Source organism: Aquarana catesbeiana, linkage group LG01 (assembly GCF_042186555.1).
Source record: "Aquarana catesbeiana isolate 2022-GZ linkage group LG01, ASM4218655v1, whole genome shotgun sequence".
NCBI classification, from domain to species: Eukaryota; Metazoa; Chordata; class Amphibia; order Anura; family Ranidae; genus Aquarana; species Aquarana catesbeiana.
Genome location: NC_133324.1, coordinates 805,553,989 through 805,842,346, shown reverse-complemented (window position 1 = coordinate 805,842,346; position 288,358 = coordinate 805,553,989). Strand labels below are relative to the sequence as shown.

The window sequence follows — 288,358 nt, the reverse complement described above, 5'->3', positions numbered from 1 at the left end:
GTTTCCGTATAAATTGGAAGAAATCCTCTCTATTCCCTATTGATAAAGAAGTGGTTGTTCCCTCAGATTGTCCTATCCCATTATCCACCTCTTTCAGGTACTTGGGGGTTGAGGTCCAGCTTCCCATCTCTAAGTATCTGGAGAATAACCTGTCGCCCATTGTGGGAAATTTTCGAGAAAAGGTACAGAGATGGAGGAACCTGCCGCTTAGTTTGTTGGGCAGGATAAATCTATTTAAAATGATTTTCCTGCCCAAGTTTCTTTACATTCTCTCAAACTCCCCTGTTTTTGTGCCGTTACGAATCTTTAAACATGTTGACTCAATTGTTGTGGGGTTACTCTGGGGGGCCAAGGCTCCTAGAGTGTTCCTGGCAATACTAAAACTGCCGGTTACAATGGGAGGGTTGGCACTTCCAGATCTGCGCTCATATTTTATGGCTTCCCAATTAGTTTTCTTGCACTGGCGACTATTCCCACAGGAACCCAATGCCACTACTTTGTTTGAGGCGGCATTGGCTACCTCTCAGGAAACCCTCCAGAATATACTGTATAGAAAGGGGATTCCGGGGAAGAAGATGGGGTCGGTCCTGGCACTTCCTGGGAAAGTATTTCACCTATGTTCCCAATGGCAAAAAGATACGCCATTGGCACTGTCCCCGAATAGTCCGCTATGGTACAATGGGTCCCTGGGGGAATTTTTGAAATTACCAGATGGGCAAAAGACCTGGGCGCAATATGGTATCAAGTACCTACATCAGATTTGTCAGAATGATCGACTGGCCACCTTTGATCAATTGCGGGCCCAGTTTAATGTACCCAAGACATGGGCGTATCGGTATATGCAGAGAGAGTGCAGTTTGGAGGGGACACAATTTTGGTCCAGAATACAGATTTGGAGAAGGCTTTGATAGATCCCGAACCATCTGGGCGAATTTCTAGATATTACGGGGCGGTGGGACCAGGAATAAAGATAATAACAGCTAGAGCTAAGCAGCGATGGGTAGAGGCTGTCCCGGAGTTGTCGGAGGAGCAGTGGCAGGAGGTACTGGATACGTATGTGGTGACTGTTATCTCATCCACAGACGAAATGATTCAGTTTAGGTACCTCCATCAACAATACTATACTCCTGTTAGACTATACAACATGCAAAGAAAAGAAACAGCTCTCTGTCATAAATGCAGGGAGACAGAGGGCACTTTCATACATATGGTCTGGGAGTGCAGGAAGGTGAGGCCACTGTGGTTGCAGGTAACTGAATTTATTTGTGATAAATTCGCCTTACCTAACATTTGCTCACCTTTACGTTGTCTCCTGGGGGTCTTTGACCAGGAAGAGATGAATACATATACTAAGCTATTTCTTAGGATCTTATACTTTGGGGTGCGGAAACTTATTGCCAGACGCTGGATTTATGAAGAACAGCTGACATTAGGAATGTGGATAAAAATAGTTAATGCGGATGTCCTGATGTACAAAATGACATAAGAAGCCAGGGGAGCTCCCAAAAAATTTAGGAAGGTTTGGTTTAGATGGGTGGATTTGAAAAACACATTGGATGAGGGAGAGTCATTGGATGGGGGACAGTAAGAGCTGTTGTTTTTTATGTTTTCAATTCCATAATGGAGGGGGGAGGGGGGAGTGGGTTTCCTTTCTCTCTTGCGGAGTTTAGAGCATGAGATTTTTCCTGACTAGTGCTGGAGACACCGAGTGCGGACATCTCAGGGGGGAAATGGGTTCTGTTTCACTGTTATGGGAGGTTCTCCTCTTTTTTTTTTCTCTTAGAGGGGGGGTTCTCCCCCTTCTTTGGTGTTTTTTTTTTTGTTAAAAAAATGCACAGCTATATTGCAGAAGTAAAGTGGAAAGGGGAATCTATGAAAAAAAAAAAAAACGGATAGATACATCTGTGATAATACTGTGATGGATATGTAATTTTTATTTATGTCTTGTTGGATATTGTAATCCCAACCACTGTAATGTCTGTTTATTTTGATATGTGCGCAATAAAAACTCTTTCCAAAAAAAAAAAAAGAGATGTATATGCAGACAGGTGCACAATAGGACAAATGCTCAATATCCCAAAAACGTATATTAAGCGCCTTCCCACTGACCTCAAAGCATACACATCAAATCTGCAGTAATGTTATGAACATGCAATAGTACAATACGATATATATATCCTGTGTTCAAGGGCTCCCCCTAGATTGTAATGCAATGTTCCAAATGCAAAGTGAACTGTGATGCTTTGTGGAAGATGAATAAAAGTCCCTTGTCTTTTTGGTCTTCAGCTAGCTTATGGTATTAGACTACAGTATTTGTAAATTCAAACAGGAAAACAAATAGAAAGCAAATTATAGGATAAATGATGTGCTGGTAATTGTGTACTTGCACATATAAGGCACTTATAATACTTTCTCCTTAGCAGTGGATGTGATTCAGTATGAACTTTATAGCACAGAGAAACAAATCCTAAAGTGCAACTGTATGCAGCCTGTGGATAGGTGAGGTCACTTCTGTGGGACTACAAGTCTCACCAGCAGTCTGTAGATGGCACATCTAGTTAATCAAGTACTCTACTGAAATAGGCATGTGCCCTTCTCACCACATAGACCCAGAGGCTGTGAGGCTCCGTCCAGACTCTCCTCCTGGTATCTCAGTCTGATGAAAGATGGCTCCGCCACACTGTACCACTCCTCCTGATAGCTGGGTTGCAGGAACTTTCAGATGTCCTGGACTGCACACCGATCCGCAGCTAAGTTGGCAGGGCTGTACTCTGGGATCCCTCAGAGGCTGGAGATCCCGCTCCGCGCCGTGCAGGCCACAATCTTTTGGTCCCACAACACAGACCTCTAAATGGCGACAAAATGCCTTCCCAAGAGAGCGAAATATGGCTGCACTGCCCCTTTTATCTGCTTACCCAGCAGGCTGTTCTGTGACTTGGCATTGTGGGTAGGTAAACTTGGCATTGTGGGTCAGTAGTTCCCAGGCTGAGTTAAGCACATGAGTAATTTGCTCATTAAACTACTAATCCCATAATGCATAACTGTTAGCCTCTAAATAAATAAAAGGTCATGCCCAAGGTTTAGCGGCCACTAGAGGGAGCCAAACCTTTACTTAAAGTGGGAGTCCAGCGACCAATCTTTTTTTTTTTTAGGTCATTGAGACACTTTGCTAACCCCAAAATAATACTCACAGTTTGGGTGTAATATTTCCGCCTCTGTCTGTTTTCGTACTGAAGAATAACTTAAAAAATGTGATGCTGGCTCTTTCCATCTTACTTGTGGGCATGTGAAGCCCACAAGCATTGATTTCCTGGATACGGTGAATGCTGTTCATTCACAAGCTTGTTCACACTGAATCTTGGGAAGCCTGACACTAAGCTCCCAGGAGACAGTGCGACGCCGGGGAAAGGCAATAAACACGCCTACTCCCATGGGAGGAGAGACAGGAAGTGCCACTATAAAGTACAATATAAAGGTAATTACAGCGATAAAAAAAATTTTCGTGCGGCATTTGAACATCTATGCAATTAACTGAAGGGGGTAAGATTAAGTTAAAAATTTGAGTGGAACCCCGCTTTAAGAAACAACACATTGTTTAGCATGTTAACCTATAGACATGTGCGCCATCAATAAATTTGTTTCATTTTGTTCCGCTCCCTTTCGTATTAGCCGTTAGTTCGTATTTCGTAATTCATGTCCGAAATTCATTTTTGATTCAAATGAAATACGAATTTTCGTTAACTTTTTGTAACAATTAGGAACATTCGTTATGATGAATTTAAAGGCAAAAATATACCTTTCTCAATGTGCTGACTTCCTCTTGGGGCTGTACCCCTGCTGTGCTCATTATGAGGGGTTCCCACCACCCCTGTGCTGTGCTGACTTGACTTCCTGGGTTTTTAACTTTATCATAACATATAATCATAATTATTATGACAATGATATTAATGAACATTCTTATTTTGTCCGATTCTGAATCTCCCATCGACTACCAGTACTCACTCCCACTCCCATATTAAAAAAGGTAATTTTCCCAACCCATCACCGTGCAAACAGAAACCACTTCAAAGTATCTTATAGAATTTTTTTTTATTTTCCCAATTTTTTGAGAAAATAAAAATAGCCAACAAAAATAGCCACCTCGTCTTTAGAGCAAAAACTGTAAAAAAGACTATTAATTATCCTTCTCATTCCTTTCAGGTATTTAGCCACCGGCAATTCATTTGCCAATTTACAGTAAGAATTCAAGCTGGGCAAATCAACCATGAGTTCTATTGTGCATGAAACCTGTGCAGCTATCTGGCAAGCTTTGAAAGATAAGGTAATGAAGAAGCTGGCTAGTGAAGACTGGATTAAATTTGCCAAATTTTTTTGGGGGAGGTGCAATTTTCCAAATTGTGTGGGTGCAGTAGATGGAAAGCACATAAGAATAATCTGCCCAATTGGTAGTGGCTCAAAATACTTTAACTACAAAAAATATTTCTCATTAATTTTTATGGCAGTGACTGATGCCAATTATTCATTTACCTATGTGGATATAGGATCATATGGAAGTAGCTCTGACTCCAGCATCTTCTCTCATTCTTCTTTTGGCAAGATGCTACTTGAAAACTCACTGAAACTTCCTGATAATCACCCACTTCCTGGAACAAATCAACCTCTGGAGCCTTATGTCTTTGTTGGGGATGAGGCATTCCCTATCTCTGAGAGCCTTCTACGCCCATATGCAAACAGAAGACTTACAATTGAAAAGGGGGTATTTAATTACTGACTATCAAGGGCAAGACGTGTAGTGGAGTGTGCTTTTGGCATACTTGCCAATAAATGGCGTTTCCTACACTCACCTATCTGCCTGAGTATGGAGCATGCCCTTGGTGCAGTGTAAGCAGCATGTGCATTACACAATTTTGTTCGCGCTTGAGATGGGGACATATTTGAGGACTCTTTGATGCATGACCTCGAACAGCCAACATGGATCAGGACCCGTGGCAACTACAGTGGGGAAAATGTTCGCCAGGATTTTACAGAGTACTTTATGTCAGAAAATGGGCAGCTATCGTGGCAGCTAAATGCAATTGAGGCTTAGGTCAAAACACTGTACTCTGCTGAACCTACTGCATGGTGTCAATTTTCATTGATTAAAATAAAGAATTATTTGATACTGTTGACGTGAGTGTAATATTGTCATTATTTTATAAGGTGTGCGTGTGTTTGTGTACATATAGATCTTCCTATACCATATCACAGATAACCCTAACCAAGCTAACCCTAACAAAGGAAGGAAAAAGGGGAGTAGGATGAAGAGAAGGAGAATATGGTCATGGTATATGAGATGGATTATTTGCACCATATTAAGAAATAGTAAGCAGTACAAGCAATGCAAACAAATATCACACCCAAGTTGTCTTCCAAAAAAGTATTTATTAATTCTTTTTACAATCAAACTTCGTAAAAATAAAAAGAAACACACAACGTGGAGACAACACTCTCCGTCTCCTTTTATCCTTCCCTTTCTCTCACCCTTCATACCCTTTCACCCCCTCATCCTCCCACTCCATCTCTTCCTTCATCTTCACTTCCAACTTCCTCTGACCCTCCAACTTCCTCTGACCCTCTGACTTCCTCTAACCCTCCAACTTCCTCTAACCCTCCAACTTCCTCTGACACTCTAACTTCCTCTGACCCTACAACTTCCTCTGACACTCTAACTTCCTCTGACCATCTAACTTCCTCTGACCCTACAACTTCCTCTGACCGTACAACTTCCACTGACCATCTAACTTCATCTGACCTTCTAACTTCCTTTGACATCTCCCCTCTCACCCTAATCTTTTTTCTCTCCCTCTCTCCTTCCCTAGCTGAGACATCAAAAATAGGAACAATTATAAAAATATAACATTCACATTTAGAAAACATAATGTAAAAATATATATATATAAATTACCATGAAAGTGGCAGTGCCGTTAACAGGTAGGCATCTATAAATTCAAATAAGTAGTTGAACTCTGTTCGTCTGGTTTTGATATTGATACTGAGAGATATTACCTCGATGACACAGGCAGGGATATCACTGTATCTGGTGGTTCACTTGGGGGCCCATATTGTGGATTTGTTGGAGGCATGATTAGGGTAACTTCAAGTGATTGATTTTTATATGGATATTGACTTGGTTTGTGCTGTTCCATAAGTCTTGATGCAGGTGGATATTGCTTTGGCATGGTTGGTATTTGCTCATAGAGCTGTGGTGGTCTGTTTTGTTGTAGGAAATGGTACAAATTTGAGTCAAGTGGTCTCATATCCATTGTTCATGTCATATCCGGGGCTCTCGTTGGTGGAAATATTACTGAGGCAATTGGTGAAGGAATGGGATATGGGATTCGTGAACTGGGAGTCTCATACATGCTAGAGTGGTCAGCAAAACTAGAGGGATAAGGGTTTGGTGCAGGGTTTGAGGCAGAAGCAATGGGAGTAATAATTTGAGTACTAGTACTCTCGTGCCTTGGCACTGAAACATGGCGTGGCATACTGAAGGAATGTATGCAATGTTGCATTGCAATCCTCATGTCAAAGTAAAGGTCTGGCAAAACCTCTTTGAGAAGAGGCACCAAACTAATGGCATAGTATGAGGGCATCGCTGGACATCGATTTGTTCAGTGATCCCTGATACTATGTGGAGTAATTTATTTGTGTGGTCTGAGTCTTCAATCTGTTCTGCTGCCCTGCTGCTTCGCTTTCTGTGTGAGGTAGATGTTTGACTTTGCCCTCTGCTGGAAGGTCTAGAAATGTCAGTATCCTTATTATCTTACTCCTGAGTAGGTGACAAGGCCTGTACCTCAATCGCCTCACCCTGTACCTCCATTGTTGAATCCTCTCGATTTGTGCAAGCAAATGATATTCCTTCTTCAACTTCAACAGTAGCAGCATCAACAGTAGCAGCATGCTCCTCCTCCTCCCAACTAGCTTCTGTGCTGAAATACAAATCTATGAAATTATGAAATACAAAGTATGAAGATGGTAGGTGTTGTGGAAAATGTTATGATTTATGTATTGTCATAAGAGTCTCCCAGCGTCTGTTCTCTCGCAGCCCGCTCTAAAGAGCTGACTGGGGCAGACTGACACTGGTTGAGACCTGTTAGGTAGTGGAAAACTTCCTGTTGTTTGGAGAGAGGTGTTTGAGGAGAGTGGAAATGTCCGCCAGCAAAGGGCCCCTATGCAATGCACAGAACGATCGTCTGGTGGTAGAGTGTTTGCTCTGCAAAGACATTATCGGTTTAGCGGTTGTTTGCCCTTGTCACCCCGGTATGCCTGATCAACATAGTTGGGGTGTCATGACGTACACCTGCAGATAATCTCCCATCCACGAGGAACTCTAATCGTCATTTGGTTGTATGTATTTTGTTGTGTTGTTAAGTCCTTATATGGTCATTCACATCCTGTGTTCATTTCCTGTGAGGTCACAAGCTTTGTAAGAGGTGTTTGGCTATTGGAAGCCCAACCCTCGAGTTTTGGGACTTCCTGTTATGCTAATAAAGAGCCAGGACACTGCTAGGAAAGGGGGGTCTTGCTGGGAGTGTGATGCTGGAGCTGAGAACGTAAGGATGTGTTGTGTCTGTTTGTGGGGAAGGGGCACACACCAGAGGAGGGCTACACCAGAGGATGGCATACGATCAGAAGGTGAGATGCATTTATATCATTAGACGAAATTGTTATTATTATTAGAAACAGTAGATTGGGCTGTGTGCTCTGTGTGCAGCCAAATTTCCAATTCATAGGGTGAGAAGAGAAGGTTAGGGGGATGACAGCTTATTTAGAGAGAGAGAGAGAGAGAGATGATAGAGCAAACTATTCTTGTCTGATAACTTACTCCCTTGTATCTGGCGAAGGCTAGTGATGAGCTTTGTGTGTTCAACCGTTCACCAAATTGCGAACGTTATGGGCCGTTAGCGACAAATTCGAGTGGCGCGGCACAGCCCATAATTCACTGCGGCATCGCAGTGCATTGCTGGCTGATGATTGACCAAGCATGCACTATGACCCACATGCTTGGCCAATCACAGCGCCGTCTGCACAGAGAACCATAATTGGCCAAAGCCAGGGTGGCTTTGGCCAATTATGGCTCAGGGGGTTTAGTACACGCCCCATGCCTGTGTGGCGGCCTTGTGTAGTGTGTTGCGGCGGCGGAGAGAATTAGAGAGAGAGAGAAACAGTGTAATTTGATTTAAGTTAGATAGAGTAGGCAGGCGAGTCAGTTAGCTGCACTTACAGTGTATTATGTGTATATATATGCACCCCAGGTGTATATATATATATATATATATATATATATATATATATATATATATATTCTGTATTCAGTTTAGCTGGATCCGTTCCTGTTATTCTCTTTCTAATATACTGACAGGCTGGTAGGTGTTTTTACAGTATTTACAGTTAGTGTACTGTGTACCCTGCACAGTTGCTCCCTGAACACAAGTGCTGCTGTTCTTCTTCTGATCCTATTAATACCACAGGCAGGCCGCTTGAAGTATTTACAGTGAGTGTACTGTGTACCCCTGCATAATTGCACCTATTGCTACCTGTAGACAAGTGCTGTTCTTCTTCTGATCCTATTAATACCACAGGCAGGCAGCTTGAAATATTTACAGTTAGTGTACTGTGTACCCTGCACAATTGCACCTATAGCTACCTGAAGACAAGTGCTGTTGTTCTTCATCTGATCCTATTAATACCACAGGCAGGCAGCTTGAAGTATTTACAATTAGTGTACTGTGTACCCCTGCACAGTTGCACCTATAGGTACCTGAAGACAAGTACTGATGTTCTTCTTCTGTTCCTATTAATACCACAGGCAGGCAGCTTGAAGTATTTACAGTTAGTGTACTGTGTACCCTGCACAGTTGCACCTATAGCTACCTGAAGACAAGTGCTGTTCTGTTTCTGATCCTATTAATACCACAGGCAGGCAGCTTGAAGTATTTACAGTTGGTGTACTGCGTACCCCTGCACAGTTGCACCTATAGCTACCTGAAGACAAGTGCTGGTGTTCTTCTTCTGATCCTATTAATACCAAAGGCAGGCTGCTTGAAGTATTTACAGTTAGTGTACTGTGTACCCCTGCGCAGTTGCACCTATAGCTAGCTACCTGTAGACAAGTGCTGTTCTTCTTCTGATCCTATTAATATCACAGGCAGGCAGCTTGAAGTATTTACAGTTAAGGTACTGTGTACCCTGCCCAGTTGCACCTATAGCTACCTGAAGACAAGTGCTGTTGTTCTTCATTTGACCCTTTTAATACCACAAGCAGGCAGCTTGAAGTATTTACTGTTAGTGTACTGTGTACTCCTGCACAGTTGCACCTATTGCTACCTGAAGACAAGTGCTGATGTTCTTCTTCTGATCCTATTAATACTACAGGCTGCCAGCTTGAAGTATTTACAGTTAGTGTACTGTGTACCCTGCGCAGTTGAACCTATAGCTACCTGAAGACAAGTGCTGTTCTTCTTCTGATCCTATTAATACCACAGGCACGCAGCTTGAAGTATTTACAGTTAGTGTACTGTGTACCCTGCACAGTTGCACCTATAGCTACCTGAAGACAAGTGCTGTTGTTCTTCTTCTGACCCTATTAATACCACAGGCAGGCTGCGTGAAGTATTTACCATTGGTGTACTGTGTACCCCTGCACAGTTGCACCTATAGCTACCTGTAGACAAGTGCTGTGCTTCTTCTGATCCTATTAATACCACAGGCAGGCAGCATGAAGTATTTACAGTTAGTGTACTGTGTACCCTGCACAGTTGGACCTATAGCTACCTGAAGACAAGTGCTGTTCTGTTTCTGATCCTATTAATACCACAGGCAGGCAGCTTGAAGTATTTACAGTTGGTGTACTGCGTACCCCTGCACAGTTGCACCTATAGCTACCTGAAGACAAGTGCTGGTGTTCTTCTTCTGATCCTATTAATACCACAGGCAGGCTGCTTGAAGTATTTACAGTTAGTGTACTGTGTACCCCTGCGCAGTTGCACCTATAGCTAGCTACCTGTAGACAAGTGCTGTTCTTCTTCTGATCCTATTAATATCACAGGCAGGCAGCTTGAAGTATTTACAGTTAAGGTACTGTGTACCCTGCCCAGTTGCACCTATAGCTACCTGAAGACAAGTGCTGTTGTTCTTCATTTGACCCTTTTAATACCACAAGCAGGCAGCTTGAAGTATTTACAGTTAGTGTACTGTGTACTCCTGCACATTTGCACCTATTGCTACCTGAAGACAAGTGCTGATGTTCTTCTTCTGATCCTATTAATACTACAGGCTGCCAGCTTGAAGTATTTACAGTTAGTGTACTGTGTACCCTGCGCAGTTGAACCTATAGCTACCTGAAGACAAGTGCTGTTCTTCTTCTGATCCTATTAATACCACAGGCACGCAGCTTGAAGTATTTACAGTTAGTGTACTGTGTACCCTGCACAGTTGCACCTATAGCTACCTGAAGACAAGTGCTGTTGTTCTTCTTCTGACCCTATTAATACCACAGGCAGGCTGCGTGAAGTATTTACCATTGGTGTACTGTGTACCCCTGCACAGTTGCACCTATAGCTACCTGTAGACAAGTGCTGTGCTTCTTCTGATCCTATTAATACCACAGGCAGGCAGCATGAAGTATTTACAGTTAGTGTACTGTGTACCCTGCACAGTTGGACCTATAGCTACCTGAAGACAAGTGCTGTTCTGTTTCTGATCCTATTAATACCACAGGCAGGCAGCTTGAAGTATTTACAGTTGGTGTACTGCGTACCCCTGCACAGTTGCACCTATAGCTACCTGAAGACAAGTGCTGGTGTTCTTCTTCTGATCCTATTAATACCACAGGCAGGCTGCTTGAAGTATTTACAGTTAGTGTACTGTGTACCCCTGCGCAGTTGCACCTATAGCTAGCTACCTGTAGACAAGTGCTGTTCTTCTTCTGATCCTATTAATATCACAGGCAGGCAGCTTGAAGTATTTACAGTTAAGGTACTGTGTACCCTGCCCAGTTGCACCTATAGCTACCTGAAGACAAGTGCTGTTGTTCTTCATTTGACCCTTTTAATACCACAAGCAGGCAGCTTGAAGTATTTACAGTTAGTGTACTGTGTACTCCTGCACAGTTGCACCTATTGCTACCTGAAGACAAGTGCTGATGTTCTTCTTCTGATCCTATTAATACTACAGGCTGCCAGCTTGAAGTATTTACAGTTAGTGTACTGTGTACCCTGCGCAGTTGAACCTATAGCTACCTGAAGACAAGTGCTGTTCTTCTTCTGATCCTATTAATACCACAGGCACGCAGCTTGAAGTATTTACAGTTAGTGTACTGTGTACCCTGCACAGTTGCACCTATAGCTACCTGAAGACAAGTGCTGTTGTTCTTCTTCTGACCCTATTAATACCACAGGCAGGCTGCGTGAAGTATTTACCATTGGTGTACTGTGTACCCCTGCACAGTTGCACCTATAGCTACCTGTAGACAAGTGCTGTGCTTCTTCTGATCCTATTAATACCACAGGCAGGCAGCATGAAGTATTTACAGTTAGTGTACTGTGTACCCTGCACAGTTGGACCTATAGCTACCTGAAGACAAGTGCTGTTGTTTTTCATCTGATCCTATTAATACCACAAGCAGGCAGCTTGAAGTTTTTACAGTTAGTGTACTGTTTACCCTTGCACAGTTGCACCTATAGCTACCTGAAGACAAGTGCTGATGTTCTCTTTCTGATCCTATTAATACCACAGGCAGGCAGTTTGAAGTATTTACAGTTAGTGTACTGTGTACCCTGCACAGTTGCACCTATAGCTACCTGAAGACAAGTGCTGTTCTTTTTCTGATCCTATTAATACCACAGGCAGGCAGCTTGAAGTATTTACAGTTAGTGTACTGTGTACCCTGCACAGTTGCACCTAAAGCTACCTGAAGACAAGTGCTGTTCTTCTGATCCTATTAATACCACAGGCACGCAGCTTGAAGTATTTACAGTTAGTGTACTGTGTTCCCTGCACAGTTGCACCTATAGCTACCTGAAGACATGTGCTGTTCTTCTTCTGATCCTGTTAATACCACAGGTAGGCAGCTTGAAATATTTACAGTTAGTGTACTGTATACCCTGCACAGTTACACCTATAGCTACCTGAAGACAAGTGCTGGTGTTCTTCTTCTGATCCTATTAATACCACAGGCAGGCAGGTTGAAGTATTTACAGTTAGTGTACTGTGTACTCTGCACAGTTGCACCTATAGCTTCCTGAAGACAAGTGCTGTTGTTCTTTTTCTGATCCTATTAATACCACAGGCAGGCAGGTTGAAGTATTTACAGTTAGTGTACTGTGTACCCCTGCACAGTTGCACCTATAGCTACCTAAAGGCAAATGCTGGTGTTCTTCTGATCCTATTAATACCACAGGCAGGCATTCTGCTAGCTGCAGTATATATATAAATCCCAGTTTTGTGCAGCTACATCTCACTGCAGGCCATTATTATGTCTGGAAGGCCAACAAGGAGAGGCAGACAGTCACAAGCCAATAACAGAGGGCAAGCAGGCTCTGTGTCTAGAGGCAACAGTGCTGGTCATGGACATGGTGCATCCCCATCAGCATGTGGCCGTGGGACATGCTTGTCCTTTTTTTTGGCAGCTGACCGTGTTGAGCCGAAACATGCGGATGACTTGGTAGAGTGGATGACCAAGCCGTCCTCATCCTCCTCATCCTTTCTCACCCAGGCTCAGGGCAAAGCAGCTGCCAACGTGGCCTCTTCCCTCGGCTCAATGGCATTAGTCACTCCTTCCCTAGCCCCACCATGTCCTCCTGAGGAGTTCCCCGAACTGTTTGACCACAGTTTTGGGTACATGCTCCAGGAGGATGCCCAGTGTTTTGAAGGCTTAGATGATGGTACTCAGATAAAGTAAGGTAGTAACGTGAGCCCAGACAGAGGGGGTGCCCAAGAAGGACAGCAATCTGGCAGTCATGTTCAGCCCAGCTGCAGCATACTGCCAGGATTGCTCCAGTGATGAGGAGGGAGGAGATGATGAGGTCACTGACTCCACATGGGTGCCTGATAGGAGAGAGGAGGAGGAGGCACATCACCAACGAGGCAGGATGCCCTACAGGGACCAGCTTATGGGCAGCACACCGACTGCATCACACTGCAGAGCTCCACATGTGCAGGGCGCTGCTTTCTCTGCACATTGTTCCAAAAGTTCTTTGGTGTGGGCCTTTTTTGAGATGAGTGCATCAGATCCCACCACTGCTATTTGCAACATATGTCTCAAGCGTATCTCGCGTGGCCAAAACATCACCCGCTTGGGCACCACATGCTTGACCAGACATATGTTGACCTGCCAAGCAGTTCGTTGGCAAGCGTACCTAAAAGACCCACACCAAAGAACAAAGAGGACCTCTCCTTGCTCATCATCAGCTGGGATCTCCAACCCCACTATACCTTCAGTCCTCTCTGAGACCTGCACTGAGAGGAATGAAGGAGTAGAATTAGGTGGGTCACAGCCAAGTACTTTCTGGCAATCTGCTATTGGTACACCGACGTCAGATTGTACCAGGCAAATTTCCCTGCCCCAGCTGCTGCACTGCCGAAAGAAATTCTCTCCCAGCCATCCACATGCCCAGTGGTTGAATGCTAGCTTAACTAAATTGCTAGCACTTCAACTGCTACCTTTTCAGTTGGTGGACTCTGCCCCCTTCTGTGAGTTTGTGGAATTTGTGGTTCCTCAGTGGCAGGTTCCGAAACGCCACTTTTTCCAGCTCTCAGGTGATTCCAGCTCTCTACTGGCATGTGGAAGGCAATGTCTTGGCCTCGCTGGACAGGGTGGTCAGCGGTAACTTGCATATTACCGCTGACTCATGGTCCAGCATGCATGGACAGGGACGTTACTTATATTTCACAGAGCATTGGGTGACTCTGCTGGCAGTAGTGTTGGAGGTTGTTCCACCACCACACCTCCAAAATGCTACTACTGGCGATTCTGACACATCTCTCTCCTCTACCCCCTCCTCTTCTTCTTCCTCCATGGCCTCTTCCTGTGCTTTGTCCTCGGGACCAGCGGTGCTCCGTGCGCGTTCAAGGGGCTATGCAAGTACACAGGCCAAAAGATGCCATGCGGTGCTTGAGGTGGTGTGCTTGGGGAACAGGAGCCACACTGGGGCAGAGATTCTGTCAGCTCTGCAGGGGCAGGCTCAGAGGTGGTTGACGCCACCCCAGCTTAAGGCAGGAATGGTGGTTTGCAACAATGGCACCAACCTCCTCTCCGCCCTCCGACAGGGACAACTGACCCATGTGCCCTGTTTGGCTCACGTCCTTAACTTGGTGGTGCAGCGGTCCTTGGGCAGGTACCCGGGCTTACAGGATGTCCTGAGGCAGGCCAGGAAAGTCTGTGTGCATTTCCGCCGGTCATATACACAGCAGAGGGCCATCAACGAGTACCTGTGCAACTATGGCATCAGGACAGGGTCAGGGGAGCTTGTTTTTTTTCCCCATGCCAGTGGGCCATGATCAGGGATGCATGCACTGTCCTGTCACCATTTGAGGAGGCCACGAGGATGGCGAACAGTGACAGTGCATGCATCAGTGACACTGTCCCCCTTGTCCACCTGTTGGAGCACACGCTGCATGGAATAATGGACAGGGCACTTGAGGCACAACAGAGGCAGGAAGAAGAGGACTTCCTTAGCTCTCAAGGCCCCCTTTATCCAGACAGTGTTCCTGCATGCTGACCGATCACACAGGAAGAGGAGGAGGAGGAAGAGAAGGGGGAAGAGGAGAAGGATTGTGTCAGCATGGAGGTGGAGCCAGGCACTCAGCATTAGCAGCAGTCTTTAAGGGATCATTTACAGTCCCAAGAAACCCATGGACTTGTACTTAGTGACCCAGAAGACTCCGGACCGAATGCCTCAGCAAACCTATGCTGCATGGCCTCCCTGATCGTGCAAAGCCTGCGGAAGGATCCTCGTATTCGTGGTTTCAAGGAGAGGGATCAATACTGGCTGGCAACCCTCCTTGATTCACGTTACAAGGGTAAGGTTGCAGACCTTATCTTGCTGTCGCAGAGGGAGCAGAGGATGAAACATCTTCGGGAGGCCTTGCAGAAAAGTCTGTGCAATGCGTTCCCAGAAACTGGGAGGTTACAAACTCCTGTTGCTGGACAATGTGTTGCTAAGGCTTCGGTCAGTCAAAGAAGGAGCGGTGGAGAAGGTGGCCATCTGACAGATGCGTTCAGACAATTTTTTAGTCTGCAGCCCCAAGGTATGATCGGTTCCAGCAACCATCGCCAGCGTCTGTTTTACATGGTGCAGGAATACTTAGGGGCAAGATCTGACTTGGACACCTTTCCCACCGAAAATCCTCTGGGTTACTGGGTCTTGAGGATGGATCACTGGCCAGAGCTTGCACAGTATGCAATTGAGCTACTGGCCTGTCCTGCATCCAGCGTTCCTTTGGAACGCACATTCAGTGCTGCTGGAGGCAACCGATCACAGGGTAACCGATCACAGGGTGCGCCTGTCCACTGACTCGGTCGATCGACTGACCTTCATAAAAATGAATCAGTTTTGGATCACCACCAGCTACCAAGCACCTGATGCTGATGTAACCGAATAATTTTTTTTTGAAATGTCAGATCCCTTCAAGACTACCTATGCTGATGCTGAGTGACTATCCTGTTATGCTGAGTGACTATCCTCTTCCTCCTCAATGATCATGCTGATAGCTTGTATGAATATTTTTGGTTCTGGGCGCTGCCACCAGTGGCTAAGGCCCAATTTTATAGCCCCTGTTTAACAGGGGCGTGTAATTACATGCAATATTTTGATACAATATTTTGCAAGGAGGGTTTGTTGCTGCGCTCAACTAGAGTATTTGTGCTCAACTAGAGTATTTGTGAGGGGTTGCAGTGTTGTGGCACCAGCACCAGTGCCTAAAGCCCAATTTTTTAGCCTCTGTTTAACAGGGGCGTGTAATTACAATTTTTGATGCAATATTTTGCAGGAGGTCTCATTCCTGCGCTCCAACTATAGTATCTGTGAGGGGTTGCAGTGTTGTGGCACCAGTGCCTAAGGCCCAATTTTTCTGCCCCTTTTTAACAGGGACATGTAATTACAATTCTTGATCTAATATTTCACAGCAGGGCCCGTTTCTGCGCCCACCAAGAGTAACTGTGAGGACTTACAGTGTTGTAGCACCAGCACCACCACCACCACCATCACCACCAAATGCCCATTTTTTCTGCCCCTGTTCAACAAGTGCATGTAATTACAATTCTTGATCTAATATTTCACAGCTGGGCCCGTTCCAGCGCCCACCAAGAGTAACTGGGAGGACTTACAGTGTTGTGGCAACACCACCACCACCAAAGGCCCAAATTTTCTGCCCCTGTTCAACAGGTGCATGTAATTACAATTCTTGATCTAATATTTCACAGCAGGGCCCGTTTCTGTGCCCACCAAGAGTAACTGTGAGGACTTACAGTGTTGTGGTACCAGCACCACCACCACCAAAGGCCCAATTTTTCTGACCCTGTTCAACAGGGGCATGTAATTACAATTCTTGATCTAATATTTCACAGCAGGGCCCATTCCTGCGCCCAACCAGAGTAACTGTGAGGGCTTACAGTGTTGTGGCAACACCAACACCTAAGGCCCCAATTTCTGCAGAGTATATAGGGCAGGCCCCTACTTTCAAACATCCAACTTACAAACGACTCCTACTTGCAAATGGAAGGAGACAACAGGAAGTGAGATGAAATCTACCCCTAGGAAGGAAATTCTCTCCTGTAAGAGTTAATATGGGAAAAACGTGTCTCCTCTCCACTGATGCTTTATCAACAATCCTTGTTTCACTAAAAACCCCAAATTGTCAAAAAACATTTGGCATTGGGACAGAAAGTGAGGTGAAATCTTCTGAAGAGGTACACAGACAGCAAAACAAATATCACAGGGGTGATAACCCTTCCCTATGTTTTCCAAAAAGCATAAAATAGATTTTTTGGCTGGAGCTACACTTTAAAAATGTACCAGTTCAAAATTACAAACAGATTCTACTTAACAACAAACCTACAGTCCCTGTCTTGTTTGCACTGCCTTTATACTGCTGTTCAGAGTATATAGGGCCTGGGGGCCCCACGCCTTTCCTTCTTTTAATTTGGGTGCGGGGTTCCCCTTAATATCCATACAAGACCCAAAGGGCCTGGTAATGGACTGGGTGGGGGGGTGCCCATGCCGTTTGTCTCACTGATTTTCATCCATATTGCCGGGACCTGACATTACATTAAAGCCGCAAGCAGTTTTAAATTACTTTTATTCCTTTAAAAATTTCATTTTGTGCAGGGACTGTTCTAAGCACGGGAAACACGCACCACTTTACAGGCATACTATAGACACCCCCCAGGTATGATATTTAAAGGAATATTTCAGGTTTTTTTTTCACTTTAAGCATCATTAAAATCACTGCTCCCGAAAAAATGGACGTTTTTAAAACTTTTTTTTGCATTGATACATGTCCCCTGGGCAGGACCCGGGTCCCCAAACCCTTTTTAGGACAATACCATGCAAATTAGCCTTTAAAATTAGCACTTTTGAGTCAGAACGTTCGAGTCCCATAGACTTCAATGGGGTTCTAAAGTTCACGTGAATTTTCAGTCCGTTCGCAGGTTCTGGTGTGAACCGAACCGGGGGGTGTTCGGCACATCCCTAGCGAAGGCATAGGGATGCTTTGGGGGGGCACCAGACCCACTTCTTGATTCACGCTCCAGTCTCTGGTGTCTTTGAAGTGTGTCCTCGAGGCTCCGCCACCTAGTACGTATGAGTTCTTCTGTAATAACATAAAACATAATAATTCTTTATATATTTTTCTTCCAGGTACATAGCAACTGGAAATGCATGTTGCAGTATAAATGTATTATTGTTTAGCAGTGCTTCCAATTATTTTTTGCTCTTTCTGTGTCAACATACATTATCAAGGAAAGAATGTGCCTTGTGGGATGCATGTTGCTTTGTGGCATGCATGCCCTTACATTGGTGGTCAGTGGGAAGAATGTGCCTTGTGGGATCCATGCCCTTACATAGGTGGTCAGTGGGATTGGTGGTCAGTGGGAAGAATGTGTCTTGTGGGATGCATGCCCTTACATTGGTGGTCAGTGGGATTGGTGGTCAGTGGGATGCATGCTGCCTTGTGGGATGCATACCCTTACATTGGTGGTCAGTGGGATGCATGCTGCATTGTGGGACGCATACCCTTACATAGGTGGTCAGTGGGATTGGTGGTCAGTGGGATGCATGCTGCCTTGTTGGATGCATGCCCTTACAATGGTGGTCAGTGGGATTGGTGGTCAGTGGGATGCATGCTGCCTTGTGGGATGCATACTCTTACATTGGTGGTCAGTGGGATTGGTGGTCAGTGGGAAGAATGTGCCTTGTGGGATGCATGCTACCCTGTGGGATGCATGCCCTTACATTGGTGGTCTGTCGGATTGGTGGTCAGTGGGATGCATGCTGCCTTGTGGGATGCATACCCTTACATTGGTGGTCAGTGGGATTGGTGGTCAGTGGGAAGAATGTTCCTTGTAGGATGCTTGCTGCTTTGTGGGATGCATGCCCTTACATTGGTGGTCAGTAGGATTGGTGGTCAGTGGTATTAATACATAGAAATATACTTACGTTTATGTTTGCGAACTTGAGATGTGAAGGCTTCCCAGTCTGCATACAAACTTTTACAAATCTCATCCTAGCCTCTGCTCTTCCGGGCATTATTTTTATATTCGGGTATACAGCTGTCTCATATATATGGCCTGGCATGGACTAATCTGATGAGCTCCTCATTGTCGATGCTGTTCTGACGCCTGGGGGCCATGATGGTCTTATCTGTTTGCAGATGGACACAAGACAGGAAACAGGAAGTGAGGGGGGCAGAACTGGGAGGAGGAGCAGGAGGTGAGTAATTTGCAGCATAGCTCAACCAACAATGCGATTCCTGAACAATTTGCATTGATGTCTATGGAGACTATATTAGCAATGCAAAGCTGTAAACTCGCACAAGACCCTTTTTATTATCGCATCACATTCGTAGAGGATTTGCAATGCATAGATGTGAACGAACACACACAACAAACCAAGTTTAATGCTGTCCCCACTATACCTATTCCAATAGTAAACAGTCTGTATGTATATTCCTCACTTAAGGTGTTGCAGCTCTCCCAAAAGTCCACTGGGTGGTAGACATGATTCTGAAAATATATAAAGACAAGAGAGAGCGCACGCCAGCCCTAGTGTGTTATTGTTTAATTGATAAGATAAGTGGATAAAAAACAAGGGTTGCACTAGCAAACATCCAGCGTTAAATGGCATAAAGAGCTCCATAATAGCCTCCTCTCCTGGTCTGTAGGGATCAGTTAGCTCACAGCAACTAGCAGCGTGGTAAAGTATTTCAGTAAGCACAGACCGCCTGCTTCCTTGTAACACACACCGCCCAAAGCACTCGCACGGACCAGCCGGCGCTGCCTGACATCACTCGTGGCCAGGGAGGGGATGCACAGTGAGGCAGCTGACTCCTCTTGTAAGCTTCATGCAATTGCTAGGACAACATGTTTCAGAGGCGTGGCCTCCTTCTTCAGGTCTGAAGAAGGAGGTCTTCAGGTCTGAAGTTACTACAGTGTTATGGTCCAGATCTCAACCTGCAACCTCTGTGGTGTTTAGCTGTAGCTCTTCTCACTGTCTGCCTGAGATGCCGGACAGCTCCTTGTCAGATCCCTTGGACAATCTTGCCTTGCCTCTTGTTTCTTGTGAACCTTGAATTCTTTGCTCCTCCCATGAGCCCTCATCAGCCACCAGGGTGACCTGCTTGTGTACTTATCATGCTGGTCGGTGGGAGCCTCTCTATTGCTAAAGATAAGGGTCTCTGAACCTGGCCCCTGATTGTGTGCTGAGAAAGAGGAAGGTCCCTCAAAATGCATTCTGTGACCCTGGACTCCAGGTGGATTTTACTGTCCATCAGCCATTGATAGGGATGGGCTGAACACCCCCCGGTTCGGTTTGCACCAAAATATGTGAACAGTCAAAAATTTTGAGAAAACATGAGAACCCTATTAAAGTCTATGGGACACGAACATGAAGAATCAAAAGTGCTCATTTCAAAGGTTTATATGCAAGTTATTGCCATAAAAAGTGTATGGGGACCCATATACTGCCCTAGGGGACATGCATCAATGCAAAAAAAAAGTTTTTAAAACAACCATTTTTTCAGGAGCAGGGATTTTAATAATGCTTAAAGGGAAACTCCCTCCAGTCCATACCAGGCCCTTAGGGTGTGGTATGGATTTTAAGGTGAACTCCACCCCAAAATTAGAAAAAAATATTGGCGTGGCCCCCCAAAATCCATACTCAGACTCTTATCCAAGCATGCAGCCTTAAAGACAGGATGGGGGCGCGAGCGAACACCTCCCCTCCTCCTAAACCATACCAAGCAACATGCCCTCAATATGTGGCTTGCTATGGTTTAAAAAAATATATAGTGTCTCGCAATGTCCATCCATCTTCAATCACGGTGCCGAAAAATAGAAAAAACAAAAAAAAAAACTCTGCCTCCATGGGAGGCCTCCTGGCGACTGTTGTCTTTTGGCTTTGACCAGATTACCCAGCTCCCTCTGATGTCACATGATGTGACGTCTGAAGGGGCAGGGTCACTCGGTTACATCACCAGGTGCCCCCACCCTTGCCTATATAACAGCTGTCACAGCCAAGAGACAGCAGTCAGTATGTCAAAATACATACATATGGATATCACCACATATTGAATTTATATTTTAAATAAATAAATACATTGCAAAAGATCCCAAGAGGTTTAAGAGTTTGCTTGACTCCAACCTTCTTTTCCCAAAATGTGGATTTTAAAACAAAATTTGCACAGATATTAAACAAATGTTAACTGGACATTATGACTTTAACGGTTCAGTTTCTCCAACAAGAATGTATTACGATTAAACAACAAATCATGGAGATAGAAAAACAACTGGAGGACTTTTCCATTGAAGATCTGACTGAATAAAAAAAAAACAATGATGAAAAGCTTACAACATTTAGAAAAAAATGTTGAATTACAGAAACGCACTAAATTAGAACGTGATCATGAAGACTACAATAATGACCAGGTATACAATTGGTCTGATGCTAACTACTACCACACAAAGTCATTTAGAAGGGGCCAGCGGAAAAAACAATTTTCTAATTCATCTTCATCTATTGCCTCCACCGGATCATCAGTCAATGCAGCAACTACCTCTTTTTTACCTCCGGGTACATCGGATTCTGTACAAAGAGGGAAGGCAGGAGGTATAAGAAAAGGAACATCAAGAAGAATGACGAGACTCCAGAATCGCCGCAGATGTTAAATGATAATGTGGTACATAACAATTCCTCTACTTTATCTGAGACTGAAATGCGGGTATAGAATAAGAGTTTGGGTTTTTGTCCAAAAGAAAAAATGAATGCATTTATTTTGAAACAGGATTTATACCGCTTTTATAGACAGCTAAGATTTAAAGCATATTATGCATCCAAACCCAGTGTTCCAAATAGGGAATGTGTGTCTTTATCAGTGAAAATTTTTAATTTTAAAACTAAGAGTTCTATGGTACCTCCAACTTCTTGCTATGCTATTGAGGTGTTCATTGACAAGGTTAATGATGATTACATTTCTTTTAGAACTATTGAACATTGTCTCTGAAGAAAATTCCTATGTCTAAATTATGTCGCACCTCCTTATGCAAGCTAGTTCATGAATATGGTATTAGTCCACCTGTATGTAATTTAATCTTGGTATAAATACAGCTGTTCTGTGAAGTCCTCAGAGGTTTTTTAGAGAACCTTAGTGAACAAACAGCAACATTAAGGCCAAGGAACTCACCAGAGAGGTCAGGGATAAAGTTGTGGAGAAGTTTAAAGCAGGGATAGGTTTTAAAAAATATCCCAAGCTTTGAACATCTCACGGAGCACTGTTCAATCCATCTTCCGAAAATGTAAAGAGTATGGCACAACTGTAAACCTACCAAGACATGGCTGTCCACCTAAACTGACAGGCCAGGCAAGGAGAGCATTAATCACAGAAGCAGCCAAGAGGCCCATGGTAACTCTGGAGAAGCTGCAGAAATCCACAGCTCAGGTGGGAGAATCTGTCCACAGGACAACTATTAGCTGTGCACTCCACAAATCTGGCATTTGTGGAAGAGTGGCAAGAAGAAAGCTATTGTTGAAAGAAAGACATAAAAATTCCCATTTGCAGTTTGCAAGAAGCCATGTGGGGAACAAAGAAAACACGTGGAAGAAGATGCTCTGGTCAGATGAGACCAAAATTTAACTTTTTGGCCTAAAAGCAAAACGCTATGTGTGGCGGAAAACTAACACTGCACATCACCCTTTACACACCATCCCCACCGTGAAACATGATGGTGGCAACATCATTAGGGATGAGCCCGATGTTCGAGTCGAACGTAAGTTTGACTCGAACATCGGGTGTTCACCTGTTCGCCAATTAGCAAACAATTTGGGGTGTTTGCGGCAAATTCGAAAGCTGCGGAACACCCTTTAAAAGTCTATGGGAGCAATCAAAAGTGCTAATTTTAAAGGCTTATATGCTTGGTATTGTCATAAAAAGTGTTTGGGGACCTGGGCCCTGCCCCAGGGGACATGTATCAATGCAAAAAAAAATCTTAAAAACGGCCATTTTTTTCGGGAGCAGTGTTTTTAATAATGCTTAAAGTGAAACAATAAAAGTGAAATATTCCTTTAAATTTCGTACCTGGGGGTATCTATAGTATGCCTGTAAAGTGGCGACTGTTTCCTTTGTTTAGAACAGTCCCTGCACAAAATGACATTTCTAAAGGAAAAAAAGTCATTTAAAAGTACTCGCGGCTATAATGAATTGTCGGGTCCGGCAATACAGATAAAAGAAGTTGTTGAGTAAAACGGCATGGGATCCCCCCAGTCCATTACCAGGCCCTTTGGGACTGGTATGAATATTAAGGGGAACCCCAAACCAGAATAAAAAAAAATGTGTGGGGGTCCCCCCAAATTCCATACCAGGCCCTTAAGGGCTTATCGGAATCTGGAAACCCCCTTTAACAAGGGGACCCCCAAATCCCGGCCTCCCCCCTGTGTGAAATGGTAATGGGGTACAAATGGATGCTTTTCATCAGCAGGGGCAGGGAAGCTGGTCAGAGTTGATGGGAAGATGGGTGGAGCCAAATACAGGGCAATCTTAGAAGAAAACCTGTTTGAGTCTGCAAAAGACTTGAGACTGGGGCAGAGTTTCACCCATTAGGACAATGACACTAAACATACAGCTAGAGCTACAATGGAATGCTTTAGATCAAAGCATATTCATGTGTTAGAATGGCCCAGTCAAAGTCCAGACTTAAATCCAGTTATGAACCTGTGGCAAGACTTGAAAACTGCTGTTCACAGATGCTCTCCATCCAATCTTACAGAGCTTGAGCTATTTTACAAAGAAGAATGTTCAAAAATTTCACTCTCTAGATGTGGTAGAGATATACCCCAAAAGACTTGCAGCTGTAATTGCAGCAAATGGTAGTTCTACAAAGAATTGACTCACGGGGGCTGAATACAAATGCACGCCACACTTTTCACATATTTATTTGTAAAACATTTTGAAAACCATTTATCATTTTCCTTCCAGTTCACAATTATGTGCCACTTTGTGTTGGTCTATCACATAAAATACATTTACGTTTTTGGTTGTAATAGGACAAAATGTGGAAAATGTCAAGGGGTGTGAATACTTTTTCAAGGCACTGTATACACTGGGGAGAACAAGTATTTGATACACTGTCGATTTTGCAGGTTTTCCTACTTACAAAGCATGTAGAGGTCTGTATTTTTTATCATAGGTACTCTTCAACTGTGAGAGACGGAATCTAAAACAAAAATCCAGAAAATCACATTGTATGCTTTTTAAGTAATTAATTTGCATTTTATTGCATGACATAAGTATTTGATACATCAGAAAAGCAGAACTTAATATTTGGTACAGAAACCTTTGTTTGCAATTACAGAGATCATATGTTTCCTGTAGTTCTTGACCAGGTTTGCACACACTGCAGCAGGGATTTTGGCCCACTTCTCCATACAGACCTTCTCCAGATCCTTCAGGTTTCAGAGCTGTCGCTGAGCAATATAGACTTTCAGCTCCCTCCAAAGATTTTCTATTGTGTTCAGGTCTGGAGACTGGCTAGGCCACTCCAGGACCTTGAGATGCTTCTTACAGAGACACTCTTTAGTTTGCCCTGACTGTGTGTTTCGGGTCATTGTCATGCTGGAAGACCCAGCCACGTCCCATCTTCAATGCTCTTACTGAGGGAAGGAGGTTGTTGGCCAAGATCTTGTGATACATGGCCCCATTCATCCTCCCCTCAATACGGTGCAGTCGTCCTTTCCCCTTTTCATAAAAGCAGCCCCAAAGAATGAGGTTTCTACCTCCATGCTTCACGGTTGGGATGGTGTTCTTGGGGTTGTACTCATCCTTCTTCTTCCTCCAAACACAGCGAGTGGATTTTAGACCAAAAAGCTCTAATTTTGTCTCATCAGACCACATGACCTTCTCCCATTCCTCCTCTGGATCATCCAGATGGTCATTGGTAAACTTCAGACGGGCCTGGACATGCGCTGGCTTGAGCAGGGGACCTTGTGTCTGCAGGATTTTAATCCATGACGGCGTAGTGTGTTACTAATGGTTTTCTTTGAGACTGTGGTCCCAGCTCTCTTCAGGCCATTGACCAGGTCCTGCAGATCCCTCACCTTCCTCATGATCATTGATGCTCCACGAGGTAAGATCTTGCATGGACCGAGGGAGATTGACCGTCATCTTGAACTTCTTCCACTTTCTAATAATTGCACCAGCAGTTGTTGCCTTATCACCAAGCTGCTTGCATATTGTCCTGTAGCCCATCCCAGCCTTGTGCAGGTCTACAATTTTATCCCTGATGTCCTTACACAGCTCTCTGGTCTTGGCCATTGTGGAAAGGTTGGAGTCTGTTTGGATAAGTGTGGGGACAGGTGTCTTTTATACAGGTAACAAGTTCAAACAGGTGCAGTTAATACAGGTGTGAGAACAGGAGGGCTTCTTAAAGAAAAAATAACAGGTCTGTGAGAGCCGTAATTCTTACTGGTTGGTAGGTGATCAAATACTTATGCCATGCAATAAAATGCTAATTATTTTTAAAAAAATCATACAATGTGATTTTCTGGATTTTTGTTATAGATTCCATCTCTCACAGTTGAAGAGTACCTATAATCAAAATTATATACCTCTTCATCAGTGGTTCTCAACTCCAGTCCTCAGGACCCACCAACAGGCCAGGTTTGCAAGATAGTTGAAATACATCACAGGTGATATCACTTGCTGCTCAGTGATTGCAGTATTCTAGTCTGCATCTCCCCAAGGTAATACTTAAAATCTGGCCTGTTGGTGGGTCCCGAGGACTGGAGTTGAGAACCACTGCTTTACATGCTTTGTAAGTAGGAAAACCTGCAAAATTGTCAGTATATCAAATATTTGTTCTCCCCACTGTATGTGTGGTTTTATACTTTTGTGAGTATTCATTTTTAACTTTTCTCTGTAATTAAACTTTGTTGGAACTTACTACACCAGAGCGGTCACGCTGTCTCCCCTCTTTGTTTTACAGAAATTTAAATAACTTTTTTCTTCCTAAATTTTATTTTTGATTAATTACTTCTTACACATTATACAGACTCACCCCATGTAAAGATAGGTTAAAGGCACCCCCCAGGCATGTTATTTAAATTGTTATTATTCTGCTTTAACCAATTGACCACTGGGCACTTAAACCCCCTTCCTAACCAAACCAATTTTCAGCTTTCGGTGCTCTCACATTTTGAATGACAATTACTCAGTCATGCAACACTGTACCTATATGAAGTTTTTGTCCTTTTTTTCACACAAATAGAGCTTTCTTTTGGTGGTATTTAATCACCGCTGGGTTTTTTATTTTTTGCGCTATAAAAGAAAAAAGATCGAAAATTCTGTAAAAAAATTAAGTTTTCTTTGTTTCTGTTATAAAATTTTGCAAATTAGTAATTTTTCTTCATAAATTTTGGCCAAAATGTATACTACTACATATCTTTGGTAAAAATAACCCAAATTGGTGTAAATTATTTGTTTTTTGTGAAAGTTATAGCATCCACAAGCTATGGTGCCAATCTCTGAAAATTGTTAACACCTGATGTACTGACGGCCTATCTCATTTCTTGAGACCCTAACAAGCCAGGAAAGTACAAATACCCCCCAAATGACCCCTTTTTGGAAAGTAGACATTCCAAGGTATTTAGCAAAAGGCATGGTGAGTTTTTGAAGTTGTAATTTTTTCCCACAATTCTTTGCAAAATCAAGATTTTTTTCTTTTTCTTTTTTTTCACACAATTGTTATATTAGCAGGTTATTTCTCACACACAGCATATGAATAGCACAAATTACACCCCAAAACACATTCTACTATTCCTCCTGAGTATGGCGATACCACATATGTGAGACTTTTATAGAGCGTGGACACATACAGAGGCCCAACATACAGGGAGCACCATCAGGCGTTCTTGGAGCATAAATTACACATATAATTTCTTGACTACCTCTTACACTTTTGAAAGCCCTGGAGCACTAGGACAATGGAAACACCCCAAAAATGACCCCATTTTGGAAAGAAAACAACCCAATGTATAATCTATAAGGCATAATGAGTCTTTTGAACATGTCATTTTTTTCTACAAGTTTTTGGAAAATGTGTAAAGAAAATGAAAACGCATTTTTTTCACAAAGTTGTCCATTTATACAATATTTCTAACACATAGCATGTACATACCAAAAATGACACCCAAAAATAGATTTTCCTACTCCTCCTGAGTACGGCGATACAACATGTGGGAGAATTTTACACAGCCTGGCCACATAGAGAGGCTCAACATGCAGGGAGCACCATCAGGTGTTCTAGGGGCATAAGTTTCAAATCTAATTTGACTACCTATTACACATTTGTGAGACACTGTAGTGGCATGGATGTGGCATGGATGAGAACTGATGTGGCATGGGTGAGGATGAATGGGGATGGATGAGCCGTGGATGGGGATGGCTGAGTATGGATGGGATGACTGAGCATGAATGAGTATGACTAAGTACGGCTGGGTACGAGTATGGCTGGGTACGGCTGAGTATGGCTGAGTATGGATGGGGTGGCTGGGTACGGCTGAGTATAGCTGGGTATGGATGGGATGGATGGGTACTGCTGAGTACGGTTGGGTATGAATGAGTATTGCTGGGTATGGCTGAGTATGGCTGAGTATGGATGGGAGGGCTGGGTAAGGCTGAGTATGGCTGGGTATGGATGGGATGGATGGGTACTGCTGAATACGGTTGGGTATGACTGAGTATTGCTGGGTATGGCTGAGTATGTCTGGGTATGACTGAGTATGGTTGAGTATGGCTGAGTATGGCTGAGTATGACTGGGTACAACTGAGTATTGCTGAGTATGGCTGGGTATGATTGAGTATTGCTGGGTATGACTGAGTATGGCTGAGTACGGTTGGGTACGGCTGGGTACGGCTGGGTACGACTGAGTACGGCTGGGTATGGATGGGGGTGGATGGGATTGCTGAGTATGGATGGATGGATGGATGAGTATTGCTGAGTATGGCTGGGTACAACTGAGTATTGCTGAGTATGGCTGGGTATGACTGAGTATTGCTGGGTATGGCTGAGTATGGTTAGGTGTGGCTGAGTACGGCTGGGTACAACTGAGTATTGCTGAGTATGGCTGGGTATGACTGAGTATTGCTGGGTATGGCTGAGTATGGCTGAGTACGGCTGGGTACAACTGAGTACGGCTGAGTATGGCTGGGTACGACTGAGTACAGCTGGGTATGGATGGGGGTGGATGGGATTGCTGAGCATGGATGGATGAATGAGTATTGCTGAGTATGGATGGATGGATGAACATGGATGAGTATTGCTGATTAGGAATGGCTGGCTGAGTATGGATGGCTGAGTATAGATGGTATGGATGGCTGAGTATGGATGGTATGGATGGCTCATTATGGGTGGTATGGATGGCTGGGTATGGATGGCTGAGTATGGATGATATGGATGGCTGAGTATGGATGATATGGATGGCTGAGTATAGATGGTATGGATGGCTGAGTATGAATGGTATGGATGGCTGGGTATGGATGGCTGAGTATGGATGATATGGATGGCTGAGTATGGATGGTATGGATGGCTGGGTATGGATGGCTGAGTATGGATGGTATGGATGGCTGAGTTTGGATGGCTAAGTATGGATGGTATGGATGGCTGGGTATAAATGGATGAGTGCTGGAGTGGGGACATATCAGAGCTGTGGGCACTATGCATCCAGACCACAGCGCTGCAGCACTTGATCTCTCCCCTTTCCCCTCACACTGTACTGATCTATACAGAGGGGGAGAGAGGAACCGGACGTAACGCCGGTTTGTTTACATGTGATCGCTCCGTCATTGACCCGGCGCATCACGGATGTTCCCGGGTGCGCGCCCCAGGGGCACGTGGGCACAAGATCCATGGACGCCCTCCCAGAATAAGCTGATCGCGCTGTAGCCGTCTTTCGGCTATGGCCCGGTCGGCAAGTGGTTAAACAAGTGGTTAAGCATTACTTCTCCCTGTTGAATGGTATGTGACTTTTTTTGCATTGGTCCATGTCTCCCAGGTTGGTGCCCAGCTATCCATGCCCTTTTTGACAATCCCTTGCCTATTAGCCTTGAAAATGGTCCAAACTGATTATAAAGATTTGGCTTTCATTGACTTTAATAGAGTTCAGATTCAGCATCCGAACTTCAGCTTTGTTCAGTGAACCTCCTGGGATGTTGGGCTTATCACTACTTATTATGGTGTATATCACAACATAATACACATTATTTAGGACACCTTAAAGTGCTAATCCCCTTATGCTTTTCAATGACAAAATTAATATACAGGGCGCAGAAATACCTGTAGCTCCATTACTGGTGAGTGAGATTCTGCAGTGTTTCCATCACCAAGGGAGAGACTTCTTGCTCATCTTTTCCAGTGGGAAACATGTGAGTATTATCACTACTTTGCCAAAGTGTCATAGACCTAATGCCGTGTACACACGGCCGGACTTTTCGACCAAACTTGTCTGACGGAACAAATCCGTCAGACAATTCGACTGTGTGTGGGCCTCATTGGACCTTTTCAAAAATGTGACGGACTTTAGATTTAGAAAATGTTTCAAATCTTTATGACGGACTTGTGTCCGGATGAAAAATCAGTTTGTCTGTATGTTAGTCCGACGGTTGAAAACCTACGCTAGGACAGCTATTGTCTACTGGCTATGAACTTCCTTATTCTAGTCCAGTCATACGTCATCACAGTCGAATCCGTTGGACTTTGGTGTGATTGTGTGTAGACAAGTCCGATTCGAAGGAAGTCCGTCGGAAAGTCAGTCGGAAGTCCGTTGAAAAGTCCGACGTGATTCAGTCCATCGAAAGTCCGGTCGTGGGTACACAGCATTAGAGTACCTATGTGTAATGGCTGTTGTAAGCTCTTAATTATCCCCCTCTCATATCACAGTGATCTTGCAAACCCTAGATAGAAGCTCTGTGTAATAATCCACAAACTCTGTGAAATAATCCACTTTTCCTTCAAAAGTTTAACTTGTCTATTTTCGTAGATAAAATAGCACCATCCGCTTTTCTCAATAGGCTTTTTTTCTATTGGCAGGGATTGACACAAGTAGTGTAGACATAATTTAAAATATTAACCGCATGCTGACCGGCTCACGCCGATATATGTTAGCAGAAGGGCAAGTACAGGCATATTAACGTACCTGTACGTTGCCCTTTAAGAAGCGGCTTGTGGACGCTTGCACACGCCGCAAGCTCTGTGAGTGTGATCGTGGGTCCCACAGACTCGATGTCCGCGGGGATACCCGTGATCGTCTCATGGAGAGGAGGAATGAGGAAATGCTGATGTAAACAAGCATTTCCCTGTTCTGCCTAGTGACACTGACACTGATCACTGCTCTCTGTAATCGGGAGCAGTGATCAGTGTCGTGTCACACATAGCCCCTCCCCCCACAGTTAGAATCACTCCCTAGGACACACTTAACCCTTGCAGCGCTCCCTCCTGGTTAACCCCTTCACTGTCAGTCACATTTACACAGTAATCAATGCATTTTTAATCACACTGATCGCTGTGTAAAATGTAAATGGTTCCAAAATAGCGTCAAAAGTGTCCAATCTGTCCGCCATAATGTCGCAGTCATGATAAAAATCGCTGATCACCGTCATTACTAGTAAAAAAAAAATATTAATAAAAATGCCATAAAACTATCCCCTATTTTGTAGACGCTATAACTTTTGCGCAAACATCAATAAATGCTTATTGCGATTTTTTTTACCAAGAATATGTAGAAGAATATGTATTGGCCTAAACTGAGGAAAAAAATATTTTTTTTATATATTTTTGGGGGATATTTATTATAGCAAAAAGTAAAAAATAATGCGTTTATTTCAAAATTGTCACTATTTTTTGTTTATAGCGCAAAAAATAAAAACTGCAGAGGTGATAAAATACCACCCAAAGAAAGCTCTATTTGTGGGAAAAAAAGTACGTCAATTTTGTTTGGGATCCACGTCGCACGACTGTGCAATTGTCAGTTAAAGCGACGCAGTGCCGAATCGCAAAAAGTTCTCTGGTCTTTTGCCAACTAAATGATCGGGTGCTGAAGTCGTTAATAAACAGTACATTAGTTCTGATATCCTATTGGTAGTCCTGCCCCTTAAACAACACAACTCTTCTCTAGTTTGCTCCTTAAGTGAGCATCATCACACTGCTGATTAACAGGAAACTGAAACTGAGATGTAAAATAATAGTATATATAAACAATTCAAGTAAACATACACTACAAACAGCGCTATTGTTGGGCAAAAACGGCTGCTGTCTCTTAGATCACTTAGTGTAGAAACTGAGTGTTTTTACCTCCCCCATTCTCTAGTTCTGCTCTCTTAATTTTGGACATTGACTTATCCTTCTGGCGCTGAGTGGTGTGCTGCAGGCCCGAGCAAACCTCTTCTTTCCTGAAACTGAGATGTGTTGCTCATGGACTAGTGAACTTTTTCAATATAATATTTCTTTTTTTCCCAGCGAAAACAAATGAAACCTGATTGGCTACAATTGACAACTACTTCAGTTTTCTTACTGATTTATTTTCCCCAATTTTTATACTAGCCCCTGTGAATAAACAAAAGAGCACATCAACCTAATTATTTGGGACACGCACACTGCAGCTCATGGAAACCCAAGAAAGAAGCCTTGCTTGCTGTCTTTATTTAAGTGTATGTGTATTAACATTACACACCATGGCTTCTTAAGCTTTTAAATTATGCACTTGCTATCTTATTATAAATATTATTCTTGTCACAAGATATGCAAACCCATTATATATTTAGTATTATTTCTGTTTATTTCTCAAGTATGTTTCTAAAAGCTACATCTATGGCGGTAATATTTAACCACTGAACCTTTTAATTACTTACACTGCTGACAAGTACTACACATTCAAACACTGGGAGAATTGCATTCAACGAACAGTGTAAATTAAACTGGTGAGTGGCTGAGCAGTTTACTGTCAGATATGTGGCCAGAATATTTATTTTATTGCAGAATTTTAAGTATCAAAGGTCCCTGTTTACTGTTACTGAAAATGTCCAATTTACATTTGCTAATGAATAATTCATCAAAAGGACAAGAAGGCTGAAACTGCACTTTGTGGAAAGATATAAAAATCTCTATGAAAATGTATGAAAGGGGAAAACCTGGATGAAAAATATTATGAGTTATTCTGTTTTTTTTTTTTTTTTTTAATGAGGCTTTTCTCTTAAAGTACAAAATAAGCCCAATATTAAACACTTAAACATGAATAAAATAATGTATGTTTAATTAATGAATTAATAGAAAACAAAATAAATAAACAACAACATACACTTTTTATATACATTTCATTTTTATATGATTTTTTCCACGTTAAAAAGGTATTAAAAACCTGCCATGTGATTATGACTTTAAAGGTTAATATAGCAGTGAAGTCTCATTTAACCCTTTTGCTGCAGGTCACTGTCTTCCATTTTAGCACCTCAGATGACCAGACCATTTCTGCTGTTTTTCAGTTTTTAACTTTCAGATTCCTGCTTTAAAAGTTTATAAAATGGCCCACCAAACCATATATTTTTCAAAAAGCAGCAATCCAAGAAAACAAAGTCCAGGTCATTCACTCACTCTTCTTTATTTAGTTATAAATTTGAAATGATAAAGCTAAAACAAATAAAACACATCCAGCCAACAAAGGTTTCTTCTGCTTAATGCATGCTTTCTTCACACACTTGGATCCAGACCTATTTTTCCTGCATTGAAGTATATTGCAGCCCATTGCTTTTGAATGGACTGTTCAGGGCATAATGTTGTACTGCACCTAATTTGTGAACTTGAATAGGCCATATGTAAACTTGTGTGTTTTAATACATTAATTACTGTCATCAGGGTCCCCACTTCCTACTGGAGAAAATAATTGAGAAAACACTCTTTCTTCACTGTCAGCCAGCACAGGAATCATGCTGAACCAGCAAGTCCTCATGAAAGAACACTTCTGCCCTGTACACATGGTCGGATTTTCCAATGGAAAATGTATGATCGGAGCTTGTTATCGGAAATTCCGACCGTGTGTGGGCTCCATTGGACTTTTTCCATCAGATTTTCTGACAGACAAAGTTTGTGAGGAGGCTATCAAATTTTCTGACAACAAAATCCGATCGCATCAATTCCGACCATGTGTGGACAATTCCGACGCACAAAGTGCCACGCATGCTCAGAATAAATTTCGAGACGGAACTGCTCGGTCTGGTAAAATTAGCGTTCGGAATCGATATTGCCATTTCGTCATGCTGCAATGTTTTAAAATGTTTAATGCAGCGCACTCTCTTCTTCTTTATAATGCTAGAAGAATGACGTTGTTTTGCTGCTCATATTCACACAGAGTTCTCACAAACTTCTTTCTTGATTATTTATCATGATTTCATCAATATAATATTTTTATTTGTCACATCTATCGAAAAAATATTATTTTTTGGATGTTTTTGTATTAAATATTTTTTTTCGATTATTTTAAAGCCTGATCTTGTGTTTTATTCTTCATTTTTTTTTTTTTTCACATTGAAATGTACCTGCTTCCTCACAAACTGTCCTTTTTGAAGTAAAACACACATAGGCGAGTATAATAAAATAAACCAAAAATGTATTAAGGGGTCATAACCAAAGAAAGAGGGAGGCAACGCTGGAGAAATTGGCAAAGCCTTTGGCCCCCAGGGCACGCATTAACTATTTTACTGCAAAATTGGTGGCCTGAGGAGTCCATATCTAAGGGAGTACAATCTGGTCCAGAAGTCCAATAGATCATGAACAGCAGCAGATGACATGTATGTCCCCAGGCTGTGGTCATACAAGAGCCTACATCTTTTGTCAGACCAGACTGAACCCAGGTCATCACTCTCTGGTCTTCCTTCCACGCTTCCTTCCACGCTCACGCTCTGTCTGTGGTGGTGGAGTTGTGGCAGGAGGAGCAGGATGATGCAACTCACTCAGATGGGTATTGGGCGTGATTTCTCCCCTCGACCCCTTATTTAATGTTTGATAAATGATTTCCTCACACATGAGGCATTGGCCCTCCTGCAAGTCCTGCAGTTTGGTGGCAGCCACTTACCCCTGCCTCCTCCTGGCTGCCACTAACCCCCGCCTCCTCCTGGCTGCCACTAACCCCCGCCTCCTGGCTGCCACATTCCACAGCCTCCTCCTGTGTGCCACATTCCACGGCCTCCTTCTGGCTGAGGTCTTCCTGTGTATGAAAAAGGGACATAGTTTTAGTTTTTTCTTCATTAATCACACACAATTTTAATCTCATGACTGTTGCAAATTGAATGTTAACAAATATAACAGACTATCATTCTGAGCCCAGCATTTTTCATTCTTGTCCCAATTATTTTTGACCACTACTGTCTATTGATATGTAAAACACTTTATTAAATCAGCAATTAGGGATCAATAATAACATCTAGTAAACATCATTTATTTATTGACCAGAAATGTGTAGAACAATGCTATACCTGGCTCCAGCTGGGATCCTCCACTTTTTCCCAGCTGGAAGTCCCAGGTTGGACATCAGAAGCCTCAGCTGGGGTGGAAGATAGGGTGGAAGGAAAAGTGGAAGGAAGGGTTGAGAGGGATTCCCTGACTTCAGTCTGGTCTGACAGAAATCACAGTCTCTCATAGTACCACCGCCTGGGGACATAAACGTCATCTGCTGCAGCTCCGGATCTCTGGGAATACTGGACCTTCTAGCGCTCCCTAAGATATGTGCTCCTCAAGCCACCAATTTTTGGCTTTTAAATATGGGATGGTTGCTGTGGGGACCACCGGCTTCACCAACTCCAGCAGTTTCTCCATCGCTGCCTGCCTCTTTTGTTTATGATTATTATGTGGATATTTCACCTGCCACAGACAGGGCAGTTCCCTGTACTTGTCTATGAACAGGGGGAGGATATTGTGGTCATTGAAGCCATCCATTTTCTCTGCAAGACACAACACAAGACAAACCATAATGTCAGGCTAAACTCTCCTAATCTTGTCCCAATATAGACCTCAATCTATAAGCAGTATAGGCCCAAGTTTAAATGTTACCTTCGTTATCACAATCGGCGCTTCCGATACTCCTTCCTCCACTCACAGATCGTACGTACTACACATGTGTGTTACGCTTTATATGCACCGCGCATGTGTGAAACTCAGCCCGCCCCTGACGTTGTTTCTCGTCTATTCCCCACCCCTTCTCTTTTGGTGCAGTGGGGAAGAGCACATGGTGGAGACAGAGCAGGTGCATGCTAATTACAGCAACAACGAGAAGGAGGAGGAAAGCCTGGAGCCAGAAACATCACGATCCCAGAGGAGACGATTTAAGGCATCAAATATGGCCTTTGTGGAGATGGTGGAGATGGTCGACATACTGAAGAGGGCCAACTATGACGGGAAGTATGGACCTTACCCCAACCCCAATGTCAGAAAAGCCAAGATCATGACTAAAGTTGTGAAGAGTCTGCACCGAAATTTTGGGGTATGGCGATCCAAGGATCAACTGAGGAAGTGGTGGTCAGACCTCAAATTAAGGGAGCACGATCAGTATAGAAAGATCAGGAGAGTGCTTCAAAAAAAGTAAGTAGTTGTGCTGTGTTCCTATTCGTTATTTTTCTAACGTTCGTGCTGCTCCATGTGCTTTTCTTTACTGTTGTACAGTTTAAAATGGCAACTTTCATGTTCATGGACACGTATTTCGTTCGTAGGAAACATTGTTCGTTCCGCCAATAAAACACCATGTTTTGTCCAGATGCATTTCAATACATTTTTCCTGGCCTACTTCTCTTAAACTCATTTTGGTATCTAGATGGGTTTGTAACTATAATGAACTCCAAACTAGATTCTGTGTAAGGAGAGGACACTCAGCAGCTGTTTACACATCTGGACGCTGGAGCACTAGTGTGGGACACAAAAACACCCTTTTTATTAGGGGGCCCACACAGGTGCTCCAGTGTATACTATAGGGGTGTCTCCATCTGTGAAGCTTGTACAAAACAGGTAAGTATTCAAGCTTGACAAAGGAAAACAATATTTCTTCATCTTGGAACTCTGCCAAAACAGACAATTGTACCCCACTTCCAAGCAATGTTTCATATTCCTATTTCTGTCATCAAATATCTGTGTGCTAAGTATACCTATTTTTTTACATAGGGGAGAAAAGACTTGGAGGACACCACTCATCAGAGGAGACAACAGACCCCCCACCTCAGGAAGAAGGAGAAATCCCCCAAACCCACACAGAGGAGGATGAGGGAGATGTTATCGAAATTGTCACCACAACAGGTGAGTGTCTGCGACCACAGGCTCAGGTAAGAGATGGATGCCTTCATATTTATAATGCATGGTGTGGTTTTTTTTCTATATTTTTAGGTGATCGTGATGTTGTGGATGAAGGTCATTTCACCAGTGAAAGTGCCCAGATTCTGATTGGGGAGATCATGGGTGTAATAGGGACTTGGAAAACATCAAGCAAAACATCAATGATGTTCAAAACAAAATGAAGAACATCATTGACGTTTTAGGGAGAGTTTAAAACTCCTCGAACTTTTATTTGTGCTTAGTTTTTTTGTTTTTCTGATAGAAAAGCCAAGTTTTGAAGATGCACACACTGTGTCAACATGTGCTATCTGCCATCATGGGAGATCAATGTATGCATTTTGGGGGTGCAACCCCCTTCCTCAATAAAAAAGTAGCTGAGAGGAAGGGGTTGCACCCCCAAAACACGTCCATTGATCCCCCATGATGGCAGCTAGCACATGTTGACATTAGGCAATTTGTGTGCATCTTCAAAATTTGGCTTTTCCAGGGGTGACTTCACCCCACCGAACGCAATATCAAACACAGTTTATAAATACTCATGTCTGATATTGCCTTCAATTTCTAAAAAATTGAACTTTGTAAGTTCCAGAGTTGTGTATTTCTTGTTGGTTTTAAACATGCCTGTTTTACCTTAAAAGGACATTTCTACTTTTAATGTGACCTAAAAAATTATGAATGAAGGACAACAAAAATAACATAAAAATCCAGCATGCATGAGGATAAAGGGGAAATTCATAGCATATTACAATCATGGTAATTAGGGAACGAGGAAAGAAATACAATACATTAGCAAACATTCTATACAATAAAATGTGATATTAAAGGATAAAAATCTTACCTTAATGTATTCCTTCTGCAGGACCTGGATGATGGCAGAACAGGTCTCCGGGATAATGATCCCCAGAGCCTGGGGGGAGATGCCTGTCGAGAACTTGAGGTCCTGCAGGCTTCTGCCCATCGCAGTACTGCAGGGTGGCGATGAGCCTCTTCTCCGGAGTGATGGCTTGCCTCATGCAGGTATCCTGCCTGCTGATATAGGGATCAGCAAAGCCAACAAATGGTGAAATACGGGGTCTGTTATCCAGAGAAAGTTCCTGAAATCATCAGGATTATCCTCACAGATCTCACGGAGCAAAGGCATGTGACAGAACTGGTCACGCTGGAGCAACCAATTCTTGGTCCATGAATTCCTCCTCGCCCTGTTCATGGACTGGGCTTGTGTCAAAGTAAGGACCCCAACACCATGCCACCGAACAGCACGAACTCTACGATGAGCTCGTAGAAGCAACATGGCTATAAAACGGTCGGCTGCTCAGAACGGAGTAACAGAACGCACTGAAGAACAGCAAGGCCTGTGAAGAGTGACCTGAAAATCAGTAACGAACGAAAAAGCACACAATGACAAGTCAATGGTAACTCGCTGCAGGCACTGAAGAACAGATACAAACCCACAAGCACAAACTAAACACCAGAAAAACGAACTGAAAACCACGAGTCTGAAAAAGCGCGAATCGTCTCTCACCAAACTTTTACTAACACGAGATTAGCAAAATGAGTCCAAAGGGTGCCGCGCTTGGTTCTGAACTGCCCTTTTATAGTCTCGTCGTACATGGTGTAGGTAACCGCATTTTTGGCATTCAGAAATTACGACAACTTTGTGCGATCGTGTGTATGCAAAACAAGTTTGAGCCAACATCCGTCGGAAAAAATCCATGGATTTTGCTGTTGGAATGTCCGATCAATGTCCGACCATGTGTATAGGGCATTCCAGTTACATTTAAAAAAGATCAGTGATATGAACATCATGTTCACCAGTCTCACTGCCCTAACCAATAACCAGAAAAAGGTTTAAAGTGAATTTTAACTTTTTTTTAATAGATTAGTGAAGAGTGAAATCCTCCGTTACATTTTTTTTTCTGTCTGTGTCTACACTGTAGAATTGCCCCTTACTTCCTAAACGGTCACCGAACCTGGAAGTGAAAGTAAATGAGGGACCCAGAAAGCAATGAAAATCTTTCAGACAATCAAAAATGTTATCAATCTGTGACAGAGTGTGGGACGTTCCGTGACACAATCTATCCAATGTACACACAGTTGTGCTCAAAAGTTTGCATACCCTAGCAGAAATTGTGAAATTTTGGCATTAATATTGAAAATATGACTGATCATGCCAAAAACACTCTTTTATTTAAGGATAGCAATCACATGAGGCCATTTATTATCACATTTTTTAAAATGCTTTTCAAATCATAATGATAACAGAAATCACCCAAATGGCCCTGATAAAAAGTTTACATACCCTGGAATGTTTGGCCTTGGTACAGACACAGAAGGTGGCACACACATGGTTAACCAGTTCAGCCCTGGAAGAATTTACCCCCTTCCTGACCAGAGCACTTTTTGCATTACGGCACTGTGTCACTTTGACTGACAATTGCATGGTCGTGTGACGTTGCACCCAAACAAAATCGATGTCCTTTTTTTCAAACAAATAGAGCTTTCTTTTGGTTTTATTTGATCACCTCTGTGGTTTTTATTTTTTGCGCTATAAACAAAAAAAGAGCAACAATTTTGAAAAAAATGCAATATTTTTTACTTTTTGCTATAATAAATATCCCCAAAAAATATATAAAAAACTATTTCTTTCTCAGTTTAGGCCAATATGTATTCTTCTACATATTTTTGGTAAAAAAATTGCAATAAGCATATATTGATTGGTTTGCGCAAAAGTTATAGCGACTACAAAATAGAGGGGATAGATTTATAGCATTTTTATTATTTTTTTTTTATTAGTAATGGCGGCGATCTGTGATTTTTGATGTGACTAACATTTTTTTTGGTAGCGTTTTGGTGAACTGGCAAGCACCAGCCCCAAGCAGCGTCAGGTTAGTGCCAGTAGCGCTAACACCCACGCACACACCATACACCTCCCTTAGTGATATAGTATCTGAACGGATCAAAATCTGATCCGATCAGATCTATACTAGCTTCCCCAGCAGTTTAGGGTTCCCAAAAACGCAGTGTTAGCGGGATCAGCCCAGATACCTGCTAGCACCTGCGTTTTGCCCCTCCGCCCAGCCCAGCCCAGCCCACCCAAGTGCAGTATCGATCGATCACTGTCACTTACAAAACACTAAACGCATAACTGCAGTGTTCACAGAGTCAGGCTTGATCCCTGCAATCACTAACAGTTTTTTTGGTAGCGTTTTGGTGAACTGGCAAGCATCAGTGGCCTAGTACACCCCGGTCCTAGTCAAACCAGCACTGCAGTAACACGTGGTGACATGGCGAGTCCCATAAGTGCAGTTCAAGCTGGTGAGTAGGGATGAGCCGAACACCCCCTGGTTCGGTTCGCACCAGAACCTGTGAACAGATCGAAAATTTGCACAAACGTTAGAACCCAATTGACGTCTATGGGACTCGAATGTTCGAAAAGTGCTCATTTTAAAGGCTAATTTGCTTGGTATTGCCCTAAAAAGGGTTTGGGGACCCGGGTCCTGCCCCAGGGGACATGTATCAATGCAAAAAAACTTTTAAAAATGTCAGTTTTTTCGGGAGCAGTGATTTTAATGATGCTTAAAGTAAAAAAAAAAAAAGTGGGGGGCGTGGCTTGCCGGCTTGTGTGGATGGCTGCTTAGATTAACAGCTCCATAGTTTATCCAGTTAAAGCAACTTAATCAGCGGCTCCTGTGAAGGGGAAACATATCCATCAGCTGCCCAAAAACTCCAGCGCAGCGGACGGACATGCTGAAGAGGAGAAAATCATCTACACTCCCCAGGAAACTGACAGACTATTATGCCTTGTCAGGCCTGACGAGCGGCCAGGATGGAGCCGGCAGTGGCCGAGACATGACAGAGCGGCTCTCCTCACCATATCTCAATCAGAGCCTCATACTAACTCCGGAGCTACACCGATCCTCAGGCATACAGGGTGAGTGCTCTCCTCCCAACTCACCTACAACTTCCAGCCCTGCCAAAACTCGGCTCAGAATGGATGAGCCACAGCAGACACAGCCTGTCACAGCTCCCTGCCTGTTCACTCTCCCTCCTCCACAAAAATCATCAGTGCTAGATACATTCCCTGCCTCAGATCAGCCACTATCTGAGAACACCATGAAGAACATGCTGCTCTCACTAAGACAAACACTCTATACTGATCCGTCAACAGCTGTCTCTTCACACTAACTGTTAATCAGCATGATCAAGCCATAACACAAATGGATGCCAAGATGGGAGATTTATTCTCTGCTCACCATGAGCTAGTGGATGGCTTTGCAGATCATGAAGATGAACTTCAAATAATTAATCTGAAGCTTGCAGACCTGGAAGACTGCTCCAGACAAAATAATATTAAATTCCGTAATATTCCAGAGTCGATCCAACAATTGGATCTGGTACAATTTCTGCAATCCCTAATGCGTGCCTTTTCTCCTGACCTATCTGCTTGTGACTTGGAAATTGACAGGGCACATGAACTACCGAAGCCATCTCACCTTCCTGCTTCCACACCCAGGGATGTTTTAGCCCGCATCCACTTTTTCACTGTTAAAGAAAAAGTCATGCACGCAGCTAAATGAACAACGAGACTCCCTGACCCTTTCGCCAACATCGCTCTGTATGCTGATTTATCCAAAGCAACAATGGAAAATCATAGACAGCTGTCGACTATAACCAAAGCACTTTAGAATCATAAGATAACCTACAAATGGGGCTTCCCTACTAAACTACTCATTACTCATCAAAACAAGACGCATGTAGTTCGTACCCTCTCTATGGGTCTTACACTCCTGAGAAACTGGCACAGCATCCCGGAGGAACGACCGTGCCCTTCTGATCACCCTCCAATTCACATGGAGACCGGAGGCGACCATCCAAATCCCTGACATCTACAACCCGTACCCTTCTACATACCCACTAAATAGCTGGGAAACTGTAACGCCTCTATCCAGTACTTGCCTTCCTGTTCAGAGATCCCTGTCCCACGTTGTGGACAAAAGTTCTCTCCCCCCTGCTGATTGTTTGCAGTAGTTTCTGCACATTGAGCCCAGGTCCCTCTTGTTACTGGGCTCTTCTTTTTTAATCACAGACCCTCTACCCACACCACGTACCAATCAATCTCTACCCACCTTTTTACCAAGCTATACCCGGGTCGCTACCCCATTAAACAACAGACAACTCATCTCGTTCACAGCACATCAAGTGAGCCTAGAGACTCGAACTACGCCAACCAAGCACCACCCAGACCTGGGGACAATTCACCCTGTCTTTACTATCCTAGAATGGCTTTTAAAATTGTCTCTATTAATGCCAGGGGCCTAAACTCCCCACAGAAGAGATCCACACTCCTCAGAGACACCAGCACCCAAAAAGCTGATATACTCTTCATACAAGAGACTCATTTTGCCCTTGCCAAAACTCCCAGATTTACTCTAAAAAATTTAGATCAGGTTTTTTTGGCCTCAGATCAGAAGAAGAAAGGTGGAGTCCTCACCGCCATACGGAACACACTAGAATTTAAACTGCATCAATCAATCGCGGACCCCCGCGGCCGCTTTCTGATCCTCATATGTGATGTAAACCAAATCACCTATATATTGGTCAACATTTATGGACCGAACAACTGACAACTGAGATTCCACAACCAAATATACAAGAAAATAACGCGACTTCATAAATGGAGACTTCTTATAGGAGGCGACTTCAACATAATTGGAGATCCCAGCTTGGACACTACATCCACGACTAGAAACCATCGATCTGCTCTGAACCCCTTTCTTCAAGCAAACGACCTTTATGATCCATGGAGATGCCAACACAGTAACGAATGAGACTTTTCCTACTTCTCCTCTGCTCAACTTTCATACTCCCGCATTGACTTCTTCCTTGTTGATAAACTCACCCTTCAAGACGTGACAAGTCCGACAATGGATCCATCACATGGTCGGACCATGCACCCATCTCCCTTACTGTGGGAAACTGTAGACGAAGGACCACCAGAATATGGATACTTGACTCTTCCCTCATCTCTGATCTAAATATTGTTCAAAAACTCACTACTGAACACTGCTCCTACTTTGAAACGAACAACCAACCGGATATTGATAGGTTTGTACTTTGGTCAGCATATAAAGCCTACATGCGTGGCGTTTTAATTAAGCTTCATAGCAATGTTAAAAACCAGAGGTTTAAGCAGATTGATGAGGTCCTTTCCCAAATCACCCGGTTATAAAACCAAAATAAACTTTCTCCATCTCAACAACTAGCCAGTGACCTTTTAGAGCAGCAGCAAAAACTCCGCTCACTTTTACTCTTTAGATTTGAAAACAATCTCAAATTCACTAAGGCCAAATACTATGCTTTAGGAAATAAAGCTGAAGCCTTACTAGCCCGACAGGTCAAGGCTCAACGCATTAAAAATAAAATAGCTTCCCTTCACCATCCCACCACCAAACAACTATTAACAAATCCACAGGATATAGCTAACGCCTTTAGCGACTATTATTCATTGCTCTACAACCTTGCAAGTGACACAGCTACCCCTCAACCTACAGACCAAAGCATACAAAATTTCCTAGTATTGATCTCCCGACTATATCCCCTACTCAGTCTGAGGAGCTCTCCCGACCCTTCTCAGAGGAAGAAGTCCTGAAGGCCATCAACACTCTACCTCTCCACAAGTCACCCAGAGAGGATGGCTTCACCAACGAATTCTACAAAACATTTGCAAAACTCATTGCCCCCCACCTAACTGACCTCTTCAACTCTGCTGCCACCTCTGGTTCTCTACCACTTGACATGTTACGTTCAATTATCACTACTATTCCCAAACCAGAAAAAGACCCCACCTCCACATCCAATTACAGACCTATCTCACTTCTTAACACGGACATCAAAATATTTGCGAAAGTCATGGCATACAGATTAATGACCTGTCTTCCTTCTCTGGTGCACTCGGATCAAGTAGGCTTTATGCCGGACAGACAGGCCCCAGATGCAACAAGAAGGGTCATCAATTTAATTGATCGGGTCACCCAATCACGGATGCCTTCTCTGCTACTATCGTTGGATGCAGAGAAGGCATTCAATAGGGTGCACTGGGGATTTCTAAGAGCAGTACTATCCAAATTTGGAATCACCGGCTGGTTTCAAACTGCCATACTCTCACTTTATTCAAATCCCTCAGCCAGAGTGCTAACAGACGGAACCCTGTCTACACCATTCACGGTTACTAACGGCACCTGCCAGGGTTGCCCACTCTCCCCTCTCCTCTTTGCTCTACTTATGTAACCTCTAGCAGCAAGGATTAGAGGGGATGAGTGTATTTCAGGCATCATACACAGCAACAATGAACACAAAATAAGCCTCTTTGCCGATGATGTCATACTATTGATCACAAACCCAGCCCAATCTATGCCAGCAATCCAAGACATCATTGCTCAATTTAGCTCTGCCTTCTTCTATAAAATTAACTCCTCTAAGTCCCTAATCCTCCCACTTAATCCACACGCAGTCAAAAATCCCTCCTGGAGAGGACTCTCCCCTATTCTTGGATGAAACAATCCATCCCATATTTAGGGATAAACTTAGCCCCCTCACTTCCTCAACTCTATGACCTAAACTGCCGTGCTTTTAAAAAACTACTTCCACAACTTTTAAACCAAATACACACAACAGGCCTTTCTAAACTAGGAAGGATTGCCTCCTTTAAAATGCTTATCCTCCCTAAGCTGCTTTACCTATTTCGCACAGCGATTCTATCTATACCCCACTCCTTCTTCACATCCATACAAAAACAACTCTAGAGATATATATGGGAAACCAAACCACCCAGATGAGCTCACTACATCCTAACCAGACATCATAAAAAGGAGGGGTAGGCCTTCCCCACATACAAACTTATTACTACGCTTCCATCCTGGACCAGCTCTACTACTGGTGACACCCAAACCCCAATAAGTCCTGGTGGATCATGGAATCATCTTCCTTCAAACCAAACACCCTATGTGAGGTACTCCTTCTCACGTCAGTGGGCTCTCTACCAACCACAAGGATGGATCCCCCGTCAATCGCGGCCTCGTTGACAGTATGGAAGAAATTCACCCAGACGACCTCTACAGGTCACCCGTCGCACACAGTACCAATCCCTCTCAGATCATTAATGTTGCTGTTACCTAACCTAAGCATTAAACTTGGTTAGGTAATGGTAATGGTTAGGTAAACCATTGTTGTGATAACTAGAGTATTATGTTTCAAATATGCGATTTTAAATGTTAATGATGATTGAATAAAACTGATTTTATTTAATGACAAATCCAATGACTATACTGTTGACTATGGTAACCCCTTTCTAAACCCATTTCTATTGGGCTTACCCCCCTCCCCCAACCCCCATTTTCTTTTGCATTTCTGTTACCTAACCTAAACCTACAAAACTGGCAGAAACACAAGATCAATACTATCTCAGACCTCTACCACACAAACAGTTCCCTAAAAACTCTCACAAATCTCCAAACCGAATACAACCTCCCCCACACAGAAGCCTTTACATTCCTAAGGATCTCCCACTTTCTTCAATCATCTAAACTTCCCAATATGACCAAAATACCTGAACCGATACACAACTTCTATACACACACAACTTACCCAAAACATGGTATCTCCACAATGTACTCTGCACTGAATGATGATCGGCCCTACTCCCAAATACCATCTCTCTCAAAATGGTCAGAAGAACTAAACATTACTATTACCCCCAATATGTGGTCACACGCCTTTAAACACACCTTCTCAGCTTCCTACTGCTCTAATCACTGGGAAACATATCAAAAAAGGATACACAGATGGTATCTTACACCCTACCGTCTCTCCAAATTCTTCCCAGGACATCCCTCTACATGCTGGAGAACATGTGGAAGCACTGGTACACTAACACACATCCTATGGTTTTGCAGATCTATAAGCTCATTCTGGAAACAAATATTTACCATAATTTCCAACATATCTCAGGTAACAATGCCTCCTAGCCCCTCGTTAGCATTATTACATCTGGGCATTGAAAAATTTTCCACCAGGTCACGAGTAGTAATAGTGCATCTTCTACTCGCAGCAAAACTAAACATCGCCAAACTCTGGAAATCTACAGATTCTCCTTCCATTGCCAATACAATTACTGATCTGAACCTTCAGTGTGAAATGGAGAAACTAGTAGCTAGGAAGAATCTAACTATGGAAAAAATTTTGTTTAACTGGTCTGCCTGGCTTACACATCCAAAATGCTCTGTATCATTATAATGTACTCACTATTTCCCAACTTCCCCTTAGCTCATTTTGTCTTCTTTATTCTCTTATCCACACTCATACTATGATATAATAACTCTGGTTGGTGCTCCTCCCCACCCTTCACCCCCCCTCCCCACCCCTCCCATCTGGAGCCACTCTGTTTCTTTGTTTGCATTAATAAGCATGATCCACCACTGTTTAGTCTCATTTGTAAAATGACCTATGCTATACTTACAACTTCTTTCTCCGTTATGGACTCATTTACTCCAGTCGGAACATCCGACATGCTGTAACAACTGCATTTTCCTCTTTGTTAATCTTACTGAAAATTTTAATAAGGAATTATTGAAATGAAAAAAAAGTGAAATATTCCTTTAAATATCGTACCTGGGGGTGTCTATAGTATGCCTGTAAAGTGGCACGTGTTTCCCGTGCTTAGAACAGTCCCTGGTTTTAAAGGAAAAAAAGTCATTTAAAACTGCTTTAATGTAATGTCGGGTCCTGGCAATATGGATGAAAATCAGTGAAACAAACGGCATGGGTACCCCCCAGTCCATTACCAGGCCCTTTGGGTCTTGTATGGATATTAAGGGGAACCCCGCACCCAAATTAAAAAAGGAAACAGCAGTATACAGGCTCTGTACTCTGAACAGCAGTATACAGGCAGTGCAAACAAGACAGGGACTGTAAGTTTGTTGTTAAGTAGAATCTGTTTGTAATTTTGAACTGGTACATTTTTAACGTGTTTAGCTCCAGCCAAAAAATCTATTTTAAGCTTTTTGGAAAACATATGGAAGGGTTATCACCCCTGTGACATTTGTTTTGCTGTCTGTGCTCCTCTTCAGAAGATTTCACCTCACTTTTTGTCCCAATGACAAATGTTTTTTGAAAATTTGGGTTTTTTTGTGAAACAAGGATTGGTGATAAAGCATCAGTGGAAAGGAGAAATGTTTTTCCCATATTAACTCTTACAGAAGAGAATTTCCCTTCCTAGGGGTAGATTTCATATCACTTCCTGTTGTCTCCTTCCGTTTGCAAGTAGGAGTCGTTTGTAAGTTAGATGTTTGAAAGTAGGGGCCTGCCCTATATACTCAGCAGAAATTTGGGCCTTAGGTGTTGTTGTGGCCACAACACTGTAAGCCCTCACAGGGCCCTGCTGTGAAATATTAGATCAAGAATTGTAATTACATGCCCCTGTTGAACAGGGGAAGAAAAATTGGGCCTTTGGTGGTGGTGGTGGTGCTGGTGCCACAACACTGTAAGTCCTCACTCGCTCTTGGTGGGTGCAGAAACGGGTCCTGCTGGGAATTTTTTTTTTTGTTTCATAAATTTTTATTGATGAAAGATGAAATGTACAAAACAGGTAATGGTATTTCTCCAAGGTTTACAGAGACACTTTGGCAAGTTACAGATTTCGTACAGTTAACAAGCGAATATAGTGGTACATGTAACTACGTTGAATGTAAAAGAACACTTGGGTATGAAAGCGTCAACTTGCAAACAATTAAAACGTTTATAAGTAAGTATATGAGGTGCCCAGTCACCTTAAACAGATGTTAGTTAATCTAGAAACATTGAAGCCAGCAAACGAAATCTATAATATCCTGTGTTGGTGTTGTGGGGGGGAAGTCAGAAGTGGAGCATGGAATATGGACCTTTACCAGACCTCTCCCAATCCCAGTACCCCAACGGGAACACACTGTACTGGGGGGGAGGGTCAGAAGAACCAAATGTATGGAGGTAGTGAGAAAGGTCCTTAACGTGGAACAGTGTTTCTTAGAGGTCTTATAGTGTATGCGGTGTATATGATTTCGAAAGGTGTGGGGAGTATATAGGATGGGGGGAAAGATGTTGAACTAAATATGCTATACTTTGTATTTATATAGTATGATGGGGTAGAAACCAACATGGGTGGGTATATGGGTATGTGAGTACAAGGGTGGGGGTGGCGGACACTCCTTTTACAGTCCCTGACGAGTACCTGTTATGTGGATCACTGTGGAACCAAGGATGTTCCGGTTTGTGGGTCAATAAGTAGTGTCTGAAACTCAACTGAATCGTGAAAGTGTGTCCAACAAGCCCAAGTATGACTGTATTTTGTTGGGTTATCTTTTGCTTGATGTATTAAATCTTCAGTTACTGCTATTTTTTTCCACACGTTTTAGCCAATCTGATAAGGTGGGAGGGTTAGTGTCCCTCCATCGTAATGGAACACATTGCTTGGCCGCATTTATGAGGTGAAGCATTAAAGATTTCCTATAAGTGGATTGATGTAGTGAGGTGTGGTGTAGTAAATATTGGGCAGGTGTAAAGTCCAAAGTATAAGTAGTGATATGAGTGATCATGTTGGGTACCTTTTCCCAGAATGGCTTTATGAGGGTACAATCCCACCAAAAATGGCAGAAATTAGTGATGTATCCGCACAACGGAAATAAGTGGATAGAGCTGAAGTGTTGGACTGCTGCCTCCACAAACATAATCACCACCGGAGTGGAGAAAACGGAAGGTAAATAAAGGGTTAATATATGGGTGTGGCGCTGTCCTAAAATGGGTGTGCTAATTCCATAAAGCTATCATGTGAAAACCATATATAGAAAAACACATATGAAACTATATAAAAAAAACATATAAAGAGTGATCCACTTTAGGTGGGGGGGGAGGGGGGGGAGAAGGAAGGGGGAAAAATTGCAGCTAGTAAAACTAAAGTGACTTGTGCTCTATACAATCAATAAAATGTCAAACACATATAATACGTGACTTGTGCACAGTGCGGCTGAAGTGATGTTTATACAATCCTTATAGATTGCTTGACATTGAAAGTTATGTTGTTATCAAACATTTTATAGTGAGCTTTATGAATAAACCGTGGCTTGTGCTCAGTGCAACATAGGTGATAATAAACAATCCTTATAAATTTCTTGGCGTTTCTTTAAAATTAAGCAGGTATATCCCACACGCATCTGTTGCTTGTATTTATTTATGATGACCGGGTGCTTGTGTCTCATATTGTGATCATGCAGACACTCACCAGCTTCAACCCCTGCGGGGGTAACACACAGTCACAGTGTATGCCACTGTGCGGCAGTCCTTAGCACTTTCAGGATCAAGATGAGGTTTAAAAATAAAGGAAAGAGGAGATTCCCATAGCGTAAAACCATAAACACTTTTTATTTAAAGTAGATGACAGAGTGGTACTCACATCTTAGTAGTTTAAAACAGGCAACCAAATGTCATCAAGAAAAAGCGTCAGGTTCAAAAAGCTGTATTCACTGGGAGATGATGCAAAGCGTCAGATTTAGGCCACGCCCTACGCGTTTCATCAGAGGACGTCTACGGGAGCGTGACCATTGCCTCACCTTCCCACCCTTTTATACTGTGCGGTGTTTGCTTTGCGCTTGCGTTCCAAAAAGCTTTGGCGGCCATTTTGTCTAAGATTTTTGCAGACCGAAGCCAGCGGCCATTTTTCCTGTGATTTTTGTGGACCGACCCCGCGTGGAAACAAACTATGAAGTGACCATTTGTCTACAATTTTGCAGACCGAAGCCCGCGCCCATTTTTCTTGTGATTTATACGGACCAAAGCCATGTAGTTTTAGACTATGGAGTGACACCATACAAACAAATGTGCCACTGATATTTGTGTCACCAATTTGCTGATGAAATAAGTGTGTTAATTTTATTGAAAATAAACATTATTGATTCACCACACATTATAACCAGATGCTTAATGTTACCTGACATTACACAACAAATGTACATAAAATAACAATTGCAAAAATATAAAATATAATAAAACCATATGCATTTATAGGTAAATAAAAACTGAAAATACCCTAAAGGGATGGAACGAGAACGACTTTATTCAGGGAATGGATGAATTATTTGGGAGATATTTGGAAAACTTAGGGCATTGCATTCTGTATTTATACAGTCAGCTATGTATGTATAGTAAAGTGTTTATCATACGGGGAGTAGAATAACAATCTTCACCTCTATGGATTTATGTTAAATATGAAAATATAAAAATGAAAATGAAAAATAAAAAATAAACATGAAAAATAAGAAAAATAAATAATAAAAACAAGGTATGGAAAAAAGGGGGAAAAAAACTTTGTTTTTTACATGAGGAAAGAAGAGAGTGTGTATCCCAATATTAAAATCTAGTGATTCTAAAAACAAATAATGTTTTTGAAGTAGACCAGTGTTTATATTCTAGTAGTTGGTAAGAAAACAGTTAAGGTCGACATCTATGTTCATTCCTGCTGGTTGGAGTGTATCCAGCTGGAAGATCCATCTGGTTTCGTTTTGCGATACTTTCACTTTTTTGTTGTCACCCCTCCAATGTCCCTTAATTTTGTCAATGGCATAAAAGGTCATGCCTGTGGGGTTTTTGTTATGGTGGTCTCTAAAGTGTCTGGAAACACTATGTTTTTTGAAACCATTTTTTATGTTGGTGATATGTTCTCTGATTCTTATGTGTAATTTTCTAGTTGTGCGTCCCACGTATTGTTTACGGCACAGACATTCTAGTACATAAGTGACATGCGTATTGTTGCACGTTATCAGATCCCTGATGGTGTATTCATTTCCATTGGATGTCGATCTGAACTTAGTTGTCCTTTTATTTGTTTTTTTGGTCATTCTACACGGTAAACATTTGCCACATATGTAAAAGCCTTTTAAGTTATTACCTATTTTAATTTGTTTTGGGGGTTAAGGGCGTTGTGCACTAGTTTGTTCTTGAGGGTTGGGGCCTTCCTATAGATAAAGATAGGTTTTTTTGGTAATACAGAATTTAAAACTTTATCTGATTGCAGGATAGGCCAGTACTTCTTAATAATAGATTCCATAGTCTTGTATTGCCTATTGTATCCTGTCAGAAAGGCAAAACCCAGATTATTATTTCTTTCTTCTTTGTGGGGGTTCTGTATTCCTTCTATTAACCTATTTCTATCCATTTTTTTCACTTTTTCTTTCAGTAGCATTAAGTCCCTCCTTTTATATCCCTTATCCACGAACCGGTTAATTAGAACATCCGCTTGTTCTTCAAAGTAGTTAGTACTGCTGCAGTTTCTGCATATTCACATTAGTTGTCCCTTTGGGATGTTCCCAATCCACTTTGGATGGTGGCAGCTACTAGTTGGTATGTAGCCATTCCTGTCTGTGTTCTTGAAGAACGTTTTTGTATTAAGGTATCCATTTTCCTTATATATCTGGAGATCCAGATAATTTATATTTTGTTTATTCCAGTTACTGGAGAAAGTTAGGCCATAGATGTTATGGTTTATTTCGTCGAAGAATACCTGTAGCTCCTCTTCAGTGCCCCCCCATACTATGACAATATTGTATATATATATATATATATATATATATATATATATATATATATAGTATCGCAAAACGAAACCAGATGGATCTTCCAGCTGGATACACTCCAACCAGCAGGAATGAACATAGATGTCGACCTTAACTGTTTTCTTACCAACTACTAGAATATAAACACTGGTCTACTTCAAAAACATTACTTGTTTTTAGAATCACTAGATTTTAATATTGGGATACACACTCTCTTCTTTCCTCATGTAAAAAACAAAGTTTTTTTCCCCCTTTTTTCCATACCTTGTTTTTATTATTTATTTTTCTTATTTTTCATGTTTTATTTTTATTTTTCATTTTCATTTTTATATTTTCATATTTAACATAAATCCATAGAGGTGAAGATTATTATTCTACTCCCCGTATGATAAACACTTTACTATACATACATAGCTGACTGTATAAATACAGAATGCAATGCCCTAAGTTTTCCAAATATCTCCCAAATAATTCATCCATTCCCTGAATAAAGTCGTTCTCGTTCCATCCCTTTAGGGTATTTTCAGTTTTTATTTACCTATAAATGCATATGGTTTTATTATATTTTATATTTTTATATTTTTGCAATTGTTATTTTATGTATATTTGTTGTGCAACGTCAGATAAAATTAAGCATCCGGTTATAATGTGCGGTGAATCAATAATGTTTATTTTCAATAAAATTAACACACTTATTTCATCAGCAAATTGGTGACACAAATATCAGCGGCACATTTGTTTGTATGGTGTCACTCCATAGTCTAACACTACGCAGCTTTGGTCCATATAAATCACAAGAAAAATGGGCGCGGGCTTCGGTCTGCAAAATTGTAGACAAATGGTCACTTCATAGTTTGTTTCCACGCGGGGTCGGTCCGCAATAATCACAGGAAAAATGGCCGCTGGCTTTGGTCTGCAAAAATCTTAGACAAAATGGCCGCCGAAGCTTTTTGGAACGCAAGCGCAAAGCAAACACCACACAGTATAAAAGGGTGGGGTGGTGAGGCAATGGTCACGCTCCCGTAGACGTCCTCTGATGAAACGCGTAGGACGTGGACTAAATCTGACGCCTTACATCATCTCCCAGTGAATACAGCTTTTTGAACCTGACGCTTTTTCTTGATGACATTTGATTGCCTGTTTTAAACTAAAAGATGTGAGTACTACTCTGTCATCTACTTTAAATAAAAAGTGTTTATGGTTTTACGCTATGGGAATCTCCTCTTTCCTTTATGTTTAAACGTCATCTTGATCCTGAAAGTGCTAAGGACTGCCGCACAGTGGCATACACTGTGACTGCGTGTTACCCCCGCAGGGGTTAAGGAAGCTGGTGAGTGTCTGCATGATCACAATACGAGACACAAGCACCCGGTCACCATAAATAAATACAAGCAACAGATGCGTGAGGGATATACCTGCTTAATTTTAAAGAAACGCCAAGAAATTTATAAGGATTGTTTATTATCACCTATGTTGCACTGAGCACAAGCCACGGTTTATTCATACAGCTCACTATAAAATGTTTGATAACAACATAACTTTCAATGTCAAGCAATCTATAAGGATTGTATAAACATCACTTCAGCCGCACTGTGCACAAGTCACGTATTATATGTGTTTGACATTTTATTGATTGTATGGAGCACAAGTCACTTTAGTTTTACTAGCTGCAATTTTTCCCCCTTCCTCCCCCCCTCCTCCCCCCCACCTAAAGTGGATCACTCTTTATATGGTTTTTTTATATGGTTTCATATGTGTTTTTCTATATATGGTTTTCACATGGTAGCTTTATAGAATTAGCTCACCCATTTTAGGACAGCGCCACACCCATATATTAACCCTTTATTTACAATCCCACCATATATGGAGAAGAGAGCCCACTCCAGAGTTACATTTCCAGCACAAAGGGGAGACAGTTGGATGAAACATATGAATGCGATCAGAGGTGCGGTACCATCTAGTGTACAATTTGCAAATGGTTCCTTTGCTGAGACATTAATAGAGCCTTTATGGATATTAGAATAGATATTTTCCCAGTCTTCCAAAGATAGGTCCAGGTTGAGCTCTCTTTCCCATTTCTCGTTAACTGTAGTAGATGTGAGGTTAGTTTCACCGAAAAGCAAGGAGTACACAGTTGAGATTAAGTGGTTTTGAGGATTTGTTTCAGAGCATAGTGTTTCAAAAGGAGTCATGTCTCTACACCATTGAGAGATGGGATTGGAACTATTGAGAAAGTGTCTGATTTGTAAGTATGAGAAGAAGGAGATGTTTCCATTTGGGAGTTTAGTGGGCAGGTCGGTGTACGGGATTATTGAACCATTATGGAAAAAGTGATGTGCTCTCAATGTAGGTATTGTGGTGGCAAATCGTGTGTTGTTTTCTGGAAGGCCAGGGGGAAATCGGGGTTGCCAGTTAGGGGGGTCAATGACCGTGGGGATGGAGTCATTTTAAGAGAATAACAAGTGTTTCTGAAGCAGTTCAGTGTAGGTCCCGTTAGTGGTTGCGCCAAGTGTTCTTCAGGGGTAGCCTTGGTGTCAATCCATGGCGAGTGGGAGAGGGGTGTCTGGGCACAGGAATCTTCTATTGCAGTGGTTCTCAACTCCAGTCCTCAGGCCCCCCAACAGGCCAGGTTTGCAAGATAGCTGAAATACATCACAGGTGATATCACTTGCTGCTCAGTGATTGCAGTATTCTAGTCTGCAACTCCCCAAGGTAATACTTAAAATCTGGCCTGTTGGTGGGTCCTGAGGACTGGAGTTGAGAACCACTGTTCTATTGTGATCCAATCTTTAGAGTGGGTATGTATGTGCCAGTCTATTAGTCTGGTGATGTGGCAGGAATTATAGTATTTATGAATATGGGGTAAGCCTAGTCCACCTTTAAGCTTGGGGAGTACCATCCTGATCCAACTGAGTCTTGGAGGTTTATGGGCCCATATAAAGTTCCTGCATATTCTTTTATAACCCTTTCATGACTAAGCCTATTTTTGAAATTTGGTGTTTACAAGTTAAAATCCGTATTTTTTGCTAGAAAATTACTTAGAGTTCCCAAACATTATATATATTTTTTTTAGCAGAGAATCTAGAGAATAAAATGGAGATTGTTGCAATAGTTTATATCACATGGTATTTGTGCAGCGGTGTTTTAAACGCAATATTTTGGAAAAGGGACACTTTCATGAATTTTAAAAAATCCAAACAGTAAAGTTACCCCAATTTTTTGTATATTGTGAAAGATGATGTTACGCCGAGTAAACAGATACCAAACATGTCACCCTTTATAATTGCACGCACTTGTGGAATGGCGACAAACTACGGTACCTATGAATTTCCATAGGCGATGCTTTCAATTTTTTTTTACGGTTACCAGGCTTGAGTTAGAGGAGGTCTAGGGCTAGAATTATTGCTCTTGCTCTGACGATCGCGGCGATACCTCACACCGTTTACATATGCGGGCGCGACTTCCGTATGCGTTTTCTTCGCTGCGCGAGCTCGCGGGGACGGGGGCACTTTAACAAATTTTTTTTTTATTTATTTTATTTATTTTTATACTTTATAAATTGTGTTTAAATTTTTTTTTTTTTTTTTACTTTTATTGCTGTCACAAGGAATGTAAACATCCCTTGTGACTGTAATAGGTGCTGACAGGTACTCTTTATGGAGGGATCGGGGGTCTAAAAGACCCCCGATCCCTCCTCTGCACTTCAAAGTATTCAGATCGCTGAAAACGGCGATTCTGAATACTGTATTTTTTTTTAAAACCGGCGCCATTGGCAGCCGAGTAAACGGGAAGTGACGTCATGACGTCGCTTCCGCGTTTACATTGAAAAGGCTGGAACGAAGCCACCCACAGCTTCGTTCCAGCCCGCCCACAGCCGCTGGAGGCAGCCGATTGGACACCGGGCCTCCCGTGTGATCAGGAGGCCCGGTAAGAGCGCCGGGAGGCGGCGGGAGGGGGGTTGTTCACTCCCACTCCTCCGGTATAATAGCCGAGCTGCTTTTAGCTGCATCGGTTGTTATACTCGGGTAGCTGATCGCCCGCTGTAAACAACGGTACCGGGATGATGCCTGCAGCTGCGGGCATCATCCTGGTATAACCCTGGAAAGCCAAGTACGCATATCTGCGTATGGTCTGCGGGAAGGGGATAACTTGTAAAAAATTTTGAAGGGAGTTTGATCGGTATTGTTTCTTATGCCGCGTACACACGGTCGGACTTTTCAGCTACAAAAGTCCGACAGCCTGTCCGACAGACTTTCGACGGACTTTCGACGGACTTGCGGCGGACTTGCGGCGGACTTTCTAACGAACAGACTTGCCTACACACGATCACACAAAAGTCCGTCGAATTCTTACGTGATGACGTACACCGGACTAAAATAAGGAAGTTGATAGCCAGTAGCCAATAGCTGCCCTAGCGTGGGTTTTTGTCCGTCAGACTAGCATACAGACGAGCGGATTTTTCGACCGGACTCGAGTCCGTCGGAAAGATTCGAAGCATGTTTCAAATCTAAAGTCCGTCGGATTTGAGGCTGAAAAAGTCAGTTGAAAGTCCGGAGAAGCCCACACACGATCGGATTACCAGCCAGCTTTAGTCCGTCAGCGTCCGTTGGACTTTTGTAGACGAAAAGTCCGACCGTGTGTACGCGGCATAAGACATAAAGTATACAGGGTAGGATGTTCATTTTTAAGATGGAAATTCTCCCAAACTAGGAAAATTGTGCTGAGGACCATTTCGTAAGATCCTTCTGTATAGTTTGAAGAATGGGAGAGTAGTTTCTTTCGTATAGTTCAGTAAGTTTAGATGGTATTTAAATGCCAAGATACATAAGGGTTCCCATTTGAATGGGAAATTAGTTTGGCATTGAGAAACTATCTGTGACGGGAGGGAGATGTTTAGAGCTTTGGATTTCGTAAAGTTTATTTTCAAGTTGGATAGTTTGCGGAAGAAGGTGAAATCTTGTAGTAGGTTGGGAATGGTGATTAATGGGTTGGAGAGGAAAAGAAGTGTGTCGTCGGCGTATGCTGCTAGTTTGTAGTGTTTTTGTCTAATATCTATGCCCATGATATCCGGGTTGACTCTAAGTTTGTGTAGTAAAGGTTCTAATGAAAGAACAAAAAGGAGAGGGGATAAGGGGCAACCTTGCCAGGTTCCATTTGACACCGGGAAGGCATTCAACAGGTGGCCATTAACACTTATTCTGGCTGTGGGGATGCATATAAAGCCAAGATTAATTGGGTGAATTGTGCTGGGAATCCCATTGCCTGCAGCACTGCTATCATGTAGTACCATGCCACTCTGTCGAATGCCTTCTCCACGTCAAGGGACAGAAAAAAACCCTGTTTGGAGAGCCAATGGTGGATGTTGATTGCTTTTACGGTATTATCCCTTGCCTCCCTCCCAGGGATAAAGCCAACTTGATCCAGTGAGGTCAGTTTGGGGAGTAAAGGGAGCATTCGGTTGCAAAGGATTTTGGCATAGATTTTCATGTCGACATTGATAAGGGAAATGGGTCTATAATTAGACACTAAAGTATCATCTTTACCTGGTTTGGGAATGAGCGTAATGTGGGCTTCCAATAGGTCCTTATTTACTGATGAGGAAGAGGAGAGGTCATTGAAATCTTAGCTAGTTGAGGGGTAAGTATATCCTGGAAAGTTTTATAGTAACTCACGGTCAGACCATCTGGGCCAGGGCTTTTACCTGTTTTAAGTTGTTTCAACACTGTTATAATTTTGTCTGTAGTAATGGGAGTAGAAAGGTTTGCTGCATCTTCAGGCGAAATAGAAGATGGGCAAAAGTTATTCAGAAAGTCTGAGATTGTCGCTTGTCTTTCTGGAGTATTGCCTAGTTCGGTGGAGGAGGGTAAGTTGTAAAGAGCAGAAAAATATTAAACAAATTGGTCAGCAATAGCTTCCAAAGAGACAAGAGAAGTGCCAGACGAGTCTTTAATAGGGTGTATGGTATTCATCGCTTTTCGAGATTGTAATGCTCTGGCGAGCAATTTTCCGGATTTGTTGCCGAATTCATAGAACAGTTTTTGTGTTAAGACATATTTGCGTTTTAAGGATTTACCGAGTTCTTCTAGGAGTTCTTCTCTAGCTTTGATCAGTTCAACAAGGGATTTTGTGGCTAGTGAAAGCTTGTGTGCTTGTTCCAGTATGTGGATTTTTTCAGATATCGTTGGCAGTGTGATCGCATTTGAGGTTACGTCAGTTTGCAGTCAGAGATATGATTTCTCCATGTATTACACATTTGTGCGCTGCCCATATGCTGGATTGTTTTGAATCCTTTGAGGTGTTTTCCGTAAAATATTGTTTGAGTCGTGTGTTAAGTTTGTGGGTGATGTCTATGTCTGTTAAGATGGAATTATCTAGACGCCAAATAATTTTGTGGAATCTAGTTGTCGGTATATCTAGAGTGGTGGCTATGGGGCTATGGTCTGATAACACCATAGGATTAATGGAGGCCTTCGAAATGAAAGATAAGTCTGACTGGGATATGAAAAAGTGGTCAATTCTTGTGTATTTATTGTGAGGTGCTGAGTAAAACGTGAAGTCTCTCTCATTCGGGTGTAGCGTTCGCCAGGCGTCGTGAAGGGTCAGATCTCTAAGGTGTTTTTTAATGGCCCGAAGAGCTCTGTAAGGCATAGAGAACGCTCCTGTGGATGTATCTTGCGATAAGAGAGAGTGCTACGTTAAAGTCCCCACCCACAATAAGAATGCCGGAATAAAATTCCGTCAGTAATTGTAGGGTCTCGCAAAAGAATAGAACTTGCTTCGTATTAGGAGCGTATAGGTTTGCTAACATTATGGGTTCGTTGTGAAGAGTCCCTTTGATAAATAGAAATCTACCTTTAATGTCTCGTTTAACTTCTGACACTTGTAGAGGACAGTTGTTTGCTATCAGAATTGCCACACCTTTTGATTTAGAGTCTTCATTAGTGGCATGATATACCGTAGGTAGTGTATATTGTGCAGTTTCTGAATGTTGTCTGAGCGAAAATGCGTTTCTTGTATGAATGCGATCTGTGTTTTGTTTTGTCTTAAGGTGTGTAGCAGTTGTGATCTTTTTTCAGGTACGTTAAGCCCACGCATGTTTTTTGGAGCATAGTTTCACCTGTGAAATGGGTGTTGTTCCAGTACCATTCTTTGTGTCGCATGTAGGATTGTCCGTCACCCTCGGAGCTGAAAAGGTACTCATTTGTACCTGGTAAAGTAAAGGAGGGTATAGAAAATGTGTATAAAGTTGGAGTCTGCTTGGGATGTGAAAGCATGGGGAAGCAAGGGTCAGGTGTATTTAAGTATCTTCCTCTGTTAGGAGAGGAAGATAGGGTAAGGCGTGTCATCAGGGGAACCAGCCTGGAGTTAAGATCCAGACCATTCCACTGCACCGTGTGGGGGTCGGGTAGAACCTAGCAAAGAGGATAGAATCACAAGTGAGCTAGCCCACCGTTACCAGTCTTAGGGGCACAGGAGTGGAGGTTGGCAAATATGAAGTATAGGAGGAGACTGGGCAGTGTGTGGTTTAGACATGAGAAGGATTAGCAGGAGATTAAATGATAAGCACAGAATTCACCAAGATATGGGAAAGGATAGTGGTGTGTGAAGAAGAGACTGAGTTCAAGCACGTCAACTATTGCACATGGGAGCGGAGAGTGCCATGTATTCAGTGGGTGTGTCAGTAGTAGTGTGTGTAAGATAGATCTGGTATGTGAATATGTTTATGGGTATAATATAATTTGAACCAGGCTTCTTGAGTAAGGGAGTGAAGGTATAGTATAGTTCTGGAAAACGAAAAAAAGCAAAAGCAAAACAACATATAACACAATTCAAAACTTAAATCATACATTCCCTCTAGTTGATGTAGTAGGAATTGTTTGTCACAAAGATTCTGTAGCTCTCAAAGAATCCAGAAAGGAGTTGTGCACGGTATGGTGCGTAATCAATGCAACACATCTACCCCCTCGCCCTCCCCCTCCCATTCCACAAGCCTATGTGATGTATGTCCAAGTGATATATGTGGTATATGTGGTATAGAAGAGTTGAGTATAGTCAGTTGTTTTTAGCAACTAACCTACGTGTGGGGACAAGTGATGAAGGAGTCCCCATCATCCATTTAAGGAAGTAGTTTTAAACCCACTAATGTCTAATGGTGGGAGGGGAAGGAAAGAATTCCCAGCTGGCCTGAGAATTTAAGCGTTAAGTGAGGCAACTTCTCCATCGTAGATATACCGCCTCCTTATTTATGCGGAATAGATATAGCCCGCATATTGTGCTCATGGGAATGAACTGCTGTCACATGTGTTAAGTAATACAAAAGTGCACCCTGTTAAATTCTAAACAGGGGAAGAGAGGTTGTAAAACTGGCATCTATATCAGCCAAGTCCCTCGTCAATGTTTCAACTTAGATAGGTTCCCTCGAGATGCTGTGTTAGGGTGGTCTATATAATAAAGTAAGATGTCAGGTTTGGGCAGTGTGAGTGATTAGTGGAAAGTGAGTGAATGCTAATTAAAGTGACTCACCAAGTTTAGTGGGAGAAAGGTCCACTGGGTATTAGGAAGAGTGGAAGAAAAATCAGTTGAGGTGTCCCTGGAGTAGCAAGATGGCTACCGTATTCCACAGGTAGGCCAGAGCCTCAGACTTTCCTAGGCTGTGACCTGAGGAGTAGGTGGCAGGTGCCCGAGATCAGTAGGTGCCCGAGATCAGCTTTTCCCTGATCTTCTTCCGGCCCTCAGGGTCTCCACATCATGCGCCTATCTTCCGGAGGTGTCTGCAATAGGAAGGGCCGGGATAGCTATCGCTCGTACCGCCGATTGCGGAACTCGAGCCCGGGGACGCTGGAGGCTTCACAGGCCTCAAGATGGTGGCAGGCCGCGAGTGTTCAGAGCTAATTTCCACAGTGTTTGCAGGCTTTTACTGTGTCCGCAAACCATCCGATCCTTCCCCGGGATATTATCAATAGATGTTGGCAATTCGGCTTCTCTTAATTCGGCCAACCACGGCACTCGAGCCTGGGGATGTTGAAGGCCTGTGGGCCGCAAGATGGCGGCGAGTCTCTGTTATGAGGAGCCGGCCGCGGCCTAATAACAACTCGATCGGCCAGCCAGACTCTGGAATTTCCCCAGGGGTTGATTTATCAGGTGCCCAGTGACTTTTGGGTGAAGTTTTGAGGCTCACCAAGTTTTGGAACTCGTAGGATGGCGTTGGATTGCAGAAGGCTCAGCGGAGCTATTTAGCAACACGTCTTGTCTTTTCAGTGTCCGGACACGCACCCTCCTGCTGTGAAATATTAGATCAAGAATTGTAATTACATGCCCCTGTTGAACAGGGGCTGTAAAATTGGGCCTTAGGCACTGGTGCTGGTGCCACAACACTGCAACCCATCACAGATACTCTAGTTGGAACGCAGGAACGAGCCCTGCTGCAAAGTGTTGCATCAAAAATTGTAATTACACGCCCCTGTTAAACAGGGGCAGAAAAATTGGGCCTTAGGCACTGGTGCTGGTGCACAACACTGCAACCCCTCACAGATACTCTAGTTGGAACACAGGAACGAGCCCTGCTGCAAAGTATTGCATCAAAAATTGTAATTACACGCCCCTGTTAAACAGGGGCAGAAAAATTGGGCCTTAGGCACCGGTGCTGGTGCCACAACACTGCAACCCCTCACAGATACTCTAGTTGGAACGCAGGAACGAGCCCTGCTGCAAAGTATTGCATCAAAAATTGTAATTACATGCCCCTGTTAAACAGGGGCTGAAAAATTGGGCCTTAGGCACTGGTGCTGGTGCCACAACACTGCAACCCCTCACAGATACTCTAGTTGGAACGCAGGAACGAGCCCTGCTACAAAGTATTGCATCAAAAATTGTAATTACATGCCCCTGTTAAAAAGAGCCTGAAAAATTGGGCCTTCGGCACTGGTGGTAGCGCCCAGAACCAAAAATGTTCTTACAAGCTATCAGCGTGATCATTGAGGAGGAAGAGGATAATTACTCAGGATAGTCACTCAGCATCAGCATAGGCAGTCTTTGAAGGGATTTGAAAAGGGATTTGAGATTTCAAAAAAAATTATTCGGTTACATAAGCATCAGGTGCTTGGTAGCTGGTGGTGATCCAAGACTGATTCATTTTTATGAAGGTCAGTCGATTGACCGAGTCGGTGGACAGACGCACCCTGTGATCGGTTACAAAGCCTCCAGCAGCACTGAATGTGTGTTCCAAAAGAACGCTGGATGCAGGACAGGCCAGTAGCTCAATTGCATACTGTGCAAGCTCTGGTCAGTGATCCATCCTCAAGACCCAGAAACCCAGAGGATTTTCGGTGGGAAAGGTGTCCAAGTCAGATCTTGCCCCTAGGTATTCCTGCACCATGTAAAACAGACGCTGGTGATGGTTGCTGGAACTGATCATACTTTGGGGCTGCAGACTAAAAAATTGTCTGAACGCATTAGTCAGACAGCCACCTTCTCCACCGCTCCTTCTTTGACTGACCGAAGCCTCAGCAACATGTTGTCCAGAAACAGGAGTTTGTAACCTCCCAGTCTCTGGGAACGAGATGCACAGACCTTTCTGCAAGGCCTCCAGAAGATGTTTCATCCTCTGCTCCCTCTGCGATGGCAAGATAAGGTCCACAACCTTACCCTTGTAATGTGGATCAAGGAAGGTTGCCAGCCAGTATTGGTCCTTCTCCTTGATACCATAAATATGAGGATCCTTACGCAGGCTTTGCAGGATCAGGAAGGCCATGCAGCGTAGGTTTGCTGAGGCATTCGATCCGGAGTCCTCTGGGTCACTAAGGACGACATGGTCCGCAGCCACCTCCTCCCAGCCACGTACAAGTCCATGTGTTTCTTGGGACTGATCCCTTAAAGACTGCTGCTGATGCTGAGTGCCAGGCTCCACCTCCATACTGACACAATCCTCCTCCTCCTCGTCCTCGTCCTCTTCCTGTGTGATCGGCGGGCACGCAGGAACACTGTCAGGATTGAGAGCAAAGGAAGTCCTCCTCTTGCTGCCTCTGTTCTGCCTCAAGTGCCCTGTCCATTATTCCACGCAGTGTGTGCTCCAACAGGTGGACAAGGGGAACAGTGTCACTGATGCATGCACTGTCACTGCTCACCATCTTCGTGGCCTCCTCAAACGGTGACAGGACAGTGCATGCATCCCTGATCATGTCCCACTGGCGTGGGGAAAAAAAACAAGCTCCCCCTGACCCTGTCCTGGTGCCATAGTCACACAGGTACTCATTGATGGCCCTCTTCTGTGTGTGCAGCCGCTGCAGCATGGCCAACGTTGAGTTCCACCTGGTGGGCATGTCACAGATTAGGTGGTTCTTGGGCAGGTTAAACTCCTTTTGGAGGTCTGCCAGCCGAGCACTGGCATTATATGACCGGCGGAAATGCACACAGACTTTCCTGGCCTGCCTCAGGACATCCTGTAAGCCCAGGTACCTGCCCAAGAACCGCTGCACCACCAAGTTAAGGACATGAGCCAAACAGGGCACATGGGTCATTTGTCCCTGTCAGAGGGCAGAGAGGAGGTTGGTGCCATTGTCGCAAACCACCATTTCTGCCTTCAGTTGGCGTGGCATCAATCACCTCTGAACCTGCCCCTGCAGAGCTGACAGAACCTCTGCCCCAGTGTGGCTCCTGTCCCCCAAGCACACCAGCTCAAGCACCGCATGGCATCTTTTGGCCTGCATACTTGCGTAGCCCCTTGAACAGCTATGGAGCACCGCTGGTTCCGAGGACAAAGCACAGGAAGAGGCCATGGAGGAAGAAGAAGAGAAGGGGGTGGAGGAGAGAGGTGTGTCACAATCATTAGTAGTGGAATTTTGGAGGCGTGGTGGCGGAAAAACCTCCAACGCTATTGCACTTTGTCCTGCATCCTTCCCAGCTGCCAGCAGAGTCACCCAATGCGCCGTGAAACTTAGGTAACATCCCTGTCCATGCCTGCTGGACCATGAGTCAGCGGTAATATGCACTTTACCGCTGACCGCCCTGTCCAGCGAGGCCAAGACATTGCCTTCCACATGCCGATAGAGAGCCAGAACCGCCTTCCGTGAGAAAAAGTGGTGTTTGGTTACCTGCCACTGAAGAACCATACATTCCACAAACTCACGTAAGGGGGCAGAGTCTACCAACTGAAGAGGCAGCAGTTGAAGTTCTAGCAATTTTGCCAAGCTAGCATTCAACCGCTGGGCATGTGGATGGCTGGGAGAGAATTTCTTTCGGTGGTGCAGCAGCTGGGGCAGGGAAATTTGCCTGGTACAATCTGACATCGGTGTACCGAAAGCAGATTGCCCACAAGTACTTGGCTGTGACACACCTAATTCTACACCTTCATTCCTCTCAGTGCAGGTCTCAGAGAGGACTGAAGGTATAGTGGGGTTGGAGATCTCAGCTTATGGGGAGCAAGGAGAGGTCCTCTTTGTTCTTTGGTGTGGGTCTTTTAGATACGCTTGCCAACGAACTGCATGGTTGGTCAACATATGTCTGGTCAAGCATGTGGTGCCCAAGCGGGAGATGTTTTGGCCACGCGAGATGCGCTCGAAACATATGTTGCAAATAGCAGTGGTGCAATCTGATGTGACTCCTCCTCCTCCCTCCTATCAGGCACCCAGGTTGAGTCAGTGACCTCATCATCCCCTCCCTCCTCATCACTGGAGCAAACCTGGCAGTATGCTGCAGCAGGGGGAGCATGACTGCCAGATTGCTGTCCTTCTTGGCACCCCCTCTGTCCGTGCTCACGTTTCTGCCTTCATCTAGCTCAGTATCATCATCAGAGCCTTCTAAACGCTGGGCATCCTCCTGGAGCATGTACCCAACACTGTGGTCAAACAGTTCGAGGGACTCCTCAGGAGGACATGGTGGGGCTAGGAAAGGAGTCACTGATGCCATTGAGCCAAGGGAAGAGGCCGCGTTGGCAGCTGCTTTGCCAAAGTACCCTGAGCATGGGTGAGAGAGGAGGAGGAGGATGAGGACGGCTTGGTCATCCACTTGACCAAGTCTTCCACATGTTAAGGCTCAACACGGCCAGCTGCAGAAAAAAAGGCCAAGCATGTCCCACGGCCATGTGCTGATGAGGATGCACTGTCTCCAAGACCAGCACTGTTGCCTTTAGACACAGAGCCTGCTTGCCCTCTTTTATTGGCTTGTGACTGTCTGCCTCTCCTTGTTGGCCTTCCAGACATACTAATGGCCTGTAGCTGCACTAAGCTGGGATATATATATATATATATATATATATATATATATATATATATATATATATATATATATATATATATATATATATATATATATATATATATATATACTGCAGCTAGTATGAGAACACCACCAACCTTCTACAGGTAGCTTTAGCTGAACACTGTGCAGAGCTCGCAAAAAAATAACTTGTTACTTATTTAGCTGCCTGCGGTAGTGATAGGATCAGAAAAACACCACCAACCTTCTACAGGTAGCTTTAGGTGAACACTATGCAGAGCTTGCAAAAAACAAACTTGTAGCTTATTTAGCTGCCTGCGGTAGTGATAGGATCAGGAAAACACCACCAACCTTCTACAGGTAGCTTTAGCTGAACACTGTGCAGAGCTCGCACTACACTAACTTGTAGTATTAGCTGAACACTGTGCAGAGCTCGCAAAAAACTAACTTGTAGCTTATTTAGCTGACTGCGGTAGTGATAGGATCAGGAAAACACCACCAACCTTTTACAGGTAGCTTTAGGTGAACACTGTGCAGAGCTCGCAAAAAATAACTTGTAGCTTATTTAGCTGCCTGCGGTAGTGATAGGATCAGGAAAACACCACCAACCTTCTACAGGTAGCTTTAGCTGAACACTGTGCAGAGCTCGCACTACACTAACTTGTAGTTTTAGCTGAACACTGTGAAGAGGACGCACTACACTAACTTGTAGCTTTAGCTGAACACTGTGCAGAGGTCACACTAAACTAACTTGTGGCTTTAGCTGAACACTGTGAGGAGGACGCACTACACTAACGTGTAGCTTTAGCTGAACACTGTGCAAAGGTCGCACTACACTAACTTGTAGTTTTAGCTGAACACTGTGAGGAGGACGCACTACACTAACTTGTAGCTTTAGCTGAACACAGTGCAGAGGTCACACTACACTAACTTGTAGTTTTAGCTGAACACTGTTCAGAGGACGCACTACACTAACTTGTAGCTTTAGCTGAACACTGTGAGGAGGATGCACTACACTAACTTGTAGCTTTAGCTGAACACTTTGAGGAGGGCGCACCACACTAACTTGTAGCTTTAGCTGAACACTGTGAGGAGGACGCACTACACTAACTTGTAGCTTTAGCTGAACACTATGCAGAGGTCGCACTACACTAACTTGTAGCTTTAGCTGAACACTGTGAGGAGGATGCACTACACTAACTTGTAGTTTTAGCTGAACACTGTGCAGAGGTCACGCTAAACTAACTTTTAGCTTTAACTGAACACTGTGAGGAGGATGCACTACACTAACTGTAAATAGTCTAGCTGCCTGACTGTGGTACTAATAGGATCAAAAGAACGCCAGCAATTTTCTTCAGGTAGCTGTAAATACTGTAACAAGACAAGCCTACCTGTCAGTAGGAAGGTAACAGGAACAGATCTAGCTAAACTGAATACAGTGTATATATATATATATATATATACAACACCTGGCATTCATATATATACACAATACACTGTAAGTGCAGCTAACTCACTGACTGTTCTGCCTAATCTAGCTAACTCAAATTAAATGACACTGTTTCTCTCTCTCTCTAAGCACGCCGGAACACACTACACAGGGCCGCCGTGCAGGTGGCCTTATATAGTGTGGGGTGTGTTTTAACCCCCCTGAGCCATAATTGGCCAAAGCCACCCTTACCATTACAGCTCTCTCTACTGACGGCGCTGTGATTGGCCAAGCATGCGGGTCATAGTGCATGCTTGGCCATTCATCAGCCAGCAATGCACTGCGATGCCGCAGTGAATTATGGGCCGTGACGCGCCACACAAATTTGTCACAAACGGGCCCATATCATTCGCAATTCGGCGAACGATCGAACAGCCGATGTTTGAGTCGAACATGGGTTTGACTCGAACGCGAAGCTCATACCTACTAGTGAGGTGGCAAGCACAAGTAGTGTCCCGCTGCCACCAAGAAGAAGACAAACACAGGCCCGTCGTGCCCATAGTGCCCTTCCTGCTGCATTTGCCAATCCTAATTGGGAACCCACCACTTCTGCAGCACCTATACTTCCCCCATTCACATCCCCATCCAAATGCAGTCGGCTGCATGAGAGGCATTTTCTTTATGTACTCCCGAGTACCCCTACCCAACGAACCCCCCCAAAAAAGATGTTGTGTCTGCAGCAAGAGTGGATATAGGCGTGACACCCACTATTATTGTCCCTCCTGTCCTGACAATCCTGGTCTTTGCATTGGTGAATGTTTTGAACGCTACCATACACTAGTTGAGTTGCATAGGGTACAGCATTGCACAGACTAGGCACACTTTCACAGGGTCTCCCAAGATGTCATCGCATTTTGAGAGACCCGAACCTGGAACCGGTTACAGTTACAAAAGTTACAGGTGATATATGCCAAAGCATGGGGGCAGCAGGGGCGGAGGAGCGATTTGCTCCTACCTTTTGCGGGAGGATGCCCCCTTGCTTCGGCATATATAAATGGTGCATGTATGCCCATCATTAGAAGTGTGTGGATGAAGGGAGGTATTCTAATGGTGGGCATACCCACCGATCAATCTCTTTTTTTCGTTCAGCCCACAGGCTGCATGAAAAAAAAAAGATTACAATATATGCCCAAAAAGGACCAGCAACGTACTGGTATGTTTCTGGACTTTGAGTGGTTATACCAGAATGATGCCTGCAGGTTTAGGTATCATCTTGGTATCATTCTTTTCAGCCAGCAGTTGGCTTTCATGTAAAAGCAATCCTAGTGGCTAATTAGCCTCTAGACTGCTTTTACAAGCAGTTGGAGGGAATGCCCCCCACCGTCTTCCATGTTTTTCTCTGGCTCTCCTGTCCCAACAGGGAACCTGAGAATGCAGCCGGTGATTCAGCCAGCTGACCATAGAGCTGATCAGAGACCAGAGTAGCTCCAAACATCTCTATGGCCTAAGAAACTGGAAGCTACGAGCATTTCATGTAAACAGCGCCATTGGGATATTGGGAAGGCATTTTATCACACCGATCTTGGTGTGGTCAGATGCTTTGAGGGCAGAGGAGAGATCTAGGTTCTAATAGACCCCAATTTTTTCAAAAAAGAGTACCTGTCACTACCTATTGCTATCATAGGGGATATTTACATTCCCTGAGATAACAATAAAAATGATTAAAAAAATGAAAGGAACAGTTTAAAAATAAGATAAAAAAGCAAAAAAATAATAAAGAAAAAAAAAAAAAGCACTCCTGTCCCCCCCTGCTCTCGCGCAAAGGCAAATGCAAGCGTCGGTCTGGCGGCAAATGTAAACAGCAATTGCATCATGCATGTGAGGTATCACAATGAAGGTCAGATGGAGGGCAGTAATTTTAGCAGTAGACCTCCTCTTTAAATCTAAAGTGGTAACCTGTAAAGGCTTTTAAAGGCTTTTAAAAATGTATTCAGTTTGTCGCTACTGCACGTTTGTGCGCAATTTTAAAGCATATCATGTTTGGTATCCATGTACTCGGCCTAAGATCATCTTTTTTATTTCATCAAACATTTTAGCAATATAGTGTGTTTTAGTGCATTAAAATTTAAAAAAGTGTGTTTTTTCCCCAAAAAATGCGTTTGAAAAATCGCTGCACAAATACTGTGTGAAAAAAAAATGAAACACCCACCATTTTAATCTGTAGGGCATTTGCTTTAAAAAAGTATATAATGTTTGGGGGTTCAAAGTAATTTTCTTACAAAAAAAAATATTTTTTCATGTAAACAAAAAGTTTTAGAAAGGGCTTCAAGTGGTTAGAAGAGTGGGTGATGTGTGGCATAAGCTTTTAAATGTTGTGCATAAAATGCCAGGACAGTTCAAAACCCCCCCAAATGACCCCATTTTGGAAAGTAGATACCCCAAGCTATTTGCTGAGAGGCATGTCGAGTCCATGGAATATTTTATATTGTGACACAAGTTGCGGGAAAAAGCCATTTTTTTTTTTTGCACAAAGTTGTCACTAAATGATATATTGCTCAAACATGCCATGAAAATATGTGAAATTACACCCCAAAATACATTCTGTTGCTTCTCCTGAGTATGGGGATACCACATGTGTGAGACTTTTTGGGAGCCTAGCCGCGTACAGGACCCTGAAAACCATGCACCGCCTTCAGGCTTTCTAAGGGTGTAAATTTTTTATTTCACTGCCTATCATAGTTTCGGAGGCCATAGAATGCCCAGGTGGCACAACCCCCCCCCCCCCAAATGCCCCATTTTGGAAAGTAGACACCCAAAGCTATTTGCTGAGAGGTATAGTGAGTATTTTGCAGACCTCACTTTTTGTCACAAATTTTGAAAATTGAAAAAAGAAAAAAAAAAATTTTTTCTTGTCTTTCTTCATTTTCATAAACAAATGAGAGCTGCAAAATAATCACCATGCCTCTCAGTAAATAGCTTGGGGTGTCTACTTTCCAAAATGGGGTCATTTGGGGGGGGTCGTGCCACCTGGGCATTCCATGGCCTCCGAAACTGTGATAGGCAGTGAAGAGTGAAATAAAAAATGTACGCCCTTAGAAAGCCTGAAGGTGGTTTTCGGAGCCCCGTACGCAGCTATGCTCTCAAAAAGTCCCACACATGTGGTGTTCCCATACTCATGAGAAGCAGCTAAATGTATTTTGGGGTGCAATTACACATATGCCCATGGCCTGTGTGAGCAATATATAATTTAGTGACAACTTTGTGCAAAAAAAAAATACAAAATTTGTCACTTTCCCGCAACTTGTGTCAAAATATAAAATATTCCATGGACTCAACATGCCCCTCAGCAAATAGCTTGGGGTGTCTACTTTCCAAAATGGGGTAATTTGGGGGGGTTTTGTGCCATCTGCGCATTTTATGGCCTTCAAAACTGTGATAGGTAGTGAGGAGTGAAATAAAAAATTTACGCCCTTAGAAATCCTGAAGGCGGTGATTGTTTTTCGGGGCCCCGTACGCGGCTAGGCTCCCAAAAAGTCCCACATATGTGGTATCCCTGTACTCAGGAGAAGCAGCTGAATGTATTTTGGGGTGCAATTCCACATATGCCCATGCCCTGTGTGAGTAATATATAATTTAGTGACAACTGTTTGTATTTTTTTTTGTCATTATTCAATCACTTGGGACAAAAAAAATTAATATTCAATGGGCTCAACATGCCTCTCAGCAATTTCCTTGGGGTGTCTACTTTCCAAAATGGGGTCATTTGGGGGGCGGGTTTGTACTGCCCTGCCATTTTAGCACCTCAAGAAATGACATAGGCAATCATAAATTAAAGGTTGTGTAAATTCCAGAAAATGTACTCTAGTTTGTAGGCGCTATAACTTTTGCACAAACCAATAAATATACACTTATTGACTTTTTTTTTTACCAAAGACATGTGGCTGAATACGTTTTGGCCTAAATGTATGACTAAAATTGAGTTTATTGGATTTTTTTATAACAAAAAGTAGAAAATATCATTTTATTTTCAAAATGTTCAGTCTTTTTCTGTTTATAGAGCAAAAAATAAAAATGGCAGAGGTGATCATGTACCATCAAAAGAAAGCTCTATTTGTGGGAAGAAAAGGACGCAAATTTCATTTGGGTACAGCATTGCATGACCGCGCAATTAGCAGTTAAAGCAATGCAGTGCCAAATTGTAAAAAGTGCTCTGGTCAGGAAGGGGGTAAATCCTTCTGGGGCTGAAGTGGTTAAGGAGCACAATATGATGATACTTGAACAAAAGAGCTGCATGGTTAAGTTGCCAGAAAGAAGCCTTTACTGTTCAAGTTCCACAAAAAAGCCTGGTTACAATATGCCCAACAACATCTTGACATGCCTCATTGGCTTCTTTGTGGCATTGGCCCGGTAAAGGCTTCCTTCTGGCACCTCAACCATGCAGCTCTTGGTATGTTCAAGTATCGTTGAATTGTGCTCCTTTAAAAACAACCACACCGTCTTTTTGGAGAGCAGCCTGTATTTCTCATGCGGTTACCTGTAGATTTTTCTTTGTATCCTGAGCAAATTTTCCACCAGTTGTGGCTGCAATCTTTCTTGGTTTACCTGACCTTGGCTTGGTATCAAAAGAGACCCTAATTTTCCACCTCTTAATAAGTGATTAAATAGTGCTGACTGGCATATTCAAGGCTTTAAATATCTTTTTAAATCCTTTTCCAGCTTTGTAAAGTTTAATTACCTTGTTACGCAGGTCTTTTGACTGTTCTTTTCTACCTCCTCATAGCTCAGTGTCTAGCCTGCTTAGTGCATCCATTTTAGAGCGAACAAACTCATTGACTATTTATACACAGACACTAATTGTGATTTTAAAAGCCACAAATTTGGGAAATTAACCTTTAATTGTCATTTTAACCCGTGTGTGCCACCTTCTGTGTCTGTACCAAGGCCAAACATTCCAGGGTGTGTAAACTTTTTATCAGGTCCATTTGGGTAATTTCTGTTATCATTATGATTTGAAAAGTATACAAAAAACTATGTGATAATAAATGGCTTCATGTGATTGCTATCCATAAATAAAAGACAGTTTTTTGGAATGATCAGTCATATTTTCAATATTAATGGCAAAATGTCACAATTTATGCCAGGGTATGCAAACTTTTAAACATGACAGTATATAATATATATATATATATATATATATATATATATATATATATATATAACATATACACACATATATATATATATATATATATATATATATATATATATATATATATATATATATACCATATTTATCGGCGTATAACACGCACAGGCGTATAGGAAGTTTCAGGAAAAAAACTTAAATTTTAAATAAGGAACTTTGAAGCAAAATAAGGGTCAGTGCCCATCTGCAGCCTCACTATTGCCATCAATGCAGCCTGATCAATGCTCATCTGCAGCCTCACAAGTGCCATCAATGCAGCCTCATTAGTCCACATCAATGCAGCCTCACCATTGCCATCAATGCAGCAGCCTCGCCATTGCCATCAGTGCAGCCTGATCGATGCCCATCTGCAGCCTAGAGGGGACAGGGAGGGGGTCGGGACAAGCGCTGACAGATTACATACAGATACAGTGAGAATCTCCTATGATAGACAGAACAGTGGTCCAATGGTGGCCCAGGAGATGGGACTTCTGACGACTCTCGTCACGCCCCCCTCCCTGTCCCCTCCGAGGCAGCTAAAATTGAAGTATTGGCGTATAACACGCACACGCTATTTGCACCCGATTTTCATGGTGAAAAAGTGAGTGTTATACGCCAATAAATACAGTATATATACATATATATATATATATATATATATATATATATATGCATATACAGTATATACATATATATATACATATATTTATATACATATATATATATATATATATATATATATATATATATATATATATATATATATATATATATAATATATATATATATATATATATATATATATATATATATATATATATATATATATATATATATATATATATATATATTACTAATACATCATTTTAGAATTCCAAACAACGATTCACTTGTTCTCAGGACTGGGAGTCTGATGTTGGTGGTTTTCTATGCAAGGCACCTAGCAGTGAGAACAAATAAAAAGTTCTGTAAACTTCCTTCTTTACCTTAACACCTAACCTAAACCATTAAATAAGTATTTAACACTTACATTTTAAATGTTTAAAGCCTACCTCCAGGGGTTGTTTTACTTTAACCACTTAGAGAATGCCCACCGCATATATACTGCTGCAGGGCGGCTCTATTAAATGTGTGTGAGTCACCAGCGCAAAAAAAACATATTATTCAAACAAAAAAAATAAATAAAAAACATAAAAAACATGTACAACTGGTTGCTGCAGTCAAGAAACAAATTCCTCCAATAGGTGAAATAAATTTTAAAAAATATAGTGTTGGCTGCGTTACCCCCAAAATCATAACATAAAATACACCACTTTTCCCAAAATAGATCACATAAGTGACATAAATAAAAACAAAATGTGAATATAGCCAAAAAATATATGATCACTATTACATATCCACACTTATTAATAACAACCTTAAAAAAATCTAAAAATTATGCTACAAAATAACACCACTTGAACTTCCAATATCTGTATATTAAATTCTATTACATATAGTCCAATTTTGCTGGTGCTTGCAATGTGCCAATAGAAACGTGAATCCCTTTGTGGGCTGTACACTTGGAATGTGCTATTTCTGCGCTCTTAATTCCTCATCCGTGATTATTGTGACTATTCCACCACTCCAGTGACAACACCACCACCACATGGATTGGCCACTCACCAGATAATGGTATACATATGCCTTTGGTTCATTAAGAGATAATCATTCCACTTGTGCTGCTTGTCTATGCTCGCCCCAATACAATTGTGAACAGGTATATCCATCCCCATAAGAAACAACAAACAGCGATCATTGCACAATAAACTAACACTGTTTATTTAAAACCATAAAAAAGAGACTGTAAACTCACATGTTTCTGGTGCCCATGGGCTGGCACCAAGCTTATCCAGCAGTTTGAATGAAGATGTCGCCGTATGTTTCCTATGCCGGCGTGCAGTGCAAGCCTCGTTCCCACTCGGCTTGCAATTCAAACCTTGCTTTCGCTTGACCGGAAATGACGTAGTGATGTAATGTGTATTTCCCAGCAGCCTCTACGCATTTTGCAATAGTAATTGCATCATCAGGAAGCTGCTTATTGTTAGTGTGTCACTATATTTATACCCTAGACATGTTATTTTAGACCAATCATTTGTCTCCCTATACCAGAAGTAATTTGCCACCATTTTGGCTATTGTTGTATGCCCACACCCGGTTTATATATTTTTACATACTTATACATTGGCCCCCCCACTTGATTACTATTTGGTACTGTTGCTGAATTTCATAAACCTTATAAAGGTGTGTTTATGGGTGATCTAGTCAGTCCCTTCTCCTCGCCGAGGTCACCCATATAAATGGCTGGAAAAGCTTTTACAATCTTAATACTCCTAAAATTACACAAATTATAATACATTCAAATCTGTTTTTAAAAAAAACCTTAGCAACCAGTTGTACATGTTTTATATGTTTTTTTATTTTTATTTTTTGTTTGAATAATAAGGGTATTTTTGCGCCGGTGACTAACACACATTTAATATTTTTATGTTCCACTGGTAAAACACTGCACTGGCAGCACAAATGGAAGTTTTCTCATTTCTCGCCAATCGGAGGTTAGACTTGGGAGAACTTTTCGAAAATTATGACAACACCACAGCAGTAAATTTAGAACAAGGTTTTAAACATCTTAAAAATGCAATGGATAAGCAGGTAAGGGTCTGGTGGGATATCAGTACCCTAGAGAGGTATAGAGATGCCAAAATAACACCTAGAAGATTGAGATGGGACATAGGCCCTAATGATGGAATAGTAGATGAAGACCTATCAAGGGCATGGTCTGGTTTCTTCAATGGTTGTGAAAACAACCTACTTGATACCATCATTGAGAGAAGAGGAATCAAATTAATGAGAATAGAGGCTAACATTAACAACATAAGGGAAAATATGCTACCCCATTTAGAAACCATTGATTACAAAACTAGGGCAACTAAGTTACAAGAATTTTTAACTAAATTAGATAATGAAGTGAAAAATAAAATAGTTAAAAAAATACCAAAGAGACAAGAAAGACGACATGGAAGGAAGGGTATACAAATGGCAGGGAGAAGAACTAATAACAAATTCAAATAACACATCCCTGAATGAAGAAATGGAAACAAGGGTTTCTGAGATAGAGGGAGCAAGCAATAGGGCAGTTAGTACCCCTGCCTTAAGCAATCAGTAAAAGCAAAAAAATACCAGAACCCACCCCGAGTACTAGCACCCAACAGAAGATAGTTACAAACAGACCAGAAAAAGGTGGAAATACAAACAACACACCAGCTTACCAACCACCAATGGGCCAATATCCTAGACCTTGGAGAGGAGGTTGTAGAGGTAGAAGCAGGGAACATTATAATTATAATCCATACTATGGCCCCCCACCTTGGCAGGGGGAATGGCGGGATTGGAGAGAACCCTACAAACCCCCTATGCCAGTGTTCCAGACCAGCAGGGGAGGCTGAAACAGGAACCCACAAGAAGGTGGTTGGAACAGAAACCCACAAGAAGGAGAGGTTGTAGAGGGGTAGCTAAAAAGAAAAAGAAAAAATTGGGGGAGGGGGTTTTTAATCTAAATGACTTAGTGTTTACGCAGGAGGAGCTATTAATATTAGACAAGGGAATCAAATATGCACCCAGCAAACCGTTCAACCAGATTGAAGCATTTATTGACCAACAAAAGTTCGTTGGAAAGCTTAATTTGAAAAAACATTTTTTAGAGAAGGGAGAAAACAACACAAAGCAGAGTAATACAGTATATACACATAGCCAACTTAGGAACAAGTCCACATTTAATCCCAAATCCAGTACAAACCAACACATTAACGTATTTAAAAGAATAGTGGGAAAATTATTTTTCCATTTTTTTATAAATTAAAAATATAAAATTGGGGGGGGGGCAGGAGGCGGAGCCTAGCAGAGCAGACATGCATTGTTAGAGCTCCACACCGCTGAGGAGAGAAGAGAAGGACAAAGCGGAGCCTGCAGGCTCAAAAGGTATCCATTTGAACCTTTTTGCCCCAGGGAACAAACAGTGAAAGTTTGGGCAGGAAATATGGTACTGGGAGGAAACCGTGGCAGAAATAAAAATCACCTCACAAAGAGCTCACAGGCACTCACTGCAGCTGAAGCAGCTCCAGTCACCTCACAAGATACAGCATCAGGGCGCTCTCACAGACAGAAAATGTCACAGCAAGACTGTCCGTTTGAGTCAGATACAGAACAAATCCTCTCACAAACTTCTCCACAAGACTCCTCAGCATCCCCAGTAATATTATTACAATTTGAAAAGATGCTTCATAAGGCTTTAAAACAAACCTCAGACCAAATAACAAAAAGCCTAACCAAAGAAATAAGAGAGCTGGGAAACCGCACCGCAGCCTTAGAAATAAAAATGGATGAAATTGAAATTACAACCCAAGAAAATATAACAGAATTGGAACAATTAAAAAAAGAGAATTTAATACTTCAAACTAAGCTCGAAGATTACGAAAATAGAGCCAGACGTTCAAACTTGCGCATAAGGGGAATACCTGAAACTGTGACAGACCTGCAATCTACTATTACTGCTCTATTACAAGAACTAAAGCCAGATATCCCTATTGAACGTTTAGAACTGGACAGAGTACACAGAGCCCTCACAGCCAAAAAGAAAGATGGACCCCCACGTGATATAATCACAAAATTTCATTATTACAGAACGAAAGAACAAATACTAATTGCTGCAAGAGAAAAAAGGAACTTAATTTTCAAGGACACAATTATCAAATTTTTGCTGACCTATCCCAACTTACTATTACTAAAAGACGATCCATGAAACCCCAACTAATGGAACTGCAACGCCACAACATTATGTATCAATGGGGCTTCCCCTTTTCAGTCAGATTTAACTACCAAGGTACAATTTACAGAAGCAGATCAGCAGATGAACTACAACAAACCCTTTTAAAATTAAATCTGACAGAACCCACAAGCAGCAACACTCCCACATGCAGAAGAATGGCATCATCTTCACCTTCAGGCAGCACCCAGAAAATTTCAGAACAAAATGGGAATCATCATTCTCACAAAAGAGGCCGTTATGCCACATCATCCATGGACCAAGAAGATTCAATGGACTGACATCCTAATTCCTGATATCTCTTCATTTATTATACTAAGAGATGGTTCTCTATAAAAAAACTGTATTTGTAACTGAATGTAACTGCATTCTGATAGTCACACACTGTGTGGGATCATGTTACATTCCAGTTATATTTCTTATTACTTCTGATTCATATAGCCTTAGAATATATAAGTGAGATAAGCAAATTCTTGTTCAGTTATATATTATCAGGTAATAACAATAGATTTATTACTTTTTAGGACAAATATGTTCAATAACCCAGAAGTAATGGAAGCTTTTTCTTTCTTTTCTTAAAACAAATATATTATTACCTAACTAGTTCCTAGAATTATGTTTTTGTTTATTCTAATCTGAAGCAATACAACCTCAATTTTATGAGTTAACATATCTAAACAGTTACATATGAATAAAATATGTAATTGTTTACTCTAAAAGGGTTAAAATCCCAAAATAATTCAAACTATCTTCATCAATACCAAAGTTATTAACAGTACCTTTCTAACTGAATTATTTAGCTTAGGGCAAGACTAACCATATACAACCACACTGGAATAAATAATTTCAACAAAAACTATATTCTGCACTCCAATTAATGAAACATCATTTTGATGTCTTTTGACATAGCACTTCTCTCCTGTAAGCGGAAGATCCGTGTACCCCCATTAGCCCTCCTCATTCTCCCAACCATATTATGTGGGAGTGTGACGAAGGCACTTATTCCCCTGAGAGAGATATTTATTCTCTTTCATGGGTAAATTGTGATTACTTGCAAAAAATAATTTATACAATGTATCATCTAATCTCATGTTTTTTGTTTACTCTTTACTCCAGAATTCACTGGTTTCTTTTCTATCTATTCATCTCTTCAGTCCACACAGGTTGATCTGCGCAGTCAGCTCTGCATAACAAAAAAGTAAGTCAAAACTATTTGATCTATTGCCATGGCACCACTGAATATACTTTCCCTGAATGTTCAGGGAATAAATGTCCCTCAAAAAAGGACCAAAGCCTTCCGTACTTTCCATAACAAGAAGGCTCACATAGTATGCCTCCAAGAAACACACTTCACCAATGATTCTACTCCAAAATATATTTCTCCTTTTTATCAACAAATTTACACGGCTTCTGCCTGTACCAAGCAAAGGGGAACTCTAACTGCATTTCACCGATCCACACCATTCACCTTATCATCAGAAATTAAAGACCCAGAAGGTAGATACCTGATACTCATGGGTTATATAATGGATACAGCAATCACGGTGATTTCCTACTACGCTCCTAACAAACAACCTACACCATTCCTCTCACATATATTACAAGTGATTAATACACACAAAATAGGAACAGTGATAATGTGTGGGGATTCGAACCAGGTCCTCCTCCCATTTCTAGATAAATCACCTTTTACACCATCCAAAATAACCTCTAGATTACCTTTTTCTCAACTTCTTTCCAAATACAATCTGGTAGATTCGTGGAGAGAAAGTAACCCAATGAAAAAGAAATTCACTTATTTCTCGCACCCTCATCAAACCTTCACCAGAATAGATCATATTTTTCTAACAATAGGAATGATACCAGAAATTATTGCATCAGATATAATTCTGATTCTGTGGTCTGACCATAATGCAGTATACACTACTATAGCCTCAGCCATACCAAAAGCGCATGACCCAACGTTGTACTTACCGGACATAATGCTCAAACACCCACTACATCAGATGGCCATTGAACAAGCTTTAAAGGAATACATATCAATTAATAATACAACAGACATCTCCCCAATAACACTGTGGGAAGCTCATAAGCCTGTCTTGCGTGGTACAATACAAAGACAAATGGCACTATTTAAACGGGAACGCAAAAATCTAGCAAAAAAACTAGAACTCAATTTTAATGCAGCCTACATATCATTTCAAGATAATCCATCTCAGAGTACAAAATCTCATCTGGAAAAATCTAGATTGGAATACGATCTATTTCTCACTGAGTCAGTTGATAAATCCCTCAAACGCTCCAAACTAGACATGTGCATTCGTTTTCGTCCGAATGCATTTTCGTCCGAATTTCAGGTATTTTCGTTATCGTTTTAACAAACGATAACGAAAGCGCAGATTCCGAAAAACGAAAGATCCGACATAAACAAATGCTTTATTTTCGTTTTCGTTGCGACAACAGTTCGATATAGATAGGAGATTCGACATGACGCTAACAATAACAATTTGTGTCTATCGAACCTGTGGTCGAATGTGCCTAACCTTAACTCTATAGTCTATCCACCATAGTAGTCCAAGATTATTCGAAAAGATTCGACATAGAGAGAAGATTCGACATAGAGAGAGAAGATTTGACGCAGAGAGAAAAATTAAGTAAAATAAAAATAATGATGATGATGGTTATTATTGGTCAATTGTAACCAAAGAGGAGGGGCAGTAACATAGCTAGAACCGCATGTACAGCCAACTTAGTTTCACTTACGATTTGCTAGCAGAGAGAGACAGACACTCTGATTCATTTCAGAACAGTCAATCTTAGCTGGTCCGTTTGAATTCATTGTCACTTTATCAGAGATCCTGAACTATTTCATTTGAGCATAAGCTAAGCACAGCAGCAGAATAGTAGTGAAGCAAGCTACATCTGTGTTGTGAACTTGATAAATAGACTAGTGATACTAGTGTTGCTGCTAGTGTTGTGATAGCCTCAGAGGCTGCCCGTGTTGTGGTGGGGGGTGATTTATAGATTGAGATTCTATATACCCTATCTCCACTCCAGTCCATTTTCTGACTTGCAGTTGCTGTAAAGTTCAGAAATGTACCGTTCTAATGTAAAAGTGAAGGCTGGTAGAGGTAGTGGTCGTGGTCATGGTCGCGGTGGACGCCTTGGTAAAAAAAGTGGCAAGGTCTCTGCTACTTGTGCCTCTGACACTTCTGCCGCCACCAACATGCCGTCCACAGCAGTGGGTGTCACTGCCAATGCCACCAGCAAAGCTAGTTCCACCACCCCCAGTTCTTCTAATATTACTTTTCCTGCCAGACCACCAACATCTGCTGCCACTTCCACTGCCAGTGCAGCGCCTCCTTCCACTTCTACAGGTGTCATGGCTGCATATTTTTATGGAATAGGCAAGAAACCTAGTAAAGTGGAGTTGCCTTTACAGTCACCACCACCAATCACACTACCAGTGCCACTGCCCAGCTCCCCAAAGGAGCAATTGAGGGAGACAGCAGCAGAGACAGAGTGTGAGACTTTTTCTTCATTGGCCCAAGAAGATGATTTAGAATGTGATGCTCCTCTTTCCCCAAACACTGCGGATGTTTTATACAATCTTAGCCCACAGGACTTACAGCTTGACATGGAGAAAGTGCAAGAGGGATATTCTGTGAGGAGTAGGACAGGTAGCAGTCCACTTTTTTCATCTGCTGCTAACTCCCCTTCTCCCTCTGTTATTATGGAAGAATCCTGTGATGATATCACCGACCTCCCAGTCCCCAGCACCCCTGCCATTAGCAGCACTAGTTCTAGTTCACCAAGTGTAACTGTAGTGGCAACAGCTTCCACCACTGGTGTGCTACCTGCTGCAGCTATATCAGCCCTAAATAGATATCCACAGGGTCAAGGGGCTGCATCCCGCCGCAGCAACGTTTGGAAATACTTTCAAACATTGGAAGGCGGGTTCTTTGCCAAGTGTAAATTGTGTGGGAAGCAAGTAAGTAGGGGTAAAAAGTTAGGTCATTTAACCAATGCTGGTATGAACCTACACCTTAAAAATTACCACCACTCTACTTTACTGCGGGCAGAGGCAGAAAAAGAAGATGGTAGCGCAGGAAGCAGCATAACGGACTCTGACTGTACTGGTGGTACCTCCTCAAGCACACCACTTACTCAGAGCACAGGAGGCAATAGAGAGGGTTCAGTTAATACAACCCGCCCACGTGCAGTAGTTCCACTGCAGACCCAATCAGGCTCCTCATCCTCCCAAGGACATCATCAGCCTACCCTCGATAGTTTTGTTGGCTTTAGTTCCAAGGGCATGTCAAAACAGCAGGCCAACAAGATCACCCGCCTCATTGGCCAATTCATTGCTGTTGGAGGAGCCTCTTTTCGCATGATTGAAGGGGAGCCGTTTAAACAGCTCATGCATGCCCTTGCTCCACGATACGTTGTTCCTGCACGAACAACTTTCAGCAGAAAGATTATTCCAGCACTATACCACTCATGCGTTGGATTATTGAAGGAAAAAATGGCCAAAGCCGAGGGCCAGACAATTCATTTGACAACTGATTTGTGGACAGCTCCCAGCGGTCAACACGCTTTCCTGTCTTTGACTGCACACTGGTGGCAGGCCACTGTGCCTGTTGGTGGTGGAGCTGGTGTAAGAGTTCAAACTCCATCAGGAAGCAGGTCTGCAGCGCAAGACCGGCAGGGTTATCAAGCTTTCCTGCTCCACACAGAAGTCCGTGATGACCAACACAGCTCTGCCAACATATTGCGGGCAATTAGATCAATGTTGGCCAATTGGTTTGGAGAGCAGGCAGTCACCAATGTCTCTGTTGGGTTCATTGTGACAGACAGAGGTTCAAACATGGTTAAAGCTCTCCAAGATGGATCTTTTGTCGGTGTGTGCTGTTCTGCACACATACTGCATTTAGTGGTCAAGGGTGCAATCCCAGTGGAGAAAACCAACAAGATTGCTCAAATCTTGGACCTTTGTAGAAAGATTGCAGGGCATTTCCACCGCAGTGTTGGGGCTAGTCAACTGTTGAGGGAGGAGCAAGAACAATCAGGGCTCCCCATACATCGCCTGAAACAAGATGTCAGCACCCGGTGGAACTATACCCTGGAAATGCTGGAAAGCATTTTGGAGCAAAAGACAGCCATCCACAATCTATCATCCCGCCACAGCATCGGGATTGATTCCACACTGGGACGTGATGACTGGTGTATAATTGGGCAGCTCGTTTATGTCTTAAAACCCTTTCGGAATGTGATGGAAAACTTGAGTCAGAGCAATGCCAGCCTAGGACAGGTCATACCCTTGTTTACCTATCTCATAGATAAGATGGGATTGTACCTAGAAAACAGTGAGCCTGTTTGTGGCAGCCCACTTCATGCCGATGTAGCGTCTTTCATCAGAAAGCTACAAGCTAACTTAAAAGATCGGCTAAATGACCGTGTCCGCAAAAGCCCTGAACTCATGCTGGCTTCCCTGTGTGATCCCAGGATCAAAGGTAAACTGGCACTCAGAGACAACAGCCTCTCCTACTGGAAACAAAAATTGATTGAAAGGGTCCGGAATTTGCAGCAACAGAGATGTACGACGGTTGAGGCTGGTTTGGAAGATTCACCTGCCATGTCTGCTATTCCAAGGCCTGGCAGCATCACTCAAAAACAACAGAGTGGAGCATGTGCATGTTGGGTAGAGGCACTTGACAATCTGGTGGATGCAGGTCAAGCAGCAGGTAATCGAGAGGAGAGCAGTGCCTCTGAAATGGTCAGGGCCTACCTATATGAAGCACCTTTGCTTCCTACAGAGGACCCTTTGACCTATTGGGATGGTAAGAAAAGTTTGTGGCCTGGTCTTTGCCTGGTTGCCCAGCAACTACTATCCTGTCCTCCAACCACTGTGCAAAGTGAGAGAGTTTTCTCTATTACTGGAAATATCCTTAATCCACACCGTTCACAACTAACACCCCATTTGATGGAACAAATAACTTTCCTCAAATTTAACCTCCCCAAGCTGGGTTACCCTACCCTTAATTTGTGAGACCTGAATCATTGTTACCATGTGAAGATAGATGGGACAAGAGTGACTTGATTGTGCGTGATTGCATGAATGAATGTTGTGTGAATGGACAGTGAAGATAGATGGGACTCAGAGGAACCATCCAAATGTTGAGGAAAATCATTTTTTTTATTTTCTTACCACTTGACACAATAGCAGTTGTCTACTTGACTTTGGTGTGACCCCAAGATTTAAATAGAATTATATTGTTTTAAGCAATCCAATTTTTTCCCTTTATTCCTTCCATCACCCTTTTTTGTAATGAATGTTGTGTAGAGTGACTAGAGTGTGCTTGATTGCATGAATGAATGTTGTGTGAATGGACAGTAGCAAGGGTTGAAGCCTTGACGTGGCGCTACTGCTCACGTGTTGCTGTCTTTGTAAATACAAATAGCAGCATGTGCTAATTTAACCATTTTTGTTTGGTGGTCTGGAAATAAGAGACAATGATTAAAGATGACCTCAACAGCATGACAGTTCCTCTTGATGGAGAGACTGTCAACTCAAGGATCAGAATATGCTACCAACACAACATAGCACAAAGAAGCATACAGTTGGAAACGTGATTCTATGCAAGATATATTAGTTGGTCACTGCTGAGCTGCATCCAGATGCCCAGGACCCCTCCCATTTACCATCTCTGACCCTGGGGACACCAGGGCCCTCTCTGATCCTCCGCCTGTTTCATGACCATCTGCAATTGTCCATAGTCACTAGTGTGAGTGAGTAATCTACCCTGCTGCCATGTTACTCAAGCCCTGGAAATGATGACTGCCTGTCAGGTCACCTTGAGGCTAGGTGACAGATGCACTCTGTAGGAATCGGAAGTGCACTGCTAGGTAGTGGATCCTAGGACTGACTGCTGTGGATTGAAACCTGGGAGGTTCAGGAAGCAGGTCTACTGGATCACTAACACAGATCCCACTGGGAGCTAGAGCATAGATTCTCCAGGGCGCGGAGTCTAAGAGCCAGTAGGTGTTCACCAGAGCCTCTAGTGGTGAGGATGGACTGCGCTGCAGTCTGGCTCCAGGTCGCAGCCCCCAGGGTCTCACATCTCATGCTCACGGTAGACTACAGGAGAAGAGGAAAGAGGCAGCAGGCTGGAACAACAAGGAAGTAAGGGACAAGCCAAGGTCGAGGCCACAAGCAGACAAGGACAACAGAGTACACGCCAAGGTTCAGGGTCACAGGCAAACAGGGATGGTCAGGGACACGCCAAAGGTCAGGGTCACGAGCAGACAGGAATAGTAGAGAACAGGCCAAAGTCGGTTAACTGGAATCAGACGTAGGAAACACAGCCAGTACACACGAAAGCTAACACACAATGGTTGATCAGCACTGCTGGCTTGCAGTGCACAGGTTAATATAGGGTTCCCTGATAGGAGCTGGGGTGGAGCCATGCTAGAGGAGAGCTTACAAAAGCAGTCAGGTGAGGGTCAGCTGGTCTCTAGAGATGAACACATGGAGACAGGTATGCTGACAGACAAACTCTATTGCATAACCATGACACTGCCCTTTGAACTGTTGCCCCTTGTAATTGCGTTAGCCTGTGAACCTCTGTCCGGTTAACTGTTGCCCTCATGATTGCAAGCCTGCAACCTATGTCCTGTGAACTGTTGAGGACTGTATAGAGTAACCCCTGCTCTAACTATCTGCTGTGTATTCTGGTGGAGGGAAAGCTGAACGGCGTGACTGGACACAATACATTGGATTACCCTTTGCACATTGAAATAGTGTAGAGAGAAATCTCATCAATTTTCTAAGTTCAGCCTGATGGTTAAATGTAGAAAAACTACAATTATAAGGCCTCTAGTAAGTTAGTAACAATATATGGACTAGTTCATTTAGATAAACATCACACAAATCTAACAAGTAAAGCAAAACTCAAGAAAACAATTATTTCTGAACAAAATTTTTTTATTTAACAGTTAACATAAACAAAACAAAAAAAAAAAAAAAAATAGAGTACATTCTCCCCCAACCTGGTGACCAGTCGCTGTAGGGACATATTAATCCCAGCCAACTGGTCACCAAGGTACCGCGTAGCCTCCAGGTGTCTCCTGAGGCTACGCTGGTACCTCTGCAGAGCCACAGAGTGACGGAGCTGCCGGCGATTGTGGAGGGCCAAAGATCGACGCAGCCTCCGGGTAACTGCAAAATGTCTCTTTTGGACCTCCACAATGCGCCGCAGATAATCCGTCACATGTGGCTCTGGAGGGTGGGGGATGTGTGCCTGTTCTGGAGCGGGTGAAGGATGCACTGGGGAGGCCAGGTGGGGGGATGTTGAAGGGTGGAGGACTGTAGAAACCACTGGGGACTCAGAAGGACAGCCAGTCCAACCAGACGCGGGCAGGTCCAGGTCTTCGTCCACAGGCTGCAGTTGCAGGATGAAGACTTCACCTGTGAAGAAAAGAAAATACATTAGATAGATAGATAATACAATACACATACACATGGCTTCTTCACCCTAACATTATATAAAGGCAATGATCTCCCAGCCCTTGTAGACAATCCTGTAACATCTTGAGATGTTTTCACTTCCATCCATACCAGTTTTTGATATTTAGTGAGATGCACCTAATCAATTTGTGTGTAGGAGATAGTGGTGTCTGTGTCAATTCGCTGCATCATACCAAGTTTGCAGAGCTGTGCAGGAAGGTGTAGTACTACTTTACTGTACTCTGACCGGGGTGGAGCTGAGTGTCCTCCCCGGCCAGAGTACAAAGGGATTCCCCTCTACACATCGAGCAGTGTAAAGGGGAATCTCCCAAAGATTTTATCCGCTTGGTCGCACGGGCGGCTGGAGAAAATCTTAAGGTGTAATGGACGCCTAAGTGCTACTGCTAACTAATCTACCTCATCCAGACTGACTGACTTTGGCAAATATGGAGGATCAGTTGCACTTGCAGAAAAACATATCAGCTATACCAGCTTTTAACATTACACTCACCAAAGAGAAGCCATTCAAGCCATTGCATTTGGGATGACCTAATAAAAAGTTGTTTAATAAAATATAGCAGGCTATTTTTTAAAGTTGATAATTTTGTAAGGCCACTGATTGTTGAATAAATTAAGCCCCACTTCTGTTCTAGGCTAGGTAGGTTACTCACTCCTGGTCTAGGCTAGGAGGTATAACAGGTATAACATCATGAGAAAAGTGTTAATGCATGCATTAGGGGCATGCCAGAGATTGAACATGTCCAGGGACTGCCAGCCAATAGCTGGAGATTCTTTTCTGACACCCCCCCCCAGCCTGCTGTGTTATTCATAATGATTAACAGTGATTGGCTCAGACTGGGAATCTAAACTGCAGCAAGAAGGTGGCATGATCAGGGACATTGGGGAAATATTAACAAGCACAGGTCACGCTAACAGGAAGACTGGAATCATCTGCAGAGGGGAACTAATATAATTAATAGTTCCAGCTAAACCGAAGCCTTGCAGAATAAATCACAAGCTATTCTAGACAAGGTATGCCATCAGCATTTCATATTTAAAATACTATATTTGCCTGTAAAATACAAAAAAAGTTATGCTTACTCCCTGGATCTGCCGCATCTGGCTGTTCCTCCGCATCCCCAGCAGCCTCTACAGGGCAGGTCTCCTCCACCTCCTGCTCAGCAGCTGTTGAGTAATGATAGAAAAGAACATTACAATCTGCAGTGTACAACAATCTCACACATTAGTACAAGAACATTGAAACATGTATGATCACTCAGCAGATACCAGCAAGATTATACTAACTTACATGTGGGCGTTGCTGCCTCAGCCTCCTCCTCAGTCTCCCCCTCTGACTGGATGACACCTATTTATAAAGGAGAAATGATGAACGTTAATAAACGTAAATAAATATACTGTAGTGTAAATAGATAAAATTAATTATCCATTAGCATGGCAATACAGGGCAGGTCACTAACGTTTATCTACAAGGCAGGGACATGCATTCACCATTTAGAAAAAATCATTTAAAAAAAAACCAAATACGAGGCACTTACCTGTCCTGGTTCCAGCAGCGCCGGCGAGTGCTAGGTGCACTGCCACTGATCAGGCACCTCAGTTCAGAGCGGCCACGTTCTGTCAAATTACGTAAGTTACGCAATCGCTTGCGTTACCTGACAGAGCGTCGCAGAGGCTCTACCTGTCACTACATGAGCGAGAAACAATGACGCTGGAATCAACAATGGAAGGCTGGACAAATGGAAAAGGAACCACTGTATTAGTGTCACTACTACAGTACTTACTGCATGATGACGTGGAGGACTCCTGCTCCTCTGCCCTCTGCCTCCGGTGGCGCTGGGCCTGGAGACGATCTTTAAATAAAATCAAACACATCATGGTAAATGACTATGTCGCGTCGCATGGTTGACAAAAAAAATTTCCTACACACAATGCAATGCTGACACCAACCCTGATGAGCAAGCAGTTTTTTTATCTCATCCTCCCCTACAGCTGCTAAGAGCTCCTTCTCATGGGGGAGGAGAGATACCTGCTTTCCTCTGCACCCCGACTGCCTGCGTTTACGCGCTATGGAACTGCAAAACAAAAAGAGAAGAGAAACGGGTTCCACAATTAAACTACAATTGTAATCTGAAAATGACATCAACACATGAAACACATGTAGAATGAACCCGTAGAATGAAACAATGCAAATGGAATTTTTGGATTAGGCACATTTTTTCATGTAGCACAAGGTTTGCACATTTATTTATTAACCAAATTTATTGTAAGAAAAACCTATGCTTTTTTGGTGCACAATAAATAATAAAAGGCAGGATAGGGATTGTGCCGAGTAAATGTCCATTGTGTCCACTCCAGTCCACCTTTCTATTACGCGCTTGTGTGAACTGTGTATAGTGTAAAATTTCCTTCCTTGTTTCTTTTGCAAAGCATTAACCCACTTGCAGATGTGGACCCCCCCCATAGTAACTAAAAATATGGCGGGTCCGCAAGCTGGTTAAGTCCAGCCACCGTAACACTTTTTTTATATATACATATATATATATATATAACTTTTTTATTTTTCAATAACAAAAAATGTAAAACCCAGCGGTGATCTAATGCCACCAATAAAAGCTCTATATATGGCGGGAGAAGAGCATACATTTTTCACAGGAGCGTGCAGTTTAAAGCTGCAATGCGCTAAATAGCAAAATATGGCCTGGTCAGAAAGGGGGCGCAACCTACAGGTGGTCAGGTCAAGTGGAACTTAAAAGCACTTACTGCTCAGTTTAGTGATAACTAACTAAGAACAAATAATGGCATGGAAATATTCCTCTTAAAATGATTGTGGCGATAATATATAACATGTGAAAACTGCAAACTATGTGTAGGCTAGGCACACCTATGCGCAAATTTGGTTTTTCACAGGAGGGAGGATAAATTGAAAATTATTTATTCCTTTTTAAAAAAAAAATTCACCTAACTTTACTGACATCAAATTGTGATAGCAATAACATATGTTTATATGTGTGTGTGTAAAATCAGTGCATTTTTTGGAGCTTTTATCATTGTATAAATGACAATGGTCCCGAAATGGCATCAAAAGTGTCCGATGTGTCCACCATAATGTCGCAGTCACAATAAAAATCGCTGATCGCCGCCATTACTAGTAAAAAAAATTGTTAATAAAAATGCCATAAAACTATCCCTATTTTGTAGACGCTATAACTTTTGCACAAACCAATCAATAAACGCCTATTGAAATTTTTGTTACCAAAAATATGTAGAAGAATACATATCGGCCTAAACTGAGGAAAAAATTTGTTTTTTATATATTTGTTGGGGATACTTATATAGCAAAAAGCAAATAAAAACCGCAGAGGTGATCAAATACCACCAAAAGAAAGCTCTATTTGTGGGAAAAAAAGGACATCAATTTTGTTTGGGAGCAACGTCACACGAACGCGCAATTGTCAGTTAAAGCGTCGCAGTGCCGAATCGCACAAAGTGGCATGGTCATTTGGCAGCCATACCTCCGGGGCTGAAGTGGTTAAAATGTAAAAAAAAAAAATAATCAGACACGTTACTTACCGTTTTATGTCGCTGAATTTTTTGCGACAGGCAGTCAGGTCACGCCGATGGCGATATGTCTCCTCCACCTTCCTGGAAATCTCCTCCCACTTTTCTCGCTTCCACTCCGTAGTGCATCCAGCAAGGAAGCGTTTCCCTTACCAGGACCTGGGACTCAATATGAGTCCACATTAGGTTACACTTCCTGCTGGATGCAGCTTGTGTCCCCCTCCTGCGCCCATTTTTGGATGCTGCCTTAGAAGGCCCAGGAACAGCCTCCTCCATGCTGCTAGTGCTGGAATGGGTTGCTGCTGGTGCTGCCATTGCCATTATCTCTCTAAGCCACATAGCGTCGGATTTTGCGACCGCACTTCCGCACTTCCGATTGAGAAACGAATGTGAAAGTTTGGTTGGCTGACTGCTGGGGCAGAGTAGACCAATGCAATGAGCATGAACGATGAAGATTCGACACAGAAACGAAAACATGCAAACGTAAATGTGGCTTATGGTGTCTGTCAAAAGTTAGAAGATTCGACAGAGCAGCTAAACAAACTGTACGATGCTGCTATCGAACATTTCCGGTCAAATGCATCCCAGAAAATTTGACCGGAATGTACGATTGCGACGTTGTACAGTTTAGCTGCTCCGTCGAATCTACTTTGAACATTCGACAGACACCATAAGCCTTTAATGACCGATTCGACCTTAATTCATTTCGATTTTCGGACGAATGCAAGTTTTTAACGAAAAACGAAATAAAGAAAAACGAATTTCGGGAGTAACTAAATAAATTTATATTTCGGACGAAAACGAAATTCCAAAACGAAATATTTCAGTGTGCACATGTCTACTCCAAACACGATTTCTACATGAATACAAACAAACCAGGTACATATTTGGCTCGGGCATTAAATTCAACTAACAAATCTTTCAAACCAATACGTTTGAAATTATCAAAAAATGTTTACACTTGTAATCCAGTTAAAATAGTCCATAAATTTCACTCACATCTCGCAACTTTATACAAGACAAACAATGAATTTAATCCTACAGAGGCTGAATCCTTCTTCTCAAAAATAACCTTACCTGAGTTATCTCAGAATCAAAAAAACAGTTTGGATGAGCCTATAACTATAGACGAAGTTGCTAACGCCATAAAAGACCTAAAACTTAACAAAAGACCAGGCCCAGACGGCTACTCGGCTTTATACTATAAAACACTCTCAGAAATACTCTCTCCCATTCTCACTGAAACTTTTAACAAACTTCTAGATGGACATTCTTTTCGGCAAGAAACACTAATGGCAATTGTTTGTATGATCCCAAAACCCCTTTCTGATGATACTTCCTGTGTGAATTATCGGCCTATCTCTCTGTTAAACCTCGATATTAAATTATTAGCAAAAATTATAGCAAAACGCCTCAATAGCATTATAGGAAAATTAATACATAGAGATCAAGTAGGCTTCATGCCAAATAGACAGGCAGGAGATAATATACGCAGGGCAGTGTTATTGGCACATATTGCTAAAAAACGGAAAATCCCTTTATGTTTTCTATCTCTCGATATTAAGAGGGCATTTTACACAGTATCCTGGCAATATATGCAATATTCATTACAAAAATGGGGTTTTGGACCCCACTTTTTAACATGGATCAAAGCATTATATAATAAACCCAAAGCCTATATAAAATATGCTGGATACAAATCTGAAGCCTTTAATATCGAAAGAGTTACCCGACAGGGTTGCCCATTATCTCCCTTATTATTTGCCCTTATACTCGAACCCATGGCCCAATACATCAGAACAAACCAAACTATAACTTACATTGAAGTAGGAGGTATTACACACAAATTATGTATATTTGCAGACGATATATTACTTTTTCTATCATCACCACAGGTCTCTGGTCCTAACTTAATACCAGCTCTTGATGGATTTGCAGCCCTATCCGGCCTTATGATTAATCCTAAGAAATGCCTAGTGCTTAATATTTCACTCACAAACATGGAATTGATCCCGGCTAGGGCTGCACTCCCATTCACATGGGCAGAAAAATCAATCCCATATCTTGGAATTCATTTAACAGCATCTCATTCTGACTTATTCTCAACCAATTATCCTCCTGTATTAAGACAGATCACAAATCTAATAAAACAATGGTCGCAACTTCCTTTATCCTGGATAGGGAAGATTAATGCAATCAAAATGACTATTCTACCCAAATTGCTTTATCTATTCAGAGTCCTCCCTATTCCAATTCCTTCCTATTTTTTGAGAATAGTACAAGAAAGAGCAACTTTGTTTATATGGGGCTCTTCTAAACCACGTATACCTATACACACACTACATCTTCCCAAAAATAAAGGAGGCCTGGGATACCCTAATTTTACTAACTACTACAGAGCAGCACATTTGGCCAGTCTGTCCAAATACCATGCAAAACAGGAAATTCCATTATGGGTATTTATAGAGGCTTCAGAAAATGACCCTCTATTAATGTCAAATTTATTATGGCTTGATCCTAAAGACCGCTTTAAAATTCATAATCCCATAACTAAACACTTCTTATCTCTCTGGGATAAACTAAAAACCAAATATCAGTTACAATCTCCACACAATCCTCTCCTTTCTTTTATCAGAAATCCGGCCTTTTATCCGGCATGGATCTACCCAAATTCTTTTAAAGCTTGGACAACATCAGGCATTCAGACACTAAATGACTTCATAGCATCTAAATCATTCCTTTCATTCCCATCGCTTAGAGAAAAATATGATCTACCAAACTCTGAGATATTTAGATATCTCCAAATCAAAAATTTCTATACACCATTCCTAAAGGGGGATACACCATTATCCCAATTATCCATTTTTGAATCAATCTGTACAAAAGATCCATTTGCTAAAGGTACAATTTCATCACTTTATAATCAATTATATGGAGTAGCAAATCTTAATAGACCCTCTTACGTTCAGAGGTGGGAGGAGGACCTGGGACGAACTTTAGAAGACACGGACTGGTCTAACATATGGCTCACATCTAAGTTATCTTCACCCAACATCTTAGCACTGGAGACAAATTATAAAGTCCTAACTCGCTGGTACCTTGTACCCGCTAGAGTGGCAAAATATTCATCTAATACCTCAGCTCTTTGTTTTCGAGGATGCCCAGAAATAGGCACATATTTACACATATGGTGGACGTGCCCAGTAATCCAAACCTTCTGGAAGGAAGTCTTCGTGATTGCATCTAAAATATTAAAAAAAATAATACAACCAGATCCATATTTAACTTTACTTAATCTAAAACCGGAATGGTTAACACTCTCTCAATTCAAACTTATGATCCAACTAATAACGGCTGCAAAACAAACAGTGGCCAAGGCATGGAAATCTCCTACATTGGTACTAGCAGAAACAATTCACAGAATGAATAATACAATGTCCCATGCTAAGATGGTAGCCATCGATCAAAATCAAATTCCAAAATTTGAAAAACTTTGGCATCCTTGGATAAAACAACAGTTCCTGTCAAACTTCAATGACTCTGTCCTGTTGCCATGGTAACAGATTAAATGACTTACAGAGACACCCATTCTAAGGCTTCAAAGAGAACTAAAAAGAATAATAAACTGACGAGCGGGACAACCTTGTGGACCATACCTCTACCTTTCAACCCTTTTTCTTCTTTCTCTTTCCTTTTCTCCACCTTACGATTAAAGCTCATTATCAGAATTTATTTGACCTATATACACTCTACTTGTAAACAATATGTATAGTAGGTATAAATCATTTAAATACCTACAAAAGTAACTAAGGAAATGATATATATCTTTAATTTAGGTTTACGTGAACCCAATGTTTAATATTTGAAATTTCATGATATTTACCTATATAAACCCTACTGTAAAACAATGAGCTTACTTTATAGATCCTTGTAAACTTACTTTATGTATCTTTATAACATTGTATACTCAATAAACTTCTTTTGACAAGGAAAAAAAAAAAAAATATATAAAATCGGAAAATCCTAAAAATTATAGAATATGGCAAGGTATAAAAAAATGAGAAAAACTAAAGAACATAGTGGTAAGACCTGCTGACAAGGAGGGGGGGGCTTGGTGATCCTGACCAAAAAGGACTATAATTCAGAATTGGAAAGATTGGTTGCAGCAACTACCACATACCAACTACTAAAAAAGAACCCAAATAAAGAACTCAAATCTAAATTGAAGGAATTTTTGAATATGGGAATTGCAGATAGAATAAACAAAAAGGAGGGAAGATATCTATTGCCTGAAGCACCAAAAGTCCCGGTAATATACCAAGTACCCAAAATCCACAAGAGTAAAACAAAACCACCAGGAAGGCCCATAATTAGTGGGATTGGATCAGTACATTCCAGGTTAGGTGAGTACCTGGATGTATTTCTCCAACCAATGGCGGGGAAGGGAAAAGCCTTCATTAAGGACAGCAAAAACGCGATCAACATCCTGAGACAGATTGATGTAGATGACTTCATGTTATTAGTGACATTGGACGTGGAGTCATTGTACACTAGCATCAAGCAGATAGATGCACTGGGAGCAGTGGCATAGGCAATGAAAAATCTATCTGAACTAAGGCTAAAGCAAAGGAGGTTTATATTGGAAGGACTTGGCCATGGGTAATAACTTCCTTTGGCACAACCACAGATACTATAGACAGATTAAGGGGGTAGGAATGGGTAATAAATATGCACCGAGTGTGGCCAACATCTTCCTCAATAAATGGGAGGAGGAGGAGATTTTGGGAGATGCTGGCCACACTTGCTGGTATATAAAAGGTTCATAGATGACATCCTGATTGTCTGGAAAGGCAGTCGGGATGAACTAGATCAGTTTGTTGAACATATGGGTGCAAACCAATATGGAATAAAGTTCACTGCAAATGTAGATCGGGATACTATAATTTTTTTAGATTTGGAAATTTTTGAGAATGGAAACAAACTAAGTACCAGAATGCACTTTAAGGACACCGATCGAAATGGTTACATACCAATGAGAAGTTGCCACCACCCCCAGTGGAAGAAGGCCATACCCAAAGGCCAATTCATCAGGATTTGGCGCATCTGCGACCTAATGGAAGATTTCTTTACACAAACCGACATTTTGATCGAAAGATTTATGGATAAGGGTTATAACAGACAGGAGTTAGAACTCACCTGTGAGAAAATCGTAAATATGGATATCGAAACAATATTACAAGATAGAAATAGGGAACAAAACAAAAAAGATAAAGTACCGTTCATAACGGGATTTAATAAGCAATATAAGGTGCTCGAAGGAATTATTAAGAAAAATTGGCCCATAATTAGCAATGACCCACAGTTGAGTAAAATTTTGCTATCAAAACCGACATTCATTTACAGAAGAGCAAAAAGGATTAGGGATCAGATTGTAAAGAATGTACCTGACCCCCCCAAAGAAAATGTCTAATTTTTTTGATCACAAGGGTTTTTATGGATGCAGTAAGTGCAAACCCTGCAAACTTACCAATGGGGAAAAGAGAAAAATAACAGGGTTCCAATCCAATCCAATTAAACTAAACAAAATACAAGATCAATAAGTTAATCATGCGCTGCAGTACCCATGTAACTTATGTGTTGGAATGTAGTTGTGAGCTGCAGTACATGGGTAGAACCACAAGGATGCTCCCAGTAAGAATAGGGGAGCACGTTAGGAATATTAAGAAAGGGTACAAATACCACAGTGTGTTGAAACATTTCAGGGACACACATAGGAGAGATCCTAAACATTTGAAGTTTTATGCGATAGACAAAATAGAACAAAACTGGAGAAACCTGAATATGCGTAGGGAAGTGTCTATGAATGAAACTTACTGGATATTCATATTAAATACAATGAGACCGTTGGGGTTGAATATGGAACTAGATGTGAACTGTTTTATAGAGGATTACTAGGTTCTTTTTCTTTTCTTTTTCTTATTGAATTATTTATTTTTATTTTATTTTTATTTTCATGTCATTTATTATCTTTTCATTTCTTTTATTTATTTATTTTTATTTTTATTTTTATCTTTATTTATTTTTATTTTTATTTTTACTTTAATATTATTTTTATTTATTTTAATTTTTTTTTACTTTTATTATTTTATTTTTTTCCATTTTTTTCCATTTTTTCTTGCTTTTTTTCTTTTTCTTTTTACTTTTATTCCAAATATCTTGTAAATTGATATGAATAATTTTTTAGTTGATTTTATAATAGTCTCCCTATATTTCATAAAGCACTTTAGATTTTAAATTTTAAATTGTCACGTTGTTGTTTGTATGTAGGTCTAATAAAGATTTAAGTAGAAAGGTTTTTTAAAAAAATCACCCGTAAACACACCTTTGTAAGGTTTCTGAAATTCAGCAACAGTACCAAATAGTAATCAAGCGGGGGGCCAATGTATAACTATGCAAAAATATATAAACCGGGTGTGGGCATACAACAATAGTCAAAATGGTGGCAAATGACTTCCGGTATAGGGAGACAAATGATTGGTCTAAAATAACATGTCTAGGGTATAAATATAGTGACACACTAACAATAAGCAGCTTCCTGATGACACAAATACTATTGCAAAACGCGTAGAGGCTGCTGGGAGATACACACTATGTCACTACATCATTTCAGGTTGGGCAAAAGCGAGGTTTGAATTGCAAGCCGAGTAGGAATGAGGCTTGCACAGCACGCTGGCGTAGGAAACATACGGCGACATCTTTATCCATTCAAACTGCTGGATAATCATGTGAGTTTACAGTGTCTTTTTTATGGTTTTAAATAAACAGTGTTAGATTATTGCGCAATGGTCGCTGTTTGTTGTTTCTTATGAGGACAGATATACTTGCTCATAATTGTATTGGGGCGAGCATAGACAAGCAACACAAGTGGAATGGTTATCTCTTAATGAACCAAAGGCATATGTATACCATTATCTGGTGAGTGGCCGAACCATGTGGTGGTGGTGGTGTTGTCACTGGAGTGGTGGAATAGTCACAATAATCATGGATGAGGAATTAAGAGCACAGAAATAGCACATTCACAGTGGACAGCCCACACAGGGATTCACGTTTCTATTGGCACATTGCAAGTACCAGCAAAATTGGACTATATGTAATAGAATTTAATATACAGATATTGGAAGTTCACGTGGTGTTATTTTGTAGCATTTTTTTTTATTTTTTCAAGGTTGTGATTAATAAGTGTGGATATGTAATAGTGATCATATATTTTTGGGCTATATTCACATTTTGTTTATATTTATGTCACTTATATGATCTATTTTAGGAAAAGTTGTGTATTTTATGTTAGGGAGGCTCTATTGCATGAAACAACATACCTGTACGTTGTTTTGTGCATGAGATACTGTGGGCACGTGCATGCCCACTGCACGCCCGCTGCACGACGGGGGAGCGCACGCGTGGGTCCAGTGGACTCGATGTCCGCCGGCCACCCGTGATCACTCCACAGAGGCAGAATGGGGATCTGCCTATGTAAACAAGGCAGATCCCCGATCTGACTGGGGGCAACACTGAGAGATCTAGTGAGCCCATCCCCCACACAGTTAGAACACATGCTGAGGTAACACAGTTAACCCTTTTATCGCCCCTAGTGTTAACCCCTTCCCCGCCAGTGTCATTTATACAGTGATCAATGCATTTTTTACACTGATCACTGTATTGGTGTCACTGGTCCCCAAAAAGTGTCACTTAGGGTCAGATTTGTCCGCCGCAATGTCACAGTCCCACTAAAAGATCGCCGCCATTACCAGTAAAAACAATAAAAAAAAATGAAAAGTTCCTAAATCCATCCCTTATTTTGTAGACGCTATAACTTTTGCACAAACCAATCAAAATTATGCTTATTGGGATTTTTTTTATCAAAAATATGTAGCAGAATACATATTGGCCTAAACCAATGAATACATTTGTTTTTTTTTATTTTTTATTTTCTGAATCTGTATTATAGCAGAAAGTAAAAAATATTGTTTTTTCAAAATGTTTGCTCCTTTTTTTGTTTATAGTGCAAAAAATAAAAACCGTAGAGGTGATCAAATACCACCAAAAGAAAGCTCTATTTGTGGGATAAAAAAGGACAATTTTATTTGGGTACAGCATCACACGACCGCGCAATTGTCAGTTAAAGTAATGTAGTGCCGTATCGCAAAAAATGGCCTGGTCATTAAGGGGGTAAATCCTTCTGGGGCTGAAGTGGTTAAATAGTTAATTTGGGCTCAGCCTGACTATTATAATATGGGAATGAGATGGGAAGTCCTCGTACGGTTGCCAGAACACAGTACAGCACATACTTTATGTGGCTGATGTTACATACAGTTTATACAGTAAAAACAGCCATATTTCTTAGTAATTATTAACACAAAAGCTGAAGTTAGGCTTTAGCTCTTATTCTGTTCTTGCATGCCAAACTCCTCTTAAACACTTAAAGTAGAACCCCAGTATGCAGCAAGTTATATTTTGCAGACACCATGCCTATATTTGCTAATGTATGCAACTTTACCCAAATGACAGTGAAGGAGATACTGTATACTGTATGTTATGTATACATTTGCAATCCAGATCACTGCACTATCCTTACTGTACCCCTTACTGTTCCCTCTGGATAATACTGCACACATTACAGTATAACACCAAATACAAAATAAATACAGGAAGTCAATTAATTGTACTTACTTAGAAACAACATTGAATTAACATATAGAGGACAATATAACAACATATACAGTCAGCTGCATAGGAATTTCTGAGTCTGGTATCTTAGGTGCTATGATCGACACCAGCATGAGTCCAGGCATGTCTATCATTGGGTCTGGTGGGAGGCTGGGTATGACAGAGACAGGATGTCACACAGACAGGAAGCCTGTTTGCTGCAATGCTCCCCAAATAAAACTCATAGACATTAAGTGGGGAAGAGAGGAGAAAAATAAAAGAGCACCAGTTCTTGACCAAATGACTTGTGGATAGGTGCAGCGATAGTAATTCATGCACAGTCCAGATTCAATCAATACAACTTGTATTGTAACAGGCAGAACTTGAATTGTAGTCAAGGCAAACAGTTCACAGAACTTGAATTGTAGTCAAGGCAAACAGTTCACAACAAACACGATGGGAGAGGACCCACCTGGGAGCACTCACCAATACCAACAGTGTGTAGTGGAGCAGGTATCAGCTGAACTGACAGCGTCTGTCTTGAGGAGCAGAATGCGGATTGGCCGTCTTGTACCTAAGCAGGAAGATGTCCTAGGCAATTGCCAACCCTAAGCTTTCCCTTCTCTTGAACCTCTCCCTGCCACTAATACTGTCCCTGAGAAATGGGGAATCTGTCCCTAAACTACCCACAGGTTAATGCACACCAAAACCTGGGGAGCAGGAACTTAAAAAGACTCTCCTGACTCAAAATGGCCACCAAGGGTCACCTGGATGCAGATCAGCTAACCGGAAAGCTGCCACCAGGAAAATCACAAAGAAACTGAGTTTCCCCTGACTTTCTATCCAGGCTGTGATGCCGCTCCAGCCATAAGCCACCTACAGTGGTGGACACAGACTGCATCTGCCTACATATATATCACTGGACATAGCCTGGCATTCAGCATGAAAGGATGCTTATCAACACTGCTCCATTCCCCAGTTTCATCCACTCAGCTATCCTGCAGTGCAAAGCCTCCCTAGAAATCATTTACCCTCTCCTGACTCCCAGTGCATTACCAAAGCTGCAACAGGATGATGGAAATTGGGCATCAAAAGCCAAAAATCTCTTTTGAAAAGCTCCCAGTGGCCTGTCTTTCAGCACAGGCAAGATGATACCTGTGGACATGCAGTTTTATCTTTAACATCTCCCAGTTGCCTGTCTTAGAGCACCAGTGCAGAGCTGACTCTTTAGTGCCAACTCCAAAGAATGGTAAAAGTTCCGTCTCTGCTGCCAGTCCTCCTGCCACTGCAGGGACCATTTAATCTCTGGCTCCAGCCCAGACTGCTGAGCCTGCAGGCATCAGAGAGAGCAGATAGCAGCAGAAGCTGAGGACTCTTTAGAACCTATCCTGGTACCGGGGCGGACTGACAACTCATGGGGCCCCCCGGGCAATAGGAGATTATGGGCCCCCGGGCAATAGGAGAAGATTAGGGATAAGCCGAACACCCCCCGGTTCGGTTCGCAACAGAACCTGCGTACGGACCGAAAATTTGCGCGAACGTTAGAACCCCATTGACGTCTATGGGACTCGAACGTTCGAAATCAAAAGTGCTCATTTTAAAGGCTAATTTGCATGGTATTGTCCTAAAAAGGGTTTGGGGACCCGGGTCCTACCTCAGGGGACTTGTATCGATGCAAAAAAACTTTTAAAAACGGACGTTTTTTCGGGAGCAGTGATTTTAATGATGCTTAAAGTAAAAAAAAAAAGTGAAATATTCCTTTAAATATCGTACCTGGGGTGTGTCTATAGTATGCCTGTAAAGTGGCGCGTGTTTCCCGTGTTTAGAACAGTCCCTGCACAAAATGTCATTTTTAAAGGAAAAAAACTTGTTTAAAACTGCTTGCGTGTTTAATGTAATGTCGGGTCCCGGCAATATGGATGAAAATCAGTGAGACAAATGGCATGGGTACCCCCCAGACCATTACCAGGCCCTTTGGGTCTTGTATGGATATTAAGGGGAACCCCACACCCAAATTAAAATAAGGAAAGGTGTGGGGCCACCAGGCCCTATATACTCTGAACAGCAGTATACAGGCGGTGCAAACAAGACAGGGACTGTAGGTTTGTTGTTAAGTAGAATCTGTTTGTAATTTTTAACGGGTACATTTTTAACGTGTTTAGCTCCAGCCAAAAAATCTTTTTTAAGCTTTTTGGAAAACATAGGGAAGGATTATCACCCCTGTGACATTTGTTTTGCTGTCTTTCCTCCTCTTCAGAAGATTTCACCTCACTTTTTGTCCCAATGACAAATGTTTTTTGAAAATTTGGGGTTTTTTGTGGAACAAGGATTGGAAAGCATCAGTGGAAAGGAGAAATGTTTTTCCCATATTAACTCTTACAGGAGAGAATTTCCCTTCCTAGGGGCAGATTTCATCTCACTTCCTGTTGTCTCCTTCCGTTTGCAAATAGGAGTCGTTTGTAAGTTAGATGTTTGAAAGTAGGGGCCTGCCCTATATACTCAGCAGAAATTTGGGCCTTAGGTGTTGTTGTGGCCACAACACTGTAAGCCCTCACAGGGCCCTGCTGTGAAATATTAGATCAAGAATTGTAATTACATGCCCCTGTTGAACAAGGGCAGAAAAATTGGGCCTTTGGTGGTGGTGGTGCCACAACACTGTAAGTCCTCACTTGCTCTTGGTGGGTGCAGAAATGGGTCCTGCTGTGAAATATTAGATCAAGAATTGTAATTACATGCCCCTGTTGAACAGAGGCTGAAAAATTAGGCCTTAGGCACTGGTGCTGGTGCCACAACACTGCAACCCCTCACAGATACTCTAGTTGGAACGCAGAAATGAGCCCTGCTGCAAAGTATTGCATCAAAAATTGTAATAACATGCCCCTGTTAAACAGGGGCTGAAAAATTGGGCCTTAGGCACTGGTGCTGGTGCCACAACACTGCAACCCCTCACAGATACTCTAGTTGGAACGCAGAAATGAGCCCTGCTGCAAAGTATTGCATCAAAAATTGTAATTACACGCCCCTGTTAAACAGGGGCTGAAAAATTGGGCCTTAGGCACTGGTGGTGGCACCCAGAACCAAAAATGTTCTTACAAGCTATCAGCGTGATGATTGAGGAGGAAGAGGATAATTACTCAGGGATAGTCACTCAGCATCAGCATAGGCAGTCTTTGAAGGGATCTGAGATTTCAAAAAAAATTATTCGGTTACATCAGCATCAGGTGCTTGGTAGCTGGTGGTGATCCAAGACTGATTCATTTTTATGAAGGTCAGTCGATCGACCAAGTCGGTGGACAGACGCACCCTGTGATCGGTTACAAAGCCTCCAGCAGCACTGACTGTGCATTCCGAAAGAACGCTGGATGCAGGACAGGCCAGTAGCTCAATTGCATAATGTGCAAGCTCTGTCCAGTGATCCATCCTCAAGACCCAGTAACCCAGAGGATTTTCAGTGGGAAAGGTGTCCAAGTCAGATCTTGCCCCTAGGTATTCCTGCACCATGTAAAACAGACGCTGGCGATGGTTGCTGGAACCAATCATACCTTGGGGCTGCGGACCAAAAAATTGTCTGAACGCATTGGTCAGATGGCCACCTTCTCCACCGCTCCTTCTTTGACTGACCGAAGCCTCAGCAACACGTTGTCCAGAAACAGGAGTTTGTAACCTCCCAGTCTCTGGGAACGCATTGCACAGACCTTTCTGCAAGGCCTTCCGAAGATGTTTCATCCTCTGCTCCCTCTGCAATGGCAAGATAAGGTCCGCAACCTTACCCTTGTAACATGGATCAAGGAGGGTTGCCAGCCAGTATTGGTCCTTCTCCTTGATACCACGAATACGAGGATCCTTACGCAGGCTTTGCAGGATCAGGGAGGCCATGCAGCGTAGGTTTGCTGAGGCATTCCGGATTCCTCTGGGTCACTAAGGACGACATGGTCCGCAGCCACCTCCTCCCAGCCACGTACAAGTCCATGTGTTTCTTGGGACTGATCCCTTAAAGACTGCTGCTGATGCTGAGTGCCAGGCTCCATCTCCATACTGACACAATCTTCCTCCTCCTCCTCCTCCTCTTACTGTGTGATTGGCGGGCACGCAGGAACACTGTCTGGATAAAGTGGGCCTTGAGAGCTAAGGAAGTCCTCCTCTTCCTGCTTCTGTTCTGCCTCAAGTGCCCTGTCCATTATTCCACGCAGTGTGTGCTCCAACAGGTGGACAAGGGGGACAGTGTCACTGATGCATGCACTGTCACTGCTCACCATCCTCGTGGCCTCCTCAAATGGTGACAGGACAGTGCATGCATCCCTGATCATGGCCCACTGGTGTGGGGAAAAAAACAAGCTCCCCTGACCCTGTCCTGGTGCCATAGTCGCACAGGTACTCATTGATGGCCCTCTGCTGCATGTGCAGCCGCTGCAGCATGGCCAACGTTGAGTTCCACCTGGTGGGCATGTCACAGATTAGGCGGTTCTTGGGCAGGTTAAACTCTTTTTGGAGGTCCGTCAGCCAAGCACTGGCATTATATGACCGGCGGAAATGCACACAGACTTTCCTGGCCTGCCTCAGGACATCCTGTAAGCCTGGGTACCTGCCCAAGAACCGCTGCACCACCAAGTTAAGGACGTGAGCCAAACAGGGCACATGGGTCATTTGTCCCTGTCGGAGGGCAGAGAGGAGGTTGGTGCCATTGTCACAAACCACCATTCCTGCCTTAAGTTTGTGTGGGGTCAACCACCTCTGAACCTGCCCCTGCAGAGCTGACAGAACCTCTGCCCCAGTGTGGCTCCTGTACCCCAAGCACACCAGCTCAAGCACCGCATGGCATCTTTTGGCCTGCGTACTTGCGTAGCCCTTTGAATGGCTACAGAGCACCGCTGGTTCCGAGGACAAAGCACAGGAAGAGGCCATGGAGGAAGAAGAAGAGGAGGGGGTGGAGGAGAGAGGTGTATCACAATCATTAGCATTTTGGAGGCGTGGTGGCGGAACAACCTCCAACACTACTGCACCTTGTCCTGCATCCTTCCCAGCTGCCAGCAGAGTCACCCAATGCGCCGTGAAACTTAGGTAACGTCCCCGTCCATGCCTGCTGGACCATGAGTCAGCGGTAATATGCACCTTACCGCTGACCGCCCTGTCCAGCGAGGCATGGACATTGCCTTCCACATGCCAGCAGAGAGCCGAAATTGCCTTCCGTGAGAAAAAGTGGCGTTTGGGTACCTGCCACTGAGGAACCGCACATTCCACAAACTCACGGAAGGGGGCAGAGTCTACCAACTGAAAAGGCAGCAGTTGAAGTGCTAGCAATTTTGCCAAGCTAGCACTCAACCGCTGGGCATGTGGATGGCTGGGAGCAAACTTCTTTCGGCAGTGCAGCAGCTGGGGCAGGGAAATTTGCCTGGTACAATCTGATGTCGGTGTACCAAAAGCAGATTGCCCACAAGTACTTGGCTGTGACACACCTAATTCTACACCTTCATTCCTCTCAGTGCAGGTCTCAGAGAGGACTGAAGGTATAGTGGGGTTGGAGATCTCAGCTGATGAGGAGCAAGGAGAGGTCCTCTTTGTTCTTTGGTGTGGGTCTTTTAGATACGCTTGCCAACGAACTGCATGGCAGCTCAACATATGTCTGGTCAAGCATGTGGTACCCAAGTGGGAGATGTTTTGGCCACGCGAGATACGCTTGAGACATATGTTGCAAATAGCAGCGGTGAGATCTGATGCACTCGTCTCAAAAAAGGCCCACACCAAAGAACTTTTTGAATAACGCGCAGAGACTGCAGCGCCCTGCACATGTGGAGCTTTGGGGTGTGATGCAGTCAAGGTGCTGCCCTTAGGCTGGCCCCTGGAGGGAATCCTGCCTCTTTGGTGATGTGCCGCCTCCTCCTCCTCCTCTCTCCTATCAGGCACCCACGTTGAGTCAGTGACCTCATCATCCCCTCCCTCCTCATCACTGGAGCAAACCTGGCAGTATGCTGCAGCAGGGGGAGCATGACTGCCAGATTGCTGACCTTCTTGGGCACCCCCTCTGTCCATGCTCACGTTACTGCCTTCATCGAGCTCAGTTTCATCATGAGAGCCTTCCAAACGCTGGGCATCCTCCTGGAGCATGTACCCAACACTGTGGTCAAACAGTTCGAGGGACTCCTCAGGAGGACATGGTGGGGCTAGGGAAGGAGTCACTGATGACATTGAGCCAAGGGAAGAGGCCGCTGCTTTGCCAGACAAAGTACCCTGGGCATGGGTGAGAGAGGATGAGGAGGATGAGGACGGCTTGGTCATCCACTTGACCAAGTCTTCCGCATGTTGCGGATCAACATGGCCAGCTGCCGAAAAAAAGGCCAAGCGTGTCCCACGGCCACGTGCTGATTAGGATGCACAGTCTCCACAACCAGCACTAGACACAGAGCCTGCTTGCCCTCTCTTATTGGCTTGTGACTGTCTGCCTCTCCTTCTTGGCCTTCCAGACATACTGATGGCCTGTAGCTGCACTAAGCTGGGATATATATATATATATATATATATATATATATATATATATGTACTGATACTGCAGCTAGCAAAATCAACTGCCTGCCTGTAGTATGAGAACACCACCAACCTTCTACAGGTAGCTTTAGCTGAACACTGTGCAGAGCTCGCAAAAAAATAACTTGTAGCTTTTTTAGCTGCCTGCGGTAGTGATAGGATCAGGGAAACACCACCAACCTTCTACAGGTAGCTTTAGCTGAACACTGTGCAGAGCTCGCAAAAAAATAACTTGTAGGTTTAGCTGGACACTGTGAGGAGGACACACCACACTAACTTGTAGTTTTAGCTGAACACTGTGAGGTGGACGCACCGCACTAACTTGTAGTTTTAGCTGAACACTGTGAGGTGGACGCACCACACTAACTTGTAGTTTTAGTTGAACACTGTGAGCAGGACGCACAGCACTAACTTGTAGTTTTAGCTGTACACTGTGAGCAGGATGCACCGCACTAACTTGTAGGTTTAGCTGAACACTGTGAGGTGCATGCACCACACTAACTTGAAGTTTTAGCTGAAGACTGTGAGCAGGACGCACTGTACTAACTGTAAATAGTCTAGCTGCCTGACTGTGGTACTAATAGGATCAAAAGAAAACCAGCTATTTTCTTCAGGTAGCTGTAAATAGTGTAACAAGACAAGCCTGCCTGTCAGTAAGAAGATAACAGGAACGGATCTAGCTGAACACTGTGAGCAGGACGCACTGCACTAACTTGTAGCTTTAGATGAACACTGTGCAGAGGTCTCACTACACTAACTTGTAGTTTTAGCTGAACACTGTGAGCAGGACGCACCACACCAACTTGTAGGTTTAGCTGAACACTGTGAGGTGGACGCACCACACTATCTTGTAGGTTTAGCTGAACACTGTGAGCAGGACGCACCGCACTAACATGTAGGTTTAGCTGAACACTGTGAGGTGGACGCACCACACTAACTTGTAGTTTTAGCTGAACACTGTGAGCAGGACGCACTGCACTAACTGTAAATAGTCTAGCTGCCTGACTGTGGTACTAATAGGATCAAAAGAACACCAGCAATTTTCTTCAGGTAGCTGTAAATACTGTAACAAGACAAGCCTGCCTGTCAGTAAAAAGATAAAAGGAACGGATCTAGCTGAACACTGTGAGCAGGACGCACCGCACTAACTTGTTGGTTTAGCTGAACACTGTGAGGTGGACGCACCACACTAACTTGTAGTTTTAGCTGAACACTGTGAGCAGGACGCACTGCACTAACTGTAAATAGTCTAGCTGCCTGACTGTGGTACTAATAGGATCAAAAGAACACCAGCAATTTTCTTCAGGTAGCTGTAAATACTGTAACAAGACAAGCCTGCCTGTCAGTAAGAAGATAACAGGAACGGATCTAGCTGAACACTGTGAGCAGGACGCACTGCACTAACTTGTAGCTTTAGATGAACACTGTGCAGAGGTCTCACTACACTAACTTGTAGGTTTAGCTAAACACTGTGAGCAGGATGCACAGCACTAACTTGTAGGTTTAGCTGAACACTGTGAGCAGGACGCACCGCACTAACTTCTCGGTTTAGCTGAACACTGTGAGGTGGACGCACCGCACTAACTTGTAGTTTTAGCTGAACACTGTGAGCAGGATGCACCGCACTAACTTGTAGGTTTAGCTGAACACTGTGAGGTGGACGCACCACACTAACTTGTAGGTTTAGCTGAACACTGTGAGCAGGACGCACCGCAATAACATGTAGGTTTAGCTGAACACTGTGAGGTGGCCGCACCACACTAACTTGTAGTTTTAGCTTAACACTGTGAGCAGGACGCACTGCACTAACTGTAAATAGTCTAGCTGCCTGACTGTGGTACTAATAGGATCAAGAGAACACCAGCAATTTTCTTCAGGTAGCTGTAAATACTGTAACAAGACAAGCCTGCCTGTCAGTAAGAAGATAACAGGAATGGATCTAGCTGAACACTGTGAGCAGGACGCACCGCACTAACTTGTAGGTTTAGCTGAACACTGTGAGGTGGACGCACCACACTAACTTGTAGGTTTAGCTGAACACTGTGAGCAGGACGCACAGCACTAACTTGTAGGTTTAGCTGAACACTGTGAGCAGGACGCACCACACTAACTTCTAGGTTTAGCTGAACACTGTGAGGTGGATGCACCGCACTAACTTGTAGTTTTAGCTGAACACTGTGAGCAGGACGCACCGCACTAACTTATAGGTTTAGCTGAACACTGTGAGGTGGACGCACCACACTAACTTGTAGGTTTAGCTGAACACTGTGAGCAGGACGCACCGCACTAACTTCTAGGTTTAGCTGAACATTGTGAGCAGGACGCACGGCACTAACTTGTAGGTTTAGCTGAACACTGTGGGGTGGACGCACCACACTAACCTGTAGTTTTACCTGAACACTGTGAGCAGGACGCACTGCACTAACTGTAAATAGTCTAGCTGCCTGACTGTGGTACTAATAGGATCAAAAGAACACCAGCAATTTTCTTCAGGTAGCTGTAAATACTGTAACAAGACAAGCCTGCCTGTCAGTAAGAAGATAACAGGAACGGATCTAGCTGAACACTGTGAGCAGGACGCACCGCACTAACTTGTAGGTTTAGCTGAACACTGTGAGGTGGACACACCACACTAACTTGTAGTTTTAGCTGAACACTGTGAGCAGGACGCACTGCACTTACTGTATATAGTCTAGCTGCCTGACTGTGGTACTAATAGGATCAAAAGAACACCAGCAATTTTCTTCAGGTAGCTGTAAATAGTGTAACAAGACAAGCCTGCCTGTCAGTAAGAAGATAACTGGAACAGATCTAGTTGAACACTGTGAGCAGGACGCACCGCACTAACTTGTAGGTTTAGCTGAACAATGTGAGGTGGACGCACCACACTAACTTGTAGGTTTAGCTGAACACTGTGAGGTGGACGCACCACACTAACTTGTAGTTTTAGCTGAACACTGTGAGCAGGATGCACTGCACTAACTGTAAATAGTCTAGCTGCCTGACTGTGATACTAATAGGATCAAAAGAACACCAGCAATTTTCTCCAGGTAGCTGTAAATACTGTAACAAGACAAGCCTGCCTGTCAGTAAGAAGATAACAGGAACGGATCTAGCTGAACACTGTGAGCAGGACGCACCGCACTAACTTGTAGGTTTAGCTGAACACTGTGAGGTGGACGCACCACACTAACTTGTAGGTTTAGCTGAACACTGTGAGCAGGACGCACAGCACTAACTTGTAGGTTTAGCTGAACACTGTGAGCAGGACGCACCACACTAACTTCTAGGTTTAGCTGAACACTGTGAGGTGGATGCACCGCACTAACTTGTAGTTTTAGCTGAACACTGTGAGCAGGACGCACCGCACTAACTTATTGGTTTAGCTGAACACTGTGAGGTGGACGCACCACACTAACTTGTAGGTTTAGCTGAACACTGTGAGCAGGACGCACCGCACTAACTTCTAGGTTTAGCTGAACATTGTGAGCAGGACGCACCGCACTAACTTGTAGGTTTAGCTGAACACTGTGGGGTGGACGCACCACACTAACCTGTAGTTTTACCTGAACACTGTGAGCAGGACGCACTGCACTAACTGTAAATAGTCTAGCTGCCTGACTGTGATACTAATAGGATCAAAAGAACACCAGCAATTTTCTCCAGGTAGCTGTAAATACTGTAACAAGACAAGCCTGCCTGTCAGTAAGAAGATAACAGGAACGGATCTAGCTGAACACTGTGAGCAGGACGCACCGCACTAACTTGTAGGTTTAGCTGAACACTGTGAGGTGGACGCACCACACTAACTTGTAGGTTTAGCTGAACACTGTGAGCAGGACGCACAGCACTAACTTGTAGGTTTAGCTGAACACTGTGAGCAGGACGCACCACACTAACTTCTAGGTTTAGCTGAACACTGTGAGGTGGATGCACCGCACTAACTTGTAGTTTTAGCTGAACACTGTGAGCAGGACGCACCGCACTAACTTATAGGTTTAGCTGAACACTGTGAGGTGGACGCACCACACTAACTTGTAGGTTTAGCTGAACACTGTGAGCAGGACGCACCGCACTAACTTCTAGGTTTAGCTGAACATTGTGAGCAGGACGCACCGCACTAACTTGTAGGTTTAGCTGAACACTGTGGGGTGGACGCACCACACTAACCTGTAGTTTTACCTGAACACTGTGAGCAGGACGCACTGCACTAACTGTAAATAGTCTAGCTGCCTGACTGTGGTACTAATAGGATCAAAAGAACACCAGCAATTTTCTTCAGGTAGCTGTAAATACTGTAACAAGACAAGCCTGCCTGTCAGTAAGAAGATAACAGGAACGGATCTAGCTGAACACTGTGAGCAGGACGCACCGCACTAACTTGTAGGTTTAGCTGAACACTGTGAGGTGGACACACCACACTAACTTGTAGTTTTAGCTGAACACTGTGAGCAGGACGCACTGCACTTACTGTATATAGTCTAGCTGCCTGACTGTGGTACTAATAGGATCAAAAGAACACCAGCAATTTTCTTCAGGTAGCTGTAAATAGTGTAACAAGACAAGCCTGCCTGTCAGTAAGAAGATAACTGGAACAGATCTAGTTGAACACTGTGAGCAGGACGCACCGCACTAACTTGTAGGTTTAGCTGAACAATGTGAGGTGGTCGCACCACACTAACTTGTAGGTTTAGCTGAACACTGTGAGGTGGACGCACCACACTAACTTGTAGTTTTAGCTGAACACTGTGAGCAGCATGCACTGCACTAACTGTAAATAGTCTAGCTGCCTGACTGTGATACTAATAGGATCAAAAGAACACCAGCAATTTTCTCCAGGTAGCTGTAAATACTGTAACAAGACAAGCCTGCCTGTCAGTAAGAAGATAACAGGAACGGATCTAGCTGAACACTGTGAGCAGGACGCACCGCACTAACTTGTAGGTTTAGCTGAACACTGTGAGGTGGACGCACCACACTAACTTGTAGTTTTAGCTGAACACTGTGAGCAGGATGCACTGCACTAACTGTAAATAGTCTAGCTGTCTGACTGTGGTACTAAAAGGATCAAAGGAACACCAGCAATTTTCTTCAGGTAGCTGTAAATACTGTAACAAGACAAGCCTGCCTGTCAGTAAGAAGATAACAGGAACAGATCTAGCTGAACACTGTGAGCAGGACGCACTGCACTAACTTGTAGGTTTAGCTGAACACTGAGGTGGACGCACCACACTAACTTGTAGTTTTAGCTGAACACTGTGAGCAGGACGCACTGCACTAACTGTAAATAGTCTAGCTGCCTGACTGTGGTACTAATAGGATCAAAAGAACACCAGCAATTTTCTTCAGGTAGCTGTAAATACTGTAACAAGACAAGCCTGCCTGTCAGTAAGAAGATAACAGGAACGGATCTAGCTGAACACTGTGAGCAGGATGCACTGCACTAACTTGTAGCTTTAGATGAACACTGTGCAGAGGTCTCACTACACTAACTTGTAGGTTTAGCTGAACACTGTGAGCAGGACACACAGCACTAACTTGTAGTTTTAGCTGAACACTGTGAGCAGGACGCACTGCACTAACTGTAAATAGTCTAGCTGCCGGACTGTGGTACTAATAGGATCAAAAGAACACCAGCAATTTTCTTCAGGTAGCTGTAAATACTGTAAAAAGACAAGCCTGCCTGTCAGTAAGAAGATAACAGGAACGGATCTAGCTGAACACTGTGAGCAGGACGCACCACACTAACTTGTAGGTTTAGCTGAACACTGCGAGCAGGATGCACCGCACTAACTTCTAGGTTTAGCTGAACACTGTGAGGTGGACGCAGCGCACTAACTTGTAGTTTTAGCTGAACACTGTGAGCAGGACGCTCCGCACTAACTTATAGGTTTAGCTGAACACTGTGAGGTGGACGCACCACACTAACTTGTAGGTTTAGCTGAACACTGTGAGCAGGACGCACCCCACTAACTTGTAGATTTAGATGAACACTGTGAGCAGGATGCACCCCACTAACTTGTAGTTTTAGCTGAACACTGTGAGCAGGAGGCACTGCACTAATTGTAAATAGTCTAGCCGCCTGACTGTGGTACTAATAGGATCAAAAGAACACCAACAATTTTCTTCAGGTAGCTGTAAATACTGTAACAAGACAAGCCTGCCTGTCAGTAAGAAGATAACAGGAACGGATCTAGCTAAACTGAATACAGTGTATATATATATATGCAACACCTGGGATGCATATATATACACAATACACTGTAAGTGCAGCTAACTGACTGACTGTTCTGCCTAATCTATCTAACTCAAATCAAACGACACTGTCTGTCTCTCTCTCTCTCTATCTATAAACGCCGGAACACAGACTACACTGGGCCGCCGTGTTGGCGGCCTTACATAGTGTGGGGCGTGTGCTAAATCCCCTGAGCCATAATTGGCCAAATCCTCCTTGGCTTTGGCCAATTACGGCTCTCTGTTCAGATGGCGCTGTGATTGGCCAAGCATGCGGGTCATAGTGCATGCTTGGCCAATCATCAGCCAGCAATACACTGCGATGCCGCAGTGAATTATGGGCGGTGACGCGCCACACGAATTTGGCGCGAACGGCCCATATCGTTCGCAATTTGGTGAACGGGCGAACAGACGATGTTCGAGTCAAACATGGGTTCGACTCGAACACAAAGCTCATCCCTAGAGAAGATTATGGGGCCCCCAGGCAATAGGAGATTATGGGGCCCCCAGGCAATAGATTATGTGGCCACACAGTATACACACACACACACATACAGTATACACACACACACAATATACACACACAGTATACACACACAGAATACACATACACACACTGAAAAGGTACTGGAGAGGCGGGGCAGCTATAATCTTGGGATTTAAAAAAAAAACACACATTTTACATACTGTCCCTGGTTTTATTGAGGCTGGCAACCCTGATGGGGCCCCTTAGTGGCATGGGGCCCTCGGGCAGTGCCAGAGTGCCCAAATGGTCAGTCCGCCCCTGCCTGGTACACATCTTGGAGGCCAATAAAGATTATGTTCTCACTTGCTATTCAATTAAAGAGCTTGCATATCGACTTCTCTTTATTTAAACAGGATTTGATAATCTGAGGGAGAGGATTACTGATGCAAAGGGGTGAATCAACACACCAAAGGACACCAATAAATCACTTCTCAGGATAACCACTATCTAAAAAGTTAATACTCTGTGGACAAAAAGAGTGTTTGAACTAGAGTTATGCCATGTACACATGATCAGACATTCCGACAAAATACATGGATTTTTTCCGACGGATGTTGGCTCAAACTTGTCTTGCATACACATGGTCACACAAATCTTGTCAGAAATTCTGAACGTCCAGAACGCGGTGACGTACAGCATGTACGGTGGCACTAGAAAAGGGAAGTTCAAAAGCCAGTGCGCCACCCTTTGGGCTCCTTCTGCTAATCTCGTGTTAGTAGAAGTTTGGTGAGAGACGATTTGCGCTTTTCAGACTTGTGCTTTTCCGATCGTTACTGCTCTTCAGTTTGTGCTTGTGGGTTCATATCTGGTTTTCAGTGTGTGTAGTCAGTTCGCATTTTTTTTTTAGTGCGTATTTTATAGTATGTATTTGATTTTGCACTGCGTTCATGTCTGCTCATTTCTGATTTTCAGCTCGCTCTTCACAGGCCTTTCTGTTTTTCAATGCTTTCTGTTAGTTTGTTCTGACCAGCCGACCATTTTGAAGCCATGAGGACCCTCACCCCAGAGCAGAGGGTTTTTAACTACCGGCTGGCTAGAGACAGAAGAGTGGTGGAGAACGCTTTTGGGAAAATGGCCAGTGGTTCCGCCTATTCCTTATGGCAATCAACATGGCGGAATATAAACTTAACCATGTTGCCTCAGTTGGGCCTGAGGCCAAACTTCAAGAAGAAACCCTGACGGCGCTTGAAATTGGCCGTTCTGGCTTTCCCCCCAAAGCGCCCGCGAAGCAAGACAGAAGTATGTTGAGTACTTTGCGGGTAGGGGGCTATTCATATGCCAGAAAATATTTAAGAAAGATTTTCAAAATAAATTTATAAGTTAAACTGAAATAAGATTTACTTAGATTTACTGCTTGTGTTTCTTTTAGCTATCTCCTAGGTTCTCCAATGGGCTTTTCATTTTGGCCATTTTCTTCAATAGTGCAAATGTAATTTGATACATGAGGTGACAATCTCTTCTTCAGCGAACTATTATTATGTTGTGGATCTGCTACACACACCTTGTTTTTGTTGTTAATGTATGTAATGCATATACTAATGCAATATACATCATTTTCAGCACCATGAATGAATTTTGATGAGTCACGAAAATGGCATGATTGTGGCAAATTATAAAGCACTGTGGGAGTTATTTACTAAAGGAAAATCCACTTTGCACTCCAATTGCACTGCAAAAGTGCACTTGAAACTGCACTTTAAACTGCACTGAAAGTGCAATTGTAGTGCAAAGTGGATTTGCCTTTAGTAAATAACCCCCATTTCAGTGTAAACACCAACTTAGTCCAAAAAATTATGTTGAGCCTTGAAAGAAGAAGCCACATGTTGTTGAGTAGAAAACCTTTTATGCCCCGTACATACGGTCGGGTTTTCCGATGGAAAGAGCGTGTTGTCGGAAATTCCGACCGTGTGTGGGCTCCATCGGACATTTTCCATCGGATTTTCCGACACACAAAGTTGGAGAGCAGGAAATAAAATTTTCCGACAACAAAATCCGATCGCGTCAATTCCGACCGTGTGTGGCCTGTTCCAACGCACAAAGTGCCAGGCATGCTCAGAAGAGATTCCGACAGGGAACAGCTTGTTCTGGTAAACTTAGCGTTCGCAATGGATACAGCACTTTCGTCACGCTGCATTGTCAAAAATGGTTTAATACAGCGCCCTCTCTTCTTCTTTATAATGTGAGAAGAATTAAGTAGTTTTGCTGCTCATATTCACACACACTTCTCACAAACTTTTTTTTTGTTTTTTTTATTGGGATTCCCTAAATATATTGTTATTTGTCACATCTGACATAATGTTTTTTTTTTTTTTTTTTTTTTTAAGCCATTTTTGTTTTAGATTTGATGTTTGTATTTTTTCCAAGGCTGATCTTTGTTCAATGTTATTTTTATTTTTACTCCAGACTATTTTTGTGTGTGTTTTGTGTGTCAAGTTACCACAACACCATTGACCATCTTTTATTATTTAATCTCAAGGAGATTGTTTGGTGTTGGTGTCCCTTGTTCATTTCACATTGTATATTTGAAATGTACCTGAATCCTCACAAACCAACTGTCTTTTTTGAAGTAAAACACACATAGGCAAGTATAATTCAAAACAAAATTCCTTTATTAAGGGCTCAGAACCAAACAAAGAGGGAGGCAACACTGGGGAAACATGAGAAATTAGCGAAGCCTGGGACCCCCACGGCAGACATCAGTTCTTGAACATCAAAATTGGTGGCCTGAGGAGTCCATATGTAAGGGAGGGCAGTCTGGTCCAGAATTTGCAGAGATCTGGAAAGCAGCAGATGACATCTGTGTCCCCAGGCTGTGGTACTACAAGAGGCTGCATCTTTTGGCCGACCAGACTGAACCCAGGGTCCTCACTTTCTGGTCTTCCTTCCACGCTTCCTTCCGGGCTGTGGCTGTGCTGTTGGAGATGTGGCAGGAGGAGGAGTAGGACCTGGAGGAGAAGGAGGAGGAGGAGGAGGACCTGCAGGAGGAGGAGGAGGACCATCTGTGAGTTCACAAAGGTGTGTCCCAGATGTAATTTGGCCCCTCATACCTTTGTTAAGAGCCTCCAATATGAGCGACTCACACATGAGTTGTTGTCCCTCCTCCATCTTCTGCATTTTTGAGGCAATGAGGGCAGCAATGTCCTCCTCCACAGTGTGTGGTGCTTCCAAGGCCTCTGTAGCCCTCCAAAAGAGTCCTCTGGTAGCCTCCTCTAAGGAACTCCTCCTCCTGCCACTTTCTCTTTCCAGGTGTTGGGGCGGGACCGGCATATCAGGCAGGCGGCTCAGCCCAGCCACCTCCTGGCTGAGACTTCCCTGTGTATGAAAAAGGGACATGGTTTTATTTTTTGCTTCATCAATCACAATCCTAAATTAGTACTCCAAACTAACATCTAGTTAACATCATTGATTGGACAAGCAGAAATATTTCGAGGAATGCTATACCTGGCTCAAGCTGGGCTCCTCCACATGTTGCCTGGAAGGCCCAGGTTGGGCGTCAGAAGCCTCAGCCGGGGGGGAAGGAAGCGTGGAAGGAAGACTGGGGAGGGATGACCTCGGTTCAGTCTGGCCTGCCAGAAAATGCAGCCTGTCATTAGAGCACATCCTGGGAACATAGATGTCATCTGCTGCTCCGGATCTCTGCGAATCCTGTACTTTCTGGCGCTCCCTTACATATGTGCTCCTCAGGCCACCAATTAAGATCTTCAAAAATGTAATGTCTGCCATAGGGATCACCGGCTTCACAATTTTACACAATTGCTCCAGCGCTGCCTTCCTCTTTGTTTGGTTCCTATAATGTGGGTTGTTGATCTCCCACAGACATGGCAGCTCCCTTAACATATCAATGAATAGTGACATGAAGTCATTGTCTTTCAATAGCATATCCATGTTCACTGCAAGACACAACATAAGACAAAGCCTAATGTCAGACAAAACTCTCCTAATCTTGTTACAATATAGGCCTCAATGTAGAAGCAGTATAGGCACAAGTTTGTCTCTTTAGGATATAAAGTTTGGGTGCAATGGCGCTACCTTTATGTTTAAAATGGGATAGCCTTAATTATAACGAGCTCCTACTTGTGGTTATAAAAGGTATGGGACATGTAAGGAAAATACCCCCTTGTATTATAAATCATACTATAGCTGACAGATGTGTGTAACAGAATTTCTGCTTCAGATATATAATAAACACTCAAATGTCGCACAAAAATAAAATAGTCCTACAGCGTCTGGTAGTAGAGCCAGACGCTATATTCCATAGTGTGCATTTATTAAAGCCAAATACGATTTGCTGTAGACTAATTTCTGTATGTAATTCTGTAACCATATCAAACTCTTTTTTTTTTTTAACAAATTTTATTGAAAGTGAAAATACAGTACACGTTATGCAAAACGTACAATATAGGAAATTTTTCAGCTTACAATATTTGGTAATGCATTTTACATATCTTATTACAGAATTTAAGAGTATATGGTTAAATGTTGACTAGTTTCAGTAAATAGATAGTCATTGTACACGTGGTAGATTTAAGAATGTATTTTCATCTGAAGGTGTCAGAATGGTGAAGAGAAGTATCCGAATTCAAAAGACGGGATAAAATTGCTTTGTAACCATACCCTCGGTGAATGTAAATCCCAAAAGGTTCTGTGTACTTGACTTATTTATATATGTTAGTGACAAGGGGTTTGGGTAGAGTCAGTAGGAGTAGAGGTATATGTGGTTGGGGGGTCTCCTGTTTCTCTCTCTCTCTGCCACAGCCCCCTCCTCTCTTTCAGGGTATACTCGTTTTGTATTCATCTGTTGTAAGGAAATGTAGCCAGCATGCCCAATGTGTGGTTGAATTTGGTTGGTGTGTCTTTTGTTTGATGTATGAGTTCTTCCATTTCTGCAATCTTTTGTATACGTTTGTACCAGTCTGTTACAGTTGGTGGGTCAGGGGATCGCCATTTGCATGGAACACACATCTTTGCTGCATTTACCATGTGCATAGCAAGAGAGCGAAAGTATGAGCGTGTTAGAGTTGTGGAGTGGTGCAGGAGGAATTGCTCTGGGGTGTAGTCAAGTATGTAGGTAGTTACTTGTTTGATAACTCTGTGAACCTCTTTCCAGAACGGTTGGATTTTGGGGCATGTCCACCATATATGTATGAGGGATCCAATCTCTGTATGATATCTCCAGCAGTGTTGGGGAAGAGTGGTGTTAAAGTGGTGTAGTGTAAGTGGGGTTCTGTACCACCTGGATAGTATTTTGAATGCATTCTCCTGTATTTGAACATTAATGGTTCCCTTATGTATGTGCGTGTATATGTTTTCCCAATCTTTTGTGAGGATGATAGCCAGTTCTTGTTCCCATTTTTTGTTGTGCTTTAGTAAATATGAGTTCTGGTTCGAGAATAACATGGTATAAGTAAGAGAGATTAAGTGTTTTTGAGGTTCCTCTGTCAAGCATAGGGACTCGAAAGCAGTGTTATGTCTTGCCCATTCTGTTTGGGGTTTGGGTCTATTAAAAAAATGTCTAATTTGTACATATGTCCAGAAGGGGAATGAGGTAGCATTCATTTTGGTGGGTAATTCTTCTTGGGTCAAAAGGCGACCATCAGTAAAAAAGTGTTCTGCTCGAATGTTTGGATGAGGCCAGCCTTCAGTTAGAAAGGAAGGATATGTTCCTGGTGTGAACTCTGGGTTGTGTGCTAATGGAGTCATTGGACATAGGATGGAAGAAATACCATGTTTGTTGCATGCTTCCCGAAAGGAGATCAGTGTTGGATTTATGAGTGGGTGAGATTTACATTCTGTGGGGACGTGTTGCGGTGTGGTCCAGGGGAGTTGAGCTAAAGGGAGGGGTGACATTGATTGTTCCAGTCGGATCCAGTCTTTATACTTAGTGTGTACATTCCAATCTATGATCCTTGTGAGGTGACATGCTTGTTGGTATTTTTTTATGTCGGGTAACCCTATTCCTCCCTTAAGTTTGGGATATGTGAGTCTGATGTAGTTAAGTCTTGGTTTTATTTTACCCCACACGAATTTTATGCACGCTGTGCGATACGTTGAAAAGAAAGCAGGTGGGAGTTTGATTGGGATTGTTTGCAAAAGGTATAATAGTCTGGGTAAAATGTTCATTTTAATGATTGCGTTTCTCCCAAACCAGGAAAATAACCCGGAAGCCCAGTTTGTTAGATCTTTAATTATGTTTTGTAGCAGTGGTAGGTGGTTTAGGGAGTATAGGTCAGATAGGGATTTTGGGAGTTGTATGCCCAGGTAGGTGATTGCACGGTCGTTCCAGGTGAATGGGAATATTGTTTGGCAATGTTGGTATGTTGCGGGTGGTAAGGTGACATTTAAGGCGTTAGATTTTGTGAAATTAATTTGGAGGTTCGTTAGAGTCTTAAAGGTATCAAAGTCTTTGAGTAGGTTTGGGATAGTGGTGAGCGGGTCAGTAAGAAAAAGCAGTATGTCGTCCGCAAAGGCTGCTAATTTATACGTGCGGTTTTTAATCTCTATGCCTTTCACATCTGGGTTCTCCCTTAGTCTTCTCAGAAGTGGTTCAAGTGTGAGGATAAATATTATAGGGGAAAGGGGGCATCCTTGGCGTGTTCTGTTCGATATGGAGAAGGCGTCCGACAGGCGGCCATTAACGCGGACTCTTGCGGTTGGGTTAGCATATAGCGCCATTATGAAGCTTAGCAGTTTTGCTGGGAGGCCTATAGCCCGTAAAGCTTCCATCATGTAGTCCCAGGCCACTCTGTCGAACGCCTTCTCCGCATCGAGGGAAAGCATGAATCCTTGGTGTTTGGTGGAGGTCAGCCAATGGTGGACATTTAGGGCTTTGAGCGTGTTATCTCTCGCTTCTCTTCCCGGGACAAATCCAACTTGGTCGAGGTGTATAAGCTGGGGGAGGAGGGGTAGAAGTCTGTTTGCTAATGTTTTGGCGTACCATTTGAGGTCTACGTTAAGTAATGAGATGGGTCTGTAGTTGGAGACTATATTTGGGTCTTTATTTGGCTTAGGGATTAAAGTAATGTGGGCGCTTAAGAGGTCTCTAGGGGGTTCCGACGAGGACGCGAACGAGTTGAAGGCAGATAGAAAAAATGGGATAAGTGTATCTGCGTATGTTTTGTAGTATCCTACAGTCAGACCGTCTGGTCCGGGGCTTTTGCCTGTTTTTAGTTGTTTCAATGCTTGGGCAACTTCTTCTACGGTCAAAGTGTTGTCAAGATGTTGTGCCATGGATTCAGGAATAGGGGATGGACTGTATTTTCGCAAAAAGTCAGTTATTAATTGTTTTCTTGTCCCTTCAGTTGCTATTGGGGTCATGGGGGAGATGTTGTATAATTTAGTGTAGTATTTAACGAAATGATTTGCTATGTCCGGTGTCGAGTTAATTTTTTTCCCAAAGGTATCCGTGATTGAGTGTATTGTCGTTGAAGCTTTTTTGTGCTGTAAGGATCTCACAAGCATTTTACTGGCTTTATTGCCATATTCATAAAATGTTTTCTGCGATAGGATATATCTACGACGTATTTGTTTTCCTAGAAGGTCCAACAGTTCCTGTCGGATTTGAATAAGTTCAGTTAGGGTAGTTAAAGCTTGTGTGTGCTTGTGTGCTTTTTCTAGATTTTGAATCTTTTCCGTGAGTGTTTTATATTGTCGTTGTCGTTCACGGTTGCGTTTCGCTGCTGCTGCTGCGATAAAAAGGCCACGGACCACACATTTGTGGGCTTCCCAATTAGTAAGTGGGCAGGTGTCGGGGGGTTTATTGTCTTGGAAGTACTGTTTAAGGCGGTTTTCGACTTCAACTGCGATGGTGGGGTCTGTGAGTAGGGAGGGATCCAGTCGCCATATCTGTGAGCGAGGAATGGTAGTAGGGAAGGTCAACGTCATGGAGATAGGGTGGTGATCAGAGAGAAACATAGCGTCTATGGATGCGTGTTTGAGCATGGGCAGATCTTTTTGTGATATGAAAATGTAATCTATTCTGGAGTAACGACGATGCGGCGGTGAGTAGAAGGTGAAATCTTTGCCCTTGGGGTATAATGTTCTCCAAGCGTCGTGAAGTAGCAGGGTTTGAAGAAGTTATTTTATTTTTCGAAGGGCGGTATAGGGAAGAGATGATGTTCCCGTTGAGGTGTCTTGTGTTGGGTTGAGTGGTATATTAAGGTCTCCGCCGAGAAGGAGGATACCTTCCTGGAAGGTGGTTAACAAGTCAGTGATGTTGCGAAAGAAGGATACCTGGTTGCTGTTAGGTGCATATATGTTAGCTAGTGTGATTTTCTGGTTCAGGTATGATCCTTTCAGAAATAGGTATCTGCCATCTTTATCAAGCAATGTGTCGGTTAGTTGAAAAGGGCAATTTTTCCCTATGAGAATTGATACCCCTTTAGATTTGGAGAGTGGGTTGGTTGCATGGTATACTGTCGGATACTGATGGTTGTGTAATTTTGGTGTGGAGTCGGACCGGAAATGGGTTTCTTGTATAAAGATAATGTCAGCTTTGTTTCTGTGCATTGTTAAAAGAAGTTGAGAGCGTTTTTCTGGTATGTTGAGGCCTTTAGCGTTAAGTGAGATAATTTTAAGAGTGGGTATGACTGCAGGATCTAACGGGGAGCACATCTTGCCAACTTATCAGTGAGACTGCTGGTGGAAGCGTGTAGTATGTTGGAGGGGCTGTGGCAGAGAGACAGGCAGAGAGATCGGGAAGCTGGAAACTTTAAGTGTGGGTGTGAGTAGTAAATGTAATTAAGTTTGTGGTGGTCTGGGAGCAGTTGAGATGTGTGTGCTGGTTTCTGTTTTGGGGGGGGGAAAGGGCGGGTGGAGAAGGAAAGGTGGGAAGAGGGTGGGGGTGTTCCGGAGACAGGTGGCAGATGGTTCACCTGTCCGGGTGGGTGGGATCCACAAGTGTGGATAATCCGGAAAGTGTCAGTGGCGTGTGTTATTTGATTTGGAGTATGAGGAGGTAAGCTCGTATTATGCCACTGTGTGGAGGTTGGTCTGTCCAAAGAGGGATGTAAAATAAGTTTTATAGTCTGAGCCATCGGACTCATAGCCCATTCAGGCGCATGTTTTAATAATTGGGGTATAAGTGTCTGAGGTGGACACGTGGTATGGTGGGATAGTGATTATGCCTCGGGGTGTGAGTATTTGGGACATAGAAAAAGTGTATATTGGAGGCGTTTTCTACTGCGCAGCAGTGATGGAACCCTTTGGGGAGGATGTAGTGTCATGTGCTTACGGTGCATAGATGAAGTCTTGTGTTGCGTGTACTGTAGAACTTTGAGATAAGTGATAAACCTGTGAACAATAAACTCATAGAATCTAAGTTTAACAACTCTGTAATTGCTTAGTTACTTTATCCCTCTCTGGGACTGTATTATTATCGAGAGTGGATGGTATAACAGGGATAAAGGTAATAGAGGAGGGGGGGGGTTCTGCTGTCCCTGTTTCGTAAACTTCCCTTTCCTCTTCGTTGCATACCTTATGTGATGGTATAGACTTTACCCCTCTTTCTCATCTGCTTTATGCAATGCCTGTGTTGTTATGTATGAACAGAGCGGCTAGTTGCAGAAGTCAGAAGTGGCAGTCATATACATATGGTTCACAGAACGCCTAGATGGGTAGAGCTCAGAGGTGGTTGTGAAGTGTGAGGCGGTATCTAGATGTTTTGGAACCCGGTTGTGTATTATTTATGAAATTGGTAGAGGTGTGGGAAAGCGCATTTGTGGGATAAACCGGGCATTGTTGTTGAATTGGGGGAGAGAGAAGTTGTGTGCGGTTCTTCTCTGTATCATAGGGATTATTCAGTTAGGGCATTTGGGTCTGCACAGGATCGGGGCAGCTATGTTGTTAGTGCGAGGGAACATGGGAGGAGAGGTTAGAATGATCTGTAACTAGACCACCTCTGAGCTCTTGCTGTCGCTAGATACATAAAACAAGTATCGAGGAAACCCTTCAGGAAAACTTTGCACTGCAAGATTAACTAGTAAACTGAACTGATCTGAAAACAAAAAACATGTATGAAGATATAGCAGATAGTATATTACCCCAGTTAATGTCTGGTGAAGAAGAGAAGTCAATCCAAGGATAAGTGCTGTCAACCAGACTTCGTGTAGAGGGTAGATTAATTTCATGTTTGTCCTGTGGTCGCGATGATCAGTGAAGGGAGGTTGCTTGAAATCTGCTCTCCAGGGTACGCTAGATCGTTTACAGGGCAGCCGACCTGCAGTTGTACAGTTAGTCTGTGAGAGATGCTTTTGTCCCATTGTTACCAAGATCATCTGGTGTAATTTAGGCATTGTGGGTTGGAAGTCCGGCTTCGGTAGGAGGGTAGCGTCTGGAAGAGTCGCGTTGTGAGCTGTGACTGTTGCGCGTTCCTCGTAGTCGGCAATGTCCGCCGGTGTGGGGAATATTGTGATCCCTGCAAAGTGTGGGGTGTAGATGGGGGACTGTATTGGGGTTCGTAGCTCCTGTGAACGGTAGGGAAGGGGCCGCGTCAGTATAGAGCCTCTCCTTGGATTACGTTGGTGAGGTGGCGTGCAGGAGGATAGGGGGTAGGAGCCGAGCAGAGTGGACTGGTAGAAAAATTTTAAAGTAAAAATAACGGCAAAGAAGGAAGCTAAAAAAAAAAAAAAAAAACTCTTGCAGGGATTCCCGTACTGCGTAGGGAGGGTGGTGGTGTGGGACATTTCAGTAGTCATGACGGGCTTTGCGAGGCAGTGGAGCAGACATTGGACTTGCCGGTTGTCGTTGCGGTGTAGCGTTGGAGCCGGATCTGTGAGCCGATGGGGATCTTTGCCTCCTGAAGGTCGAGTTTTGGGCTTCCATTGGTTCTTCTCGGAACAAGCTTTCCGGGTTAGAGAAGGTAAAGTCCGCATACCAATTTGGCACATCGACATAGGGTATGTTTAGGACTTGGCAGAAATTCTCCAGTTCTTCAGGAACTCTCAGTAGGGCAGAGTTGCCTTGGTGTGTGGCTTGCAGGCCGAATGGGAACTTCCAGCGGTATCGGATTCCCTTGTTCCTGAGGACATCCAGTAGGGGCCGCAGGTCTTTACGGTGGCGGAGTGTGATCGCCGAAAGATCCTGATAAATGTGGATTGGGCGGCCTTTGAAGGTTAGTTGTTGTTTATCACGGGCTTTTTTTAAGATATCTTCTTTAAGGGCGAAATCGTTGATGTGGCAAACGATATCTCTTGGCGGGTCGGATTCTCTGCCTCGAGGTCTGAGGGCCCTGTGTATGCGTTCCATGGCAATAGGCGTGTGGCGCGGCTGTTCAAGGAGGCGGTTGAATAGGTCTGACACTGCAGAGAGAATCTGGTCATTATCAACCGATTCGGGGAGGCCTCTCACCCTCAAATTGTGTCTTCTCCCTCTGTTGTCGAGGTCTTCAACGTGACGCTGAAGATCTCGTAATTGTAAAGTATGTGTGTCCAACTTATGATGTATTTTCCGGATAGCGGTGGTATGTTGGGCCGTTGTGTTTTCTATGCGCTGTACTCTTCCCGCTATGGCCTGCATTTCGTGACGGAGGTCCGTTATGGCCGCAAACAACGTGTCCTTTATATCAGCAGACACTGCTCTTAAATCGTTCAGGCTTGGTTGCTGGTTCAGGGCTGGGTTGTTGTCAGTTGGAGCGGGGGGTTGTTCCGTAGGGGTCAGTGTTATCCCCTCAGGGCTTCGAGCAGTGGATGAGGTGGGAGCTGAAGCCGCCATGTTGGTTCTCTGGGTCCTGAAAATCTCCGGTATGTTCTGGCTGATACGGCCGCTGAATTCCCTCGGTGAGCGGGATCTTGTTGCTGGGGGTCCACGGGAGGAAGTCCCCATGCTGGGTGACTGTTTGTCGGGTGTGTTCCCCTGTTGTGTGCTTAGTATGAGCTATGGTCCGACGGAGCTCGAGGATTAAGCAGCCATCTTCTCCATAGGCAAACCACGCCCCCCCCATATCAAACTCTTGAATGCATCATGGAGGTGGCCTTACTCCATACACCCATGCACTGCGGTGCACCTAGAATATGCCACCTTAAATAAATATCATAAGTATAGTCAAGCAAGGGCTAAAATTACATGTATATAAAAGAGAGACTATTAACACAGAAATTACAGCAGTAAGATCTCAGGCATAGTTTAACAGTCCCGTATGTTGGTACTTTGTTAGCTTAATCTAATTCCCAATGGTGACTTTGGTGCTGCAACAATTGTCTGGTGACTCTCGTGCTCCCCCTTTTGGTTGTCTACTCACCAGCTCCCAGAACCCCAACAGGGGTATTACGCCTGTGGTGTAGTATGCTAGGTTACTTCATTTGTTGCTCTTCTGATAGATGCTTGTAATATGATCAGCTCCCCAAGCCCCACATCGGGATAATGCGACTGTACTGGAAGCTGGATCGCTTTGCTGCTGTATTTAATGCTGGGTGTCTCCTGCGCTTCTCAATCCGTGGAAATGTTGCTTCCCCTCATATATTAAGGAAAAAAGAGCTTCCATGGCGTGATAAAGTATGCTACTTTATTTAAAAGCATATGTACCCACAATCCAGGGTTTTTACACAGACAAAAATAAGTCCAAATAAACAAAAAATACTAAACAACAGTAAAAATAAAAAAAATAAAAATAAAAAATAAAAAATAAAAAATAAAATCGAATTAAAAGTCCAGGCACTATTATGTAGAGATCTGTCCAGATGGACTAGGACAGAAATAGTTGCCAGATGGTATATAAGTTTAAATTGTCCCTCCTAAGAAGCATAAAACGGAGGTGGGGGGTGCGTGTTCCCCAGCCGCTGCACAGCGTACTCCTCTCTCGTATGCCCTGGAGCTGACTGACAGAGCGTGATGCCGTTGTGCGCGCTTCGTCACATGATGTCCTCAGCAACTTATTTTTACTGTTGTTTAGTATTTTTTGTTTATTTGGACTTATTTTTGTCTGTGTAAAAACCCTGGATTGTGGGTACATATGCTTTTAAATAAAGTATCATACTTTATCACGCCATGGAAGCTCTTTTTTCTTAATATATGAGGGGAAGCAACATTTCCACGGATTGAGAAGCGCAGGAGACACCCAGCATTAAATACAGCAGCAAAGCGATCCAGCTTCCAGTACAGTCGCATTATCCCGATGTGGGGCTTGGGGAGCTGATCATATTACAAGCATCTATCAGAAGAGCAACAAATGAAGTAACCTAGCATACTACACCACAGTCGTAATACCCCTGTTGGGGTTCTGGGAGCTGGTGAGTAGACAACCAAAAGGGGGAGCACGAGAGTCACCAGACAATTGTTGCAGCACCAAACTCACCATTGGGAATTTGATTAAGCTAACACAGTACCAACATACGGGACTGTTAAACTATGCCTGAGATCTTACTGCCGTAATTTCTGTGTTAATAGTCTCTCTTTTATATACATGTAATTTTAGCCCTTGCTTGACTATACTTATGATATTTATTTAAGGTGGCATATTCTAGGTGCACCGCAGTGCATGGGTGTATGGAGTAAGGCCACCTCCATGATGCATTCAAGAGTTTGATATGGTTACAGAATTACATACAGAAATTAGTCTACAGCAAATCGTATTTGGCTTTAATAAATGCACACTATGGAATATAGCGTCTGGCTCTACTACCAGACGCTGTAGGACTATTTTATTTTTGTGCGACATTTGAGTGTTTATTATATATCTGAAGCAGAAATTCTGTTACACACATCTGTCAGCTATAGTATAATTTATAATACAAGGGGGTATTTTCCTTATATGTCCCATACCTTTTATAACCACAAGTAGGAGCTCGTTATAATTAAGGCTATCCCATTTTAAACATAAAGGTAGCCCCATTGCACCCAAACTTTATATCCTAAATACATTGTGCAAAGCACCCCTTTGGGACTTTGCGTGAGGGAGGCAGCAACCTGTGGTTTCTGACCCTATAGACTTGTCCTAAGCGCAGTTTCTTTTTGATTAACAAGTTTGTCTCTTACCTTCGTTCTTACGATCGGCGCGTCCAATGCTCCTTACTCCGCTCACAGATTGTACGTAATACGCACGTGTGTTAAGCTTTAAATACACTGAGCATGCGTGTAACTCCGCCCGCCCCTGACGTTCTTTCTATTCTATTCCCCGCCCCTTTTCGTTCGGCGCAGTGGGGGAAGAGCACATGGCGGAGTCACAGCAGGTGCATGCTAATTACAGGAACGAGGAGGAGGAAGAGGAAAGCCCGGATCCGGACACGTCCCGATCCAGAAGGAGACGATTTAAGGCCACAAATATGTCCTTTGGGGAGATGTTGGAGATGGTCGACATCCTGAAGAAGGCCGGCTATGACGGAAAGTATGGGCCTTACCCCAACCCCAATATCAGAAAGGCCAAGATCATTGCCAAAGTGGTCAAAAGTCTTCACAGGAATTTTGGGGTATGACGATCGAAAGATCAGCTCAGGAAGCAGTGATCGGACCTAAAATTAAGAGAGCCCGAGCAGTACCGAAAGATCCGGAGAGTGCTGCAAAAAAGTAAGTAGTTGTGCTGTGTTCCTATTCTTTTTGTCTTTCTTACGTTCGTGCTGCTCCATATGCTTTTCTTAATTGTTGTACAGTTTAAAATGTCAATTTTAATGTTCATGGGCCCATTATTCATTCGTATCAAACATTTTTTAGGGCCTACTTGGATGCAAAATATTTGGTGGTGTAGATGGGTTTGTTACTAGAATGAAATGCAAACTAGATTCTGTGTAAGGAGAGGACACTGAGCAGATTTTTTTTTTGACATCTGGACACTGGAGCACTAGTGTGGGACACAAGAACACCATTTTTATTAGGGGGGGCACACAGGTGCTCCAGTGTATACTATAGGGGGGTCTCCATCTGTGAAGCTTGTACTAAACAGGTAAAGTATTGCAGGTTGACAAAGGCCAATAAAAAAGCGACATCTTGGAACTCTGCTAAAATAGACAATTGTACCCCACTTCCAAGCAATGTTTCCTATTTCTAGTTCTGCCATCAAATATCTGTGTACTAATTATACCATTTTTGTTTTACATAGGGGAGCAAAGACTCGGAGGACACCCCTCATCCGAGGAGACCACAGACCCCCCCACCTATGGAAGAAGGTGAAATACCCCCAACCCAAGCAGAGCAGGAGGAGGAAGAAGATGTGGTGGAGATTGGCACCACAACAGGTGAGTGTCTGCGACCACAGACTCAGGTAAGAGATGGATGGTGGCAGATTTTTGATACCTGTTTTTGTTTGGTTTCTCTCTTTTTAGGTGATCGTGATGTTAGGGATCGAGATCCTTTCACATCTGAAAGTGCCCAGATCCTGATCGGGGAGATAATGGGGTGTAATGTAGAATTGCAAAACATCCAGAAAAAAATAAATGATGTTATTCAAAAAATAATAACATAATTGATGTTTTGGGGCAAATTTAAAACCCCACAAATTCACTTTTTTTAGTGTGGTCCAATGTTTTAAATATTTTAGCAATGTTTAGAAAAGCCGAATTTGGAGGATGCACACAGTGTGCCAACATGTGCTATCTGCCATCATGGGAGATCAATGTATGCGTTTTGGGGGTGCAACCCCTTCCTCAATTATAAAGTAGCGGTGAGGAAGGGCTTGCTCCCCCAAAACACATCCCTTGATCCCCCGTGATGGCAGATAGCACATGTTGACATTCGTAAATTGGTGTGCATCTTCCAAATTTGGCTTTTCCTGGGGTGATTTGACCCCATCTGAACGCAATATCAAACACAGTTCCTAAATACTCGTGTCTGATATTGCCTTCAGGTTTTACCATATGTGAACTTTGTAAGTTCAAGTTTTTTGTCTTTCTTGTTGGTTTTACACAGGCCTGTTTTATCTTAAATGGACATTTATATTTTTGATAATGCCACCCCAAAAATTGTGATACAACAAACATGTTGGTTTGTTTTAAAAACCTTTGATAAATGCACATGTGATTGTGCAGGTATAAAAAAGTTTGTTAATCAAGAATGTGTGGATTATTGTCTCAACACTACAACACTTTTGGGGTGATGTAATTGCTGTTTTCATCGAAAATGGGGGTTATTTCCTAAGGGCAAATCCTCTTTGCACTACAAGAGCATTTTCATTGCAGTTTCAAGAGCACTTGTAGTATAAAAAGTGTATACGCCTTTAGTAAATAACAGACAACAGTGCTTTGTATAAGGTTACACAGTCACGCCATTTTCAGGACTCCCCACATTTCTGTCAGGGTCAGCTAAAACAAACACAAGCAGTAAATGTCCACAAAGATTTTAATTTTTTTGCTTTTTTATTGGAAAAAGGCTTCACAAATTTGAAGGCATATTGATAGCCCCCCTACCCGCAAAGAACTCCAGGTATCGTAACCGGACATCACGGGCACTCAGGGAGGGCAAGCCAGGACGGCCGCTTTCAAGTGCCGTCAGTGTTTCAGGTATCACTCCGGCTTCAGGCCCAACTGAGCCAGCATAGTTGGCTGAATGTTTCCTTAAAAAGTTATGGAGAATACAGCACACTAGTATAATATGGTTCAGTTTATACTCCGCCATATGGATAGGTGTCAGAAATAGGCGGAACCGGCTGGCCAGGATTCCAAATGTGTTCTCCACCACTCTTCGGGCTCTGGCCAGCCGGTAATTAAAAACCCTCTGTTCCGGGGTGAGGGTCCTCATCGGGAATGGCCGCATCAGGTGGTCCCCCAGCGCAAACGCTTCATCAGCAACGAACACGAATGGGAGTCCTTCCACATTGTCCTCTGGAGCTGGCAAGTCCAAGCTGCCATTCTGGAGATGCCTGCAGAACTCCGTCTGGGCGATGACTCCACCATCGGACATCCGGCCATTCTTCCCCACGTCCACATAGTCGTAATTAGCCGACACCACCGCCAACATCACAATACTATTGAACCCCTTATAGTTGAAATAGTACGACCCCGAGTTGGGTGGTGGGATGATGTGGACGTGTTTCCCATCAATTGCCCCTCCGCAGTTAGGAAAGTCCCACCGCTGGGCAAAGTGGGAGGCCACAGTCTGCCATTCCTGTGGGGTGGAAGGAAACTGTTGAGGGAAAAAAAAATAATTACTATTTTTGCTCAGAAACATGGCAAGCAGATTAGGCACAAACATTATGGGGCAACCTCCAGATAGCATTTATTAAGGGGAATTTCACAACGCCAAAGTATAAGGTACACCTATCATATTCCCCCTCCCCCCCTCTCATGGGCAATTTCTAACATTATGGGGTGTGTGGAAATCTTGGACAGGTAACCCTCTTCACTTCATTGAGAGATGAATGCCTAAATACAGGGTATTACTTGGAACAGCCCCTACTTAGTTACACTATTGGCAGCCCACTGGACAGGTAAGAAGCTTCATAATACAAAGATATAAATACACACTGTACACATTTGAGGACATTTGGACATTCTGCTATTACCTATCAAGATAATAATAGGATACAAAAACTTTAAACAATACCATTTGAAAGTATACAGGCAGGCCCTTGCACTACATGCTTTGGGTAATTCATCCATACATCAGAGCACAAAACAGATGGGTATAGTGTGTATGGGTTTGGCAAAGTCAGCAGATAGATGATTGAGTATAGATAGAGAATTGGGATCAGCTGACTTAGCAGTTGGGGGGAGGGAGGGTTACTAAAAATAATTTGGGGACACCACAAAAAATAAGCCTCTGCCACTCTGCCAGAATTTAAAGCTAAAATCACATCTCTAAACATTTTAGGGGGTGTTTGGGGTAAAGCACTACTATGGAGCTGATAAAATACATTGTTAAGTGACTACATGAGGTGAATATAGGGCCAGGAGAGAACATGCTGGGGAGGTTATTGAAGGCCAATCTGTATGAAGGACCTTAAAAAATAATTACATAAAAATCCTGCATGCATGAGAACAAAGGGGACATTCACAGCATATTCCAATCATGGTCATTAGGGAATGAGGAAAGAAATACAATATATTATCAAACATTAAATACAAAAAAATGTGATATTAAAGGATACAAATCTTACCTTCATATACTCCTTCTGCAGGACCTGTATGATGACAGAACAGGTCTCTGGGATGATGATACCCAGAGCCTGGGGGGAGATGGCTGTCGAGAACTTCAAGTCCTGCAGACTTCTCCCTGTCGCCAAGTACCGCAGGGTAGTGACCAGCCTCTGCTCCGGAGTGATGGCTTGCCTCATGCAGGTATCCTGCCTGCTAATATAAGGGGTCAGCGAAGCCAACAGACGGTGAAACACGGGGTCCGTCATCCTGAGAAAGTTCCTGAAATCATCAGGATTATTCTCACGGATCTCACGGAGCAAAGGCATATGAGAGAACTGGTCACGCTGAAGCAACCAATTCTTGGTCCATGAACTCCTCCCCACTAGGGATGAGCTTCGAGTTCGAGTCGAACTCATGTTCTACTCGAACATTGGCTGTTCGCAAGTTCGCCGAACAGCGAACAATTTGGGGTGTTCGCGGCAAATTCGAATGCCGCGGAACACCCTTTAAAAGTCTATGGGAGAAATCAAAAGTGCTAATTTTAAAGGCTTATATGCAAGTTATTGTCATAAAAAGTGTTTGGGGACCTGGGTCCTGCCCCAGGGGACATGGATCAATGCAAAAAAAAGTTTTAAAAACGGACGTTTTTTCAGGAGCAGTGATTTTATTAATGCTTAAAGTCAAACAATAAAAGTGTAATATCCCTTTAAATTTCGTACCTGGGGGGTGTCTATAGTATGCCTGTAAAGGGGCGCATGTTTCCCGTGTTTAGAACAGTCTGACAGCAAAATGACATTTTGAAGGAAAAAACTCATTTAAAACTACCGCGGCTATTGCATTGCCGACAATACACATAGAAGTTCATTGATAAAAACGGCATGGGAATTCCCCACAGGGCAACCCCGAACCAAAATTAAAAAAAAAAAATGATGTGGGGGTCCCCCTAAATTCCATACCAGGCCCTTCGGGTCTGGTATGGATATTAAGGGGAACCCCAGCCAAAATTTTAAAAAAAAATTGACATGGGGTTCCCCCTAAATTCCATACCAGACCCTTCAGGTCTGGTATGGATTTTAAGGGGAACCCCGCGCCAAAAAAAAAAAAAAAAAACGGCGTGGGGTCCCCCTAAAAATCCATACCAGACCCTTATCCGAGCACGCAACCTGGCAGGCCGCAGGAAAAGAGGGGGGGACGAGAGTGCGGCCCCCCCCCCTCCTGAACCGTACCAGGCCACATGCCCTCAACATTGGGAGGGTGCTTTGGGGTAGCCCCCCAAAGCACCTTGTCCCCATGTTGATGAAGACAAGGGCCTCATCCCCACAACCGTGGCCGGTGGTTGTGGGGGTCTGCGGGCGGGGGGCTTATCGGAATCTGGAAGCCCCCTTTACCAAGGGGACCCCCAGATCCCGGCCCCCCCCCTGTGTGAAATGGTAAGGGGTTACTTACCCCTACCATTTCACTAAAAAACTGTCAAAAATGTTAAAAATGACAAGAGACAGTTTTTGACAATTCCTTTATTTAAATGCTTCTTCTTTCTTCCTTCATCTTCTTCTTCTTCTGGTTCTTCTGGCTCTTCTGGTTCTTCCTCCGGCGTTCTCGTCCAGCATCTCCTCCGCGGCGTCTTCTATCTTCTTCTCCTCGGGCCGCTCCGCACCCATGGCATGGGGGGGAGGCTCCCGCTCTTCTCTTCATCTTCTTCTTCATCTTCATCTTCTTCTTCATCTTCTTCTTCTTCTTCTCTTCTTCATCTCTTCTTCCTTCTTCATTTCTTCTGCGGGCCGCTCCGCATCCATGCATGGAGGGAGGCTCCCGCTGTGTGACGGCGTCTCTTCGTCTGACGGTTCTTAAATAACGGGGGGCGGGGCCATCCGGTGACCCCGCCCCCCCCTCTGACGCACGGTGAATTGACGGGACTTCCCTGTGACGTCACGGGGAATGCCACAGGGAAGTCCCGTCATGTCCCGTGCGTCAGAGGGGGGCGGGGTCACCGGGTGGCCCCGCCCCCCGTTATTTAAGAACCGTCAGACGAAGAGACGCCGTCACACAGCGGGAGCCTCCCTCCATGCATGGATGCGGAGCGGCCCGCAGAAGAAATGAAGAAGGAAGAAGAGATGAAGAAGAGAAGAAGAAGAAGAAGATGAAGAAGAAGATGAAGATGAAGAAGAAGATGAAGAGAAGAGCGGGAGCCTCCCCTCATGCCATGGGTGCGGAGCGGCCCGAGGAGAAGAAGATAGAAGACGCCGCGGAGGAGATGCTGGACGAGAACGCCGGAGGAAGAACCAGAAGAGCCAGAAGAACCAGAAGAAGAAGAAGATGAAGGAAGAAAGAAGAAGCATTTAAATAAAGGAATTGTCAAAAACTGTCTCTTGTCATTTTTAACATTTTTGACAGTTTTTTAGTGAAATGGTAGGGGTAAGTAACCCCTTACCATTTCACACAGGGGGGGGGCCGGGATCTGGGGGTCCCCTTGGTAAAGGGGGCTTCCAGATTCTGATAAGCCCCCCGCCCGCAGACCCCCACAACCACCGGCCACGGTTGTGAGGATGAGGCCCTTGTCTTCATCAACATGGGGACAAGGTGCTTTGGGGGGCTACCCCAAAGCACCCTCCCAATGTTGAGGGCATGTGGCCTGGTACGGTTCAGGAGGGGGGGGGGGCCGCACTCTCGTCCCCCCCTCTTTTCCTGCGGCCTGCCAGGTTGCGTGCTCGGATAAGGGTCTGGTATGGATTTTTAGGGGGACCCCACGCCGTTTTTTTTTTTTTTTTTTGGCGCGGGGTTCCCCTTAAAATCCATACCAGACCTGAAGGGTCTGGTATGGAATTTAGGGGGAACCCCACGTCAATTTTTTTTTTAAATTTTGGCTGGGGTTCCCCTTAATATCCATACCAGACCTGAAGGGCCTTGTATGGAATTTAGGGGGACCCCCACATCATTTTTTTTTTTAATTTTGGTTCGGGGTTGCCCTGTGGGGAATTCCCATGCCGTTTTTATCAATGAACTTCTATGTGTATTGTCGGCAATGCAATAGCCGCGGTAGTTTTAAATGAGTTTTTTCCTTCAAAATGTCATTTTGCTGTCAGACTGTTCTAAACACGGGAAACATGCGCCCCTTTACAGGCATACTATAGACACCCCCCAGGTATGAAATTTAAAGGGATATTACACTTTTATTGTTTGACTTTAAGCATTTTTAAAATCACTGCTCCTGAAAAAACGGCCGTTTTTAAAACTTTTTTTTGCATTGATCCATGTCCCCTGGGGCAGGACCCAGGTCCCCAAACACTTTTATTGACAATAACTTGCATATTAGCCTTTAAAATTAGCACTTTTGATTATTCATGTTCGTGTCCCATAGACTTTAACGGTGTTCGCGTGTTCGAACGAATTTTTTTCCTGTTCGCATGTTCTGGTGCGAACCGAACAGGGGGGTGTTCGGCTCATCCCTACTCCCCACCCTGTTCATGGACTGGACTTGTGTCAAGGTCAGGACCCCAACACCAAGCCCCCGCACAGCACGAACTCTACAAGGAGTACGCATACGCAACATGGCTAGAAAATGGTCGGCTGCTCAGAACGAAGTAACAGAACACACTGAAGAACAGCAAGGCCTGTAAAGAGCGACCTGAAAAACAGTAACGAATGAACAAGAATACAATGACTACTTAAAGTCACGCGGAACTTGCTTGCACGCACTGAAGAGCAGATACAAACCCACAAGCACAAACTGAATGGCAGAAAACGATTTGAAAGCCACGAGTCTGAAAAAGCGCAAATCGTCTCTCACCAAACTTTTACTAACACAAGATTAGCAAAAGGAGCCCAAAGGCTGCCGCGCTTGGTTCTGAACTGGCCTTTTCTAGTCTCGTGGTACGTGCTTGACGTCACCGCGTTCTGGGCGATCGGAAATTCCGACAACTTTGTGCGACCGTGTGTACGCAAAACAAGTTTGAGCCAACATCCGTCGGAAAAAATCCTAGGATTTTGATGTCGGAATGTCCGAACAAAGTCCGACCGTGTGTACGGGGCATTAGTCTGTGCACATTCACATGTGCGTTAGAAAAGGGTTTTTGAACAAACCAACATATTTTAGTAATAACATATTTGTTTTGGACAGTACAAAAAGCCTTTTTTGTGTTAAAACAGGCATGTTTAAAACCATAAAACAATACACAACTCAGGAACTTACAAAGTTCAACTTTGACAAAATGAAGGCAATACCAGACATTAGTATGTCCAAACTGTGTTGATATTGCCTTCATCAGATGGGGTGATGTCACCCCTGTGAAAGCCAAATTTTGAAGATGCACACAAATTGACAGTCAAAATGGGGATTTCCCTCCTGATCCCATGCCTAATGTCAACATGTGCTAGCTCCCATCATGGGGGAACAATGGACGTGTTTCGGGGGTGCATCCCCTTCCTCTCATCTACTTTACTTGTGAGGAAGGGGTTGCACCCCCAAAACGCATACCTTGATATCCCGTGATGGCAGATAGCACATGTTGGCACACTGTGTGTGTGTCTTCAAAATTTGGCTTTCAAAATTTTGGAGAAAAGTTAGAAAAATAGAAAGAATTTGATAAATGTTGGTGTGTCTTCGATTCTGCCTAAAACATCAATGATGTTTTTGAGTCTTTTTTCAACATCATTGATGTCTTCTGTAAATCCCGATTGCACATCATGATCTCCCCGATGAGGACTTGTGCACATGTGAAATGTGTTTCTTCTTCAACAACATCCACATCACCTAAAAAAAAAAAAAGCATGTATTATAAATATGCAGGCATCCATCTATTACCTGAAGCTGTGGTCTCAGACACTTACCTGTTGTGGTCACTATTTTGCCCACTTCATAAACCTCTCCTTCCTCCACATCCTCTGGTTGTTGTTTTTGGATTTCCCCCTTCTTTAGGAGGTTGGGGGTCCCTGGTGACCTCAGACATCCAGAGTCTTTTCTCCCCTATGTGAATAAAATAAAGGCATACTTAGCATACAGATATTTGAGGCAAGAAATAGGAATATGAAACATTGATTGGAAGTGTCGTACAATTGTTTGTTTTGGCAGAGTTCAAAGCTGAAGACATGTTTTTTTCCTTTTACAAAGCTGGAATACTTACCTTTTTGTTAAAGTATCACACATGTACAGACCCCTAGTATCTACTGGAGCATCTGTGTGGGACATCCTAAAAAATTTGTTATGGTGTCCCACATTAGTGCTCCTGCGTCCAAATGTGTAAACAGCTGCTGAGTGTCCTCTCCTTACACTAAATCAAGTTTGCACTTCATTCTAGTTACAAACCCATCTAGACAACAATGTACTAAACTTCTTTTAAGACAAATAGGCATGACCAAATGTAGTTAACCGGCATCTGCAAAAAACATCGTATTAGTGGGTGAACAAACAATGTTTACTACGAACGATTACTGTGCCCACGAACCAGAAACTTGCCATTTTAAACTGTACACCAGTAAAGAAAAGCACATGGAGCAGCACGAACGTAAGAAGAAGAATGGTAACACACGAGAAAAAAAAATTACTTTTTTGCAGCACTCTTTTGATTCTTCTGTACTGATCCTGCTCCCTCAATTTCAGGTCTGACCAGTGTTTCCTCAGTTGATCCTTGGATGGCCGTACCCCAAAATCCTTTGGCAGACTTTTCACAACTTTAGTCATGATCTTGGCCTTTCTCACATTTGGGTTTGGGTACGGTCCTTGCTTCCCATCATAGTTGGCCCTCTTGAAGAGGTCCACCGTCTCCACCAGCTCTATAAAGGCCATATTTGAGGCCTTAAATATCCTCCAGGATCGGGACGTTTGTGGCTCTGGGCTTTTGTCTTTGCTGTCTTCATGAACTTGTTGTCTCTCCACCATGTGCTCTCCCACTGCGTCGAAAGACAAGGGGCAGGGAATATACTAGAAAGAACGTCTGGGGTGGGCGGAGTTTCACACATGCGCAGTATATATAAAGCGTAACATGCGTGTGTTGTACGTACTATCTGTGAGCAGAGGAAGGAGTAGCGGAAGCACCGATCGTTCTAACGAAGGTACAATTTTAACTTGGTGCATCAGTGGCCTATACTGCTTCTAGATTGAGGCCTATATTGGGACAAGATTAGGAGAGTTTAGCCTGACATTAGGGGTTGTCTTGTGTTGTGTCTTGCAGAGAAAATGGATCTATTCAATGATCAGTACTTTATCCCCATATTCATTGATATGTACAGGGAGCTGCTCTGTCTGTGGCAGGTAAACCACCCCATTTATACCAATAAAAGAAAGAGGCAGGCAGCGCTGGATCAATTGCTGAAATTTGTGAAATTGGTGATCCCCACGGCAGAAATTTCCTATTTGAAGGCCCTAATTGGTGGCATGAGGAGCACTTATAATAGGGAGTGCAAGAAGGTCCAGGATTCCCAGAGATCAGGAGCTGCAGCAGATGACATTTAAGTACCCAGGCTGTGGTACTATGACAGATTGCATTTACTGACAGGCCAGACTGAACCCAGGCCAGCACTCTCCAATCTTCCTTCAAGGCTTCTTTCCACCTCAGTGGAGGCTTCCGACTTCCAACCTGGGCCTTCCAGCCAGGAAGAAGTGGAGGAGCCCATCTTGAGCCAGGTATAGCATTGTTCAACATATTTCTAGTCAAATAATTAATGATGTTAACTAGATGTTATTATTGATCAGTAATTTCTGATTTTACAAAGTGTTTTAAATATCAATAGACAGTAGTGGTCACAAATGATTGGGACAAGAATGGAAAATGCTGGGGTCAGAATGTTAGTCTTTTCTATTTGTTAACATTCAATTTGCAACAGTCATGAGCTGTGTGTGATTGATGAACTCAAAACTAAATCTATGTCCCTTTTTCATACACAGGAAAGTCTCAGCCAAGAGGAGGACATGAAAAGTGGCAGCCAGGAGGTGGCAGGGGAAAGTGGCAGCCAGGAGGTGGCCAGGCCCAGTAGCCTGCCCGAAACCCAGGTGCGTCCCCTCTGCTTTCCACAAAAAAGTCCCAGGAAGAGGAGTAACCTGGGGGAAGCAGCGCTTGGCCTATTTCGGAAGGCTACTGCGGCCCTCAGAACCCCCCAATAATCAATTGGACTATGCCTATCTGGCAGCCTGCAAAATGCAGGAAATGGAGGAGGGCCAATGCCTCTTATGTGAGGAAGTTATGTTACAAGCCCTAATTAAGGGGTTGAGAGGCAAACTTAAAAAGCCAAAGCCACGATTGTGAGTTCAACCATGGTCCTCTTCCTCCTCCACCTCCTGCCACAACTACAACACCAGAGCCACAGCCTGGAAGCAAGCGTGGAAGGAAGCATGAAAGGAAGACAAGAAAGTGATTGCCTGGGTTCAGTCTGGTCTGACAAAAGACACAGGCTTTGGGAAGACCACAGCCTGGGGATATATATGTCATCTGCTGCTGTTCCTGGTCTCTTGTAGTCCTGGACCGGATTGTGCTCACTATTATATGGACTCCACAGGCCACCAATTTTGACTGTAAAATAATTGATGTGTGCCCTGGGGTACAAAGGCTTGGCAAATTTCACCAGTTTCTCCAGCGTTGCCTTCCTCTTTATTTTGTTATGACCTATAATAAATGGCTATTTATTTTTCATAAATACTTGTTTAACTTAAAAAAAAGGCCAGTTTGTTTGTGAGTAGGCAGGTACATTTCAAAAATACAATGTCAAATTACCAAGGGACACAAACACCAACCAACTGCCTTGAGGTTAAAAAATACAAGATAATAATGGTGTTGTGGTAACTAGGGAAGAGCTTCGTGTTCGAGTCGAACCCACGTTTGACTCGAACATCGTCTGTTCGCCGTTCGCCAAAATGCGAATGATATGGGCCGTTCGCACCAAATTAGTGTGGCGTGAACGGCCCATAATTCACTGCAGCATCGCAGTGCATTGCTGGCTGATGATTGGCCAAGCAAGCACTATGACCCGCATGCTTGGCCAATCACAGTGCCGTCTGTAGAGAGAGCTGTAATTGGCCAAAGCCAGGGTGGCTTTGGCCAATTATGGCTCAGGGGGTTTAGTACACGCCCCACAGTATATAAGGCCACCTGTACGGCGGCCCTGTTTACTGTGTGTTCTGGCGTTAAGAGACAGAGACAGAGAGACAGTGTCATTTGATTTAAGTTAGATAGATTAGGCAGGACAGTCAGTGAGGTAGCTGCACTTACAGTGTATTGTGTATATATATGCAACGTATTTACAACTACCTGAAGAAAATTGCTGGTGTTCTGATCCTATTAGTACCACAGTCAGGCAGCTAGACTATTTACAGTTAGTGTAGTGCGTCCTCCTCACAGTGTTCAGCTAAAGCTACAAGTTAGTGTAGTGCGTCCTCCTCACAGTGTTCAGCTAAAGCTACAAGTTAGTGCAGTGCGACCTCTGCACAGTGTTCAGCAAAAGCTACAAGTTAGTATAGTGCATCCTCCTCACAGTGTTCAGCTAAAGCTACAAAATAGTGTAGTGTGACCACTGCATAGTGTGCAGTTAAAGCTACAAGTTAGTGTAGTGCACAGTGCTAAAGCTACAAGTTAGTGTAGTGCGTCCTCCCCACAGTGTTCAGCTAAAGCTACAAGTTAGTGTAGTGCGTCCTCCTCACAGTGTTCAGCTAAAGCTACAAGTTAGAGTAGTGCATCCTCCTCACAGTGTTCAGCTAAAGCTACAAGTTCATGAAGTGCGACCTCTGCATAGTGTTCAGCCAAAGCTACAAGTTAGTGTAGTGTGCAGTGTTCAGCTAAAGCTACAAGTTAGTGTAGTGCGTCCTCCTCACAGTGTTCAGCTAAAGCTACAAGTTAGTGTAGTGCGACCTCTGCAAAGTGTTCAGATAAAGCTACAAGTTAGTGTAGTGCATCCTTCTCACAGTGTTCACCTAAAGCTAAAAGTTAGTGTAGTGCGTCCTTCTCTCAGTGTTCAGATAAAGCTACAAGTTAGCATAATGCGACCACTGCATAGTGTTTAGCTAAAGCTACAAATTAGTGTAGTTCGTCCTCCTCACAGTGTTCAGGTAATGCTACAAGTTAGTGTAGTGCGCAGTGTTCAGCTAAAGCTACAAGTTAGTGTAGTACATCCTCTGAACAGTGTTCAGCTAAAGCTACAAGTTAGTGTAGTGCGTTCTCTGAACAGTGTTCATCTAAAGCTACAAGTTATTGTAGTGCACAGTGTTCAGCTAAAGCTACAAGTTAGTGTAGTGTGTCCTCCTCACAGTGTTCAGCTAAAGCTACAAGTTAGTGTAATGCGTCCTCCTCACAGTGTTCAGCTAAAGCTACAAGTTAGTGTAGTGCGACTTCTGCTAAAGCTACAAGTTAGTGTAGTGCGTCCTCCTCAAAGTGTTCAGCTAAAGCTACAAGTTAGTGTAGTGCATCCTGCTCACAGTGTTGAGCTAAAGCTACAAGTTAGTGTAGTGCGACCTCTGCACAGTGTTCAGCTAAAGCTACAAGTTAGTATAGTGCGTCCTCCTCACAGTGTTCAGCTAAAGCTACAAGTTAGTGTAGTGCAACCTCTGCATAGTGTTTAGGTAAAGCTACAAGTTAGTGTAGTGCACAGTGTTCAGCTAAAGCTGCAAGTTAGTGTAGTGCGTCCTCCTCACAGTGTTCAGCTAAAGCTACAAGTTAGTGTAGTGAGTCCTCCTCACAGTGTTCAGCTAAAGCTACAAGTTAGTGTAGTGCGTCCTCCTCACAGTGTTCAGCTAAAGCTACAAGTTAGTGTAGTGCATCCTCCTCACAGTGTTCAGCTAAAGCTATAAGTTAGTGTAGTGCGACCTCTGCATGATGTTCAGATAAAACTACAAGTTAGTGTAGTGCACAGTGTTCAGCTAAAGCTACAAGTTAGCATAGTGCACAGTGTTCAGCTAAAGCTACAAGTTAGTGTAGTGCGTCCTCCTCACAGTGTTCAGCTAAAGCTACAAGTTAGTGTAGTGCAACCTCTGCATAGTGTTCAGGTAAAGCTACAAGTTAGTGTAGTGCACAGTGTTCAGCTAGAGCTACAAGTTAGTGTAGTGCGTCCTCCTCACAGTGTTCAGCTAAAGCTACAAGTTAGTGTAGTGCATCCTTCTCACAGTGTTCAGCTAAAGCTATATGTTAGTGTAGTGCGTCCTCCTCACAGTGTTCAGCTAATGCTATAAGTTAGTGTAGTGCATCCTCGTCACAGTGTTCAGCTAAAGCTACAAGTTAGTGTAGTGCGACCTCTGCATAGTGTTTAGCTAAAGCTACAAGTTAGTGTAGTGCGTCCTCCTCACAGTGTTCAGCTAAAGCTACAAGTTAGTGTAGTGCGTCCTCTGAACAGTGTTCATCTAAAGCTACAAGTTAGTGTAGTGCACAGCGTTCAGCTAATGCTACAAGTTAGTGTAGTGCGTCCTCCTCACAGTGTTCAGCTAAAGCTACAAGTTAGAGTAGTGCGTCCTCCTCACAGTGTTCAGCTAAAGCTACAAGTTAGTGTAGTGTGTCCTCCTCACAGTGTTTAGTTAAAGCTACAAGTTAGTGTAGTGCGAATTCTGCACAGTGTTCAGCTAAAGCTACAAGTTAGTGTAGTGTTTCCTCTGAACAGTGTTCAGCTAAAGCTACAAGTTAGTGTAGTGCAGAGTGTTCAGCTAAAGCTACAAGTTAGTGTAGTGCGTCCTCCTCACAGTGTTCAGCTAAAGCTACAAGTTAATGTAGCGTGACCTCTGCACAGTGTTCAGCTACAGCTACAAGTTAGTGTAGTGCGTCCTCTGAACAGTGTTCAGCTAAAGCTACAAGTTAGTTTAGTGTGACCTCTGCAAAGTGTTCAGATAAAGCTACAAGTTAGTGTAGTGCATCCTTCTCACAGTGTTCACCTAAAGCTAAAAGAGTGTAGTGCGTCCTCCTCTCAGTGTTCAGATAAAGCTACAAGTTAGCATAGTGCGACCTCTGCATAGTGTTTAGCTAAAGCTACAAGTTAGTGTAGCTTGTCCTCCTCACAGTGTTCAGGTAAAGCTACAAGTTAGTGTAGTGCGCAGTGTTCAGCTAAAGCTACAAGTTAGTGCAGTGCGACCTCTGCACAGTGTTCAGCAAAAGCTACAATTTAGTATAGTGCATCCTCCTCACAGTGTTCAGCTAAAGCTACAAAATAGTGTAGTGCGACCTCTGCATAGTGTGCAGTTAAAGCTACAAGTTAGTATAGTGCACAGTGCTAAAGCTACAAGTTAGTGTAGTGCGTCCTCCCCACAGTGTTCAGCTAAAGCTACAAGTTAGTGTAGTGCGTCCTCCTCACAGTGTTCAGCTAAAGCTACAAGTTAGAGTAGTGCATCCTCCTCACAGTGTACAGCTAAAGCTACAAGTTCGTGTAGTGCGACCTCTGCATAGTGTTCAGCCAAAGCTACAAGTTAGTGTAGTGTGCAGTGTTCAGCTAAAGCTACAAGTTAGTGTAGTACATCCTCTGAACAGTGTTCAGCTAAAGCTACAAGTTAGTGTAGTGCGTCCTCTGAACAGTGTTCATGTAAAGCTACAAGTTATTGTAGTGCACAGTGTTCAGCTGAAGCTACAAGTTAGTGTAGTGTGTCCTCCTCACAGTGTTCAGCTAAAGCTACAAGTTAGTGTAATGCGTCCTTCTCACAGTGTTCAGCTAAAGCTACAAGTTAGTGTAGTGCGACTTCTGCTAAAGCTACAAGTTAGTGTAGTGCGTCCTCCTCAAAGTGTTTAGCTAAAGCTACAAGTTAGTGTAGTGCATCCTCCTCACAGTGTTGAGCTAAAGCTACAAGTTAGTGTAGTGCGACCTCTGCACAGTGTTCAGCTAAAGCTACAAGTTAGTGTAGTGCAACCTCTGCATAGTGTTTAGGTAAAGATACAAGTTAGTGTAGTGCACAGTGTTCAGCTAAAGCTGCAAGTTAGTGTAGTGCGTCCTCCTCACAGTGTTTAGCTAAAGCTACAAGTTAGTGTAGTAAGTCCTCCTCACAGTGTTCAGCTAAAGCTACAAGTTAGTGTAGTGCGTCCTCCTCACAGTGTTCAGCTAAAGCTACAAGTTAGTGTAGTGCATCCTCCTCACAGTGTTCAGCTAAAGCTACAAGTTAGTGTAGTGCGACCTCTGCATGATGTTCAGATAAAACTACAAGTTAGTGTAGTGCACAGTGTTCAGCTAAAGCTACAAGTTAGCGTAGTGCACAGTGTTCAGCTAAAGCTACAAGTTAGTGTAGTGCGTCCTCCTCACAGTGTTCAGCTAAAGCTACAAGTTAGTGTAGTGCAACCTCTGCATAGTGTTCAGGTAAAGCTACAAGTTAGTGTAGTGCACAGTGTTCAGCTAAAGCTACAAGTTAGTGTAGTGCGTCCTCCTCACAGTGTTCAGCTAAAGCTACAAGTTAGTGTAGTGCATCCTCCTCACAGTGTTCAGCTAAAGCTATATGTTAGTGTAGTGCGTCCTCCTCACAGTGTTCAGCTAATGCTATAAGTTAGTGTAGTGCATCCTCGTCACAGTGTTCAGCTAAAGCTACAAGTTAGTGTAGTGTGACCTCTGCATAGTGTTTAGCTAAAGCTACAAGTTAGTGTAGTGCGTCCTCCTCACAGTGTTCAGCTAAAGCTACAAGTTAGTGTAGTGCGTCCTCTGAACAGTGTTCATCTAAAGCTACAAGTTAGTGTAGTGCACAGCATTCAGCTAAAGCTACAAGTTAGTGTAGTGCGTCCTCCTCACAGTGTTCAGCTAAAGCTACAAGTTAGAGTAGTGCGTCCTCCTCACAGTGTTCAGCTAAAGCTACAAGTTAGTGTAGTGTGTCCTCCTCACAGTGTTTAGTTAAAGCTACAAGTTAGTGTAGTGCGAATTCTGCACAGTTGTCAGCTAAAGCTGCAAGTTAGTGTAGTGTGTCCTCCTTACAGTGTTCAGCTAAAGCTAAAAGTTAGTGTAGTGCAGAGTGTTCAGCTAAAGCTACAAGTTAGTGTAGTGCGTCCTCCTCACAGTGTTCAGCTAAAGCTACAAGTTAATGTAGCGTGACCTCTGCACAGTGTTCAGCTACAGCTACAAGTTAGTGTAGTGCGTCCTCTGATCTGTGTTCAGCTAAAGCTACAAGTTAGTGTAGTGCGACCTCTGCACAGTGTTCAGCAAAAGCTACAAGTTAGTGTAGTGCGTCCTCCTCACAGTGTTCAGCTAAAGCTACAAGTTAGTTTAGTGTGACCTCTGCAAAGCGTTCAGATAAAGCTACAAGTTAGTGTAGTGCATCCTTCTCACAGTGTTCACCTAAAGCTAAAAGTTAGTGTAGTGCGTCCTCCTCTCAGTGTTCAGATAAAGCTACAAGTTATCATAGTGCGACCTCTGCATAGTGTTTAGCTAAAGCTACAAGTTAGTGTAGCTTGTCCTCCTCACAGTGTTCAGGTAAAGCTACAAGTTAGTGTAGTGTGCAGTGTTCAGCTAAAGCTACAAGTTAGTGCAGTGCGACCTCTGCACAGTGTTCAGCAAAAGCTACAAGTTAGTATAGTGCATCCTTCTCACAGTGTTCAGCTAAAGCTACAAGTTAGTGTAGTACATCCTCTGAACAGTGTGCAGCTAAAGCTACAAGTTAGTGTAGTGCGTCCTCCTCTCAGTGTTCAGATAAAGCTACAAGTTAGCATAGTGCGACCTCTGCATAGTGTTTAGCTAAAGCTACAAGTTAGTGTAGCTCGTCCTCCTCACAGTGTTCAGGTAAAGCTACAAGTTAGTGTAGTGTGTTCTCCTCACAGTGTTCAGCTAAAGCTACAAGTTAGTGTAATGCGTCCTCCTCACAGTGTTCAGCTAAAGCAACAAGTTAGTGTAGTGCGACTTCTGCTAAAGCTACAAGTTAGTGTAGTGCGTCTCCTCACAGTGTTCAGCTAAAGCTACAAGTTAGTGTAGTGCATCCTCCTCACAGTGTTGAGCTAAAGCTACAAGTTAGTGTATTGCGACCTCTGCACAGTGTCCAGCTAAAGCTACAAGTTAGTATAGTGCGTCCTCCTCACAGTGTTCAGCTAAAGCTACAAGTTAGTGTAGTGCAACCTCTGCATAGTGTTTAGGTAAAGCTACAAGTTAGTTTAGTGCACAGTGTTCAGCTAAAGCTGCAAGTTAGTGTAGTGCGTCCTCCTCACAGTGTTCAGCTAAAGCTACAAGTTAGTGTAGTGAGTCCTCCTCACAGTGTTCAGCTAAAGCTACAAGTTAGTGTAGTGCGTCCTCCTCACAGTGTTCAGCTAAAGCTACAAGTTAGTGTAGTGCAACCTCTGCATAGTGTTCAGTTAAAGCTACAAGTTAGTGTAGTGCAGAGTGTTCAGCTAAAGCTACAAGTTAGTGTAGTGTGTCCTCCTTACAGTGTTCAGTTAAAGCTACAAGTTAGTGTAGTGCATCCTCCTCACAGTGTTCAGCTAAAGCTACATGTTAGTGTAGTGCGTCCTACTCACAGTGTTCAGCTAAAGCTATAAGTTAGTGTAGTGCATCCTCGTCACAGTGTTCAGCTAAAGCTACAAGTTAGTGTAGTGCGACTTCTGCTAAAGCTACAAGTTAGTGTAGTGCGTCCTCCTCACAGTGTTCAGCTAAAGCTACAAGTTAGTGTAGTGCATCCTCCTCACAGTGTTGAGCTAAAGCTACAAGTTAGTGTAGTGCGACCTCTGCACAGTGTTCAGCTAAAGCTACAAGTTAGTATAGTGCGTCCTCCTCACAGTGTTCAGCTAAAGCTACAAGTTAGTGTAGTGCGTCCTCTGCATAGTGTTTAAGTAAAGCTACAAGTTAGTGTAGTGCACAGTGTTCAGCTAAAGCTGCAAGTTAGTGTAGTGCGTCCTCTTCACAGTGTTCAGCTAAAGCTACAAGTTAGTGTAGTGAGTCCTCCTCACAGTGTTCAGCTAAAGCTACAAGTTAGTGTAGTGCACAGCATTCAGCTAAAGCTACAAGTTAGTGTAATGTGTCCTCCTCACAGTGTTCAGCTAAAGCTACAAGTTAGAGTAGTGCGTCCTCCTCACAGTGTTCAGCTAAAGCTACAAGTTAGTGTAGTGTGTCCTCCTCATAGTGTTTAGTTAAAGCTACAAGTTAGTGTAGTGCGAATTCTGCACAGTGTTCAGCTAAAGCTACAAGTTAGTGTAGAGTGTCCTCTGAACAGTGTTCAGCTAAAGCTACAAGTTAGTGTAGTGCAGAGTGTTCAGCTAAAGCTACAAGTTAGTGTAGTGCGTCCTCCTCACAGTGTTCAGCTAAAGCTACAAGTTAATGTACCGTGACCTCTGCACAGTGTTCAGCTACAGCTACAAGTTAGCTTAGTGCGTCCTCTGAACTGTGTTCAGCTAAAGCTACAAGTTAGTGTAGTGCGACCTCTGCACAGTGTTCAGCAAAAGCTACAAGTTAGTGTAGTGCGTCCTCCTCACAGTGTTCAGCTAAAGCTACAAGTTAGTTTAGTGTGACCTCTGCAAAGCGTTCAGATAAAGCTACAAGTTAGTGTAGTGCATCCTTCTCACAGTGTTCACCTAAAGCTAAAAGTTAGTGTAGTGCGTCCTCCTCTCAGTGTTCAGATAAAGCTACAAGTTATCATAGTGCGACCTCTGCATAGTGTTTAGCTAAAGCTACAAGTTAGTGTAGCTTGTCCTCCTCCAGGTAAAGCTACAAGTTAGTGTAGTGTGCAGTGTTCAGCTAAAGCTACAAGTTAGTGCAGTGCGACCTCTGCACAGTGTTCAGCAAAAGCTACAAGTTAGTATAGTGCATCCTTCTCACAGTGTTCAGCTAAAGCTACAAGTTAGTGTAGTACATCCTCTGAACAGTGTGCAGCTAAAGCTACAAGTTAGTGTAGTGCGTCCTCTGCATAGTGTTTAAGTAAAGCTACAAGTTAGTGTAGTGCACAGTGTTCAGCTAAAGCTGCAAGTTAGTGTAGTGCGTCCTCTTCACAGTGTTCAGCTAAAGCTACAAGTTAGTGTAGTGAGTCCTCCTCACTGTGTTCAGCTAAAGCTACAAGTTAGTGTAGTGCGTCCTCCTCACAGTATTCAGCTAAAGCTACAAGTTAGTGTAGTGCATTCTCCTCACAGTGTTCAGCTAAAGCTACAAGTCAGTGTAGTGCGACCTCTTCATGATGTTCAGATAAAACTACAAGTTAGCGTAGTGCAAAGTGTTCAGCTAAAGCTACAAGGTAGTGTAGTGCGTCCTCCTCACAGTGTTCAGCTAAAGCTACAAGTTAGTGTAGTGCAACCTCTGCATAGTGTTCAGTTAAAGCTACAAGTTAGTTTAGTGCAGAGTGTTCAGCTAAAGCTACAAGTTAGTGTAGTGCGTCCTCCTTACAGTGTTCAGCTAAAGCTAAAAGTTAGTGTAGTGCATCCTCCTCACAGTGTTCAGCTAAAGCTACATGTTAGTGTAGTGTGTCCTACTCACAGTGTTCAGCTAAAGCTATAAGTTAGTGTAGTGCATCCTCGTCACAGTGTTAAGCTAAAGCTACAAGTTAGTGTAGTACGAAATCTGCATAGTGTTTAGCTAAAGCTACAAGTTAGTGTAGTGCGTCCTCCTCACAGTGTTCAGCTAAAGCTACAAGTTAGTGTAGTGCGTCCTCTGAACCGTGTTCATCTAAAGCTACAAGTTAGTGTAGTGCAGAGTGTTCAGCTAAAGCTACAAGTTAGTGTAGTGCGTCCTCCTTACAGTGTTCAGCTAAAGCTACAAGTTAATGTAGCGTGACCTCTGCACAGTGTTCAGCTACAGCTACAAGTTAGTGTAGTGCGTCCTCCTCACAGTGTTCAGCTAAAGCTACAAGTTAGTGTAGTGCGACCTCTGCACAGTGTTCAGCAAAAGCTACAAGTTAGTGTAGTGCATCCTCCTCACAGTGTTCAGCTAAAGCTACAAGTTAGTGTAGTGTGACCTCTGCAAAGTGTTCAGATAAAGCTACAAGTTAGTGTAGTGCATCCTTCTCACAGTGTTCACCTAAAGCTAAAAGTTAGTGTAGTGCGTCCTCCTCTCAGTGTTCAGATAAAGCTACAAGTTAGCATAGTGCGACCTCTGCATAGTGTTTAGCTAAAGCTACAAGTTAGTGTAGCTCGTCCTCCTCACAGTGTTCAGGTAAAGCTACAAGTTAGTGTAGTGCGCAGTGTTCAGCTAAAGCTACAAGTTAGTGTAGTGCGACCTCTGCACAGTGTTCAGCTAAAGCTACAAGTTAGTATAGTGCGTCCTCCTCACAGTGTTCAGCTAAAGCTACAAGTTAGTGTAGTGCGTCCTCTGCATAGTGTTTAAGTAAAGCTACAAGTTAGTGTAGTGCACAGTGTTCAGCTAAAGCTGCAAGTTAGTGTAGTGCGTCCTCTTCACAGTGTTCAGCTAAAGCTACAAGTTAGTGTAGAGTGTCCTCTGAACAGTGTTCAGCTAAAGCTACAAGTTAGTGTAGTGCAGAGTGTTCAGCTAAAGCTACAAGTTAGTGTAGTGCGTCCTCCTCACAGTGTTCAGCTAAAGCTACAAGTTAATGTACCGTGACCTCTGCACAGTGTTCAGCTACAGCTACAAGTTAGCTTAGTGCGTCCTCTGAACTGTGTTCAGCTAAAGCTACAAGTTAGTGTAGTGCGACCTCTGCACAGTGTTCAGCAAAAGCTACAAGTTAGTGTAGTGCGTCCTCCTCACAGTGTTCAGCTAAAGCTACAAGTTAGTTTAGTGTGACCTCTGCAAAGCGTTCAGATAAAGCTACAAGTTAGTGTAGTGCATCCTTCTCACAGTGTTCACCTAAAGCTAAAAGTTAGTGTAGTGCGTCCTCCTCTCAGTGTTCAGATAAAGCTATAAGTTATCATAGTGCGACCTCTGCATAGTGTTTAGCTAAAGCTACAAGTTAGTGTAGCTTGTCCTCCTCACAGTGTTCAGGTAAAGCTACAAGTTAGTGTAGTGTGCAGTGTTCAGCTAAAGCTACAAGTTAGTGCAGTGCGACCTCTGCACAGTGTTCAGCAAAAGCTACAAGTTAGTATAGTGCATCCTTCTCACAGTGTTCAGCTAAAGCTACAAGTTAGTGTAGTACATCCTCTGAACAGTGTGCAGCTAAAGCTACAAGTTAGTGTAGTGCGTCCTCTGCATAGTGTTTAAGTAAAGCTACAAGTTAGTGTAGTGCACAGTGTTCAGCAAAAGCTACAAGTTAGTATAGTGCATCCTTCTCATAGTGTTCAGCTAAAGCTACAAGTTAGTGTAGTACATCCTCTGAACAGTGTGCAGCTAAAGCTACAAGTTAGTGTAGTGCGTCCTCTGCATAGTGTTTAAGTAAAGCTACAAGTTAGTGTAGTGCATTCTCCTCACAGTGTTCAGCTAAAGCTACAAGTTAGTGTAGTGCGACCTCTTCATGATGTTCAGATAAAACTACAAGTTAGTGTAGTGCAAAGTGTTCAGCTAAAGCTACAAGTTAGTGTAGTGCGTCCTCCTCACAGTGTTCAGCTAAAGCTACAAGTTAGTGTAGTGCAACCTCTGCATAGTGTTCAGTTAAAGCTACAAGTTAGTTTAGTGCAGAGTGTTCAGCTAAAGCTACAAGTTAGTGTAGTGCGTCCTCCTTACAGTGTTCAGCTAAAGCTACAAGTTAGTGTAGTGCATCCTCCTCACAGTGTTCAGCTAAAGCTACATGTTAGTGTAGTGCGTCCTACTCACAGTGTTCAGCTAAAGCTATAAGTTAGTGTAGTGCATCCTCGTCACAGTGTTAAGCTAAAGCTACAAGTTAGTGTAGTACGAAATCTGCATAGTGTTTAGCTAAAGCTACAAGTTAGTGTAGTGCGTCCTCCTCACAGTGTTCAGCTAAAGCTACAAGTTAGTGTAGTGCGTCCTCTGAACCGTGTTCATCTAAAGCTACAAGTTAGTGTAGTGCAGAGTGTTCAGCTAAAGCTACAAGTTAGTGTAGTGCGTCCTCCTTACAGTGTTCAGCTAAAGCTACAAGTTAATGTAGCGTGACCTCTGCACAGTGTTCAGCTACAGCTACAAGTTAGTGTAGTGCGTCCTCCTCACAGTGTTCAGCTAAAGCTACAAGTTAGTGTAGTGCGACCTCTGCACAGTGTTCAGCAAAAGCTACAAGTTAGTGTAGTGCATCCTCCTCACAGTGTTCAGCTAAAGCTACAAGTTAGTGTAGTGTGACCTCTGCAAAGTGTTCAGATAAAGCTACAAGTTAGTGTAGTGCATCCTTCTCACAGTGTTCACCTAAAGCTAAAAGTTAGTGTAGTGCGTCCTCCTCTCAGTGTTCAGATAAAGCTACAAGTTAGCATAGTGCGACCTCTGCATAGTGTTTAGCTAAAGCTACAAGTTAGTGTAGCTCGTCCTCCTCACAGTGTTCAGGTAAAGCTACAAGTTAGTGTAGTGCGCAGTGTTCAGCTAAAGCTACAAGTTAGTGTAGTGTGACCTCTGCAAAGTGTTCAGATAAAGCTACAAGTTAGTGTAGTGCGTCCTTCTCACAGTGTTCAGCTAAAGCTACAAGTTAGTGTAGTACATCCTCTGAACAGTGTTTAGCTAAAGCTACAAGTTAGTGTAGTGCGTCCTCCTCTCAGTGTTCAGATAAAGCTACAAGTTAGCATAGTGCGACCTCCGCATAGTGTTTAGCTAAAGCTAAAAGTTAGTGTAGCTCGTCCTCCTCACAGTGTTCAGGTAAAGCTACAAGTTAGTGTAGTGCGCAGTGTTCAGCTAAAGCTACAAGTTAGTGTAGTGTGTCCTCCTCACAGTGTTCAGCTAAAGCTACAAGTTAGTGTAATGCGTCCTCCTCACAGTGTTCAGCTAAAGCTACAAGTTAATGTAGTGCGACCTCTGCACAGTGTTCAGCTAAAGCTACAAGTAAGTGTAGTGAGTCCTCTGAACAGTGTTCAGCTAAAGATACAAGTTAGTGTAGTGCAGAGTGTTCAGCTAAAGCTACAAGTTAGTGTAGCGCATCCTCCTCACTGTGTTCAGCTAAAGCTACAAGTTAGTGTAGTGTGACCTCTGCACAGTGTTCAGCTAAAGCTACAAGTTAGTGTAGTGTGTCCTCCTCACAGTGTTTAGTTAAAGCTACAAGTTAGTGTAGTGCAACCTCTTCACAGTGTTCAGCTAAAGCTACAAGTTAGTGTAGTGCGTCCTCTGAACAATGTTCATCTAAAGCTACAAGTTAGTGTAGTGCACAGTGTTCAGCTAAAGCTGCAGTACAAGTTAGTTTAGTGCATCCGCCTCACAGTGTTCAGCTAAAGCTACAAGTTAATGTAGCGTGATCTCTGCACAGTGTTCACCTAAAGCTACAAGTTAGTGAAGTGCGTCCTCTGAACAGTGTTCAGCTAAAGCTACAAGTTAGTGTAGTGCGACCTCTGCACAGGGTTCAGCAAAAGCTACAAGTTAGTGTAGTGAGTCCTCATCACAATGTCCATCTAAAGCTACAAGTTAGTGTAGTGCACAGTGTTCAGCTAAAGCTACAAGTTAGTGTAGTGCATCCTCCTCACAGTGTTCAGCTAAAGCTACAAGTTAGTGTAGTGCATAAACCTCACAGTGTTCAGCTAAAGCTACAAGTTAGTGTAGTGCGACCTCTGCACAGTGTTTAGCTAAAGCTACAAGTTAGTGTAGTGCGTCCTTCTCACAGTGTTCAGCTAAAGCTACAAGTTAGTGTAGTGAAACCTCTGCATAGTGTTCAGCTAAAGCTACAAGTTAGTGTAGTGTGTCCTCCTCACAGTGTTCAGCTAAATCTACAATTTAGTGTAGTGCATCCTCTAAACAGTGTTCATCTGAAGCTACAAGTTAGTGTAGTGCGCAGTGTTCAGCTAAAGCTACAAGTTAGTGTATTGCATCCTCCTCACAGTGTTCAGCTAAAGCTACAAGTTAGTGCAGTGCGAACTCTGCAAAGTGTTCAGATAAAGCTACAAGTTAGTGTAGTGCGTCCTTCTCACAGTGCTCAGCTAAAGCTACAAGTTAGTGTAATGCGTCCTCCTCACAGTGTTCAGCTAAAGCTACAAGTTAGTGTAGTGAGACCTCTGCATAGTGTTCAGCTAAAGCTACAAGTTAGTGTAGTGCATCCTCCTCACAGTGTTCAGCTAAAGCTACAAGTTAGTGTAGTACATCCTCTAAACAGTGTTCAGCTAAAGCTACAAGTTAGTGTAGTGCGTCCTCCTCACAGTGTTCAGCTAAAGCTACAAGTTAGTGTAGTGCAACCTCTGCATAGTGTTCAGTTAAAGCTACAAGTTAGTTTAGTGCAGAGTGTTCAGCTAAAGCTACAAGTTAGTGTAGTGCGTCCTCCTTACAGTGTTCAGCTAAAGCTACAAGTTAGTGTAGTGCATCCTCCTCACAGTGTTCAGCTAAAGCTACATGTTAGTGTAGTGCGTCCTACTCACAGTGTTCAGCTAAAGCTATAAGTTAGTGTAGTGCATCCTCGTCACAGTGTTAAGCTAAAGCTACAAGTTAGTGTAGTACGAAATCTGCATAGTGTTTAGCTAAAGCTACAAGTTAGTGTAGTGCGTCCTCCTCACAGTGTTCAGCTAAAGCTACAAGTTAGTGTAGTGCGTCCTCTGAACCGTGTTCATCTAAAGCTACAAGTTAGTGTAGTGCAGAGTGTTCAGCTAAAGCTACAAGTTAGTGTAGTGCGTCCTCCTTACAGTGTTCAGCTAAAGCTACAAGTTAATGTAGCGTGACCTCTGCACAGTGTTCAGCTACAGCTACAAGTTAGTGTAGTGCGTCCTCCTCACAGTGTTCAGCTAAAGCTACAAGTTAGTGTAGTGCGACCTCTGCACAGTGTTCAGCAAAAGCTACAAGTTAGTGTAGTGCATCCTCCTCACAGTGTTCAGCTAAAGCTACAAGTTAGTGTAGTGTGACCTCTGCAAAGTGTTCAGATAAAGCTACAAGTTAGTGTAGTGCATCCTTCTCACAGTGTTCACCTAAAGCTAAAAGTTAGTGTAGTGCGTCCTCCTCTCAGTGTTCAGATAAAGCTACAAGTTAGCATAGTGCGACCTCTGCATAGTGTTTAGCTAAAGCTACAAGTTAGTGTAGCTCGTCCTCCTCACAGTGTTCAGGTAAAGCTACAAGTTAGTGTAGTGCGCAGTGTTCAGCTAAAGCTACAAGTTAGTGTAGTGTGACCTCTGCAAAGTGTTCAGATAAAGCTACAAGTTAGTGTAGTGCGTCCTTCTCACAGTGTTCAGCTAAAGCTACAAGTTAGTGTAGTACATCCTCTGAACAGTGTTTAGCTAAAGCTACAAGTTAGTGTAGTGCGTCCTCCTCTCAGTGTTCAGATAAAGCTACAAGTTAGCATAGTGCGACCTCCGCATAGTGTTTAGCTAAAGCTAAAAGTTAGTGTAGCTCGTCCTCCTCACAGTGTTCAGGTAAAGCTACAAGTTAGTGTAGTGCGCAGTGTTCAGCTAAAGCTACAAGTTAGTGTAGTGTGTCCTCCTCACAGTGTTCAGCTAAAGCTACAAGTTAGTGTAATGCGTCCTCCTCACAGTGTTCAGCTAAAGCTACAAGTTAATGTAGTGCGACCTCTGCACAGTGTTCAGCTAAAGCTACAAGTAAGTGTAGTGAGTCCTCTGAACAGTGTTCAGCTAAAGATACAAGTTAGTTTAGTGCAGAGTGTTCAGCTAAAGCTACAAGTTAGTGTAGCGCATCCTCCTCACTGTGTTCAGCTAAAGCTACAAGTTAGTGTAGTGTGACCTCTGCACAGTGTTCAGCTAATGCTACAAGTTAGTGTAGTGTGTCCTCCTCACAGTGTTTAGTTAAAGCTACAAGTTAGTGTAGTGCAACCTCTTCACAGTGTTCAGCTAAAGCTACAAGTTAGTGTAGTGCGTCCTCTGAACAATGTTCATCTAAAGCTACAAGTTAGTGTAGTGCACAGTGTTCAGCTAAAGCTGCAGTACAAGTTAGTTTAGTGCATCCGCCTCACAGTGTTCAGCTAAAGCTACAAGTTAATGTAGCGTGATCTCTGCACAGTGTTCACCTAAAGCTACAAGTTAGTGAAGTGCGTCCTCTGAACAGTGTTCAGCTAAAGCTACAAGTTAGTGTAGTGCGACCTCTGCACAGGGTTCAGCAAAAGCTACAAGTTAGTGTAGTGAGTCCTCATCACAATGTCCATCTAAAGCTACAAGTTAGTGTAGTGCACAGTGTTCAGCTAAAGCTACAAGTTAGTGTAGTGCATCCTCCTCACAGTGTTCAGCTAAAGCTACAAGTTAGTGTAGTGCATAAACCTCACAGTGTTCAGCTAAAGCTACAAGTTAGTGTAGTGCGACCTCTGCACAGTGTTTAGCTAAAGCTACAAGTTAGTGTAGTGCGTCCTTCTCACAGTGTTCAGCTAAAGCTACAAGTTAGTGTAGTGAAACCTCTGCATAGTGTTCAGCTAAAGCTACAAGTTAGTGTAGTGTGTCCTCCTCACAGTGTTCAGCTAAATCTACAATTTAGTGTAGTGCATCCTCTAAACAGTGTTCATCTGAAGCTACAAGTTAGTGTAGTGCGCAGTGTTCAGCTAAAGCTACAAGTTAGTGTAGTGCATCCTCCTCACAGTGTTCAGCTAAAGCTACAAGTTAGTGCAGTGTGAACTCTGCAAAGTGTTCAGATAAAGCTACAAGTTAGTGTAGTGCGTCCTTCTCACAGTGCTCAGCTAAAGCTACAAGTTAGTGTAATGCGTCCTCCTCACAGTGTTCAGCTAAAGCTACAAGTTAGTGTAGTGAGACCTCTGCATAGTGTTCAGCTAAAGCTACAAGTTAGTGTAGTGCATCCTCCTCACAGTGTTCAGCTAAAGCTACAAGTTAGTGTAGTACATCCTCTAAACAGTGTTCATCTAAAGGTACAAGTTAGTGTAGTGCGCAGTGTTCAGCTAAAGCTACAAGTTAATGTATTGCGACCTCTGCACAGTGTTCAGCTAAAGCTACAAGTTAGTGTAGTGAGTCCTCTGAACAGTGTTCAGCTAAAGATACAAGTTAGTGTAGTGCAGAGTGTTCAGCTAAAGCTACAAGTTAGTGTACCGCATCCTCCTCACAGTGTTCAGCTAAAGCTACAAGTTAGTGTAGTGTGTCCTCCTCACAGTGTTTAGCTAAAGCTACAAGTTAGTGTAGTGCAACCTCTTCACAGTGTTCAGCTAAAGCTACAAGTTAGTGTAGTGCGTCCTCTGAACAATGTTCATCTAAAGCTACAAGTTAGTGTAGTAAGACCTCTGCATAGTGTTCAGCTAAAGCTACAAGTTAGTGTAGTGCATCCTCCTCACAGTGTTCACCTAAAGCTACAAGTTAGTGTAGTACATCCTCTAAACTGTGTTCAGCTAAAGCTACATGTTAGTGTAGTTTGACCTCTGCACAGTGTTCAGCTAAAGCTACAAGTTAGTGTAGTGTGTCCTCCTCACAGTGTTTAGCTAAAGCTACAAGTTAGTGTAGTGCAACCTCTTCACAGTGTTCAGCTAAAGCTGCAGTACAATTTAGTTTAGTGCATCCTCCTCACAGTGTTCAGCTAAAGCTACAAGTTAATGTAGCGTGATCTCTGCACAGTGTTCAGCTAAAGCTACAAGTTAGTGAAGTGCGTCCTCTGAACAGTGTTCAGCTAAAGCTACAAGTTAGTGTAGTGCGACCTCTGCACAGTGTTCAGCAAAAGCTACAAGTTAGTGTAGTGCGTCCTCATCACAATGTCCATCTAAAGCTACAAGTTAGTGCAGTGCACAGTGTTCAGCTAAAGCTATAAGTTAGTGCACTGCGTCCTCCTCACAGTGTTCAGCTAAAGCTACAAGTTAGTTTAGTGTGACCTCTGCATAGTGTTCGGCTAAAGCTACAAGTTAGTGTAGTGCACAGTGTTCAGCTAAAGCTACAAGTTAGTGTAGTGCGTCCTCCTCACAGTGTTCAGCTAAAGCTACAAGTTAGTGTAGTGTGTCCTCCTCACAGTGTTCAGCTAAATCTACAAGTTAGCGTAGTGCATCAACCTCACAGTGTTCAGCTAAATCTATAAGTTAGTGTAGTGCGACCTCTGCACAGTGTTCAGCTAAAGCTACAAGTTAGTGTAGTGCGTCCTTCTCACAGTGTTCAGCTAAAGCTACAAGTTAGTGTAGTGAGACCTCTGCATAGTGTTCAGCTAAAGCTACAAGTTAGTGTAGTGTGTCCTCCTCACAGTGTTCAGCTAAAGCTACAAGTTAGTGTAGTGCATCCTCTAAACAGTGTTCATCTAAAGCTACAAGTTAGTGTATAGCGCAGTGTTAAGTTAAAGCTACAAGTTAGTGTAGTGCGAACTCTGCAAAGTGTTCCGATAAAGCTACAAGTTAGTGTAGTGCGTCCTTATCACAGTGTTCAGCTAAAGCTAAAAGTTAGTGTAGTGCGTCCTCCTCTCAGTGTTCAGATAAAGCTACAAGTTAGCATAGTGCGACCTCTGCATAGTGTTCAGCTAACGCTACAATTTAGTGTAGTGCGTCCTCCTCACAGTGTTCAGCTAAAGCTACAAGTTAGTGTAGTGCATCCTCTAAACAGTGTTCATCTAAAGCTACAAGTTAGTGTAGTGCGCAGTGTTCAGCTAAAGCTACAAGTTAGTGTATTGCATCCTCCTCACAGTGTTCAGCTAAAGCTACAAGTTAGTATAGTGTGAACTCTGCACAGTGTTCAGCTAAAGCTACAAGTTAGTGTAGTGCGTCCTCCTCTCAGTGTTCAGATAAAGCTACAAGTTAGCGTAGTGCGACCTCCGCATAGTGTTTAACTAAAGCTACAAGTTAGTTTAGTTCGTCCTCCTCACAGTGTTCAGGTAAAGCTACAAGTTAGTGTAGTGTGCAGTGTTCAGCTAAAGCTACAAGTTAGTGTAGTGCGACCTCTCCACAGTGTTCAGCTAAAGCTACAATTTAGTGTAGTGCGTCCTTCTCACAGTGTTCAGCTAAAGCTACAAGTTAGTGTAGTGAGACCTCTGCATAGTGTTCAGCTAAAGCTACAAGTTAGTGTAGTGCGTCCTCCTCACAGTGTTCAGCTAAAGCTACAAGTTAGTGTAGTGCATCCTCTAAACAGTGTTCATCTAAAGCTACAAGTTAGTGTAGTGCGACCTCTCCACAGTGTTCAGCTAAAGCTACAATTTAGTGTAGTGCGTCCTTCTCACAGTGTTCAGCTAAAGCTACAAGTTAGTGTAGTGTGAACTCTGCACATTGTTCAGCTAAAGCTACAAGTTAGTATAGTGCGTCCTCCTCACAGTGTTCAGCTAAAGCTACAAGTTAGTGTAGTGCATCCTCGTCACAGTGTTCAGCTAAAGCTACAAGTAAGTGTAGTGCGACCTCTGCAAAGTGTTCAGATAAAGCTACAAGTTAGTGTAGTGCGTCCTTCTCACAGTGTTCAGCTAAAGCTAAAAGTTAGTGTAGTGCGTCCTCCTCTCAGTATTCAGATAAAGCTACAAGTTAGCGTAGTGCGACCTCTGCATAGTGTTTAACTAAAGCTACAAGTTAGTGTAGTGCATCCTCCTCACAGTGTTCAGCTAAAGCTACAAGTTAGTGTAGTGCGACCTCTGCATGATGTTCAGATAAAGCTACAAGTTAGTGTAGTGCACAGTCTTCAGCTAAAGCTACAAGTTAGTGTAGTGCACAGTGTTCAGCTAAAGCAACAAGTTAGTGTAGTGCATCAACCTCACAGTGTTCAGCTAAAGCTACAAGTTAGTGTAGTGCGACCTCTGCACAGTGTTCAGCTAAAGCTACAAGTTAGTGTAGTGCGTCCTTCTCACAGTGTTCAGCTAAAGCTACAAGTTAGTGTAGTAAGACCTCTGCATAGTGTTCAGCTAAAGCTACAAGTTAGTGTAGTGTGTCCTCCTCACGGTGTTCAGCTAAAGCTACAAGTGAGTGTAGTGCATCCTCTAAACAGTGTTCATCTAAAGCTACAAGTTAGTGTAGTGCGCAGTGTTCAGCTAAAGCTACAAGTTAGTGTAGTGCATCCTCCTCACAGTGTTCAGCTAAAGCTACAAGTTAGTGTAGTGTGACCTCTGCACAGTGTTCAGCTAAAGCTGCAAGTTAGTGTAGTGCGTCCTCCTCACAGTGTTCAGCTAAAGCTACAAGTTAGTGTAGTGCGAACGCTGCAAAGTGTTCAGATAAAGCTACAAGTTAGTGTAGTGCTTCCTTCTCACAGTGTTCAGCTAAAGCTAAAAGTTAGTGTAGTGCGTCCTCCTCTCAGTGTTCAGATATAGCTACAAGTTAGCGTAGTGCGACCTCTGCATAGTGTTTAACTAAAGCTACAAGTTAGTGTAGTTCGTCCTCCTCACAGTGTTCAGGTAAAGCTACAAGTTAGTGTAGTGCGCAGTGTTCAGCTAAAGCTACAAGTTAGTGTAGTGTGACCTCTCCACAGTGTTTAGCTAAAGCTACAAGTTAGTGTAGTGCGTCCTTCTCACAGTGTTCAGCTAAAGCTACAAGTTAGTGTAGTGCGTCCTCCTCACAGTGTTCAGCTAAAGCTACAAGTTAGTGTAGTGCGTCCTCCTCACAGTTTTCAGCTAAAGCTACAAGTTAGTGTAGTGCATCCTCTAAACAGTGTTCATCTAAAGCTACAAGTTAGTGTACTGCGCAGTGTTCAGCTAAAGCTACAAGTTAGTGTAGTGCGTCCTCCTCACAGTGTTCAGCTAAAGCTACAAGTTAGTGTAGTGCATCCTCCTCACAGTGTTCAGCTAAAGCTACAAGTAGTGTAGTGCGACCTCTGCAAAGTGTTCAGATAAAGCTACAAGTTAGTGTAGTGCGTCCTTCTCACAGTGTTCAGCTAAAGCTAAAAGTTAGTGTAGTGCGTCCTCCTCTCAGTGTTCAGATAAAGCTACAAGTTAGCGTAGTGCGACCTCTGCATAGTGTTTAACTAAAGCTACAAGTTAGTGTAGTGCGTCCTTCTCACAGTGTTCAGCTAAAACTACAAGTTAGTGTAGTGCGACCTCTGCACAGTGTTCAGCTAAAGCTACAAGTTAGTGTAGTACATCCTCTGAACAGTGTTCAGCTAAAGCTACAAGTTAGTGCAGTGCGTCCTCTGAACAGTGCTCATCTAAAGCTACAAGTTAGTGTAGTGCACAGTGTTCAGCTAAAGCTACATGTTAGTGTAGTGTGTCCTCCTTACAGTGTTCAGCTAAAGCTACAAGTTAGTGTAGTGCGTCCTCCATACAGTGTTCAGCTAAAGCTACAAGTTAGTGTAGTGCATCCTTCTCACAGTGTTCAGTTAAAGCTACAAGTTAGTGTAGTACGACCTCTGCATGATGTTCAGATAAAGCTACAAGTTAGTGTATTCTAAAGTCTTCAGCTAAAGCTACAAGTTAGTGTAGTGCACAGTGTTCAGCTAAAGCTACCAGTTAGTGTAGTGCGTCCTCCTCACAGTGTTCAGCTAAAGCTATAAGTTAGGGAAGTGCAACCTCTGCATAGTGTTCAGGTAAAGCTACAAGTTAGTGTAGTGCACAGTGTTTAGCTAAAGCTACAAGTTAGTGTAGTGCGTCCTCCTTACAGTGTTCAACTAAAACTACAAGTTAGTGTAGTGCATCCTCCTCACAGTGTTCAGCTAAAGCTACAAGTTAGTGGAGTGTGACCTCTGCACAGTGTTCAGCTAAAGCTACAACTTAGTGTAGTGTGTCCTCCTCACAGTTTTTAGCTAAAGCTACAAGTTAGTGTAGTGCGACCTCTGCACAGTGTTCAGCTAAAGCTACAAGTTAGTGTAGTGTGTCCTCTGAACAATGTTCATCTAAAGCTACAAGTTAGTGTAGTGCACAGTGTTCAGCTAAAACTACAGTACAAGTTAGTGTAGTGGGTCCTCCTCATAGTGTTCAGCTAAAGCTACAAGTTAGTTTAGTGCATCCTCTGAACAGTGTTCATCTAAAGCTACAAGTTAGTGTACTGCGCAGTGTTCAGCTAAAGCTACAAGTTAGTGTAGAGCGTCCTCCTCACAGTGTTCAGCTAAAGCTACAAGTTAGTGTAGTGCATCCTCCTCACAGTGTTCAGGTAAAGCTACAAGCTAGTGTAGTGCGCAGTGTTCAGCTAAAGCTACAAGTTAATGTAGCGTGACCTCTGCAAAGTGTTCAGCTAAAGCTACAAGTTAGTGTAGTGCGACCTTTGCACAGTGTTCAGCAAAAGCTACATGTTAGTGTAGTGCGACCTCTGCATAGTGTTCAGATAAAGCTACAAGTTAGTGTAGCGCATCCTCCTCACAGTGTTCAGCTAAAGCTACAAGTTAGTGTAGTGTGACCTCTGCACAGTGTTCAGCTAAAGCTACAAGTTAGTGTAGTGTGTCCTCCTCACAGTGTTTAGCTAAAGCTACAAGTTAGTGTAGTGCAACCTCTTCACAGTGTTCAGCTAAAGCTGCAGTACAAGTTAGTTTAGTGCATCCTCCTCACAGTGTTCAGCTAAAGCTACAAGTTAATGTAGCGTGATCTCTGCACAGTGTTCAGCTAAAGCTACAAGTTAGTGAAGTGCGTCCTCTGAACAGTGTTCAGCTAAAGCTACAAGTTAGTGTAGTGCGACCTCTGCACAGTGTTCAGCAAAAGCTACAAGTTAGTGTAGTGCGTCCTCATCACAATGTCCATCTAAAGCTACAAGTTAGTGCAGTGCACAGTGTTCAGCTAAAGCTATAAGTTAGTGCACTGCGTCCTCCTCACAGTGTTCAGCTAAAGCTACAAGTTAGTTTAGTGTGACCTCTGCATAGTGTTCGGCTAAAGCTACAAGTTAGTGTAGTGCACAGTGTTCAGCTAAAGCTACAAGTTAGTGTAGTGCGTCCTCCTCACAGTGTTCAGCTAAAGCTACAAGTTAGTGTAGTGTGTCCTCCTCACAGTGTTCAGCTAAATCTACAAGTTAGTGTAGTGCATCAACCTCACAGTGTTCAGCTAAATCTATAAGTTAGTGTAATGCGACCTCTGTACAGTGTTCAGCTAAAGCTACAAGTTAGTGTAGTGCGTCCTTCTCACAGTGTTCAGCTAAAGCTACAAGTTAGTGTAGTGAGACCTCTGCATAGTGTTCAGCTAAAGCTACAAGTTAGTGTAGTGTGTCCTCCTTACAGTGTTCAGCTAAAGCTACAAGTTAGTGTAGTGCATCCTCTAAACAGTGTCCATCTAAAGCTACAAGTTAGGGTAGTGCGCAGTGTTAAGTTAAAGCTACAAGTTAGTGTAGTGCGAACTCTGCAAAGTGTTCCGATAAAGCTACAAGTTAGTGTAGTGCGCCCTTATCACAGTGTTCAGCTAAAGCTAAAAGTTAGTGTAGTGCGTCCTCCTCTCAGTGTTCAGATAAAGCTACAAGTTAGCATAGTGCGACCTCTGCATAGTGTTCAGCTAACGCTACAATTTAGTGTAGTGCATCCTCCTCACAGTGTTCAGCTAAAGCTACAAGTTAGTGTAGTGCATCCTCTAAACAGTGTTCATATAAAGCTACAAGTTAGTGTAGTGCGCAGTGTTCAGCTAAAGCTACAAGTTAGTGTATTGCATCCTCCTCACAGTGTTCAGCTAAAGCTACAAGTTAGTATAGTGTGAACTCTGCACAGTGTTTAACTAAAGCTACAAGTTAGTGTAGTTCGTCCTCCTCACAGTGTTCAGGTAAAGCTACAAGTTAGTGTAATGTGCAGTGTTCAGCTAAAGCTACAAGTTAGTGTAGTGCGACCTCTCCACAGTGTTCAGCTAAAGCTACAATTTAGTGTAGTGAGTCCTTCTCACAGTGTTCAGCTAAAGCTACAAGTTAGTGTAGTGAGACCTCTGCATAGTGTTCAGCTAAAGCTACAAGTTAGTGTAGTGCGTCCTCCTCACAGTGTTCAGCTAAAGCTACAAGTTAGTGTAGTGCATCCTCTAAACAGTGTTCATCTAAAGCTACAAGTTAGTGTAGTGCGACCTCTCCACAGTGTTCAGCTAAAGCTACAATTTAGTGTAGTGCGTTCTTCTCACAGTGTTCAGCTAAAGCTACAAGTTAGTGTAGTGTGAACTCTGCACAGTGTTCAGCTAAAGCTACAAGTTAGTATAGTGCGTCCTCCTCACAGTGTTCAGCTAAAGCTACAAGTTAGTGTAGTGCATCCTCGTCACAGTGTTCAGCTAAAGCTACAAGTAAGTGTAGTGCGACCTCTGCAAAGTGTTCAGATAAAGCTACAAGTTAGTGTAGTGCGTCCTTCTCACAGTGTTCAGCTAAAGCTAAAAGTTAGTGTAGTGCGTCCTCCTCTCAGTATTCAGATAAAGCTACAAGTTAGCGTAGTGCGACCTCTGCATAGTGTTTAACTAAAGCTACAAGTTAGTGTAGTTCGTCCTCCTCACAGTGTTCAGGTAAAGCTACAAGTTAGTGTAGTGCGCAGTGTTCAGCTAAAGCTACAAGTTAGTGTAGTGTGACCTCTGCACAGTGTTCAGCTAAAGCTACAAGTTAGTGTAGTGCAACCTCTGCACAGTGTTCAGCTAAAGCTACAAGTTAGTGTAATGCGTCCTCTGAACAGTGCTCATCTAAAGTTACAATTTAGTGTAGAGCACAGTGTTCAGCTAAAGCTACAAGTTAGTGTAGTGTGTCCTCCTCACAGTGTTCAGCTAAAGCTACAAGTTAGTGTAGTGCGTAGTCCTCACAGTGTTCAGCTAAAGCTACAAGTTAGTGTAGTGCGACTTCTGCACATTATTTAGCTAAAGCTTCAAGTTAGTGTAGTGCATCCTCCTCACAGTGTTCAGCTAAAGCTACAAGTTAGTGTAGTGCGACCTCTGCATGATGTTCAGATAAAGCTACAAGTTAGTGTAGTGCACAGTCTTCAGCTAAAGCTACAAGTTAGTGTAGTGCACAGTGTTCAGCTAAAGCAACAAGTTAGTGTAATGCATCAACCTCACAGTGTTCAGCTAAAGCTACAAGTTAGTGTAGTGCGACCTCTGCACAGTGTTCAGCTAAAGCTACAAGTTAGTGTAGTGCGTCCTTCTCACAGTGTTCAGCTAAAGCTACAAGTTAGTGTAGTAAGACCTCTGCATAGTGTTCAGCTAAAGCTAAAAGTTAGTGTAGTGTGTCCTCCTCACGGTGTTCAGCTAAAGCTACAAGTGAGTGTAGTGCATCCTCTAATCAGTGTCCATCTAAAGCTACAAGTTAGTGTAGTGCGCAGTGTTCAGCTAAAGCTACAAGTTAGTGTAGTGCATCCTCCTCACAGTGTTCAGCTAAAGCTACAAGTTAGTGTAGTGTGACCTCTGCACAGTGTTCAGCTAAAGCTGCAAGTTAGTGTAGTGCGTCCTCCTCACAGTGTTCAGCTAAAGCTACAAGTTAGTGTAGTGCGAACGCTGCAAAGTGTTCAGATAAAGCTACAAGTTAGTGTAGTGCTTCCTTCTCACAGTGTTCAGCTAAAGCTAAAAGTTAGTGTAGTGCGTCCTCCTCTCAGTGTTCAGATAAAGCTACAAGTTAGCGTAGTGCGACCTCTGCATAGTGTTTAACTAAAGCTACAAGTTAGTGTAGTTCGTCCTCCTCACAGTGTTCAGGTAAAGCTACAAGTTAGTGTAGTGCGCAGTGTTCAGCTAAAGCTACAAGTTAGTGTAGTGTGACATCTCCACAGTGTTTAGCTAAAGCTACAAGTTAGTGTAGTGCGTCCTTCTCACAGTGTTCAGCTAAAGCTACAAGTTAGTGTAGTGAGACCTCTGCATAGTGTTCAGCTAAAGCTACAAGTTAGTGTAGTGCGTCCTCCTCACAGTGTTCAGCTAAAGCTACAAGTTAGTGTAGTGCATCCTCTAAACAGTGTTCATCTAAAGCTACAAGTTAGTGTAGTGCGACCTCTCCACAGTGTTCAGCTAAAGCTACAATTTAGTGTAGTGCGTCCTTCTCACAGTGTTCAGCTAAAGCTACAAGTTAGTGTAGTGTGAACTCTGCACAGTGTTCAGCTAAAGCTACAAGTTAGTATAGTGCGTCCTCCTCACAGTGTTCAGCTAAAGCTACAAGTTAGTGTAGTGCATCCTCGTCACAGTGTTCAGCTAAAGCTACAAGTAAGTGTAGTGCGACCTCTGCAAAGTGTTCAGATAAAGCTACAAGTTAGTGTAGTGCGTCCTTCTCACAGTGTTCAGCTAAAGCTAAAAGTTAGTGTAGTGCGTCCTCCTCTCAGTATTCAGATAAAGCTACAAGTTAGCGTAGTGCGACCTCTGCATAGTGTTTAACTAAAGCTACAAGTTAGTGTAGTTCGTCCTCCTCACAGTGTTCAGGTAAAGCTACAAGTTAGTGTAGTGCGCAGTGTTCAGCTAAAGCTACAAGTTAGTGTAGTGTGACCTCTGCACAGTGTTCAGCTAAAGCTACAAGTTAGTGTAGTGTGACCTCTGCACAGTGTTCAGCTAAAGCTACAAGTTAGTGTAATGCGTCCTCTGAACAGTGCTCATCTAAAGTTACAATTTAGTGTAGAGCACAGTGTTCAGCTAAAGCTACAAGTTAGTGTAGTGTGTCCTCCTCACAGTGTTCAGCTAAAGCTACAAGTTAGTGTAGTGCGTAGTCCTCACAGTGTTCAGCTAAAGCTACAAGTTAGTGTAGTGCGACTTCTGCACATTATTTAGCTAAAGCTTCAAGTTAGTGTAGTGCATCCTCCTCACAGTGTTCAGCTAAAGCTACAAGTTAGTGTAGTGCGACCTCTGCATGATGTTCAGATAAAGCTACAAGTTAGTGTAGTGCACAGTCTTCAGCTAATGCTACAAGTTAGTGTAGTGCACAGTGTTCAGCTAAAGCAACAAGTTAGTGTAGTGCATCAACCTCACAGTGTTCAGCTAAAGCTACAAATTAGTGTAGTGCGACCTCTGCACAGTGTTCAGCTAAAGCTACAAGTTAGTGTAGTGCGTCCTTCTCACAGTGTTCAGCTAAAGCTACAAGTTAGTGTAGTAAGACCTCTGCATAGTGTTCAGCTAAAGCTAAAAGTTAGTGTAGTGTGTCCTCCTCACGGTGTTCAGCTAAAGCTACAAGTGAGTGTAGTGCATCCTCTAATCAGTGTTCATCTAAAGCTACAAGTTAGTGTAGTGCGCAGTGTTCAGCTAAAGCTACAAGTTAGTGTAGTGCATCCTCCTCACAGTGTTCAGCTAAAGCTACAAGTTAGTGTAGTGTGACCTCTGCACAGTGTTCAGCTAAAGCTGCAAGTTAGTGTAGTGTGTCCTCCTCACAGTGTTCAGCTAAAGCTACAAGTTAGTGTAGTGCGTAGTCCTCACAGTGTTCAGCTAAAGCTACAAGTTAGTGTAGTGCGACTTCTGCACATTATTTAGCTAAAGCTTCAAGTTAGTGTAGTGCATCCTCCTCACAGTGTTCAGCTAAAGCTACAAGTTAGTGTAGTGCGACCTCTGCATGATGTTCAGATAAAGCTACAAGTTAGTGTAGTGCACAGTCTTCAGCTAAAGCTACAAGTTAGTGTAGTGCACAGTGTTCAGCTAAAGCAACAAGTTAGTGTAATGCATCAACCTCACAGTGTTCAGCTAAAGCTACAAGTTAGTGTAGTGCGACCTCTGCACAGTGTTCAGCTAAAGCTACAAGTTAGTGTAGTGCGTCCTTCTCACAGTGTTCAGCTAAAGCTACAAGTTAGTGTAGTAAGACCTCTGCATAGTGTTCAGCTAAAGCTAAAAGTTAGTGTAGTGTGTCCTCCTCACGGTGTTCAGCTAAAGCTACAAGTGAGTGTAGTGCATCCTCTAATCAGTGTCCATCTAAAGCTACAAGTTAGTGTAGTGCGCAGTGTTCAGCTAAAGCTACAAGTTAGTGTAGTGTATCCTCCTCACAGTGTTCAGCTAAAGCTACAAGTTAGTGTAGTGTGACCTCTGCACAGTGTTCAGCTAAAGCTGCAAGTTAGTGTAGTGCGTCCTCCTCACAGTGTTCAGCTAAAGCTACAAGTTAGTGTAGTGCGAACGCTGCAAAGTGTTCAGATAAAGCTACAAGTTAGTGTAGTGCTTCCTTCTCACAGTGTTCAGCTAAAGCTAAAAGTTAGTGTAGTGCGTCCTCCTCTCAGTGTTCAGATAAAGCTACAAGTTAGCGTAGTGCGACCTCTGCATAGTGTTTAACTAAAGCTACAAGTTAGTGTAGTTCGTCCTCCTCACAGTGTTCAGGTAAAGCTACAAGTTAGTGTAGTGCGCAGTGTTCAGCTAAAGCTACAAGTTAGTGTAGTGTGACATCTCCACAGTGTTTAGCTAAAGCTACAAGTTAGTGTAGTGCGTCCTTCTCACAGTGTTCAGCTAAAGCTACAAGTTAGTGTAGTGAGACCTCTGCATAGTGTTCAGCTAAAGCTACAAGTTAGTGTAGTGCGTCCTCCTCACAGTGTTCAGCTAAAGCTACAAGTTAGTGTAGTGCATCCTCTAAACAGTGTTCATCTAAAGCTACAAGTTAGTGTAGTGCGACCTCTCCACAGTGTTCAGCTAAAGCTACAATTTAGTGTAGTGCGTCCTTCTCACAGTGTTCAGCTAAAGCTACAAGTTAGTGTAGTGTGAACTCTGCACAGTGTTCAGCTAAAGCTACAAGTTAGTATAGTGCGTCCTCCTCACAGTGTTCAGCTAAAGCTACAAGTTAGTGTAGTGCATCCTCGTCACAGTGTTCAGCTAAAGCTACAAGTAAGTGTAGTGCGACCTCTGCAAAGTGTTCAGATAAAGCTACAAGTTAGTGTAGTGCGTCCTTCTCACAGTGTTCAGCTAAAGCTAAAAGTTAGTGTAGTGCGTCCTCCTCTCAGTATTCAGATAAAGCTACAAGTTAGCGTAGTGCGACCTCTGCATAGTGTTTAACTAAAGCTACAAGTTAGTGTAGTTCGTCCTCCTCACAGTGTTCAGGTAAAGCTACAAGTTAGTGTAGTGCGCAGTGTTCAGCTAAAGCTACAAGTTAGTGTAGTGTGACCTCTGCACAGTGTTCAGCTAAAGCTACAAGTTAGTGTAGTGCGACCTCTGCACAGTGTTCAGCTAAAGCTACAAGTTAGTGTAATGCGTCCTCTGAACAGTGCTCATCTAAAGTTACAATTTAGTGTAGAGCACAGTGTTCAGCTAAAGCTACAAGTTAGTGTAGTGTGTCCTCCTCACAGTGTTCAGCTAAAGCTACAAGTTAGTGTAGTGCGTAGTCCTCACAGTGTTCAGCTAAAGCTACAAGTTAGTGTAGTGCGACTTCTGCACATTATTTAGCTAAAGCTTCAAGTTAGTGTAGTGCATCCTCCTCACAGTGTTCAGCTAAAGCTACAAGTTAGTGTAGTGCGACCTCTGCATGATGTTCAGATAAAGCTACAAGTTAGTGTAGTGCACAGTCTTCAGCTAAAGCTACAAGTTAGTGTAGTGCACAGTGTTCAGCTAAAGCAACAAGTTAGTGTAGTGCATCAACCTCACAGTGTTCAGCTAAAGCTACAAGTTAGTGTAGTGCGACCTCTGCACAGTGTTCAGCTAAAGCTACAAGTTAGTGTAGTGCGTCCTTCTCACAGTGTTCAGCTAAAGCTACAAGTTAGTGTAGTAAGACCTCTGCATAGTGTTCAGCTAAAGCTAAAAGTTAGTGTAGTGTGTCCTCCTCACGGTGTTCAGCTAAAGCTACAAGTGAGTGTAGTGCATCCTCTAATCAGTGTTCATCTAAAGCTACAAGTTAGTGTAGTGCGCAGTGTTCAGCTAAAGCTACAAGTTAGTGTAGTGCATCCTCCTCACAGTGTTCAGCTAAAGCTACAAGTTAGTGTAGTGTGACCTCTGCACAGTGTTCAGCTAAAGCTGCAAGTTAGTGTAGTGCGTCCTCCTCACAGTGTTCAGCTAAAGCTACAGGTTAGTGTAGTGCGAACGCTGCAAAGTGTTCAGATAAAGCTACAAGTTAGTGTAGTGCTTCCTTCTCACAGTGTTCAGCTAAAGCTAAAAGTTAGTGTAGTGCGTCCTCCTCTCAGTGTTCAGATAAAGCTACAAGTTAGCGTAGTGCGACCTCTGCATAGTGTTTAACTAAAGCTACAAGTTAGTGTAGTTCGTCCTCCTCACAGTGTTCAGGTAAAGCTACAAGTTAGTGTAGTGCGCAGTGTTCAGCTAAAGCTACAAGTTAGTGTAGTGTGACCTCTGCACAGTGTTCAGCTAAAGCTACAAGTTAGTGTAGTGTGACCTCTGCACAGTGTTCAGCTAAAGCTACAAGTTAGTGTAATGCGTCCTCTGAACAGTGCTCATCTAAAGTTACAATTTAGTGTAGAGCACAGTGTTCAGCTAAAGCTACAAGTTAGTGTAGTGTGTCCTCCTCACAGTGTTCAGCTAAAGCTACAAGTTAGTGTAGTGCGTAGTCCTCACAGTGTTCAGCTAAAGCTACAAGTTAGTGTAGTGCGACTTCTGCACATTATTTAGCTAAAGCTTCAAGTTAGTGTAGTGCATCCTCCTCACAGTGTTCAGCTAAAGCTACAAGTTAGTGTAGTGCGACCTCTGCATGATGTTCAGATAAAGCTACAAGTTAGTGTAGTGCACAGTCTTCAGCTAATGCTACAAGTTAGTGTAGTGCACAGTGTTCAGCTAAAGCAACAAGTTAGTGTAGTGCATCAACCTCACAGTGTTCAGCTAAAGCTACAAATTAGTGTAGTGCGACCTCTGCACAGTGTTCAGCTAAAGCTACAAGTTAGTGTAGTGCGTCCTTCTCACAGTGTTCAGCTAAAGCTACAAGTTAGTGTAGTAAGACCTCTGCATAGTGTTCAGCTAAAGCTAAAAGTTAGTGTAGTGTGTCCTCCTCACGGTGTTCAGCTAAAGCTACAAGTGAGTGTAGTGCATCCTCTAATCAGTGTTCATCTAAAGCTACAAGTTAGTGTAGTGCGCAGTGTTCAGCTAAAGCTACAAGTTAGTGTAGTGCATCCTCCTCACAGTGTTCAGCTAAAGCTACAAGTTAGTGTAGTGTGACCTCTGCACAGTGTTCAGCTAAAGCTGCAAGTTAGTGTAGTGTGTCCTCCTCACAGTGTTCAGCTAAAGCTACAAGTTAGTGTAGTGCGTAGTCCTCACAGTGTTCAGCTAAAGCTACAAGTTAGTGTAGTGCGACTTCTGCACATTATTTAGCTAAAGCTTCAAGTTAGTGTAGTGCATCCTCCTCACAGTGTTCAGCTAAAGCTACAAGTTAGTGTAGTGCGACCTCTGCATGATGTTCAGATAAAGCTACAAGTTAGTGTAGTGCACAGTCTTCAGCTAAAGCTACAAGTTAGTGTAGTGCACAGTGTTCAGCTAAAGCAACAAGTTAGTGTAATGCATCAACCTCACAGTGTTCAGCTAAAGCTACAAGTTAGTGTAGTGCGACCTCTGCACAGTGTTCAGCTAAAGCTACAAGTTAGTGTAGTGCGTCCTTCTCACAGTGTTCAGCTAAAGCTACAAGTTAGTGTAGTAAGACCTCTGCATAGTGTTCAGCTAAAGCTAAAAGTTAGTGTAGTGTGTCCTCCTCACGGTGTTCAGCTAAAGCTACAAGTGAGTGTAGTGCATCCTCTAATCAGTGTCCATCTAAAGCTACAAGTTAGTGTAGTGCGCAGTGTTCAGCTAAAGCTACAAGTTAGTGTAGTGTATCCTCCTCACAGTGTTCAGCTAAAGCTACAAGTTAGTGTAGTGTGACCTCTGCACAGTGTTCAGCTAAAGCTGCAAGTTAGTGTAGTGCGTCCTCCTCACAGTGTTCAGCTAAAGCTACAAGTTAGTGTAGTGCGAACGCTGCAAAGTGTTCAGATAAAGCTACAAGTTAGTGTAGTGCTTCCTTCTCACAGTGTTCAGCTAAAGCTAAAAGTTAGTGTAGTGCGTCCTCCTCTCAGTGTTCAGATAAAGCTACAAGTTAGCGTAGTGCGACCTCTGCATAGTGTTTAACTAAAGCTACAAGTTAGTGTAGTTCGTCCTCCTCACAGTGTTCAGGTAAAGCTACAAGTTAGTGTAGTGCGCAGTGTTCAGCTAAAGCTACAAGTTAGTGTAGTGTGACATCTCCACAGTGTTTAGCTAAAGCTACAAGTTAGTGTAGTGCGTCCTTCTCACAGTGTTCAGCTAAAGCTACAAGTTAGTGTAGTGAGACCTCTGCATAGTGTTCAGCTAAAGCTACAAGTTAGTGTAGTGCGTCCTCCTCACAGTGTTCAGCTAAAGCTACAAGTTAGTGTAGTGCATCCTCTAAACAGTGTTCATCTAAAGCTACAAGTTAGTGTAGTGCGACCTCTCCACAGTGTTCAGCTAAAGCTACAATTTAGTGTAGTGCGTCCTTCTCACAGTGTTCAGCTAAAGCTACAAGTTAGTGTAGTGTGAACTCTGCACAGTGTTCAGCTAAAGCTACAAGTTAGTATAGTGCGTCCTCCTCACAGTGTTCAGCTAAAGCTACAAGTTAGTGTAGTGCATCCTCGTCACAGTGTTCAGCTAAAGCTACAAGTAAGTGTAGTGCGACCTCTGCAAAGTGTTCAGATAAAGCTACAAGTTAGTGTAGTGCGTCCTTCTCACAGTGTTCAGCTAAAGCTAAAAGTTAGTGTAGTGCGTCCTCCTCTCAGTATTCAGATAAAGCTACAAGTTAGCGTAGTGCGACCTCTGCATAGTGTTTAACTAAAGCTACAAGTTAGTGTAGTTCGTCCTCCTCACAGTGTTCAGGTAAAGCTACAAGTTAGTGTAGTGCGCAGTGTTCAGCTAAAGCTACAAGTTAGTGTAGTGTGACCTCTGCACAGTGTTCAGCTAAAGCTACAAGTTAGTGTAGTGCGACCTCTGCACAGTGTTCAGCTAAAGCTACAAGTTAGTGTAATGCGTCCTCTGAACAGTGCTCATCTAAAGTTACAATTTAGTGTAGAGCACAGTGTTCAGCTAAAGCTACAAGTTAGTGTAGTGTGTCCTCCTCACAGTGTTCAGCTAAAGCTACAAGTTAGTGTAGTGCGTAGTCCTCACAGTGTTCAGCTAAAGCTACAAGTTAGTGTAGTGCGACTTCTGCACATTATTTAGCTAAAGCTTCAAGTTAGTGTAGTGCATCCTCCTCACAGTGTTCAGCTAAAGCTACAAGTTAGTGTAGTGCGACCTCTGCATGATGTTCAGATAAAGCTACAAGTTAGTGTAGTGCACAGTCTTCAGCTAAAGCTACAAGTTAGTGTAGTGCACAGTGTTCAGCTAAAGCAACAAGTTAGTGTAGTGCATCAACCTCACAGTGTTCAGCTAAAGCTACAAGTTAGTGTAGTGCGACCTCTGCACAGTGTTCAGCTAAAGCTACAAGTTAGTGTAGTGCGTCCTTCTCACAGTGTTCAGCTAAAGCTACAAGTTAGTGTAGTAAGACCTCTGCATAGTGTTCAGCTAAAGCTAAAAGTTAGTGTAGTGTGTCCTCCTCACGGTGTTCAGCTAAAGCTACAAGTGAGTGTAGTGCATCCTCTAATCAGTGTTCATCTAAAGCTACAAGTTAGTGTAGTGCGCAGTGTTCAGCTAAAGCTACAAGTTAGTGTAGTGCATCCTCCTCACAGTGTTCAGCTAAAGCTACAAGTTAGTGTAGTGTGACCTCTGCACAGTGTTCAGCTAAAGCTGCAAGTTAGTGTAGTGCGTCCTCCTCACAGTGTTCAGCTAAAGCTACAGGTTAGTGTAGTGCGAACGCTGCAAAGTGTTCAGATAAAGCTACAAGTTAGTGTAGTGCTTCCTTCTCACAGTGTTCAGCTAAAGCTAAAAGTTAGTGTAGTGCGTCCTCCTCTCAGTGTTCAGATAAAGCTACAAGTTAGCGTAGTGCGACCTCTGCATAGTGTTTAACTAAAGCTACAAGTTAGTGTAGTTCGTCCTCCTCACAGTGTTCAGGTAAAGCTACAAGTTAGTGTAGTGCGCAGTGTTCAGCTAAAGCTACAAGTTAGTGTAGTGTGACCTCTCCACAGTGTTTAGCTAAAGCTACAAGTTAGTGTAGTGCGTCCTTCTCAGAGTGTTCAGCTAAAGCTACAAGTTAGTGTAGTGCGTCCTCCTCACAGTTTTCAGCTAAAGCTGCAAGTTAGTGTAGTGCATCCTCTAAACAGTGTTCATCTAAAGCTACAAGTTAGTGTACTGCGCAGTGATCAGCTAAAGCTACAAGTTATTGTAGTGCGTCCTCCTCACAGTGTTCAGCTAAAGCTACAAGTTAGTGTAGTGTGAACTCTGCACAGTGTTCAGCTAAAGCTACAAGTTAGTGTAGTGCGTCCTCCTCACAGTGTTCAGCTAAAGCTACAAGTTAGTGTAGTGCATCCTCCTCACAGTGTTCAGCTAAAGCTACAAGTAGTGTAGTGCGACCTCTGCAAAGTGTTCAGATAAAGCTACAAGTTAGTGTAGTGCGTCCTTCTCACAGTGTTCAGCTAAAGCTAAAAGTTAGTGTAGTGCGTCCTCCTCTCAGTGTTCAGATAAAGCTACAAGTTAGCGTAGTGCGACCTCTGCATAGTGTTTAACTAAAGCTACAAGTTAGTGTAGTGCGTCCTTCTCACTGTGTTCAGCTAAAACTACAAGTTAGTGTAGTGCGACCTCTGCACAGTGTTCAGCTAAAGCTACAAGTTAGTGTAGTACATCCTCTGAACAGTGTTCAGCTAAAGCTACAAGTTAGTGTAGTGCACAGTGTTCAGCTAAAGCTACATGTTAGTGTAGTGTGTCCTCCTTACAGTGTTCAGCTAAAGCTACAAGTTAGTGTAGTGCGTCCTCCATACAGTGTTCAGCTAAAGCTACAAGTTAGAGTAGTGCATCCTTCTCACAGTGTTCAGTTAAAGCTACAAGTTAGTGTAGTACGACCTCTGCATGATGTTCAGATAAAGCTACAAGTTAGTGTATTCTAAAGTCTTCAGCTAAAGCTACAAGTTAGTGTAGTGCACAGTGTTCAGCTAAAGCTACCAGTTAGTGTAGTGCATCCTCCTCACAGTGTTCAGCTAAAGCTATAAGTTAGGGAAGTGCAACCTCTGCATAGTGTTCAGGTAAAGCTACAAGTTAGTGTAGTGCACAGTGTTTAGCTAAAGCTACAAGTTAGTGTAGTGCGTCCTCCTTACAGTGTTCAACTAAAACTACAAGTTAGTGTAGTGCATCCTCCTCACAGTGTTCAGCTAAAGCTACAAGTTAGTGGAGTGTGACCTCTGCACAGTGTTCAGCTAAAGCTACAACTTAGTGTAGTGTGTCCTCCTCACAATTTTTAGCTAAAGCTACAAGTTAGTGTAGTGCGACCTATGCACAGTGTTCAGCTAAAGCTACAAGTTAGTGTAGTGTGTCCTCTGAACAATGTTCATCTAAAGCTACAAGTTAGTGTAGTGCACAGTGTTCAGCTAAAACTACAGTACAAGTTAGTGTAGTGGGTCCTCCTCATAGTGTTCAGCTAAAGCTACAAGTTAGTTTAGTGCATCCTCTGAACAGTGTTCATCTAAAGCTACAAGTTAGTGTACTGCGCAGTGTTCAGCTAAAGCTACAAGTTAGTGTAGAGCGTCCTCCTCACAGTGTTCAGCTAAAGCTACAAGTTAGTGTAGTGCATCCTCCTCACAGTGTTTAGCTAAAGCTACAAGCTAGTGTAGTTCGTCCTCCTCACAGTGTTCAGGTAAAGCTACAAGTTAGTGTAGTGCGCAGTGTTCAGCTAAAGCTACAAGTTAATGTAGCGTGACCTCTGCAAAGTGTTCAGCTAAAGCTATAAGTTAGTGTAGTGCGACCTTTGCACAGTGTTCAGCAAAAGCTACATGTTAGTGTAGTGCGACCTCTGCATAGTGTTCAGATAAAGCTACAAGTTAGTGTAGTGCGTCCTCCTCACAGTGTTCAGCTAAAGCTACAAGTTAGTGTAGTGCATCCTCTAAACAGTGTTCATCTAAAGCTACAAGTTAGTGTAGTGCGCAGTGTTCAGGTAAAGCTACAAGTTAGTGTAGTGCGTCCTCCTCACAGTGTTCAGGTAAAGCAACAAGTTAGTGTAATGCGCAGTGTTCAGCTAAAGCTACAAGTTAGTTTAGTGCGACCTCTCCACAGTGTTCAGCTAAAGCTACAAGTTAGTGTAGTGCGTTATTCTCACAGTGTTCAGCTAAAGCTACAAAGTAGTGTAGTGGATCCTCCTCACAGTGTTCAGCTAAAGCTACAAGTTAGTGTAGTGCGACCTCTGCAAAGTGTTCAGCTAAAGCTACAAGTTAATGTAGTGCGTCCTTCTCACGGTGTTCAGCTAAAGCTAAAAGTTAGTGTAGTGCGTCCTCCTCTCAGTGTTCAGATAAAGCTACAAGTTAGCGTAGTGCGACCTCTGCATAGTGTTTAACTAAAGCTACAAGTTAGTGTAGTTCGTCCTCCTCACAGTGTTCAGGTAAAGCTACAAGTTAGTGTAGTGCGCAGTGTTCAGCTAAAGCTACAAGTTAGTGTAGTGTGACCTCTGCACAGTGTTCAGCTAAAGCTACAAGTTAGTGTAGTGCGTCCTTCTCACAGTGTTCAGCTAAAACTACAAGTTAGTGTAGTGCGACCTCTGCACAGTGTTCAGCTAAAGGTACAAGTTAGTGTAGTATATCCTCTCAACAGTGTTCAGCTAAAGCTCAAAGTTAGTGTAATGTGTCCTCTGAACAGTGCTCATCTAAAGCTACAAGTTAGTGTAGGGCACAGTGTTCAGCTAAAGCTACAAGTTAGTGTAGTGTGTCCTCCTCACAGTGTTCAGCTAAAGCTACAAGTTAGTGTAGTGCGACTTCTGCACAGTGTTTAGCTAAAGCTACAAGTTAGTATAGTGCATCCTCCTCACAGTGTTCAGCTAAAGCTACAAGTTAGTGAAGTGCGACTTCTGCACAGTGTTTAGCTAAAGCTACAAGTTAGTGTAGTGCATCCTCCTCACAGTGTTCAGCTAAAGCTACAAGTTAGTGTAGTGCGACCTCTGCATGATGTTCAGCTAAAGCTACAAGTTAGTGTAGTGCACAGTCTTCAGCTAAAGCTACAAGTTAGTGTAGTGCACAGTGTTCAGCTAAAGCTACAAGTTAGTGTAGTGCATCAACCTCACAATGTTCAGATAAAGCTACAAGTTAGTGTAGTGCGACCTCTGCACAGTGTTCAGCTAAAGCTACAAGTTAGTGTAGTGCGTCCTTCTCACAGTGTTCAGCTAAAGCTACAAGTTAGTGTAGTGAGACCTCTGCATAGTGTTCAGCTAAAGCTACAAATTAGTGTAGTGTGTCCTCCTCACAGTGTTCAGCTAAAGCTACAAGTTAGTGTAGTGCATCCTCTAAACAGTGTTCAGCTAAAGCTACAAGTTAGTGTAGTGAGACCTCTGCACAGTGTTCAGCTAAAGCTACAAGTTAGTGTAGTGCGTCCTCCTCACAGTGTTCAGCTAAAGCTACAAGTTAGTGTAGTGTGACCTCTGCACAGTGTTCAGCTAAAGCTACAAGTTAGTGTAGTGCGTCCTCCTCACAGTGTTCAGCTAAAGCTACAAGTTAGTGTAGTGCATCCTCCTCACAGTGTTCAGCTAAAGATACAAGTTAGTGTAGTGCATCCTTCTCACAGTGTTCAGCTAAAGCTAAAAAGTTAGTGTAGTGCGACCTCTGCAAAGTGTTCAGATAAAGCTACAAGTTAGTGTAGTGTGTCCTTCTCACAGTGTTCAGCTAAAGCTAAAAGTTAGTGTAGTGCGTCCTCCTCTCAGTGTTCAGATAAAGCTACAAGTTAGTGTAGTGCGCAGTGTTCAGCTAAAGCTACAAGTTAGTGTAGTGCGTCCTCCTCACAGTGTTCAGCTAAAACTACAAGTTAGTGTAGTGTGACCTCTGCACAGTGTTCAGCTAAAGCTACAAGTTAGTGTAGTGCGTCCTCCTCACAGTGTTCAGCTAAAGCTACAAGTTAGTGTAGTGCATCCTCCTCACAGTGTTCAGCTAAAGCTACAAGTTAGTGTAGTGCGCAGTGTTCAAATAAAGCTACAAGTTATTGTAGTGCGTCCTCCTCACAGTGTTCAGCTAAAGCTACAAGTTAGTGTAGTGCATCCTCCTCACAGTGTTCAGCTAAAGCTACAAGTTACAGTAGTGCGAACTCTGCAAAGTGTTCAGATAAAGCTACAGGTTAGTGTAGTGCGTCCTTCTCATAGTGTTCAGCTAAAGCTAAAAGTTAGTGTAGTGCGTCCTCCTCTCACTGTTCAGATAAAGCTACAAGTTATCGTAGTGCGACCTCTGCATAGTGTTTAACTAAAGCTACGAGTTTATGTAGTTTGTCCTCCTCACAGTGTTCAGGTAAAGCTACAAGTTAGTGTAGTGTGACCTCTGAACAGTGTTCAGCTAAAGCTACAAGTTAGTGTAGTGCGTCCTTCTCACAGTGTTCAGCTAAAGCTACAAGTTAGTGTAGAGCGTCCTCCTCACAGTGTTCAGCTAAAGCTAAAAGTTAGTGTAGTGCATCCTCCTCACAGTGTTCAGCTAAATCTACAAGTTAGTGTAGTGCATCAACCTCACAGTGTTCAGCTAAAGCTACAAGTTACTGTAGTGCGACCTCTGTACAGTGTTCAGCTAAAGCTACAAGTTAGTGTAGTGCGTCCACTGAACAGTGTTCAGCTAAAGTTACAAGATAGTGTAGTGTGACCTTTGCACAGTGTTCAGCAAAAGCTACAAGTTAGTGTAGTGCATCCTCCTCACAGTGTCCATCTAAAGCTACAATTTAGTGTAGTGTGATCTATGCATAGTGTTCAGCTAAAACTACAAGTTAGTGCAGTGCACAGTGTTCAGCTAAAGCTACAAGTTAGTGTAGTGCGTCCTCCTCACAGTGTTCAGCTAAAGCTACAAGTTAGTGTAGTGCATCCTCCTCACAGTGTTCAGCTAAAGCTACAAGTTAGTGTAGTGCGCAGTGTTCAAATAAAGCTACAAGTTATTGTAGTGCGTCCTCCTCACAGTGTTCAGCTAAAGCTACAAGTTAGTGTAGTGCATCCTCCTCACAGTGTTCAGCTAAAGCTACAAGTTACAGTAGTGCGAACTCTGCAAAGTGTTCAGATAAAGCTACAGGTTAGTGTAGTGCGTCCTTCTCATAGTGTTCAGCTAAAGCTAAAAGTTAGTGTAGTGCGTCCTCCTCTCACTGTTCAGATAAAGCTACAAGTTATCGTAGTGCGACCTCTGCATAGTGTTTAACTAAAGCTACGAGTTTATGTAGTTTGTCCTCCTCACAGTGTTCAGGTAAAGCTGCAAGTTAGTGTAGTGTGACCTCTGAACAGTGTTCAGCTAAAGCTACAAGTTAGTGTAGTGCGTCCTTCTCACAGTGTTCAGCTAAAGCTACAAGTTAGTGTAGAGCGTCCTCCTCACAGTGTTCAGCTAAAGCTACAAGTTAGTGTAGTGCATCCTCCTCACAGTGTTCAGCTAAATCTACAAGTTAGTGTAGTGCATCAACCTCACAGTGTTCAGCTAAAGCTACAAGTTACTGTAGTGCGACCTCTGTACAGTGTTCAGCTAAAGCTACAAGTTAGTGTAGTGCGTCCACTGAACAGTGTTCAGCTAAAGTTACAAGATAGTGTAGTGTGACCTTTGCACAGTGTTCAGCAAAAGCTACAAGTTAGTGTAGTGCATCCTCCTCACAGTGTCCATCTAAAGCTACAATTTAGTGTAGTGTGATCTATGCATAGTGTTCAGCTAAAACTACAAGTTAGTGCAGTGCACAGTGTTCAGCTAAAGCTACAAGTTAGTGTAGTGCGTCCTCCTCACAGTGTTCAGCTAAATCTACAAGTTAGTGTAGTGCATCAACCTCACAATGTTCAGCTAAAGCTACAAGTTACTGTAGTGCGACCTCTGCACAGTGTTCAGCTAAAGCTACAAGTTAGTGTAGTGCGTCCTTCTCACAGTGTTAAGCTAAAGCTACAAGTTAGTGTAGTGCGTCTTCCTCACAGTGTTCAGCTAAAGCTACAAGTTAGTGTAGTGCAACCTCTGCATAGTGTTCAGCTAAAGCTAAAAGTTAGTGTAGTGCGTTTTCCTCAAAGTGTTTAGCTAAAGCTACAAGTTAGTGTAGTGCGTCCTCTAAACAGTGTTCATCTAAAGCTACAAGTTAGTGTAGTGCGCAGTGTTCAGCTAAAGCTACAAGTTAGTGTCGTGCGTCCTCCTCACAGTGTTCAGCTAAAGCTACAAGTTAGTTTAGTGTGACCTCTGCACAGTGTTCAGCTAAAGCTACAAGTTAGTGTAGTGCGACCTCTACACAGTGTTCAGCAAAAGCTACAAGTTAGTGTAGTGAGTCCTCCTCACAGTGTCCATGTAAAGCTACAAGTTAGTGTAGTGCACAATGATCAGCTAAAGCTACAAGTTAGTGTACTGCGTCCTCCTCACAGTGTTCAGCTAAAGCTACAAGTTAGTGTAGTGTCACCTCTGCATAGTGTTCAGCTAAAGCTACAAGTTGGTGTACTGCGTCCTCCTCACAGTGTTCAGCTAAAGCTACAATTTAGTGTAGTGTGACCCCTGCATAGTGTTCAGCTAAAGCTACAAGTTAGAGTAGTGCATCAACCTCACAGTGTCCATCTAAAGCTACAAGTTAGTGTAGTGCACAGTGTTCAGCTAAAGCTACAAGTTAGTGTAGTGCGTCCTCCTCACAGTGTTCAGCTAAAGCTACAAGTTAGTGTAGTGCGTCCTTCTCACAGTGTTCAGCTAAAGCTAAAAGTTAGTGTAGTGCGTCCTCCTCTCAGTGTTCAGATAAAGCTACAAGTTAGTGTAGTGCGACCTCTGCATAGTGTTTAACTAAAGCTACAAGTTAGTGTAGTTCGTCCTCCTCACAGTGTTCAGGTAAAGCTACAAGTTAGTGTAGTGCGCAGTGTTCAGCTAAAGCTACAAGTTAGTGTAGTGTGACCTCTCCACAGTGTTCAGCTAAAGCTACAAGTTAGTGTAGTGTGACCTATGCACAGTGTTCAGCTAAAGTTACAAGTTAGTGTAGTGCGTCCTCCTCACAATGTTAAGCTAAAGCTACAAGTTAGTGTAGTGCGTCCTCCTCACAGTGTTCAGCTATAGCTACAAGTTAGTGTAGTGCATCAACCTCACAGTGTTCAGCTAAAGCTACAAGTTAGTGTAGTGCGACCTCTGCACAGTGTTCAGCTAAAGCTATAAGTTAGTGTAGTGCGTCCTTCTCACAGTGTTCAGCTAAAGCTACAAGTTAGTGTAGTGCGACCTCTGCAAAGTGTTCAGATAAAGCTACAAGTTAGTGTAGTGTGTCCTTCTCACAGTGTTCAGCTAAAGCTAAAAGTTAGTGTAGTGCATCCTCCTCTCAGTGTTCAGATAAAGCTACAAGTTAGTGTAGTGCGCAGTGTTCAGCTAAAGCTACAAGTTAGTGTAGTGCGTCCTCCTCACAGTGTTCAGCTAAAGCTACAGGTTAGTGTAGTGTGACCTCTGCACAGTGTTCAGCTAAAGCTACAAGTTAGTGTAGTGCGTCCTCCTCACAGTGTTCAGCTAAAGCTACAAGTTAGTGTAGTGCATCCTCCTCACAGTGTTCAGCTAAAGCTACAAGTTAGTGTAGTGCGAACTCTGCAAAGTGTTCAGATAAAGCTACAGGTTAGTGTAGTGCGTCCTTCTCACAGTGTTCAGCTAAAGCTAAAAGTTAGTGTAGTGCGTCCTCTTCTCACTGTTCAGATAAAGCTACAAGTTATCGTAGTGCGACCTCTGCATAGTGTTTAACTAAAGCTACGAGTTTATGTAGTTTGTCCTCCTCACAGTGTTCAGGTAAAGCTACAAGTTAGTGTAGTGTGACCTCTGAACAGTGTTCAGCTAAAGCTACAAGTTAGTGTAGTGCGTCCTTCTCACAGTGTTCAGCTAAAGCTACAAGTTAGTGTAGAGCGTCCTCCTCACAGTGTTCAGCTAAAGCTACAAGTTAGTGTAGTGCATCCTCCTCACAGTGTTCAGCTAAATCTACAAGTTAGTGTAGTGCATCAACCTCACAGTGTTCAGCTAAAGCTACAAGTTACTGTAGTGCGACCTCTGTACAGTGTTCAGCTAAAGCTACAAGTTAGTTTAGTGCGTCCACTGAACAGTGTTCAGCTAAAGTTACAAGATAGTGTAGTGTGACCTTTGCACAGTGTTCAGCAAAAGCTACAAGTTAGTGTAGTGCATCCTCCTCACAGTGTCCATCTAAAGCTACAATTTAGTGTAGTGTGACCTATGCATAGTGTTCAGCTAAAACTACAAGTTAGTGCAGTGCACAGTGTTCAGCTAAAGCTACAAGTTAGTGTAGTGCGTCCTCCTCACAGTGTTCAGCTAAATCTACAAGTTAGTGTAGTGCATCAACCTCACAGTGTTCAGCTAAAGCTACAAGTTACTGTAGTGCGATCTCTGCACAGTGTTCAGCTAAAGCTACAAGTTAGTGTAGTGCGTCCTTCTCACAGTGTTAAGCTAAAGCTACAAGTTAGTGTAGTGCGTCTTCCTCACAGTGTTCAGCTAAAGCTACAAGTTAGTGTAGTGCAACCTCTGCATAGTGTTCAGCTAAAGCTAAAAGTTAGTGTAGTGCGTTTTCCTCAAAGTGTTTAGCTAAAGCTACAAGTTAGTGTAGTGCATCCTCTAAACAGTGTTCATCTAAAGCTACAAGTTAGTGTAGTGCGCAGTGTTCAGCTAAAGCTACAAGTTAGTGTCGTGCGTCCTCCTCACAGTGTTCAGCTAAAGCTACAAGTTAGTTTAGTGTGACCTCTGCACAGTGTTCAGCTAAAGCTACAAGTTAGTGTAGTGCGACCTCTACACAGTGTTCAGCAAAAGCTACAAGTTAGTGTAGTGAGTCCTCCTCACAGTGTCCATGTAAAGCTACAAGTTAGTGTAGTGCACAATGATCAGCTAAAGCTACAAGTTAGTGTACTGCGTCCTCCTCACAGTGTTCAGCTAAAGCTACAAGTTAGTGTAGTGTCACCTCTGCATAGTGTTCAGCTAAAGCTACAAGTTGGTGTACTGCGTCCTCCTCACAGTGTTCAGCTAAAGCTACAATTTAGTGTAGCGTGACCCCTGCATAGTGTTCAGCTAAAGCTACAAGTTAGAGTAGTGCATCAACCTCACAGTGTCCATCTAAAGCTACAAGTTAGTGTAGTGCACAGTGTTCAGCTAAAGCTACAAGTTAGTGTAGTGCGTCCTCCTCACAGTGTTCAGCTAAAGCTACAAGTTAGTGTAGTGCGTCCTTCTCACAGTGTTCAGCTAAAGCTAAAAGTTAGTGTAGTGCGTCCTCCTCTCAGTGTTCAGATAAAGCTACAAGTTAGTGTAGTGCGACCTCTGCATAGTGTTTAACTAAAGCTACAAGTTAGTGTAGTTCGTCCTCCTCACAGTGTTCAGGTAAAGCTACAAGTTAGTGTAGTGCGCAGTGTTCAGCTAAAGCTACAAGTTAGTGTAGTGTGACCTCTCCACAGTGTTCAGCTAAAGCTACAAGTTAGTGTAGTGTGACCTATGCACAGTGTTCAGCTAAAGTTACAAGTTAGTGTAGTGCGTCCTCCTCACAATGTTAAGCTAAAGCTACAAGTTAGTGTAGTGCGTCCTCCTCACAGTGTTCAGCTATAGCTACAAGTTAGTGTAGTGCATCAACCTCACAGTGTTCAGCTAAAGCTACAAGTTAGTTTAGTGCGACCTCTGCACAGTGTTCAGCTAAAGCTATAAGTTAGTGTAGTGCGTCCTTCTCACAGTGTTCAGCTAAAGCTACAAGTTAGTGTAGTGCGACCTCTGCAAAGTGTTCAGATAAAGCTACAAGTTAGTGTAGTGTGTCCTTCTCACAGTGTTCAGCTAAAGCTAAAAGTTAGTGTAGTGCATCCTCCTCTCAGTGTTCAGATAAAGCTACAAGTTAGTGTAGTGCGCAGTGTTCAGCTAAAGCTACAAGTTAGTGTAGTGCGTCCTCCTCACAGTGTTCAGCTAAAGCTACAGGTTAGTGTAGTGTGACCTCTGCACAGTGTTCAGCTAAAGCTACAAGTTAGTGTAGTGCGTCCTCCTCACAGTGTTCAGCTAAAGCTACAAGTTAGTGTAGTGCATCCTCCTCACAGTGTTCAGCTAAAGCTACAAGTTAGTGTAGTGCGAACTCTGCAAAGTGTTCAGATAAAGCTACAGGTTAGTGTAGTGCGTCCTTCTCACAGTGTTCAGCTAAAGCTAAAAGTTAGTGTAGTGCGTCCTCTTCTCACTGTTCAGATAAAGCTACAAGTTATCGTAGTGCGACCTCTGCATAGTGTTTAACTAAAGCTACGAGTTTATGTAGTTTGTCCTCCTCACAGTGTTCAGGTAAAGCTACAAGTTAGTGTAGTGTGACCTCTGAACAGTGTTCAGCTAAAGCTACAAGTTAGTGTAGTGCGTCCTTCTCACAGTGTTCAGCTAAAGCTACAAGTTAGTGTAGAGCGTCCTCCTCACAGTGTTCAGCTAAAGCTACAAGTTAGTGTAGTGCATCCTCCTCACAGTGTTCAGCTAAATCTACAAGTTAGTGTAGTGCATCAACCTCACAGTGTTCAGCTAAAGCTACAAGTTACTGTAGTGCGACCTCTGTACAGTGTTCAGCTAAAGCTACAAGTTAGTGTAGTGCGTCCACTGAACAGTGTTCAGCTAAAGTTACAAGATAGTGTAGTGTGACCTTTGCACAGTGTTCAGCAAAAGCTACAAGTTAGTGTAGTGCATCCTCCTCACAGTGTCCATCTAAAGCTACAATTTAGTGTAGTGTGACCTATGCATAGTGTTCAGCTAAAACTACAAGTTAGTGCAGTGCACAGTGTTCAGCTAAAGCTACAAGTTAGTGTAGTGCGTCCTCCTCACAGTGTTCAGCTAAATCTACAAGTTAGTGTAGTGCATCAACCTCACAGTGTTCAGCTAAAGCTACAAGTTACTGTAGTGCGACCTCTGCACAGTGTTCAGCTAAAGCTACAAGTTAGTGTAGTGCGTCCTTCTCACAGTGTTAAGCTAAAGCTACAAGTTAGTGTAGTGCGTCTTCCTCACAGTGTTCAGCTAAAGCTACAAGTTAGTGTAGTGCAACCTCTGCATAGTGTTCAGCTAAAGCTAAAAGTTAGTGTAGTGCGTTTTCCTCAAAGTGTTTAGCTAAAGCTACAAGTTAGTGTAGTGCATCCTCTAAACAGTGTTCATCTAAAGCTACAAGTTAGTGTAGTGCGCAGTGTTCAGCTAAAGCTACAAGTTAGTGTCGTGCGTCCTCCTCACAGTGTTCAGCTAAAGCTACAAGTTAGTTTAGTGTGACCTCTGCACAGTGTTCAGCTAAAGCTACAAGTTAGTGTAGTGCGACCTCTACACAGTGTTCAGCAAAAGCTACAAGTTAGTGTAGTGAGTCCTCCTCACAGTGTCCATGTAAAGCTACAAGTTAGTGTAGTGCACAATGATCAGCTAAAGCTACAAGTTAGTGTACTGCGTCCTCCTCACAGTGTTCAGCTAAAGCTACAAGTTAGTGTAGTGTCACCTCTGCATAGTGTTCAGCTAAAGCTACAAGTTGGTGTACTGCGTCCTCCTCACAGTGTTCAGCTAAAGCTACAATTTAGTGTAGCGTGACCCCTGCATAGTGTTCAGCTAAAGCTACAAGTTAGAGTAGTGCATCAACCTCACAGTGTCCATCTAAAGCTACAAGTTAGTGTAGTGCACAGTGTTCAGCTAAAGCTACAAGTTAGTGTAGTGCGTCCTCCTCACAGTGTTCAGCTAAAGCTACAAGTTAGTGTAGTGCGTCCTTCTCACAGTGTTCAGCTAAAGCTAAAAGTTAGTGTAGTGCGTCCTCCTCTCAGTGTTCAGATAAAGCTACAAGTTAGTGTAGTGCGACCTCTGCATAGTGTTTAACTAAAGCTACAAGTTAGTGTAGTTCGTCCTCCTCACAGTGTTCAGGTAAAGCTACAAGTTAGTGTAGTGCGCAGTGTTCAGCTAAAGCTACAAGTTAGTGTAGTGTGACCTTTCCACAGTGTTCAGCTAAAGCTACAAGTTAGTGTAGTGTGACCTATGCACAGTGTTCAGCTAAAGTTACAAGTTAGTGCAGTGCGTCCTCCTCACAATGTTAAGCTAAAGCTACAAGTTAGTGTAGTGCGTCCTCCTCACAGTGTTCAGCTATAGCTACAAGTTAGTGTAGTGCATCAACCTCACAGTGTTCAGCTAAAGCTACAAGTTAGTGTAGTGCGACCTCTGCACAGTGTTCAGCTAAAGCTATAAGTTAGTGTAGTGCGTCCTTCTCACAGTGTTCAGCTAAAGCTACAAGGTAGTGTAGTGCGTCTTCCACACAGTGTTCAGCTAAAGCTACAAGTTAGTGTAGTATGACCTCTGCACAGTGTTCAGCTAAAGCTACAAGTTAGTGTAGTGCGTCCTCCTCACAGTGTTCAGCTAAAGCTACAAGTTAGTGTAGTGCGACCTCTGCACAGTGTTTAGCTAAAGCTAAAGGTTAGTGTAGTGCTTCCTTCTCACAGTGTTCAGCTAAAGCTACAAGTTAGTGTAGTGCGTCCTCCTCACAGTGTTCAGCTAAAGCTTCAAGTTAGTGTAGTGCATCCTCCTCACAGTGTTCAGCTAAAGCTACAAGTTAGTGTAGTGCATCCTCCTCACAGTGTTCAGCTAAAGCTACAAGTTAGTGTATTGCGCAGTGTTCAAATAAAGCTACAAGTTATTGTAGTGCGTCCTCCTCACAGTGTTCAGCTAAAGCTACAAGTTAGTGTAGTTCGACCTCTGCAAAGTGTTCAGATAAAGTTACAAGTTAGTGTAGTGCGCCCTTCTCACAGTGTTCAGCTAAAGCTAAAAGTTAGTGTAGTGTGCCCTCCTCTCAGTGTTCAGATAAAGCTACAAGTTAGCATAGTGCAACCTCTGCATAGTTTTTAGCTAAAGCTACAAGTTAGTGTAGTGCATCCTCCTCACAGTGTTCAGCTAAAGCTCCAAGTTAATGTAGCGTGACCTCTGCACAGTGTTCAGCTAAAGCTACAAGTTAGTATAGTGCACAGAGTTCAGCTAAAGCTACAAGTTGGTGTAGTGCGTCCTCCTCACAGTGTTCAGCTAAAGCTACAAGTTAATGTAGTGTGACCTCTGCACAGTGTTCAGCTAAAGCTACAAGCTAGTGTAGTGCGTCCTCTGAAAATTGTTCAGCTAAAGCTACAAGTTAGTGTAGTGCAGAGTGTTCAGCTAAAGCTACAAGTTAGTGTAGTGCATCCTCCTCACAGTGTTCAGCTAAAGCTACAAGTTAGTTTAGTGTGACCTCTGCACAGTGTTCAGCGAAAGCTACAAGTTAGTGTAGTGCGACCTCAGCACAGTGTTCAGCAAAAGCTACAAGTTAGTGTAGTGCGTCCTCCTCACAGTGTCCATCTAAAGCTACAAGTTAGTGTAGTGCACAATGATCAGCTAAAGCTACAAGTTAGTGTACTGCGTCCTCCTCACAGTGTTCAGCTAAAGCTACAAGTTAGTGTAGTGTGACCTCTGCATAGTGTTCAGCTATAGCTACAAGTTAGAGTAGTGCATCAACCTCACAGTGTCCATCTAAAGCTACAAGTTAGTGTAGTGCACAGTGTTCAGCTAAAGCTACAAGTTAGTGTAGTGCACAGTGTTCAGCTAAAGCTACAAGTTAGTGTAGTGCGTCCTCCTCACAGTGTTAAGCTAAAGCTACAAGTTAGTGTAGTGCGTCCTTCTCACAGTGTTAAGCTAAAGCTAAAAGTTAGTGTAGTGCGTCCTCCTCTCAGTGTTCAGATAAAGCTACGAGTTAGCGTAGTGCGACCTCTGCATAGTGTTTAACTAAAGCTACAAGTTAGTGTAGTTCGTCCTCCTCACAGTGTTCAGGTAAAGCTACAAGTTAGTGTAGTGTGACCTCTCCACAGTGTTCAGCTAAAGCTACAAGTTAGTGTAGTGCGACCTCTGCACAGTGTTTAGCTAAAGCTACAAGTTAGTGTAGTGCTTCCTTCTCACAGTGTTCAGCTAAAGCTACAAGTTAGTGTAGTGCGTCCTCCTCACAGTGTTCAGCTAAAGCTACAAGTTAGTGTAGTGCATCCTCCTCACAGTGTTCAGCTAAAGCTACAAGTTAGTGTAGTTCGACCTCTGCAAAGTGTTCAGATAAAGCTACAAGTTAGTGTAATACGACCTCTGCACAGTGTTTAGCTAAAGCAACAAGTTAGTGTAGTGCGTCCTTCTCACAGTGTTCAGCTAAAGCTAAAAGTTAGTGTAGTGCGTCCTCCTCTCAGTGTTCAGATAAAGCTACAAGTTAGCGTAGTGCGACCTCTGCATAGTTTTTAGCTAAAGCTACAAGTTAGTGTAGTTCGTCCTCCTCACGGTGTTCAGGTAAAGCTACAAGTTATTGTAGTGCACAGTGTTCAGCTAAAGCTACAAGTTAGTGTAGTGTGACCTCTGCATAGTCTTCAGCTAAAGCTACAAGTTAATGTAGTGCGTCCTTCTCACAGTGTTCAGCTAAAACTACAAGTTAGTGTAGTGCGACCTCTGCATAGTGTTCAGCTAAAGCTACAAGTTAGTGTAGTACATCCTCTGAACAGTGTTCAGCTAAAGTTACAAGTTAGTGTAGTGCGTCCTCTGAACAGTGTTCATCTAAAGCTACAAGTTAGTGTAGCGCGCAGTGTTCAGCTAAAGCTACAAGTTAGTGTAGTGTGTCCTCCTCACAGTGTTCAGCTAAATCTACAAGTTAGTGTAGTGCGTCCTCCTCTCAGTGTTGAGCTAAAGCTACAAGTTAGTGTAGTGCGACCTCTGCACAGTGTTCAGCTAAAGCTACAAGTTAGTATAGTGTGTCCTCCTCACAGTGTTCAGCTAAAGCTACAAGTTAGTGTAGTGCAAGCTCTGCATAGTGTTTAGGTAAAGCTACAAGTTAGTGTAGTGCACAGTGTTCAGCTAAAACTACAAGTTAGTGTAGTGCGTCCTCCTCACAGTGTTCAGCTAAAGCTACAAGTTAGTGTAGTGCATCCTCCTCACAGTGTTCAGCTAAAGCTACAAGTTAGTGTAGTGCACAGTGTTCAGCTAAAGCTACAAGTTAGTGTAGTGCGACCTCTGCATAGTGTTCAGGTAAAGCTATTAGTTAGTGTAGTGCACAGTGTTCAGATAAAGCTACAAGTTAGTGTAGTGCACAGTGTTCAGCTAAAGCTACAAGTTAGTGTAGTGCGTCCTTCTCACAGTGTTCAGCTAAAGCTACAAGTTAGTGTAGCGCGACCTCTGCACAGTGTTCAGCTAAAGCTTCAAGTTAGTGTACTGCATCCTCTGAACAGTGTTCAGCTAAAGCTACAAGTTAGTGTAGTGCATCCTCTGAACAGTGTTCATCTAAAGCTACAAGTTAGTGTAGTGCACAGTGTTCAGCTAAAGCTACAAGTTAGTGTAGTGCGTCCTCTGAACAGTGTTCAGCTAAAGCTACAAGTTAGTGTACTGCGTCCTCCTCACAGTGTTCAGCTAATGCTACAAGTTAGTGTACTGCGTCCTCCTCACAGTGTTCTGCTAAAGCTACAAGTTAGTGTAGTGCGTCCTGTTCACAGTGTTCAGCTAAAGCTACAAGTTAGTGTAGTGCGACCTCTGCACAGTGTTCAGCTAAAGCTACAAGTTAGTATAGTGTGTCCTCCTCACAGTGTTCAGCTAAAGCTACAAGTTAGTGTAGTGCAAGCTCTGCATAGTGTTTAGGTAAAGCTACAAGTTAGTGTAGTGCACAGTGTTCAGCTAAAGCTACAAGTTAGTGTAGTGCGTCCTCCTCACAGTGTTCAGCTAAAGCTACAAGTTAGTGTAGTGCGTCCTCCTCACAGTGTTCAGCTAAAGCTATAAGTTAGTGTAGTGCATCCTCCTCACAGTGTTCAGCTAAAGCTACAGGTTAGTGTAGTGCGACCTCTGCATGATGTTCAGATAAAGCTACAAATTAGTGCAGTGCACAGTGTTCAGCTAAAGCTACAAGTTAGTGTAGTGCACAGTGTTCAGCTAAAGCTACAAGTTAGTGTAGTGCGACCTCTGCATAGTGTTTAGGTAAAGCTATTAGTTAGTGTAGTGCACAGTGTTCAGATAAAGCTACAAGTTAGTGTAGTGCACAGTGTTCAGCTAAAGCTACAAGTTAGTGTAGTGCGTCCTTCTCACAGTGTTCAGCTAAATCTACAAGTTAGTGTAGTGCGACCTCTGCACAGTGTTCAGCTAAAGCTTCAAGTTAGTGTACTGCATCCTCTGAACAGTGTTCAGTTAAAGCTACAAGTTAGTGTAGTGCATCCTCTGAACAGTGTTCATCTAAAGCTACAAGTTAATGTAGTGCACAGTGTTCAGCTAAAGCTACAAGTTAGTGTAGTGCGTCCTCTGAACAGTGTTCAGCTAAAGCTACAAGTTAGTGTACTGCGTCCTCCTCACAGTGTTCAGCTAATGCTACAAGTTAGTGTACTGCGTCCTCCTCACAGTGTTCAGCTAAAGCTACAAGTTAGTGTAGTGTGTCCTCCTCACAGTGTTCAGCTAAAGCTACAAGTTAGTGTAGTGCGACCTCTGCACAGTGTTCACCTAAAGCTACAAGTTAGTGTAGTGCGTTCTCTGAACAGTGTTCAGCTAAAGCTACAAGTTAGTGTAGTGCGTCCTCTGAACAGTGTTCAGCTAAAACTACAAGTTAGTGTAGTGCACTGTGTTCAGCTAAAGCTACAAGTTAGTGTAGTGCATCCTCCTCACAGTGTTCAGCTAAAGCTACAAGTTAGTATATTGTGACCTCTGCACAGTGTTCAACTAAAGCTACAAGTTAGTGTAGTGCGTCCTCCTCACAGTGTTCAGCTAAAGCTACAAGTTAGTGTAGTGCCACCTCTACACTGTGTTCAGCTAAAGCTACAAGTTAGTGTAGTGTGTCCTCTGAACAGTGTTCAGCTAAATCTACAAGTTAGTGTAGTGCGTCCTCTGAACAGTGTTCATCTAAAGCTACAAGTTAGTGTAGTGCACAGCGTTCAGCTAAAGCTACAAGTTAGTGTAGTGCGTCCTCCTCACAGTGTTCAGCTAAAGCTACAAGTTAGTGTTGTGCGTCCTCCTCACAGTGTTCAGCTAAATCTATAAGTTAGTGTAGTGCGACTTCTGCCCAGTGTTCAGCTAAAGCTACAAGTTAGTGTACTGCGTCCTCCTCACAGTGTTCAGCTAAAGCTACAAGTTAGTGTAGTGCGTCCTCCTCACAGTGTTCAGCTAAAGCTACAAGTTAGTGTAGTGCATCCTCCTCACATTTTTCAGCTAAAGCTACAAGTTAGTGTAATGCGACCTCTGCATGATGTTCAGATAAAGCTACAAGTTAGTGTAATGCACAGTGTTCAGCTAAAGCTACAAGTTAGTGTAGTGCACAGTGTTCAGCTAAAGCTACAAGTTAGTGTAGTGTGACCTTTGCATAGTGTTCAGGTAAAGCTATAAGTTAGTGTAGTGCACAGTGTTCAGCTAAAGCTACAAGTTAGTGTAGTGCACAGTGTTCAGATAAAGCTACAAGTTAGTGTAGTGCGCAGTGGTGTATTTAGGTTTTGTGCTGCCCTAGGCCTGACTAAACTCATGCACCCCTAATTTAAATACGACCCACCCTTCCTGTCAAGGACACACCCCTTCCTATTTAAGACACGCCCTGTCATCTGTAAACCACACCCCTTCCTCTTTAGGCTCCACCTTTTATTTTTAGAGCTCCACCTCTTCCTCTCTGTATTAGCAAAAAAAATGACACACCATTCACTCCATACTTGCATCAATCACTCCATCATGAAACTGAGATGATGATGTTTTTAATAACTTAGATAACTTTAATTAACCTAAAATATAGATATAAACTGAAATAAGTGCAAATTGCAATCAATCCATCATGAAACTGGCATGATGATGTTTTTAATAACTTATGTAACTTTAAACTAATATAGAACTATTTTAAACTGAAATAAGTGCAAATTGTTGAATCAGAGGATGCCAAAATCAAACTAAAGTGGCTTTCGCCGAACTCTCTGTGTGGCAAAGCTGTTGATAAGCTCATCGTAGTCCAAAGATTTTGTGAGTTCTGTCTCAATTGCCAACACAGCCAGTGAGTTCAATCTTTCCTCTCCCATTCTGGATCGCAAATAATTCTTTACACGTTTCAAAGTTGAGAAAGAACGCTCAGCTGAGCAGTTAGTTGCTGCTGTGCATAAAAACATTCTGAGAGCAATGTCCACATTTGGATAAATACTTTGCAATTCTCTCTCTCTTATCACTTGGGACATATCTAGAACAGAGGTATGTTCTACAGCAGAACTTAGGAGATAGGAACAATAGTGGAGGCACTCATCAAAAAAGCACTCCTGTTCCAAGTCTTTGCTGTAAGAAGTACAAAGCTCTGTAGCATTTTTTAATATTGCTGATGGCTCAATTTTTGTGAGGTCCATAATAAATTTAAACTTTCCAAAGAAAGAGTCGTATGCAGTTTTTCTTCTCTCAAGTTCAGCAACCAAGTTGTCACAAATGACATAAAAGGTGTTGATTCGGAACTTTTCTTGAGCTTCCTCTTCTTGCGTCTTGCCGGAAGTTGCTGAGCTTTTCCTCGCTTGAATACCTTTCCTTTTAACCTCATAATCCTTCACACTTGATTTTTCTATTGCTGTAGCTTCGTAAGTAAGGAATATTTCTCTGGTGTCTCGAACAAATTGGATCAGTGACTCATATAGCTCCACCACAATTCCAACATCAATGGCAATACTTTGGATTTTTTTGCTAACTGCACCAAACCTTTCGAGGATAGCACCCCACAAACCACTCATAAGTGCAGTCTCCAGACGTTGCAGCTTATTCAGTAGACCTTCTGCTTCCTTGCACGTTCCTGGTGACTCTGCTGTATTTTCCTTAATTGTTGTTAAAGCTTGGATTACTTGAGTCCAGTTCCGATTTAAGCTCCGACAAGCATCTTCTCTGGCTGACCACCGTGTGTCAGATAGTCTCTTTAAAGCTAGAGTGTTAGGCACAGATGACAAGTGCTCTTGTAAAATCTCCCATCTGTGAGTAGAAGAAGTAAAAAAGGTATAAAGGTACTGTAGGAGACAAAAGAATGCACAGGCTTTTTTGCAACATTCAGCAGCATGCTTTCCTACTAGGTTTAAAGAGTGTGCAGAGCATGGAATGTACACAGCAAGTGGGTTTCTTTCAAGAATTCTGGCCTGCAAGCCTGTATAATGACCCGACATATTGCTTGCGTTGTCATATGACTGACCACGACAGTTGGCAATATCAAGGCCATATGACTTAAGAGTGGCAAGGACCACTTCAGCCAGTTGTTCCGATTTATGCCCAGGATTTGGAATGAAGCATAGAAAGCGCTCAGTGGGTAAGCCATCTTCCTTGACATACCTTAAGATGAAGGCCAGCTGATCCGTGTGGGAGCTATCAGGTGTTGAATCGATACTGATAGAAAAATACTTTGCAGTCTTTGCCTCTTGAACTATCTGCTTTGTAACATTATCAGCCATTAGCTGAATGAACTGCTCACATGTAGCAAATGAGAGATAGGATGTGACTCCTTTTCCTGCATTGCCATAACGGGCAATATGTTCGGCTATAAATGGGTCGAATTCTGAAAGAAATTCAAACATCATCATATAGTTTCCATTGTGTGTGGAACCAAAACGGTCATCTTTGCCTCTGAAAGCAAGCCCTCGAATGCCAAGTGCCTTAACGGCAGCAACAACCCTTTTTAAAACATTTCTCCAATATTGGATTTCATCAGAGAGCTGTTTTGTAAGTCTCTCATCAATTCTCCCCGATATACATGTTCTTGATTTTAAAGCGAGCACGCAGGATTTGTGTTCAGCTGAATGCTCATGTTCATTTAATCGTGCTGTGCCATTTTTCCAGTCATTGAAACCACTCTCTGCCAACTGGGATTTGCCACCAAACAAGCGGCATGGAGCACAAAACACTACTCCTTTGCTTTGGGAGTAAACCAAATAGCTCCTTTGTTGTTTCTCTCCATTAAAATTGTTTTTTTGAAACAGGTGTTTAGTTAGCACCCGAGCTTTGTCAGCATAGAGCCTTCTAGACTGTGTGAAGTCCAGATTCTCATTTTGTACTATTCCATGTTTAGCCACATGGTCTCGGGTAGAATCATTTAGAATCCATTCAGCAGGGTCAGAGCTCACGCCTAATAGTACAACAGGATCATCAAATTCTTTTGAACTTGAAGGTCGTTCTGCACCAGATTCATAAGCCTCAGTTTCACTGATAATACTGCTGGTTGCTTCTGAAGTATCATAACTGCATGTAGCTACTACATCATCAGTTACCTCTTCCTCCACCTCCTCACCCTGCTCAGTACTAGAAGGAGTCACAGGTTTTATGAAAAATAGATCAATTTTTCCTGTCTGTTTAATCTCCTTGGTTTGTTTGTCACACCTAATTTTTGCATTTTTTTCTGTACTCTGCTCCGCTTAGCCTTTTTCTCCCATCACTCATGGCTGTTAAGGCCCAACTACACAGCAAGCCACTAATGGTGACAGGATCACTCCTTTTTTCCAGGCAAGATACCTGCGTAGCTCTCATCTACATATAAAAAGAAACGCAGACATGGGTGGTACCATATAGCTACTATCAATATATTGTTAGCCAACCACTAAGGGTGGTAAAGTATAAATAAACACCTACAGCCTGCCTAAAACTCTCAGACAGACTGTACATGCTGAGATCAGTGAGATCTCAGCATGTACAGATGCCCAGAGCTTCTTATGGCTGTGACAGCAAGTCACAACCAAGCCTTAAAGTGATTGTAAAGTCTTGTTTTTTTTTTCTATAAAAATAACAAACATGTTGTACTTTCCTGCACAGAGCAGCCTGGATCCTCCTCTTCTCGGGTCCTTCTTCTGTGCTCCTGGCCCCTCCCTCCTGCTGGGTGCCCCCAACCAGGTTGCTATGGGGGCACTCAAGCCGAGTCACAGCTCCCTGTGTCCATTCAGACACGGAGCCATGGCCCGGCCCTGCTTCCTCTCTCTCTTGATTGGCTGACTGACTTTATTTGACAGCAGCAGGAGCCACTACTACTGTGTCTCAGCCAATCAGGAGGGAGAGTCTCGGACAGCCGAGACACTCGTGGACATTGCTGGATAGAGATGGGTTATAGTATGCATACTTGCATAGTATACATAGTATGCATTAAGATAATGAAAATCTGCCTTTACAATCCCTTGAAGTGGTAGCTGACCCCAGTGCATGCTGGGATCAGCTGTCTCTGGGCTAACTGCCTATTACCTGGATGCCCCTACGTGTTTCATCCTTCCGTTTTCGGATGAAAAACGGACATACATGTATCCCTATGGAGCGTCGGATGTCAGCGGTGACATGTCCGCTGACATCCGACCAGCTCCGTTCCAAAAAAGTGTAATGGAGGAAAACCCTACTTTTCCATCCGTTTTCGGATCGGATTGGGTGACGATGGACTCTACGGTCCGTCATCATCCGATCCCCTATAGGGGAGAGCGGCGCTCTGACAGGTCCGTCGCTGCTGTCATTTTCCTGCTCAGTGGGGATTGGCGGAGCAATTCCCGCTGAGCAAGCGGGTGTTCACGGGGCGGATCATCACTGATCTGCCCCGTGTGAAAGAGCCCTAAGTTAACCACTTGCTGACAGATACTGTACATAAATACCTGTACGTGATTCTGCACTTCTGGGTCTGGGAAGCAGACACGCGTGGCCCTGGCAACCCGCTCCCACTGTGATTGAGCACAACGGGAGCCAATCAGCGGTTCTGGCGAACTCAATGTCCGCCGGGCCCACCGATCGCTCAGGAGAGAAGCAGAACGACGGTCTGCCTATGTCTTCAGCATATCGCTGTTCTGTCAGTAGGGAAGGCATACCTCCGAACTTTTTACGGTAGGAATGAGGGATACCTATCAGCACATGGAAACACTTTCTGAATGATAAAAAGTGCATTTTATATACAATTATAGAGATCAGATCAAAATGAGGGACAAATGAGGAGGACAGAGGGACATTGCTCCAAATCAGGGACAGTTGGGAGCCAGGGCTGGACTGAGATAAAAATGTGGCCCTGGACTTCATCCAGACCGGCCCAGGGCACAACACATCAGGGTACAGTGTACATCAGGGCACGGTACAGAGCCCAGCACATCAAGGCACAACACATCAGGGCACAACACATCAGGGCACGGGGCACATCAGGGCACGTGGCACATAGCACATCAGGGCACATTGGGGCACATCAGGGCACATAGCACATCAGGGCACATAGCACATCAGGGCACATTACACATCAGGGCACATTGCACATCAGGGCACATAGCACATCAAGGCACATAGAACATCAGGGCACATAGCACATCAGGGCACATCAGGGCACATGGCACATAGCACATCAGGGCACATTGGGGCACGGGGCACATCAGGGCACATAGCACATCAGGGCATGGGGCACATAGCACATCAGGGCACGGGGCACATCAGGGCACAGGGCACATAGCACATCAGGGCACATTGGGGCACATCAGGGCACATAGCACATCAGGGCACATAGCCCATCAGGGCACATTGGGGTAAATCAGGGCACATTGGGGCACATCAGGGCACATAGAACATCAGGGTACATAGCACATCAGAGCACATCAGGGCACAGGGCACATAGCACATGGCACAGTGGTGGCAATTGATGGACACAGTGGCTGCGTTTGATAGCACAGTGGCGGCAATTGATGGCACAGTGGTGGCAATTGATGTGCACAGTGGCTGCGTTTGATGGCACAGTGGTGGCAATTGATGGGCACAGTGACAGTATTTGATAGGACAGTGGTGGCAATTGATGGGCACAGTGGCAGCGTGTGGTGGCAATTGATGGGCACAGTGGCAGCGTTTGATGGCACAGTGGTGGCAATTGATGGGCACAGTGGCGGCGTTTGATAGGACAGTGGTGGCAATTGATGGGCACAGTGGCGGCGTTTGATGGCACAGTGGTGGCAATTGATGGGCACAGTGGCAGCGTTTGATGGCACAGTGGTGGCAATTGATGGGCACAGTGGCGGTGTTTGATGGCACAGTGGTGGCAATTGATGGGCACAGTGGCGGCGTTTGATAAGACAGTGGTGGCAATTGATGGCACAGTGGCGGCGTTTGATGGCGCAGTGGTGGCAATTGATGGGCACAGTGGCGGCGTTTGATAAGACAGTGGTGGCAATTGATGGGCACAGTGGCGGCGTTTGATGGCACAGTGGTGGCAATTGATGAGCACAGTGGCGGCGTTTGATGGCACAGTGGTGGCAATTGATGGGCACAGTGGTGGCGTTTGATAGGACAGTGGTGGCAATTGATGGGCACAGTGGCGGCATTTGATGGCACAGTGGTGGCAATTGATGGGCACAGTGGCGGCGTTTGATGGCACAGTGGTGGCAATTGATGGGCACAGTGGCGGCGTTTGATGGCACAGTGGTGGCAATTGATGGGCACAGTGGTGGCGTTTGATAGGACAGTGGTGGCAATTGATGGGCACAGTGGCGGCGTTTGATGGCACAGTGGTGGCAATTGATGGGCACAGTGGCGGCGTTTGATGGCACAGTGGTGGCGTTTGATGGAGCAGTGGTGGCAATTGATGGGCACAGTGGTGGCGTTTAATAGGACAGTGGTGGCAATTGATGGGCACAGTGGCAGTGTTTGATGGCATAGTGGTGGCAATTGATGGGCACAGTGACTGCTTTACTAAAGCTGACACTCAATTCAATTCTAAATATCCAGGACCTGGGGTCCATTCACTCTCTGTCATCTTTACCTGAGCCGTTCCTGCCGCTGTCCTCCTCTCTCTCGCTCCTCCTCCTCTGGGCTCTGGCAGTGGTTACAGAGAGAGACCCGTCCCCGTCCATCTCCCCGAGAACCTGTAATGATGCCGTGCGGAGGTGGGTAGGTGGAGCATTAGGCTCCGCCTCACCCTCTTGTCAGTTAAGCTAGTAAGTGCATCGAGCACCACCAAGTGTGGCCAGGCAGTGACACTGACGGTCACTCATGGTCCATTGTATGGGGGTGGCAGAAGCTCCCGCCCCCCCGCCTTCCTCGCCCCCGCCTCCCCCCCGCCAAGTACAAGCAGGTGCTGAGTTAAGGCATAGCATGGCAAGCTGCGGGAGGCTATATCTGTCAGGGAGCCGGCCGCGGTAGGCTTTACATGTGCGGGACTTGAGGAGTACGGGTCGGGGGGTTTTGTGCGTGGGGGTTCGTGCGGGGGGGGGTTCGTGCGGGGGGGCGACCGCCCCCCTGCAAAGTGTCGCCCTAGGCCTTGTCGGCCTAGGCCAAGACACAGCTCTGGTAGTGCGTCCTCCTCACAGTGTTCAGCTAAAGCTAAAAGTTAGTGTAGTGCAACCTCTGCATAGTGTTCAGGTAAAGCTACAAATTAGTGTAGTGCACAGTCTTCAGCTAAAGCTACTACTTAGTGTAGTGCGTCCTCCTCACAGTGTTCAGCTAAAGCCAAAAAGTTAGTGTAGTGCATCCTCCTCACAGTGTTCAGCTAAAGCTACAAGTTAGTGTAGTGCGTCCTCCTCACAGTGTTCAGCTAAAGATATAAGTTAGTTTAGTTAGTTAGTTTAGTGCATCCTCCTCACAGTGTTCAGCTAAAGCTACAAGTTAGTGTAGTGCGACCTCTGCATAGTGTTTAGCTAAAGCTACATGTTAGTGTAGTGTGTCCTCCTCACAGTGTTCAGCTAAAGCTACAAGTTAGTGTAGTGCGTCCTCTGAACAGTGTTCATCTAAAGCTACAAGTTAGTGTAGTGCACAGTGTTCAGCTAAAGCTACAAGTTAATGTAGTGCGACCTCTGCACAGTGTTCAGCTAAAGCTACAAGTTAGTGCAGTGCGTCCTCTGAACAGTGTTCAGCTAAAGCTACAAGTTAGTGTAGTGCAGAGTGTTCAGCTAAAGCTACAAGTTAGTGTAGTGCATCCTCCTCACAGTGTTCAGCTAAAGCTACAAGTTAGTGTAGTGTGACCTCTGCACAGTGTTCAGCTAAAGCTACAAGTTAGTGTAGTGCGTCCTCCTCACAGTGTCCATCTAAAGCTACAAGTTAGTGTAGTGCACAGTGTTCAGCTAAAGCTACAAGTTAGTGTACTGCATCCTCCTCACAGTGTTCAGCTAAAGATACAAGTTAGTGTAGTGTGACCTCTGCATAGTGTTCAGCTAAAGCTACAAGTTAGTGTACTGCGTCCTCCTCACAGTGTTCAGATAAAGCTACAAGTTAGTGTAGTGTGACCTCTGCATAGTGTTCAGCTAAAGCTACAAGTTAGTGTACTGCGTCCTCCTCACAGTGTTCAGCTAAAGCTACAAGTTAGTGTAGTGTGACCTCTGCATAGTGTTCAGCTAAAGCTACAATTTAGTGTAGTGCACAGTGTTCAGCTAAAGCTACAAGTTAGTGTAGTGCGTCCTCCTCACAGTGTTCAGCTAAAGCTACAAGTTAGTGTAGTGCGTCCTCCTCACAGAGTTCAGCTAAAGCTACAAGTTAATGTAGTGCGACCTCTGCACAGTGTTCAGCTAAAGCTACAAGTTAGTGTAGTGCGTCCTCTGAACAGTGTTCAGCTAAAGATACAAGTTAGTGTAGTGCAGAGTGTTCAGCTAAAGCTACAAGTTAGTGTAGTGCATCCTCCTCACAGTGTTCAGCTAAAGCTACAAGTTAGTGTAGTGTGACCTCTGCACAGTGTTCAGCTAAAGCTACAAGTTAGTGTAGTGCGTCCTCCTCACAGTGTCCATCTAAAGCTACAAGTTAGTGTAGTGCACAGTGTTCAGCTAAAGCTACAAGTTAGTGTACTGCGTCCTCCTCACAGTGTTCAGATAAAGCTACAAGTTAGTGTAGTGTGACCTCTGCATAGTGCTATGCTAAAGCTACAAGTTAGTGCACTGCGTCCTCCTCACAGTGTTCAGCTAAAGCTAAAAGTTAGTGTAGTGTGACCTCTGCATATTGTTCAGCTAAAGCTACAATTTAGTGTAGTGCACAGTGTTCAGCTAAAGCTACAAGTTAGTGTAGTGCTTCCTCCTCACAGTGTTCAGCTAAAGCTACAAGTTAGTGTAGTGCGTCCTCCTCACAGTGTTCAGCTAAAGCTACAAGTTAATGTAGTGCGACCTCTGCACAGTGTTCAGCTAAAGCTACAAGTTAGTGTAGTGCGTCCTCTGAACAGTGTTCAGCTAAAGCTACAAGTTAGTGTAGTGCAGAGTGTTCAGCTAAAGTTACAAGTTAGTGTAGTGCATCCTCCTCACAGTGTTCAGCTAAAGCTACAAGTTAGTGTAGTGTGACCTATGCACAGTGTTCAGCTAAAGCTACAAGTTAGTGTAGTGCACAGTGTTCAGCTAAAGCTACAAGTTAGTGTACTGCATCCTCCTCACAGTGTTCAGATAAAGCTACAAGTTAGTGTAGTGCGTCCTCCTCACAGTGTCAATCTAAAGCTACAAGTTAGTGTAGTGCACAGTGTTCAGCTAAAGCTACAAGTTAGTTTACTGCATCCTCCTCACAGTGTTCAGCTAAAGATACAAGTTAGTGTAGTGTGACCTCTGCATAGTGTTCAGCTAAAGCTACAAGTTAGTGTACTGCGACCTCTGCACAGTGTTCAGCTAAAGCTACAAGTTAGTGTAGTGCGTCCTCTGAACAGTGTTCAGCTAAAGCTACAAGTTAGTGTAGTGCAGAGTGTTCAGCTAAAGTTACAAGTTAGTGTAGTGCATCCTCCTCACAGTGTTCAGCTAAAGCTACAAGTTAGTGTAGTGTGACCTATGCACAGTGTTCAGCTAAAGCTACAAGTTAATGTAGTGCACAGTGTTCAGCTAAAGCTACAAGTTAGTGTACTGCATCCTCCTCACAGTGTTCAGATAAAGCTACAAGTTAGTGTAGTGCGTCCTCCTCACAGTGTCAATCTAAAGCTACAAGTTAGTGTAGTGCACAGTGTTCAGCTAAAGCTACAAGTTAGTTTACTGCATCCTCCTCACAGTGTTCAGCTAAAGATACAAGTTAGTGTAGTGTGACCTCTGCATAGTGTTCAGCTAAAGCTACAAGTTAGTGTACTGCGTCCTCTGAACAGTGTTCAGCTAAAGATACAAGTTAGTGTAGTGTGACCTCTGCATAGTGTTCAGCTAAAGCTACAAGTTAGTGTACTGCATCCTCCTCACAGTGTTCAGATAAAGCTACAAGTTAGTGTAGTGTGACCTCTGCATAGTGTTCAGCTAAAGCTACAAGTTAGAGTACTGCGTCCTCCTCACAGTGTTCAGCAAAAGCTACAAGTTAGTGTAGTGTGACCTCTGCATAGTGTTCAGCTAAAGCTACAATTTAGTGTAGTGCACAGTGTTCAGCTAAAGCTACAAGTTAGTGTACTGCGTCCTCCTCACAGTGTTCAGCTAAAGCTACAAGTTAGTGTAGTGCGTCCTCCTCAAAGTGTTCAGCTAAAGCTACAGGTTAATGTAGTGCGACCTCTGCACAGTGTTCAGCTAAAGCTACAAGTTAGTGTAGTGTGTCCTCTGAACAGTGTTCAGCTAAAGCTACAAGTTAGTGTAGTGCAGAGTGTTCAGCTAAAGCTACAAGTTAGTGTAGTGCATCCTCCTCACAGTGTTCAGCTAAAGCTACAAGTTAGTGTAGTGTGACCTCTGCACAGTGTTCAGCTAAAGCTACAAGTTAGTGTAGTGCGTCCTCCTCACAGTGTCCATCTAAAGCTACAAGTTAGTGTAGTGCACAGTGTTCAGCTAAAGCTACAAGTTAGTGTACTGCGTCCTCCTCACAGTGTTCAGCTAAAGATACAAGTTAGTGTAGTGTGACCTCTGCATAGTGTTTAGCTAAAGCTACAAGTTAGTGTACTGCGTCCTCCTCACAGTGTTCAGATAAAGCTACAAGTTAGTGTAGTGTGACCTCTGCATAGTGCTCAGCTAAAGCTACAAGTTAGTGTACTGCGTCCTCCTCACAGTGTTCAGCTAAAGCTAAAAGTTAGTGTAGTGTGACCTCTGCATATTGTTCAGCTAAAGCTACAATTTAGTGTAGTGCCCAGTGTTCAGCTAAAGCTACAAGTTAGTGTAGTGCGTCCTCCTCACAGTGTTCAGCTAAGGCTACAAGTTAGTGTAGTGCGTCCTCTGAACAGTGTTCAGCTAAAGCTACAAGTTAATGTAGTGCGACCTCTGCACAGTGTTCAGCTAAAGCTACATGTTAGTGTAGTGCGTCCTCTGAACAGTGTTCAGCTAAAGCTACAAGTTAGTGTAGTGCAGAGTGTTCAGCTAAAGCTACAAGTTAGTGTAGTGCATCCTCCTCACAGTGTTCAGCTAAAGCTACAAGTTAGTGTAGTGTGACCTCTGCACAGTGTTCAGCTAAAGCTACAAGTTAGTGTAGTGCGTCCTCCTCACAGTGTTCAGCTAAAGCTACAAGTTAGTGTAGTGCGTCTTCTAAACAGTGTTCATCTAAAGCTACAAGTTAGTGTAACGCACAGTGTTCAGCCAAAGCTACAAGTTAGTGTAGTGCGTCCTCCTCACAGTGTTCAGCTAAAGCTACAAGTTAGTGTTGTGTGTCCTCCTCACAGTGTTCAGCTAAAGCTACAAGTTAGTGTAGTGCGACCTCTGCACAGTGTTCAGCTAAAGCTACAAGTTAGTGTAGTGTGTCCTCTGAACAGTGTTCAGCTAAAGCTACAAGTTAGTGTAGTGCGTCCTCTGAACAGTGTTCAGCTAAAGCTACAAGTTAGTGTAGTGCACAGTGTTCAGCTAAAGCTACAAGTTACTGCAGTGCATCCTCCTCACAGTGTTCAGCTAAAGCTACAAGTTAGTGTAGTGTGACCTCTGCACAGTGTTCAGCTAAAGCTACAAGTTAGTGTAGTGTGTCCTACTCACAGTTTTCAGCTAAAGCTAAAAGTTAGTGTAATGCGACCTCTGAACAGTGTTCAGCTAAAGCTACACGTTAGTGTAGTGCGACCTCTGCACAGTGTTCAGCTAAAGCTTCAAGTTAGTGTACTGCGTCCTCTGAACAGTGTTCAGCTAAAGCTACAAGTTAGTGTACTGCGTCCTCCTCACAGTGTTCAGCTAAAGATACAAGTTAGTGTAGTGTGACCTCTGCATAGTGTTCAGCTAAAGCTACAAGTTAGTGTACTGCGTCCTCCTCACAGTGTTCAGATAAAGCTACAAGTTAGTGTAGTGTGACCTCTGCATAGTGTTCAGCTAAAGCTACACGTTAGAGTACTGCGTCCTCCTCACAGTGTTCAGCTAAAGCTACAAGTTAGTGTAGTGTGACCTCTGCATAGTGTTCAGCTAAAGCTACAATTTAGTGAAGTGCACAGTGTTCAGCTAAAGCTACAAGTTAGTGTAGTGCGTCCTCCTCACAGTGTTCAGCTAAAGCTACAATTAGTGTAGTGCGTCCTCCTCAAAGTGTTCAGCTAAAGCTACAAGTTTATGTAGTGCGACCTCTGCACAGTGTTCAGCTAAAGCTACAAGTTAGTGTAGTGCGTCCTCTGAACAGTGTTCAGCTAAAGCTACAAGTTAGTGTAGTGCAGAGTGTTCAGCTAAAGCTACAAGTTAGTGTAGTGCGTCCTCCTCACAGTGTTCAGCTAAAGCTACAAGTTAGTGTAGTGCGTCCTCTGAACAGTGTTCAGCTAAAGCTACAAGTTAGTGTAGTGCATCCTCCTCACAGTGTTCAGCTAAAGCTACAAGTTAGTGTAGTGTGACCTCTGCACAGTGTTCAGCTAAAGCTACAAGTTAGTGTTGTGTGTCCTCCTCACAGTGTTCAGCTAAAGCTACAAGTTAGTGTAGTGCGACCTCTGCACAGTGTTCAGCTAAAGCTACAAGTTAGTGTAGTGTGTCCTCTGAACAGTGTTCAGCTAAAGCTACAAGTTAGTGTAGTGCGTCCTCTGAACAGTGTTCAGCTAAAGCTACAAGTTAGTGTAGTGCACAGTGTTCAGCTAAAGCTACAAGTTACTGCAGTGCATCCTCCTCACAGTGTTCAGCTAAAGCTACAAGTTAGTGTAGTGTGACCTCTGCACAGTGTTCAGCTAAAGCTACAAGTTAGTGTAGTGTGTCCTACTCACAGTTTTCAGCTAAAGCTAAAAGTTAGTGTAATGCGACCTCTGAACAGTGTTCAGCTAAAGCTACACGTTAGTGTAGTGCGACCTCTGCACAGTGTTCAGCTAAAGCTTCAAGTTAGTGTACTGCGTCCTCTGAACAGTGTTCAGCTAAAGCTACAAGTTAGTGTACTGCGTCCTCCTCACAGTGTTCAGCTAAAGATACAAGTTAGTGTAGTGTGACCTCTGCATAGTGTTCAGCTAAAGCTACAAGTTAGTGTACTGCGTCCTCCTCACAGTGTTCAGATAAAGCTACAAGTTAGTGTAGTGTGACCTCTGCATAGTGTTCAGCTAAAGCTACACGTTAGAGTACTGCGTCCTCCTCACAGTGTTCAGCTAAAGCTACAAGTTAGTGTAGTGTGACCTCTGCATAGTGTTCAGCTAAAGCTACAATTTAGTGTAGTGCACAGTGTTCAGCTAAAGCTACAAGTTAGTGTAGTGTGTCCTCCTCACAGTGTTCAGCTAAAGCTACAATTAGTGTAGTGCGTCCTCCTCAAAGTGTTCAGCTAAAGCTACAAGTTAATGTAGTGCGACCTCTGCACAGTGTTCAGCTAAAGCTACAAGTTAGTGTAGTGCGTCCTCTGAACAGTGTTCAGCTAAAGCTACAAGTTAGTGTAGTGCAGAGTGTTCAGCTAAAGCTACAAGTTAGTGTAGTGCGTCCTCCTCACAGTGTTCAGCTAAAGCTACAAGTTAGTGTAGTGCGTCCTCTGAACAGTGTTCAGCTAAAGCTACAAGTTAGTGTAGTGCATCCTCCTCACAGTGTTCAGCTAAAGCTACAAGTTAGTGTAGTGTGACCTCTGCACAGTGTTCAGCTAAAGCTACAAGTTAGTGTAGTGCGTCCTCCTCACAGTGCTCAGCTAAAGCTACAAGTTAGTGTAGTGCGTCTTCTAAACAGTGTTCATCTAAAGCTACAAGTTAGTGTAGCGCACAGTGTTCAGCCAAAGCTACAAGTTAGTGTAGTGCGTCCTCCTCACAGTGTTCAGCTAAAGCTACAAGTTAGTGTTGTGTGTCCTCCTCACAGTGTTCAGCTAAAGCTACAAGTTAGTGTAGTGCGACCTCTGCACAGTGTTCAGCTGAAGCTACAAGTTAGTGTAGTGTGTCCTCTGAACAGTGTTCAGCTAAAGCTACAAGTTAGTGTAGTGCGTCCTCTGAACAGTGTTCAGCTAAAGCTACAAGTTAGTGTAGTGCACAGTGTTCAGCTAAAGCTACAAGTTACTGCAGTGCATCCTCCTCACAGTGTTTAGCTAAAGCTACAAGTTAGTATAGTGTGACCTCTGCACAGTGTTCAGCTAAAGCTACACGTTAGTGTAGTGTGTCCTACTCACAGTTTTCAGCTAAAGCTAAAAGTTAGTGTAATGCGACCTCTGAACAGTGTTCAGCTAAAGCTACACGTTAGTGTAGTGCGACCTCTGCACAGTGTTCAGCTAAAGCTTCAAGTTAGTGTACTGCGTCCTCTGAACAGTGTTCAGCTAAAGCTACAAGTTAGTGTACTGCGTCCTCCTCACAGTGTTCAGCTAAAGATACAAGTTAGTGTAGTGTGACCTCTGCATAGTGTTCAGCTAAAGCTAAAAGTTAGTGTACTGCGTCCTCCTCACAGTGTTCAGATAAAGCTACAAGTTAGTGTAGTGTGACCTCTGCATAGTGTTCAGCTAAAGCTACAAGTTAGAGTACTGCGTCCTCCTCACAGTGTTCAGCTAAAGCTACAAGTTAGTGTAGTGTGACCTCTGCATAGTGTTCAGCTAAAGCTACAATTTAGTGTAGTGCACAGTGTTCAGCTAAAGCTACAAGTTAGTGTAGTGCGTCCTCCTCACAGTGTTCAGCTAAAGCTACAAGTTAGTGTAGTGCGTCCTCCTCAAAGTGTTCAGCTAAAGCTACAAGTTAATGTAGTGCGACCTCTGCACAGTGTTCAGCTAAAGCTACAAGTTAGTGTAGTGCGTCCTCTGAACAGTGTTCAGCTAAAGCTACAAGTTAGTGTAGTGCAGGGTGTTCAGCTAAAGCTACAAGTTAGTGTAGTGCATCCTCCTCACAGTGTTCAGCTAAAGCTACAAGTTAGTGTAGTGTGACCTCTGCACAGTGTTCAGCTAAAGCTACAAGTTAGTGTAGTGCGTCCTCCTCACAGTGTCCATCTAAAGCTACAAGTTAGTGTAGTGCACAGTGTTCAGCTAAAGCTACAAGTTAGTGTACTGCGTCCTCCTCACAGTGTTCAGCTAAAGATACAAGTTAGTGTAGTGTGACCTCTGCATAGTGTTTAGCTAAAGCTACAAGTTAGTTTACTGCGTCCTCCTCACAGTGTTCAGATAAAGCTACAAGTTAGTGTAGTGTGACCTCTGCATAGTGCTCAGCTAAAGCTACAAGTTAGTGTACTGCGTCCTCCTCACAGTGTTCAGCTAAAGCTAAAAGTTAGTGTAGTGTGACCTCTGCATATTGTTCAGCTAAAGCTACAATTTAGTGTAGTGCACAGTGTTCAGCTAAAGCTACAAGTTAGTGTAGTGCGTCCTCCTCACAGTGTTCAGCTAAAGCTACAAGTTAGTGTAGTGCGTCCTCTGAACAGTGTTCAGCTAAAGCTACAAGTTAATGTAGTGCGACCTCTGCACAGTGTTCAGCTAAAGCTACAAGTTAGTGTAGTGCGTCCTCTGAACAGTGTTCAGCTAAAGCTACAAGTTAGTGTAGTGCAGAGTGTTCAGCTAAAGCTACAAGTTAGTGTAGTGCATCCTCCTCACAGTGTTCAGCTAAAGCTACAAGTTAGTGTAGTGTGACCTCTGCACAGTGTTCAGCTAAAGCTACAAGTTAGTGTAGTGCGTCCTCCTCACAGTGTTCAGCTAAAGCTACAAGTTAGTGTTGTGTGTCCTCCTCACAGTGTTCAGCTAAAGCTACATGTTAGTGTAGTGTGACCTCTGCACAGTGTTCATCTAAAGCTACAAGTTAGTGTAGTGTGTCCTCTGAACAGTGTTCAGCTAAAGCTACAAGTTAGTGTAGTGCGTCCTCTGAACAGTGTTCAGCTAAAGCTACAAGTTAGTGTAGTGCGTCTTCTAAACAGTGTTCATCTAAAGCTACAAGTTAGTGTAGCGCACAGTGTTCAGCCAAAGCTACAAGTTAGTGTAGTGCGTCCTCCTCACATTGTTCAGCTAAAGCTACAAGTTAGTGTAGTGTGACCTCTGCACAGTGTTCAGCTAAAGCTACAAGTAATTATAGTGCGTCCTCTTAACAGTGTTCAGCTAAAGCTCAAAGTTAGTGTAGTGCCTCCTCTGAACAGTGTTCAGCTAAAGCTACAAGTTAGTGTACTGCATCCTTCTCATAGTGTTCAGCTAAAGCTACAAGTTAGTGTAGTGCGTCCTCCTCACAGTGTCCATCTAAAGCTACAAGTTAGTGTAGTGCACAGTGTTCAGCTAAAGCTACATGTTAGTGTACTGCATCCTCCTCACAGTGTTCAGCTAAAGATACAAGTTAGTGTAGTGTGACCTCTGCATAGTGTTCAGCTAAAGCTACAAGTTAGTGTACTGCATCCTCCTCACAGTGTTCAGCTAAAGCTACAAGTTAGTGTAGTGTGACCTCTGCATAGTGTTCAGCTAAAGCTACAAGTTAGTGTAGTGCATCCTCCTCACAGTGTTCAGCTAAAGCTACAAGTTAGTGTAGTGTGAGCTCTGCACAGTGTTCAGCTAAAGCTACAAGTTAGTGTAGTGCGTCCTCCTCACAGTGTTCAGCTAAAGCTACAAGTTAGTGTAGTGTGTCCTCCTCACAGTGATCAGCTAATGCTACAAGTTAGTGTAGTGCGACATCTGCACAGTGTTCAGCTAAAGCTACAAGTTAGTGTAGTGTGTCCTCTGAACAGTGTTCAGCTAAAGCTACAAGTTAGTGTAGTGCGTCCTCTGAACAGTGTTCAGCTAAAGCTACAAGTTAGTGTAGTGCACAGTGTTCAGCTAAAGCTACAAGTTACTGCAGTGCATCCTCCTCACAGTGTTCAGCTAAAGCTACAAGTTAGTGTAGTGTGACCTCTGCACAGTGTTCAGCTAAAGCTACAAGTTAGTGTAGTGCGTCCTCCTCACAGTGTTCAGCTAAAGCTACAAGTTAGTGTAGTGCGACCTCTGCACAGTGTTCAGCTAAAGCTACAAGTAATTATAGCGCGTCCTCTTAACAGTGTTCAGCTAAAGCTCAAAGTTAGTGTAGTGCCTCCTCTGAACAGTGTTCAGCTAAAGATACAAGTTAGTGTAGTGCACAGTGTTCAGCTAAAGCTACAAGTAATTATAGTGCGTCCTCTTAACAGTGTTCAGCTAAAGCTCAAAGTTAGTGTAGTGCCTCCTCTGAACAGTGTTCAGCTAAAGATACAAGTTAGTGTAGTGCACAGTGTTCAGCTAAAGCTACAAGTTAGTGTAGTGCATCCTCCTCACAGTGTTCAGCTAAAGCTACAAGTTAGTGTAGTGTGACCTCTGCACAGTGTTCAGCTAAAGCTACAAGTTAGTGTAGTGCGTCCTCCTCACAGTGTTCAGCTAAAGCTACAAGTTAGTGTTGTGTGTCCTCCTCACAGTGTTCAGCTAAAGCTACAAGTTAGTGTAGTGCGACCTCTGCACAGTGTTCAGCTAAAGCTACAAGTTAGTGTAGTGCGTCCTCTGAACAGTGTTCAGCTAAAGCTACAAGTTAGTGTAGTGCACAGTGTTCAGCTAAAGCTACAAGTTACTTCAGTGCATCCTCCTCACAGTGTTCAGCTAAAGCTACAAGTTAGTGTAGTGTGACCTCTGCACAGTGTTCAGCTAAAGCTACAAGTTAGTGTAGTGTGTCCTCCTCACAGTTTTCAGCTAAAGCTAAAAGTTAGTGTAATGCGACCTCTGCACAGTGTTCAGCTAAATCTACAAGTTAGTGTAGTGCGTCCTCTGAACAGTGTTCAGCTAAAGCTACAAGTTAGTGTAGTGCGACCTCTGCACAGTGTTCAGCTAAAGCTTCAAGTTAGTGTACTGCGTCCTCTGAACAGTGTTCAGCTAAAGCTACAAGTTAGTGTAGTGCGTCCTCTGAACAGTGTTCATCCAAAGCTACAAGTTAGTGTAGTGCACAGTTTTCAGCTAAAGCTACAAGTTAGTGTAGTGCGTCCTCCTCACAGTGTTCAGCTAAAGCTACAAGTTAGTGTTGTGCGTCCTCCTCACAGTGTTCAGCTAAATCTACAAGTTAGTGTAGTGCGACTTCTGCCCAGTATTCAGCTAAAGCTACAAGTTAGTGTACTGCGTCCTCCTCACAGTGTTCAGCTAAAGCTACAAGTTAGTGTAGTGCGACCTCTGCACAGTGTTCAGCTAAAGCTACAAGTTAGAGTAGTGCGACCTCTGCACAGTGTTCACCTAAAGCTACAAGTTAGTGTAGTGCGTCCTCTGAACAGTGTTCAGCTAAAGCTGCAAGTTAGTGTAGTGCGTCCTCTGAACAGTGTTCAGCTAAAACTACAAGTTAGTGTAGTGCACTGTGTTTAGCTAAAGCTACAAGTTAGTGTAGTGCATCCTCCTCACAGTGTTCAGCTAAAGCTACAAGTTAGTATATTGTGACCTCTGCACAGTGTTCAACTAAAGCTACAAGTTAGTGTAGTGCGTCCTCCTCACAGTGTTCAGCTAAAGCTACAAGTTAGTGTAGTGCCACCTCTTCACAGTGTTCAGCTAAAGCTACAAGTTAGTGTAGTGCATCCTCTGAACAGTGTTCAGCTAAATCTACAAGTTAGTGTAGTGCGTCCTCTGAACAGTGTTCATCTAAAGCTATAAGTTAGTGTAGTGCACAGCGTTCAGCTAAAGCTACAAGTTAGTATAGTGCGTCCTCCTCACAGTGTTCAGCTAAAGCTACAAGTTAGTGTTTTGCGTCCTCCTCACAGTGTTCAGCTAAATCTACAAGTTAGTGTAGTGCGACTTCTGCCCAGTGTTCAGCTAAAGCTACAAGTTAGTGTACTGCGTCCTCCTCACAGTGTTCAGCTAAAGCTACAAGTTAGTGTAGTGCGACCTCTGCACAGTGTTCACCTAAAGCTACAAGTTAGTGTAGTGCGTCCTCTGAACAGTGTTCAGCTAAAGCTACAAGTTAGTGTAGTGCGTCCTCTGAACAGTGTTCAGCTAAAGCTACAAGTTAGTGTAGTGCGTCCACTGAACAGTGTTCAGCTAAAGCTACAAGTTAGTGTAGTGCATCCTCCGAACAGTGTTCAGCTAAAGCTACAAGTTAGTGTAGTGCGTCCTCTGAACAGTTTTCAGCTAAAGCTACAAGTTAGTGTAGTGCGACCTCTGCACAGTGTTCAGCCAAAGCTACCTGTAGAAGGTTGGTGGTGTTTTCCTGATCCTATCACTACCGGAGGCAGCTACATTATTTTAATGTTAGTCTAGTGCGACCTCTACACAGGGTTCAGCTAAAGCTACCTGTAGAAGGTTGGTGATGTTTTCCTGATCCTATCACTACCGCATGCAGCTACATTATTTTATCGTTAGTGTAGTGCGTCCTCAGCACAGTGTTCAGCTAAAGCTATCTGTAGAAGGTTGATGGTGTTTTCCTGATCCTTTCACTACCGCAGGCAGCTACATTATCTACACGTTAGTCTAGTGAAACCTCTGCACAGTGTTCAGCTAAAGCTACCTGTAGAAGGTTGGTGGTGTTTTCCTGATCCTATCACTACCACAGGCAGCTACATTATTTTAACCTTAGTGTAGTGCGTCCTCTTCACAGTGTTCAGCTAAAGCTATCTGTAGAAGGTTGGTGGTGTTTTTCTGATTTATCACTACTGCAGGCAGCTACATCATTTTAACGTTAGTGTAGTGCGTCCTCTGAACAGTGTTCAGCTAAAGCTACAATTTAGTGTAGTGCGTCCTCCTCACAGTGTTCAGCTAAAGCTACAAGTTAGTGTAGTGTAATGATGAGCCGAACACCCCCCTGTTCGGTTCGCACCAGAACATGCGAACAGGAAAAAAATTTGTTCGAACGCGCGAAAACCTTAAAGTCTATGGGACACGAACATGAATAATCAAAAGTGCTAATTTTAAAGGCTTATATGCAAGTTATTGTCATAAAAAGTGTTTGGGGACCTTGGTCCTGCCCTAGGGGCTGTTTTTTCGGGAGCAGTGATTTTAATAATGCTTAAAGTGAAACAATAAAAGTGTAATATCCCTTTAAATTTCCTACCTGGGGGGTGTCTATAGTCTGCCTGTAAAGGGGTGCATGTTTCCCGTGTTTAGAACAGTCTGACAGCAAAATTACATTTCAAAGGAAAAAAGTCATTTAAAACTACTCGCGGCTATTAATGCATTGTCGGTCCGACAATATACATAGAAGTTCATTGATAAAAACGGCATGGGAATTCCCCACAGGGGAACCCCGAACCAAGATTAAAAAAAAAAATGACGTGGGGGGTCCCCCTAAATTCCATACCAGGCCCTTTAGGTCTAGTATGGATATTAAGGGGAACCCCGCGCCAAAATTTTTTTAAAAAATGGCATGGGTCCCCCCAAAAATCCATACCAGACCCTTATCCGAGCATGCAACCTGGCAGGCGAGAGAGCGCCCCCCCTCCTGAACCGTACCAGGCCACATGCCCTCAACATTTGGAGGGTGCTTTTGGGTAGCCCCCAAAACACCTTGTCCCCATGTTGATGAGGACAAGGGCCTCATCCCACAACCCTGGCCAGTGGTTGTGGGGTTCTGCGGGCAGGGGGCTTATCGGAATCTGGAAGCCCCCTTTAACAAAGGGACCCCCAGATCCTGGCCCTCCCCCCTGTGTGAAATGGTAAGGGGGTACTTACCCCTACCATTTCACTAAAAAACTGTCAAAAATGTTAAAAATTACAAGAGACAGTTTTTGACAATTCCTTTATTTAAATGCTTCTTCTTTCTTCTTTCTTCTTTCTTCTATCTTCTATCTTCCTTCAGTTGCTTCTTCCATCTTCTTCTTCTTTTGGTTCTTCTGGCTCTTCTGGTTCTTCCTCCGGTGTTCTCATCCAGCTTCCCCTCCACGGCATCTTCTTCCCTTCTTCTCCTCAGGCCGCTCCGCATCCAAGGCATGGAGGGAGGCTCCCGCTCTTCTCTTCATCTGCTTCTCTTCTTCATCTTCTTCAATAACCGGGGGGTGGGGCCACCTGGTGACCCTGCCCCCTCTGACGCATGGTGACTTGACAGGACTTCCCTGTGGCATCAGGGGGGGCGGGTCACCCGGTGGCCCTGCCCCCCATTATTTAGGAACCGTCAGAAGAGAAGCGTCACACAGCGGGAGCCTCCCTTCATGCCATCATGGATGCGGAGCGGCCCAGAGAAGAAGATGAAGAAGAGAAGATGGAGAAGAGAAGAAGATGAAGAAGAGAAGAAGATGAAGAGAAGAGCGGGAGCCTTCCTCCATGCCATGGATGTGGAGAGGCCCAAGGAGAAGAAGGGAAGAAGATGCCGCAGAGGAGATGCTGGAAGAACCAGAAGAGCCAGAAGAACCAGAAGAAGAAGATGGAGGAAGAAACCAAAGGAATATAGAAGATAGAAGAAAGAAGAAAGAAGAAAGAAGAAAGAAGAAGCATTTAAACAAAGGAATTATCAAAAACTGTCTCTTGTCATTTTTATCATTTTTGACAGTTTTTTAGTGAAATGGTAGGGGTAAATTATTTTAACGTTGGTGTAGTGCGTCCTCTGCACAGTGTTCAGCTAAAGCCACAAGTTAGTGTAGTGTGACCTCTGCACAGTGTTCATCTAAAGCTACCTGTAGAAGATTGGTGGTGTTCTCATACTACAGGCAGGCAGTTGATTTTGCTAGCTGCAGTATCAGTATACAGCTACATATCACTACAGGTCATTAGTATGTCTGGAAGGCCAACAAGAAGAGGCAGACAGTCACAAGCCAATAAAAGAGGGCAAGCAGGCTCTGTGTCTAGAGGCAACAGTGCTGGTCATGGAGACGGTGCATCCTCATCAGCAGCTGGCCGTGTTGAGTCGCAACATGCGGAAGACTTGGTCGAGTGGATGACCAAGCCGTCCTCATCCTCCTCATCCTCTCTCACCCATGCTCAGGGTACTTTGTCTGGCAAAGCAGCTGTCAACGCGGCCTCTTCCCTCGGCTCAATGGCATCAGTGACTCCTTCCCTAGCTGCACCATGTCCTCCTGAGGAGTCCCTCGAACTGTTTGACCACAGTGTTGGGTACATGCTCCAGGAGGATGCCCAGTGTTTAGAAGGCTCTGATGATGATACTGAGCAAGATGAAGCCAGTAACGTGAGCATGGACAGAGGGGGTGCCCAAGAAGGACAGCAATCTGGCAGTCATGCTCCCCCTGCTGCAGCATACTGCCAGGTTTGCTCCAGTGATGAGGAGGGAGGGGATGATGAGGTCACTGACTCAACGTGGGTGCCTGATAGGAAAGAGGAGGAGGAGGAGGCACATTACCAATGAGGCAGGATGCCCTCCAGGGGCCAGCCTAAGGGCAGCACACTGACTGCATCACACCGCAAAGCTCCGCATGTGCATGGCACTGCTGTCTCTGTGCGTTATTTCAAAAGTTCTTTGGTGTGGGCCTTTTCTGAGACGAGACAGATCACACCGCTGCTATTTGCAACATATGTCTCAAGCGTATCTCGCGTGGCCAAAACATCTCCCGCTTGGGAACCACATGCTTGACCAGACACATGTTGACCTGCCATGCAGTTCGTTGGCAAGCGTATCTAAAAGACCCACACCAAAGAACAAAGAGGACCTCTCCTTGCTCCTCATCAGTTGAGATCTCCAACCCCAATATACCTTACGTCCTCTCTGAGACCTGCACTGAGAGGAATGAAGGTGTAGAATTAGGTGTGTCACAGCCAAGTACTTGTGGGCAATCTGCTTTCGGTACACCAACGTCAGATTGTACCAGGCAAATTTCCCTGCCCCAGCTGCTGCACCGCTGAAAAAAGTTCACTCCCAGCCATCCACATGCCCAGCGGCTGAATGCTAGCTTGGCAAAATTGCTAGCACTTCAACTGCTACCTTTTCAGTTGGTAGACTCTGCCCCCTTCCATGAGTTTGTGGAATGTGTGGTTCCTCAGTGGCAGGTACCCAAACGCCACTTTTTCTCATGGAAGGCGATTCCGGCTCTCTACCGGCATGTGGAAGGCATTGCCATGCCTTGCTGGACAGGGCGGTCAGTGGTAAGGTGCATATTACCACTCACTCATGGTCCAGCAGGCATGGACAGGGACGTTACCTAAGTTTCACCACGCATTGAGTAACTCTGCTGGCAGCTGGGAAGGATGCAGGATAAGGTGCAGTAGTGTTGGAGGTTGTTCCACCACCACGCCTCTAAAATGCCACTACTAATGATTCTGACACACCTCTCTCCTCCACCCCCTCCTCTTCTTCTTCCTCCATGGCCTCTTCCTGTGCTTTGTCCTCGGAACCAGCAGTGCTCCGTAGGCGTTTAAGGGGCTACGCAAGCATGCAGGCCAAAAGATGCCATGCGGTGCTTGAGCTGGTGTGCTTGTGGGACAGGAGCCACACTGGGTCAGAGGTTCTGTCAGCTCTGCAGGGGCAGGTTCAGAGGTGGTTGACACCACACCAACTTAAGGCAGGAATGGTGGTTTACGACAATGGCACCAACCTCCTCTCCGCCCTCCGACAGGGACAACTGACCCATGTGCCCTGTTTGGCTCACGTCCTTAACTTGGTGGTGCAGCGGTTCTTGGGCAGGTACCCAGGCTTACAGGATGTCCTGAGCAGGCCAGGAATCTCTGTGTGCATTTCCGCCGGTCATATAATGCCAGTGCTTGGCTGGCAGACCTCCAAAAGGAATTTAACCTGCCCAAGAACTGCCTAATCTGTGACATGCCCACCAGGTGGAACTCAATGTTGGCCATGCTGCAGCAGCTGCACATGCAGCAGAGGGCCATCAATGAGTACCTGTGCGACTATGGCACCAGGACAGGGTCAGAGGAGCTTGTTTTTTTTCCCATGCCAGTGGGCCATGATCAGGGATTCATGCACTGTCCTGTCACCATTTGGAGCACACGCTGCATGGAATAATGGACAGGGCACTTGAGACAGAACAGAGGCAGGAAGAGGACAATTTCCTTAGCTCTCAAGGCCCCCTTTATCCAGACAGTGTTGCCGTGTGCCCACCGATCACACAGGAAGAGAAGGAGGAGGAAAATTGTGTCAGTATGGAGGTGGAGCCTGGCACTCAGCATCAGCAGCAGTCTTTAAGGGATCATTTACAGTCCCAAGAAACACATGGACTTGTACATGGCTGGGAGGAGGTGGCTGCAGATCATGTCGTCCTTAGTGACCCAGAGGACTCCGGACCGAATGCCTTAGCAAACCTATGCTGCATGGCCTCCCTGATCCTGCAAAGCCTGCGTAAGGATCCTCGTATTCGTGGTATCAAGGAGAAGGAACAATACTGGCTGGCAACCCTCCTTGATCCACGTTACAAGGGTAAGGTTGCGGAACTTATCTTGCCATCACAGAGGGAGCAGAAGATGAAACATCTTCGGGAGGCCTTGCAGAAAGGTCTGTGCAATGCGTTCCCAGAGACTGGGAGGTTACAAACTCCTGTTTCTGGACAATGTGTTGCTGAGGCTTCGGTCAGTCAAAGAAGGAGTGGTGAAGAAGGTGGCCGTCTGACCGATGCGTTCAGACAATTTTTTAGTCCGCAGCCCCAAGGTATGATTGGTTCCAGCAACCATCGCCAGCGTCTATTTTACATGGTGCAGGAATACCTAGGGGCAAGATCTGACTTGGACACCTTTCCCACCGAAAATCTTCTGGGTTACTGGGTCTTGAGGCTGGATCACTGGCCAAAGCTTGCACAGTATGCAATTGAGTTACTGGCCTATCCTGCATCCAGCGTTCTTTCGGAACACACATTCAGTGCTGCTGGAGGCTTTGTAACCGATCACAAGGTGCGTCTGTCCACCGACTCGGTCAATCGACTGACCTTCATAAAAATGAATCAGTCTTGGATCATCACCACCTACCAAGCACCTGATGTCGATGTAACCGAATAAATTTTTTTGAAATGTCAGATCCCTTCAAAGACTGCCTATGCTGATGCTGAGTGACTATCCTGTTATACTGAGTAATTATCCTCTTCCTCCTCAATGATCATGATGATAGCTTGTAAGAACATTTTTGGTTCTGGGCACCGCCAGTCCCACCACCAGTGCCTAAGGCCCAATTTTTCAGCCCCTGTTTAACAGGGGCATGTAATTACAATTTTTCATGCAATTCTTTGCAGCAGGGCTAGTTCCTGCACTCCAACTAGAGTATCTGTGAGGGGTTGCAGTGTTGTGGCACCAGCACCAGTGCCTAAGGCCCAATTTTTCAGCCCCTGTTTAACAATGGCGTGTAATTACAATTTTTGATGAAATTCTTTGCAGCAGGGCTAGTTCCTGCGCTCCAACTAGAGTATCTGTGAGGTGTTGCAGTGTTGTGGCACCAGCACCAGTGCCTAAGGCCCAATTTTTCTGCCCCTGTTCAACAGGGGCATGTAATGTAATTACAATTCTTGATCTAATATTTCACAGCAGGGCCCGTTTTTGCGCCCACCAAGAGTATCTGTGAGGACTTACAGTGTTGTGGCACCAGCACCACTACCACTACCAAAGGCCCAATTTTTCTGCCCCTGTTCAACAGGGGCATGTAATTACAATTCTTGATCTAATATTTCACAGCAGGGCCCATTTCTGCACCCACCAAGAGAATCTGTGAGGACTTACAGTGTTGTGGCACCAGCACCACCACCACCACCAAAGGCCCAATTTTTCTGCCCCTGTTCAACAGGGGCATGTAATTACAATTCTTGATCTAATATTTCACAGCAGGGCCCTGTGAGGGCTTACAGTGTTGTGGCCACAACAACACCTAAGGCCCAAATTTCTGCTGAGTATATAGGGCAGGCCCCTACTTTCAAACATCCAACTTACAAATGACTCCTACTTGCAAACGGAAGGAGACAACAGGAAGTGAGATGAAATCTACCCCAAGGAAGGGAAATTATCTCCTGTAAGAGTTGATATGGGAAAAACTTTTCTCCTTTCCACTGATGCTTTATCACCAATCCTTGTTTTACAAAAAAAAACACATTTTCAAAAAACATTTGTCATTGGGACAAAAAGTGAGGTGAAATCTTCTGAAGAGGAGCACAGACAGCAAAACAAATGTCACATGGGTGATAACCCTTCCCTAGGTTTTCCAAAAAGCTTAAAATAGATTTTTTGTCTGGAGTTAAACATGTTAGAAATGTACCAGGTCAAAATTACAAACAGATTCTACTTAACAACAACCTACAGTCCCTGTCTTGTTTGCACCGCCTGTATACTGCTGTCCAGAGTATATAGGGCCCGGAGGCCCCACACCTTTCCTTTTTTAATTTGGGTGCGGGGTTCCCCTTAATATCCGTACAAGACCCAAAGGGCCTAGTAATGGACTTGGGGGTACCCATGCCGTTTATCTCACTGATTTTCATCCATATTGCCAGGACCCGACATTACATTAAAGACGCAATCAGTTTTAAATGACTATTTTCCTTTAAAAATGACATTTTGTGCAGGGACTGTTTTAAGCACAGGAAACAAGCGCCACTTTACAGGCATAGTATAGACACCCCCCAGGTACGATATTTAAAGGAATATTTCACTTTTTTTTTACTTTAAGCATCATTAAAATTACTTCTCCCGAAAAAACGGACGTTTTTAAAACTTTTTTTTTGCATTGATACATGTCCCCTTGGGCAGGACCCAGGTCCCCAAACCCTTTTTAGGACAATTCAAATTGGAAAGATTCTGTGAGCCACAATGATCTTATGCCTTGATTGTGCTACCTCCAGCTGCATGCGTTAATCACGCTTCATATAACGTGCATAGGATAAATTTACAAGTTATGCGCTGCGCTTGGGTGACCCCAAAAACAAAATTAATAATAACCAACTCTGTGCTTACTAGTGCAATAATATTAAATACAAATAATATGAATGTTGAATAAATAAAGAAGGTGTGAAAAACAAGTGCTTGTTACACCATAAATTAGTGCTTAATAGTGCTAGTTACACCATACATAGTGTCTTAATCAACATAAAAAGTGCTTAGTGCTCAATATAAAGTATCCTGCTTGTTTAAATGAAAAAATTAATAAATAATGAAAAAAAAAAGTTCTCTTTGGCACTCTAAATAGTGCGTGCAAATAATGTCCAGCAGTGATAATAAAACAATGCGTGCAGGTGGTGTTCAGCTGTGACAACAATCCAACATCATGCCGAAGATATCCTGAGTGCTGCAAAACGGCTTTCTAAGCAAAATCACTGGATGTTTGGTGCGGTATGCACCAAACATATGACATATCCCCCTGATGATGACACATGATCCCTGTGTCAAAGACGCGTAGGGGAGGAGCCAGGATGGAGAGACTGACACGGACTTTACACCAGCGCTGTCCCAGCACAGCATACCGCACCAAACATCCAGTGATTTTGCATAGAAAGCCGTTATAGTATGGTGCACTGACGCACCAGTGCCATGTGAGTACCCCGGTGTGGGGAACGTTTTCTTTTAATAAAAGTATTTTGACTATATTGCACTATATAGTTTCCTTTTCATTTATATGTATGGAGCCACATTGTTTCCAGCTGGAGGAGTGCAGCAGACACTGAGACTGAGCCCAGGGGTGGCTCCAAAGCGTATTTGGACTCAGGGTAGAAGCTGAGTCACACACTCTGAGGTGAGCACATTAGCTTAAGGGGATCACGAAGGAGCACCGGAGCATGTTTTGCAGCACTCAGGATATCTTTGGCATGATGTTGGATTGTTGTCACAGCTGAACACCACCTGCACTCATTGTTTTATTATCACTGCTGGACATTATTTGCACGCACTATTTAGAGTGCCAAAGAGAACTTTTTTTTTTCATTATTTATTAATTTTTTCATTTAAACAAGCAGGATACTTTACATTAAGCACTAAGCACTTTTTATGTTGATTAAGACACTATGTATGGTGTAACAAGCACTATTAAGCACTAATTTATGGTGTAACAAGCACTTGTTTTTTCACACCTTGTTTATTTATTCAACATTCATATTATTTGTATTTAATATTATCGCACTAGTAAGCACAGAGTTGGTTATTATTAATTTTGTTTTTGGGGTCACCCAAGCGCAGTGCATAACTTGTAAATGTATCCTTTTTAGGACAATACCATGCAAATTAGCCATTAGCCAAACTCCATGGCTTTATGAACACCCTGAATGCCAATAATCGAGGCATCAAGTTTAATTTTGAGGCCAGCCAGGATGCCATCCACTTCCTGGACTTGAAGATCCAGATCGTGGATGGACAGTTTGTGACATCCACATATTTCAAGACAACGGACAGAAATGCCTACATTTCTGTAGACAGTTGCCACCACGAACCCTGGATTAAGGCCATCCCCCTAGGACAATTTTTGCGCCTCAGACGCAATTGCTCAGATATAGCTACCTTTGACCATCAAGCATCCATTCTGACCAAAAGATTCCTAGAGAAGGGATACGATCAGCTCTCCCTCTCTCAGGCGGTTAAATCAGCAAGGGATAGGGACAGGGCTGATCTACTGTCTGATGTTTCTAGACGTAGGATGGAGGTCTCAGACATTGTCCCATTCATCACCACTTTCTCAGTGCAATGCCGTGCGATCAAGCAACTAATACATAAGCACTGGTACGTTCTTGGTAGTGATGCAGCTCTTAAGACCATTCTACCATCCAACCCTAGAGTGATATTCAAGGGAGCAGCATCCTTGGGAAATAGGGTAGCACCTACAGTTCAAGACCCCCCACAAGAAACTAGATCTTTTCTCCAAAATCTGACGGGGTTTTATAAGTGTGGAAAATGCCAAGTGTGTTCTCTCAACATCAGTAGATCCAGACGCATCACAACATTTACATCTACTAGCACAGGGCGTTCACATGACATTGAACCATATATTACGTGCTGTTCTGAAGGGGTGGTCTATCTCCTACAATGTCCCTGTGGGCTCCAATATATAGGGAGGACCAAAAGGGCCCTACGTGTTCGTTTGAATGAACACATAGGGAATATAAGAAGAGGTTATGATAAACACCCTGTCTCCAGACATTACGATCAGGTCCACAGTAGAGACCCCTCTAAAACACTTTTTGTAGGAATTGACAAGTATAAACCCCACTGGCGAGGCAGTTCACTCATTAGAGAGATCTCTAAGTTAGAGATGTCCTGGATATACAAAGTCAAAAGTTACGTGCCATTCGGCATAAACGTCGATACCGACGTAAATGCCTTCATCAATAATGCCTAATTTATTGTGGGTCTTTTTTTTGTTCCCCCCAACCCCCCTCCCCACACCACCCCCCCTCCCCCCCTCCCCCCTCCTTTTTCAAATTTCTCTTCTTTTTATCATGTAATCTTATGTCAATATTTGATCATGTGATACAAATATACTGTATTTATGAATCCGTTGTTAAAGCCACTGCTCTGGGTTCACATAATTGGAACACCTGTTGCGCTTCGGTTTCATATTTCCTTACCAAAAAAAAAAAAAAAATTTTTTTGGTAGTATGCACCATCACAATTAATTTTGACTTTATTGTCATAGTTTGTGGATGAGGACTTTGATAAAATTTCTGAGTTTTGGCCCAGTTGGGTCCCCCCCCCCTTTTCACATATCTCTAGTATACATAATTGCAGCAGATACTCGACCTATGGATTAACTCCACATCTCTCCCTTTTTTATATATTTTTATTATTATTATTTGTTTTTTTTTTTACACTAAAGATTTGTGTACATATTCTTTATTCATACACGATTCATATATGCATTCAGGAATACATTCCCAAGTATTGCATTCTGTATGCAATATTTGGGTTGGCCACTAGAGGTCCCCTCTTTTTGTCATGTCCCTAGAGGTCTCATTTTTAACTTTTTGTATGTGTGTCACCACTCATAGGTTATATAATATGGGGTGGTATGATGTGGCTTGTCCACCTCAGTGCGGACGCACGCTGGTTTGGTGGATTGTGGGTCCCCTCTGGGCTGTGCATTCCCTTTTGGCGGGGCTTGGCGGGAGAACCTAATGTTCATATGTAAATGTTGGCGTTTTCCCATCCAAGCCCCCCTCCCCCCCCTCCCTGCTGTGTCTGGTCTCTGCTGCCTATGCGCAGTAGGGCGATCCAGCCGTTTACCTAACCTATTGTCATGTGACATAATCTAAGATTCAGAGCGCGCAGGCGCTTTGGAATCCTTTGTTTGCTTTCACTTCGCCCTGGGCTTCCCTTATGTACGATCCAACGCCGCATCACGTGATCGGAGCTGTGATGCAGGGTGCGCATGCGCCCTTGTGTCTAACCCCCTGCGCTCCACACGAACGCGGATATCCGGTTCCAACGGAACCCAGAGCGAGGCTCTTTTTTTATTTATTGTTATTATTTAAGGGAGGTGACGCGATGCACCGCCCGTGCCCCTGGAAGATGCAATCCTTTTGCGAAACGCAGCGTAGGGCTGAGCGGTGTCATCGCGTCACCTTCCTCCATTGTTGTACTCCAGCAGGACGGGCGGCCTTCTTCTGTTTCCCTATATGATGTCCACACTCCATTGAGGGCTGAGTTTTGCCTTTCCCTGTGGATCCATCCGCAATACAGCCTTTTCAGCATTACAGTTTCAGAGGTTCCAATCTGGTCATCATTCTGGTTCCCGAGCTGTCCGAAGCAGCAGGACTACAATGCCCATTTAGACCCTCTGTAACGGGGGGTCACGGGGTTCCGGTAAGCGGCCAGGCACTTCATTTATGGTGGTGGACCCACACATCTGGGATTTCATTTAAATTGGACTTTTTTTGCACTTTTTTTTGCATTACCACAGCACTTGTAGGGTGTTTTTTTTGCATATGGACTTTCCCTCCTTTTTTTACCCTTTTTTTTATATTTTCTCCAAAATAAGATATTATTTCTTTTTTTTATATACTGCAATCCCTCACGGTTTTATGTATGAATTTAATATCTCATTTAGCCTATATTAGCCATAATGAAGTTTAAGACTGGGAGGGTCATTTACTAAGAAGAAGGCGCTGCACCAGTTCATACATTAATTGGTGCGCCGGAAAAATCAGTAATCGAACGCGCGAACTGGCGCACATTGAAGCACAAATAGCGATAGTAAATACCTGCATATGTAAACTGCAACTGGCGCTAGGGTAACTGTGCTTTTCTTGTTGATAATACCACACACCCAATACAATTGGTTAAATTTGTCTAATTGGGTGTGTTTTGTTAGGCAATTAGTAGGTGTTCTCAGTTAATTAACCCTTTTGATGCTAATCTCATTCCTATTACTTCTAATATATCTTTGAAACTTGTTTTTTTCTTTTTTTACACAAATCTTTCAATACATTGCAAAAAACAGAGAAGTGTTTCTAAACCCAATAAATTAATATTTTCAGATCTCTGTTCTTTAAAGGTGACCATACTCTACAATCAGTTAGATCTTTAACAAATTAGATTTAGTGCAAGAGCCTGTTTGATTTCCTATAATTTGAATTAATTGTTCAAGTTTGTCTTCCTATTACCTATTTTGCCTAAATATCGAGTTGAACAGAGATTGGCCAATCAGATTGCATAGTGCATGACCATCTTAACCACTTAACAACCGGCCCATAGCCAAATGAAGGCTACAGGGCGGTTGCTAAACCCGGGGAGGGCATACAGCGATGCAGTGATGTCCTCCCAGAATTCCGCTCTCGCGTGCCCCCTGGGGCGCGCACCCGAGAACATCCGTGACCGCCGGGTCCAGAGGACCCAACGCATCACGGATCCCTCTAAATGGCCGCCGATTGTGGCCCTTTACCATGCAATCACATGTAAACAAACCGGCGTCATCTCCTCCCCTCTCTGTACTGATCGGTACACTGTGAGCGGAGAGGGGGAGGGATCGGATGGCAGCAGCGCTGTGGGCTGGATCTGTAGTGCCAACTCTGTGACAACTGCCATCCATCCATCCATGCTCAGCCATCCCTCTGCAATCCCTCCCTCTGCAATGCCCTGTACTACTCTGCAATGCCCTGCAATACTGTGCAATACTCTGCAATACCCCACAATACTGTGCAATACTCTGCAATACCCCGCAATACTCTGCAATACCCCACAATACTCTGCAATACTCTGCAATACCCCGCAATACTCTGCAATACCCTGCAATACCCTGCAATACTCTGCAATACCCTGCACTACCCCGCAATACTCTGCAATACCCCACAATACTCTGCAATACTCTGCAATACCCCGCAATACTCTGCTATACCCTGCAATACACTGCAATACTCTGCAATACCCTGCACTACCCCGCAATATTCTGCAATACCCTGCCATACCCTGCCATACCCAGCCATACCCAGCCATACTCTGCAATACTCGGTGATACCCAGCCATACTCTGCCATACCCAGCCATACCCAGCCATGCTCAGCCATACTCAGCAATACCCTGCCATACCCTGCCATACCCTGCCATACTCTGCAATACCCTGCCATACTCTGCAATACTCTGCTATACCCGCAATACTCTGCCATACCCCGCAATACTCTGCCATACCCTGCCATACTCTGCAATACTCGGTGATACACAGCCATACTCTGCCATACCCAGTCATACTCGGCAATACCCTGCCATACACAGCCATACCCTACCATACTCAGCCATACCCTGCCATACTCAGCCATACCCAGCCATACCCAGCCATGCTCAGCCATACTGTACTCGGCCTCTGTATGTGGCCAGGCTGTGGAAGTCTCATACATGTGGTATTGCCGTACTCAGGAGGAGTAGGAGAATCTATTTTGGGTGTCATTTTTGGTATGTACAGGCTATGTGTTAGAAATATTGTATAATTGGACAACTTTGTGTTAAAAAAAAAAGCGTTTCTGAATGATGGGTGCAGCTACAGGCATCATTCAGATATCAGCTTTTTCAGCCAGCGATTCCCTACACCATAAGAATGATCATAGCAGCTGTTCCACTGCTTGATCGTTCTTACAGGAGGCGAGAGGGGACGTCCCCCCCTCCCGCCGCCCTCCGGTGCTTCTACCGACTCACCGCTATGATCGAAGCCAGGATCTTTTTTTTTTATTTCAGGCTTCCCAGCCTAGAGTTGAGATGTGGGGTCTTATTGACCCAATATCTCACTGTAAAGAGGACCTGTCATGCCATATTCCTGTTACAAGGGATGTTTACATTTCTTGTAATAGGAATAAAAGTGATCAAAAATTTTTTTTTTGGGAAAAAAGCATCAAACTAAAATAAATAAAGTAAAATGAACAATAAAAAAAAAATTTAAAGCGCCCCTGTCCACGTGTGCTTGCATGCAGAAGCGAAAGCATACGTAAGTCCCACCCGCATATGAAAATGGTGTTCAAACCACACATGTGAGGTATCACTGCGATCGGTAGAGCGAGAGCAATAATTTTAGCCCTAGACCTCCTCTGTAACTCAAAACATGTAACCAGTAAAAAATTTTAAAGCATCACCTATGGGGATTTTTAAGTAGCGAAATTTGGCGCCATTCCACAAAGTTTCCAATTTTTAATTTTAATTTTTAGGTGACATGTTGGGTATCTATTTACTCAGCATAACTTCATCTTTCACTTTATGCAAAAACATTGGGCTAACTTTACTGTTTTGGTTATTTTAAAGCACAAAACTGTTTTTTTTCCAAAAAAAACATTCGTAAAATTGCTGCACAAATACTGTGTGAGATAAAAAGTTGCAATGACCGCCATTGTATTCTCTAGGGTCTTTGCTAAAAAAACATATATAATGTTTTGGGGTTCTATGTACTTTTCTATCAAATAAATGATGATTTTTACATGTAGGAGAGAAATGTCAGAATTGGCCTGGGTGCTCCAGAACGCCTGAAGGTGCTCCCCGCATGTTGGGTCTCAGTATGTAGCCACGCTGTGTAAAAGTCTCACACATGTGGTATCGCCATACTCAGGAGTAATAGCAGAATGTGTTTTGGGGTGTAATTTGTGGTATGCATATGCTGTGTGTGAGAAATAACCTGCTAATATGACAATTTTGTGAAAAAAAAAAAGAAAAGAAAAAAAAACTTGATTTTGCAAAGAATTGTGGGAAAAAAATGACAACTTCAAAAAACTCACCATGCATCTTTCTAAATACCTTGGAATGTCTTCTTTCCAAAAAGGGATCATTTGGGGGGTATTTGTACTTTTCTGGCATGTTAAGGTCTCAAGAAATTAGGCCGTCAGTTCTTCAGGTGTGATCAATTTTCAGATATTGGCACCATAGCTTTTGGACTCTATAACTTTCACAAAGACCAAATGATATCCACCGATTTGGGTTATTTTTACCCAAGATATGTAGCGGTATAAATTTTGGCCAAAATATATGAAGAAAAATTACTAATTTGCAAAAAACAGAAATGAAGAAAAATGCATTTTTTTACAGATTTTTCTGTCTTTTTTATTTTATAGCACAAAAAATGAAGCACCACCAAAAGAAAGCTCTATTTGTGTGAAAAAAAGGACAAAAATTGCATATAGATACAGTTTTGCATGACTGAGTAATTGTCATTCAAAATGTGAGAGCACCAAAAGCTGAAAATTGGTCTGGTTATTAAGGGAGTTTAAGTGCCCAGTGGTCAAGTGGTTAAAATCTAAGTAACCCCCCTATCGTTTTCAGCCAAGGAAGCTGCCATATCCTCCTCTGTTTAATCTACAAGTGCCATGATGCTGCACATGTGATTAGACACCAGCAAATGGATGGCTTGACAGTTTGGTTGAGAGCACAACCAATGGTACTGTTACATTTCCGGTACATGCCCATAGAAATGCTGCTTATGATTGAAGCCACCTTTGATGGATGGATGGAGGTGGGTGGGAAGGTGATCTCACTCAGGGGAGATATACTTCGATCTATCTAATCTCTCTTTCCAGTTCCAGATCTGCACCAAGCAATGCCTGCTCAAGGCTCAGCAGACTGTCTGGACACTTGGATTCTTATTACTGAAAGAGGAGTGTCTAGCTTTGGAGATCGGTGACCCGCAATCCACAAGTGACACGGATCCAGCAGCTTCAGACATCTACATACTGTAGGTTTTTGGGAGACTGAATTCCCTGTGCTTGGTGAGACCGCCTTGGTGGTCATTTAACCACTTGCCGACCGCCTAACACAGATATACTGCGGCAGAATGGCACGGGCAGGCAAAATCATGTATTTGGTGCCCAAGGCGGTCGGCATCGTTAGGGGAGCGATTCGTGCTGAGGGGGAGGCCACTCATTCATGGCCACCCCCTCACGATCGCTCCCAACAAATGAAAATCTTTCTCTGCTGCTGTAATGTAAACAGCGGCAGAGGAAGTGATGTCATCTCTCCTCATGTCGGTCTTTTCGTTCCGGTGCCGAGGAGAGAAGACATCCAAGTAAGTGCACCAGCACTACACATTACAGTATAACACTCTAGGCACACTTTTCATCCCCCCCGATCACCCCCTGAACACCCCCCTGCACCCCCGTCAAAGTGATACCAATAGCAGTTTTTTTTTTTTTTTTTACTGATTACTGCATTGGTTTCATATGTGACCGTTATAAGTGCTAGGGCAGTTAGTGGTAGGCCCCTTTAGGTCTGGGGTACCCCCCTAACCCCCCTAATAAAGGTTTAATCCCATGATCACCCCCCATCGCCAGTGTCACTAAGCAATTGTTTTTCTGATCGCTGTATTAGTGTCACAGGTGACGCTAGTTAGGGAAGTAAGTATTTAGGTTCGCTGTCAGCTTTTTATAGCGTCAGAGACCCCCATATACTACCTAGTAAAGGTTTTAACCCCCTGATTGCCCCCTAGTTAACCCTTTCACCAGTGATCACCGTATAACTGTTACGGGTGACGCTGGTTAGTTAATTTATTTTTTATAGTGTCAGGGCACCCGCCGTTTATTACCTAATAAAGGTTTAACCCCCTAATCACTCGGCGGGTGATACAAGTTAGGTTTTAGGGTCAGATAGGGTCTGCATCACCCCAGGCAGTGTCAGGTTAGTGCCAGTACCGCTAACACCCAAGCATGCAGCATACACCTCCCTTAGTGGCATAGTATCTGAACGGATTAATATCTGATCTGATCAGATCTATACTAGCATCCCCAGCAGTTTAGGATTCCCAAAAACGCAGTGTTAGCGGGATCAGCCCAGATACCTGCTAGCACCTGTGTTTTGCCCCTCCGCCCAGCCCAGCCCACCCAAGTGCAGTATCGATCGATCACTGTCACTTACAAAACATTAAGCACACATAACTGCAGCATTCGCAGAGTCAAGCCTGATCCCTGTGATCACTATCAGTTTTTTTGGTAGCATTTTGATACAGTCGCTAACAGTCAGGAGCTTTTTAACCTGTGAGGCTCACTAGTGTACCACTAAATTTAGAGCCAAAAATGGCAAATCGAAGGTACACTAGTGAAGAGGCCTACACGTTTCTGAGCATGACAGATAGTGAAGAGGAAGTCACTCATCTGCCATATTCAGGCTCAGAATATGATCCTGAAGAGGACAGCGGCTCCATGACTGATAGCTCTGACGACAGAGTTGTGGTCCCTGCCATGGTCAGGTGTACCAGACCCCAAACTTCTTCTTCTGTCATTGATGTGCAAGAATCACAGGTCCCTCGTATGGAGCAGAGCAGTACTAGTGCCGCTATTCCTTCTGGTGAACTGGCAAGCACCAGCGGCATAATACACCCTCATAGGGTGTATTATGCCGTGTAGTGTGTGTTCCGGCGTTCACTGAGAGAGAGAGAGAGACAGACATGACGTCATAGTCAATCCAGCACTGCAGTATCACATGGTGATGTGGCGAGTCCCATAAGTGCAGTTCAAGCTGGTGAGGTGGCAAGCACAAGTAGTGACCCACTGCCACCAAGAAGACGAACACAGGCCCGTTGTGCCCATAGTGCCCTTCCTGCTGCATTCGCCAATCCTAATTGGGAACCCACCACTTCTACAGCACCCGTACTTCCCCTATTCACTGGCCAACCCGGCATTCAGGTGGAAACATTTGATTTGACGTCACTTGATTTTTATTTTCTGTTTTTCACCGAAGATCTCTATTGATCTATTGTAGACCAAAGCAATTTGTACGCTGGTCAACACAATGCCACTATTCCCCAGTCCTCCCTTGCCAGAAATTGGAGACCAATTACGGTTTCTGAATCTAAGCTCTTTCTGTGTCTTTCCCTCAACATGGGCATAATTAAAAAGAGTCAGTTGCGGTCATATTGGTCCACTGACCCAATTCAGCATATGCCCTTGTTCTCTGCCTCCATGACCACGATATGAGCAGATCTTGCGGTTCATGCACTTCAATGACAATGAACTCTGTCGTCCTCGTGGAGACCCTGGATACGATCGGCTCTACAAAATTTGGCCCCTCGTAAACCACTTCAACTAACATTTTGCAGACTTGTTTACTCCCCATCAAGTTGTCTGTGTTGATGAGTCCCTGATTAAGTTCTGGCCACTTGTCATTCAAACAGTACCTTCCCAGCAAGTGTGCCAGATACAGGGTCAAGATGTATAAGCTCTGTGACAGGGCCACAGGCTATACATGTAGCTTTATGGTTAATGAGGGAAAAGATAGCCACGTAGAGCCGACAAACTGCCCTGACTACATAGGAAGCGCTGGCAAGATTGTGTGGGACTTGGTGTCACCCTTATTTGGAAAGGGGTACCACTTATATGTGGACAATTATTACATGAGCGTGCCACTTTTTAGTCACTTATTTGATCGGCAGATTGGAGCATGTGGCACCGTGCGACCTAATCGCTGGGGCTTTCCCCAGCGGCTTGTAGATTCCCATCTTAGGCTGGGGGAGAAAGCCTGCTTCAAGTGTAATAACTTGCTCACTATGAAGTGGAGGGATAATAAGAACGTTTTCGTTCTTACCTCCCTTCATGCAGACACGATGGTCCAAATTACTACGGCGACTGGTATTGTGGAGTGTGAGGGTAGTGGTCAACTGGTCAACTGGTCAAGTGCGCCCCCAAACCTTTTCCTTGCTCGAGCTGAACTTGGACATCAAGAAGGCCTCTTCAATCGATTGGAAAAATGAGTGATATGAACGACACCACACAGTACAGTTGGATATCGGAAAATATGTCTTTATGTTTTTCTTTCCCTGGTATATATGATAACAATTCAATATACATCATAAGGGGCAAACCAAGGGGCGGTCCCTTAGCTTATCCAATCACAAGAGTACAAGTATCACAAGTTACATGGCATATGGCATATAGGAAAAAGACAATGACCTTTCTGCTAGATGACGTGCTTAAAAAGTACCTAATAAAAAAAGTTACCCCAAAGTTTCCTTATCAAATATATATATATATTTTTTTCTTAGCTTAATTCCTACAAAAGAGAGTAATATAGAAATAACCTTTAAAGGTACTTTCGATAAGGTGCCTCCTGGCATTAGGCCCAGACTTGTGGTGAGATGTCCTGTCTTATTCTGGTACATATTCTAAGGAACCTGTCACCACAAGTTTCTATTTTGCAGACAGCTCGCTCACTAAAATTTCCACTTAAACTTTGTCAATGCCTTGCATAAAAAAAAACGTTTCACCTATCTTGTATAATATAAGAAATATGTTCTTAAGAAAAACATATATATATTGAACCAAAGTGCAGCCATTTTCCTTACAGCCCCTCCTTTGATCAGGGAGGATTTTACTCTCCCTGATCATTAATTCCCTAAACAACTAAAACAGAGAAACCTAATGTTTGGAGTACCAGGTATGTTCTGTGTAGAACATAGCTGTGGCTTCCTCTGGCTCAATGTAGAGGGGGTCAATGTAGAACATGGCCATGGTTTCCTTGAGCTCAGTGTCCGGTTTAATCTTTGCTGTAATATCAGGGACTTTACTGGTTATATAGAATAGGAATTTAATAGTGGCATAAATGGCGATACCCAGGAGTACTATCATGATCAATATCATGCCTGCCTTTTTAAAGAATCCCATTACACTATCCCAAAATGATCCGAACCAACCCCCAATTCCTGAGAGTGGGTTCCAAGAGTCTCCCAATCTCCTCATTTGTGTCTGCAACTTTGCCCTTTCCTCCTGGTGTCCTTTGATTATATCATAATAATCTGGTACTGCTAAATCTTCACTGGGTTTGGTTAAGTTGTTCATATATGTGCAACATAGGCTTTTATCCCCTGTCACATCACATAGCCCTGTCAGTACCATCATCATCCTTTCTTGACGCTGCTTGATTATTTCTTGTTCAAACAGGATTTTCCTCAATTCCTCATTGATGAAGCCCACATCAGCTGATGTTTTATTCATCCAGGAATCTACTAGCTCCCCAAACTCATCTACCTTTGTTAGTGCATTGTACATGCCTGCCCCTCCCATGGAAGCGAATACCTTGTCCCACCAGGTTGTGACCTCTCTTTTGTGCCTCCCAAACTCTAAATGACCATGTGCTGGTATCATCTCAACAGGGGAGTCCCCTGGAGTAGCACCCATGAAAGGAATCATTTCTACCAGGGTGCACCACCCTAAGGTCTTTCTATCAAGGGGATATGGGATGGTGGTGTGGCACCAAAGGCCGCAGCACACCATCCATCCGTGGGGCATATGAGGGGCGGGTACATCCCCAGTTGAATGTAGGTTGAACCTTAGTCCCACTAGGCACATCCAGTCCCCTATGGAGGGTGCCTCATCCTCCCACTCCTCCATCCATGAACTATTCATATGTGTGCTGATAAGCCAAGATTCTGTGATCGAGCTATTCCCTTTCATACAATTTGAAATACTGTAGGAGGACATGTTCCCAATGCGTTCATCAGGGTCTGTTATGTTGTGTGTGAGAAGTCCCTCTATATCTAGTGTCCCATTGGCTATGAGCCCCAAATCCACCAGTGTAAAATTTACTACTGTGTCTCTGCAAAATCTACCGTTATACAAGTCTTTACCTGCTCCATTAAGATTCAATTGTGGACTCCTGGTGTATCCTGTAAAGAGAAGGGGTTTACTATTGGTTGTGAGGTCCCGGGTACTGAATAAGTTTCAGGATCTAGCTGTGCCTCATTATTAATACTTCTAAAGTCTGGTCTTAGGAGTTCCCTTCTGGATTCTAAAAATTGGAATTCTGATTTGGGGGCCTTTTTCATACTAGTATCATTTAATGGTGCAAAGGGAGCATAATTTGATCTTTTATTTTGAATAACTTGGCTGATTCCTATATCTCTGAGTTTGGCCTTTTTAAACTTGGACACCAGGCTCTGACTTGGTTTATGATTGGGATCCATACACCAAGTCCTTTCTACTCCCTTATATTTGGCTGTAAAGACAATGGCTGCTGTGTGACAATTCCCATCCCTCCTTTGAATATGATACCCCGTAACGGCTTGAGATTGGGCTTTGGACATCTGTCCGGCTATCTGAGTGCAGCAGGCATAAATAGAATTTCCCATAAAACCTCGCCGAGTACGGTTAGTATAATTAGAGGGGAGCTGAAAATTACAACTGTTAGTCATCCAACATACAAAGGTAGTTATCAGAATAATCTTAAGAGTAACCAGGATGGCAAAGACTAAAATTATTTGAGTGGTACATTTCCAGAGCTGTTCAGGTGGGTCCTGAGAACCTGGGGGAAATACCTGAACATCTACTACTCGAATGTCATTAGGTCCTCTAGGGAGGGTGCTGCAGGGGGTTTGCGTAAGGTTTCTGGGGCTCCCAAGTCCTCTAGGGAGGGTGCTGCAGGATTGCTTAAGATCTCTAGGGATTGAGGGGGGGTTGGGGGGCTTTTGGGGTGGATTGGGGGGCTTTCGGGTGGAGATAGTAGAGGGCCTGGGCAGGGGTTTGAGTTCAATGTCTCTTTCTTTTGTGGTCCTTGGCTTGCTTCTAGGCTTGGTTTCTTTTTCTTTCGTGGTCCTTGGCTTGTTTCCAGGCTTGGTGCTTTCTTTATCCTTGATGCGTGGATCCATTGTGGTCCTTGGTCTGTGAGGATGGCAGTCCGGGTTGCTTTGAGTACTTCGAATGGTCCTTGGTAGATGGGCCCTGGTACTTTCCTTGCTGCAAGCTGCTTTATCAAGACTCTGTCACCGGGTATGAAGGGGTGTGTAGGTTTTGTGGAAAGAGGAGGAAAAGTGACAGTTACCTTGTCATAGTTTTCAGTGAGGCTACTTACCAGATGTTTCACGTGCTCTTCCTGTAAGGAATAAAGATTAACCTCCTCTCCCTCAATTGCTTTCTTTTGGGCCGGCCTTCCCATTAGTATTTCATATGGGGATAAGCCTGTCCTACTGTGGGGGGTGGTTCTTATCTGGAAGAAGACCCCTAGCCTTACTGAAAGCCGTGGAGATAAGACAGCAATAGGGGCGCTGCTGCTCTAGGTATCCCTATGACTCCCTCCTTGTTTGTCCAGAGACCTGTAGGGTCTCTGGTCAAACCTGAATTACTCCAGTAGTCCAGGTCATCAGCCGATGCCTGTTTTTGCAAGAGTGCAGATGTGTGTTGGAACGAGGGGGTGTTAAAGTCATTCTGGAATAATAGGAGCTTTGTGTCATGTGGTTGTGGCTGCCTTTCTGCTGCAGCTTTTGCTACTCTATCTGCTAGAGCGTTTCCCTGTGACTCTAGAGATCCGTCAGTGGCATGTCCCTTAACTTTGATAATATTTAATTTATCGGGCTGTTGTATTGCATTAATTAGATCGTACACATAACCACTGTTATTTATTTTTTTGTTATCTGCGGTGCGGAATCCACGCCTAAACCAAATCATGCAATAGTCGTGCGCGACCCCGAATGCGTACCTACTGTCTGTGTAAATGTTCACCTTTTTTCCTTTGTGTATTAAACATGCCCTGGTGAGTGCATACAGCTCAGCTTGTTGTGCGGAGGTTGCGCCAGTAAGGTAACCATCTTCTAGAATGAGATCCGGTAGCATTACCACCGAATAGCCTGTCTTGCATTGATTGTCTGCTGGACGTGTGCAGCTACCATCTATAAAGACATTAGGGTAGTCTGGATTGGGCAGATCAGTGAGATCTCTTCAAGGTGCTGTGACAGTGAGAAGTTCTTGTGTACAGTCATGACAGTCTTGGGGAGTGACTGGGAGTTTTAGCAAAGCGTGTAAGAGTTTGATTGCCGGTGTTACTTCAGCACAGCTTTTGACAGTTAAGTTGTGCGTGTTTGTAAGAATGATTTCATACCCTGATGAACGTTGCGTAGTCATGTGTTGGGTGTTCATGTTTTGTAACAAATGGAGGACACTGTGTGATGTGTATAGGGTGGTTGGAGTCCCTAAAGTGATCTTTTGTGCTTCTTTTACAGTCATTGCACAGGCTGCCAGCGCTTGCAAGCAGCCCGGCATCCCTTGGACTGTCACTGGTAATTTTTTTGAGATGTAGGCTACGGGGTGGTAGTGGGTGCCATGCATTTGGGCTAGAACTGCATCAAAGGCATGACCCCTGACCACACAGTATAGGGCATAGGGCTTTTCATAATTTGCCAAGCTGAGGGCCGGGGCCGAGGCTAGTGATTTCAAAAGAATTTGAAAGGCTTCAGTCATTTCTGGGGTGTATGTGATCAGCTTTGGTGCCTGTGCTGTTGTAGCCTGCCTTAGCAGAGAGTCATAGTAGGAACAATCAGGAATCCACTGTCTGCAGTAAACTATTGAACCTAGAAAGGACAATAGTGACGCTTTGTCCTTTGGTGGGCCGAGACAAGTGAGGGCTTCGACCCGTTTTGGAGACACCATCCGTGTTCCCTCTGCAATGACGCACCCCAGGTACTCTACCTGCTCTTGGGCCCATTGAATCTTCTTTCTAGACGCGAGACGACCCTTGAGTGCTAGGTGCGACATCAGACTCTCGGAATTGACCTCACATTGTGCCCTACTTTCACTACATATCAGTAGATCATCAACATACTGCAAGAGTGTGGATTTTATTGGGGGGACCCAGTCATCCAAGGTGGCTTTAAGCACCATTGAGAAGGCTGCCGGACTGTCCACATAACCTTGCGGAAGCCTGATCCAGGTTAGTTGCTGGCCAATGGCCTGCTCGGTGGACCATGTGAAAGAAAAGATGTCTTGGAAGTCCTCATGCACTTCTATACTGAAAAATGCGTTTGACAGGTCTAGTACCGTGTATATGGAGGACCGTGCAGGAATATTGATGAATATCCCTGAAATGTCTGCCACTAGTGGGGGTAAGGGTTGTATACTTTTGTTGACTACCCTAAGATCCTGCACCATCCTCCATTCCCCGTTAGCCTTCCTTACTGGATTAATTGGTGTGTTCCAGGGACTAATTATAGGCCTTAGAATACCTAATGTTAGGTATTCTTCTATCAGAGGCTGAAGTCCCATGATCTTTTCTTTTGGCAAAGGGTATTGTTTCTGGAATGTGGGTACTGTGTCTGGTTTGAAGGTAGGTACATATGGTGTACAAGGTATGTGTCCTACATCGGTTTTGGACTTTGCCCAGATGGGATGTGTTTCTAAGTATGTAGGAACTGACATGAAGTAACACAGAAAATCTTGTCTTTTTGGCATCTGTAAATCACAGTGAGGGGATTTGGCAATAATCCCTCCTTCTGCTGTAAAAGTTATATTCAGTTTTAATTTAGACATTAGGTCCCTGCCCATTAGGCATAGGGGACATTGTGGTAATATTGCAAACTTAGATTTGGTTAACACTCTGTTCTCCAAGTCACAGACCTCTAGGAGAGGTGTAATTTTGTGTACCACATCAGTTCCATTGATCCCTATAGAGCAACCCTCCGTACAATCTTCACATAAAAAAAAAAAAATGTCATCGTTTTTTTTTTTTTGAAGACAGACTTTAATAAGTCTGTATTAAAAGACTGTGTATTTTATCTTAAGTGTTAAATCTGGCGTGTAATGAAAGGAAACCTTTTTTTTTTTTTTTTTTCCTCTGTGCTTTCTGCTTGCTTTAAAACTACGTGTTTTGTATTCTGACTTTCTACAGCGTGTGCAGCCTCTGCAGCTTTCAATTTCTGCGTTGTGGTATGTAAGATTTAAACCTTAATTTACCATCCCATGACTCTGCTAAACCACTCATGAACAATGTATGGGCTAGGATACTATAGGGAGCCTCGGTCCAGCCGATCTCCACACCATATATATTTATTTTTTCTTTCTAAACATTGTAATTAGATACCGAGTCTCTTTTTTCCTTTTTGCAGTATGCCAACAGGTTCAAACAGTGCCTTCAATTGCGGTAATATTAATGCCGCAAACAATTCCCCACCATCTATTACAGTCAGTGAGATATTAGTACTTGTACCCTGTTGGCAAAAAGCAAATGTCCAAATTTTGCACCTGACTTCCTCTTTGCAAGAGATGTCAGTAGCAAAAAGAATTATTCAAATAACACGTTTTAATCAAAAGTTAGCCTTACCAATTTATGTATTACCTTAAAAAAGTGTTAACGCTCTACCCATATTTTAAATGGTAAAAACGTCCCTAATGTCACAATACTTCAAAGACCGGGGACAGACTTGATAAGTCTCCCCTGCTCTTCCAATAAGTGACATTACTCCCTGCACTGTCAATCCTTCTTGAAACACAAATTTGTGTAAACCAGTAATACAATCAGGACATTTTTTTTTTTTAACTTTCCCTAAGATGACACTGAACGCCTGATTACAGCAAGGCAAAGAAAATATTTTTACTCACTGCATCAATGCCAGAATCATCCTGCCAACTATATATATCTTATACTTTAGAGTCAAAGCATTTATATATAAATCATTAAAAGTCAGCATCAATACATCACCAAATATTATAACATCACTCTACGTTTCATTATAATACAATGATAATACAATGCAGTGGAAAGGTGTCATCTTACCTTATGACACCTGACAAATTCCACACAGACAAACAGATTACCTTATTTTATGTACTTATTTTATCTCCTAAGCGAAAGAAAGGCAAGCAAAGAGGTTTGGGTTTTTCTGGCACACTCCATCAGATATCTTTATAAAACTTCTTACAGCACCTACTGTCTTAAAGGAACCTGATTATGACACAAATAACAATCCAAGACTAAAATTATCGCAGCGTCCTGCGTGATATTTTTCACCCTTGGTGGCCACCTTAATTTCAATTAATACATCAATACATTAATACATGCATCAATACATTATAGACGTTTTGATGTCCAGTCCTATTTCTTAGTAAAATATTTACAATATTCTACCAGTCCTGGCCAACCTAGCGGGGACACTTATACAATAACTTTCCTATTATATTTTGACGAGCTACTTGACCTTACCAGATCCGACCTTACATATTCTGAAGTCCGGTCAAGCACAAGAAAACCACCTTGCAAAAGAAATTTAAAGAGACCTTACCTTTTTGGCTTTGGCCAAAATTCTTTTGGCTTTGGCTTGACCACCAGACTTCAGAATATGTACCCCACTCCTGGTACCATTTGTGAGGGTAGTGGTCAACTGGTCAACTGGTCAAGTGCGCCCCCAAACCTTTTCTTTGCTCGAGCTGAACTTGGACATCAAGAAGGCCTCTTCAATCGATTGGAAAAATGAGTGATATGAACGACATCACACAGTACAGTTGGATATCGAAAAATATGTCTTTATGTTTTTCTTTCCCTGGTATATATGATAACAATTCAATATACATCATAAGGGGCAAACCAAGGGGCGGTCCCTTAGCTTATCCAATCACAAGAGTACAAGTATCACAAGTTACATGGCATATGGCATATAGGAAAAAGACAATGACCTTTCTGCTAGATGACGTGCTTAAAAAGTACCTAATAAAAAAAGTTACCCCAAAGTTTCCTTATCAAATATATATATATATATATTTTTCTTAGCTTAATTCCTACAAAAGAGAGTAATATAGAAATAACCTTTAAAGGTACTTTCGATAAGGTGCCTCCTGGCATTAGGCCCAGACTTGTGGTGAGATGTCCTGTCTTATTCTGGTACATATTCTAAGGAACCTGTCACCACAAGTTTCTATTTTGCAGACAGCTCGCTCACTAAAATTTCCACTTAAACTTTGTCAAAGCCTTGCATAAAAAAAAAACGTTTCACCTATCTTGTATAATATAAGAAATATGTTCTTAAGAAAAACATATATATATTGAACCAAAGTGCAGCCATTTTCCTTACATGGAGAAACCCCTCTGTGTCCATGAATATAACCAAAATATGGGAGGGGTGGACCTCAACGACCAGTTGTACCTAATTGCCCGTAAGGCCAGACACTGGTACAAGAAAGTGTCTGTTTATTTATTTCAATTGGCTTTGCTGAATGCTCATGTGCTATACAGAGCTTCAGGATGGACTGGATCCTTCCTTAAATTCCAGGAAGAGATCGTCAGAGCCCTTCTGTTTCCAGACGGTTCTCCACCTCACCTTCCCCAACCAAATGCAGTAAGTCGGCTGCATGAGAGGCATTTTCTTTATGTCCTCCCGAGTACTCCTACCCAACGAAAACGAACCCCCCAAAAAAGATGTCTTGTCTGCAGCAAGCACGGATATAGACGTGACACCCGCTATTATTGTCCCTCCTGTCAATCCTGGTCTTTGCATTGGTGAATGTTTTGAACGCTACCATACACTAGTTGAGTTTTAGCATAGGGTACAGCACTGCACAAACTAGGCACACTTTCACAGAGTCTCCCAAGATGCCATCGCATTTTGAGAGACCCGAACCTGGAACCGGTTACAGTTACAAAAAAAAAAGTAAAAAAAATTAAAAAAACACAAAAAATATATAAAATAAAAAAAAAAAAAAAAATAGTTGTTGTTTTATGGTTCTCTCTCTATTCTCTCTCTATTGTTCTGCTCTTTTTTACCGTATTCTAATGTTTTATTGTTATTATGTTTTATCATGTTTGCTTTATAGGTATGCAATTTTTTATACTTTACTGTTTACTGTGTTTTATTGTTAACCATTTTTTTCTTTTCAGGTAAGCCATTCAGCTGCAGAGTGGATTTGTCCAACAGCGTTTGCTCCCACGATACATAAGGCTGTGACTCCAGTGCTGTCGGAGGTGATTTCACCACCACAGTAAAAAAAAAGAGCATATATGCCGAAGCATGGGGGCAGCAGGGGCGGAGGAGTGATTTGCTCCTACCTTTTGCGGGTGGATGCCCCCATGCTTCGGCATACATATATTTTAGGCACAGGTTGCGTTAAAAAATGTTTTATTTTTTACTATTTTTTTTTGTATTTGCTTCGCAGGTATGGTAAGACTTATTGTTATACTGTAATGTTACTTTGTTTTATTGTTAACCATCATTTGCTTAGCAGGTACACCATTCAGTTGCAGCGCAGATTTAATTATTTTGACAGCAACAGGGTTTGCTCCCACAATACATAAAGCCATGACTCCAGTGCTGTAGGGGGTGATTTCACCACCACAGTAAAAAAAAAGAGCATATATGCCGAAGCATGGGGGCAGCAGGGGGCGGAGGAGCGATTTGCTCCTACATTTTGGGGCGGATGCCCCCATGCTTCGGCATATATAAATGGTGCATGCATGCCCATCATTAGAAGTGGGTGGATGAAGGGAGGTATTCTAATAGTGGGCATACCCCACCGATCAATCTCTTTTTTTTGTTCAGCCCACAGGCTGCATGAAAAAAAGATTACAATATATGCCCAACAAGGACCAGCAACATACTGGTATGTTGCTGGACTTTGATTGGTTATACCAGAATGATGCCTACAGGTTTAGGTATCATCTTGGTATCATTCTTTTCAGGTAGCGGCCAGCTTTCATGTAAAAGCAATCCTAGCAGCTAATTAGCCTCTAGACTGCTTTTACAAGCAGTTGGAGGGAATGCCCCCCCTCACCGTCTTCCATGTTTTTCTCTGGCTCTCCTGTCCCAACAGGGAACCTGAAAATGCAGCCGGTGATTCGGCCAGCTGACCATAGAGCTGATCAGAGACTCTATGGCCTAAGAAACCGGAAGCTACAAGCATTTTATGACTTAGATTTCGCCGGATGTAAACACCGCCATTGGGAAATTGGGAAAGCATTTTATCACACCGATCTTGGTGTGGTCAGATGCTTTGAGGGCAGAGGAGAGATATAGGGTCTAATAGACCCCAATTTTTTCAAAAAAGAGTACCTGTCACTACCTAATGCTATCATAGGGTATATTTACATTCCCTGAGATAACAATAAAAATGATTTAAAAAAAAATGAAAGGAACAGTTTAAAAATAAGATAAAAAAGCAAAAAAAAAAAAATAAAAAAAAAGCATCCCTGTCCCCCCTGCTCTCGTGCAAAGGCGAACGCAAGCGTCGGTCTGGCGTCAAATGTAAACAGCAATTGCACCATGCATGTGAGGTATCACCACGAAGGTCAGATCGAGGGCAGTAATTTTAGAAGTAGACCCCCTCTGTAAATCTAAAGTGGTAAACCGCAAAAGCTGTTAAATGCTTTTAAAAATGTATTTATTTGGGCAATATAGTGTGTTTTAGTGCATTAAAATTTAAAAAAGTGTGTTTTTTCCCAAAAAAATGCGTTTGAAAAATCACTGTGCAAATACTGTGGGAAAAAAAAAATGAAACACCCACCATTTTAATCTAGGGCCTTTGCTTTAAAAAATATATATAATCTTTGGGGGTTCAAAGTCATTTTCTTGCAAAAAAAATATCTCTTTCATGTAAACAAAAAGTGTCAGAAAGGGCTTTGTCTTCAAGTGGTTAGAAGAGTGGGTGATGTGTGACATAAGCTTCTAAATGTTGTGCATAAAATGCCAGGACAGTTCAAACCCCCGCAAATGACCCCATTTTGGAAAGTAGACACCCCAAGCTATTTGCTGAGAGGCATGTCGAGTCCATGGAATATTGTATATTGTGACACAAGTTGCGGGAAAAGACACATTTTTTTTTTTGCACAAAGTTGTCACTAAATGATATATTGCTCAAACATGCCATGGGAACATGTGAAATACCCCAAAATACATTCTATTGCTTCTCCTGTGTACAGGGATACAACATGTGTGAGACTTTTTGAGAGCCTAGCCGCGTACGGGACCCTGAAAACCAAGCACCGCCTTCAGGCTTTCTAAGGGTGTAAATTTTTGATTTCACTCTTCACTACCTATCACAGTTTCGGAGGCCATGGAATGCCCAGGTGACACAAACCCCCCAAATTACCCCATTTTGGAAAGTAGACACCCCAAGCTATTTGTTGAGAGGTATGGTGAGTATTTTGCATACCTCACTTTTTGTCACAAAGTTTTGAAATTTGAAAAAGAAAAAAAAAATACATTTTTCTTGTCTTTCTTCATTTTCAAAATCAAATTAGAGCTGAAAAATACTCACCGTGCCTCTAAGCAAATAGCTTGGGGTGTCTACTTTCCAAAATGGGGTAATTTGGGGGGGTTTGTGCTATCTTGGCATTGTATGGCCTTCGAAACTGTGATAGGTAGTGAGGAGTGAAATCAAAAATTTACGCCCTTAGAAATCCTGAAGGTGGTGATTGGTTTTCGGGGCCCCGTATGCAGCTAGGCTCACAAAAAGTCCCACACATGTGGTATCCCCATACTCAGGAGAAGCAGCAGAATGTATTTTGGGGTGTAATTCCACATATGCCCATGGCATGTTTGAGCAATATATCATTTAGTGACAACTTTGTGCAAAAAAAAGTTTGTCACTTTCCCGCAACTTGTGGCAAAATATAAAATATTCCATGGACTCAACATGCCTCTCAGCAAATAGCTTGGGGTGTCTCCTTTCCAAAATGGGGTCATTTGGGGGGGGTTTGTGCCATCTGGGCATTTTATGGCCTTCAAAACTGGCGTCCACCAGTGAAGGAATCCTGGCAGTATGGAGCAGGTATTCCCCTCTGCAGACAGGTGTCACCTGTCTTTAATTAGCAGAACTGTAGTATAAATACCCGGCAATTGCACAGTTATGTTGCCCTGGTATTGTTCCTTGAGCCCTGACCTGTATCCTGCTACTCTGATTCCTGAACCTGTAGCCTGAACCCTGATTCCTGGAACCTGTTGATCCTGTTTCCTGTCCGTTACCTGAACCCTAGACCCTGGAGCTTTGTACCTGACCCGTCCCTCCTGTGATCCATCCATCCTCTCTTGTCCTGTTTATCTCCCTTCCCAGCTACTGATTCCCTGTTTATGACCCTGGCCTGGCTTGACTATGATTCTGGTACTCCCTCTTGCTACATATGCTCTTTGGTTTTATATCACTGATTGTTTGGTTGTTCACTCTGTATTGGTGGTTAGGGATGAGCTTCGTGTTCGAGTCGAACCCATGTTCGACTCGAACATCGGCTGTTCGATCGTTCATCGAATTGCGAACGATATGGGCCGTTCGCGCCAAATTCGTGTGGTGCGTCACGGCCCATAATTCACTGCGGCATCGCAGTGCATTGCTGGCTGATGATTGGCCAAGCATGCACTATGACCCGCATGCTTGGCCAATCACAGCGCCGCCTGAACAGAGAGCCGTAATTGGCCAAAACCAAGGAGGCTTTGGCCAATTATGGCTCAGGGGATTTAGTACACGCTCCACACTATATAAGGCCGCCTGCACGGCGGCCCTGTGTAGTGTGTGTTCCGGCGTTCATTGAGAGAGAGAGAGAGACAGACAGTGACATTTGATTTGAGTTAGATAGATTAGGCAGAACAGTCAGTCAGTTAGCTGCACTTACAGTGTATTGTGTATATATATGCATCCCAGGTGTTGCATATATATATATATATATATATATATATACGCTGTATTCAGTTTAGCTAGATCCGTTCTTGTTATCTTCCTACTGACAGGCAGGCTTGTCTTGTTATAGTGTTTACAGCTACCTGAAGAAAATTACTGGTGTTCTTTTGATCCTATTAGTACCACAGTCAGGCAGCTAGACTATTTACAGTTAGTGCAGTGCGTCCTGCTCACAGTGTTCAGCTAGATCCGTTCCTGTTATCTTCTTACTGACAGGCAGGCTTGTCTTGTTACAGTATATACAGCTACCTGAAGAAAATTACTGGTGTTCTTTTGATCCTATTAGTACCACAGTCAGGCAGCTAGACTATTTACAGTTAGTGCAGTGCGTCCTGCTCACAGTGTTCAGCTAAACCTACAAGTTAGTGTGGTGCGTCCACCTCACAGTGTTCAGCTAGATCCGTTCCTGTTATCTTCTTACTGACAGGCAGGCTTGTCTTGTGACAGTATATACAGCTACCTGAAGAAAATTACTGGTGTTCTTTTGATCCTATTAGTACCACAGCCAGGCAGCTAGACTATTTACAGTTAGTGCAGTGCGTCCTGCTCACAGTGTTCAGCTAAACCTACAAGTTAGTGGGGTGCGTCCTGCTCACAGTGTTCAGCTAAACCTACAAGTTAGTGTGGTGCGTCCACCTCACAGTGTTCAGCTAAACCTACAAGTTAGTGCAGTGCGTCCTGCTCACAGTGTTCAGCTAAACCTACAAAAGTTAGTGGGGTGCGTCCTGCTCAGTGTTCAGCTAAACCTTCAAGTTAGTGCGGTGCGTCCTGCTCACAGTGTTCAGCTAGATCCGTTCCTGTTATCTTCTTACTGACAGGCAGGCTTGTCTTGTTACAGTATGTACAGCTACCTGAAGAAAATTACTGGTGTTCTTTTGATCCTATTAGTACCACAGTCAGGCAGCTAGACTATTTACAGTTAGTGCAGTGCGTCCTGCTCACAGTGTTCAGCTAAACCTACAAAAGTTAGTGGGGTGCGTCCTGCTCAGTGTTCAGCTAAACCTTCAAGTTAGTGCGGTGCGTCCTGCTCACAGTGTTCAGCTAAACCTACAAGTTAGTGGGGTGCATCCTGCTCACAGTGTTCAGCTAAACCTACAAGTTAGTGTGGTGCGTCCACCTCACAGTGTTCAGCTAAACCTACAAGTTAGTGCAGTGCGTCCTGCTCACAGTGTTCAGCTAGATGCGTTCCTGTTATCTTCTTACTGACAGGCAGGCTTGTCTTGTTACAGTATATACAGCTACATGAAGAAAATTACTGGTGTTCTTTTGATCCTATTAGTACCACAGTCAGGCAGCTAGACTATTTACAGTTAGTGCAGTGCGTCCTGCTCACAGTGTTCAGCTAAACCTACAAAAGTTAGTGGGGTGCGTCCTGCTCAGTGTTCAGCTAAACCTTAAAGTTAGTGCGGTGCATCCTGCTCACAATGTTCAGCTAAACCTACAAGTTAGTGGGGTGCGTCCTGCTCACAGTGTTCAGCTAAACCTACAAGTTAGTGTGGTGCGTCCACCTCACAGTGTTCAGCTAAACCTACAAGTTAGTGCAGTGCGTCCTGCTCACAGTGTTCAGCTAGATGCGTTCCTGTTATCTTCTTACTGATAGGCAGGCTTGTCTTGTTACAGTATATACAGCTACCTGAAGAAAATTACTGGTGTTCTTTTGATCCTATTAGTACCACAGTCAGGCAGCTAGACTATTTACAGTTAGTGCAGTGCATCCTGCTCACAGTGTTCAGCTAAACCTACAAGTTAGTGGGGTGCGTCCTGCTCACAGTGTTCAGCTAAATCTACAAGTTAGTGTGGTGCATCCACCTCACAGTGTTCAGCTAGATCCGTTCCTGTTATCTTCTTACTGACAGGCAGGCTTGTCTTGTTACAGTATATACAGCTACCTGAAGAAAACTACTGGTGTTCTTTTGATCCTATTAGTACCACAGTCAGGCAGCTAGACTATTTACAGTTAGTGCAGTGCGTCCTGCTCACAGTGTTCAGCTAAACCTACAAGTTAGTGGGGTGTGTCCTGCTCACAGTGTTCAGCTAAACCTACAAGTTAGTGTGGTGCGTCCTGCTCACAGTGTTCAGCTAAACCTACAAGTTAGTGCAGTGCATCCTGCTCACAGTGTTCAGCTAGATCCGTTCCTGTTATCTTCCTACTGACAGGCAGGATTGTCTTGTTACAGTATATACAGCTACCTGAAGAAAATTACTGGTGTTCTTTTGATCCTATTAGTACCACAGTCAGGCAGCTAGACTATTTACAGTTAGTGCAGTGCGTCCTGCTCACAGTGTTCAGCTAAACCTACAAGTTAGTCGGGTGCGTCCTGCTCACAGTGTTCAGCTAAACCTACAAGTTAGTGTGGTGCGTCCACCTCACAGTGTTCAGCTAAACCTACAAGTTAGTGCAGTGCGTCCTGCTCACAGTGTTCAGCTAGATCCGTTCCTGTTATCTTCTTACTGACAGGCAGGCTTGTCTTGTTACAGTATATACAGCTACCTGAAGAAAATTAATGGTGTTCTTTTGATCCTATTAGTACCACAGTCAGGCAGCTAGACTATTTACAGTTAGTGCAGTGCATCCTGCTCACAGTGTTTAGCTAAACCTACAAGTTAGTGGGGTGCGTCCTGCTCACAGTGTTCAGCTAAACCTACAAGTTAGTGGGGTGCGTCCTGCTCACAGTGTTCAGCTAAACCTACAAGTTAGTGTGGTGCGTCCACCTCACAGTGTTCAGCTAAACCTACAAGTTAGTGTGGTGCGTCCACCTCACAGTGTTCAGCTAAACCTACAAGTTAGTGGGGTGCGTCCTGCTCACAGTGTTCAGCTAAACCTACAAGTTAGTGGGGTGCGTCCACCTCACAGTGTTCAGCTAAAGCTACCTGTAGAAGGTTGGTGGTGTTCTCATACTACAGGCAGGCAGTTGATTTTGCTAGCTGCAGTATCAGTACATATATATATATATATATATATATATATATATATATATACATATCCCAGCTTAGTGCAGCTACAGGCCATTAGTATGTCTGGAAGGCCAAGAAGGAGAGGCAGACAGTCACAAGTCAATAAGAGAGGGCAAGCAGGCTCTGTGTCTAGTGCTGGTCATGGAGACGGTGCATCCTCATCAGCATGTGGCCGTGGGACACGCTTGGGCTTTTTTTCGGCAGCTGGCCGTGTTGAGCCACAACATGGGGAAGACTTGGTCGAGTGGATGACCAAGCCGTCCTCATCCTCCTCATCCTCTCTCACCCATGCCCAGGGTACTTTGTCTGGCAAAGCAGCGGCCTCTTCCCTCGGCTCAATGTCATCAGTGACTCCTTCCCTAGCCCCACCATGTCCTCCTGAGGAGTCCCTCGAACTGTTTGACCACAGTGTTGGGCACATGCACCAGGAGGATGCCCAGCGTTTGGAAGGCTCTGATGATGATACTGAGCTCGATGAAGGCAGTAACATGAGCGCAGACAGAGGGGGTGCCCAAGAAGGACAGCAATCTGGCAGTCATGCTCCCCCTGCTGCAGCATACTGCCAGGTTTGCTCCAGTGATGAGGAGGGAGGGGATGATGAGGTCATTGACTCAACGTGGGTGCCTGATAGGAGAGAGGAGGAGGAGGAGGAGGCGGCACATCACCAACGAGGCAGGATGCCCTCCAGGGGCCAGCCTAAGGGCAGCACATTGACTGCATCACACCCCAAAGCTCCACATGTGCAGGGCGCTGCAGTCTCTGTGCGTTATTGAAAAAGTTCTTTGGTGTGGGCCTTTTTTGAGACGAGTGCATCAGATCGCACCGCTGCTATTTGCAACATATGTCTCAAGCGTATCTCGCGTGGCCAAAACATCTCCCGCTTGGGTACCACATGCTTGACCAGACATATGTTGACCTGCCATGCAGTTCGTTGGCAAGCGTATCTAAAAGACCCACACCAAAGAACAAAGAGGACCTCTCCTTGCTCCTCATCAGCTGAGATCTCCAACCCCACTATACCTTCAGTCCTCTCTGAGACCTGCACTGAGAGGAATGAAGGTGTAGAATTAGGTGTGTCACAGCCAAGTACTTGTGGGCAATCTGCTTTTGGTACACCGACGTCAGATTGTACCAGGCAAATTTCCCTGCCCCAGCTGCTGCACCGCCGAAAGAAGTTTGCTCCAAGCCATCCACATGCACAGCGGTTGAATGCTAGCTTGGCAAAATTGCTAGCACTTCAACTGCTGCCTTTTCAGTTGGTAGACTCTCCCCCCTTCCGTGAGTTTGTGGAATGTGCGGTTCCTCAGTGGCAGGTACCTAAACGCCACTTTTTCTCACGGAAGGCGATTCCGGCTCTCTACCGGCATGTGGAAGGCAATGTCCATACCTCGCTGGACAGGGCGGTCAGCAGTAAGGTGCATATTACTGCTGACTCATGGTCCAGCAGGCATTGACAGGGACGTTACTTAAGTTTCACGGCGCATCGGGTGACTCTGCTGGCAGCTGGGAAGGATGCAGGACAAGGTGCAGTAGTGTTGGAGGTTGTTCCGCCACCACGCCTCCAAAATGCTAATGATTGTGACACACCTCTCTCCTCCACCCCCTCCTCTTCTTCTTCCTCCATGGCCTCTTCCTGTGCTTTGTCCTTGGAACCAGCGGTGCTCCGTAGCCATTCAAGGGGCTACGCAAGTACGCAGGCCAAAAGATGCCATGCGGTGCTTGAGCTGGTGTGCTTGGGGGACAGGAGCCACACTGGGGCAGAGGTTCTGTCAGCTCTGCAGGTGCAGGTTCAGAGGTGGTTGACGCCACGCCAACTTAAGGCAGGAATGGTGGTTTGCGACAATGGCACCAACCTCCTCTCTGCCCTCCGACAGGGACAAATGACCCATGTGCCCTGTTTGGCTCACGTTCTTAACTTGGTGGTGCAGCGGTTCTTGGGCAGGTACCCGGGCTTACAGGATGTCCTGAGGCAGGCCAGGAAAGTCTGTGTGCATTTCCGCCGGTCATATAATGCCAGTGCTCGGCTGACGGACCTCCAAAAGGAGTTTAACCTGCCCAAGAACCGCCTAATCTGTGACATGCCCACCAGGTGGAACTCAACGTTGGCCATGCTGCAGTGGCAGCACATGCAGCAGAGGGCCATCAATGAGTACCTGTGCGACTATGGCACCAGGACAGAGTCAGGGGAGCTTGTTTTTTTTTCCCCATGCCAGTGGGCCATGATCAGGGATGCATGCACTGTCCTGTCACCATTTGAGGAGGCCACAAGGATGGTGAGCAGTGACAGTGCATGCATCAGTGACACTGTCCCCCTTGTCCACCTGTTGGAGCACACGCTGCGTGGAATAATGGACAGGGCACTTGAGGCAGAACAGAGGCAGGAAGAGGAGGACTTCCTTAGCTCTCAAGGCCCCCTTTATCCAGACAGTGTTTCTGCATGCCCGCCGATCACACAGGAAGAGGACGAGGAGGAGGAGGAAGATTGTGTCAGTATGGTGGTGGAGCCTGGCACTCAGCATCAGCAGCAGTCTTTAAGGGATCAGTCCCAAGAAACACATGGACTTGTACGTGGCTGGGAGGAGGTGGCTGCGGACCATGTCGTCCTTAGTGACCCAGAGGACTCCGGACCGAATGCCTCAGCAAACCTACGCTGCATGGCCTCCCTGATCCTGCAAAGCCTGCGTAAGGATCCTCGTATTCGTGGTATCAAGGAGAAGGACCAATACTGGCTGGCAACCCTCCTTGATCCACGTTACAAGGGTAAGGTTGCGGACCTTATCTTGCCATCGCAGAGGGAGCAGAGGATGAAACATCTTCGGGAGGCCTTGCAGAAAGGTCTGTGCAACGCGTTCCCAGAGACTGGGAGGTTACAAACTCCTGTTTCTGGACAACGTGTTGCTGAGGCTTCGGTCAGTCAAAGAAGGAGCGGTGGAGAAGGTGGCCATCTGACCGATGCGTTCAGACAATTTTTTGGTCCGCAGCCCCAAGGTATGATCGGTTCCAGCAACCATCGCCAGCGTCTGTTTTACATGGTGCAGGAATACCTAGGGGCAAGATCAGACTTGGACACCTTTCCCACTGAAAATCCTCTGGGTTACTGGGTCTTGAGGATGGATCACTGGCCAGAGCTTGCACAGCATGCAATTGAGCTACTGGCCTGTCCTGCATCCAGTGTTCTTTCGGAACGCACATTCAGTGCTGCTGGAGGCTTTGTAACCGATCACAAGGTGCGTCTGTCCACCGACTCGGTCGATCGACTGACCTTCATAAAAATGAATCAGTCTTGGATCACCACCAGCTACCAAGCACCTGATGCTGATGTAACCAAATAATTTTTTTTTAAATCTCAGATCCCTTCAAAGACTGCCTATGCTGATGCTGAGTGACTATCCCTGAGTAATTATCCTCTTCCTCCGCAATCATCACGCTGATAGCTTGAAAGAACATTTTTGGTTCTGGGCGCCACCACCAATGCCTAAGGCACAATTTTTCAGCCCCTGTTTAACAGGGGCGTGTAATTACAATTTTTGATGCAATACTTTGCAGCAGGGCTCGTTCCTGCGTTCCAACTAGAGTGTCTGTGAGGGGTTGCAGTGTTGTGGCACCAGTGCCTAAGGCCCAATTTTTCTGCCCCTGTTTAACAGGGGCGTGTAATTACAATTTTTGATGCAATACTTTGCAGCAGGGCTCGTTCCTGCGTTCCAACTAGAGTGTCTGTGAGGGGTTGCAGTGTTGTAGCACCAGTGCCTAAGGCCCAATTTTTCTGCCCCTGTTTAACAGGGGTGTGTAATTACAATTTTTGATGCAATACTTTGCAGCAGGGCTCGTTCCTGCGTTCCAACTAGAGTGTCTGTGAGGGGTTGCAGTGTTGTAGCACCAGCACCAGTGCCTAAGGCCCAATTTTTCTGCCCCTGTTTAACAGGGGCGTGTAATTACAATTTTTGATGCAATACTTTGCAGCAGGGCTCGTTCCTGCATTCCAACTAGAGTGTCTGTGAGGGGTTGCAGTGTTGTGTCACCAGCACCAGTGCCTAAGGCCCAATTTTTCTGCCCCTGTTTAACAGGGGCGTGTAATTACAATTTTTGATGCAATACTTTGCAGCAGGGTTCGTTCCTGCGTTCCAACTAGAGTGTCTGTGAGGGGTTGCAGTGTTGTAGCACCAGCACCAGTGCCTAAGGCCCAATTTTTCTGCCCCTGTTTAACAGGGGCATGTAATTACAATTTTTGATGCAATACTTTGCAGCAGGGCTCGTTCCTGCATTCCAACTAGAGTGTCTGTGAGGGGTTGCAGTGTTGTGTCACCAGCACCACCACCACCACCACCACCACCACCACCAAAGGCCCAATTTTTCTGCCCCTGTTCAACAGGGGCATGTAATTACAATTCTTGATCTAATATTTCACAGCAGGGCCCATTTCTGCACCCACCAAGAGCGAGTGAGGACTTACAGTGTTGTGGCACCAGCACCACCACCACCACCACCAAAGGCCCAGTTTTTCTGCCCCTGTTCAACAGGGGCATGTAATTACAATTCTTGATCTAATATTTCACAGCAGGGCCCTGTGAGGGCTTACGTTGTTGTGGCCACAACAACACCTAAGGGCCAAATTTATGCTGAATATATAGGGCAAGCCCCTACTTTCAAACATCTAATTTACAAACGATTCCTACTTGCAAACGGAAGGAGACAACAGGAAGTGAGATGAAATTTACCCCTAGGAAGGGAAATTCTCTCCTGTAAGAGTTAATATGGGAAAAACATTTCTCCTTTCCACTGATGCTTTCCAATCCTTGTTCCACAAAAAACCCAAATTTTCAAAAAACATTTGTCATTGGGACAAAATGTGAGGTGAAATCTTCTAAAGAGGAGGAAAGACAGCAAAACAAATGTCACAGGGGTGATAACCCTTCCCTATGTTTTCCAAAAAGCTTAAAAAAGATTTTTTGGCTGGAGCTAAACACGTTAAAAATGTACCCGTTCAAAATGACAAACAGATTCTACTTACCAACAAACCTACAGTCCCTGTCTTGTTTGCACCGCCTGTATACTGCTGTTCAGAGTATATAGAGCCTTGTGGCCCCACACCTTTCCTTATTTTAATTTGGGTGCGGGGTTCCCCTTAATATCCATACAAGACCCAAAGGGCCTGGTAATGGACTGGGGGGTACCCATGCCGTTTGTCTCACTGATTTTCATCCATATTGCCAGGACCCGACATTACATTAAACCCGCAAGCAGTTTTAAATGAGATTTTTTCCTTTAAAAATGACATTTGGTGCAGGGACTGTTCTAAACACGGGAAACACGCGCCACTTTACAGGCATGCTATAGACACCCCCCAGGTATGATATTTAAAGGAATATTTCACTTTTTTTTTTACTTTAACCATCATTAAAATCACTGCTCCCGAAAAAACGGACGTTTTTAAAAGTTTATTTTGCATTGATACATGTCACCTGGGGTAGGACCCGGGTCCCCAAATCCTTTTTAGGACAATACCATGCAAATTAGCCTTTAAAATGAGCACTTTTGATTTCGAACGTTCGAGTCCCATAGACGTCAATGGGGTTCTAACGTTCGTGCAAATTTTCGGTCCGTTCGCAGGTTCTGGTGTGAACCGAACCGGGGGGTGTTCGGCTCATCCCTATTGGTGGTGTGTTCACATATGCATTTTCCTTAATAAACTTACTTTCACCTATTTATGTCTGGTTCACTCTGTCGCAGTCACACAGTTCTGGTCACATCTGGTTTATGACACGCCCTTAGAAATCCTGAAGGCGGTGCTTAGTTTTCGGGGCCCCGTACACGGCTAGGCTCCCAAAAAGTCCCACACATGTGGTATCCCCATACTCAGGAGAATCAGCAGAATGTATTTTGGGGTGCAATTCCATATATGCCCGTGGCCTGTGTGAGCAATATATCATTTAGTGACAACTTTGTGCAAAAAAAAAAAAGTTTGCCATTTTCCTGCAACTTGTGGCAAAATATAAAATATGGACTCAACATGCCTCTCAGCAAATAGCTTGGGGGCGTCTACTTTCCAAAATGGGGTCATGGGGGGTTTGTGCCTCCACTGTGGGGACACTCACATTTTAGTGTTAGGACCACAGATATCAGGGTGCCATGATGAGGCTCTGTGGCTTACGCATGCATTTGCAAATGCGTGCTGACTAAACCCCTGTTTTTAACGCATACTGTTAGACAGGTTAATTTGGATGTCTGTGAGCTGGTGGTAAGTAGGCTTGGAATTTTTTCCTGGGCATTCCCCAGGCCTTGTTTGTAGGGGTTTGTACTGCCCTGCCATTTTAGCACCTCAAGAAATGACATAGGCAGTCATAAACTAAAAGCTGTGTAAATGCCAGAAAATGTACCCTAGTTTGTAGACGCTATAACTTTTGCGCAAACCAATAAATATACGCTTATTTTTTTCAAATATATATTTTATTAGTTTTCAATAGAAAAGAGAGGGGCAAAGCCCACAACATACCACAGTGGTATATAACAAAAGGGGGTTGCAGCCTCCCGACATTGCATTATAATAGTACGTGTAATACATCAAGGCATGTAGCATTATCATATCTTTAAATATCTATATGGGTATCTTTGTTTCTCTGAGTTAGAGTCCCAGTATGATATGAGAGTATAAATAACCTAGTCAGGAGGCAGCTACCAGAGAAGAGAAAAAAGAGATAGGAGAGAAAGTAATAGATGGGGGGGGGAACAGGAGGGGGGGTAAGAAAAAAGGGGGGGTATTAGGCGTTCAGATACGTGAATCCCTGTGTACAATGATTATTGTAGGTTGTTGATCAGTATGAAATGGTAAGGTTTTAGTTCCTAAGGAGGGATTTACCCTCTTCTGAATACTTGAATATATTGCAATGAGTCCATGTTTTCCGATAGGTTTCCTGTCTATCTTGAGCTGTCATAATCAAATCTTCCATTTTATTTATGTCTTCTACTTTTCTCAACCACATTGCTGTGGTTGGTGGGGATTGCTGTTTCCACAACATGGGAATACAGGATTTGGCTGCATTTGTTAAGTGTCTCAGTAGAGATTTCTTATAGGTTTTGATTGGTATGGAAGAAAAGTGGAGTAGAAAAAAGGCCGGGTCATTCGGGATTTGAAAGTCAGTGAATTTTTGGGAAATGGTACGAACTGCAGTCCAGAAAGTTGTCAACATAGGACATGACCAAAACATGTGTAGAAGCATTCCCTCTTCCTGGTGACAACGCCAGCAATACTTTGAAGTATCAGGAAAAATGATATGTAATCGACTTGGTGTTAGGTACCACCTTGTCAGGATCTTATAATTAGTCTCTTGGACTTTAGTGCATATTGAGGACTTAAGGGAGAGGCTAATCATGTTTTGTTTCTGGACTGTTGTAAAAGAGCGTTGGAGGTTTGTTTCCCACTTCATAATGCATGGTAATCTGGGTGGCTGGGGTGGGGTGTTCAATAGGCTGTACATCTTGGATAGGGTCTGCGGCAATGGCTCTGTGTCTTTACAAAATTCTTCAAACGTGGTCAAAGGCCTGGTGTAACTTTGAGGGATTGGGAAGGTCTGGAGAAAATGGTGAATTCGTGCTGCATCCCAAAACAGAAGTTTAAACGGACCTACTAGGTCCATTAATTCTGAAATGGAGGGCCATTTATTTTGTTGCACAAATTGTGACGCTAAAACACAATTGGATCTTCTTAAGGTCTGAAATTGCGAAGAGGAGAGTCCAGGAAAGAACTTGGGGTTACCTAGAATCGGGGTTAAAGGTGATGTTTTGGTAGTTAGAGAGGTGTGTAAGGTAGCTTGAATGCACTGTCTTATAGTGTTTCCGATGATAGGATAGGATTTCAATTCTGCAGGGAGAGAGTCACTACACCATATCGTGGATCGTAGAGGTATAATGGTTTGGTGTTGTTCTATTTGTGCCCATAACTTAGCGTCCCTGTGACGGCACCAATCAAGAACCCTACCTAGGTGAGTAGCTTGATAGTACTTCTGGTAACGCTAGGCCGCCATAATGTTTTGGTGTGGATAGTTGAGATCTTGGGATGCGAGCTTTTTATGAGCCCAAACAAAATGGGTGAAAAGGGCTTGTACTTGTTTGAAATATATGGGAGGTATCTTGATCGGTAGGGCCTGGAAGAGGTATAAAAATTTTGGGAGTATACTCATTTTGAGTAAATTGCACCTCCCAAATCAGGAGTGTAACCCTTTATTCCAATTTTCTAGCGATATCCTGGTCTTAGCTGGGGGGGGGGGGGAGTTGCTCTCATAGATGTGAGATAGATCTGGTGGTATTTTCGTGCCTAAATAAGTCAGGGCAGAGGATGTCCATTTAAATTTAAAATTCGATTGTAAATTCAGGAGAATATGGGCCTGTAGTGATATCCCCATTGCTTCCGATTTGGAAAAATGTATTTTAAGGTTTGATATTTTCCCGTATATCTCAAATTCTGCGAGTAGATTCGGTAGGGACACTCCTGGGTTGGTTAGCGAAAACAGCAGGTCGTCTGCATAGGCCGAGATCTTGTGTTGCAAAGGACCAATTGATATCCCTTGAATGTCGGGGTTCAATCTAATTTTGGATAGAAAGGGTTCCAGGGAGAGAGCAAATAGGAGTGGGGAAAGTGGGCATCCCTGTCTCGTCCCATTTGTTATTGGGAAGGGGTCCGATAGGACTCCATTGGCCTTTACTCGGGCTGTTGGGTTAGAATATATTTTGGCTATTCGGTTAAGCATCACCTCCCACAGGCCTATGTGTCTGAGCACCGCAAACATAAATGGCCAGCTTACCCGGTCAAACGCTTTTTCAGGGTCCGTATTGAGAAAAATACATGGGATTTTCTGAGACTTAGCGACATAAAGTAGATTTAGCACCTTTGTAGTACTATCTCTGGCCTCCCAAGATGGGATGAAGCCTACCTGGTCTAGGTGTATGATTTGCTGAATCTGCTGCGCCAGCCGAACAGCCAGAATTTTAGTGAATATCTTTAAACCAAGATTTAATAACGATATGGGTCTGTAACTGCTACATGCTGCTGGGTCTTTTCCTTCCTTATGAATCACTGAAATATGAGCACCTAGTGTTTCTCTAGCAAATGCTCCATCAGCACCGACCCTGTTGAATAGTGTGACTAAATGAGGTCCTAATATCGGGAGAAGAGTTTTATAATATTGCAGTGTATAACCGTCAGGGCCTGGGGCTTTACCTGGCTTCATTGTCCCTATAGCTTTTTGAATTTCTATCAGAGTTATAGGGGAGTCTAAATATTCCTTAATTTCCTGGGTAAGGGATGACATTTGAGAAGATGTGATGTAGTCCTCTATCTCCGGCGTGGGGGAAACTACTTGTGGCAAATTGTATAGATTGGATTAAAAATGGTTAAACTCTTTTGTGATTAATGCTGGCAGGACTTCTTTTTTCCCTTTTGTCGTGATGATATGTGGGATGTATGTAGATGATTTGTGGTCTCTAACCATCTTTGCTAAAAGTTTCCCACATTTATCCCGACTCATATGTCTGTTTGCGATAGAACTGTAAGGCTGCCTTAGCTCTATAGAACAAGACATCAGTGATTTGTCGTCTAAGAACTGTCAGTGCAGTCTCCGAGGACTGCGTTGGGGCATGTTTGTGTCTGGCTTCAGAAATAGTGAGATCCTTTAGAAGTTGGGAGAGTTGTTTATTTCTTTCTCGCTTAATTCTTGCACCATGTGTGATGAGGATTCCTCTGATAACTACTTTGTGGGCTTCCCACAGAATCCCAGGGTCACAGTCTGGTTGGTTGTTTTCCTGAAAGTATAAATTCAGCGCTCTGGTCACGTCTGTCAACACTTCTGGGTCTTGCAAGAGACTTTCATTAAGACGCCAGAAACGGTGTCTGGGAGATGAAATGTCCGACAAAGTGTAGGTCAGGAAGATAGGCGCATGGTCAGACCACGTTCTATTACTTATGGAGGTCTGTTCCACTGCATGTAGCTGACTGTGTGGGATAAGGAAATAATGTATTCTGGTATATACCTGGTGCAAGTGTGAATAAAATGTGCAGTCGCGTTCTCCCGAGTGCTGTAAGTGCCAGATATCGATTAATTGTGATTTGTGTAACGTTTTTGCTAATCGTTTGAGTTGATTTGGTTGGATCGAAGATTTACCAGTCGAGGTGTCTATAGATGGGATCAAAGGGGTGTTAAAGTCTCCTCCCAGAATTAGCTGTCCTTCCTTAAAGTCGTCTAGTTTCTCTAAAGTGTCTCGGATAAATTTGGCCTGCTGCTCATTAGGGGCATATAGTGCTGCTAGCGTTACTTTTACAGTACCTATGAGGCCTTTAAGGAAAGCATATCTTCCTGATGGGTCTATCATAGAGCTCAGAAGGTGCCATGGAGTCTTACTGGATATTAGTATGGAAACTCCTTTGGATTTGGCGGTCGGGTTTGTAGAGTGATAAGTTAACGGGAATAGTTTACATTGTAAATACGGTAATTTGTTAGTTTTAAAGTGCGTCTCTTGAATAAAGGCTATGTCTGTGCGAGTCCGCTTCAGGTCATCTATCAGTATGCGTCTCTTCTCAGGCGTATTAAGCCCCTTTGCATTGAGAGACATCACTTTGATTGTATTAAACGCCATGTTGTTACTGGGCAGGAAGGGGGGGGAGGGTGGATTCGGGTATGAGGGGAGAAGAAATAAATAAATAAATAAAAAAGAGGGGGGGGGAGAAGTAGAGAAAGAGAAGTATGTAAAGGAAGAAGATATTTAGTAGAGGGATACGAGGTAGAGACAAGGCCTAATGTCTCGCTCAACTCGACTCCCTTTTATGTTTCTGGTATTGTCCTTTGCATAAGACTCCCAGAAGGCAGAGTAGCGTCCTCCAAGAGGATATGCTGACCTAATTGGAAGAGGGGTAGGACACGGCTCAAAAAGGTGAGTCTCCCGTCCTCCCTCCCATCCCAGCACATCTAGAATGCGTAGAAAGAATATCTTGTATGTCTGTATAAGTAAAATAACAAACCAACAATAACATAACTTGAATGGGTATGTGTTTGCGAACTTCATGTGCCAGTTTCTTGATCACCACCCCCCATTTCTCTGACTCTGAGTGTACATTCTGCTATTCTCAAGAGCATTCTGAGAAGTGGACCCTTTACTGTGGTGTCAAGTCATGTTTAGCAAATTAACACAGCCCCAGAACTTGGCATCTCAGCAAATGTGGTATGATAAAACTATAAACCCAACAGCTTAACAGATATATTTAAACCAAACATAACAATACCATGCACCCCACTTCAAAAATGATGGCATGTCTTTCAAACCTAGTTAGTATGCCTTCAGATCAGTCTCGTTGGGTCTCCATCAAAAAGGAATTAACAGATCTGTCAGGTAATGTATCTGAGCAAGGCTCTATGGTATGCGGCTTCAACTGATCTCCACGAAAGGAGGAGGTACAGAAAACTCTACACTTGGCAGCTCCACTACCCCCTCTCCTGTTTCTGTAGTATGTCCTCCGAGAAATGTTTCCAGGGTAGTATCTGGAGTAGCCATGAGACTTCTGTTAAAATGGATGGATATAAACCCCTGAGGTCTCCATTTCAGAGAGTACCTGTGGTTGAAAGAGAGCTCCTGGGTATACCCCGTCTCTTTCTCCAGCTTACAGCTCAAAGTATATTGACTGCTTTAATTGTATCACGCAGGATAATCATGATTGGTCACTGCACTGATACGGACGGAAGTCTTGCTAATCAGTATAAAGGATGACCTCTTTCTCTAGGTAGTAGGGTTCAGAAAATCCCTATTCCCTCCGGCAATACAGAGGGGCAAGTGATGTCGGGTGGATGGCATTAGTAATCTAAGCAAAAACTTTGGGCATTATTCAGCCTGAATCAAATTCGTCTTAAGGGATGCATACTTCAAGACTCACGTGCATCTTCTTGTGATGGCTCTCTGGGTCGACGACGATTCCTCTGTTGTCTAGGTGGCAGGTCCCCCCCCCCAGTCTCGGTATATTCATGTGTCCTGGTGGTCGCTGCAGGGGGGCGAGCCAGTTAGGCACATCAATAGGATCCGTGTCAAGGAAGGAAAACAGGGCTGGCAAAGCATCTGGTTTATGTAATGTGAAGAATCTCTGTTCCTTCCTGAATGTGACCGAAAGGGGATATCCCCAGCGATATGTGGCTCCTCTGTGCCGGGCTAGATCCAGTAAAGGTTTCATGATCGCCCGTCTCTGTAGAGTAGCACGGGAGAGGTCAGGAAATATTTTAACAGCTACACCATCTAATTCTGGGTCTTCTGCTTCCCAGGCTTTGCGTAAAATTTGTTTCTTGTGTGTATAGTGGTGCAGATTACATCGCGCGGTCTCAAAGGATCAGTCGGTTTAGGGCCCAATGTTCGGTGAATCCTATCGATTTCCACTCGATCTGGAAGATCTACACCGGGTATGTTGCGGAAAATGGCGATCGCTGTATCCGTCAGGTCCTCGGGACCAGTAGCTTCCGGCAGTCCCCACAGCCGCAGGTTATTTCTGCGGCTTCGGTCCTCCATCTCTTCCATGTGGAGCTGTTGGTCTTGCAGGGTTTCCGCCTGAGTGTCCTGGATCCCTTCTACAGCTGCCACTCTCCTCTCTAGGGCTGCTAGGGAGGACTCCCCCGTCTCAACTCTGGTGTTGAGTGCCTGGACCTCCGCCTTCATCTGTCTCTATGAGGGCCGCTATGTCTACCTTAGTGGGGAGTGCCTGCAGAAGCGAGCGCAGCTCCGCCACCATTCCGAGAGATCGTGAGGGGGGTTGTGACGGCTCACCATAGTCAAAGCGGAGATCTGCAGGGAAGCCCGTATAGGTTTCGGCCAACAGCGCCTCCATGTCAGTTGATGGGGAGTTTTGTGGAGTCTGTCTCTCAGTATGCTCACCATGCGCTGACGCCATTTTAAGTTCTGGGGAACCGAGCAAGGAGAGCCAAAAAAGTCTTTCAATTTTGCCCGGTGTCTGAGGTTGAGGAGTAGATTTAGTTGGTTTGTTGGCTTTCTTTGCTGCCTTCTTTATGGAGGAGTACATGTTCTGAATAATGGACTGAAATATCTGGGATAGGGGAGAGACGGATGGGAGCCCAGCCAAAACACGTCTCTAGTCAGCCATGTCCAGGCTACACCCCCGGGGTTGCAATTTCAACACTTGTCACCGGATAAAGACAGTCTGTCCATCCTTGGTCACAGTCTGGCTGGTCAGGGTGCTCCAACCTCTAGGGGTGACTTAACGGTCGCAGAGGAGTCAGTATGGTGAGCGCCGGGTGTAGCAAGATGGCCGCCGGGTGCAGCAAGATGGCCACCGTTCACAGGCCCGGAATTGATACTCTGCTTACAAGCCGCCTAGAAGGGGTGTAAATGCGTGGCACAGGTAGCGGATGGGCTCCGGAGGCTGTGTAGAAGAAAGGCCATGTGGAGGGTGGTCTGGAAGGTCAGGATTGAGCACTGGCACCTCAGCTGGGTGCAGCAAGATGGCCGCCATTCACGGAGCTGCTGTTCCACCTGCCGGCCACTGTGGAGGGGTATTGACGGGTGCTACAGGTGGCGGATGTGCTCTTTCTAATGTCCTAAGGAAAGGCTGTGTGGAGGGCAGTCTGTGAGGCCAGGATTAAGCGTTGGTTCCGCGGCCGGGTGTAGCAAGATGGCCGCCGCTAGGCTGGAGCCGCGGCCTGTCTCCAGAGCGGCCTCAGGCATTGTGAATCGCCGTGATATCTGCTCCGATTGGCTCACCGGCCATCTGGTGGGCTTTGGGTGCTGTGTGGGGAGCAGGATTGTTGTGCAGGAGGACGGATGGCGAGGATTGTGCCGCAGGATGGCAGGAGCTCTCCCGAGCAACTATGCACCGCACAGACCTGACCTACCTAACTCACAATGTCCTCCAGGCAGTATTGTGCCATCTCACGAGCCCTCCGTGTCATCCGATGGCAGCCTGACCAGGAGAAGAATTCCTTTTTATCCTCCGGTCCGCGGGAGAGGAGAGCGGCAGGCTTCGGTCCCAAAGCAGGCCCCAAGATGACGGCGGAAGCACAGGACTCAGGTCTGACTGTGGGCTGAGAATCAAAAATAGTAGCAAGTGCGATTAATATCTCGCTGGGGCAGCAGCAGAAGAAAGCCAGTCTCTTTTGGTGTTGAGATGAAGCTTTAAAAGCTTGAGATGAGCGAGGATGGCTGTGGATTCCTGTGCTCTAGACGGAGCTCAGCCTCCACACGTCCTCTCCGCTGCTCGTTCAGACCGAGCTCCCAAATATACGCTTATTGACATTTTTTTTTACCAAAGACATGTGGCTGAATACATTTTGGCCTAAATGTATGACTAAAATTGGGACTTTGTTTCAGTTTTTCAATTTTTATTCTTGGGACTCTGCCTTAGTCTTTTCTTTCAGACTTTTTTTTCACCAAATGTTTTTGAGTATTTTTACTTTTTTTTTTTATATGATGCTTTGTCATTTCCTATATATTTATGAGCATGTTTCTAGGTTTTTTAGTACTTAATAGTGTTTGTTTAATAGTTTGATTTCAGCCTATTATTATTTTCTATTTAGAGCATGATATTGGTGATCGCATTTCATATGTCTCTCACTTTATTTGGCTGTAGTTTTCCAATTTCATGCATTGGAACTCTGCCTTAGTTTTTTGTTTTCAGACTTTTTTTCACCATTTCAGAATTTTGGTTAAAAACTATATTTTTTCCTTTTTCATAATATTGGAATACACAATTTGTACAAGCGCTGCACCCACATCTTTTTCTAGCTAAGCTGCAGCTGAGAAATCTGTTCCATGAAAATTGTTTAGGAGGGAGTGTAAAATGCATTACTTGGATTGAGCATGCATCTGCAAAATAATTAGCACACACATAACACATTTGCTACAAAAGAAAATTGCTACAAAATTTTGCTAAATAATGCAGCACAGACAATTAAATCGAAGTGAAACTAACAACCTACAAACAACACACAATGTCACCAATTTTGACAAACCCACAACAGCCTAACATGGGCAAAAGTCAGACAACAAATACCAGTCTATGGGAACTGACCTGTTAATTTTGCTAGTCCCCACTTGCTAGTCCCCCCCGCTGGCTTATATTAAAAAAAAAATCTTCCACAAGATGATGTGACTAATGTTTAAATCCTTAAGAGACTGTCCATTTGTGGTTCACACACAAAAAATAAACCAAAGTCCCTGAGCATGCCCAGACCACCCCAAAATAGCACAAAATAAGCCACCCCCTGTACAAAATTAAGCACATCATCCAGCACACTACAGAATTACAGATGGGACAAACTCCCCCCAGTCCGGGGAGCAAACAAACAGCCTAACATGGGCAAAAGTCATACAGCAATTACCATTGCAGTCTATGGGAACTGACCTGTTAATTTTGCTAGTCTCCACTTGTCCGGCTTATATTCTAGTTATTGGGTATGGGTATGGGGGCCCTGGTCCCACCCTGAGGGACATATATCAATGTCACCAATTTTGACAAACCCACAAACGAAATAAGAAGTGCCTTTAGTAACTTGGGGGGGCTTAATCTGCCTGTAAAGTGGTGCATCTGTAGCTTGTATCCAAAATGCTTCTTCAAATATATACGGCTTTAAGAAAACCTACAAATCTACATTGCAGCTGAAAAATCTTAAAAACAAAAATTAAAAATAAATCCCCTCTGGGTACTACCCCGGTACACTTGGACGTCATCATCTCCCTAGGAGGCCCAGATCCTGGTATACCCCAGAATGCAGGAGACTTATTCCTCAAACTGTCTGAATTACTTGAAAGGGGTCTGTCTCACACTGCCAACAAAATCTGACTTCCAAAACCTAGGCTCCAGGATGGAAGCAATTGAACATAAACTCAACATTACAGTGTCCAGGGCCAACCAGAACACTGACCACATCCACGTCATACAAGAGCAACTGGATGTAGTCCTGAACAGGATCGACGACCTTGAAAATCGTTCGAGGAGGGACAATTTCAGGGTCAGAGGTATCCCAGAATCTATCACAGATGTCCCCAAAGCAGTCCAACACCTCATTAAAACCCTTATCCCTGCAATAACCCCACACAAGCTGGAGTTAGATAGAGCACATAGGTCACTGAGACCCCCCAGAAAAGACGGGTCCCCCAGGGATGTGGTAGTGAAAACGCACTACTAGAGTGTGAAAGAGGAGGTTATGAAAATCTCACGACAACAATCCTGCATCGCCTTCCAAGGTCAGGATATCCAGTTCTTTACGGACATTTTGTCACGAACCTTACAGCGGAGTCCAAAATGCTGAGGGTGGCCTCTTGCACGGTTCCGGTCCCAACACCCCTGGTAGTGAGGACAGGGAGTGCTGGGGTAACGACAGGGTGCAGGTGCCTGCAGGCTGAGGGCTGGAGCTTGGAGATACAGGATCCTCTCGGAGGAAGGCGTGAAGACTGATCATCAGAACTGTTCAGCAGAAGCCAGGCAGGTAAGTATGGATTCAGGAACAACTGTAACATCAGAAACAGGCAAAGGCTGGCAACTGGCTGGCAACAAGGTACATAAACGGAAGGCAAGTTCGTAGTCAAGGACAGGCAGAGGTTGGCAATGGGCTGGCAGCGAGGTACAGAATAAGAAAGCAAAGCTGTAGTAGAGAATCCAAGCCAAGGTCTGTATAGTCAGTAAAGGTGGATAACAGGCAGGGGTGATCCAGGAGAATGGTCAAGGAAGCCGGGTTTGTCAGGAGCAAGGTAACAGGTCAAACAGCAATCAGGAACTCAGGAACAAGCTGAAGACGATCCAGCACTGGTATCAGGCAGAGTCTGTGTTTATATAGGGTGCCAGGATTGGTGGACGTGAATGTGCGTGCATGGGTGTGTGAGTGCGCGCGCGCGTTCGTATGGGTGCGCGAGTGCACACGTTCATTCCGAAACTCATTCGCCTCTGTTGGGGACACTGCGCATGGCCATTGGCATTAGCGGAATGGGAATTAGCCACTGCTGCACGGTGACAGGCATTAGCACTGTGAGTTCTCTGACAATTTCCATTGACATTAGCGGAATGGGGATTAGCCACTGCTGCATGGAGATGGGCATTAGCACTGTGAGTTCTCTGACACATTTCTCCCATGACCATTCAAAAATGCAGAGCCCTTAAACCACTGCTTCAGATCCTTTCACAGAAGAAAATCAAATATTTGTGGGCTTTCCTCTTCGTTCTAAAATTTGCCTATAAAGGCAAAACCTACTCCTTTGCTACCTTCCCAGAGGGTGAACAGGTGCTCCTTTCCCTGAAATTCATCTCACAAGACCCAGCAATGGACACCTCAAATCTTCAAGCAGGATCTTCCAAACGTCCTATGCCTACAAGTATGATTTTCTCCCACGTGGAAAACAAACAAAAGCAAGCGAGCGAAGGAACCCATGCCTACCTGAAGACAGATAAAACATTAACTCTTTCATCTCACTCTGCAGGGTACAACCGTGTTCGGCAAATTTAAATGGGTTCTCCTTCCTGATCTGAGAGACCATCCTGATACCCTTACATTACCCCATCCACCTCCCCTCACAGGATTAACTATGTACCCCCTCTTTTTGGCTGAATCCGCCCCTCAACAAGATTATGGAACAAGGGGAATGTAACCTAACAAGTAAATTGCCTGAGATGCAACATCCAAAAAATATAAAGGAACCCATACTGGACTCACATCAGGCGTCCTTAAGGACAGTTCCCATTACCCCAGGATCATGAAGATTTGGACTAAAACAATTTTTTCCTGATTTAGGGGCCACTCATGACACTATTCACTAAAATTCTGTGAAATGTGAAGCTATGCCTAACCCCTTCCCACCCTCTCTCCCCAGACCCCTTTCCTCCCCCCCCATCCCCTTTCCCACCCTCCTCCTATCCCCTACACCCTCCTTCCCTTTCCCTGACTTATTTCAAAGGACTAAGTTCTAGTTGTCCTGCTGGCTTTGATTTGTTTATTCAATAACGTTACAGTTTCTATTATTAAAGTTTATATTATCTAATTGCTTTATCATAGTTCCAGGGATGGCAGTCATGTGCCTCCATCCATATCTCGACCATGGGTTTACCATCTTTGAGTGATAGAACAGTAGCTCTTTTCGAGGGCTAACATTGTTTTGTTTATGGCGACAAGTGAAGGGACCATTCTCCCTTACATCGCCACAGGCCTACGTTAGGCCAACTTGCACTTTGTTTCCTCGTCTTTTTCTTCCTTCCCACTAACCTCTTTTCTCTGGTTGCCAATCCGCAGTTGCAGCTACTCCATCATTCCACTCCAGGTCCCAGGTCCAGCTCCAAGCTTTGCTCAAGATCGCTCCATCTCCTACAAAGAGGGGTAAGTGATGTCTATATCGATATACTCCTTTCCTCAATTGGTCATGCCAAATAACAATACACCCCCCCCCCCCTCAGAATAATCTCACACAACGTGCAGGGCCTAGTAAGCTGGGCTATTAAAAGAAGAAAAGTCCTTCAGACATAAGAATCCCAAAAAATGGCAGTAGTTCTACTCAGGAGACACATTTTCCAATACGGTACACCCCCTCTTTTCTCCATGCTCACTACCCCCAATTCTTTTTAGCGAATGCCGAAGACAAGACAAAGGGTGTAGCATTCCTTTTTGCACAAACATGTAAATTTAAAGCTCTTCAGGTTCACAAGGACCCCGAGGGTAGGTTTATCCTAGTGATGGAGTGATAGATGACCACATGTATTCATTCCTTTTTTACTACACTCCCAACAAAGGCCAGGCAAATTTTTTTCAAACAATGTTCCAAACCTTAGGGCCTCTACTGGAAGGGACTGTGATATATGGAGGAGACTCCAATATCGCATTCGACCAAAGCCTTGACAAATCTAAACCACCTTCAGCACAACTCACCCGCCCCACGAAAATTAGCTCCAGAATAGCAAAATAATTTACCAACAAGGTCTTTTTTTTAACACAGGTAATGTTTATTAAATGTATTATACATTACACTTGAAAATGCAAGTCATACATTTTAGACAGGAGTACAGCAAAACAGGGTCTACAAATTATACTGGTAAGTTTATAAAGGCTTATATCATTTGGTATGTACACTTCTAACACCGTGGACAGACTGAAGAAACAATCCTCAAGGGAATCAGCATAATCCATGCAAGAATGAACCATACATGTTAAAGCTCAATCTCACCCTTCAGTTTCAGCTCATATAAGAAGCCCTTTCTTTCCCTATATAGGGGGGGGGGGGGAGAGGCTCCCACCAAGAAACCAAGGGAGTGAGAAGAGGTGGGCCCAATATCCACCCACTGACTCCAGTATCCTCCACCATCTATTAGCACAGCATATCTGTTACCCATCAATTGTTTCGGGGTAGAATTAAACCGTCAGATGTTTAGCCTCCACCCAAGCCGCCCATATCTTCTCAAACTTATGAGGACAGTTCCTACCCATGTATGTGAGTTTATACATTGGTAGTATCGCATTCACCTGCGCCCGCCATGCTTTTGTAGTAGGGGGGTCTGGCAGTTTCCATCTGAGCAGGATTTCTTTCCTGGCATAATAGGCTGCATAGAACACGAATAGCTTTGTGTATTTAGTAGTTGCCAGGTTGTCTGTAATGCCTAGTAGAAACACAAGCGGGTCTACATCCAGGTGTAACCCTGCTACTCCATTTATATCTGACACCACCGCCCGCCAATAAGTCTGAAGGACCGGGCATGACCATACAACATGGAAGAAAGTTCCCACCGACTGCCTGCATTTGGGACAAACATCTTCTACTCCTGGGTAAATGTTGGATAACCTGTGCGGGGTATAGTACGCTCTATGTAGGAATTTCATCTGGACAAATCTGTCCCTTGCTGAGATCATGAGTGGAATGCACTGCTGCAAGCCTTCAGACCAGTCCTCTTCAGTCAGTTCAGGAATATCTAGCTGCCATTTAGTGAACAGTGGGGTCAATTTGGAGGTGTCTTTACAGGTAAGCCTGATATATATAGAAGACAGTATACGGTCAATATCCGTTACTGTAAGTAAGGACTCAACTGAGTGTGTGGCAATAACTATCCCGTTAGGGAACTGAGCCCTGGCCGCGTGACTGAGCTGTACAGATCTAAAGAACATCCACGAGGGAAGATGATATTTACTTTTTTTGTTAAATATTTTTTATTGTTTTTTTAAACAGAAGTAACAAGGAGAAATACAGAAAAGGGAAAGTACCGTATAAGGGTAAGTTAAATACATTACAGTATGCATTTGCAGAAGCAGCCGCTGATCTCGTGGGTGAGAAAGTTGAGTCATTATATATATAAACCGTAATATTAGATCATATAGTTAGGGCAAATATTCTGTAAAGCTTTAAAGAGTCTATACAGTAGAGATTTTGTTACTGAGTCCTAGAGCTCTAGCTTTACATTTCATCGAGGATGTTGGTTGATATAGGGTGGATGAGGGTGGGGGTATGAATGATCTAGTTATGAGGTTCACTCGGTAAATCTTGTTTTTAAAGCTCGGTGTGGGTGATTAAAGACGTAGGTAGGTGTTTGCAAAAGGGATTTGTAGGGGATGGGTTGGGAGAGTATTAGTGTGTGAGTTGTTGTGAGTATTGTCAGCAGAGAGTATTACTTTTGTGAGTGTCGACTTGAGTTTGGGGGTCATTGGATTCATCAGCAATGGAAGGGAAAATGAGAGGGACAGTGTTTATCTAGGTTAAGGAAATATACGTTGTTTTAGTCTTCGTCACAGCAGTTGTACTGCTTTTATGTGAAATATTGTTTGTATTCATCAGTGGTGGTGAAGTGTATCCAGCATGTCCATGTTTTGATGAACTTAGGTTGTGTTTCTTTGGCCTGATGTATGAGGTCTTCCATGACCATCGTTTTTTGTATGCATGTAAACCATTCTGCGATGGATGGTTGGTCTGTTGAGCGCCAGTTGAGGGGGATGCAAAGCTTAGCAGCGTTCACCATGTGCATGGCCAGAGATCGGAGGTAAGTTGACAGTGGCAATTTGGAGTGATGGAGCAGGAATGATGCAGGGTTGAAGTCTAACGTGTAAGTCGTTATTTTGCTGATCAATTTGTGTACTTCTGACCAGAAGGGTTGAATTTTTGTGCAGGACCACCAGACATGTAAGAACGATCCACTCTCAGTTTTGCATCTCCAATATGTTTGGGTAATTGACGGGTCAATATGGTGCAGCGTCAGTGGTGTTCTGTACCATCTTGATAGTATTTTAAAGGCGTTTTCCTGTACTTGCACATTGATTGATCCCTTGTGGGGCAAGGTATATATTTTCTCCCATTCTGCGTCAGTAAGATTTATTGAGAGGTCCTGTTCCCATTGTCTGGTGGTCCAGTGTTTCGTTGATGTGCGGGCTGTGAATAGAAGTGCATATGTCTGGGATATCAGGTGTTTTTGTGGTTCCTCGCTTGAGCATAGGTTTTCAAATGTAGTGGTCTGCCTGGACCAGTCTGGTCTGGGCTTAGGTTTGTTAAAAAAGTGTCTCAGTTGGACATATGTCCAGAATGGGAAAGAATTCATGTTCATTTTTGACGCAAGCGCTTGTTGGGATAAGAAATGATTTCCGTCGAAAAAATGCTCTGCTCTTACAGTAAGGTGGGGCCAATGGTCTGCTAAGAAGGTGGGATGCATTCCTGGCAAAAAGTCTGGGTTCATCCGTAATGGGGTCATTGGGCCATTAGGTGAAGAGAGTTTGTGGAGTTTACAGGTTGTGTGGAAGGAAGCCAATGTGGGATTAATTAATGGGTGATGTTTGGATTCAGGGGGGATATTGGAGTTAGTGATCCAGGGGAGATGAGACAGTGGCAGGTCTGAGAATGATTGCTCTATGTGGATCCAGTCTTTATGTGCAGAGTGTACGTTCCAATCTATAATTCTTGTAAGATGGCACGCTTGTTGGTACTTGCGTAGATCGGGAAGGCCAATGCCCCCTAGAAGTTTGGGGGCGGTCAGTCTCAGGAAGCTTAGTCTCGGGCATAGTTTGGCCCATACGAATGATGTACAGGCTTTTTGATAGGTTGAGAACAATGTCTTCGGAAGTTTAATGGGAATAGTTTGCAGAATATATAAAAGTCGGGGCAGAATATTCATTTTGACTATTGCGGCTCTACCGAACCAGGAAAAAAGTCCCGTGGACCATTTTTTTAAGTCTAATTGTATTTTTTGTAAAATTGCTGCATGGTTTAGGGTGTATAAGTTGTTCAAGGAGGTCGGTAATAGAATACCTAGATATTGGATTGCTCTAGCGTTCCACGAGAACGGATAATTGAGTTGGCATTGTCGACATATTTCAGGGGTGAGGGTAATATTCAGGGCTGTCGATTTTGAGTAATTTATTTGGAGGTTAGAAAGGGTATGAAAATTATTAAAGTCTTTAAGGAGGTTGGGTATTGTCGTGAGGGGGTCGGTGAGAAAGAGGAGTATGTCGTCCACGAAGGCAGCTACTTTGTATGTGCGTCTTTTGATGGTAATTCCCTTAATGTCTTGATTGGCTCTCAGGCGTCGCAGGAAGGGTTCCAGGGATAAGATAAAAATTAAAGGGGAGAGTGGGCATCCTTGACGGGTTCCATTCGACACGGAGAAGGCGTCCGACAGGTGGCCGTTTACATGGACCTTGGCAATAGGATTAGAGTAAAGGGCCGATATGAAATTGAGCATCGTTGGGGGAAGACCTATCATCCATAGAGTTTCTGACATATAGTCCCAGGCCACCCTGTCAAACGCCTTCTCCGCGTCGAGAGAAAGCATAAATCCGCTAGAACGGCTGGACGTAAGCCAATGGTGGATATTAAGAGCTTTTAGAGTGTTATCTCTCGCCTCTCTTCCTGGAACGAAGCCAACCTGGTCTAGATCAATAAGCTGGGGCAATAGTGGTAGGATACGGTTCGCTAAAGTCTTTGCATACCATTTTAAGTCCACATTAAGAAGTGAGATGGGCCTGTAATTGGTAACTAGGGAGGGGTCTTTATCTGGTTTTGGGATTACAGCTATATGGGCAGTTAGAAGGTCTCGAGGCGGCGTCGTAGGGGTTGCGAAGGAGTTAAAGGCTTTTAAGAAGAAGGGGGTGAGTGTTTCTGCATAAGTTTTATAGTAGCCGACTGTCAAGCCATCGGGGCCGGGGCTTTTACCTGGTTTTAGTTGTTTCAAAGCTAGGTCTATTTCTTCTCTAGTTAGGGGGGAGGCCAGATCTTGGGCCGCGGAAGCCGAGATAGGGGTGGGGCCATATTGTTGCAAAAAATCGACTATCAATTCTGTTTGTTTGTTTTTATCTGAGGAGGAGTTAGATGGGTGAAGGTTATATAGTTTACTATAATATTGGACAAACTGTTGTGCAATGTCTGGGGTTTCGGTAAATTTGCCTCCTGCTGGATCAGTGATGGAGTGAATCGTTGTGCGAGCTTTTGTCACTTGTAAGGCCCGAGCTAGCATTTTACTGGCTTTGTTGCCATATTCATAAAACGTTTTTTTGGAGAGGATATATTTGCGTCGAATTTGGGTGCCTAATATGTCAAGGAGATCTTTTCTAGTTTGAATCAGTTCTGTCATAGTGGAGAGGGCTTGGGTTTGTTTATGAGCATTTTCTAGCCGATGGATTTTGTCGATGAGGTCTAAGTATTGTTTTCTGCGTATTCGATTGCGTTTAGCAGCCGCTGCGATTAATATTCCTCTGACTACACATTTGTGTGTTTCCCAGATGGTAAGTGGGGACGTGTCCGTCGAAACATTCTCTTGAAAGAAATGTTTGAGGTTAGATTCGACCTCAGCCATGATGGAAGGGTCATTCAGTAGTGATGGGTCCAGTTTCCATGTTTGTGAGCGGGGTGTCGTGTTTGGGATTTTAAGTGTGAGGGAGGTGGGGTGATGATCGGAGAGAAGCATGGGGTCTATTGAAGCGTGGTGGATTAGAGATAAATCTTTTTGTGTTAGAAAGATGTAATCAATCCTTGAATATCTGTCGTGGGGAGCGGAGTAAAATGTGAAGTCTTTAACGTTTGGGTTCAGGGTGCGCCAGGAGTCATGTAGTAATAGCTGATTGAATAACGATTTAATTGTCTTAAGGGCCGAATACGGGAGTGAGGAGGAGCCGGTAGATGTGTCTTGGATAGGGTTAAGTGGAATATTGAAGTCTCCTCCCAAGATGAGGGTTCCTTCTTGGAAGGTTGTGAGTGTATCCGTAATTTTCCGAAAAAAAGGTATCTGACCGCAGTTGGGAACGTATATATTCGCTAAAGTGAACTTCCTATTGAGGAGGGATCCTTTAAGAAGGAGGTATCTGCCTTCCTCATCTATTAAAGAGTCCGTGATTTGAATGGGGCAGGATTTAGCAATGAGAATTGAGACTCCTTTCGTTTTGTGTAATGGGTTGGTAGCGTGGTATACCGTGGGATATCGGTGATTTTGTAATTTTGGCGTAGAGTCGGATCGAAAGTGGGTTTCTTGAAGGAAAACAATATCAGCCTTATTGCGGTACATGGTGAGGAGTAGTTTGGAGCGTTTCTCTGGTATGTTGAGGCCTTTTACGTTTAGTGAGATGAGTTTGAGCTTGGTGCTATGGGTGATGCTGGACGGATTCGTCATTGTATAGGTGTGTGAGTGTATTTAGGAGGATAGTACGTGCTGCGGTGGAGGAGGTGATAGGATGGGCTGAGAGGTATGTGTGTGTGGGTAAGGCAGGTCAGGGGACAGGGGTAAGGGAGGGTTAACAATACCGGTATTGAATGTGATCTTAATCACCTAATTCAGTGATCAGGATCACAATAATTTACTAACCGGATAAGGTCAGTTGTGTGTGTAGGTTCGTGTATAGGAGGTGCTGGATAAGATTCGTTTAACCACTGTGTGGGGGTTGGTTTATCAATCGAGAGATGTCTACAGTAGGTGGGAAGGTCTGCCAGTGAGGTCCAGCTCATCAACAGCCTTATTTTATATATGTGGTGGAACAGGGGAGACAAGTATGTAGTATATATGTTGGGAAACTTGGCGGAATGAGGTCACTTAGTTGATAGGGTGGTTGATAATTTGTGTTGGCGAGATATTTAGACGAGTATTAATATCAATGGTTAGTTATACCTTAGATCGAGTGGGGGGGAGTGATCGTTTGGATGGTGGTTATGGGTTGGGTCGTATCGGTGAGGGGGAAAAGGCACAAAGAAGGGTAACCGTAATAAACATTGCTACACAAGTATATAAACAGCTAGTTCTAGACATTTGGTCCATATAGTAGTCTAGCCTAAGGCTGAGTAAGCAGGGTAACATATCATATGTGGTGATAATCCCCTATATTAATACATCTATGTTTGTAAAGAATAGTTATTAATTGAAAATAAAGATAACTTAACCTGTGTGGTGTGCGAGTATAGGCATGTGTAGTCAACCCATGTAAAGACAACATTTCAGAAAGGTTTTAATCCTTAAATTGTTTGTGTGTGTAGATTCGTAAGGGATGGACGGGGTTTGACGAGTGCCGTAGTAAGTGCAGTCCCCCAGTGTATTGTAGTGTAATGACAAGTGTTGTGTTGCATGGTGAGTGTCCTGTCAATTGTGTTTGTTTCAGTATATGAAAGTGAATGAGGGCACATAATGTGTAGGAATGTAGAGAAGACGTGTTCAAAGCCAGTAGGTGGCAGTAAAGAGCCGAAGTTCAGAGATTTCATCAGTTTGATAGGAGTGAAGTTGGTAATGAGATTGCACAAGAAATCATCATCATCTCAGGTGTTATCAGTGGGTGTTACTATGTACCGGTGTCAGGAGTGTAGGTGTATGTGGCGAACCTATGTATAAGCAGTATAGCGAGGGGGGGTCAAATCTCTGATGTTATGTATGTGTAAACACATAAGTAAGTATCGGACTATAACAGTTATAGTAATAAATAGTGTATCTTGTTGCACTCAGTGTGATGGTAAGTGTTGGGTGTGCATGCTATAGTCAGTGTTGATCGTGTCTGTGTTTATGTATTAGGTTTAATGGGGGTATAAGGCTTGATGGAGTATAGACGTTCTGGACTTAAGGTCAGTAAGTGGCAGCAGAGAGCGAAACTGCAGATAATGGGTTGTGGTTTAAGGAGTTAGGCAGTGTGGAGGAGAATAAGTTGGGAGAATGGTTGCATATAAGATATGTCTCTAATACGGTGTCAGTGTGTGGTGTAGCGTAACAATGTCTTCCCGAAACAGGAGGTAGTAACCACTTAAAGCTTAAAACATCTAACATTAAACTATAACAGTTAGCGTGTTACCCATCAGACTTTTCACATGGTATAGAGGATTCGTATACGTTAAGTCCGGTAGAGCACACTTCGTAGGTCCCGGTGCCGAAGTAGAGCAGCGGTGCATACGAGTACCTGTAAAGAAAGCAGGAGGTGTATTCCACGGGGCTTGAACGGATTGCGGTGGGGAACAGAATCTGTAGCACATAATCCGTGGTTGTACTGGTCCGGTGATCTGTCAAGGAGGAAAGCGACAAGGAAGGAAAGTTTTAGACGTCATTTTCCTGTAGTAGTCATTGTTCTGTTTTCTGTTGTAGGCCTCAGCAGAGGCAGTCGATGCGTGTTTGGGAAAGATCCTTGCTGGCAGGAAGATCGGGTCTCGGGCGATACTGCAGAGCATTCAGGTGGAGCATTTGTTCCTCCATGGAGTGTTGGTGGGTGTAGGAGAGGTAGTCGATATAGGTCCGGATAGCTGTAGAAAGGAGAAGGTGGTAGAAATGGAGTAGGGGCTGTCAGCGGGAGCGTCTGGTGAGGACTGCGTATTTCAAGGGCCTGGAAGTAAGTTAACGATCACGGCGAGCTCTGCGAGGCAGAGGTGCTGTCATGGGGCTAGGAGGCGGGTGACGGGGCCCTCCTGAAGAATAGGGTCTGATCGGTGAGGGCGATCTGCGTCTGCGGAAGCTGGTGTTGTGGGTATCCATTGGTTCCTCTGCTGGAGGGTAACGGGTATGAGGTAAGATATTGAATTCCTCATACCAGTTTGGGACCGAGACAAGTGGAATGTCCAAGGTGCGGCAGAATCCATCGAGGTCTTCTGGAACTCTCAGTAAGGCAGAGCGGCCTTGGTGGGAGGCAGAGAGGCCGAACGGGAACTTCCATCGGTAGCGGATTCCATTGTTCCGCAGGACTTCTAGTAGGGGCCGGAGGTCTTTACGGTGTCGTAGCGTAATCGCTGAAAGATCTTGATAGATGTGTATATGGCTCCCATCATATTCCAGTTGCGATTTTTCTCGTGTTTTCTTGAGGATTTCTTCCTTGATCGTATAGTCATTTACAAAGCAGATGACATCTCGTGGGGGTTCTGCGTCTCTGCCTCTGGGACGGAGCGCTCTGTGTATACGTTCCATAGCCACCAGAGTGTGACGGGCCTATCGAGGAGTTGGTTGAAGAGGCCTGTGACAACTTGGAGGAGTTGGTCTTGGTCCACGGATTCGGGTAGGCCTCTCACCCTAAGGTTATGTCTTCATCCCCGATTGTCGAGATCTTCAACATGGCGTTGAAGATCTCTAAGTTGCATGGTATGGGAGTTCACTTTATAGTGAATTGCGTTTGTTGCTGAGCCTTGTAGTGCTACATCGTCCTCGACGCGCTGCAGTCTCCCCGAGATAGCCTGTAATTCGTGGCGCAAGTCTGAGATGGCCGAGAATAGAGTATCCTTAATGTCAGCTGCCACAGCTTGGAGATCACGTAGACTCGGTTGACGGAGAAAAGTGCTGTCATTCTCCATTTGTGAGTTGTGAGGTGCGGTTGGGGTGAGGAGAATTCCAGTCAGTTCCTGAGAAGGAGTTGAGGCGGGAAGAGGAGCCGCCATAGTAGGCCTCTGGGCGCGGAATATCTCCGGTATAGTGTGGTTCGTGCGGCCGGTAAGGTCCCTCGGGGAGCGGGATCATGACTGCGAGCTTCCGCGGGAGGAAGTTCCCATAGTGGGTAGGTAAGAAAATTCGAAAGTCCCCAGTATTAGCTGATGAAAAGGCTGTGGTGAGCGGGAGCCGAGGGATCAAGCAGCCATCTTCTCTCAAGGCAAACCACGCCCCTCGATATTTACTTTTTAATTCTGTGAACGACATAAGGCGATCGTCTTTAAAAATATGGCGTATTGTCCGGATCTCGTATCTGGCCCATACCTGCGGGTCTGGGATAGATTGGAAATGTGGCAGTTTGGGATTACCCCATAATGGTGTATATGGTGAGACAGCATTCCGATTATTAAGGTAGCCTGATACTTGACCCCAAACCCTCACCGTCGTCTTCATCAGCGTAGTAACTCGAGGGCTGTATCTCGGTCCCCTGTACACTAAGTTGCTAAGTTCTGAGTATGAACCAAGAATCGCCGCCTCTAAGTTAACCGCTGGGTTGGCTCTGTCCTGTGTGAACCACCAACGCACAGACACCAATACCGCCGCCCAGTAATACTTCTTGAAATTTGGTAGGGAGAGGCCACCTTCCATAAGTGACAGCTGTAAAGTGTGTTTAGCTATTCTGGGAGCTGCCCCCGCCCAGACAAAAGACGTGATAGCCTGGTCCAATTTGACAAAGAAAGAGTTAGGGATGGGAACTGGGGTGTGTCGAAAGGCATACAGGAATTTTGGTAAGAAGGACATCTTAATTAGGTTTATTCTCCCTACTGGGGTCAGTGGAAGTGTTTTCCACACTGAGCATCGTTGGATAAAGCGCTGTAAGATGGGATAGACATTATCCTCTAAATACTTCTGTTGGTCTAATTGTACCTGAATACCCAGATACTTGAACCGCGCTACCCTTTTCAGGGGGGTGGTTGAGCCTATCGGCCTAGGGACTCCCGACAGGGAGAACAGGAGCGACTTATCCCAATTTACCCGAACTCCTGAGAACGCACCAAATTGGTTAATAATGGACAGAGCCGCCCCTAATGATTGCTGGTCATCTTGAAGGTATAAGAGCATATCGTCTGCGTATAACGAAACTTTTTCAGTCAGGGGAGGAAACGATATGCCTCTCACCGCCGTCGCCGCCCTAAGAATCACCGCTAAGGGTTCAATCGCAAGAGTGAAGAGAGCCGGAGAAAGTGGACAGCCCTGCCTGGTGCCCCGGTGGAGTGGGAACGATGTAGACAAAACACCGTTCGTGCGAACTCTAGCCGTCGGACTTGAGTACAGAAGGCGTACCCATTTTACAAATTTAGGTCCCACTCCAAATCTAGGTAGAATATGCCATAAATATTCCCACTCCACCGAGTCAAAGGCCTTCTCCGCGTCCAAGGAGGCCACCACGCCAGTCCCCCCCCACCAGTCGAGCTCGCAATCACCGTAAACAGTCTACGCAAATTGATATCTGTTCCCTTGTCTGGCATAAACCCAGTCTGATCACCATGGATTAAGGATAAGATAACTGTATTGAGCCTGGTAGCCAAAACCTTTGCAAGGATCTTTGCATCCACATTAAGGAGCGATATAGGCCTATATGAGGAGCAAAGATCAGGCTTGGGAATCACAATGATAACAGCTCTAGACATGGAAGGGGGCAAGGAGTCAGAGTCGAAGGAGGCATTTAGGACTTCCAGCAGTCTAATGGCAAGGGTGTCAACATGTTCCTTATAAAATTCCACAGGGAATCCATCATCACCCGGGGTCTTTCCCGACTGGAGGGAGCCAATAGCCGTTTGGATCTCCTTGAGGGAGAGCGGAGCGTCAAGTCTCTGCCTAGCTGCTACCGACAGGCAGGGCAGCTCAATGGCTTCTATGTATGTCTGTAATTCATCAGCAGAATATTGTACTCTGGAAGAATAAAGGTCCTCATAAAATGAGGCAAAGCACCTGTTTATGTCTCTAGGATCAGACAGCAGCCGACCTGAGGCCTCCTTAATATTAGCTACAGAGGTCGTCGCCGTCTGCTCCCGAGACAACCATGCCAGGAGACGCCCGGTCCGCTCACCCTGCTCGAAGATACGCTGCGACTGGTGCAGCAGCATCTTCCTTGTCGCTGTCACCCGCAGAAGTGTCACCTCCCTCATCGCACACTGTAAGTCAACTCTACAGGTTTCATCCTTATTGGCAGTATACTGGGCCTCCAATCGACCAGCAGTGCCTCGCCAGTCTGGCGCCGGGTGGAGCTTATGGCTTTCTGATAGTAATCCCTAGCATGAAATTTAAAATTTTTCCATGTAGAAGCAGGCGTGGTAGCAGGTGGATTGGCTGCCCAGTACTCCCGCACAGCCAACTCTGCCCCCGGAGTTATACGGTCATCAGAGACCCAATACCTGGACAATCGCCAAAGGCAGTCGGCGGGAGCAGGACCCACGTTTAATTTTAGTAGAATGGGGGAGTGGTCAGATATACCTCTAGGCAAATGGGAGATCTCCTGTACCTTAGTAAGAAGAGATCTAGTGGCAAAGATCAAGTCGATGCGGGACATGGCTCTATAGGAGGCTGATTGGCAGGTGTAGGATCTCAAGAGGGGATTCTTCCATTGCCAAACATCCGTTAGGTCGAACATGGATGCCCATTTAGAAAGCGGGGATTCCACAGACCCATCCGGAGTCAGCCTATCTACAGCAGGGCAGGGAGGCATATTAAAATCGCCCTCTAGGACTACATTGTCAGTGGAGCAACCTGCTATAAATCTAGCAATTTTATTTAAGAGTAGCAGCGATGCTGGCGGAGGGATATAAAGTCCCACTATCACCATAGGCATATTTGCGATAACTGCATGCATTGCTACATATCTGCCCTCGGGATCCAAGTGCAGGTCCAGCAGTGTAAAGGTTAGATTCTTATGAATTAGTATACTAACCCCTCTGGCATACGAGGAATAGGTGGCATGATAATAGTGTCCCACCCACGGTTTCTTTAAACTAAGGACTCGACCCCCGGTAAGGTGAGTCTCCTGTAATATGCAGATATCTGGCCGGTGGAGTTTAAGGAAGTTAAAGACTAAAGAACGCTTAACCCGGGAGTTTAACCCTCGGACGTTCCAAGATATGATTGTTACTGGGGCCATAATAATTTGGGGCAATATACGACAACCTGCAGGAGGAGTGCACTCAGATCCCTAGGCAGGGAAGTTAATCTCGTTGTCCATGACTCTACAATTGGCTTTGTATATGTGACCAACCAGCCATACACGCCATGAAACCAGCATACTCCATATACCTGTGTGTAACTTAAATAACACATCTTATTAAACTTTAACCGAAAGCCCCCCTCCCCGCACACCCCCCCAAACCAGAGCGTGCCTGATCCCAAAAACCAAACATGATCAACGATCAAATGGGGACATGAACCAGAGGGCCGGAAATAGTTAGCGCCCTCTCAAGTTACAAAGGTCTAAGTCAGTAGAAGATGCCGCCATCAACGGGATATGACGGGTTTCCTTTATTTTCTCCCGGTTATCACCGGGGGCACATTCTTAAAATAACTCCCCCCTCCCCCTCAACAAAAAAGGAAAGCCCCCATTCCTAGAGTATAAAGCAGGAGGGAGCAGAGGTGACAGTGTCACGTAGGCAAAAGTAGAAAAAACGGCCAGCAGGCGAAGTGGCAGCCTGAGCTTGCAGAGAATCAAAAAAAAAAAAAAAAAAAAGGGGGAACACTAAAACCCCCATGAATGTCACCATCAGACGTCAGACGTGTTAGGATAGTTCTTGTTGTTATATCGGCTCCTCTTGACTCAATAAAGTCAGCCAGATGGTGAAAGTCAGGGCCGCCCGATATCCCGCCAAGCCCAATCCCCACCATAGGCAAGTCCCAAAGTCCGACTATGTGGAGAAGCAAAGGGGTTAACATAAGGCAGATCGTGACACTGTCCATGTGGCGGACAAGCCGCAGGGGCCAGAGGCAGAGTATTGGCAGAGAATAAGCAACATCAGCAGGTCATCTACCCCCCTAATTGCGGGGGAGAGTGTTCAGCCAGTGTGAGGCCTCATTAGGTGAGGTAAAGAAGCGGACAGTCTCTCCATCTTGCACATGGAGTTGGGCAGGGAACAGCATACTGTACCGTATTGCTTTAGCTCTCAGGGCCTGCTTCATTGCATCAAACGACTTGCGCTGCCTCTGAGTGTCCGCCGAGAAGTCAGGGAAAAACATCAGGCGGGTCGCTTCGTGTCGAATGTCCGCCATCTTGCGTGCCTCGCGGAGTATCAGGTCCCGGTCCCTGAAGTTCAATAGCCGGAATATGAAAGTTCGGGGTGGGGTTCCCGGGGGGCCCCGGGTCGGCGGCATCCTGTGAGCCCTCTCAACGGCAAACTGTGGCGAAAACGCTGCTTGGGGGAAAAGTGAGCGAAGTAGCCGCTCCGTGTAGGCAGAGGTATCGGAGCCCTCAGATCCCTCAGGCAGGCCGATTATCCGTAAATTGTTTTGTCTATTACGGTTCTCAGAGTCTTTGGCTTTGGCCTCCAAGTGCTTCACTCTCACTTGCAGGGTGTGGAGGGAGGCCGAGTGATCCCTCACTGTGTCTTCTGTGTCTCCCACGCGGTGCTCCACCTCAGTGACCCGCTGCCTCACCTTCTCAAAATCCTGCCGGATAAGACCAATCTCTAGTTGCACGGTGTCAATTTTAGTGGTGAGAGTAGAGAGGGAGGACTGACAGCCCGTGATAGCCTGCATCAAGGCAGCGAAATTACTCTGTTCCGTAGAAGCAGTCTCAGGCCCCTCCGTCTGGGTCGCCATGCTGTGCACTGCCTCCACGTGTGCAGCGGCGCCTCCGGGATTGATATGAGTGTTTCTCAGGCTATGTTGCTCCTGGCACCACCGGTTCCGTGTCCGCATCCGCAGGGGGAAATTAGGAGTCGCTTCAGATAGGTAAGGTAATTCAGAGGATGGGATAAAAGGATAAAATCCCCGCTATGGCTGCAGAGCTTCCTGACTAACCGTCCTACTCCGTCGCCATCTTGGCCACGCCCCCTTACCAACAAGGTCTTGTCGATATCTGGCAAAAACTTAATCCGACTAACAGGAACTACACACATTTCTTGAACCCTCACCAATCTTATTCCAGAATTGATCACATATTTATCTCCTCGATACATATAACCGCAGTAAACAAAGCCTACATCAAGGACACAGCCCTTTCAGACCATTCTATGGTTATCCTCACTCTACAGGGCCACCTCACCAGACCTCCCCTTCCACATTGGAGACTCAAGGAAACTTTACTTAATGACCCAGTCCAGGCCCTAGTACTTGACAAAGCACTGAAAGAATATTTTCTCCTTAATGACGTAGAGGGAATCTCGGCTGAGACCTTATGGGCAGCCCACAAAGCTACAATCCAGGGAAAGCTAATCCAAATAGCATCACAAATTAAAGAAGAAAGAGCCTCGGACATAGAGAAACTATAGAGAGACTTCTCCGCTTTATGCAAACAGCACAAAAAAGATCCGACAAAGGTCCAAATCGCCCAGCTAGACACTGCCCGAATAGCTTTAAACCTCGCGCACACGGTCAAAGGCGAGAATTCCTTACGTTGGAGTGGAGCGAGATTTTATTAACAAAAAAACAAAATGAACACGATGTTAGCTACTAAGCTCTCTCCCAGAACCCATACCTTCACACTCCCTAAAATCAGACTACAGGATGGCTCAACAACCCTAAATTCCAAATGCATGCTACAATAATTTCAGGCTTTCTATTTTAAATCACACCAGAAAGGCAACACGGTGTATGACTCCACCATAGATTCCTTTCTAGAGGACTTAACTATACCCACCCTATATAAAACTTTTGCTGACACCCTAGCCCCTCGCCTAACAAAATTTTTCAACTCTAAACGGAAGGGGGACCCTATGGATACCCACCTCAATGCGGCTTTCATCTCGGTAATCCCCAAACTTGATAAAGACCCAGAACATGTAGAAAACTACAGACCCATTTCCCTAATTAACAATGATTTAAAAATACTTACCAAAATACTAGCCAATAGAGTGAGCTCCTTTATAAACCAATACATCCACAAGGACCAAGTGGGATTTATCCCAGGAAGACAGGGCCCTGACCAGGTAAGGAGGGCAATAGACATTATATCAATCCTTCAATCTGGATGGGATGGAGGGCCCCCAAGGAGGGTCTTCTTTTATCATTAGACCTGCAGAAGGCCTTCAATTCTCTCTCCTGGCCTTACCTTTTCTCAGTCCTAAGATGTTGGGGATTCGGTGAGAACTTTCTGGGGCTAGTGAGATCCCTCTACTCTGATCCTGAAGCCAAGGTTAGACTACAGGGTTATTACTCCGACCCCATCAAAATTGCTAGAGGAACTAGGCAAGGCTGCCCTCTATCCCACTAATCTTCACCCTAGCGATTGAAACTCTAGCCATAACGATTAGATCAGATCAAAACATCAAGGGTGTACAGTGTGGACAAACTGTCCAAGTGCGCACTTTTCACGGATGATATCCTTCTCTTCGTCACCTCCCCAATAACCTCACTACCCAACATAAGCAAGCTCTTGGAATCCTTTGGGAATATATCAGGTCTACAGGTTAACATGAACAATTCCCAAGCACTGAATATTTTACTGCACTATACATTGGTCGAACAGCTAAAACCCTCATTCAAATTTAATTGGAGCAACTCCTCAATCCGTTATTTAGGGATGAATCTTACCCCCAGGATCGAACATTTGTATCAAGCAAACTTCCCTCCCATGTATCGTAAACTGGAAAATGACCTCCAAACTTTGTCAACACACAACATATCATGGCTAGGCAAAATTCACTCCATCAAGATGACTCTTCTCCTTAGACTCCTCTACTTGTTTAGATCCCTCCCGATAGCAATTAGAAAAGATCATCTAAAGTCTTTTCAGGGTAAGATAATCAAATTTATCTGGGAAAGGAAAGGACAAAGATTAGCCAGACGCATTCTCTATAGCCCTGAAACACGAGGAGGACTAGGTCTACCTGATCTCTTCAGATACTACCAAGCTGCTAGACTAGCCCAACTCTCAATGGTCTACTCAAGATTTGAGAAACCTGCATTAGTATAGAGAGGCAGGTGGTCCCAATTTATAATCTAAACTACCTGCTATGGTGTCCCCAAAAATCCGTACCCCCAATAATGTCCCCTACGCTTTCCCACTCCATTAAATTATGGGATGACATGATTAGTCTTCCTTCTCTGACATCTGACATGCGCCCACTAGCTTATATTTTCCATAATCCCCTTTTCAATCCAGGTATGGACATCAAATCATTCCAATGGTGGCTAGATAAGGGTATGTACCGTATTGGACACTATTTATCCACTTCTGGCCCGATCTCTCAGAAACACTGTGTAGAAAAATTGGAACTCCCCGACTCCCAGATTTCTCACTTCCTCTCCTCTATATGGAAAAACAAACCCACTCCCTCAGAGTTTACACAATATGAGCGTTGGTGTGGCCAAGCAACGGGGCAAAGGGGGGGCATATTCTTAATATACACATCACTTTCAGAACCCACCTCCAAATTCCTTTACATGGAAGCATGGGAAAGAGACTTGCAGGAAACCTGGGACCTGGAGGAATGGCATAAAATGGGAACGAGAGCTTCTAAAGGTATAATGAACATTTCTTTGATAGAGGCAAATCTGAAAGTGTTGACAAGATGGTACCTGGTCCCCTCTAGATTAGCACTAATGTTCCCCTCTACCTCCCCGTTATGCTTTAGAGAATGCCAAGCCCAAGGTTCCATGCTCCACATATGGTAGGATTGTCCGAGAATCAGAGGATTTTGGAACAAAATGTTCAATCTTATCAGGAAAGTCTCAGGCCTCTCTGTTTCGAAATCCCCCAAATAGCGTTACTGAATGCCCACATTCCCAAGATTCCTAAACACTGTCAAATATTGATAATGTTTATGCTCATGGGAAAATCACTATAGCTAAGGCCTGGAAGCAGCCAACTTTCTCTCTCTTGGCCGCCAAGAGGAAGATTTTGTGGATCATGTCCCAGATAGCATGTGTATGTACTTTAGCATTTGTTAGTTGGAGTATACGCCTACACCATCATCACTATCGCAGGAGCTCTCAAACAATTGTTATAATCTTTTAGGGTACCTCCTGCTCCATATGAGATTGTAGCAGAAGTGTCCAGAATACTCACCTTTGGGCGCTCACGCTCCTCAGGAAATCGCTGTTATTCCCGAGAGGCGAGACGTGTCCTGAGCTCAAAAGAACACTTATGCAAATTTCCAATACAGTCAACCCCTGACACAGTGTGAACCCCTACGGGGTGTCAGGTCCGGCGTCCGACTTTAGTGCACTTATTTGTTGTACCCCTGTTCAACTGAAACTCAGGAAGAGTCCATACTCTACATTTTATTGAGTGATATTTGTATATCCATTTGAATACTTCTGTTAATCATATCCTATGTCTCAAAGTGAATTGGTGGCCTTAAGTTGTAATTTACTGCTTTTCAATAAAAGATTCAAAACCAAAAAAAAAACCTAAGAATCTACATTGCAGCTGCAAAATCTTAAAAACAAAAATTAAAAATAAATGGCCTGCCCCTCCAATATACGCAAGGCCATTTGTGTCTGTTAAGGCTTTAAATGAGCTACAAAAATACCACCCCAAACTAAAAAAAGATTGTGCCCCTCTCAAACACGAACAAACCCCTAACCAAACACACAGCAAGCCAGCCCATGAAAGGGGGGTGAATGCTTGGGGGCAGGAGGGGCTTGGGCACCCTAAAAGGCAATCACCTTGTTCCCATATTCAGGGGGGACAAGGGCCTCTTCCACACAACCAGAGGCTGGGGTTGTGGGGGCTTTAGACAGGGGGCTTTATGCAATGTGTAAAGCCCCTTTAAACTAGTGGGTACATGGTGCTTTGTGGTTGGTATTGGGAAGAGCCCAACATGCCCCAAAGGCAGACAGCTATATTGAGTGCATGTGGCCTGGTATGGTTCAGGAGGGGGTTGGGTGCTCACTCTTCTTGCCCCTTTGCTAGCTAGCCCTGTTGTCTGCTCTGGAAAAGGATGTGGTTTGGATTAGTGAAGGCAGCTCACATCCTTTTGAGAGTGGAGTGGAGATTTCCCTTTTAAAAGAAAAAGCTAGCCCAAGGAAAGCAAAGGGATTAGAGGGAGGAGACAAGAGCATTGGAAAATGGAGTGGAGTGGGGAGTTCCCCTTTAAAAGCAAAAGCTAGCCCAAGGAAATCATATGCATTAGAGGTGGGAGCCCATGCCCTTTTAGGCTTTAAAAAAGGAGCTAGAGGAGCGAGAGTCTTTTTACATAATTTTAACAAGGTACATGTTACATGTTGGCAACATAACATGCTTACATGACCTGTGTGCAAATCTCCTTAAAAAAACATAAATGTGAACCAGCTTAAAAAAATTGGTCAAGATTAGAGATGCGCCCATTCAACGCATGCAATTGCATGTACGATGCAACACTATTACTAAGATTTTGGGCGTGCCATGGAAAAACTCATGTGAACAAGCAGAAGAGCTGATTGCGCATGCGCAATGCTTACATGGATTTTGTGCAGTTCTAAACGTACTTGCAGTTACTTTCTCATTCTATTTTGGGCATGTTTGCTACTAGGGCAGTTGTTACTAAACTTCCTCACATCACCCCTTAATATTGGCACCTTCATCTTATGTTAAAATTGAATTGGAGATGCCATGCGCCATGTCCATAGAAGCGCATGGATTACCTTCTCCTGTGCGCCGAGATCGCAATAGTAAATGGTGGATTAGAGCTCTGTTACCACACCATGCGCACTGTCATAAATATGGAAATGTGCTTTGCATCTCGCCGTGCGCCTCTGACAGTGCACTGCTTTAGTAAATCAACCCTGACTGGAAGCCCATGTTCTGAATCTAGGGAAGCAACTGTCAGCAATGAGAAGACCCTCCATACTAAAGGAATGTGGGAATGTATCCCACAGGGGCCAGCACAGAGGCAGGTGGAGACAAAGAGGTGCAGGCACTAAAAAGGAGTAGCTGGGTAAAAGTCAGGAAGGATAGAGGGGGAAGTGCCAGGGAGGCCGATCTTGAGCTGGAGCATCCCAATAAGTACGCTCCTTTGAGTGACATTGGTGAAACCGGTCAGGGACCAGCACTGCTGGAGCTGAGGGACTCTCCTAGCTGCCAGGGAACTCCTCCAGTGAGAGTGAGGGGAAGCGAAGGGAAAGGATAGACAGATTCTGGTGGTAGGGGACTCAATTCTTAGAAGGACAGACAGGGCAATCTGTCTCAAAGACCTGAAGCTCTAAACTGTATGGTATCTACCAGGCGCTCGGGTTCTGCACATCACGGATCTGGTGGACTACTTTACTTTAGATTACTGGGAGGGGCTGGGCAAGACCCAGCTGTCATGGTGCACGTTGGCACCAATGACAAACTCAGAGCCAGATGGGGTGTCCTAAAGAACGATTTTAGGGACTTGGGAGCTAAATTGAGTGAAAGGACCTCCAAAGTAGTATTCTCAGGAATACTACCTGCACATCAAGCCACACCAGAAAGGCAGAGGGATATAAACAAGTGACTGAGGAGCTGGTGTAGTAAGGAGGGGTTTGGGTTCCTGGAGAACTGGGCCGAATTCTCTGTCGGTCACCAGTTCTGCAGAAGGAACAGATTGCACCTAAATGAGGAGGGTGCAGATTTGCTGGGAGTGAAGAGGGTCAAAAAGTTAGAGGGGATTTTAAACTAGTCGACAGGGGGAGGGTCCAGAGGTAGAGATAGTCAGCAATTAACATATTCCAGAGGATAGTATTGGGGGATTAGTGGTAGGTTGACTAAAGCACATAAACCTGAGGTAAATATAGTAACAAGTCCTATTTGCAATCTCGGAACACCCAATAAGAGGACAGTATGTGACCGGTCTAAACTACGTGGCTTGTTCAGCAATGCCAGGAGTCTGGCAGATAGGTGAACTAGAGATACTGTTGAACGAGGAGGATTTTGATTTTGTGAGAAGTTCAGAGACCTGGTTCAGCAGCTCTCATGATTGGCTGGCAACCATTCAAGGGTATTCCCTTTATCGCAGGGATAGAAAGGGTAAAAAAGGGGGAGGGGTATGCCTATATATCAAGAATAATGTACAAGTGACATCAATAAGGGAGCTAGGGAGGAGGTGGAATCCTTATGGGTAGAGCTCCAAAGGGATGAAGCTAAAAGGAAAATAATACTGGGAGTATGCTATAGGCCCCCCTAACCTGAGGGAGGAGGGGGAGACAGACCTCCTATCACAATTTGGATTAGCAGCAAGAATGGGAAGTGTTATCATAATGGGGGATTTTAATTACCCAGACATAGACTGGGCGGAGGGAACCACGCATTCATCTAATGCCGCGTACACACGGTCGGACTTTCCGGCATACTTGGTCCGGCGGACCAGAGTGTGCCGGACAATCCGCCCGTGTGTGGGCGGCGGCGGACTTTTCCGGCGGACTTCTTCCCAAAAGCCCGCCGGACCTAGATTTGAAACAAGTTTTAAATCTTTCCGTAGGACTCAGTTTCGGATGGAAAGTCCGCTCGTGTGTGTGCTGGTCCGACGGAAAGCCCGCTCGTGTGTAGGCTGGTCCGACGGACCAGATACGACGCGAGGGCAGGGTATTGCATCTTGCGCTCTCTGCAATAGGAAAAACAAATTTTCCTATTGCGGTGAGCGCGGTGCATGCCAGGCCCTTAGGTCTGGTATGGATTATAAAGGGAACCCCCTACGCCGAAAAAACGGCGTGGGGTCCCCCCTAAAATCCATACCAGACCCCGATCCGAGCACGCAGCCTGGCCGGTCAGGAAAGGGGGTGGGGACGAGCGAGCGCCCCCCCCTCCTGAACCGTACCAGGCCGCATGCCCTCAACATGGGGGGTGGGTGCTTTGGGGGAGGAGGGCGCCCTGCGGGGCCCCCCCACCCCAAAGCACCTTGTCCCCATGTTGATGAGGACAAGGGCCTCTTCCCGACAACCCTGGCCATTGGTTGTCGGGGTCTGCGGGCGGGGGCTTATCGGAATCTGGGAGCCCCCTTTAATAAGGGGGCCCCCAGATCCCGGCCCCCCACCCTATGTGAATGAGTATGGGGTACATGGTACCCCTACCCATTCACCTAGGGAAAAAGTGTAAGTAATAAAACACACTACACAGGTTTTTAAAATATTTTATTAAACAGCTCGGGGGGGGGGATCTTCCTCCGGCTTCGGGGGTCTTCTTCCGGCTTCGGGGGTCCCTCCGCTTCATCTTCTCCCGGCGTCCGGTTGGTTCTTCTCCGCTCTCTTCTCCCGGTGTTCCTGTTCTTCGGCCGGCTCCTCTGCTGTCTTCAAGTAGCTCTCTTGCCAGCAGAGGTCCGGACTTCTGGGCTTCTGGGCTTCTGGGCTTCTCTTCCCCAGATGTTGACACGACGCTCTCTCCTGCTGGACTGCTCTCCGAGGGCTGCGTTGTGACTTATATAGGTGGAGACCCCGCCCCCTTTTGATGTCACAGTCCCTGGGCATGCTGGGACTGTGACGTTTTAGGGGGCGTGGTCACTGGGTGATGTTGACCACGCCCCCTAAAACGTCACAGTCCCAGCATGCCCAGGGACTGTGACATCAAAAGGGGGCGGGGTCTCCGCCTATATAAGTCACAACGCAGCCCTCGGAGAGCAGTCCAGCAGGAGAGAGCGTCGTGTCAACATCTGGGGAAGAGAAGCCCAGAAGCCCAGAAGCCCAGAAGTCCGGACCTCTGCTGGCAAGAGAGCTACTTGAAGACAGCAGAGGAGCCGGCCGAAGAACAGGAACACCGGGAGAAGAGAGCGGAGAAGAACCAACCGGACACCGGGAGAAGATGAAGCGGAGGGACCCCCGAAGCCGGAAGAAGACCCCCGAAGCCGGAGGAAGATCCCCCCCCCCGAGCTGTTTAATAAAATATTTTAAAAACCTGTGTAGTGTGTTTTATTACTTACACTTTTTCCCTAGGTGAATGGGTAGGGGTACCATGTACCCCATACTCATTCACATAGGGTGGGGGGCCGGGATCTGGGGGCCCCCTTATTAAAGGGGGCTCCCAGATTCCGATAAGCCCCCGCCCGCAGACCCCGACAACCAACGGCCAGGGTTGTCGGGAAGAGGCCCTTGTCCTCATCAACATGGGGACAAGGTGCTTTGGGGTGGGGGGGCCCCGCAGGGCGCCCCCCTCCCCCAAAGCACCCACCCCCCATGTTGAGGGCATGCGGCCTGGTACGGTTCAGGAGGGGGGGCGCTCGCTCGTCCCCACCCCCTTTCCTGACCGGCCAGGCTGCGTGCTCGGATCGGGGTCTGGTATGGATTTTAGGGGGGACCCCACGCCGTTTTTTCGGCGTAGGGGGTTCCCTTTATAATCCATACCAGACCTAAGGGCCTGGTATGCCCCGCGACGGGGCTCGCAAGGTGTCAATCTCGCCGATAAAAGCGGCAAGATTGACATCCTTTTCTAGTCCCGTCGCACCTGAGTCACGTTCAAAATGAACGGACTTGTCCGTGTGTGGGCAAGTCCGTTCATTCTGAAAGTCCGCCGGAACTCCGGCGAAAGTCCGTCGGAAAGACGGGCGGACTTAGCCCGCCGGAAAGTCCGGGTGTGTGTGGGCAAGTCCGTCCGTTTTAAAGTCCGGCGCACCTGGCGGACAAAGTCCGTCGGAAAGTGTGCCGGACCAAGTAGGATAGAAAGTCCGACCGTGTGTACGCGGCATAAGGCTCACCAGTTCCTAAATGTCTTGCAGAAAAATTTCATGGGTCAGATGGTAGATGCACCAACTAGAAACAAGACGCTACTAGATTTAATGATTACTAACAATACAGACTTGATCATGGATGTGAAAATACGGGGCAATTTAGGAAACAGAAATCACAGGTCAGTTGGCTTCAGTATAAATCACACAAATAGGAAAAACAAGGGGAATACAAAGACACTGAACTTCAAAAAAGCCAACTTCCCTAAACTACAAACCTTGCTAGAAGATATAAATTGGGATAAAATCTCAGAAACAAAGAACACGGAGAAGAGATGGGTTTGCATTAAGAGCATATTAAATAAGGGCAATAGCCAGTGCATCTCACTTGGAAATAAATTTTAAAAAAGCAAACAAAAGTCCTGGATGGCTTAACTCTAATGTAAAAATGCATATAAAAGCAAAGGAGAAGGCCTTCAAAAAATCATCATCAGCATTCAGACTTTACAAAGAATGCAACAAGATACGTAAGGGTGCAATTAGGATGGCTAAGATAGAACACGAAAGACACATAGCGGAGGAGAGCAAAAACAATCCCAAAAAATTCTTTAAGTATATAAACAGTAAAAAAGGGAGGAAGACCATATTGGCACCATAAAAAATGAGGAAGGACATCTGGTTACAAAGGATGGGGAGCTGGCCAAGGTATTGAAATTATTCTTCTCCTCAGTCTTCATGAGGGAATCGGGGGGGGGGGGCTTCAGTAACCAAAACTGCAGTGTTTGTCCTCATGACACATCACAAGAAGCACCCTCATGGCTAACAGAGGACAGAATTAGAAATAGACGTGGGAAACTTAACATTAATAAATCACCGGGACCAAATGGCTTGCACCTGAGGGTACTTAGGGAACTCGGTCAAGTAATTGCCAGACCATTGTTCCTAATTTTTACTGACAGTCTGCTGATTGGAATGGTACCAGCTGATTGGAGAAAAGCCAATGTAGCAACAATATTTTAAAAAGGGTCAAAATACATCCCTGAGAATTACAGACCAGTTAGCCTAACATCAATAGTATGCAAGCTCTTGGAGGGGATGATAAGGGACTATATACAAGATTTTAGTAAAGAAAATGGTATCATTAGCAGTAATCAGCATGGATTCATGAAGAATCGTTCTTGCCAAACCAATCTATTAGCCTTCTATGAGTAGGTGAGCTGCCATCTAGATAAACGTAGGCAGGGGCGTAACTAGAAATAGCAGGGCCCCATAGCAAAATGTTGTATGGGGCCCCCCTGCAAACAGCTCGCCCCCCCCACAGCTGCCCTAGTGTCAATGCAGCGTGACCTGTGCCACATACAGCGTGACCTGTGCCCAATGCAGCGTGACCTGTGCCCAATACAGCCTGGTCTGCCTGTGCCCCATACAGCCCCACCTATGCAGAGGAAGAGGCAAGCCACCTGGATCAGCAGAGAGCAGAATTGCCCGCTGTAATAGCTTTCATTTGAATTTCCTGTCTTCCCGAGGCTCATCGTCACATAGCCCCACCTCTTGGCCCGACGCCTTTGATGACGTCACATGTCCCGCATTGGATCGGCGTTCTGTCTATCAAAGGCACCGGGCCAAAAGGTGGAGCTATGTGACGTGAGCTCCGAGAACACTGGAAGTTCTAATATAAGCTATTATATCGGGCAATTCAGCTCTCTGCTGATACGGACAGCTCGCCTCTTCCTTTCCTTTCTCTTCCCCTGGCTGGGACACTGTGCAGTGGGGCTCTTATCCTCACTGGGCCCCACTCGGCTGTGGGCCCCATAGCGCCCGCATGGGTCGCTATGGTGGTAGTTACGCCCCTGAACGTAGGCCCGTAGACGTGGTGAATCTGGATTTTGCAAAAGCATTTGACACAGATCCCCATAAACATTTACTGTACAAAGTAACATCCATTGGCATGGACCATAGGGTGAGTACATGGATTGAAAACTGGCTACAAGGGTGAGTTCAGAGGGTGGTGATAAATGGGGAATACTCAAAATGGTCAGGGGTGGGAAGTGGGGTCCCCCAGGGTTCTGTGCTGGGACCAATCCTGTTTAATTTGTTCATAAATGACCTGGAGGATGCGGTAAACAGATCAATCTCTGTATTTGTGGATGACACTAAGCTAAGCAGGGCAATAATTTCTCCGCAGGATGTGTAAACATTGCAAGAAGATCTGAACAAATGAATGGGGTGGGCAACTACATGGTAAATGAGAAAAATGTAAAATAATGCATTTGGGTGGCAAAAATATTAATGCAATATACTCACTAGGGGGGAACCTCTGGGGGAATCTAGAATGGAAAAGGACCTGGGGGTCCTAGTAGAGGCAATAGCATGCAATGCCAAGCTGCTGCTAACCAAGCAGAATATTGGCATGCATTAAAAAGGAGATTAACTCCAAGGATAAAGCGATAATTCTCCCACTCTACAAGACTTGTGGTCCGGCCTCACCTGGAGTATGATGTCCAGTTCTAGGCACCAGTCCTCGGGAAGGATGTACTGCCAATGGAGCGAGTACAAAGAAGGGCAACAAAGCTAATAAAAAGTATGGAGGATATTAGTTATGAAGAAAGGTTGCGAGCACTGAACTTATTCTCTCTGGAGAAGAGACGCTTGAGAGGGGATATGATTTCAATTTACAAATATCATGTTGGTGACCCCATAATAGGGATAAAACTTTTTCACGAAAGGGAGTTTAATAAGACACATGGCCACGTGTCTTATTAAGACACTGCGGCAGATTGGCTCCCCTGCACGCACTTTAAGACGCTTTAGCATGTCCCCGGAGCCGATGCGTGTGTCTGGCAGGTGCGATGAGAGCCGGGCACCTGCGATCACTCATGACAGAGGTAGAACCAGGATCTGTGTGTGTAAACACACAAATCCCACTTCTCTCAGGGGAGAGGAGACAGATCATGTGCTCCTACTAAGTAGGAACACCGATCGGTCTCCTCCCCTAGCCAGTCCCATCCCCCACAGTTAGAACACACATAGGGAACATAGGGAACACAGTTAACCCCTTGATCGCTCCCTAGTGTTAACCCCTTCTTTGCCATTTACATTTATACAGTAATCAGTGGCTATTTTTAGCTCTGATCGCTGTATAAATGTCACTGGTCCCAAAAAAGTGTCAAAAGTGTCCGATCTGTCCGCCGCAATGTCGTAGTCACGATAAAAATCACTGATCACTGCCATTACTAGTAAAAAAAATAATAACAAAAAAGCCATAAATCTATTTCCTATTTTGTAGACGCTATAACTTTTGCGCAAACCAATTAATATAAGCTTGCGATTTTTTTTTTACCAAAAATATGTAGAAGAATACATATAGGCCTAAACTGATGAAGAATTTTTAAATTTTGGGGGGGGATATTTATTATAGCAAAAAGTACAAAATATTGTGTTTTTTTTTCAAAATTGTCGCTCTTTTTTTGTTTATAGTGCAAAAAAAAAAAAAGAGGTGATCAAATACCACCAAAAGAAATCTCTATTTGTGGGGAAATAAAAGACATCAATTTTGTTTGGGTACAACATCACACGACCGCACAATTGTCAGTTAAAATGATGCAGTGCCGTTTCGCAAAAAATGGCCTGGTCAGGAAGGGGGCAAATCCTTAAGTTCTTTACTGTAAGAGCGGCAAGTATGTGGAATTCCCTTCCACAGGTGGTGGTTTCAGAGTGGGGGGCATCAATAGTTTAAAAAAAATTATTAAATAAGCACCTGAACGACCGCAACATACAGGAATATACAATGTAATACTGACATATAATCACACACATAGGTTGGACTTGATGGACTTTTTGCAACCTCACCTACTATGTAATTATGTAACTATGTAACCCCTATGTGTCATATCTCATGTGGTATCGCATTAATCACTTTTGTTGCAATACATTCTATGAATAAATTCCGTCAAAGGGTAGTGCATTTTGAAAGAACAGTATAGGGAGAAAGTAGGAAAAGTAGTTATGATAAGAGTAATAATATGTGTATCCTAGCATTATAATATTACTTAACTAAGTACGATAGACTTGAACTTAGAGATCCGTGAGCTTCAATATCTGATGCTGTAATTGTACAGTTATAACATGGCTCTTTTAGATGAAAGATGGTAAAGTAGTTCCCTCAAGCCATAGAATGGCTAGTCTTTAACCCCTCGTATGTCTTCGAGTAAAAAAAGACAAACCATGGGGACCAGGTTTTGTGAAATCTTTCAACTCTGTCGGAGGACTGGGCCAAAGTCTCTTCCATCGCACATATTTCAGAGACCCTGTCCAACCAGTCCCAAACAGTTGGGATCCGAGTGGTTCACCAGAAAATCAAAATCAGCGTTTTTTAAGCATTTAGTAAGTGTTTGGTCAGCAAATTTTTGTAGCATTTAAGTGGAAAATTTGAGATATGCAATAGACAACATGCTGCATTGAGCTTGAGACTAGTTTCTGTTATTTGTAAGATCCACCAGATATGTATGAGGGTGCTCACATCGCTCTGGCACCTCCAGCAGGTGTCGAGGGTCTGCGGGCTCCACTCATTCAGCTTTGCCGGGGTAAGGTACCTATTTGTCAACAATTTGTAAGCAGTTTCCTGTGTTTTTGTGCTTAGAGAGCACTTGTGAGCTAGTATGCAAGCATTTCTTCATTGGACCTCTGTTATATTCATCTGTTATGTTATGTTCATCTGAAGAGCCCTTGACCAGCTTTTCCTGAATCCATCCTCTGAATCAGAATTAGAATTTTGTAACCAGGTGTAGGAGTTTAATGTAGCCCATTCAAGATGTTCACCAGATATGCAGACCGATTCCAGTTCTGTTAAAGGCCTTATAGATTCCCTTTAATGTACTTTGCTATTGGTGTAACTGCGAATTTGGAAGTAGGACCACAGTGGTATGTGTGTGAGTTCACTGTCATTCTTTAAGGTAGAAAAATCTTTTGTCTTGCCATTGTGGAAGCAGTCACCTGCTAACAGTGGCATGTTAGAGTTTGGGTTTTGGAATAACTAATTCCCTACACTGGGAATGAAGTCTGAATTGTTCTTTTACGGGTGTCAGGGAACTAATTAACAAAGTCACTTTGGAATGTTTTGCTACTGTGCGAAAAGCCGTTAAAGGTGTTTCCAACAGTGGGTGTTGTTTAAAAGCTGTTTGTACCTATTCCATGGAGTCCATGGGGAAAAGCGCAGAGGGATAGGGCTCAAACCTGCTTCCAGTGCCTCCCAATCTTTGGAGTCACCATGACAATGCCAGTCAATCACCCTCGTTAAGTGAGATGTCAAGTGATAATTCTTGAAGTCAGTTAAGCTCATTCCCCCATGTTCTTTTGGCTTAGTCAGAACTGAAAATTTAATTCTGGACCTTTTGTGTTTCCATAAGAGTTTCAGAAGAATGGGCAGTGCACGTAATAGATAGAGCAATCTGGGCAGAATAGACATTTTAAGAATAGCCACGTGGCTGAACCAGGAGAAGTATCCTGTGTGCCATGAATTGAGATCATTTTCTATTGTCTGAAGTAATGGAGGAAAATTCCACTCAAAAACTGAGGATATTTTTGGGGTCAGCCAGATTCCCGGGTACTTGAGTGCCGTTTTTTTACATTTAAAAGGGCAATTCCCTTTGAGTCTGAGGAATTTGTCACCGGTCATGGTAATATTCATAGCCTCTGACTTAGAGTAGTTTATTTTAAGATTTGATACATATGCAACGTTTGTAAATGGTTTAATTAAGTTGGGTCTTGTGATATGTGGTTTAGTAAGAAAAAACAGCAAATCATCCGCATAGTCTGAGATTTTGAACTCTCTGTCTAACAGTTTAAATCAACTGATTGAGTTGTCCCTGTTAACCATTCTAATGAACAAATGAACGGCTCCAGTGACAAAATAAACAATAAAGGGGAAAGGGGGAATCCCTGCCTGGTTCCATTGTATATATCAACCCTTTCTGACAAAGATCCATTGATTTTTAGTCTAGCAGAGGGATTCTGATATATATAGCAGAAATCCATGTCATCATTCGTGAACCCAGACCCATGTGGCTAACATGAAGACCCAAGAGACTATATCAAAGGCCTTCTCCACATCCGTGGACAAGAGAAGACCTTCGGAAACCTCTTCATGGGCAGCATATGATAGTAAGAGAGCTTTAATGATATTGTCTTTTGCCTCCCTACCTGGCATGAAGCCAACTTGCTCTGGTCCGATCAGTTCAGACAAAAGTGGACTAAGTCTGGTGGCCAAGATTTTTGTCAATTACTTGAGATCAAGATTCAGTACTGAAATGGACCTGTAGCTGAAGCAATTAGTAGGATCTTTGTTAGGTTTGGGTATAACAGTGATATAGGCAGATAGAAAATCGGGTGGGACTGTTTTCCATCTAGTCAGGGAGTTCAATGCTTTAACAAATGGATTTGTCACAGTATTTACAAAGGTTTTATAGTAAATGGAAGTTAGGCCATCAGGACCCAGACTTTTTCATGACTTTAGGCCTTTGATAGCTTGTCTGCTTGTCTGATTTCTGTTGAAGTGATCTGTTCCTCTAGAGGGATTATATCAATATCTTTTAATTTAGGGAGACCACTCCTAAGTAAGAAGTCTTGAATGATGTGCTTCCTGTCTCCTAATAAATCTGGTGGTCTGTGTTGCGGTGGAAGGTTATACAATTTTGTGTAGTATTTGCGAAAATGTGCAGCTATGGCTTCTGTGGTTACGTCCAGAGAGCTGGCAGTTCTCCTGATGCCCATATTATTTTGAGTGGTGTTGGGATCCTTTAAAGCTCTAGCTAACAGTCTACCTGTTGTATCTCCAGCTTAATAATTAATTTTCTTTTTTACGAATAGTATACCTTTAGTTTTAGCTGCCAGAATTTGTTGTAGTGCTTTCCAAGTCTCCAGTAAGTCCCATGCCGACTGTATGGTTAAGGAATGTTTATGTATGGATTCTAGTTTGAAGTTCTTCTCTGTCAACCTTTTTATTTCTTTTTCCTGTTCCTTCTTATGGCGTGATCCCAATTTGATTAGTTCGCCCCAAATGGTGCATTTATGAACCTCCCAAATCATCAGAGGATCCATATCAGGAGTTTCATTGAGTTGAAAGTAGTCAGTAATAAAGGTGGCTATCTTGGGTAATAGTGTGGGATCAGTCAGTAGGGTTGAATTCAATCTCCAGGCATTGGATTTGGGTCTGGAATTGAGCAGGTCCATTGACAACACTATCGGGGCATGATGGGAGATCGATTAAACTTCGATTCTGGCACCCAAGATCGTTGTCAAATCTCTCTGAGACAAAAAGATAGTCAATACGTGAGTACCGATTGTGAGGGATGGAGTTAAATGTGTAGTCCCTATCTTCAGGATGGAGAAATCTCCATGAGTCTATTAGCTGAAAGGAATGTAGGAGGGTCTTGATTTTCTTAAGTACTTTATAGGTGACGCATGACCTCTCAGATGAGGTGTCTACAAGGGGATTCAAAGGAATGTTAAAGTCCCCCCCCAGAATGAAACAGCCCGATGCGAACCCTTGGAGCTCCCGTACTACCCGTTGGCAAAACGATATGTGCTTTGTATTGGGGAAATAAACATTCACCAATGTGATAGGAGAGCCTCTAATGTGCCTTTTATAAAAACAAATCATCCATCTGAACCTATCAGGCAATCCGAAATAACAAAAGGGGCCTCTTTACTCACCAAAATCAAAACTCCTTTTGATTTGGACATGTCATTGTTGCATGGTAGGCGTCAGTAAAAAAGGAATCTGTCACTCTTGGTACCTGGTGAGTCTTGAAGTGGGTCTCCTGAAGGAATACAAAGTGAGGCTTACCTTTCCTCAATTCCCCTACGAGAGTGGTCCATTTTTCTGGGACATTCAGTCCTTTCACCTTATGTGAGATTACCATAGAGCACCACCCCAACAAGGAGTATGCCATCAGGAGGAGTCGAAATCCGAAACTGTAAAATAAGCTCAAGAACAATAAAAAATTATCTTTAGTTTGTACCTTTGTGTATTTAGAAGAAGGTATTAGGGAAGGTAGAGAGGAGGTATTAGGGAAGAGAAATGTGAAGTAGAATTAAGAAGAGAATACGGGAATATTATTAGACACTTTAGAAAGTGAGCCCAATTACTAAAGTACAAATGTAGCGTATCTTGTAGCCAGGGAAATGGTGATGTGGGTAGGCTGCAACTAAGGGGTGTATATCCCCGGTATATAACCAAGAAGTGATATAAGTGATAAC

General features: G+C 44.0%; 1 long non-coding RNA gene across 1 annotated transcript; it reads right to left on the bottom strand.

Moving 5' to 3' along the window:
- Positions 1-83,461: 83,461 nt before the first annotated feature.
- LOC141124141 (uncharacterized) lies at positions 83,462-85,441 on the bottom strand. Its single transcript, XR_012240782.1, has 3 exons — positions 85,242-85,441; positions 85,034-85,117; positions 83,462-83,893 (listed from the first exon to the last, which is right to left on the bottom strand). It is a non-coding gene; the product is annotated as an uncharacterized lncRNA (long non-coding RNA).
- Positions 85,442-288,358: the final 202,917 nt, after the last annotated feature.